Source organism: Pinus tabuliformis, chromosome X (assembly GCF_031772625.1).
Source record: "Pinus tabuliformis cultivar Carrire ecotype Pingquan chromosome X, CPIR1, whole genome shotgun sequence".
Lineage (NCBI taxonomy): Eukaryota > Viridiplantae > Streptophyta > Pinopsida > Pinales > Pinaceae > Pinus > Pinus tabuliformis.
In genome coordinates this window covers 1,293,542,035-1,293,830,392 of record NC_142308.1, presented here as the reverse complement: position 1 = coordinate 1,293,830,392, position 288,358 = coordinate 1,293,542,035, and the positions used below count along the sequence as shown (strand labels likewise).

The 288,358-nt window shown below is 38.0% G+C and overlaps 1 protein-coding gene and 1 non-coding gene across 2 annotated transcripts; one reads left to right on the top strand and one right to left on the bottom strand.

Annotated features, from left to right (window-relative positions):
• The first annotated feature begins 24,723 nt into the window (after positions 1-24,723).
• Positions 24,724-24,804, top strand: TRNAL-CAG (transfer RNA leucine (anticodon CAG)). The gene has a single exon. It is a non-coding gene; the product is annotated as a tRNA-Leu (tRNA).
• Positions 24,805-84,859: 60,055 nt separating this feature from the next.
• CIB22 (LYR family of Fe/S cluster biogenesis protein) lies at positions 84,860-248,861 on the bottom strand. Its single transcript, XM_089449464.1, has 5 exons — positions 248,587-248,861; positions 175,255-175,296; positions 132,984-133,065; positions 95,091-95,143; positions 84,860-85,196 (listed from the first exon to the last, which is right to left on the bottom strand). Exons 1-5 carry the CDS (start codon positions 248,719-248,721, stop codon positions 85,158-85,160), a joined length of 351 nt encoding a protein of 116 aa, XP_089305590.1. The 5' UTR covers positions 248,722-248,861; the 3' UTR covers positions 84,860-85,157.
• Between the last annotated feature and the right edge of the window lie 39,497 nt (positions 248,862-288,358).

Genomic DNA, 288,358 nt, shown 5'->3' with positions numbered 1-288,358 from the left:
GAAGGATTCAGTATTCTATGTTTCATCTCTTCCTCCTCGTTTTTGTTTTATTGGTTGGTAAATTTTTATTTTTTTTCATGCAGGTATTTTCCCAACTTGTTTGGATTGGATGGTTGTGAAACGCTCTCAGGGGAGTTAGGGTTTATGACAACTACCTTAATGTTTCACCTCTTCATTTCCAAGTTTCTTGGAAAGTCACCCAATTTCACTAAAAACAACATACTAAATAAGATTAATTGAAGTGTCCACTTCTAGTAGTTCACATGGGACCATTTTTTAGAGTATTCTGACGTGGTTTTAAGTTATCTTTACATGATCTAAAAATCCAGAAAGCTCTATAATTCCAATTGAAGTGACCTCATGTTTAAGTTTATAAATTGAGTTGGAATGCTTTGTTTTAATATTTTACAACCGATATGACGGTGAATGGGTGCCTTGTTAAGGCACTCCTTGCGATAGGTCACCGGTTCAAATCCCTATGGGTACTTAGATTAGTCTTAACTAGCAAAAAAAAAATTACAACCGATACAAGTTTCATATGCTTGAGATCTTGATTTTTGTTTGGTATTTCATTTCGAGCATTTCTATTGTTACTGAATATTAACATTTATTCCCAAAATATTTTCATTTATAAGTAATTCAAATGTGTTTTGATGCTCACACTTCTCAATGTTTTGTATTTTTTTAATTACAATATAACTTGAATTGTTATATATACACACATTAAATTAACGTGAATATAAATTTCCTATCAATTTTGAGTAAATTGAATAATTACTTATATAATAACAATATATTAAATAATATTATTTTACACATAATATAAAATTTAAATGTAATGTAATATTATTTTACTTATAAAATATATTAAATTAATGTGAATTTATTTTAGAGAAAAGTGTTTTTTTAGAAGTTAATGTTTTTTTGTTTGTTTGTTCAATGAAACAGTTAAGAGACTACATAGTAGAACTCATTTATATGGTTTTTTTTCACAATTTTCACCGAGTAGAGCATGTCTCGGAGATTTGAACCCACCACAACCAGAAATACAATGTCTGCCTCTACCGCTTGAGCTAAACCCCTTCAAATTTTTAGTTGTTAATGTTAACAAGAAGAAGATATCAAAAATCTTCTATATTTAATATGAAATTGATGTGTGTTATATAAAAAATGTATGTATAATTAAAATTTACTCTAACTTTTAATTTATTTGAGGTGAATTAATGCTAATTTTAAATAATAATAATAATAATAATATATTTTATAATGATTACTTAGGAGTTTGCTTTTGTGATAACTTATTGCTCCAAAAAATATCATAACCACCGCCCATTGCTTTAAAGGACGTTGAGTACCACCACCACCACCTACTTCTCCAAAGAGCTAATTTTAAATAATAATAATAATAATAATATATTTTATAATGATTACTTAGGAGTTTGCTTTTGTGATAACTTATTGCTCCAAAAAATATCACAACTACCGCCCACTGCTTTAAAGGACGTTGAGTACCACCACCACCACCTAGTTCTCCAAAGAACACTAAGTACCACCACCATCATCTTTATAATTTTCCACTAAATAAAAAATGTGTTATTTATTTGAGGTGAATTAATACTAATAATGAAAAGAAAAATTCCTTACATTAGGAGTTTGCTTTTGTGATAACTTATTGCTCCAAAGAATGTTGAGTACCACCACTACCGCCTACTTCTATATGCTTCTTACACTAAGGAATCACTTCCTTGATGCAATAACTTCCAAGAAAATTTCATTATTTTAAAATATCATCTTCCTAAACCATAAAACCTCTCGTCTTAATATTTGCATTACATATGAAAATAAAATAAACATTAAATGAACTAGATTAAAGAGCACGTACTCTCCCTTTGACTAAACTAAAATATTAGACAATCTCAATTTGTTATTGGTTTATTTTAGATTTTTATGTATCCAATTAAATAGATATGTTTATGTAAATTGACATCTTTACCTTTTCTGATAATTGGTGATTAGGATTAACCTTGTGAATTTGTGATAAGTAATTGGAATGTGTTTATTATTGGATAATTTAAAACTTTTTTGTTGATGAACTAATTAGATGTAATTTTACAGTTCTCTGTAAATCAATTTTATAAATCTTGGAATTTTATAGTTGTTGTTTAGTTTAACTATAACATGTCGATTATATTTTTGTAGGTTAAAACATGTTGTTTTGTTGTTTAATTATTAACATGTAGTGTATATGTTAATTTCTGGTGATGTGTAATGATTTATGGGTCATAGTAATAACAAGATGGGTGAAGTAGAAACTAGGGAGTGTGAAGAACAAAAAAATTAATATGCATTAACAACAAATAGAAAGTCGAGAGAGAAACACAGAAGAAATGATAACTAAGGAGTATCAACAATAAAGGGGAGCATATAGAGTAGAACAACAAATACAGTCACATCAAATGACAAGAGAATGACATCAAGAAGAGATGAAAGAAAAAATTGAATGATGACGAGCATATCCAAGAGAATATCGATAAAGAAAGGCACAACAAATGACAACAAAACAACAACAAGAAATGAAAGAACAAATTGAAAAACAAAAAGCACATAAGAGAGAATTTTAAAGAGCATATCGAGGAATAAAATCACAACAATTGAAAATAGAACAACAACAAAAAAAGATGAAGAAAAAATTGAACAACAAAGAGCACGTCAAAGAGAAATTAAAAGAGCATATCGAGAAATTAAAGCGCAACAAATTACAACAAAACAATAAGAAGAAGAGATTAAAAAACAAATTGAACAATGGAGAGCATGTCAAATAGTATAAAAGAGAATATTGATAGAGGATGGCACAACAAGTGACATATAAAGAGTGTGAGGAGCAAGAATACAAGAAAATGTAGTAAAAAATCCTACAAAAAAAATGTATTCAAAGGATATAGAAGAAAATACTATGAAAAAAAGGTGTTTAAAGGATGTAGAAGAAGATCCTACAAAAAAAAGGTGTTTAACCAAAACCTATGTCCAAGTTCAACTAGAAATTCTCACTAATATGGATATTGCACATCGAAAATTTTGCTATAGAATTAATCGATTAGCTCAAGTTCAGATGTGTTATGTCTACAAGGAGTCATATGTTGGAATTCATGTATTTATAATAAATACAAGTCTAATATGCATGACATGTAAAAGGGAAGGAACTCATAATATATTTCCATCTAATAATCCTATGAATCTGGGACAACAACTTAAAGTTTTCCAAGATTTCACACAAGTTTAGGGGATGTTGATAGCACATGCAAGTTCAGTTTTACAGGTCATGCATTTAATAGGTGGACAATACAAATGTAGGTACACACCATTAGCTTTCCACAAGAGGTTAACAATATTTTTGTGAAGTTACCTTGACATGTTCCAAACTTGGATTTGATGATTGTTGTGTGAAAAGAAAGTGGAAAAGGATAAAGTTATGATTTACTATTAAAAAAGATAAAGTTTTTTGTGCATACAATTGTAAGATTAAGAATGATCCATATTATCATGGATTCAAGTTGATGAGAATTCACTTAAAGAATTACCTGAAATTGCAACAAATGTATCACATTTGATTAAATTCGTTTCATTGCCATAGATAAACAATGACATTGAATTTGTAATATTGCATGGGGTTATAGAGATTGATGATATATTAGATGGCTTACAAACAAATTATTTTGCAGCAAAGCCTCCAAATGCACGACGAGAGATTGATAAATTCAAGATTGGGAAAATAACCCTATTGTATATGAACATAACTAGAATGTAGAGGAAGTGCTTAGTTGGTTTGGCATTGGCTCATCTCCAATCAATGAGTATAACATTGTGGGATTATTTGATATGACATTTCCAACATTGTTCCCAAATGGTGAAGCAGATTGGTTGCAAGTACGAAAGAGAAATGTCCATCTACATGAGTATGTAAAAGATCTTCTTCGATATCATGACAATAAGTTTGGAAAGCACCCATGCTTTAGATAATTTTTACTCAATATCATCATGAGACATCATGCTCAGTATTCATCTGTTGTTTTTGTAAAGAAGAATATGACAGATTTACCAACAACAGTGGACAAGCTAAGAGTACATTTGTAAAATCTTCCAGAATCATGACATGGAGAAATATTAATGTGATTTGGAAATGTACTAAGAGTTACACGTGCATATTGGAATAAGTGTCGTGTTGATTTATTTGACTTAATTCAACAGATTGGGATGCTACAATATTCCTTACATTAAGTGTGGTAGATATGCAATGGATAGATTTACATAAATTAATTTAAGGTAAAAGTCATGTAGATCCATTGGAAGCAAGGAAATTAGAGACATCAAAATTTAATTGATAATCCTTATATTGTATCACATTATATGCACTTAAGACACAGTGTTTCGAGATGAAATTTTCAAATGTTTTCATCAAGCTATAGATTATTAATGTCGTTATGAATGGAAACATCGTATATCTTTGCATGTGCATGTATTTCTATGGTTAAAAAATGCTCCTAACATGGAAATATTGAGCTGGGATGATCCTACACAAATTAGAATCACAAAATAATATTTTCATGGATGTGTGCATGTAATGAATCCACGATACTAAAATCAAAGAGATATTCAAGTTAGATGCATTATTGATATCATCCTTGCTTAGATGACACTCAACAAATATTTCAATCAGATCTTATGATTGATTATGAATAAATTTTTAATTGTGTTGAGCATCACATCACGTGCAATGACAGATCTTGCCTTCAAAATAAGGCATGAATATTGGTATGTTAATATAAGGCACCATGGGATCTATGTGATGAGTGAAAAATTTATGTTGATGACAATGGAGAAAAGAAGGATGAACCAAGACGAAATGATGATAGATTGAATACGCACAATTGTGAAACATTAATAATGTGGATGGTTAATATAGATTGGTAACATATTCTTTCCAAGCATGTTGTCATTAATTACATGGAAAAATATGAAAAAGGATCAAAAACATTTCATGATATGTTAATGTGTCTCTCTTCTATTCAAAATCCTAACTAACCAGTAACACATGCATATAGGATTTTTTTTGTGTGATACCATTGTTGACAAAGATATAGGTATACAAGAGAAAAGCCATTTAATTATAGAGCTCACTCTTTCTAAATGTAGTCGTCGATTTGAGATTTTAAATGTTGGTAGGAAAGTTTTCAAACACGTACAGATTGAGACATATAATGTCGACAATGACAATTCACTTATTTAGGCATCTACCAAGTGACCTGCCCATATTAACCACATTGCATTAATAGATGTCGCAAAATCATGGTCACATGACAAATGTCGATGTGAGGAAAAATGGTTACCACTGAAGAAGACAACTATTGTATGTGTTTTTCCTCATATTAGCTCAAATTTCAATTGAACAGATGAAACGTTTGTTGAATTTTGTTGGTTTGAGTTAGTATTATACAAAACTTTTTGTGATTTTCGAAGAGATGTTGATCAGACATCCATTAGAGAAATTTTGAGGTAAAAAATGGGTCTCAAAACAAAAATGTTCAAACAATTCAACTTTATAAGTACCAATAGGATTCAATATGATGATGTCAACCATGGGTAGTGATTCACCATTTTTGGAGTTAAAAAAAAAAAAAAAAAACAAAAAAACAAAAAAAAAACAAAAAAAACAAAAACAAAAACAAAACAAAAAAAAACCAACTTATCTCCCTACGATTTTACTCAAATTTCAAGTGGAAACGCTCGTTAGATACCCAAATTAATATTTCATCCAAAGAATACCCATTTTACATACTTTTGATGGACCCTACTACACGAAATCTATGAAATACATGAAAAAACAAAATTGGAAGGTATTTCAAATTTTTCGTGTAGTAGGGTCCATCAAATATATGCAACATGGGTACTCAGATGAAAAATCAAATTATTCATCCAATGAGTGCTCCCTCTCGAAATTTGAGTAAAATATTAGGGATATAAGTTGAAAATATGAATTGAAAAAATAGTTTTTTTCTTTTTTCCCTCCAAAACTTGATAAAGTAATCTAATTTTATTTTAATATCTCCAGTATTATTTTATAATATTCCTTAGGAGGCCCATTTAGACCTCAAAATTTCTCTAATGTGATGAGATAGTGTATAATTGGGAAAATGTATGATACCAACCATGGCATGTTGATCACAATCCAGTGCCTCCAATTGATCTAGTTGAATCTAACAAAGAAGAAGAAGTTCAAAATCTACTCATAGATTCTAGGGAGAATGAGTGAGAGATATATTTTGGATTATATAAGAATAAATATGTAAATTACAATGAATATGAGATGTTGGGACATAGATATCGTGTGTTATGATCTTGACCTATGAGAAATCCAGAATACCAAAATACGAAGAAATATAGCCTAGAACATAGAATTATCACATGAAATGAGAAAAACTGCAAACTATTTTATTATTCATAAACAAATTCAATGTTCACTTGTCTCTTTAAGGGTTAAAACTACAACAAATATTTGCTCTATTACAATAAGACCCGACGATCTTTCCCTTACAAACTACGACTATTTATAGCTAAGTGACATCTAAAACTGTAACTACTAGTAGTCCCTTGCATAACACAGGTTAACCACTTTATTTATTAACTTTGTCCTATTTACAACTAACTGTTATTCCTTTTCTCTAATGTGGGTCAACCACTTACAATTATTAATGCGGGCTTTATTGACTCTCTAACTAACTATGACTTTGACTCAGCCCATTGGGCTTATTACATAAATAAAGTGGTTAGGGTTGGACCATAACATCGTGATTGTAAGAATAATTAGAACAAAACTTATGTTAATGTAGATACTTCCAATTGCGTTATTAATTTCATATTTTAAAAGTGAAATTTGAATCCCATTCGCACTAACCATCATGGAAAGTCTTATTCCTTTGAAATTATTGGGGTGAACAACTAAAAAAATAATTTGACATTATCCTTGACCATTATAAGTCATGGGTTGATCCACTGTGCATGATAATCCAAGGAACTGTAGTTATAGGAAAGTATTATTTGAATGGAACTATTAAAAATGCACTTGAAACCAAGTCCTTTCCTAAGAAGAGTTCATTACTTCTTTTAGCTCCTACAAGGGTTGCAACTTTCAACATATCTGCAACAACAATTCAGTTTTCACTTCAACTTCCAGTCAAAAACATAACACCTCTACAAAGATCATGTTTACTTACATTTTAGGAAGAGATGACATGTGAAATCTATTTTTATAGATGAAATGAGTTTCATTTGAATAAATCTATTAAAAAACAATGATTCAAGACTTTGATAGGATTTCCCAGAAAATCGTGACATACCTTTTGGTGGGAGGTCAATTATATTGGTTGGTGATTTCGAAAAAATCCACCCATTATGGATAAACCTATAGATTCATGTCATGATGTCGCAAGATAATAATGGAACTCATTCACAAAGGTTTTGACACTTGATACTTTGTTTCGACAAGATGGACAAAGCAATCAACAAATACAATTTCGTCATTTGTAAAGGAATGTAAGAAATGCAATGTCAACTATGGAAGACTGGAAATTACTTATGGCTTGTATAAATACATTCTTGGATCATTCCACAATAAATTCCTTTGATAAGGAAAACATTTGTTTACAACAAATGATGACATACATAATCATAATAAGCTTTGTTTAAAAAATATTAATTATCTCATTGTAGCCTGTGTTGTTGCAAAAGGAAAAAATAACTACATGGAAATAGATGAGGAAGAAATGGAACTTGAGTTACTTATAGCAGCTGGAGCTTGAGTGATGCTTATGTCAAACATATGGACTAATGTAGGACTCATAAATGGTGCTCTTGGAATTGTAGAAAAAATTGTGTATAACCCTTAAGTTTCACCCCCAAAACCACCCACATATGTTTTAGTAAGATTTGATAATTATATGGGAGTACCATGGGATGAATTGTCACCTTAAATTGTTCCTATTATATGTATTGAAAGAGGTAACATAAAATAACTTCCTTTGAAACTTTCTTGGGGCTTATCAATCCATAAGTCACAAGGATTAACTTTGGAGAAAGCTACAATTAATATTGAGAAAAATGATAGATAGAGTATGACGTTTACTGCAATATATTAAGTTAAAGATTTGAATGGTCTATGATTTAAACCTCCCTTTTCATATCAACGATATGAAAAGATGGAAAAAGTAGCAAGTGTGGCTACGAGAAAAGAAGAAGAAGAGAGATTGAGATTTATCACAATGTAAACTACTTGTAATTGAATAGATTTGTATTATCTACATTTATCCATCTCTCAATATTGTACATTTGTATTCATATTGTATATAAGCTTATAAGCATATTTGTAATTTATTCATATGCTTATAAGAGAAGAAGATATTATAAGAAGAAATCGATGAGGCTCTTGGAGAAACAATTCGAATGAGTAGGTGATCCACAGTGATAGGGTGGGATACGCCAGCAATAGGGTTTTAGCAAGAGAAATTGAGGAGATATTTTCTGAAGGAAATTCTTCACAGTGATCCATTTTTTTAAGAGACAGAAGGAAGGTGAATTATTCTACAAAAAGGAGGTTGAAATTACCAGTGCAAGTTTCCACAAAGAGTGCCACTTCTCAGATGAAGTGTGAATTTCTCAGTAGCAGTTCAATTCGCTCAAATATAGTGAAGAGAAAAATTGTCTAAGTTTTGTCAATGAAAGGCAAGCAATTTATGTATATTCTCAATTTACTAAAGAATTAATACTACAAACCCTCATCTACAAAACTATTTTTCCCCACCTTGGGGTTTTTCCACGAGGGCTTCACTGGGGAAGCAATACCAAACCACGTGCATTCATATTGGGGGATATATATTGAGGAAAAAATGACATAATATATTGAGCATATAATAGGAGGTAAAAGGTTTTTATATTGGCGGGTATAAAAAATAGAGCTCAAAGTTAATGAAAAAATATTAAAATTTTCATGAAAAAATGGATACCTATAATATCTAGTAAAAGTAGGGTTTTTTAAATTGGGAAGGTGTATTGGGTTCATATTGGTAGGGGGTTAAATAATGTGTTTCCTAGAGGTATTTTCCAATATATTGTCACATTAAGGGTATTGTTTAATATGCCACAAACACATGTGATATGTCAAAGGTTCATTGAGTGAAGCCCCTGTGGGTTTTTCCAAGGACAATTTGTACAAAAATATTGGTTTCTATTTTATGTGCGATGCTTTCTAAGTTTCTGTGATATATATATATATATATATATATATATATAATGTAGATCTATCTTAACTCTGGATCTATCAAAGTGTTGAGAGGGATCAAATCTCTCAATGTGCAAACCTCTTTTTGGAGTAAAAAGCTTGAGGAAAGGTTTACACCTTAAGAGATTTTATCCCTCTCGGTGCTTGATAGATTCATAGTTAATATGGATCTACACTGGTGATTATGTTAGTCAAAAGTCACTCCTCCATTGTAACCATCCCATTAACATAAAATCCTTAATATGTTGAAACTTATATAATATTTGAAAAATAAATCCCAAAACTCTAAGGGGGAAAACTATCAAAATAAGAATTAAATAAATTAATGTTTGTACCATTAATTTGATTCATTGAAAATCCTTAAATTCCACATTAAATTAATAACACAACCCATCATAATCCATGTGACATTAATTTGAATGATTGAAAATTCTTAAATTCCACGTTAAATCAAGTACATAACTCCATCATAAATGAAGAAGATATAAGTGTAATTTAATTATTCTATGTTTTGGTTTTTTTTGGTGTTTTTTTAGTCAATTTTGTCAAAAATCTAATAGGGATTTCTTAAAATTGCATATTTAAATTATGTAATTTACATCATCTAAGTGTCCCAAAAGTTTTTCAAAAAGTTAAATCCATTTATACATTCAAAAATATAATTTAAATAATAAAATATTACAATTTTATGAAAATTTATATCATCAAATTAAAAAATTAAATTAAAAAATTAAAATTTAAAAAAAAAAAAAACAAAAACAAAATTGCATTGTAAATGCATATAATCATTACAAAAAATAGTTAAACTAAATAAGATACATGCAACCATTGTTCCATTACCACCCATGGCTATTATTAGTAATGTATAGCATTCTAAAGATATTTGTATGTTCCATTACCACCAATGGCTATTATAAACCAACCCAGATCCATCTTAACCTTGGATCTATCTAGTATTAGAGAGGGTTTAAATCTCTCGAGGTGAGAACCTCAGTTTTGAATGCAAAACTTGAGAAAATGTTTTCATCTTGAGAGTTTTGAACATTCTTAGTGCTTGATAGATATGGGGTTAAGATGGATCTAGGTCGTTTTCAATCATGCACAATCAGACAAAATTTGTTAAACATCTAATTATTCTAGTCATTTTGAATATGTGAAATATATCGAAGATTAATATGATCATTTTAATTTTAAATTTTCTCAATTGTCTCAATTTGTTGAGATGATAGAGATTGTTAATAACTTGAAAGACGAAAAACAATGAAATAACAATTTTGAAAGCAAAGTGACAATGTAACAATGTTGAATGATAGAAAATGTGAATAATAAGAATGTAATCAATTAAAAATAGTCTATATTGTGATTAATCTCAAACTATTTTCTTGTATTATTCTTATTACCACACCCATTTTTCCATATTTTCATGTTGATGGCAGTTGAAATAGTAGACCTTTGAAATCTTTAACTCAAGCTATTGTAGTACATGTCATACATCTTCTCTCTTGCTCTCCGATATTAATAGTATTTTTCTCCAAATTCAATCATTCTGGCTTATGGAGTGTTAAACTCTAAGTTTCAATAATAGTTGTTTTCTATTACCTCGTTTGAATGCAAAGTGACTAATAATGTTGAATAATGGAAAATTGGAATTATAAGAATGTAATCAATTACAAATAATGTATAGCTTCAAGAAGCAAACATTTCAGGAAAGTGAGCATTTTCTTTAAGATGATTTATTTATGGTTGAATCAATGTAACACGGAAATCAATGCACATCATCAAAAAAAGAATTGTGCTTACACTAAAATCAATACACACTATTAATCTAATTACTTCAAAATTAATGTACATCTAGTGGAGTTCAATGACTTTAAAGTTGGACGAAAATTTAACAATTAAAATTTTGAAGATAAACTTTGACATTAAATTTGACATGTATATATATATATATATATATATATATAAACTTTGACATTAAATTTGACATGTATGTATGTATGTATGTATGTATATATATATATATATATATATATATATATATATATATATATATATATATATATATATATATATATATATATATATATACATACATACATACATACATGTCAAATTTAATGTCAAAGTTTATCTATATATATATATATATATTCCCGGGGAAAAATTGTAATTTTCTATTATGGTGGAAAATTACATGTTGTAGATGCCATTGGCATACATAGTACGAGTAGCCGTAGTCATCAAAAAGTAGTAATTGTGTACATAAAACTTAGGAAGGGTGTACCATCATGTATCAATATGCATATACAAATATGTTTACAAAATTCCAAAAATATTAAGATTTGTGAGTCACTGTTCTGATGTCTCAAAAAAACTATGATAAATTAGGGCTTATCAGCCCTTTGTTGATCCTGCTCTATATATGGCCTGTGGTAGTACTGATAGGCATGTCCCTGTCTTTCCTCCTATACCATCCATTCTGCTCTGGGATGGTGTGTCACCTGTTTAGAAAATTAATCCACAAATTTGTTTCACTCCCTGTAAATATGAGTACATGAAATCTGATCAAAATGTGATTTTAAGAACAATGCATCATCCAAAATTTTCCTGAGTGTGTGAACATGGCATGAAGTAATGCAATTGAACCAATTTATGACAATCTTAGAGTCCCCAAAGACTTTTAATTTCCGACAGTTTTGGTTAAATGCAAAGAATAATAGATGGCGAAGCGAAATGAGCTCCGCGAAATTGTTTGTGCCAACACCCAATCCCATACAGATGCAGAAGAAATGTGGCTCGAATAGGTGTAGTAGAATCCCCCCCACACCCCTGTTCTTGTGCATATCCATCAAAGTAGGCCCAGGGATGAGCATGATCTATAACCTCCGGGATGATTTTTCGAAACGTGGCAGGTTGTTCCTCATCCAGGATTTCATTGTAACTATTGCAAATTTTTTAGACAATCAGAGGCCATCTAATGAATTTGCTCTTAAAAATGATATTGTTCCTGCAGAGCCATATGTTCCAACACAGAATTAATGGGAGGTTTCGGGATTTCATGGTGGGGGAAGCAATCCACCAACTGTTCCACACATCCTTTATACAATCCCCTTCCCATCGTTGATTGATATTTAGCACGGGCAGCACCTGTTCCCAAATTTGTTGAGTGATGGTGCAAGTTAGGAATAAGTGTTTGTTCAATTCCTCCTCTTGTCGACATAGAACACACCAGGATGGACCCTGGAAAGATCTTTTCATGAGATTAGTTTTGGTAGGAGCCTTGTCCATGATGATATTCCACATGAGGAGACAAGTGTGTGGCGGGGCTTTGAGTTTCCATAACATACTCCACCAACATTCCATAGATTTGGGCTTATGAGTTGCATGGATGATAGGGTATCCATTTTTAGGAGTTTATGTCCCCTACACAACTGAAGCCCAAATCAATTCATCCTCATCGTCCATGCGCCTCACATGTGATTTTTTTAATGCATTTGTGAAGTGCCTCCACTCCATACTCCACTGATCGGGTATACCAAGATCATCAATAGACATCCAAGCTTGTTGATAAATGGAAGTATTCAATCAATCCCCTATATGGGCGATGGTGGCCACACCTCTTGTTGGGTCCCTATAATACTAGTGATTACCCCATTACTATTGTAGTTGTATCCTTTATTAATATTTTTGTGCCCCTATTGTCCCCATATTGTTATTACTGTGCCCCATAGAATCCCTCTATTGTTATTTTTGTGGCTTTATATTATTATTGTTAGGTCGATTGGGTTATATTGTGACTCCTTAAACTCCTATATATAGAAATGAGGTTTTGCCATTTGAATCATCCAAGAAGTTCATTTATGTAATGTAAAGGAGGTTGCCCCCTCGAAGAGGTTGAATTCTAAGGCGTGGATCTATCTTTTGTATCATTTTCTTGTGCTGGTTTCATAACATTTGGTATCAGAGCTCTGAATTCTAGGGTTTTGCTGCTCCAAATAGGTCATCGTGGCATTTTCGCTATAACTTTTTTGTATGCGATGTTTCAGAAGCTAAAAAAAACCATTTGAGAAGAAATCACGCTGAACCTCGAGTCCGAATTTCAGAACTTTTTGCACTATATTTGTGGATATATGATCTGAGGAATTTGGCCTTTTTGTGGACTCCTGAATTACATTCCAAACAGGTGACCCGAGGAAAATCGGCATAAATTTCTCTATGAGCATTGGATTGAAATTTCATAAGAAGGTATAGAAAGAGGATGGATTTTAGTCTCTTGTATATATTTTTTAGAGCCAAAGGTCAAAACAGTGACTCGTGGCATGTCGTACAAGTTTGCTCTACTGAACTAGTCTATAATCAGGGCACTGTGGGAGATTTCGCATAGCTCTTCCTTGAAGAATCCAATTTGGATCAGACTGGTGGCATTGGAAAGAGGACATAGAGGGATATTTCAGGTCGTAATTTCAGAACTGGATAATCTGAAAGTATAGAGATACATCGGAGGCAATATTGAGCTCCTACAAAGTGAAAAAAGGTGTGTAGATTTTTTTAAATTTTTGCTTAAGCTTGGTTTGAAAATTTATTTTGAAGGAATTCAAAGGGCACAGTAGAGCATTATTATTGGTAACTAATGCCCCGAGGAAAGAAAATGCAAACACCCAGTAAGCAACCTAAAAGCTCTAGCATGACTCATGAAGAAGAGGAAGAAATGCTACATGATATATCAAAATTACAAGACCAAGTGCAACAATTGTCACTCTGACAAAAGCTAACAGAAGCTAATATAAATGGCATGGAATCTAAGATAAAGGGCGTTGAAGCTAAGATGGACAATTTTAAGATAGATTTGAAGACAGATTTGAAGAGAGACATGGCAGATTTGAAGACAGACATGGCAGATTTGAAGACAGATTTGACAAATTTTCTACAAGAAATACTTACTAATGGTGAAAAGGTAGTAAAGGAAACTCATGATGTGAACAAAAGAAATATTACTCATGATTTCGTAGACTCTAATGTGGGATCGAAGACCCACCATATTCCAAAAATCGATATGAGGAAGTTTGATGGCAAGGATCCCGCAACATGGATATTACAGATGGAGAAATTTTTCGATCTCAATAATGTGCAAAACACACAAAAGGTACGTATTGCAACTTTATATTTGGAACCAAATCAGTTTATATGGTATCAATGGCTTTGCTCTCGTAAACAAATTATCACTTGGGCAATTTTTACGGAACAATTGACAGCACATTATGAGGATACAAAAAGCAACACTTTTTTTAGCCAACTGATAAGTCTCAAACAAAAGGGTTCAATAATGGAGCACATTGAGGAGTTCCAAAAATTGAACATAAGGGTAAAAAATATTCTAGAGGAGCATAGGATTGATGTGTTCATAGTGACTTTAAAAGATAATATCCAACATGATGTTTGCCTTTGGGAACATGATTCATTAGAAAAGGCATTCAAGATACCAATAAAAATGGAAAACAAAATTATGGCAACCAGGAAGCACACCACTCACAACTATAAATATGGAAGTGTTGTTGCCCCTAGTCTTCCACAACCTATAAGGTTGACACCACAACAATTGGAAGAAAAAAGAGCAAAAGGGCTTTGTTACAGTTGCGATAGCAAATACACTAAAGGTCATAAGTGTGCTGAGAAGAAATTATTCTACATAGATTGTGAAGAGGAAGACGAAAAGGAGCAAGAAAGGTCAAAAGAAGAGGACATACTCCAGGAACAAAGCCTAGATAAAGAATAAATGAATCCGACCATATCTTGTAATGCATTGGCGGGAATTACCACTCCTCAAACCATTAAGATAGAAGGACAAATCAAGAAGAAAAAGGTAATAGTGTTGATTGATTCAGGAAGTACCCACAATTTTATTCATTGTAAGGTAGAAAAAGAATTGAATTGCTTCTTGTATCCAGCACCAGAGTGTCAAGTGATGGTTGCAAATGGAGGAACAACAAATTGCTCTGGAAAGTGCCATAATATCAAGCTATCCATGGGAGAATATGTATTGACTAGCCCAATGCTTTCCATTCCAATGGGAGGTGCTGATGTTGTACTAGGAGTCCAATGGCTACAATCCTTGAGTACAGTAGCTTTTAATTTTCAAGAACTTTTCATGAAATTTTCTGTGGAAGGAAAGGAAGTTGAATTAAGGGGTATTGCAGGGAAACCGGGAAAGATAATCAGCTCTAACGGTATGACAAAGCTTCTAAAAAAGGAACAAAGAGGTGTAATTGCACAATTATGTTCACTAAATGTTTCCACATTGGAATCATCTATTTCTCCAGATCTCCAAAAAGTCTTGGACAATCATTCCAAGGTATTTGAGACTCCCAAAGGTCTCCCACCTATTCGTGATCATGATCATGTTATTCATCTGATTCTAGCAAGTGTGCCTCCAAACATCAGGCCGTACAGATATCCCTATGCCCAAAAGAGTGAAATTGAACATATGGTTGCAGAAATGCTAGAGGTTGGTATAATTCAATCGAGTCAAAGTTCTTTCTCTGCTCCAGTAGTATTGGTGCACAAGAAGGATGGATCATGGCGCATGTGTCTAGATTATAGGGAGCTCAACAAGCTCACTATTAAAGATAAGTTTCCCATTCCTGTCATTGATGAATTACTGGATGAATTGCATGGATCAATTTACTTCACCAAGTTGGATCTTCGTTCAGGATATCATCAAATCAAAATGAAGACTAAAGACATTCCAAAAACAACATTTAGAACTCATGAGGGTCATTATGAATTTTTGGTCGTGCCTTTTGGCCTTACCAATGCACCTTCAACATTTCAAGGTTTGATGAATTCCATTTTCAAACCATTCCTTAGAAAATTTGTGTTAGTATTTTTTGATGATATACTAATCTACAACAAGTCTTGGAAGGATCATGTTGAACATGTTGACAGGGTGCTACAACTATTGGAGGAGAAACAATTATATGCAAAAAGATCCAAATGTTTCTTTGGAGTACAAGAGGTGGAATATTTGGGTCATATTGTATCTCATGAAGGAGTTAAAGTAGACCCTAGCAAAATTAAAGCCATTAAGGAATGGAAAATCCCCACATCCTTAAAGCATCTGTAAGGATTTCTCAGGTTGACAAGGTATTATCGCAAGTTTGTTAAGAATTATGGGAGAATAGCAGCACCTCTAACAACATTATTGAAGAAAGATGAATTTTCATGGACTCTAGAAGCAACAAAGGCCTTCGAACATCTTAAAGAGGCAATGTGCCAAGAACCAGTGTTAGCTACACCGGACTTCACAAAAACCTTTATTGTGGAATGTGATGCTTCAGGAAATGGAATTGGTGTTGTTTGAATGCAAGATGAAAGAACCATTGCTTTTGAAAGTCGTCCAATCAAGGGAAAGTTTTTACACAAAGCTATTTATGAGAAGGAAACATTGGCAATACTCCATGCACTTAAGAAACGGAGACCCTACCTAATGGGAAGACACTTCAAGGTAAAAACGGATCATGATAGCCTTGAATACTTTTTAGAACAAATATTATCCTCTAAAGAGCAACAAAAGTGGGTCACAAAGATGTTGGGTTATGACTTTGAAATCATCTACAAAAAAGGGAAGCAAAATGTGGTGGCAGATGCACTCTCAAGAAAGGATGAGGATGTGGAAGCATTGTTGTGTTCCATTTCTATTATCCAACCAGATTGGATAAACGAAGCAAGAGAGGAATGGAAGAATGAGGAAGAAGTGTGGGCACTTATTCGAAACTTACAACAAGATTCCAATACGTCTGATACATTTAGCTGGAAAAATAATTCATTATGGTACAAAGATCACTTATACCTCTGTAAGAATTCCCAGCTAAAACAAAAGATTCTTATGGAATTGCACACTTCTCCCTTAGGAGGGCACTCAGGATTTTTAAAAACTTACCACAAGGTTAAGAAGGAATTTTTTTGGGATGGCCTTAAATCAGATATTCAAAAGTTTGTGGCAGAATGTTTGGTTTTCCAACAAAATAAAGTTGAAACAATTAAGATACCGAGTCTATTACAACCTTTATCCATTCCAAGCCAACGTTGGGAGGAGGTTTCAATGGATTTTATCACAGGTTTACCCAAGTCTGAGGGAAAGAGTGTCAACATGGTGGTAGTTGACAGACTTACCAAGTATGCACACTTTTGTGCATTATCACATCCATTTAAAGCCAGTACAATTTCTTTTGCTTTTATGGAAACAATTCAAAAGTTGCATGCAAACCCAAAGATTATTGTAAGTGACAGAGATCCCATTTTCACTGGAAATTTTTGGACAGAATTATTTTCTTGTCTTGGTACTCAGTTAGCTCATAGCTCATCTTATCATCCTCAATATGATGGGCAAACTGAGATAGTAAAAAAATGTTTGGAAGGATATCTTTGTTGCTTTGTATCTGATAAACAGACACAATGGGTCAAATGGTTGCCTCTGGCTGAATGGTGGTATAACACTTCCTTCCATGCAGCAACAAAAATGACCCCATTTATGGCACTTTATGGATATCAGCCACCATCCATCACATCATATTTAAGAGAAAATTCTAAGGTTCAAGCAGTGGAACATCACATCGAACATTAACAACAAGTCCTCCAACTCTTAAAGGATAACCTCGTGTTGGCACAGAATAGAATCAAACAACAGGCAGATCAACATCGCAACAAAAGAAGTTTTGATGTAAGTGATTGGGTATTCCTACGGCTACAACCATATAAGCAAATGTCCCTCAAGCAATCTAAGAAGGATAGTAAATTATCACCAAAGTATTATGGTCCATACAAGGTGTTGCAAAAGATTGGTACTATGGCATACAAATTGGAGCTTCCTGCAGCTTCTCGATTGCACCTAGTTTTGCATGTTTCATGTTTAAATAAGGTTATAGGCGACAAGCTCCCAGTTCAAACAATATTGCCAAAACTTGACGAGGAAGGAAAAATTATATTGGAACCAGAAGCAGTCACAGAAACAAGAACTCGATAGCTATGAAATCGATCAATTTCGGAGTATCTTATCAAGTGGAAGAACTTATCCGCTGAAGATTCCACATGGGAGGATGAGAATTTTATACAGAAGCATCTAGAGCTACTCAAGTGTTGAGGACAACACTTTTTTGAAGGAGAGGGGCATGTTGGGTCCCTATAATACTAGTGATTACCCCATTACTATTGTAGTTGTATCCCTTATTAATATTGTTGTGCCCCTATTGTCCCCATATTGTTATTACTGTGCCCCATAGAATCCCTCTATTGTTATTTTTGTGGCTTTATATTATTATTGTTAGGTCGGCTGAGTTATATTGTGACTCCTTAGACTCCTATATATAGAAATGAGGTTTTGTCATTTGAATCATCCAAGAATTGTTCATTTATGTAATGTAAAGGAGGTTGCCCCCTCAAAGAGGCTAAATTCTAAGGTGTGGATCTATATTTTCTATCTTTTTCTTGTGTTGGTTTCATAACACCTCCACTGTTTAGGAATGCTATCAATTCTAGTGGTAGATTTTTCATGTTGCTGCATCCAATCCATGGATCTGCCCCGATGCGGACAACCGAACCATTACCAATTCGCCAAGTGTGCCCGCTCCTAATAATGGGGAGAGTTTCTATGACAACTTTCCATATCACCGATATTCCTTATTTGGTCCAAGTTGGTAGTCAGACCCATCCCATAATATTATGAGGCCAAATGTATTTATAGGTAACAAATTTAGTCCATAAGCTTTTGTGCTTTAGGAGAATCCAACCCAATTTGGTCTCTAGTTCCTGAGCGAATGTTGGGAGATCCTTGAGGCCCCAACCCACCCCCCCCATTTTTTTGGGACTGCAATTCTGCTCCATTTAACCCATGCAAAGGGTTTTCCTTCCATGTGCCCCTTCCATAAGAAATTGTAGCATATCCTTTGAATCCGAGATAAGATACCTAGAGGAATCCAGGAAAGAGACATCCAATAGACTGGGGTGGCTTCAAGAACAAATTTTATAAGAACTAGACGTCCTGCTTTAGACAGTAGTCCATGACTCCAGTTGTTTAATATTCTTTCGACCTTGGCAACTAACCAGGTCCAATCAACTATTTTGTATCCATGAGATTTTATACGGAACACTGGGTATTTCAATCCATCCTCCAGTTGTAATCTCTGGAAGGGAAACTTTTGATGCTAGACGGAGTTCCTGTGGGGGGCAAGTCAAAAAGGTGATGGTGGATTTGGGTCTGTTTATTTCCATCCTCGTTGTTGAGCTAAATATTTGTAGCACCTCAGAGAGAGTGTTGTAGTCTTGTATGTTGCCATTGAGGAAGATAATAATATCATCCACGAATAACAAATGTGTGAGAATGCATTGATCTGTGATCTTGAGTTCCATTAGCCTATCTGCCCTTTTTTCCGAAGAGATTAGCCTGCTTAAACCTTCCATAACAATCAAGAAGAGCAGCAGGAAGAGTGGGCATCCCTGTCTAAATCCCCTCTCTACATGAAATCAATAGGAAGCCGATCCATTTATGAGAGTACTGAATGAGACAAATGTAATGCATCACATGATCCATCTAATAAAAGGGATAGGGAAGCCTAGGTGAGTTAAAATCATTTTGATGTAAAGCTAGTTGACTTGATCAAAGGCCTTGGAGAGATCTATTTTGAGAATGGAACCTTTTAGTTTCTTCAGCTTGATGGAATAGATGGCTTCATGGGCCATACCAATTGCTTCATGGATCTGATGGTTATGGAGAAAGGCAAATTATTTAGAGGATATGTTGTCGGATAGGATTAGCTTGATTCAGTTTGCAATGATCTTGGCAATAATCATGTAAAAGTAGTTGAAGAGAGAGATGGGTCGTAAGTCGTTGAAGGATTGAGGGGAGTTCATCTTGGGAATCAGGGCAATGAAGGTAGTATTAATGGATTCATACATTCTCCCAAATTTTCTGCATTCCTCAATCACCTTGAGAACGTTCGAACCAATAATGTCTAAAAAGGATAGAATGAATTCCACTGACCATTCATCCGGGACCAGACTTTTATCCTTCTTGAACCATTTCAATGTACTCTCCAGTTCCCCCACTGTTACAGGTTTGATAAGATCCTCCACAAATTCTGGCTCCACAAATCTATGGAAATGCCCCGGAATGCGAATAATTTCTGCAAGTGTTGCACTTGGTGGGGCTTTGAAGAGCTTCTTGAAGTGTGTATTTCCCATCTGTGCTAGTTGATTATAGGTATAGGCCGTCTGCCCATGTTCTGTGGGCATCTACCAGATGGTATTGCTGGTCCTCCTTCCATTGGAAAGTTTATGAAAAAACTTAGTATTTCCATCCCCAGCTTGAAGCCATATCACTCTGCTTCTGAGTCTCCATGTCTCTTCCCAATCCAGCAGAATCTTGGATCTCTGGGCCTCCAAGCCCGTCAAATGAATTTTTGCTTCAAATGAGGTGTACCCTCTGCCATGGTCATCCGTTAGCGCATCCAACTATCGTTCAATGTCACAAAGATTCTATTCCTCCCTGTCCTTTTTCCCCTTTTCCCAAATTATAGAGAGTCTTTTAAGATCCATTGGATTATGACAAAAACCCTCAACTACACAAGGATCATTTGATAGTGGATGGTCTCTCCAATACTCTAATACTAACCTGAGGTAATCAGGGTCCTTTAACCAGGTCGAGTTGAATTTAAAGGGCAACCTGGGCTTTCTTGATGGACCTGCCAGCTCCAAATAGATGGGGGAATGATCCGAAATCCCGCCAAACCCACCCATTGCCTATAATTTGTGAAGGATGCTAACAGGTCTTCATGAATGAGAAAACGATACAATCTTCTACCTAGTGTTGCATCTCCAGTCCTTCTGTTGTACCAAGTCAACAACTTTCTTTTCATGGAGATATCAATAAGGCGGTGCTGCTCTAGTAGCAATTCCAGCTGGTCCAAGAGGGGGTCCAACTGAGAATGATGTCCCCAAGATTCTTCATGACCAATGGTAAAATTTATATCTCTGCATAATATAGTAGAGTTGTCTATCAGGGAGTGCCTTAATACATTATGCCAAAAATATAGTCTGCTATGATTAGGAGCATATGTCTTAATAATGTGGAGATTCCTACCTAGCTCTATAGAGAAAATGTCCATACCCGAGAACCCATGTCCACCCCAAGCAGAGATAGTTTTGATGGTACAGGGGTTTACCCTCTAAATGCCCTAAGACATCCAAGGCATGAAAACTCCATCCAGACAACAGAGATTGTAGGATCTGGGTTATCTACTCAGCCATACTGAGGGTCTCTTGAAGAAAATTGATATCACAGGGTTCACAATCCAGAAGCCTCTTCAAAGCTAATTTTTTGGGAGGGCTAGCAAAACCCCGACGGTTAAAAGATACCCACTTCATGGGGGAACCCTCACAGGGGTACCCTATGCTCTAAGTACCCTTTCAATAGTGTTTTGTTTGCCCAAGGCCTCATCAGCCCCCACAAGCTTGATGGCTTTAGAAATTTTAGAGGGCCTTCCCCAAGAGGGTTTGGACTCCGCATGTGAGGAAGAGAACCCTAATCCAAATGATTCTTGGAGAACCGAGATACGAGATCAGAGGTTGTATGAATGCATTCCAGATGCAAAGGAGGATACAAGGGGGTCAAAATTACCTAGAGAGGGTACAGTCGGGGGCATGGTGGAGAAGATAGCCAGAGGGGGGTCGAGTGAACAATTGATAGGAGTGGTATTCATGCAAGGAATAGATGTAGAAGCAACAAGAGATAAAATGAAATTACTATAATGCAAAGCAAAGGAATAGAGAGGAAGAGTAGTACTCATAGATGGAGTAGACATCGTAGTAGTTCGGGATCTAATCATGGGCGGGGAGATAGGCGAAACCTGGGTAGAACACGATGGCCGAACAATGTCCCCAACTACTTCCAATGGACTATCGAGACCTGAGGGTTGCTCATCCATTAATGGGTCTTCAGTATGCATGTGCTTCTTACCCTTTGAAGCAGAAGGAGATGAAGGTGAGATGAGCGGACATTCTTTGAACAGGTGCCCAACCTTCTGGCATCTCCTTCACCGGAAGGGAAGTCCTTCATAGTCTACACGAATAATGCATCCAATGGAGGGTTATTTTCTCCTCCAATCCTTCCCTTGTATCTAGATGAACTAGTATATGAGCCATGGTCATGTTGTCGGAGGATTCAAACGTCTTGTCATGTTCTAGATAAGTTCCTAGTGCATTACCTATGTGTTTAAAGACATCCTCCAACCAAAATTGCATTGGGAGCCCTGGTAGCCATACCCAAATCCGCCTGGCACCAAGTTGTTCCCTTTCAGGGTCAAAAAGGGCGTTCCATCTTTTAAGAAGAACAGGAGCAAGGTTTATGTGCCAAAATCTCGAGAGGATCCAATCAGTATACTCCTCCCTATGGAATCTGAGAGCAAACCACCCTTGTGTGAGGACTCTGATCGAGGGTAATTATTTGAGAAGTGAACCCCATATTTCCATGGTCCAGAGTCGCAGTCGCTCCACAGAGTAGTTCCGCCCTCTAACACGTCCCACCAGGACCCTGTTGGTCGTGTCCACCACTTCACCCATCGTAAGGTCTTCCCCCAAAGAGAGATTAATGTCCTTGTCTGTCACCTTTAAGCACCTCCCTTTCTTGACCTTGTTGGATCTAGGTGTCGTTGGGTAGTCCCGGAAGGGTCCCCTGATGCCCTAGTAAACCGCCTGCGGGGATGGAGGAGTGCTCTTAGGGTTTGGGACAGGCATGTTGAAGCAACCTGAGGGAATGGGGAAACCATGCAGAGGACAGTTAGGGTTTGGGATAACGTAGCCAGCAGGAGAGGAAAAGTTGGGGGTCGATGTCCTAGGCTGTGAGATGCCTGAGGAGAAGGGAGTGTCAGAAGGAGCAAAAGTATGAGGAAGGTCGGGAAGTGAGGAGTCGAATGAGGGTGATGGTGGAAGGCATGCTCCGATGAGGTTGAGGGTTGTTGAGAAGAGCGAAGGATAGTCCAAACTGGAAGAGGCATCCAATGCAACAAAGGGAGGCAGGTGGGACACAGATGGCCCAAAACGGTCCAGGACAGGATTTTGAGTAGACAGCGGGCAAAACGACGAGCCAAAGGAGTTAGAACCTAACACAGTGCGAGGGCGTGACCAAATCTCCTTGTAGGGATTTGGTTTTGTTGAATAGTCGACGACGTCTTATTCCATACCGGTAGACGAGTAGGAGTTCAAGGAACGGTAACGGCCGTGCTAAAAAGTCGGGATCAAGTCGCGAACTGTAATGCAGGGAAGTTCGCAGGTAGAATACGGGAAGGTGCAGTGACAGTGGGCACTAGTGAACTTACCCTAGACCTCGAGGCACATCATCGCGGATTCACAGAGCTCTCCCTTCAACCATAACTTCCTACAACATTTATTTAGTTACCTATTTTCGTTTATTTTCTCATATTTCACATTTTATATATATATATATATATAGATAATTACAATTAAAATTAATTTTTAATATACCTATGTTTCTTTGTATATTTAACTTCTATATTTTTATTAAAATATTAAACTTTAATTATAAACATTTATAAATACTTAAATTTATATAATTTAAGTTTGTAGCTTCTAGATCCTGGCACTAGACTTAGCCAAAAGCAGAAGCAGCGTTTGACAATAGTGACAACGCGATGGCAAGTGTAGTAGGAGCAACGAACAATAGTGAGCACTAGTAGCAGAGACTGCTAGAAGCAGTGGTTGACAGCAATGAGACTGCTAGAAGTAGTGGTTGACAGCAGTGACAACGCGCTGGCACGTGTAGTAGGAACAATGAACAATGGTGAGCCTTGTGTAAACATCAAGAGGTTTAGAAAATATGTTAATATAGTTTTATCATAAAATGTTTATTAATAATCAATTGGACATAAACTTTCGAAATGAATTGAAACTTATCCTATGTTTGCCCTAATATGAGGCTAATAAGATCCTCCAAATTAGATATAAGGCTAAATAAGGTCTCTAAAATCTTGAGTGGTTGGAGTAATCATAGTAAATTCTTGAAGGGTTGGAATAGTCATAGTAGATTTCTTATTGGTTGTAAAATAATACTTTATAAAATATAATTTTAGAACTTTAGACTAATTAACTTGGTTTTGTGAAAAAAACTGGGTGAAAAGAGTACACTAACCAGCACGGTATTCATCATTGTACAAGGTTTTAAAGCAAAGTGATTGTAAATGCGGATCCCCAGCGTAAAAAATAAAATACAATGTTTGATTATCATATTCCTCAATCGGAGTGTGGGTAAAAAAAAAAATTGTCATATTTGTATTCTATGTTATAACACGGCTGAGAAATGTTTATTGGTTACAGAGGGGCATACTACATTAGTCAAGATGGCCGAGTTGGTCTAAGGCGCCAGTTTCAGGTACTGGTCCGAAAGGGCATGGGTTCAAATCCCATTCTTGACAATGATAATTTTTGCTTCACACATAAGAGAAAATAGTGAATATTATTTCCTGCGCAGCAAAATAACCACTATTTTATATCAGAATCTAAATGAACATGGGTTTGAGTAAATGCTTCCACTATTTTATATCAGAATCTAAATGAACATGGGTTTGAGTAAATGCTTGTCAAATAAGATCATTTGGAGCCGTAATTTAATAAGGAGTGGTCTGGAAAGTTATGGAAATTCTAGTTATATTTAGAGAAAATTCAGCAAAGATTTTTGTAAATCCAAGTTATAATTGTTAAACTTCAAAATCTTAAGTGTTTTAGATGTTTTTGATGATGTTGAATTCATTTCCACCATCAAAAATATGATTTAAACATTGCCTCTATAAAAAATTTTGAATTTTTTTGCCTCCGGCCACTTTTAACTATCTAAGCAATTCCTCCGCCTCATTAAACGACTTCAATTGGATCGTAAAATAAAAGTAACTTTCATATCCAGAATTATCCAAAAATCGTCGAAAAGAAATTTCAAAATACTAATATTTTTCATTTTTTTATGAACGAGAAAGATGAATAAATATCAAATCCAATAGCTGGAATGATTAGATAAGAGCTGCCCAAAAGAGGATATGGCCATCCAAGTGACATGTTTCCACTATAAATATCCCATCCCAATAAAGAGAGTGATGCTGATATGTATACAATCATGAGAAAGGTTCCATCCACTATATATTAACTCACCTATTTATGCTTTAAAGATAATGAAGAAAAGGCATTTGTCTTTTAATATATTTATTTTTATTAAATGAAATGAAGCAATATTTGATATATTGAATTTTAAAAGCATAAGTTTATATAATAATAATAAAAATTAAGCATAACTATGAGTTAATGATATTTAATTTTTTTAATGTAACTATACGTTTAGCCATTATTTTTAATAGTGGGAAGAATATAGCAAAAAGTTGTGATATGGTAAATTATAATATGTATTATGTTGATTAAATTTTGTAACACTATGTTAATTTAAAGAGTTATTGTTTTAGGTAATTCATTGTAGATACACAAATAAGATTTCTGGTTGGAAGAGTATCTCAATTTAATAGTGTTTTTTTAGGTATAAATTGGTATTCTGGATTAGGTCTTCACTTGTTTTTATAATTTTTGACTCCTCTTTTTTGACTTTGTTTATTTATTTATTTATTTTAAAAATTAGTTGTTTAACATAGTGGTTACTTATTAATATTTGTTTTTAATAAATTAATAAATTTATATAACAATTTAAATATTATTTTTCAAAAACTAGTAATATTTGGTTTTAATAAATTAATTTAAATATTATTTTTCAAAAACTAGCTGTTTAATATAGTCGTCACATATTAATATTTTAATAAATTAATAAACTAATATCTTTATTTAAATATTATTTTTCAAAAACTAGCTGTTTAATATAACCGTTACCTATTAATATTTTTAATAAATTAATAAAATAATATCATTATTTAAATATTTTTAAAAAACTAGCCATTTAATATAGCCGTTACATATTAATATTTTAATAAATTAATATCATTATTTAAATATTATTTTTCAAAAACTAGCTATTTATTATAGCCGTTACATATTAATATTTTTAATAGATTAATGAAATAATATCATTATTTAAATATTTTTTTCAAAAACTAACTGTTTAATATAGTCGTTACTTAATAATATTTGTTTTTAATATATTAATATATTAATTTAAACATTATTGTTCAAATATAGCCGTTACTTGAAATTATGTCTCTACATTGCTCTCTATTTAAGCCTTTGCCATGGTCTGCCTCTTCATCTGATCCTAATGATGAACCACACTTGTTGGTTCGAAACACGTAGCCCAAAAATTATCTCATGTGATTTCTACCGAAAGACTTTATTTAATTCATTATGGATCACAGAAGCTTGAATACAAAAAATATTGTTTATTTCTAGGATGATATGAAATCTGTCTTCCTTAAGAAATACCAAGACTACTGTAAAATTAGAGATGTTAACGATATCTTTAGGATGCAATAGTCGAAAGATGAGAGTTTGGTTGAATATCTAGAAAGGTTCCTATATAATTATCACAAGTCACAAATGGGCAGTTTGGATGAGAAAACTATTAGGACTGTCTTTTTGAAGGGGTTAAGGGAAGAGTGCATTGAAACAATTAATCTTCTAGGTTTCGGGGATATTTATAAAAATCCTTTTGTTGAAGTGGCTGAACTGTGTCGAACCTATTCTAGAATCCAAGCTAAGGTAGGAAAAAGAACCCAGGACAATTCAAGAGATTATGTGCCTAATAATTCAAAATCTGTACAAAATGATGTCACTAGGGTTGAGTTAGGAAACCTTTTAGAAAAATTTAAAACATACATGTTAAACACCATTAGTGACCAACTCGATACTTTAAAAATCAAAAGAAAACAAGAAGAGGAAAAAGATGCTTTCGCAATTTTCTATACTAAATGTAGGCATAAGCATTGTGAAAGGGAATGTCCTATTAATATGGTTGAGGTCTATGGAATTTTCACATGGGAACATACCACCGATCAGTGCCCATCCCTTCATGGTCTACCAGCCATTTTCAAGGGAGGTGTTGAAACTAATGATTTACCATAAGTAAATAGGAAGCCAACATGGAGAAGGTCAAACCAAAATATTTTTCAAGAACCTAATTTACATGGATTTCCCCAAAATCAATCTTGGAACTCTCAACCATCATACCCTCCATGGCATCCTCAACCACTTCAAAACTCACCTTGGAACCAAGGAAGGAGAGGAAACTTTTATGGGAACGTATTCCAACCACAAAATCAACCATACTCCTAGTATCAATGTACACCTAATATGCCTTATGAATCCAACATTATGCCACTTCAGTAGGAATATAATCCAACCTATGTTCAACAACCCTCATTTGCACCACCTCCATTACAACAACTCCTACCTCTACCTTCAAGCTCTAATTCGCCTCCATAGCAGGCACCCCAAACATTTAATTCACCTCGACCAACCCATCTTCCTGCACAACCTATCGCTAACCCCAATAATAGACCTCCACAACCCGTGAAAAATATTGAATTACAACCTTTCCCTACATAGGTTATTACTATTGTCCCTATCAATGAAATTTAATTAAGATCAGGGAAAATCGTCAACAAAGATAAATTAGCCGTAATAATTCAAGAGGATGATCCTCAAGTGCAACCTGAGGATAAAATTCACCAACAAATAGAAAACCAAAAAAATAGTGAACCAGAAGAACCAAGGGAGCCTCCTTACCTGGAAAGATTGCTTGTTAAGAAAACTAAAACTCCCTTGGAATATGATCTGGAATCTGAACTAAGGAATGTCTGTATCAAAATACCACTACCGCAAACTATTAAAGACATTCCTATTTACACCAATATCATCAAGGATCTCTACATCTATAAACCAGGAAGGAAAGAACATAAAATCAAAATGTTAAAATAATGAGTCAAATGACAGAGATGATATTTGATTTTCCACTCAAGTATAATGATCTAGGGAACCCTGTAGTTACAATAGAAATCAATGGAACTCTTTTACCAAACACACTTGTATATTTAGGAGTAGCCATTAATGCTATGACAGTCGATACAATGACATTATTGCAATTACAAGGAGTTAAGCCTACACCTATAGTACTGGAATTGGTAGATTAATCCATTGTCAAACCCATGGGGATCCTAGAAGACATAGTGGTGACAATAGCCTCCTGGCAATATCCAATTGATTTTGTTGTGATTTCTCCAAAAAAATTTAAACCCGGACATCCAGTAGTTTTAGGACAACCTTGGTTGGCCACTGCTAATGCTATCATTGGGTGCAGAAATGATTATTTCGAATGGATCACACAATCATAAATTGACTATTTTTCCACCTACCCAAATGGCTGCTGAAGCACCTCTCTAGTTGGAAAGTCCTTATGGGGACGAAGATTATATGTTTCCCTTATTAACTTTATAACAATCACGGGGACTCCAGGAACAATGGGAAGATCATGTTTTACAACAATTCTTGTCTGATATTACTTGCATTAATTATCTTGTTTATTTTAATGGTAATCGACATGTTTTCAACAATGAATTTCAAGAAACCTGTCATCCAACTGTATTTGCAACATTTACTGTGGAAGCATTGGAATATAGCAATGAAATAAGTACATAACCTATTGAAATAGATGATGGAAACACATTGTATATTGGCACTGAGTTAGGTGCAAAACAAAAGCAACAAGTATTGAGCATGATTCAAACACAGTCTGGAGCATTCGCCTGGGATTACTTAGACATGAAAGGTATTCATCCAGACACATGTGTACACCATATTTATACAAATGAAGAAATTAGACATGTTAGGCAGCCTCAAAGGTGTATGGATCCATATCTAAAAGAGATCATTAAAGATGAGTTGCAGAAACTCATTAGTGCAGATTTCATCTACCCTATTTCCTATAGAAAATGGGTTTCACCCTTGGTGGTGGCCCCAAAAAAAATGGGAAATGGCGAATCAGCATAGATTATCGAGAGATGAATAAGACTACTTTGCGAGACTATTTTCCTTTACCTTTCATTGATTAAGTACTTGATACATTGTCAGGGAAGAAGTATTTTTATTTTTTGGATGGATATAGTGGTTATAACCAAATTGAAATATCCCTGGAAGATCAAGATAAGACCACCTTTAACTGCCTATGGGGCACCTATGCCTACTGAGTTCTTCCCTTTGTTTTGTGCAATGCTCCAGCTACTTTTCAACGAGTTGTTCTAGTTATATTATCTGATTTGATACATGACTGTGTAGAAGTCTATATGGACAACTCCATGGTATATGGGGATGATTTTCATCAAGCCTTGGAAAACTTAGAAAAGGTACTAATTAGTAGTTTTAAATTTAAAATGATGCAAACTTGAGAGATTGTCTTGGGACATCACATATCACATGAAGGGATAAAATTTGACCCAGAGAAAATAGAGGTAATATCACATATTCCATTTCCTGTGTCACAAACGGACGTAAGAAGTTTTATGGGACATGCAGGGTACTATAGGAGATATATCGAAAATTTTACTAAAATTGTAGTGCCTATATTAAAATTTCTTAGCAAAGATGCTGATTTTTTATGGGATACTAACTGTCAGAACGCTTTTTAGGAACTAAAGGATATATTGACTACTACTCCATTGTTGCGAGGGACTAACTGGTCTCCCCCATTCCACATTTATACAAATGCATCAGACACTACTCTTGGAGCAGTGTTGGGTCAAAGGGAGGATAACTTTCCTTACACTATTTACTTTGTTAGCAAGAATACCTCGCCTACAAAATTAAATTATATAGTTCCTGAAAAGGAATTATTAGCAGTCATTCATTCCATTAACAAATATAGACATTATATTATTGGCTAAGAGACTTTTGTCCATACCGATCATTCTGCCATTAGATTTCTTATGAATAAGCCTATTACTAATGAAAAAATTACAAGATGGCTACTTTTGTTACAAGAATTTAACATTACTATGATTGACAGACCTGAAAAAAGATAATTTGGCTACAGATTTCCTATCCCGAATGAATATTACCCAAAATCCAGCTCTAGTACTAGTTCCTGATGATTTTCTAGATGAAGATTTATTTTCTGTTTCAACATTTACTCCCTAGTTCGCTGACGTGGCTAACTACTTAGTGGCAAGGAGGCTACCTAAAAATCTTTCCAAAAGAGAAAAACATAATATTGTGTAGTGTAGTGCCAATTATTATCGGATATATGGGGACTTGTTCCGCATTGGACTTGATTTAATCATGAGAAGGTGTGTGCAAGAGGATGAAATGTTTGATGTGTTGAAAGCTTGCCATAGTGAGCCCTATGGTGGGAAATTTGTGGATAAAAGGACAATCTACAGTCATACATGAGGTCTACTATTGGCCCACACTTTTCAAGGATGCTAAAAAGTTTGTTTGAAGTTGTGATGCGAGTCAGAGAATGGGAAGACCAGTTCTAGAAGATGAAATGCCTCTTCAAACGCAGATATCGGTCGAAACTTTTAAGAAGTGGGCATTGGATTTTGTGGGGCCCATCTCTCCCACATCAAAGAAAAAGAGATACATACTAGTTTTCATTGATTGCATAACGAAGTGGGTAGAATCCAAGGCCTTTTATTCTCCTTTAGAGAAAGCAATGGTAGATTTCCTTTTTGAGGATATATTCACTCGATTTGAGGTGCCTAGGGAGATAGTTAGATCAAGGCACACAATTCACGTCCAAAATAGTCAAGGATCTTACTGGACAATATAAGGTCAAGCATCAGAATTCTACCCCTTACCACCCCCAAGCAAACAGACAGGTGGAATCTACAAACAAAGTCCTAGAGTCTATCCTCACTAAGACAATTTAGCTTCACCATGGCAATCGGGCTAACAAGCTACCTGATGCATTGTGGGTTTTCCAGATAACTTGGAGGAATGTGATTGGAAACACTCCTTACTAGTTAGTACATGGGAAACAAGTGTTGCTTCCCTTTGAATTTCAAGTAAAAAAATTCTGAACTGCCTCTCAATTGGAAATGAATCTGAATGAAGCCTAGGAGCAAAAGTTACTACAGCTGGATGAGATTGACAAAATTAGACAGGATGCATTTCAGCGAACCATGTTAGTATAGGATCATAGAGCTAGGTGGCATGACAAGTACATCAAGAAGAAGGTTTTTCGACTAGGATATTGGGAACTATTATATGACTATAAATTTAAACATTTTAAAGGTAAATTTTCAACTAGATGGTTGGGACCTTATGAGGTGGAAGAGGTCTTCGATAATGGCTCTGTTAAAATAAAAACAATTGATGTTGATCAGACCCCATTCGTGGTGAATGGTCATCATTTGAAGATATACCACCAACCGCTCTCTCACCAAGAATTTTTGCAGAAAGTAGAAGGAGATCCAAAAATGGAGTTGGTTCAAGGAAATGATCCATCTCCTGCTGGTTCCTCAAACTGATTTTCTTTATAGTTATATTTATATTTATGTACATAGTATAAAATAATAGTGAGTTGGCTCTTTTTTTTCCCTTTCAGCTCACATATAATAAATGGGAAATATACCAAGGGTAAGTTTATTCCTTTAACCAGACTTGGCAGATTATTTATGGAAAATGACTCTTTTTTTTCCCTTTCAGCTCACATATAATAAATGGGAAATATACCAAGGGTAATTTTATTCCTTTAACCAGACTTGGCAGATTATTTATGGAAAATGACCTTTTGCAGTCTTCTTTGAATGTTTTAGACTCCCAAAAATTGAATGTTCCGAGCAAAGACTGATCCAAGCTTGTAAATATTAATGGAACAATGGTAGCTAGGGATCTGATGAGTACATAATTATTCTTTTCCGGGCTCATCAGAATATTCAATGACAATAAATCCCTTGGAGTCTACTTTGAGTTTTTCAGACTCTTTAAACAAGAATACCCCGAGCAATGGCTAACTCAAGCTTGATAAACCTATGAGGTGGCAATAGTTAGGAATATACTGACCATAGAATTATCCATTTCCAGGCTCAGAAAAATAAGGATGGAAAATAACACATTGGAGTCTTCTTTTGTGCCTTTTAGACTCTCTAAAAATGAAATGCCCCAGGCAATAATCATTCCAAGCCTAGTTAAAAATCCATGGGATGATGTTTCCAGGTTCTGAATAAGTATCAACAAGAAAAGTCTCCAGTCAAACTCCATGGGATATTCCAAGAAGAAATTTTGTTCATTTTCAATCCAGTTCAAATGGATTCTATACTTAATCTAGCACTATTATGAATCAAATAGAGCTCCTAAACCGGTGAGAATTTTCAAAGGTATTAGTATCAACAACCAATATGGATGAGAGGACAATTTTTTTTTGAAATTGTTCTTATATTTTTGAGGAATACTCTATGCTTACTTAAAAATTAAAGACATCCTATATATTTTTCAAATCATCTCAGAAGATTATGTTCCTAATTTAGCATTGGCATTATTTACTTAACTTTACATCATAATACATCAAACAGAGCCACTTTAAAGTTTTTTTTTTTTTATTTTCAAAAAGGTTTAAAAGCATTACAAAGAATAATTTCTGCCTAGCAGCACTCCAAGTGATAATGTAATGATATTTTGGGGCTAATTTGGTACCCTAAGCTAATTCATTATTACAAATTCAGTTATGAGGCTCATGCATCTTCAACAATGGAAATTGGTATTGCTATCCTTGTTTTCGAGATCCAACATTATTATGAGTTAGAACCAAGGTATGTGAATATTTATTTACTTGGGCTAAATTAGAAGCATATGATTATAGGCTATGTAGTGATTTATCTCCATTATCTATTATTATTCCGTTGTCCTTCCCTATTTCGATGAATGATTAATCCCCATTCATCCTCCCTCTCGTTCTAATTATAACACCACATGTTATCATCGATTTATCCTTGTCACAACTTCTTTCCTATCATTTCAAATATATGACACATTGTTGGTTATCATAACAACCAATCCCCATTTCCTTCATCACCGCCATTCCGTCCATTCCCTCACCTATACAACTCCTTGTTGAGTACTGATTCATCATCCCCACCGCAAATGCAGGTTGTCACTCCAATCATCTAAATGGTTTCCTTTTAAAAATTCTCCAAGGCCAAAGGATCAGTATGGTAATTTTCTGCTCGGGATGCTAAGGAAGATGATTGTGAATATTAGTTGCTGTAACAAAAATTCTCAAGACTTGTCTTCACTTAGGCATGGGGGATGATCGACATGAGCCCACCTTTGTTCAATTTTTCCAAGAGTCCGGAATATGAGAGTTGTAGGGAATTGTTAGAGGAGAAAGGTTGGATGGGGTTTCTTAGGAAGTTTCAGGGGTATAACGATAAAGTGGTTGTGGCTTTCTCACAGAATTTTAATGGAGAGATTGTGGAGATAGGGAACCTTAAATTCAAAATTACAGAGGAATACATTAGAAATGTAACGTAATTGTCTTCTACAGGTGAAAATTTCTTCAAGAGAGAACCCCTAGACATAGAATATTGTACAAAATTCCTCAAACCTGCATATCAGACGCTGAGTTGGTCAAGAGGGGTTTTGCACAACTATATGGATGAGAAGTGGTACTCGTTAGTCACCGTGTTGCAAAGGTTCATCACATGCAAAGGTAGGTATGTCGCTATTTTTCTCTATCATATCAGATTACTGTTACATTTTTTAGAGAACCAGAGGTTAACTTTCCCTACTTTTTGCATAAAAGTCTACATAAGATGGCAAGAGGGGTTTAGTCGGTAGGCAAAAACCCTGAGACTAGTACATACCACCACAGTTTAATTAAGATGATAGTAGTAGCAGATTTGAGCAAAATACAAAAGTCTTGGAGAGAATTTCTAATCGATAAATTCCCAGGGGAAGAAATCCAGATGAAGGGACGACATTGACTCATCAGTCCTGTGTCAAAACTCTCAAGTCTTAAGGCCAAGACTCCTCAAAGTTATAGACCAGACCCATTAGGGGAATTTTGAGGTCTAAAATGGGCCTCCTAAGAAAAATGTACAACCAAAATAAACTTTATAAGAACTAATAGGATTCAAGATGATGATGTCAACCATGGGGGATGATTCAACAATTTTGGAGTAAAAGTGTAAAAAGATTAAAAATAACAAATAATAAAATTACTTTTTCAACTCGTATTTTCAACTTATCTCCCTAAGTTTTTACTCAAATTTTGAGCGGGAGTACTCGTTGGATGTAAAAATTAATTTCTAATCCAAGGAGTACCCATGTTGAATACTTTCGATGGACCCTTCTACACGAAAAATGAGAAATACATGAGAAAACGTGATTGAAATCAAGTTTTTCATGTATTTATCATTTTTCATGTATTAGGGTCCATTGAAAGTATGCAACATGGGTACTTGGATGAGAAATTAATTTTTGCATCCAACAAGTACTCCCACTCTAAATTTGAGTAAAACCTTAGGGAGATAAGTTGAAAATACAAGTTGAAAAAATAGTTTTTTCTTTTTTCCCTCTAAAATTTGATGACGTAATCTAATATTATTTTATTATTTCCACTATTATTTTATAATTTCCTTAGGAGGCCCATTTTAGGCCTCAAAATTCCCGTAATTCTATTCCAACAACAAAACCTACCACTAATGAAGAAGGAAACTCTGTGAAAAACTTCCAGGGGCCCCAATAGATCCGAGCATTCCAGTTGAGAAAGCAACCCCACCTTCGGGGAAGAAGAAGAAATACAATGGGCACATCAAACAATGAGTCGAAAAGGTTAGAACTACTCTTAAATGAAAGAGTAAATTGTCCATGGTGACTTAGGGTCAACTACTATCTCTTCTACTCCTTTTTAGCACCTAGCAGAAAACCCGACTGTCTCCCAAAATCAGCGTTGAACCAAGGGCATGTATAGATAGGAGTTATCTATTTCAGGTAGTCAAAACCAAGAACCCATTGATGTTTTGTCTCCCGCTGATCAGGAAACCGAGAAGCACGATGCGAGGAATGAAGAAGTAGAAGCTCCCCTGTTTGAAGAAAGAATTCCATAAGAGATTGTTCAATATTTTTTGAGTAGTTCCCCACCTCAACACTTTCCCAACAAAAGTGAAAGCAACAAGGATCAAGGATCTAACCCCAACATTAGTAACACCAACTTTGCTCATGGTGGAAGTAATTCCTAAAAACCCACGATACCAGTCAAAACATCCTCTGTTCATGATGAAGAGGATCTGCAACTACTGGTGGCTAAACTACAAAAAAAAGAATATGAAACTGAGGGAGTGAGCAGATAAGTATAAGATCCTATTTCACTATGTGCGAGATGTCAAAAACCAGTACCGAGACACCAACCTTTCCCCAGTGTCTAAGAATGATGCATTGATGCTAAGGAACAAGAAACTAGTTCATTGGAAGTTGGCTCGACTGAGGCCTGTCAAAAGGCCTAATGCTCAGAGAGTAGCCTTGTATTTTCAGAAATCTTCAGTAACAGATAGCCATGGCTTGGAGTTTTTGGTCAAAGTGGCGGGAGTTTGAAATACTAGCCTACCCTAATTTATTTTTGATGACTAAGTGGTAAGTGCATGAGGGAAGGCATTCATTTAGGTATGATGGGATGTTGGTCCCCACTTTTGTACCCATTTTCACCTCTTTCTTTACTATTAATAGGATCATATCCATTGGGTTATTGATAACTAATTATTATTTGGATTTGTAGACTTGGAAGTATGTATACAGGTAGCAGAAGCCTCAGTACTTGGATGGACAACACATGAAGATGGATAACTCATCACACAACTGATTGTTCACCATTTTGTACCTAACTCTGTAGTATGATTCTGTGCCTTATTTAGCAGCCGATATTCAAGTGAGTCTCAGACATTTTGAGATGAATCTCTTCTTGCTTGAAAAAGAGATCAGTTTTGCCAAAACAAGACCCAGCCTAGTTAATCTGAGATCCATCTAGAGAATCAATCACAAAGATTTCATACAGTCCATATTAGTTTTGATGTTTATCTATTTAATTTTTATGCCTAATTAGTTAGATCTAGTTTCCATTGGTCAACCTTTTTAAGGCTCGATGAGCTTCGTATCTAAGCTAGAGAAAGGAGTAATCGAACAGACTGTTGATTAGTTTTACCAGTACACTTTTCTGAGAAGACGATATAATGATGTATATCACATTTGAATATGCATTTTGAACTTCAATATAATTTTGATTCGACATTAAGTTTCCTGTAAGTGTCATGGTTTCATTCAGTTTTTAACCAGTATTGAATTAATCTAAGCTTGCTCCAGGAGTGGAAAGGGCCCACCACCACCTGGAAACAAGTTCTGTACTCAGTATAGATCTTAGGAATTATATGTGATTATCCTTTAGCAATGTGAATCTTGTTTGGATTGTAGAATCACTATTTCATTTCGTGCTTAAAATATTTACCCTGTTTCATAAAGTCTGAATCGAATGTAATAGATCTCATTTCTCAAATCTGTAAAGACCAGTAAGGATTTTGTTGAATGATGATTTTTGACATATGAATGGTCCTTTAATATGATTGCATGTTGCAGAATGTTTAAGGAATGTGTTTGATTTGGAAAGGTACAGGGATTGACCATCATAGTTTAAGTCTCGAAATCGGTTTTGTGTTTTGTTCGTTTTGATCTTGTAGCATTATGCTTATATGAAAAATGCTCATGATTTGTTGATTCTGAACTTAACATAGATCGAAAAGGATTGAATTGAGATTGAATTTTAATACTTATTATGCAAGGTTTTCTGAGTGGTTTGTAATGGCTTTAATCTAGAATGAGTGGTTGAATTTCTGAGTTACATATAGTTAGTATTGAATTAAATAGAGTCAGTGTGCATTTAGTTTTTAAGATGGAAAGTTATGATTTCATATGTCCCGGGATCTAGGCCCAACAACTAGAATTCTGCTTAGTTAAAACTTTCTTGTTTTCTTAGCATAAGAATATGTTTGTTGAGTGTCACTTGTACTTAGATTAAATCTGGTGTGGCTTTGGTTATGTAGTAAATGCATGAATACAATATGAGGCTGGATTATGTGTAATTTCCATCATTTCGAAGAAGTTAAGCTTTCTGAGTGATATGTCCTTTTTGAATCGAAGATTTCCTTATTGAAGATTTCTAAGTGGTGATTAGAACCTTTTAATTTTCTGAGTGGTGATTAAAATATTTCTGAGTGGTGAACTATAGTTATTAGTGATAAGTTTCTCTCATGTGGTGATTAGGATCTTTTAATTTAAGCAGTAGCTTCTCCTTTGTTTACATCATGATTAGTAAAGCCAGCCTTGGTATTATGGTTCAATTTATGCAGTGATTGGGTTATTTAAATAATTATTGGCATTCTTTTACAAACAATGATCCATATTACTTGAACTATGAATTCTGAAGCAATTTGTATAAAGGATTGGCATCAATTTGTTTTCATGTTTCATTTATGAGTGTATTCTTAAGATAGGTCAATTATTATTGAAATTTTAAACAAGATAAAGATTGGATTTAATAGGCTTCTTCACTTCAGCTTGTGGTGCTTATGGAAAGGAGGAATTAAGCATTTTGTACTTAATTTTGGAACTTGAACTGGAACGCAGTGTGACTCAAAGATTACGATCCTTGGTTGATGATTTAATTTAGGGGACTTAAAACAACAAATAAAACTCCTAACAAAAACCACATGCCCCAAGTAATGTATATTTTTCTGGAAGAAGCTGCATTTACTAAGCTTGTCATACCACTGATGCTCTCTCAATAGTCTTAACACTGATGGAAAATTTTATGCATACTCTTCCTCATTCTTAGAATATATCAATATGTCATCAATGAATACAATCACAAACTTGTCCAGATAAGGATGCAACACACTATTCATCAAACACATGAAAGTAGCTAAAGCATTAGTCAAACCAAAAGGAACCACAACAAACTCACAATGCCCATACCAGGTCTGGAAAGAAGTCTTGAAAATGCCTTCTTCTTTGATTCGTACCTGATGATATCCTGATCTCAAATTGATCTTCAAGAACACCGCTTGTCCCTTTAAATGCTCAAATAAGTCATCAATCCGCAACAAGGGGTACCTGTTCTTAATCGTCACCTTATTCAAATGTTTGTAATCAATATACAACCTGAGAGTACCATCCTTCTTCTTCACAAACAATACTGGTGCACCCTAAGGTGACACACTTGGCCTAATGTATCCCTTGTCAAGCATTCCCTTCAAATGAAACCTCAATTCCACCAATTCTGAAGTTCTCATCTTGTACAGTGCCCTTGATGCTGGTGCTGCTCCTAGTACCAACTAAATAGAAAATCCACTTCCCTTTTAGGAGGAAACTATGAAATATCTACTGGAAACATATCTTGAAATTGCTGCAAGAATGGGTACCTATTCAATACCTCAATATGCTCAACATCCTTGCATTTATCACTAGAAATATGAACAATAAACAATACGCATCCTTTGGAAAAGTATGCTCTGGATTATCCACAGTAATATGTTCATTATGTCAAAGTTTCGAACCCCAAAGGGGATCCATCATTAGGATAGAAAATAGATTGAGAAAAGAATCCATAGACCAGAATAGATAAATACCTAATTCAGGATAAATTCAAGTAGAAGTTGACTAATTCAAAAAACTAAACTACATAAATTTTTCCTTCCAATTTTTTAATTTAGTTTAGTTTTTTGAATTAGTCAGCTTCTACTTGAATTTATCCTCCATTAGGTATTTATTTGTTCTGGTCGGTGGATTCTTCTCTCAATCTATCTTCTGTCTTGATGATGGATGCCCTTTGGGGTTCGAAACGTCGACATAATGAACATATTACTGTGGATAATCTAGAGTGTACTTTTCAAAAAATGACCGCAAAAGCTTAAAGTCTAAAATACACATCCTTTCCTGCGACTACGCTTGACTTGCATAGCTGTAACCATCCTCATTGATGTCGCTTTCTTCTTACCCTTCAAGATTCTTTGTCCTCCATTGTCATCCAAGCATTCAATATCCTTTTCATAACAATCCACCTTAGTCCTATGAATATAAAACAAACCCATACCCAATAGAATATTTTATTATCCCAACGAAAGCACATTTAGATGCACTGAAGTAGACATACCATTCAACTGAAATGCATAAGCTCTTACCCAATGATGAACTCTTTTCTTAGTACTTGTAGCCAACTAAACTAACCAAGATTTTGTATGCACTTATTTATTCAACCCACACTTATCCAACAAGTCAACACTAATATAACTATAGTTAGATCCAAGGTTAATCAAAATATAAACTACTTGATCAAAACGCTTACCTTCCATATCGATAATAGATGTGTGATGATCAACCTGCCTATTATCCAACACTGCATAAATATGAGGAATACTCTGTCCAACATCCCCCAATGTATGTGCCTCCTGAGCACTATAAATTTGTGGTTTGCCACCCTGATGGTATGGAAAATCCCTCCTACTATGATCCTTGCCACATGTCCAACACTGTAAAGGATTCCTGCCATCACCCTTGTTCTTCTACTCAAAAGGAAATCCATGTCCTTTGTTAGATGCATTAAACTTCGTATGTGATGCTACATTCTCTTTTTCATCTGTATCCTGTGGTTTTCATCCCTTCTTAACCCACTTTTCATTATTCTTCTCATTACCTTTCCAATCCTGCTTAGACTCAGTATTGCACTTTTATTTCTTGTAACAGTGCTTCAAATTTTTTATGGATTCCTCCAATGATCTAGGCTCATGAAACTCAATCCTATCTTTGAATAATATGGACAAACCATTGATGAATCTCTGAATATTCTCTTTCTCCTCCTTAAGATTATTCACATACCCCAAAAACTCCAAGAATCTGCTAGTATACTCCTCATCGGTTATAGATCCCATCTTCAACTCATATAATTCGTTTGCCTTGTCATCATAATATCTCTCAAATAAATACTTCTTCCTGAAAAGTATCTTGAACTCATTCCAAGTCAACTTCCTTCTCGAATGATTCTGACATTCTTTACATGTTCCCACCAAATTTTTGCCTTGCCTTTAAGAATGAAAGTAGTTTTCCTGGCTCTCATGTTCTTTGAGTAATCATGCAACTAGAAGAACTTATTTGTCCCAAGAAAAAGACTTCTGCATCATGTGACTTATTCATTTCTTCATCAAATATAGGAGGCTTTTTTTTCTTGAACTCCTCTGGAAAGTACTACTTATCACTTATCATATATGGATGGTGACGGTGATAATGATGTTGTGTCTCTGAACTGGAACTGGAAGAAATCCACAGTCATTAACCCTCCTATCAAGTGTATCCAATAAGCTAACATCTATGAATAAATCACAAAAATCATAACCATAACAATACATGCATAACAAACATATAGACACTAACATGCATGCATGGTAAACACATTCCACCCATCTTGTCCAAGTGTTGAACTTGAGAGCTATGATACCAATATGTAACCACCCCTCCCATATCTGCCCAGTTTCACTAGCATGAATCAACCTCCTAGGTTCCATTGAGGAAGTAGAGTTAACCGCAGAAGAAAAACTGACAACTCAACACATCCTATAGGGGCTAGTGATCACTTAGAGGCTGAGTAGCCACCCTAGGTGGCCAAAATGTGAGCTAGACACCATTTTGTTTTCTGATCTAGACTGACATCTGCATGAACAAGCCTGAAATCCAACAACTGTAATCCTTCAGTTTCATGCATAACAATGCCTCCAAGTGACTCTAGTCCAAATTTCTCAGTTCTAAGCCTGCAACCCCAGAATCAGAGCCATCTTTACAGTGTTAGTCTCCAAACCACTACCCAGAACTTTATGAGACTTTCCAAAACTATAAATGACACAAGGAAAAATCCTCTAATTCAAAACTTGATCAAAGAATTGACTTAACTATGCATAACCATAACAGTCATTTTTTCAAACACATGGAAAATGTGTAATCTACAAGTCATGAATGCATATTTAAACATAGGGATCTAATAATTATCTGATAATCGTCAAGAAGGTCTAGTTTCCTACCATGATAGCTGAAATAACATCTATTAGTTCATGCATTCATTAACCATTCATCAACAAATCAAAACACTTCAAGAGTCGTATCCAATACACATCTCATAATCAACATATAACTAAAAAATGAAAAACACATACAACAGAGGTGTATCCATGGATTTGCAATCCTACATATGGAATCTCTGAAGGATTTCATAGGTGTACTTCTCCTGTCCAACAAATATATCTTCATCTCCCTTCCATGTCTCCAAGCCAAGCAAGTAGTTCATCAAACCCATATCCTTCATCTCGAATTCTCTTGCAAAGTCTTCCTTGCAAAATGGATCAACTTGTCATCTCCTATGAATATCAAATCATCCACATAGAGAGCTAAGATGAGAAGGCTTCCATATACCATAATGTAATAGATATTATCATCTGCTTCACTCTGAGTGAAGCCCAATCCACTGAGATAAGAATCTATACAAGTGTACCAAGCACGAGGTTCCTTCTTGAGACCATAGAGGTCTCCCTTGAGCCTACACACATGTGCCCTCAGGCTGCTCAATGTAGATATCTTCCTCAACCAATCCCTTGAGGAAGGTCATCTTAACATCCATTTGGTGGATCCTCCACCCAAAATGTGGAGCCAATGTAAGTATGGTCCTGATCTATGAGTATCTTTCCACAAGGTAAAATGTATCCCCGTAACCAATTCCCTCCACCTATGAGAAGCCTTTGGCCATAAATATAGCCTTGTAATTCTCAACGCTACCATCAACTACATTTTTCACCTTATACAAACACCCAGAACCAACAATTGACTTGTTCTCAGGTCTGGGCACCACCTCCCAAACATTGTTCTTCATGGTGGGCTTATATTCCTCCACCGTGTCATATACCCAAACTTGTTGGGAAGATTTCTCTTCAAAAGAAGATGGCTCAATATCAATCAACTTTGACATGAGTGAAATATATCATGTATATCTATCTGGTGATCTCCTCTGTCTGCACAAGGTGATAGGAGCTCCAACCTGCTCCTCAACTTCCTGCACCAATTTTCAACCACCTTGTTCCTCTTCCTCCCTTCTCTTGAAGGATTTGTATGAGTGGGTGTCTTCACTCGGTCTATTCTTTGCACCTCCACATCTGGTTTCTCCACATCATCCTCTTGGATTGTCCTATTTCCTTTGAGAAATATATGTGCGTGGATCTGACTGATGCTTCTCCTTTGGAGCTAGAATCTCCTGCTCTGTTGGTATGCTCAACTCTCACTCTAGAGAGCTCCTCGTGGATTTATGTTCATCAAATCTCACAAACATCCTCATAATAGTCATTCTATGTGAGGGCATGTACACCCAATAAATATGTGGTGTCTCAGTATAACCCACAAAGATCCCCCTCTTTGCAGTGGGCTCCAACTTTTTCATGCTATCTTTGGAGACATGACAATAGACTATGGATCCAAAAATACGAAAGCGGGAGACATCTGAATTTCTCCCAAAGATATCCTCTTTAAGTGTAAGCACTCCAAGAATTTTGTAAGGACTCTATTCTACAAGTAAAAAATTGTATTGCAAGCTTCATCCGATAGGGATAATGGAAATCCATGGTCATGCAACATTGCTCTAGTAGCTCCTACAATACTTCTATTTTTCCTCTCTACAACCCCATTTTGCTTTGGGTTGTGGGGTGCAATCAACTACCTTCAAATACCATCCTTAGCACACAATTATTTTAATACATTAGACACATACTCTCCTCCATTATAACTTCTTAAGGATTTAATTTTATTTCCAGACTCATTTTCAACTAAGGATTTAAATTCAACAAACTTTGAATAAACCTCATCTTTCTTCTTTATTAAATAGATCTAAAATTTGCGAGAAAAATCATTTATGAATATCACATAATACCTGTGATTTACAATTAATACCATGGAAAATGATCCACACACATCTGAGTGAACTCACTCCAAGATGGATCCAACTCTGCTATCTCAGAACTGGAAGTAGGATTTAACATATTTTACAAGAGTGCATCCCTTGTAGACATCATGTTGATCAAGGGTTCATTTTGGAAGTCCCATGGTGATCCACTACATTATTTTGAAAGCTCCATGGCATAGGTGTACCATGCACCTATGCCAGGGATCTCTAACATCTAAGACCTGAACATGTTCTGCCTTGCTACTCAATGAAACACATGCATCCACCTCTAACTTCTAGACATTTTTAATTCTAATACCAATTTTTATTACTTGTCTAGTAGCAACATGCTTCAAAAATTCCTTCCCTTTATTCAACACCACATCATATCCTCTATCTTCAATTACAACTACAAAAACTGGTTTTTTCTTTAGACTAGGCACATACATTACATTATTTAAGTGAACATGGGAGCCTGACTCCCTCTTAAAGGTGACAGTGTCAATCCCTTTAATACTATACCTTCCATCATCTCCAATCTCTATGTGTAATTGAAGGTCCTTATCCTCTAAGCTGCTGAAAGTTGCTGAAGAAATCCTTATCTCCTATCATATGAAATAAAGCACTAGAGTGTAAGCACCATACACTACCTCATATAGTACTTTCCATGCAAGAAATTATGGTGAAATACAACTCTAATTGTGATGCGAGAGAATCTCTTCCTTCTCCTTATCTAGGCTTCTTACTGGGTTTCTTGTGTGGACACTTGGTTGCATAGTGTCCATACTCATTGCAGTGAAAGCATTTGATTTTATTGATATATTTCTTCTTGCCATGGTTCTGGATGGATTCTTCCTTGCCTTGGGCCTTCTTTCCTTTTCCATCTAAGGAAAAGTTATCTTTCTCATCAATTCTGAATGGGACTCCATATATAGTGTTTCTTCTAATCTCCTCCTGCACCAAGTCAGACCAAAGTCTCTCCCCATATTGGAGCTTGTCTCTTCTATTAACTAAATCCTAATAGTTGTGCCAATACTTTGAACACCAATGAGTGCTAAGATCACAAGTTCATATGGTGGCACAATATCTCCAACTCTTCCAAGTTCATCTCTCACCTGAGTGAATTTGGGTAGGTTTTGAACAATACTTTCATTTTTATTCATTCGAATGTTCTTGAGCTTATCTTTCAATGCCAAATTCCTGGCATCACTGTTATTTTCCAATAGCCCTATGATGGTTTTTCACATTGGATAAGAAGTATCCCTTGCATGCAAATTTGAAACCACATGGTCTCTGACTCCCTCCAGGATAATCCTCCGGCCTTTTGTTGTATCTTTCTTCCATTGAGCCAGTTGTTGTGCATATGATATTGTTGGTTTTGGAATATCAGTTTCTGTGTACTCTAACACTCCATTGTCATCCAACACAACTTCCATTCTCTCTTTCCTAGAAAAAAATTCAAATTTCTCTCTAATGCATACTCAAGCCTCAATCCATTGAAAGATATTGTTCCCGCACTAAAGAAATACCCACACCAGAAATATGTTATTCAAAATTTATTTGAGAGATGATCAGGAACCTGGTTTCTATGTAGTTTTCAATAACTTTGATACCATGTAGAAATAACTCAAAATTTGTAGCTACTAATGAAATCAGACTAAAATCAATAGGCTCAAATTTCTTCTACTAAATTATGTGGAAGGAAAACTAAAAATAGAAACACATGCAATCATTCAATCATAATGAACACAATTTTTACTAGGGAACCCAACTGGAGAAAACCCCTCCTCTATTTTTATTGTATCATATGGGAACAATGATCTATTACAACGAATTCTTCATTGCTTGAATTTCAATCTGCATTGTAATGTTGATCTCCTCTTGAGTCTTCTCTGGCCAATACTTAGCCAAAATAGGCCTCCTACTTCCTCCCATATCCTTGAGCAATTTATGCTCCTAAAGAATAGGAAATCTCCCATTTCCTTGCATAGTTCCCAAGGGAATTAGCTCATCTGCTACATGTAAACAATGTACACACACTATTATATAATAATGATTACAATATGCCTTTTCTCTCCAACTTCACTAGGCAGTTTGAATTGCATGCATAACTAGTTAACTGAGAGTTAGTTGAATTTACAAAAATTACACCTACTCAACTAAACTCATATTGACTCTATTCTATACTAGAGCTCAACTACCGAAGTTCACTAAAGATAACACCTCTAGAAGGATAGATCTTAGCCACCAACTTGCACAACACTCTACTTCTAGCCCACAAAATCAAACTGACTAACTTAACTGAGTTATTTGGCCATGTCACTCCTGCTAACTGCCTGCCAACTCATCCTACTGAAGTGGAAATTAAAATTTCTTCATTTGATTAAGGCATAAGTCAAATGAAGCCTTTTCTTACTACAGTTTGACAAGTTGAGAAGAAATTTTCAACCATATCCCAAACTTCATTTCAATATGACCTTAGCCTTGGATACTTGTTCTGACATTCACCCTTTATTTGTTTTATAACCAATTCAGAGTCACCAAATACTAAAAAACAATCAATTTTCAATTTTTTTGTAGATTTTAATCACAAAATCAGAGCTTCATACTCTGTGATACTTTTTGTTGTTTTAAATCCCAATTTATAAGAAGGTAGAATCATCTCACATTTTCAAGACATTAACAAAAATCCCTCACCATTCCGTTCTTTAGAGTATGCTCCATAAAAATACAACGTCCAAATGGAATTTTGCACTACTTCTTGCTTTTGTATAACTACTGGAATTTCAATCTCAGTATCTTCAACTATTTTATCATCTACTTCTAACAAAAAACAAGAAAAATATTTCCCCTGGACATACACTGGGGAGTTATTTTGATTACCTTCTTTGGTAATTGTTTTAACAAAACACGATTCTCTATACAACCTTCATTCTTCTCCACCAAAAATTAGAATTGTTTCATATGTAAGATCCAATCTAATGTATCCACTAAGTTTCATTCCCCATGATATTGAAAGAAGCATTCCAAACCTTGTTGGGATGTCAAAAACTACCAAATCCATCACTATATTCCTTACACAGATTTGTGTCAAAGGGACCACCATGTCTTTGATTAAGCCAATACATTTTACTCTTTTTGAATCAAAAGATTACAAGTCCTTGTATGGTTTAGTGATTTGTAGATCAAACTGCTCCATTCCAGTCAGAGGCATAAGATTATGTGATGCTCTTGAGTTTAGCATACAATTGAGTAACATCAAATCATGGATCAATAATGTGATATAAAAATGAGGAGAGATTGAGTCTTGATCCTCTACATGAGGCCCAAACATCACAACCAACCTCTCATCCTGTAAATTTACAATATCTTGAGTTGCAGTCACTTGTGTTAAATTTATAAAATTAGCAATTTTCTTTTTATAAGCAATTTGAAAAATCAGAGCTTCATACTCTGTGATACTATTTGTTGTTTTAAATCCCAATTTATAAGAAGGTAGAATCATCTCTCATTTTCAAGACATTAAAAAAAATCACGCACCATTTCGTTCTCTAGAGTATGCTCCATAAAAATACAACTTCCAAATGGAATTCTGCACTACTTCTTGCTTTTGTATAACTACTAGAATTTCAATCTCAGTATCTTCAACTATTTTATCATCTACTTCTAACCAAAAACGAGAAAAATATTTCTCCTGGACATACACTGGGGAGTTATTTTGATTACCTTCTTTGGTAATTGTTTTAACAAACCATGATTCTCTATATAATCTTCATTCTTCTCCACCAAAAATTAGAATTGTTTCATATGTAAAATCCAATCTAATGTATCCACCAAGTTTCATTCCCCATTATATTGAAAGAAGCATTCCAAACCTTGTTGGGATGTCAAAAACTACCAAATCCATCACTATATTCCTTACACGGATCAGTGCCAAAGAGACCACCATGTCTTTGATTAAGCCAATACATTTTACTCTTTTTGAATCAAAAGATTACAAGTCCTTGTATGGTTTAGTGATTTGTAGATCAAGCTGCTCCATGCCAGTCAGAGGCATAAGATTATGTGATGCTCTTGAGTCTAGCATACAATTGTGTAACATCAAATCATGGATCAATAATGTGATATTAAAATGAGGAGATATCGAGTCTTGATCCTCTACATGAGGCCCAAACATCACAACCAACCTCTCGTCCTGTAAATCTACAATATCTTGAGTTGTAGTCACTTGTGTTAAATTTATAAAATTAACAATTTGCTTTTTATAAGCAGGTTATTTTTCTAATTGATCACGTGCTAAAAATTATGCTAAAAAATAAAAGTGCCAGAAGTTTGTCAAACTTAGCTTCAGATCAAAGATATCGTCATTATGATTCCAACAATGTGAATGCCACTCAAATTAGAGCTCGTATGTAGAAGTTAGAGCAAGTCAAAGTTCAGATTTGACTTGCTTACATGGCAGGATTGGATGATGTGGCAAGGTTCTTCAATGAATGAGGAGGCACCAGTGGTAAGCTGCCATTGGCCCCCGCATGTCGCAAATCAAAATCGCAGGCAGGTCGATGTTAGAAATCAGCGTTGTGCAAGGATGGGTGAGATGCGATAAGGTAGGCATGACAGTTAATAGGAAAACGACCAGAGGTGCGATGCAATGGATCGCAATCACAGATTAGTGAAGGGTCAGTGTTACAGAATCAGCCCCTGGTAGGTTTTGGGTTGTGATGTGATATCACAATCGCAAATCGCAATGATGCATGTCCTACATTATGATTACTCATTGAGGCACCACCGAACTGTGATGTGCGATAAGGTTCTCGGATGCAAGATGTTCATCAGTTGCAGTTTATAGTGTCGTTAGGTTCGCCGCTATCACAATCGCATGATCACCGGCTTTGTTCACAGACCATAAGCCTGCATAGGTTCGCCGATTGCGATTTGCAATAAGGTAGCCGGTACCAATAGATTAAGGCCCACCAAGCGGCAAAATTCTCGCTCGGTTAGCAGATTTTTGGAGAAAAAATGTGGGTTCCTGTCGAATGTGGATCAATTTGTGGAACAAATAGTGGGAAAATTAGAAGTCATAAATTCTTCAGTTTTCCACCAAATTGGTTGCAAAAAAATACTAGATAGCCATTTTTGAGTATTATAGACTGATTGGAACAAGTTTTGGAAGCATTTGAGCATTGTAAACACATATTTTTACACTTTTGAGCATAATAGAAAGGTCCAAGCCATTGTATGCTGGAAAAAGGAGACGTAGCCCACGAGGGATGAACTCCTTTATCATGTGCTTGTTGTAAAGTGTTTTTGTTGATGTTCTATACATGTTTATGTTGTTGTTGAGATTCCGATTTATGTTAAATTTCTTATAGAATTAACATAAAAACTCTTCATTTCACTTGAAAAAAATGATGAATCCTTAAGCACAATGAAAGAATTTTGTTTATAATTTGAGGAGGATCTTAGAACTACAAACTCATATTATAAATTAGATAAATTTGGTATCAGAGCACTAAGTTTTCTTTGTGAAAGAAGGATTTAATTATTTGCAATTTATGTCATTCTTACAAGGGTAAAACTCAAAAGAGGTGAAGAAAAGATGGTTGGAAGCCCTGGAGTTGGGTCAAGGGGAAGAAGAGCAAGGTTGCCACAATCTCCAACACCATTTCAGCCTCAAGTTGCAGTTGAGACTTCAAAGGTCACGTCTCATGAAGGAGAACCTAAAAACATGAAAGAAGATGAGAAGACCTCCAGAAAGGCCGTCTTTGATATGATAGAGATGGTGAAGGTCCTCTATGAAGAGAGGAATAGTAGGTTGCAAGGAGAAAGTTCCAAACCTCCCAAAGGAGAAGGATCTTTATGAGGAGGTAATGGAAAAGAAGGTAATGGGAATGGAGACAAACCTCCACCCCCTCCACCATCGTCTTCATCTTCTTCTTCACAAGAATCTTCACACTCTTCCACTAATACAACCCTTACTCATACTCATCATCATTCTTCAAAAGGGATTGGTAAATCACCTTTTTTAAAACTTGATGTTAAATTCGAGTTTCCCATGTATAATGGTGAATTGAATGCAGAGAAGCTTGATAATTGGATTCGTCAGTTGGAGGTCTATTGTAGGATTCAAGACCTTCAAGAGGATAACATGAAGATTCAGTTAGCTTCCTTGAGAATGGAGGGTGCAACACTAGTATGGTGGGAATTAAAGACCCAAGAGGAGATTAAAAAACGTGGTAAGATCTCTATTTCTTGGAATGATTTCATTGCTGCAATCAAAAGATAATTCTACCCTCTAGTTTATATACAGAAAGCCATTATGAATTGGGAGAACTTTAGATAGCTTAAAGGTCAAAATGTGCAAGATTACACCCAAGAATTCAGAAAAAGGTCTTTGATGTTAGGCGTAGATTTGCAGGCACAAGACACTTTACTGAAGTACATAGGGGGTTTACACAATTACCTTAGGCATACTATCTTAATGTTTAATCCCAATAATCTAGATGATGTGTGTGCAAGCCACTCATCTTGAGGCAAGAGGGAAAACAACCCAGAAGAAGGTAGTAAAAATCCATTTAAGAGTAAAGGAAAAGAAAAGGCTTTCAAAGGGAAGGAAAAGAAAAATGTGTCTCTCAAAAAAGAAGGAGAGAAAATTACATGCAAACATTGTTCCATAGAGGGTCACGATGAAGCTCATTGTTGGAAGCTTCATCCTGAAATGAAACCAAAAAGAAACAACAACAAGGGAAAACAGAAGACAACTACAACCACTCAACATGATTTGGCATCCGATTCAGGTGATGAAACTAAAATCAACACCATGGGGTTAAAAGGAAAATAATCCATTTCCATCACTAATTCTTCAAACTCGCAAAATTAAACTCCAAATGAAAAGAGGAGAATAGAACTGTTTCACATAAGGGTGATCTCAAAACATAACAAGATTGATACGTTGTTCGATAGTGGCTCTCAAACCAATCTTATCTCTAAAAAAATTGTCAAGAGTTTAAATCTGGAAACTATTCCACATCATAAATCGTATCCACTTGGATGGGTATGTGACAATGCGCAATTGCAGGTTACTAGAAAGTGTAAACTGAGATTCACTATTACTGCAAATTTCATAGATGAAGTGGAGCTTGACGTTGTGCCGTTAGATATCTGTGGCATGGTTTTGCGTATCCCGTACCTTTATGACAAAAAATCTATCTTCCATCGACATGAAATAAATATCATTTATTCAAAAATGGAGTAGAATATATTGTGAGAGCTCACAACAAGAAAACAAATATTTCGCTTGTTAATGCAGGGCAGATGAAAACACTGGTGAATCTGAGAAAGAATTTTTTCTTCTTCTCATGATCAAACCCAAAAATGATGTTGATAATGAAGCTCTTAAAAGTTGTGATTCGAATTTGAAATATTAATTGGTTGATGTAGTTAACCAATATGATGAAATGTTTCGGGAACCAAAGGGATTACCTCCCAAGAGAGGAATTCAACACAAGATACAGTTGTAGCAAGATTGTCCTCTTCCTAACATTGGCATGTACAGGATGTTAGTGATGGAAAGCACAGAAATTAAGATGCAAATCCAAGAGTTTTTGAATATAGGGATCATCAGACCATCTTCCTCACCTTGTGTTTCACCTATTGTCTTGGTGCCAAAGATGGATTGAACATGACACATGTGCATGGACTTACATGCATTGAACAAAAATATGGTAAAGAACTGTTACCCACTGCCTCGAATAGATGTTTTAATGGATCAACTGAAAGATGCAAAATATTTTACTAAGTTGGACTTAAGAAGTGGCTACTATCAAATTATAATAGTTGAAGGAGACATTTGGAAGACAATGTTCAAAACAAAACAGGGTTTGTTTGAATGGTTAGTTATGACATTTGGTTTATGTAATGCTCCTACTACATTCATGTGTTTGATGAATGATGTGTTGAGGCCATTTCTTGAGGAATTTTTCATAGTCTACTTAGATGACATCCTAATTTTCAGTAAATCCGAGTTGAACATGTCATGCATGTAAGAAAATTACTTGATGTCTTAAAAAAAGAACAGTTGTATATGAAGATGTCAAAGTGCGAGTTTGGAAAGACTTCTTTAGTTTACTTGGGTCATATTGTTGGAGGAGGTGAGTTAAAAATAAACCCCTCCAAAGTTGTTGTCATTGTAAATCAGTGAAGGCCCAAGATAGTTATAGAGGTAAGAATTTTTTTGGGAGCAACCCAATATTGGAGAAAATTCATTGCTAATTTTTCTCTTATAGCAGCTCCTTTCCATGTGTTGACCAGCGTGAAAAAGGTTTTTCAGTCGAGAGGCAAATAGTAAAAGTCCTTTGATGCGTTGAAGAAAAAGATCAATACTACTCCTGTACTCGTACTTCCAGACTTGAGATAGTTATTTGAGATTTAGACAGATGCTAGTGACTACACTATGGGTGCAGACCTCATGCATCATGGTAAGCCTATATGTTATCATTTGGAAACTTTTAATGGTGCAATGATTAACTATCATACATATGACAAGGATTTGTATGCATTGGTGCAAAGTGTGAAAAAATGGAAACACTACATGATGGGTAAAGAAACAGTCATTCACACTGATCATCAACCATTGCAATACTTGCAATCTCAATCAAAATTGCAGTAATCAAGGCACTTCCGATGGATGGGTTTCCTTCAACAATTCCACTTGGTAATCAGGTATAAGAAAGGTATCTACAATAAAGTTTTCAATATGCTTTCTAGGCCGATTTTTAGTGCAACTACTTTACTCAAGCATAATTATGTTTTACATGAAAATTATATTGAGTAATATGCATTAGATAATGAATTTCAAGATGTTTATGCCAGCTTGAGTCAAGGTAACCAAGTAGAGGAATTGGATTATCATTTGCATGATAACTTGTTGTACCTTATTGGAAAGCTTTGTATTCCAAAAGGAGAAAGAGATAGCATCATAAGAGAGGAACATACTTCTCTTATTGTTGGTCATTTCAGTGTAAGTAAGACGGTGACACATCTACAAAGGTATTGTTATTGGTCTCATATGCTTGAAAGTGTATCTCGTTTTATTAAAGGATGTTCATTATGTGCAATCAATATGCCTAGAAATAGGAAGTTAGGATTGTAGACACCACTTCCGGTTCCTTCACGACCATGGGAGAGTGTTTCTATGGATTTTGTAGGAGGTCTTCCATTGTCAAAAAGAGGTCATTATTATTTGTATGTAGTTGTGGATAGGTTCAAAAAAATGTGTTTTTTGATGCCATGTAAAAAGCAAGTTACAATTGAACAAACTTCTCAGTTATTCTTTCAGAATGTTTGGGCGCATTTTGGATTGCCTACATCCATTTTTAGTGATCAAGATTCTCGCTTTGTGGGGAATTTTTTGTCAAACTTGTGGGGATTCATGGACACCAAACTGAAAAAGAGTACAACCTTTCATCCACAAACAGATGGTCAAACAAAGGTAGTGAACAAAATAGTGATACATCTTCTGTGTGGGTATTGCAACAAGCATCCTAAGTTGTGGGATGAACAGTTGCACTATATTCAACATGCTTACAACTGCGCCAAGCACTCTTCCACACAAACTTCACCATTTGAGGCATGTTTGGGATACTTGCCTAAATCTCCTTTGGATTTTATTTTTGGCAAAGATGTTTCTATTGAAGGTCATAGCGACATAGAAAAAGCAAGAAATTTCATTGAACAAATACAATTAGTACACCAAAAGGTTCAATAATAGCTGAAGAAAAACCAAGGCAAGTACAAAGCAAGGCATGACATGAATTGTCAAGATCACAAGTTCCAAGTTGGTGATGAATTTTGGCTTCACATTAACAAAGAAAGGTTCCAAGGAGAAGGTAAACAGCTAAACCTAATTAGATATGGTCCATTCAAAATTTTGGAAAAGATTGATAATAATGCCTTAAGGTTGCATTTGCCTTCACATATGCAAATTTATGTTGTTGTTAATGTTGAGAATTTAAAGTTGTATGAGCCTCCTTTGATTAAAGATCAAGGAGAGAATATTAAAATTCCATCTATTGAAGACTTTTCTCCAGAATTCCTTGATGTTCTTCAACAAGACACAACACTTGACAGAACAACAAGGACAACAAAATGGGGAAATATTGATTATCTTCGAGTGGGGATCAAAGGTACAATTCCTTCAAAATCCAAATGGATGTAGGTTGGAAAGGTGAGGGAACTATACCCTCACCTATTGAACAATTGAAAGTGATCCTTTTGGGGTCCAAAAGGCTTTTAGTGGGGAGAAGTGATCAGGTGCTCAAAATTATGCTAAAAAAGTCAAACTGTCAAAATTTTGTCAAACTTAGCTTCAAACCAAAGAGATTGTCATTCTAATTCCTAAACGACACTCAAATCCGAGCTCGTATGCAGAAGTTAGAGCAAGTCAAATTTCATATTTGACTTTCTTACATGGCAGGATTGTGTGAGGCAAGGTACTTTAGCAAATGAGGAGGAGCCAAGTGGCAAGCTCCCATTGGCCCTCGCATATCAAAAATCACAATCGTAGGTAGGTCGACGTTAGAAATCATCCCTGTTCAGGGAAGGGTGCGATGCGATAAGGCAAGCAGGATGGTTAGCAAGAAAAGGACTGGAGCTAAGATGCGATGGATCATAATCGCAGATCAACGAAGGGCCATTGTTATAGAAGCGTCCCCCCGACAGGTTTTGGGTTGTGATGTGATATCGCAATCACAAATCGCAAAAATGCATGTCCCACATTATGATTACTCGTCGAGGCACCACCGAACTGCGATCTGCAATAAAGTTCCCGGATGTGAGATGCTCATCAGCTGCATTTTATAGTGCCATCGGGTCCGCTGATATCGCAATCGCACAATCACCCGCTTTGTTCACAGACCATAAGCACGCATAACTCCGTTGATTTGCGATTTGCGATAAGGTAGTCGGTGCTGACAGATTAAGGCCCATCACGTGGAAAACTTCTTGCTCGATTAACAGATTTTTGGAGCGAAAATGTGGGTTCCTGTCGAATGTGGAGCAATTTGTGGAACAAATATTAGTGGGAAAACTGGGAGAAGTCATAAATTCTTTAGTTTTCCACCAAATTGGTTGCAAAAAGAAGCCATATAGCCATTTTTTAGTATTCTAGATTGATTGGAACAGGTTTCAGAAGCATTTGAGCATTGTAAAAATAGATTTTTACACTTTTGAGCATAATAGAGAGGCCCAATCCATTGGAAGCTGGACCAAGGAGACGTAGCCTAGGAGGGGTGAACTCCTTTATCATGTTTTTATTATAATGTGTTTTTTTATGTTCCGTACATGTTTATGCTGATGTTCATATTTTGATTTATGTTAAATTCCTCATAAAATTAACATAAAACTTTTCATTTCACTTACAAAAATTGATGAATCCTTAAGCACAATGAAAGCATTTTGTTTATAATATGAGGAAGATCTTAGCATTGCAAACTAATATTCTAAATCAGATCACTAATTCATCCAATGGAGTAGGGATTTTTACTTTTTCCAACTCCTTTTTAATGCTAAAAGAATGAATGCCTTTAGCCACTCTCATTTGTTCTTCTGCCTCCTTATTTTCCTGATTTTTCTATGATTGCGTAGTTTGATTTACTTGGTTTACTTCACTTGGCTCGACTTTCTGAATTATGATGGCTCTCCTCCAGTGATTGGAATTGTTTGACTCAACTACTTCCTTTTATCACTACTTTTTTGTGTATTTTTCAGACTTTCTACCTCATTTTGATCTTGGGTTTTGTATCTTTTCCATGATCTCAAATCATAACTTTTATGGAGCTTGACTTGCATCAGGTCTGAAAATCTCCTACAATAAGCATCGATTTCCCTTCATCTAAAGTAGCTTGATGATATAGGTTGATATTCGTAAATTTTCTTTCTTTTACATTAATAAATTGCCTGAAGTGGTCGCGTTGGCTAAGGTCCTGGAGGGTTTCCCTCTTTGAGGGTTTTAACCACGTCAAGAATACTGGTGTATTGATCCGTGATATGTTTGTGAGCGGTTTCCTTTGGTTTTCTATCTAAGGAACTTACCCTGTAAATTCTTACATGGTATTAGAGCTATTCGAGGGCCGCATATGTTGGTGATCCAAATCCTAAGCCAGTACAACTGCATCTGACTGTTGTTTCCTAGATCTATTGTTTCTGACTACTTTCAGGCTGAGATGACTACTCTATTTTTTTAGGAGCATATGTTCCAGTGAGGAACCCCTTTCATTTCACACGAAAAGGTTTCTGGTAGCCCTAGCTATGTCATTTTAAGATCTGGAGGTATACAGTCTTTATTTGAAGTTATAAATATTTGTCTCTTTGTTTATTTCGGTTTATAGTCCTCTATGAAAAAAACAAATATTACCGGATCTATACCTTTCATTTATGCGTATGCTCTTTGCTCCGTGACTCTGGGTGATCTGGGAAAACCATAAACAAAAAGAAATAATTTTTCTCATGTGTATTCTCTTTTCTGCCATGCCTTAGTGTGATCTCGGAAAATCAGAAACATTGAGGAAAATATCTAGTTTCTGGCCTAATCTAACTTTACCGTAAGGCTTGCATACTTTTGTTTGTTCGTTTGGTTTGTGTGGTTGGATTTTTGTTTTGTAGGCAAAAAGGGGTTTTCAAGAAAATACGCACCCCAAAGCTTCAGTGAGCCAAAAAAAAAAACCCTTCCTCCTTTCCAACAATTACTAACCTTTTAAACTAGATCACTTGGTCTAAAGTTATTTTATGAGAATAGAGGTCTTTGATTCAAGTCTTTCTTTTTGTTGAGTTACTTTTTCAAAAAACACATGTAACTTATGTTTCAAAGTTACTTTATGTAAAAGCGTTCTCACCCATTATAAAAAGTGAGTCAATTATCATTTTAAAGTCACTTTATCTTTTATTTAAGTTACAATTTAGTGGATAGTTCATAAAGTGCCATTGTAAAAGTGACTTTCACTTATTTATATTAGTGGGTCACATAAAGTAATCTTCTTTTTTTAATGATCTAATTAGATTAATTTTGGAAATGGGGGGATTTTTTTAAATATAGCATTATCATCAAATTCTCAACATGCACGTGGTTCGTTGGCATCTTCAACAACTTTTCTTCAAAAAGCCATAACTTCTTCATCTAGAAGTTGTTTTCAGAGTCATTTTTTTTAATCGTTCTAATTTTTCAAGACTTTTTCCATTGCAACACTTAGTTTCAACATATACATCTTCAGTTTCTTTTAAAATGGAAAGTCCATGCCAGTTATTCTTGACAGCACCAACTACTTCCAATGGTTATCCTACATGGTGGATTTACTTAGAAGTAAAGTCTTTATAGAATAGTCTCAGCCCAAGAGTCTAAACCTCAAGATGAAGATAAGCAAGCTAAACGGGAAAATAAGCAAGATCAAGCAGGTGAGTTTATAGGTATGTCTATTTCTCTAGACCTTAGATTCCATATCGCAGAAATTGATACCCCCAATGAAGCAATAAAAAAACTCAGTAACGTTTTGCAATTAAAAATGAAATTATAGCCCATCAGCTCGAAAATGAGTTACTTACGTTGGACCCCAATAATTTTTCTTCCATTGAAGATTTTTTGTTCAAATTCAAGACCCTAGGACTTATCTTGGAAGGTGTTAAGGTTAAGAAAGAAGATGGTAGCCTTATCTATTCCATTCTTACTAAGTTAGGATCAGCCTACTTTGTGTTTGTTTCCACCTTCCATTCTACTAGAGAAGCCTTATTTCTCAAGGACAAGCCTACAAGTCCCCCTCTTTTGATGCCTTTTGTGATTCTTCAATAAGAGAGTAAGAAAAACTCTTACATCTTGATCTTCTTAATACTGGAATCTCTTTTAAGAAAGCCTTAGAAGACTAGTAGCAACCAAGTTCAAAGATCCTAAGAAGCGACATCCTAAAAAGAATGGTCCTAAACCAAACAAGGGTCCTAAGAAATTTCAGTCTGACATTGAAAAATCAACTCAACAAAATGATAAGACAACTAAAAACAAAGGGAAGAAGACTAATAGACATTTCAACTTTTGTAACACGATGGCGACTTAGAATCCAAATGCTTTAAGAATATGGAAGCCTTGGAAGCAACAATAAAGAAGCGTAACATCCATTTGGAGCACTCTTCAACTTCAACTTTATCTTTAGGAATAACACTTTTTTCATGTGGTTGTCAAGTATTTCGGTATGGTTATGCACTAAATGTATCTTCTTCTTCTCATTCTCATGAGTGGCTCATTGATTCTGAAGCTTCTTATCACATGGCCAAAAACAAAGCCATGTTTTCTTCTCTAAATGATTGTAACACCAAATTTATATATGTTGGTGATGATATATCTCTTAGTGTTGTAGGGACTGGAACTATTCATCTAGACAATGGTCAATTTAATGATGTATTATGTGTTCCTACCTTACCCTGTAACCTTCTATCTGTATATTATATAACTCCTTCAGGTGAAGGTAAAACCATTGAATTTTCACCTCATCCAAAAATGTTATCATTATGAGAGATGTAAAGTTTACAAAAAATATATCTGCCTACGAGCCTAGTTCGGCAAATGTGCCACCTCTCTCTATCCCTTCTACTTCTGAAAATATTCCTTCTTTAGATGATGACAGCAAGGATAACAATCCTCCCCACCTTCTCGAGATCCTCCTTCAGCTCCTTAGCTTCCATAATGGATCTGCACTACTTAGGATGCAGCAGATGCTCTTGCAGGTGATCCTACATACACGTTCTCAGTTTGATAGAGCCTCTTCTTTACTAGCTCAAGCTTCAGAAAATTATGATCCTTACACCTTACCAGAAGCTTCATGCCATCCAGATTGGAACGCAACTATGAATGAAGAATATCGTTCATTATTGGCAAATGATACATGGGACCTTGTTCCTCTTCCAAAGGGATGAAAACTTGTTAGATGCAAATGGGTTTATAGAACCAAGTTTGGACGAGATGGAAAAGTTGATAAACATAAAGATGATCTAGTTGTTAAGGGTTTTTCACAAGTTGAAGGCATTGACTATATTGAAACCTTCTCCCCTGTTGCCAAAATGAACTATATTCACCTTGTTCTTTCCCTTATTGCCTCTTTCAAATGGGAAGTCCATCAAATGGATGTTAAATTTGCCTTCTTGCATGGGTGCTTGCATGAAGAAATCTATATGGAACAACCTCCTAGATTTTTACAAAAAGACTATAGCCTTGTATGTCGGCTTAAGAAATCCCTTTATGGTCTCAAAGCAAGCCCCTCGAGCTTGATATGCCAAAATGGATAGCTTTCTTTTAGATAATGGCTTTTCTAGGTGTCATTTTGACAATACTATCTACACCAAGAAAGTGGGTAAGAATCTTATGATTCTTGTTCTTTATGTTGATGATCTTATCCTTACTAGTAGTGATCACAACCTTATAAACCATGTGAAGTCCAACCTTAAAAATAATTTTGAAATGACAGACTTAGGAAACTTGCATATTTTTCTTGGTCTTCAAGTCTTGCAATCCAAAGAAGGTATTTCCATTTCCCAGTCCATGTATGCATGTGATTTCTACGCCACTTTCACATTTAAAACTGTAAGCCAACCCCTTCTCCCTTTCAATCTGGAGCCAATCTTTCAATCACTTGTACTTCCCATGAAGTTGATGCTACCTTATACTGTCAACTTGTTGGAAAAAATTTGTCTCTGACTCATACACGTCCTGACCTTTCCTTTTTTGTTGGCCTTGTTGCTCGATTTATGAAAATCCCACATGAAAGTCATTGGAAAGCAGCTAAAAGAATACCTCGTTATGTTTGAGGTATAGTTCAGTTTTGGATTCATTACAATGCAGAAGCATCTCCTCTATTGGTTGGTTTCACTGATTCTGATTAGGTCGGTGACCCTGATGATCGGAAGTCTACTGCAGGTTATGTCTTCACTCTTGGTTTTGGACCTATTACATGGGTTTGCAAGAAACAAAGTGCCATTTCTTTTTCTTCAGCAGAAGCAAAGTATCGTGGTGTCATTGAAGCTAGTAAGGAAGCCTTGTGGCTTCGTCAGATCTTGTCAGAGTTTCAATTTCAGCAGCAACATCCGACTACACTTTGGTGTGATAATCAAAGTGCCATTCAAATATGCAAAGTTCCAATCCAACATCAACGCAGAAAATACATTGAACTACACATGCACTTCATTAGAAAGCTCATTCATGACCATTTTCTTGAAGTGCAATATTGTTCAACCATTGATCAAGTTGTAGACATCTTTACAAAGGCTCTCACAGAAGCGAAGTTTACTAAACTTCGATTTATGGTTGGAGTTCAGGAAGTTGTCACTAACGGGGGATAGGCTCTAATGCTTCCTTCCTTCTCCTATTGTGTCATATTTGTACATCCTTCAATCCTATCCCAAGTTGTTCTTAATTACGGGGGATGTTAGGATATTCCGACACATAGGAAATAATTAAGTATAACTTGGTCTAGTGTATAGTTAGGTAAAATGTGTTTCTTTAGTATGTACTTTTTGCAACTTACAATCTGACAGTCACGATATGTTCTAAACATGAAGTGATCCAATGGTTCATTCTCTCCTCGGTATTACTGACACTTGATTCGTGGCTTAACACCTGATTGGTCCATGATCTCTATTTAAAGAGCATGGAGGGTCATTTGTTAGGTGATCGTTCATGAGAGAAGCTTATGTAAATTTTCTTTCTTTTACAGTAATAAATTGCTTGAAGTGTCCGCGTTGGCTCAGGCTATGAAATTTTTCCCTCTTTGAGGTTTTGACCACGTCAAGAATACTGGTGTACTGATATGTGATCTATTTGTGAGTTGTGTCCTTTGGTGTTCTATCTAACGAACTTACCTTGTAAATTCCTACACTATGAATATCTCCCTAGTTAAGAGGGAGGGTTGAAGAATGTGTAACTAGGTTTGGTATTAATTAGTATGAAATGTATTCTTGTATATATAAAATGAAAAAGAAATTATTATTATTATTGGAGGATGGTTTTCACGCTCAAGTTCTTTTATTTTATAGTTCAAGCACCCATTGAGTGCTTCTAGAGTTTTCCCTAGGTATAAGAGTCATTGTCATATATGGAAGACCATATGGACACATTATAATTGTAAAAGAAAAATTATTTTGTCTTGAAAATGTAAAAATACCTCCAAGATCAATTTGGCCTACATGAGTTGTCAAGTCGGCCTAAGTGAAGAGACATATCCACCCTTGAAGGAAGCCTATGTATAAGAGGAAATCATCCTCCATTTGGATCAATAACTCACTCATCTTTCATACGAATAAGGAAGCAGCAGAAGGACGAAGAATGAAGTACGAAGAAGAATTCAAAGTGTTTGGGTCTCTCTACTTTCTTCTGGGAATGTGAATTTAGGGTTTCTGCATTGGGCAAGTCTAGAACTTCGATTTTGGAAGCAGGGAGAGAAAGAAGGAAAGAGAATGTCTATTATGGTTTCCTACCAGCCCTAGGACTCAAATCAAGGCAAGTGAGGTCAAGGGAAGAGCAGCAAGAGGGAGATCGAAGTCTCCTACTGAAGCAGCAATCGTTGTAGCAGTTGTTGGGGTAGAATTTAGGATTTACTAGGGAGGTCAAAGATATTGTAGCAAGAGGTCAAGGAAGACCTGATCTTGGAGGGTACTTGTCTGAGACTAGGTCATGGTATTCGTTAATTAAAATATCTAAAAGATAAGAAGATATTTTACAGGTTTTCCCCTCAAGAGGAGGGGTTTTGGTCCTAGCTTGGAGCCTACACATTGTGTCATTGTTCTTACTGTTTTGGTAGTTGTTTGGTGTATTGAATATTGAACTAACACATATCAAATCTAATAAGTAAAAATCTAACACAATAAGTTATCAAAGAGAATTAACATATACATTTCCCTTCTAAATTCTCAGCAAAAACGAAATTTTAACAAAGGATTTGCTTGCTAGAAATCGGTAGCTTGCAATCCTTAAGAAAAAAATATAGAACTATAGAGAAGGACAGATAAACATGTATGTATTGTGGTAGTGTCAGCTGACTTAGAAGATCCTATAGAAAAATTGACCAGAGTCATGATTGAATTTAAAATCTTAGAAGATGAACTAAAGAAGCTACAAAATGACTTGGATGATGTTAAAGAACAGTTGAAGCATAAAGAGAGGCAGCTTAATATATAAAAGGAGAATAAAAACAAATGAATGCCTAGTTCCAATCAGCATATGAAGAAATAAAACAGATGAAGAACAAACTCAAAGGGAATATGTCTTTAATTCAGGCAAGCAAAATTATTTGGGATGATATAATTCAGCAGATTCGAGATATTTGCGACCACATAAACGTTATTGCAGAAGAAAAGGCTATAATAAAATCCTCAGAGATGATTATTATTGTAAACAAAACGAAAGTGCAAGATAACACACAAATGGAAAAGAAGATTATTAATTATTTAAATGTTAAATCTTCCCAAGAGCTAAGAGTTGTAGATATTACAGATAGAACAATTGTAGTAATGGAAATCAGTAAAATGGTACAGAGAATTATGTCTAAGAAACAAGTAGAGAAAATATTAGGAGAGGTCAAAGAATCATTTGCACTTTTCAATTCCAATTTTGATCAAAGAGTTAGGGTAGGTCTGCCAACCTATTGGGACCAACAGGGCAACCTACTTTCATGGGATCAATATCAATCACTTTTAGTAGAGGCTAAAATTAAAGTAAACTCATCACATGATAAAACAACAACTTTGAAGGGCTCGACCATAGTGAATTATTTGCAAAGAGATTTTCAATTCCTTTGGAAAATCAAAACTTTATTTACAGAAAATCTAAATTATGCTAAGTTGACAAATCTGAAGATGGATTATAACATAATTTTCTATTCTCTTGTTCCTTGTCTATCACTTTGGAAAAAGTGCCAAAATATTATGGTTTCATTAAACATTCAAGTTGTAGAACATGGGGTTGCATCAAGAGAAGGAGCTACATCAAAGGAGGAGGAGTCTCGAAATTCCAAATGACTTTAACTTTAATAAAATGAAATGATCTCGTTTTTGTAATTTTGTAATAGTTTTTAGTGTTTTTAAAGAACTCAAATTGTTAATAAGTAGTTAAGACAGTTGACAATTACTCATAATTGTCTTTAGATGTAACTTTTCTTTAAAAAGAGACAGGGAGGCCACTGTAGGGGTTCCAAAAATTTTCCTAAAGATATTGTATTTCATGTGTAATGTGTTGAAGTTTCTTGGAAGATTAATAAATATTTTCAAGTGATTCCAAATATTTGTTGGCGATAGTATGTGTTTTCTCTCTCTGTAACTCATTCATTGTGTTCTTTCTAACATTGGAATATGTGTTAAGAAGTAGTTGGTGTTTATTTATATAAATGGAATTATCAACAAAGGATGCATGTTTGTTTTTATGTAAAGATACCTTAATTAAGCACTCCACAAATTCAACACTTCACCTCCCCTCATTTCATATGTTCTGCTAAGATTTTGTGTATTGGATTCTTTATTTCCTTGTACATTGAATCTTTATTCTAAATATTTCTCCTACTGTGTTGTAGCTTTCAAAAAATTGTAGTCACAAATACACATGCCATTTTGAAGAGTTTGTTTATTTTTCCAACAACTAAATTCATGTTACACCATAAGGGTTATCTCTAGGCACCAATATTTAAGAAATTTTTGAAGGAAATTTTTGTATTTACATTAAACAGATGTCCTATGCACTAATATCCTTCCAACCAGAGGTTGTCCCTAGGGTTACAATAGGTGAAAAGGCCATTGTGTATGGAAGAGCACACTAACCATGTATGAGTTGTACAAAACATTATAGAATATAGACATTGTGCATGGATGTATGAAAAAATGTTACTATATATGGTGGGGGGGAAGGTAATGGTGTGTGGAAGGAGCAGAATGGTTGTGTACAGGATGTACCATGGTTGTGTACATGTTGTACAAAAAACTATGAACATGCGTGTTGTGCATGGATGCATAGAAGAATGTGGTTGTGCACAAGGTGTACAACTAGAGGTGATAGAAAATTATACTGCATATCATGGCGACTATGTATAACAAATTAACCATCCACCAAATCGATGTTCTAATACCAAATGAAGCAATTAATATGGATTTTGTGTTTTCCTTTTCCAAGTTGGAATATGAATCAACAATATATATAATTGAATGATAGTTACAATGAATGAGAACTGGATTATAAATATAATCTAAGAGAATGACTTTTGCATTCTTATAAAAGGTTGTGTCATTTTACTTATTATTTTTGTTTCATTTTATTAATTTGTATTGATATTATTATTATATTTTATTATTTTGATCCTTACTTTATGTATGTAATAAACTTCTCTCTTATCTAAATAAAGAAAAACACAATTAACCACACCGTGAGAGGAAAGTAATTTAGAAACATCCAAGTCCACATGCCCACAAATTGAACTTTCATGGGCCTCTAAGGAAATCTCAAGGAGGTCAAGTAGTTTAGGGATTATTAGAAACTCTAGGAATGTTCCCATTTATGCCTTTGTTGACAACATGTGACTTACTGCCAACAATATGATGGAGCTAAAGAGATTATAGAATATGTAATAGAATTGGGAATTAAAATTGGGTAATTAAACGCATAATGATGTTTCAAGTTATCATTGGTCCCATCAACAACGTTTTGAGGTGAATTATTGCCTCATCACATTGTTAAAAATGAAAAGATATCTAAAATATGACTTTCAAAACCTTAGGTAAACAAATTTGTTAATCATTTGGTCAACACAAACATGAAAGATGATTAATGGGATCTTTGAATCACTAGTAGATGGATAGATCTATGGGAGACAACCCTTGAGAGTGAATTAAGGAACTTGTTGATGGCATAAGTATTTCGTCATGAGCCTAGGTATAAAAACCTATGGAGGGAATACAAAAATTAATGTGGATGTTGTATGCCAAGAACTATAGAGAAATGGTCCTTCCTGTGCTAATAAGGGGGCGGGTTGGTGATAGTAGTGGAGTTGAGTTGACTAATGTGTTTCTTTCATTGGGAACAGTAATCGTAACCCATGTAATTGATAGGAAAAGCTAACAATGACAAGAGTACCCTTAAATTATTAATTGTGATTGGCCATCATAGAAAATGACTAATCATGCACAAGTACCATTAGTAGAATGTGCAATGTCATTTAATGATATAATGAAAATTAATTAGTGGTGTTAATCAGTGTGTTGCAATAACCTAGGGTTGAAACCCTATCCTTATGGCCCAAAAGCTTTTGTTTTGATCTAGGACAATTATATGGTATGGGAAAACATACTTCTCCCTTATCATAGGGCCATTTTCCTTCAATTGTTCAAGGCCATTATAGATTTGTTAAATGTTTTTGTTTTCATAATCCCCTCTTGCCTCTCACCCTCCTATATCCATGTCTTCCCATTCCTCACATGACCCCATCATTGCCTTACACCCCAAGACATGTTGACCTATATTTTATTATCATAATATATATCATTCTACCACCCTCACCCTTGGTCTTCCTTTACTGCAATACCTAAAACCACAATGGATTTCAAAGGGCTAACATTTGAGAAGTTAGAGATCTAGAAGTTGCCAATGTAATTAGCCTAATGTGCACACATGTTCATGTTGTTAAAGGGAACCTCAATAAAAAACTAAGGAAACCGAAATACAATTGGGGTCGTCCTATTCAAATCTCTCTTCATGTAAAAATGATGCTTAACATGTGTAGACTCACGTAGTATTGACTTGTTGCACTTGACTACTATTATATTATTTTAATAATAAAATATGATTGTTTTATTTTTAGGAAAAGGACTCACTACTAAGGATCTATTGTGTGTTTCCTCTCATGTTTTGTTGCATCCATACATGTATTTATATACTATGTCATTCATTCTATGATAAATTGAATTGAATAATCGTCCTTAATAAAGGCTTAGATACCTACAAGTACTTCTCAAGCATCTAGTTTTCTTCTCTATTTCCATGCAAATTTGTTTTGAACCTTGTCATTATTGTCCCTTGAGGGATATAACTTAAAATTTGTCATAACTATTGTAAGAGGGAAGAAGCCTATTGAGCCTCAAAAAATAAATAATTATTACTCTACTAAGATTGAAGCCTACTACAAACTATGAATCATAGTATGCAAATAAAACTAGAACCGTTGTTGCCATCATTGCTAATGTAGAGGGTGCTTTCAAAGTAAAAAGGAAGCCTCTGATGAGTGATGGACCTTCCATATTCCCCTTGAATCAACTACACAGTCAAGGAAGAAGTAATTTCATTGACATAGTTGTTAGCACTAGTGTACCAAGTGTGGAAACATCACAAGTCCTTGTTATGAAACTTGCACCATAGAAATGATAAGAAACAAATAATTACAATCCACTTTAAGGGGGAAACCGCCTTTTATAATGAATACAATATCATTATTGGTTTATTATCATTTCTAAGGTGTGAGCTTCATAAAAATTCTGATCAATTTGAGATGGGCCCTACATAATAACATCAAAGATAGACTCTCCACATATCTGGGGACAGAGGGCATGAAACATCCAGCTACAAGTTTTGGGGATAGCTCCATCCAACCAATCACCATGTGGTGTCATGAGCACACTCTACCACATGAAAATCTAGACACCACCACTCATACTTTGAATCGGAATTGAAGAAGCAATGGATTTTCACTAGCACCAAATTCTCTGCATGATGAAGTAGGAAGCAATAGAAATCATTTTGAAAATATAAAACACAAATACATTGAGCACACAAGTTGTCTAAATCCCTTGGTTCCCACCCAAAATGATGGTAACATCTAAATCCCTTTCATTGGTTATCATGTTCAACTCTATAAATTTTGGCTTTAGCATAGGACTTTTTCCTTCTCTCTTGTTTTCAGTCTATTATTTTATCTCACACTTATGGATCCTTGTTTTTCTTGGCAAGGAAAAGCCTCAGGTTATTGAACCAAGGAAAAATATATTGCATTGGTTGTCGTAATTACCTTTCAGTACACATTATCATCTGCAATAAAGAAGAAACTCGAGGAAATGGATGAAGATGTCAAGGTGGAATAAGCATATCATGAAAATGTGGAGGTTTACCTAAAGGTTAAATATTGTATCCCAAATCTAGGCACTACCCACACTAGAAACATCAAATTCTTCAAAGCCCCTGAGCTTTATTGGCACACTTAAACATGTGTGACCCATGATATTCTGACCAAAGAAATGGTTCATCTTGAGGTCAAAGTACAAATGGAGAAATTAGAGAAACAAAGTCCTCTTCTTGTCACCCTTTGTTCGCGGTTGGCAAAGAAGCATGGTGTGGTTCTTATCTCTAATGTGACAATAAGATCCAAACACAACCCCATTGACATCCTTGGTCCTAAATGCAAAGGAGACTCATCTTTGCTCTTAATTTCAAGTTTTATGTTGTGTTTTCATCTAGTCCACTCAATTTAAATTCCCTTTTTCTATCCCATCAAAATCTTTGAATCCTAATCTAAGGTATATTTGGTTATCTCCCAATTGTATAATTCAACTTATGTTGGTTAACTCTGATATTAAAATCTATTCTAGGGCCATTATCCCTGGGCAAACCCCTTTAGCTTTGTGTTTTTATATTAACTATATAATCAAAAAGGCTAATTGAGCCTCTCTTGCAATCAATGTGGTTTCATTCAAGGAAACAAGTACTACAACCTCCATATTCTTTTGTATCTATGTATTTTCATTATCTGAAAGCAATAGAATAGACATCTTACTTAAAAAATAAAAATAAAAATAAAAAAAATCAAAGATAAATTCTTGATGATTGAGAACTCACTAAATGTAAGAATTACTAAGCAAAAATTTAAATTCTTGATGATTGAGAACTCACTAAATGTAAGAACTACGAAGAAAAAATCTGGCATATTTAGGGTTTGGATTTGTTAGGAGAGAATCTTCTGAAAATAAGGGACTCAACTGCCAAAATCTACACCACCACCAACACTTTTATGGGTTATCGGAAATATCATCCCACAATTGACATATCCATGGACATCGGGTCAGGTATTATTTATAATGCATGGGAATAAAATATGTAGTTATTCCTCATGGTATGTGACACCCTTTACATTAAAATAGAGGTCATCAAGGAACGAAAATGATGTAACGTGGAGCTAAAGAGGGCTTCATTTATCCCTAACGAACTAACATTTCATGGTCAATATTGCATTCTTGTAATTTAGAGTTCATGAATGTTAATGACAGAGCTACATAATGGTGAATCATATGCTAAAAGACACTCACATTTTCATGGAAATTTATTGAAAATATTATGATTTATAGGAGATAATGATGATGTTACAAAAATTGAGTAAAATCTTTTAAATTTTATACTTAATTTATCATACAATGAGAGATCAAACTATGAAATATCTGGTTTTAGTATATGTGATTCCATGTAAAATTGAACAGTCCATGTGTATTTCTGTTGAAAATAATAAATAGCCTTTTTTCACTTTTCACAAAAATATAACTTATGTATCAAAGCTACCTTCGATTCCTCTTAAATGTAAAGAGTTCTGTTGTTTCTAATTCGATCCCCTCTCTTTTTAGGCATTTAATATGTCAAAAGACATTGACATGATTTTTACATCATTTTAAAATTACTAACCTAGATCCATCTTAACCCGAGATCTATCAAGTGGTAAGAGGGATCAAAACTCTCGAGGTGCAAACCTATTTTTTGAGTACAAAACTTGAGGTAAGGTTTGCACCTTGAGATATTTGATCCCTCTCAGTGCTTGATAGATACAGGGTTAAGATGGATCTAGGTTGGTTTTAGTCATGTGTGGCCATGAAAAAAAAATAACATCTAATTATTATGATCATTTTAAATATGCTAAATGTGTTTAAGATTAATATTATCTTTTTAATTTTAAATTTGCTCAATTAACTTAGTTTGTTGAGATGATAGAGACTATTAATAAGGGAACAATGTAATAGTGTTAAATGATAGAAAACATGAATAATAAGAATGTGACATTATTGTTCTTATTGTGACGCATGTTAGTTTTGTCATCTTTTCATATGGATCATACGAAAAGGGCAGTTGAAATCGTAGACCATTCAAATCTTTAACTTGAGCTATTGTAGTAAATGTGTCATACTTTGTCTCTCCTGCTCTCCAATATTAACAATAGCATTTTCCAAAGCTTATCATTGTAACTTATGGAGTGTTAAACCCCAAGTTTGTTTCAATAGTAGTTTTTTATTACCTTGTTTGAATGAAAAGTGACCAACAATGTTGAATGATAGAATAAGGTAATAATAAGAATGTAGTCACTTACAAATAGTATACAATTTCAAGAAGCATACATTTCAAGTGACCATTTTATTTAATATGAAAAATCAAGTATTTTATTAATTATTGTAACACAAAAATAAATGCACTTTGTTATTGATTTGTGTGTGTGTGTGCTTACACTGAAATCAGTGCACATGATTAATCTAATTGCTTTGATACTAATGTACATAATACATCTAGTTACATCAAATCAAAAATCTACATCTACATTGAAATCAATGCATCTAGTGCAAGCATTCAAATAGAATTAGAAATTAACATCTACAATAAAATAAATGCATATAGGGTAAGCAATCAAATAGAATTAAAAATCAAGAACTAAACTTAAATAAATTCATCTAGTGCAAACAATCAAATAAGATTAGATATCAGCCTTTACACTCAAATCAATGCATCTAGTAAGCAACCAAATAAGACTGGAAATCAAAAACTACACTAAAATCAATGCATTTAGTGCAATCAATCAAATGGAATTGGTAATCAACATTTACACTTAAACCAATGCATCTATTTTAGTGAATAACATTGTATCTCCCCTCCTCTCCCTCGCCTCTCTCTCCCCTCTCTCTCCCCCATCTCTTTCTCTCTCTCTCTCTCTCTCTCTCTCTCTCTCTCTCTCTGCCATCTATATCTATATATCCCCTCCATCTCTCCTTGGTCTCTCTATCTCAGCCCACCAAACACACATGCTTTCTTAAATGTAAAGGGTTTGGTTGTTTCTAATTCAATCCCCCTTTCTTTTTAGGCATTTAATATTTCAAAAGGCATTGACATGATTTTTACATCATTTCAACCCGTGATCTATCAAGTGGTAAGAGGGATCAAATCCCCAGAGGTGCAAACTTATTTTTTGAGTGCAAAACTTGAGGAAAAGTTTGCACCTTGAGAATTTGATCCCTCTCAATGCTTGATAGATACAGGGTTAAGATGGATCTAGGCTGGTTTTAGTCATGTGTGGCCATGAAAAAAAAATAACATCTAATTATTATGATCATTTTAAATATGCTAAATGTGTTTAAGATTAATATGATCTTTTTAATTTTAAATTTGCTCAATTAACTTAGTTTGTTGAGATCATAGAGACTATTAATAAGGGGACAATGTAATAGTGTTAAATGATAGAAAACGTGAATAATAAGAATGTGACATTATTGTTCTTATTGTGACGCATGTTAGTTTTGTCATCTTTTCATATGGATCATACGAAAAGGGCAATTGAAATCGTAGACCATTCAAATATTTAACTTGAGCTATTGTAGTAAATGTGTCATACTTTGTCTCTCTTGCTCTCCAATATTAACAACAACATTTTCCAAAGCTTATCATTGTGACTTATGGAGTGTTAAACCCCAAGTTTGTTTCAATGGTAGTTTTCTCTTACCTTGTTTGAATGAAAAGTGACTAACAATGTTGAATAATAGAATAAGGTAATAATAAAAATGTAGTCAATTACAAATAGCATACAATTTGAAGACGCATACATTTCAAGTGTGTTGTAGGAATTTACAGGGTAAGTTCCTCAGACAAAACACCAAAAGGACACCGCTCACAACTAGATCGCAGATCAATACACCAGTATTTTGACGTGGTTAAAACCCTCAAAGAGGGAAACAGTCCACGGCCTGAGCCAACGCGGCCACTTCAGGGAATTTATTAATAAAAGAATGAAAATTTACATATGTTTCTCTCATGCATGGATAACCCTACAAATGACCCTCCATCCGCTTTAAATAGAATTCATGGACCAATCGGGTGTCAAGCCACGGATCAAGTGTCGGTAATACCGAGGAGAGAATGAACCGTCGGATCACTACATATCGTGACCGTCGGATTGTAAGTTACAAAATGTACAACAGTAAAGAAACACACTTTACCTAACTCTATACCTAACTCTACACTAGACCAAGTTGTACTTAACTATTTCCTATGTGTCGGAATATCCTAACATCCCCCCTTAAGAACAACTTGGGATAGGATTGAAGGATTTACAAATATGACACAATAGGAGAAGGAAGGAGGCACTAGAGCCTATCCCCCCTTAGTGACAACTTCCTAAACTCCAACCATAAATCGAAGTTTAGTGAACTTCGCCTCTGTGAGAGCCTTTGTGAAGATGTCTGCAACTTGATCATCTGTTGAACAATATTGCACTTCAAGAACATGGTCGTGAATGAGCTTTCTGATGAAGTGCATGTGCAGTCCAATGTGTTTTTTGCGCTGATGTTGGACTGGATCTTTGCATCGTTGAATGGAACTTTGATTATCACACCAAAGTGTAGTCGGATGCTGCTGCTGAAAGCCAAACTCTGACAGGATCTGACGAAGCCACAAGGCTTCCTTACTAGCTTCTACGGCACCACGATACTCTGCTTCTGCTGATGAAAGAGAAATGGCAGCTTGTTTCTTACAAGCCCATGTAATAGGTCCTGAACCAAGAGTGAACACATAACCGGCAGTAGACTTCCGATCATCAGGGTCACCAGCCCAATCAGAATCAATGAAACCAACCAATAGAGGAGATGCTTCGGCACTGTAATGAATCCCAAACTGAACTGTACCTCGAACATAACGAAGTATTCTTTTAGCTGCTTTCCAATGACTTTCACGGGGGTTTTGCATGAACCGAGCAACAAGGCCAACAGCAAAGGAAAGGTCAGGACGAGTATGAGTTAGATACAAGAGTTTTCCTACAAGTTGACGGTATAATGTAGCATCAACTTCAGGAGAAGTACAAGTGACTGAAAGTTTGACTCCAGACTGAAAGGGAGAAGGGGCTGGCTTACAGTCTTCCATGTGAAAATGACGTAGAATATCACAAGCATACTTGGACTGGGAAAGGGAAATACCCTCCTTGGATTGCAAGACTTGAAGACCGAGAAAATAGTGTAAGTGTCCTAAGTCTGTCATTTCAAATTTCCTTTTAAGGCTAGACTTCACATGGTTTATAAGGTTGGGATCACTACCAGTAAGGATAAGATCATCAACATAAAGAACAAGGATGATAAGAGAGTTGCCCACTTTCTTGGTGTAGACAGTATTGTTAGAATGACACCTAGAAAAGCCAGATTCTAAAAGAAAGCTATCCATTTTGGCATACCAAGCCCGAGGAGCTTGCTTGAGACCATAAAGGGATTTCTTAAGTCGACATACAAGGCTGGAGTCTGTTTGTATGAAGCCAATGGGTTGTTCCATATAGATTTCTTCATGCAAGTCCCCATGCAAGAAGGCAGATTTAACATCCATCTGATGGACTTCCCATTTGAAAGAGGCAGCAAGGGAAAGAACAAGGCGGATAGAGTTCATTTTGGCAACAGGGGAGAAGGTTTCGGTGTAGTCAATGCCTTCAACCTGTGAAAAACCTTTAGCAACAAGACGAGCTTTATGTTTATCAACTTTCCCATCTGGTCCATACTTGGTTCTGTAAACCCATTTGCATCTGACAAGTTTTCGTCCCTTTGGTAGAGGAACAAGATCCCATGTATCATTTGACAATAATGAATGATATTCTTCATTCATAGCTGCTTCCCAATCTGGATGGCCTGAAGCCTCTGCAAAGGTGTCAGGATCATAATTTACTGGAGCTTGAGCCAGTAAAGAAGAGGCTCTCTCGAACTGAGAATGTGTACGTCGTTGATCTGTAGGATCACCGGCAAGATCACCTGCTGCATCTCGAGTAGCACGAACCCATTTTGGAAGCTCAGGAGCTGAAGGAGGATCCTGAGATGGTGGGGGAGGATTTTCATCCTCACTCTCATCATCTGAAGAAGAAATTTTTTCAAAAGTAGAAGAGATAGGGAGAGGTGGCACAACCGCCGGACTAGGCTCGCAGGCCGATATATTTTCATCAAATTTTACATCTCTTCTAATGATAACATTTTTGGACTTAAATGGAATAAGTCTATAGCCTTTGACATCTTCAGAATATCCAACAAAAGTACATTTTTCACTCTTAGGTTCTAAAGCTTTATGCTTTTCATCTGGAATATGGGCCCACGCTTCACTTCCAAAAACACGAAAGTGACTTACATCTGGTTTGATTGAGCTCCATGCTTCTTCTGGAGTGATATTCTTTAAAGCCTTAGTAGGAGTGCGATTTATTATGTAATTTGCACATTTAATTGCTTCTGCCCAAAAACTAAGACCAAGCCCTTTAGATTGTAGCATACAATTAGCCATTTCCTTTAAGGTGCGATTCTTCCTTTTAGCTACACCATTTTGTTGTGGAGTATATGGAACAGTATGTTGCATTTGAATTCCATTCTCAGTGCAATAGTTGATGAATGTGTTTTTAACATATTCTCTGACATTATCAGATCTTAACTTAAGAATTTGATGTCCAGATTGTTTTTCAACAAAGGCCTTGAAGGCCAAAAAAGTGTTAAATACTTCACTCTTGAGTTTTAAGAAGTATACCCAAGTGCGTCTGGAGAAATCATCAATGAAAGTTAAGAAATACTTGCAGCCAGAGAATGACACAACTGGAAGTGGACCACACAAATCACTATGCACAAGCTGTAAAGGGGTTGAGGCGTGCCAAGAGGCACGTTTTTCAAAACTGTCCCGATGATGTTTTCCGAGTACACATCCGGAACAAACACCATCTCTGCAAGATACCATAGGAAGACCTGTCACCATATTTTCTTTACATAGATGCTGAAGGGAGCGATAGTTTAAGTGACCAAATCGTTCATGCCAAAGTTTGCTCACTTCATCGTTATGAGCAACAAATACTGAGGGAAGATTTGATGACCCAAAGTTGTGAAATTTATACAACCTTGTGGAATCATCAGCAATACCAGTAGCCAAAATCTGTTTAGGATCTCTTAAGTCCTTGATTACAACATCATGAGGTGAAAATTCAACGATTTTACCTTCACCTAAATGAGTTATCTGATATACAGATAGAAGGTTGCAGGATAAGGTTGGAACACATAATACATCATTAAACTGACCATTGTCTAGATGAACAGTTCCAGTCCCTACAACATTAAGAGATCTATCATCACCAACATATATATTTTTGGTGTTACAATCATTTAAAGAAGAAAACATGGCTTTGTTTTTGGCCATGTGATAAGAAGCTCCAGAATCAATGAGCTACTCATGAGAATGAGAAGAAGAAGATACATTTAATGCATAGCCAGACCGAGATGCTTGACAACCACATGCAGAAAGTGTCATTCCTGAAGATGAAGTTGAAGTTGAAGATTGCCCCAAATGGATGTTATGCTTCTTCATTGCTGCTTCTAAGGCTTCCATCTTCTTAAAGCATTTTGATTCTAAGTGGCCATCTCGATTACAAAAATTGCAATGTCTATTAGTCTTCTTCCCTTTGTTTTTATTTGTCTTATCATTTTGTTGAAATGATTTTTCATTTTGGGGCTGAAATTGCTTAGGACCCTTGTTTGGTTTAGGACCATTCTTTTTAGGATATGACTTCTTGGGATTCTTTGAATTTGGTTGTTGCTGGGCGGCTAACGCTTTCTTGGAAGAGTTTCCAAGATTAAGAAGAGCAAGGTGTAAGATTTTTTCTTGTTCTCTTATTAAAGAATCACAAAAAGAGTCAAAGGAAGGGGACTTGTAGTCTGTTCCTTGAGAAATGAAGGCTTCTCTTGTAGAATGGAAGGTGGAAACAAACACAGAGTAGGCTGGTCCCAACTCTGTGAGAATGGAATAGATAAGATTACTATCTTCTTTCTTAACTTTAACACCTTCCAAAAGATATCTAAGGATCTTGAACTTGGACAAGAAATCTTCAATGCAAGAAAAATTATTAGGGTCCAATGTAAGCAACTCATTTTCAAGTTGATGGGTTCTAATTTCATTTTTAATGCCAAAAACTTTATTGATTTGTTTCATTGCTTCATTAGGAGAATCAATTTCTGCAATATGGAATCTAAGATCTGGAGAAATAGACATCCCTATCAATCCACGTGCTTGATCTTGCCTATTTTCCCATTTAGCAGCCTTATCTTCATCCTTCGGTTTCTTTTCTTGGCCTGAGGCTATTCTGAAGAGACCTTTACTTCTAAGTAAATCCTCAATGTAAGCCAACCATTAGAAGTAGTTGGTGCTGTCAAGGGTAACTTGGTATTGACTTTCCATTTCAATGGAAACTAAAGCTAAAGATGCTGAAAATAAGTGTTCCAATGGATAGATCTCGAAAAATTAGGCTGGTTTAAAAAAAACAGCTCTGAAAACGGCTTCCGGATGAAGAAGTTATGGCTTTTTGAAAAAAAGTTGTTGAAGTTGCCGACGAAGTGCGGGAATGTGCGGAAATGAAAAAGTCTGCCCCCACAAAATGGAGACTTGAACCCAAGACCTCTACTCTCTTAAAATAGATTTGAACCAATTGATCTATACAAAAAATTTGAGAGAGAGAGAGAGGGGGGGGTGCTTTGGGTTGCGTGCTTGCCTTGAGAAAGCTCTTTTTCCCTACAAAACACAAAACACAAAACTCAACACGGACATGCAAAGAAAACGAACCTTATGGCTCGAAGTTAGCTTTAGCCGAAAAACTAAATATTTTCAAAAATGAACCTTGCGGCTCAAAGTTAGCTTTGGCCGGAAACTAAATATTTTTCTCAATGCTTCTGATTTTCCGAGATCACCCTAAGGCACAGGGAAAAGAGCATACGCATGAGAAAAATCCTTCCTTTCTGTTTCTGATTTGCCCAGATCGCAAAGAGCATACGCAGAAATGAAAGGTATAGATCAGGTAATAAAAAGGCTAAATAAACCGAAACCGAAATAAACAGAGAGAAAATAACAGTAAACTGCAAATAAACATTGTATACCTCCAGATCTTAAAAATGACGCAGCTAGGGCTACCGGAAACCTTTTCGCGTGAAACGAAAGGGGTTCCTCACTGGAACAGATGCTCCGAACACAACAGAGCAGTCCTCTCGGCCCGAAAGCAGTCAGAAACAGCAGATCTAGGAAACGGCAGTCGGATGCAGTTCTACCGGCTTCAGATTTGGATCACCAACGGACGCGGCCCTCAAATAGCTCTGATACCATGTAGGAATTTACAAGGTAAGTTCCTCAGACAGAACACCAAAAGGACACCGCTCACAACCAGATCGCAGATCAATACACCAGTATTTTGACGTGGTTAAAACCCTCAAAGAGGGAAACAGTCCACGGCCTGAGCCAACGCGGCCACTTCAGGCAATTTATTAATAAAAGAATGACAATTTACATATGTTTTTCTCATGCACGGATTACCCTACAAATGACCCTCCATGCGCTTTAAATAGAATTCATGGACCAATCGGGTGTCAAGCCACGGATCAAGTGTCGGTAATACCGAAGAGAGAATGAACCGTCGGATCACTACATATCGTGACCGTCGGATTGTAAGTTACAAAATGTACAACGGTAAAGAAACACACTTTACCTAACTCTACAATAGACCAAGTTGTACTTAACTATTTCCTATGTGTCGGAATATCCTAACATGTGTGACCATTTTATTTAATATGAAAATTCAAGTATTTTATTTATTGTTGAATTATTGTAACACAAAAATAAATGCACTTTGTTATTGATTTTTTTGTGCATTTGTGCTTGCACTGAAATCAATGCACATTATTAATCTAATTGCTTTGATACTAATGTACATAATACATCTAGTTACATCAAATCAAAAATCTACATCAACATTGAAATCAATGCATCTAGTGCAAGCATTCAAATAGAATTAGAAATTAACATCTACAGTAAAACAAATGCATCTACCTCAGATGCGGGTGCTAGATAGGATGGGACAGGCGTGGACGGATGGCCACATGCCAGCCACTGGCCATCACGTGGCAGATGTCGAAGACGTAGGTAAGGTACGCAGCTGGTATAAGGTGAAGCTGCAGAGAGTAGTTAATGCTCGGCACGGCAATTCGGCTCAAGCGAAGGTTGCAGTTATGGTGGGTGAGCTCCAAGGCAAAGCAGGTGAGATTATAAGCGATGTTACAGCGTATGGTCAGAGAATGTTGGTGGCTCCTCCTTCAAGCAGGTCTCTGCAACTCCGGTTGCCCTGCCTCTCCGTCTCCGCCGGGATATCCTCTCTGTCTGTCTGGCTCATTCCACAGTCGGTTCCGGTAGCTGGGTGTTTGGATTACCCCGTGGTCTGTTGGATTTTCCTCCCCTTGACCCCTGTGAGAATGGTGAGACCTCGATAGCGTCTGCTTAGCCGTCGAGGCACTTCCAGAGGGGGAACCTCTCGCAGTCACGAGGCGGATAATGTTGTCCATTGCTGCCATTGCAATATCGCACGCTCCACTAGAGCTAATCCCCTCCACTCTAGTCAATTCATGGACGCAGGGGCTTCGAGCTCGGCTGCCTTGCCTGCCTTCGGCTCTACTATCTTCAATTTTAGCAGTTCCATGAACAACCCGCAGATTAGTGCGCATGTCTCGGTCCTGTTCATTGAAAATCCCCAAGAAGATAATGATTCCCAGGATGAGCATGGGCAGAGGAAGACTGATAACAAGATGCATGAAGCAAAGGTTCCTGAAGCTGATCCGGAGCAGAAGGTTAAAGGTCCTGCCTCAGACCTGGAAAATGCATCGCAAAGCAAGCTCGAACAGAGGGAGGGGACCGGCGAAGAGGAAGACACTTTTCCCACTGCTGCTGAAAGGGAAGCATATGGTTGGTGCCGGGTAGAGGAAGTGCAAATGGACGATTGATGACGCTCGAGCACAAGGTTCTTTTGGCTCTTCTGTCTGGTCTTCTTGTCTCTTTTGCTATCTGTTTTGGCTTAGTTCTAGCATTAATTCTCTATGTTTATGTTTCTGAAACTTTGTTAATGGGATGGGTACGGTTAGTCTCCCCTGCGTGGGATAATCCGGATTTCTGGTTGGTGCCCCTGCGTGGGCTTGCTCTTTTGGACGGTCTCGCTTATATGTTTGGCGCCCCTGCGTGGGCTAGTTTTCTGGTTGGCCTCAACTGCTCTCGGGTGACATACCCAGAGCCTGGTTCTTTCTGTTTTTTCATGTTGTAATTTTTGCCTCCTGTACATAATATAATAGTATAGTTTTTTACCAAAAAAAATGCATCTAGGGTAAGCAATCAAATAGGATTAAAAATCAAGATCTAAACTTAAATAAATGCATCTAGTGCAAACAATCAAATAAGGGAGTTGTCTAACGAGGCGGAGGAATTGCCTGGACAGTGAAAAATGGTCGGAATCCATGCAAAAAAAATTCAAAAAATCTTGTAGAGATAGTGCTTGAATCGTGTTTTTGATGGTGGAAACGGATTCAGCACCATCAAAAACATCTAGGACACCTAAAATTTTGAAGCTTAACAACTATAACTTGAATTTACAAAAATCGTTGCCAGATTTTCTCTAAATATGCCCGGAATTTCCATAACTTTCCAGGCAATTCCTCAGCTAGTTAGACTACGGCTCAAATAAGATTAGAAATCAGCATTTACACTAAAATCAATGCATCTAGTAAGCAACCAAATAAGACTAGAAATCAAAAACTACACTAAAATCAATGCATTTAGTGCAATCAATCAAATGGGATTGGTAATCAACATTTACACTTAAACCAATGCATCTACTTTAGTGAACAACATTGTATCTCCCCCTCCTCTCCCTCGCCTCTCTCTCTTCCCCATCTCTCTCTCTATATATATATATATACATATATCTAGATATCCCCTCCATCTCTCCTTAGTCTCTCTATCTGAACCCACCAAACACACATGCTCTCTCTCTCCATATCTATCTATCTTTCCCTCCTAACGCCCCACCCTCCCCACGCACCCACCACACCCCTCTCTTTGCCTCTCTTCTTCCCTCACCCCCCACCATCTATATCTCTATCTCCCCCTATATCTCTCCTTTGTCTCTCTATTTCACCCACCTAAGCACACATGTTCACTCTCTCCATATCTATCTGTCTCTCTCTCCCTCCCTCCCTCTAGCTCTCCTCTCCCCTCTGTCCCCCCTCCATCTATATTTGTATCTCCCTCCATCTCTCTTTCTCTCTCTATCTCAAACCCCAAAGATACATTCTCTCCACATATATATGTATATATAATGCTTAATATAATATTAATGCCTCAACTGTTATATTATATTAATTAATAATTATTTTATAACATAATATTAATATCCAAAGTTTTGAAACCTAAAATTCATGCATTATATCATATCATATCATATCATGTTATATTTAATATTACATTAAAGTTCTTTATCCTAATTTGTATCTCCCTCCATCTCTCTTTCTCTCTCTATCTCAAACCCCAAAGATACATTCTCTCCACATATATATATATATATGTATATATAATGCTTAATATAATATTAATGCCTTAACTGTTATATTATATTAATTAATAATTATTTTATAATATAATATTAATATCCAAAGTTTTGAAACCTAAAATTCATGCATCATATCATATCATATCATATTATATTTAATATTACATTAAAATTCTTTATCCTAATATACTAACATATATCAATATTAATTTTATGATATCATATTATGTTATATATAATATTACATTAAAGTTTTTTATCTTAATATATTAAGATATATCTATATTAATTTTATGATATTAATATATATTAGAATATATCAAAAATTAATATATTATAATATATCAAATTTAATATTATATTAAAATTAATGTTAGATTCATCCAAAAATATCAAATTTAATATAACCATTACAGTCAATATTATATTCATCCAAAATTAAATTTAATATAACAATTAAAGCTAATATTATATTGATCCAAAATTATTAAATTTAATAATATTAATATTATAACATATTAATATTATATTTTTAATATTAATATTAAATTTAATAATAATATTAAATCTCATATTATATTGATCCAAAATTATTAAATTTAATAATATTAATATTATAACATATTAGTATTAAATCTTTAATAATATTATTAAATTTAATAATAATATTAAATATCATATTATACTTACTTACAATTGCATATGATTGTTACAAACCTTACATTGAAACATGCAAAATTTACGATAATAGAGAATGTACTATAGTGGCGATGCACATAACCCTAACACTATCATGTTTTCTTCCATGTTAAATGGATGAGCTGGACTTCAATCACCATCATAATCTTTCAAGGTTGATTAGCATGCTCGTACAGAGCACGAATCTTTATTATTCAACTTGTTGAAGGATTTAACATTTCCTGTAAACTCTAATTGCTAAATATTAGGATTTAAAGACACTGATCAGGATTTAACATTTCCTGTAAACTCTAATTGCTAAATATTAGGAGTTAATTGGAAATATGATTTAGAATTAATTACATAACTCCTTTGCTAATGATCGTAATTTTACAAATAATTATGTAAACATATTAAAACATCGAAATGTCATGTGAATGGTTTATGTTCACTTCGTAATATTATGTAATTTCATACAAATAATTATGTAATTTAAGTTACATAATATTACAAAAGCGACGGCCAAACTCGTTTCAACTTTTCCTGGAAACGAATACGAAGGACTCTCTAGATGACATTTGGGAAGAAATGCTCTCACCCATCGTGTGAAATCGAAGGACTCTCTCGAAGAAGGTGGCCCCTTTGGAGGTCTCTCTGTCCGCGGTGGGAGGCAGCTCGAGTGATCAGCACACTGTGGGTATTCTGAGCCTAGGAGTCAAAAGAGTTCGTCGTCCTCGTGGCCCTGTTGCAGGCGGTACTAGTGTTGGCTGACTATGGAAATTTCCACTTATTCCTTTGTGGCAAGCTCGGTTTTTATCCTTAGTTTAATATGAATTTTTGTAATGCATTAGGTTGATGGGGAATTTTTGTAAGATTTATAGTTGCAAAATCTACCGTGTAAATTCGAGTATTCCTACTCTTCTTAGAAGTAAACTCTCAATTTACTTGGACAATTAATTCTAGAGAAGATGGATTTGAGCTTAAATGTAAGGGTGTTGGCCCTCTCCAGATTTTGTTTTTTAAATATAGATACTGTTCTTTTAAATATATATATATATATATATATATACTAATAATTATCATAATTTAACTCCTTATAGTGAAATTTAATTTATGATGAGATTTTGTGCACTTGATTGGAACAAAATGAAGAAACTATATCATGTGTCGCATCTAGATGGGAATTTCGATATTTGCTAATGCTTTGTTAAGTCATGTGAAAATCCAATCTCTTTAAACACTTGTTAAGTCATGTGAAAATCCAATCTCTTTAAACACTTCATTTGGAGATTGGTTAATAATGTTTCGAGATTATATATATATATATATATATATATAATCAAATCAAAATGAATTCCGCATATTCTCATTCAAACCCCATCCACTGATGGAGGGGTTAAAGTGATAGGTCGTTGGTATACAGCCACGGGTCTTCATTCAAACCCCATCCACTGATGGAGGGGTTAAAGTGATAGGTCGTTGGTATACAGCCACGGGTCTTACAGTAAAAACTGGTTATGTGATGGAAAAATGATCATAACCTGCTCATGGGGTACTTAAATTATGCTTATTGCATTGATTCATGATATTCCTCGATGCCTACTATCACTAAGTGCTTGCTTGTCTTCAAGATGGATAGTTTGGACTTACATGCCTGCTATACATAAGTGCCATATGAAAACTAATTTATGTAAGTACGAAAGCAAAGTACTTCTCATTTCCACATGCCATATCAGCCATATTGGTGTTGTGTGATTATTGATTAGGCAAGATCCTTACGATTTCATTCACATGTTGTTCCCTCGGATAAATATTATATTTAGTGTGAATGAAGCCATTATAAACATAGAAAATACCGTTAGACTCAATTCCAATGGTAACAAATATATAATGATTGCAAGGATCTGCATGCACTTGAAAAAAGATTCAAGTACAAGTGTGGCATTCTACACTTACCACAGCCATTTCCACATTCATCTCTATATTGTATTCAACAAACCATTTCCACATTCATCTCTATATTGTATTGAACAAACCATGGTTATATAGATAGATGAGGAATTCCATATAAGTAAGTTATATCATAAAGTCACGGAGATGTCGTCGAGTTAGGAGAAGTGAAAGTCACGGAGATGTCGTCGAGGTAGGAGAAGTGAAAAGGGCTAAATAAGAATCATGTTTATAGCTCTATCCTTTTGTTAACCTTTTCAAATGAGATCTTTTCAAGAGTGCCAAAAATGTTGACATGGTTACATTACCCCTACACATATCCCTTATACTAGGTTGTAAAGCACCTCTCGTTGCAATAAATGGTTGTTCTTAATTTCACTTTCAATTGTTCACAAATATAAAAAATATAAAAAATTTGGTGGTTTCTAATTTGATCCCCTTCCTTTTAGGCCTTTAATATGTCAAAAGACCTAGGCATGACTTTTACTTCATATTAAAATTTAAAAAGTTCGGTTGTTTCTAATTTGATCCACCTTCCTTTTTTCAGTTTTTTAGATGTCAAATAAGACAATGGAGAACATGAAAAAATATCACAATTAAAATTAAAAAATCAACAATATTTAAGCCAACTCCCTTTTATTCCCATCCATAAACCTTAGAAAGTGCACAACCTTCAACATTTTTCATTAAAGCATATTATTTATTTGTATTTTTTTTGGCACATATAGGGATTGGTACTTTCCATTTCTTATGTTAAGAAAAGTTAGTTTGGACATTGTCTGACAGTAAAATTTCAGTATTTCAATCATTAGTATAATGCTCTATTTATATTTCTTCACTGATTCTTAACCTTTTCAAATGAGATCTTTTCAAGAGTGCCAAAAATGTTGACATAGTTATATTACCCCTACACATATCCCCTTACCGCTACACATATCCCCTATACTAGGTTGTAAAGCACTTCTCGTTGCAATAAATGGTTGTTCCTAATTTCACCTCCAATTGCTCACAAATATAAAACATTTGGTGGTTTCTAATTTGATCCCCTCCCTTTTAGGCCTTTAATATGTCAAAATACATGACTTTTACTTCATATTAAAATTTAAAAAATTTGGTTGTTTCTAATTTGATCCACCTTCCTTTTTTCAGTTTTTTTAGATGTCAAACAAGACAATGGACAACATGAAAAAAATATCACAATTAAAATTAAAAAATCAAAAATATTTAAACCAACTCCCTTTTATCCCCATCCATCAAGCCTCAGAAAATGCACAACCTTCAACATTTTTCATTAAAGCATATTATTTATTTGTATTTTTTTTGCACAAATAGGGATTGTTACTTTCCATTTCTTATGTTAGAAAAGTTAGTTTGGACATTGTCTGACAGTAAAATTTCATTATTTCAATCATTAGTATAATGCTCTATTTATAGTTCTTCACTGATTGTTCTTCAAAATTTGAGCAATTATTTTCAGGCTTGTGACAGCAGAACCTTTAACAACTCTAACCATAGAGATATTGCTCAATATCCATATGCCCTCCAACAATTAAATCAAGACAACGTGACTTACCTCGTAAGGTATAGCCTGTTCAGACTCCAAATGATGCATCTTGTGCGCTATGATACATCGAGAAAGGGATAAAGTATGATTGATAAAAGACCTCCCACATGATACAATAACTTAGATCAATGCCATTAGGCAATCATTTCCATTTTTTACATGCTCAAAGTTGCTTATTGTCCCTCACAAACCTAATAGCGAATCAAACAAAAATTGAACAGATCATATGTCCCAATTACACAAGTTACATGCCACCATTCATATTAGTTAACTCGTACATCCAAATTATACTAATTCTTATCCAATGTCGTTTCATATTGATCGCTCATAAAGTGCCAGTTTATAATTTTGTATCTACACGTCAATATAAAAGAAGAGCCAATGCAAGTCACCAAATATGCTATCTACTATTCTTTAATCTAATCTCATTCTACTATCCTTTCGCCGAGGCTTCTTGTGAAATGTTTCTGGCATGGAAGCCGATAGGGGAATGTACGGGAGTGCCCAGCTTTCCTAGATGAGCTGCCAAGGCAAATGAAGCTATAATGGAGCTGATGCAGGACACATCAATAATCAAGAAAAACCATAAAGTAAAAAACAGCATGGCAATGTGTCTTTAATGGCACAAGTGATAGAGGCATGTGATCCATATTCTCATTTTTGGAATGTGGCTAATTTATTAGAGTTGCCTTCTAACAAGAACATGCATGACCTGTTGATCAGTGGTCAACCAATTCTAGTCCATTACTGCTTTGCAACTCGACCTGATCTTGTTAAAAATAAAACTATACAGCTCAACTTCAATTTAAATAATTCAAGTTCCATTTGCTATGATAACCTATATCTAAGTTGCCAACCTCGAAGGGAAATACCCACCCCCTGAGACAAAATATATTTATTATAAAGAAACCGAAAGTCGCCCAATCTATTTGTGTGAGCATGGTCTCGATTTCTTAACTTTTCAAACACAGAATACTTACTCTAGTTTCATTTTGGTTGTCAATAACTCCATAAAGGTAAATCATTCTGAGTACAGAAATAGGGTGATTGTGTGTGAAAACATACTACTGTTATCAGGACCTAGATTTAGATGCTCTGTCAAGAGTGCCACATTTCAAGAATTACGCCTTTTATTGCAGCTGAACATCCTGCAACTAATCTACTCAGGAGCAGCAGCTAAATTTGTTTACTACTTCTATTTTTATTGACTAGTTAGTCTGAACTTTGAAGCAATAGAACGCTGTGTATTCACATTGGCTGTACTTTTATTTTTATTGACTAGTTAGTCTGAAGCAAGAAGACACTGTATTCACATTGGCTGTACTTTTGAGTCCTATTGACCAACTTCTCACTTGTTGCATGTTAATAAAATTATCTTATCACCCTTTAGTTAATAAATTCCACATTCATGATCTTCTCACTTGTATATTAATAAAATTATTTTATCACCCTTTCGGTAATAATTTCCACATTCATCTTCTACACCATATTTTTGGATATGATAAACTCAAGGATATGATCAGCTCAAGATATGTCGTGATCACATTTATGAAAAATATTTCAAATCATGAAGCAGGCTTCTAGGATTCATATGAAAAATCATTCACCAGCCATGGAATCCTACGAGGTAACAACTCAAGCAAGAATGCCTGTAGGAAAGAGTCGAAGACACAGTGAAGGATGATTATTAAATAATGCTCGACACCAAGTAACAGTCACCATTCACGAAGATATTAAACTCCATTCATGTTCTAAAATGCACCACGAGTCACAATTATTCCGATTACTGATGGTATTCACGTTTGTGAGAATATTAAAGGCCCAACCGAAAATTCTTATTACTGATGGTATTCATATTTGTGAGAATATTACAGGCCAACCGAAAATTTTCACCACAGATTTACAAATCTTCAACGAAAAGACAATTCAAAAGCCCCTGATTAATTAGATTTAGTACTTCTCCTGGCCATAATCGAACACAATCTCAACCTGCAACATAACATCAGGAACAACAGATGAAAATTAGAAATATATTTTCACCAGGAATGCATAAATAGGATCAAGAGAACTGAACGAAGATCATAAAAGTGAGGCCAGCTTCTCCATTACTATGTGCACAAATCTTACTGTAAACCAGTCACATCCTTCTATCACAACCTCCAACACAGCATGGGTCATTGTGAGATTGAAAAAAAAATGTAGAAATATTAAACAATGACATAACCTGTACAAGATCCACCCGTTTGCTTAATTTTTTCATGCTGACTGTTATTAATGTAATAACGCATGGAGATAGACATTATAAGGATATAACACAGCAGGTATATTAGCATATAACGCGACTATATTTGAACATGGAATGAAGCTTGCTTGAAGGATGCGGTGTTTTGAAAAGTTGGAAGCTGTAAAGCTGCAGAAGCCAAGAGACGATGTGGAATTGGTGGATTAATCGTAGGATCCACTCGAAGATTTGGGAACAAACCACATCTTCCAATTCTAGGTGGGTATACAACCAGAACTTGCTTTTGGTAAGTAATCAGCCCCATTCACTAAAATTGGTTTCTGCGGACTTAGGGGAGGGGGGTTTTCTCCAAAGCCAAAACCAAATATCACACCAATGGTAGGCCTATCCTTTTGAGATCTTTAACTAGGGGTCTTCAAATGATCTGGATTGGATCATTATATAATTTGTCATCCTTTTGAAGTAATCAGCTTCCGAGAGCAATTTTGTCAGTTATGACACTATCCTACACTTGAAGACCTTTCCAACAGCATTATAATCGTGTCAATTGGAGTTTTGATGCAAAAGTTATGTCTCTCGAAAGTTGACTTATTGTGATTGACCACCATAATTCAAGAAGTTGCCATGTCAGCCCCCATTACTCATGGAAAAGGGGCTAGCCACATGGGGACTATGAAAAAACTATATAAGGGTCAAGCTGTAACTCATGTTGATGGCTGAATGGGTCAAATTTAATCCCTAATTGACTATCAGGGCTGTATTATAATTGGGCCACTAGAAGGAAACAGTGTTCCATTCTATTTGCTTGCAATTTGCTCCATAGTAAAGCAAACTAGTTGAGTGTGGATAGAGAGAGAGCATAACAAATGGGGTTTGTGTTCTATGGCAGCCCGCGGGCCACAAGTCTAACTCCATAGAGAGCGCTCTCTCCTTTGTACTTGCATGATTTCCATTCCAGAACAATGAAAGTGAATCAGCCTCAATTTCGAACAAGGCTTTCTCCCAAAAGGATCCCTCAGAACATATCTTCTTGTTCATTGTGGTTTGTGAGTGATTGCATTGACTTCTTGTCTATCTTCTGCATATTATGATATTATCTAATGCACGCATAAACAGCAAAACAATAATAACAAATCTGGAATCTAAAAGGATTACCCCTCATAGTATAGATTTCGGTTTATTTTCACAAGCATGTTGTGACGAACAGTCAAGTGGAATATCCACAACAATTTACAAATCTTCCATTGCAGGTTCCTTTGGGTTGGGGAAGTCGTAAAGAAACAAATTAGTTTAAGCAGAAAGTCATACAACCCCAACCATAGCCAATAAATCAATTTACGATAACCCTCGAGATCTAGCAGAGGAGAAGTTTGCACGGCTGGAAGCACAAGTCGGAGATATAAACCTTAATGTGAGCCTCCTTATGGTGGCCCTAACCAATAAGCTTGTGTTATTCAGAGAAGATGGAGGTTCCAACTCAGAGATCAAATCAAAGGGGAAATCAAAGGCTCAAGAAGAAAGAGGAGCCCGAGAAACCAAAAAAAGAGCAGTTGAGTACAAGCATCATGAACCATTCGCAGTCTCTCTTCAATATGGAAGTGAAGGTGGAAATCATGCTGTATCGAAGTGAGATAGATCCTTTGAAATTAAATCATTGGTTGCAGCAGTTAGAGGTTTATTTTAGCATTCACCACACAAAGGATGAACAGAAAAAATTCATTTGCTCATTTGAAATTAGAGGGCCATGCCCTGACCTGGAGGGAAAGCCACATGGAAACCCTTTGGTTGGAGGGAAATTCTCCAGTAACTAGGTGGAAAAGCCACATAGAAACCATTAGGTTGTAGGAAGGTCCTCTAGTGACTAAGTTAGGGGATTAAGAAATTCACATAAAGTCCAAATTTTACCTTATCGAGTATGTAGAGGAACAGTGGACCCGATTGCATTACTTCAAGCAGCGACAGGGGAAGAGTGTATAAGAGTACACCACAAAATTCAAGAAAATGGCAATAATGTTCGGTATCTCTCCCAACAACCCAGACTTACTACTCATGTATCTAGAGGGTCTACATAGCCATCTGCAAAAAAGTGATATTATTCAAACACAAAATAGTGGATGAGGCTTTTTGCACACAGATACAATCCCTAGAAAACATAGGCTAGAAGAAAGGGTGATTGAGTGGTTTAAAGCAGAAGGAACACCAAGAACCTTCCAAGGAGGGGAATAAAAAGTGAAAAGGGGGTGAGGACAAAAAGGCAGCAGCCATAGCACACCAGTGAAAGATCTTAACAACCACTATAATATTGAATCTTGATGCTCACAGAAAGGAAAAGTGTTGGAAATTACATCTAGAGTTCAAACCAAATAATTGAAAGGATGCAAAGAAGAAAAATCTCATAACCACATATTCAAGTAATCAAGTCAAAAGTAACTTAGAAGAGGATGAGAAGATTGCATGCACATTAGTGCAAAATAAAGTGAATTTTTGTAGCCTTCATCAACATGAAGAGGAGTGACCAAAATCTTTCATATAAAGATACAAGTCAACAAGACAAAAACTTATGCTCTATAATAGGCGAATCTCATAGCAGCAGATCTAGTCAACAAACCTGGATTGGAGGTTCGTGGCCATCCTAGCCCTTATCCATTGGGATGGGGGTCAAAAAGGAGGCATACATAAACATAACCAAACAATGCAAACTTAAATTTGCTATCCAAGATGATTTTATTGATGAAGTAGAATTGGATGTAGTTTCACTTAATGTATGTATATTTGTGTTTGGGAATCCCTATATATACACGTGAGATACAATCTTCATGAGGAGAGCCAAACAGTATCGCCTCATCAAGGACAAATAATCCTTCATCATTAAAGCCCACGAGCAAATCTAAAATTTCTCTAGTAAATGCCAACCAAGCCAAGAAATTAATTAAATTTATCAAGAAGTATGCTTTACAGTTTTTAAGAGAACCAATATGTAGAAAGAGTCAATGAGAGCAAAAGCATCAATGGAGGGGTGCACTAAGGAACAGAGATAGCAACAGGAAGAGTTTCTACATGCATACAAGGGAGTGTTCCAGGATCCTAAAGGGAGAGGACGAACAGGAGTATAGTCAAAGCAACTAAGGCCATGAACCATGATCAAGATCTGCCTAAGTTTTTATGGGCGGAGGCATGTAATAATGTTGTATACTTGCAAAACAGGAGTCCTCATAGGGTGGTAGAGGACATGGAGCATGAGGAAGCTTTTCCAAGAGTGAGACCAGATGTGAGCCACCTTTGTATATTTTGTAGTCCAGTGTATGTCCACATTCCCTCAGAGAAGATGACTAAACTAGAGCCTCATCAGAGGGGCATTTTTATTGGACACAGTGAAACTTCAAAGGCCCGCAGGATCTACATCCCAAGACAAAGGAAGATAGTGGTCGAGAGGGATGTCAGATTTGAGGAGGGTAGGACCTTTAGGAGGTCATATGGGACAGATCCAGCAGTGGCAGAGGATAGGGAGAGAGGCTCTGATGGTTGAGCAGAGAACAGTAGCACCAACAACAGGGACATTACCTTCAGATCAGAGGGACAAGCAAGATGTTCCTTCAAGCTCTGTCAAAAGGAGACCAAGGTGGGATAAGCAAACATTGAGAGATATTGAGGAGCATGTGGAGAATCCTAGCAACACTTTCAGGGAGATTAGTCCACCAGCTATATTTTCCAGTTATTTGGCTTTGACAAGCAACATCAGTGAGTCCGAGCCTTCTACTTTTGAGGAGGCAACAGATAAGCAGATTTGGAGGGATGCCATGATGGAAGAGTATAGTTCCATCATGAGGAATGATATGTGGGACATAGTATTGAGGCCTGGAGGGAAGTCAGTTGTCACTTCTCGATGGATCTATTAGACCAGGCATGCAGTAGATGGCAGTGTTGAGAAGTACAAAGTGAGGTTGGTGGCGAGAGGGTTCTCCCAAAAGGAGGGAGTAGAATATGAAGATACATTTGCTCTTGTCCCCAGATATGCATCTATCAGGGTAGTCATTTCTATTGCTTCAAAGATTGGGTGCAAGATATATCAAATGGATGTGAAGATTGTCTTCCTCAAAGAGGAGATTGAGGAAGAGGTGTATATTGAGCAGCCTTAGGGCTTTGAGGTGCGTGAGCGGGAGTCCCATGTATGCTGAATGAAGAATGACTTATGCGAACTTAAGCAAGCACCTTGAGCATGGTACTCCAGGATTGATGGGTACCTACTTAGATTGGGGTTCACCAAGAGTGGGCTAGACTCAAACTTGTACTATGTACTTGTTGGTGGTGAGTCGCTTATCTTGATCCTCTATGTTGACGATCTCTTCTTGACAAGATCAAAAAGGCTCAATGGGATGTGCAAGGAGAACTTTACTTCAAAGTTCAAGATGAAGGATATTGTTTTGATGAATTACTTCTTGAGATTGGAGGTGTGGCAACAACCAGATCTTCCTTGGGCAGGGGAAATATGCAGTGGAAATTCAAAAGAGATTTAGGATGGATGATTGCAGGCCATGGTCTACGCCTATGATCACCAACTTGAGGGAGATAAGTTCTTCTAAGGGTGAATTGGTGGATCTCAGCTTGTATAGACAATTGATCAGGTCTTTAATGTGCCTAGTGTTAACTAGGCTAGATATTTGTTTTGCTGTGAACACACTTAGCCAGTTCATGGTGGAGAGAAAAAGGGTTCATTGAGTCGCAGCGAAGCATGTGCTCAAGTATCTTCGTGGTACAGTAGAGTGTGGATTGAGGTATGTCCGATTTCGTAGAGTGGAGTTGCAAGGCCACACAGATTCAAACTAGGCAAGGAGTGTAATGAACAAGAAGAGTACTTCGAGTTGTTTCAACTTTGGATTAGCAATGATCTTGAGGTATAACAAAAAGCAGCACTTAGCTGCACTTAGCTCAGCACAGGCCAAGTACATGACAACGAATTTGATGAGTTGTGAGGCCATATGGCTTTACAAAATGCCCACAGGATTATTTGGACTTGAAATGCGGCCCACTGTGATTCAATGCTACAATTGAAGTAGCATTAAGCTCTCTAAGAATCCAATGTTTCGTGATAGGTCCAAGCATATAGAGATCAGATACCACTTCATCAGAGACAAGGTCCAGAGAGGTTCTATGAAATTTCATTACATCTCCACAAAGGAGTGGGTAGGAAATATTCTCATCAAGCCTCCAATGAAAGGGAAGTTTGTGTTTTACAAAGACAAATTTAGGGTGGTGGAGAACCCCTTCCTTGCTAGGAGGGAGTGTTGGTTTTGTAGCCTCGGAAGGTCTTCTAATTCCCTGTGTCTTAGCATGTAGAAGATATTTGATCGTCTCTCTGGGTGCTTGCTTGGTGGAGTAAGTGATATTATCATCTCTTTCCTAAGGTTTAACTTGGGAAAAGTACAATAATTAATCTAATTGATTATTGTGGATTATTAATCCAAAGTTCCAAGGATAAATAATAAAATTATTTAACTTAGATATAATCTCAATCGTTGATCTCAAGTGAGGCTTAGGATTTAATCCTAGCCATTGATCACTTAGGAGAGATTAGGGTTAGAGATTTTGGCTAAATGAAATTATAAATAAGCTCAAGGGAGAAGTGAAGACACACAGTTGTGAATGAAGAAATTTTCCCTAAAGCAAGAGGCTTGACTGGACTGACGAGAAGTGCAGCAGGGAATTTCGAGAGAAATTCAAAGAAGTCAAGTTCAAGAAAGAGGGAGGTCAAGTTGTTAAAGAGGGTTGAATTGTGGCAGACACTAAAATATCCATAGAGGTCGATTTCTCAAGTGCATAGGAGTCGTACGAGGTGAGAAGAAAGGGCGTCGATTTGCTAGTGAGACAAGTCTAATTCTCCAAGGTTGAGTTTCGTCAAGAGTCGATTTCCAAGGGTCGATTTTCCCAATGGGGTCGAGTTTTCAAGTCCCCATCAATTGTATTTTTCTATGTGTTCCCTGTGGGTCTCACCCAGAATTTTCCAGAATTTAATAATATGAAGGAAAATTGTGTTGGTATAAATTTTTTGTTGTTGTGTGATTGATCTCTCCATTTTATTTTTGCTAAATTTTATTTTCTGAGTTAATATACTAGTGCGTTTATTTTATCAATGATTTCAAAAATGTTTGACATAAATATTTTCTAGTTTTTTAATAAATTGTTGAAGTAAAATAAATTGAATCTAGTCTAAGTCAACAGATTCACACCCCACCCATATGTCACGAAACCATAAAGTCGGACACAATTCTCAAGGGATACGTGTTTGATTCGAACCTACAGCGTGTCACAAAATTGGGATTCATTCCCTATAGGAATCTGATTCGCACCCACAAAGAGTCGTGATTTTCGAACACATGTCTGCCAAAAATCAACCTGCATGCTTGATAAAAGTTGGAATTGGGCCACTTTTTCTCATTTGCAATTGTTCTTTAGGAGTTGTGGTACTATGGGAATGACCAACAAAGGAGATACGCCTATTTCGAGGTGATTCAAGCTATAGGTATATGGATTTCCCTTCCATTTTTTTCTGATTTTGCTACAGCAATCTACCCATCCATTTTGTTTACATTTTTTATTTATTTTCACAGCAATCATGGCTCAATCAAGGGCAGTAGGGAAAGGGAAAAGAAAGGGAAAGCTTATCCACATTGGTAATGTCATTGTGTTCCATTTGTTGGAAGTGGGGCTACAATAGCAGCTTCAAATGTTGAGAGAAACATCAATTTAGCAAAACAATAGGCTCAAGAAAGTAAATATCCCTTGTTGAAGTATTTTACAAGAGATCAAGAGCCAACCAGCAAGCAAGTTAAAGGGAGGAGGCAATGCGCTTTGGAAATGCGACTTTTGCAACACTCAATTCAAGAGTGCCTATTTTCGTATGAAAGAAAATTTGTTTGGCATACCATCTTGTGGAGTTAGAGCATGTTTAGGAGTGACTGCATCTAAGAGAAAAAATTAGAAAGAGAGGTCAATGTTAGTGTGGGAATGGTGGTTGCATCGTCTAAGAAAAACAAGGATGAGGATCCCCTTCTGTTCTTGAGGAAAGGCAGTGTTAGTTATCCATTTGGGAGTACGAGTGGGGGTGCAGGTCAAGCAGCAAAAAAGAGGGCACTTGGTCTAATGGACAACATATTTCAACAAGAGAGACAAGAAGAGATTGATATCACCATTGCCTTCTCTTTCTATCTCAACTTCATATCATTTAATGTTGCATGATCACCTTTATTCATTGAGATGTGTCGAGCTCCAACACAAGGGCCTCCATCAGGGTATGTTCCTCCTAGGTCAATAAGACTTAGAACTATATTGTTCAGTAAGGCAAAGAAGGAGGTGGATAAAATGCTTGAGCCTATTAAATGAACATGGCCAACATCTAGGGTTAGGATTGTTTCTGATAGATGGACAGATGCACGCCATCCACTCATCAACTTCATGGTGTCTTCCTTGAATCAACTAGTTTTCTTAAACGCAGTGGATGCTTTTGGAAAATAAAAGATGCACAATATATGGGTGAGTTGTTCATTAAAGTTATTGAAAATGTAGGTGTTGATTCTTGTGTGCAAATCATTATAGACAATGCACATGTTCGCAAGGTTGCTAACATGATTGTGGAAGCTAAATATCCACAAGTATTTTGGACACCTTGCATTGTTCATTCCTTGAATTTAGCACTTGAATCTATTGCTTTTGATGTGCCTTGGATTGGAACTCTTACTGAGGATGCATGGCATATCCGCAACTTTGTACAAAATCATACCAATGCCCTCACAATCTACAAATATTGCACACATCTATCATTGTTGCAGATACATGGTTTGTGTCTACATTCATCATGCTTAAGAGGTTGAGCAGCCATGGTTATTTCAGAGTTTTGGTCTTTTTGGAGAAAGACAGATCAAACGGCCTCAGAAAGAGTCAAGGACACATTATTAGATGATGCTTAGTGGGAGAGTAGATTTTACTATTAAGATCGTGGACCCTATCATTGCTTTTTTACGATTTGTGGATATAGACCAACCCATCCTAGGAGAGGTTTATGAGGGATGGGATTCCATAATTGAGTCTGTGAGGACCATTATTTTTTAGAGTGAGTTAGTTGAGTATGTGACATCAATGAAGGCATTCTTCACCACCATACAAAGTATTCTTGTCAGTGGGTGGGACAAGAATTGCACACGTTTGCATTGCTTGGCTCAGTCATTGAATCCCAAATACTACAGCCATGAGTGGTTGAATGGTGGACCTTCACGCAGATTCCCTCCTCACATGGATGGTAAGATTTCACAGGGGAGGAAGGATGCATTGAGACAGATATTTCAAGATAGAGCATCCTTTGATGAGGTGGAGGATGCCCTTGTAGAGTTTTACATTGGCGTTGGGTAATTTGCAAGTTATGATGTTCTTAGAGACAGGAGGGCTAAGAAGCCCTATTCTTGGTGGGCAACTCATGGGACAACATGCCCTCCACTACAATAGTTAGCCATGAGTCTCTTCTCTTAGGTTACTTCATCCTCTTGTTACGAGAAGAATTGGAGCACATATGGGAATCTGTACAGTTTGAAGAAGACTAGGCTTGAGCATTGCAGGGTAGAGAGAATGGTGAATGTGCACATCAACCTTCGTCTTATTTACATGCAGAGAGAGGAGTGGTTGAAGGGAAAGACAAAGATGTGGGACGTGTTTCCTGATGATATGGGTTTGGATAGCAGTGTTGAGTTCGCATTGGCCAACTTGGATCTTAATGACCCAGTGCTAGATCCTGTCACTTTTGATGATGGTGATACTCTTGAGGGGTCATCCTCCACACCAGCAAATGCAGAGATACAAAGGAGGAGGATGCAAAAGAGAGCAGTGGTGGTATTGATGTTGATGAGCTATAGGCATAGCCTATAGCCTGTTGGCAACAGCCTATGAGATTCTTCCTTCTTATTCTACAATTTTGGGTTCTATTGTCTACCTTGTTTTGTATTTTATATTTTCCATTGGCATTCCTAGACAGAAGTCCTCAGAACTCAGTACCTATGTAATACATTTGATTTTGATGACTTAATGAGAAAATCACAGTTTATGGTTAATTTCTAGTGGTAAACGCGTATCATTAATGAATCATGATTGTATGCATAATGTTACAAACTTACAATGTACATGTATGAATCTATGATTGAATCTGTTACTTGTATTATCATGAGAATTTCTATAATATCATAATATAATGTATCTATTATATATATATATATATATATATATATATATATATATATATATATATATATATATATATATATATAACATTGCCTATTCTGGGGGAATCCCCATGTCCTGTGTCTAACTCTTGTGTTTTCATGTCTCGCATGTCCCATGTCCCCATGTCTACCGACTTAGGATCTAGTATAAGAGAATTTACCATAGTATATAACTTATGTCATTTTTTTACTTAACCATAAATGCTTAAAACCAAGTGACTAAAACACAGTATTGACACTTTGAAGAGAATGCTTTTATATATGATTAATTTACAAAACTCGCGACACTTGAATATAATATTTATCTATCCATTATACCGAAATAAATGAAACACGAGAATAAGAGAAATAATAAAGTGATTACAAGTAAGGATATATCACCTCAGGAACTGGTGGATTGCGAGCAAATTTTGAACCATCTGGCGCATAAGGAACTGTGGAAAAGACAAAATGTTAAGATCTCAACTCTCACCACAACATACATCCATACCAAAATTCATACATATAAAGTAAACTATGGAATAAATATATTCAAAATGCCAAGTTTGCTTAAAAGGTTGCAAAGACAAAAGGATATAAAATGTCATAAAATTGTCACATATATGTGGTTTGGGCATTAAACTTGATGATATTTCACAGGACTTGAAACTATGTTGGGCCTACACCAAATTTTCTACATAGTACCCCTTTCTAACTCAAACTTAGGAAATAACATGTCAATGAGGGTACTAACATCATCAAACACACATCACCCTATCTAGCAAATGTTACATCATCATCAATGAGGGTACTAACATCAACAAACACATATCATCCTAGAAGATGTCTAGCAAATGTTACATCATCAATTTGTATCACCTAGGAAAATCCCCTAAAAGCAACATGCATCATCCCCATAATAGCAACATCATAAGAGAAGGTGACATAATAAAGGGCTAACCCATCTAATCATTAGATATGACCCCCATCACACATCCAAAACATGAGGACCATGTAGAACACCAACATCATACATCAAAGCACCATGTCACTACAAAACATCAACAACATCATGAAACATCTACCTCCTAATGCCATCATCCAACTCCTTGGAGGTCTAGAACCATCATATCCATAAATAAGGTGTAGCACATCCAAGATAAGCAAGTATACCAAAAACCACACCAAAAGGACATAGCATGCCCAAGATACTAGCAAATATGTACTAAACTATGATCAACAAGGCAAGCACATGTGAAAATACCATCAAATCAGCAAGCAAATCATCCAACCAAGGAGAAGAATAACTCCCCTAATCAATAACCTCCATCAAATGATCCAATGCGATGAAGAGAAAGGGATCCATGAAAATGTATCCCCCACGTCAATCCAATGCTCCAAGAAACTAGCAGCAAATCTCCATCAATGTGATGAAAATCACGTGGAACCTCATACAATATAAATTGTAGCATACAAAAATGGTGTTGATCCATATTACCTTTGAAGTATAATAGGTGAGGATGCTCCAGCTAAGTTTGATGATAGAAATCCAAACGATGTGATGTTGATCAAGCCCTCTATGACTAATGATATGTTGCCTAAAGTACATAATGATTTTACAATTTGTGAGTTGTTAACTACTCAAGTTGCACTTGAAGATTTGTCAAAGACTCCACAATTGAAGTGCAATTGCAGCATTCCATCATCATTTGATCATGTCAAAATGCCAGAATTCTAGAGTTCATCAGTTTTGTATTCCAAATTCTACAGCCCTGCAGGGATATTGTAAAAATTATTCGAGTATGATGAAAAAGAGTCATATAAAAAGCCTAGGTAGCTAGGGACTATACTAGCAAGTGAGTTCACTCTAGGGAGTTTCTTTCCTCAACCCATTATATGTGTTTTTCAACACTTGTAATCAGTTGAGTTTTTCTCCCAAATATACCCCAAAGCTAGATTGTGGCTTGATGGTAGAGTTCTAGGTGAGTCCTACTGTCTAGATTCTAGAATTAATGTATGTACTAGATCATCTCTAAAGTTTCACGAAATTTGGTTGAGTCTAAGGGAAAATTTTTAATTGTCAAAATTTCTTGCTGGAACGGGAATTTTCTATGTAAATTTGATGTATTATATAATAAATGTTGTCAATAGAAGTTGTAGGGGTATGAGTAATCAAAATTAGACCTCTACACCTCAACTTTCTATTTAGACACACTTTGAGAGTGGAAAAATATGTATTTACCCCTCAAAATTTTATTTTTCCAAGTTTTGGCAAATAATTAGCCAGAAATCAGCTAGAAAATAAAATGGGAGAAAATAAAAATTCTCTACAAGTGGAAAATGATTTAAAAAATGAAGTGGACTTTCCCAAGAAATAAAGTCAAGTCAAAAAGTGATGGAATCTCCACAAATCAAGCAAGAATGACCCAAGAAAAAATTCGTTGGTCCAAGAAAATCGAATTTTTAAAGATGGTCCAAGTTGGAAATTGAATGAGAATTTTTCGAGGAAAAAAGGGGAAAAATATTTTTAAGTGGTCCAAACCACTCCGAGATAAAATTCTGCTCCATCGGGCCATTCCTTCAAGGCAAACAAATTCTCCTCCACAAGATCTGCGCTGGCTCATCAAGGGTTACAATTTATTTGGCTTGGATCTAGCTGTTTTCTCCTTGAATCTAGACGTTTCCACTTGGAGAGGGATCTCTCTCTCTCATTTTCTATAAATTGAGCTCTAAGCTCATCATCGTGATCATTGCAAAATCAAGCTCTTGGCTAAGCGAAGCTCTGCTACACTTTTGTACTAGAATTTTTCTGAATAATAAAATAAGTCTTTGGGGGCAAATGCTTTGTGTCGTTATTCTTCTACATCTATGGTAAAAAAATTCTGATTTACTTGTTCCTAATGCTCTATTGGTGCTAATTTTCCATTTGCCATGATTTGGATCTATTGATGTACAGTTATCTTGCATTGATATTCAAATTAGAGAAACACTCTAGATCTAGAAACGCTAGTGGGTTTTTGGTTGAACCCCTAGTCTTCTTTTTCATTATGCTATCTAATTCCTTGTGGATCTAACAAAATCTTTTGGAAGCGTGTAGAGATCTATTTTCTAAATCAGATCTTGAGCATTAGGAAAAATTCGGTTGAACCAACCAGCTCTCAAGGAATAGAAGTGGAACAAATCACATTGATCTCTCTCAAAGGCTTATCCTCTGATGTATTTTAAAGAGAGTTTCCTTGCCATATCTTGCACATATAATTAAATCTTCAGATCTATTTATTTATGTGCTCTACTTGTCAAATCTAGCTATTTTAGAGCATGTTTCTTGCTACCCAAAAGCGGAGGTGTCCTCACACTCTTTGGGCTAGTAAATTTACTATATATTCTAACCCTTTCATACATGAATCACATTCCTCTTGTATATATTTGGATTTCCCTTGCTATTCTTGCGCAAATCTAAAGAAGGAAGAGGTTTTGGCATGAAGATTTGTCTCGAAATTTTTGCAGGTAGATGCTTGAGGATCGAAGGAGATGATCAATCTTTTGGGAGCTTAAATCTACATTTGGTTGTGGATAAAACCCTTTTCCCTCATCCCTTGCATAAGATCTACTAGACGACTAGGGTTTGAAGGCAAATTTGAAGAGATCTTTGCTTGAAGGCTTTTGAAAATCCATAGACCGAATTTTTTGGGGAAGTTGTCCATATTTTTTGAGGCCTTTTTCTCTTGGCCACCAGCAAAAGAAGAGGATCGCTCTCCCTCTTGTGCGAAAATCTCTTTTCTCTTGGATGTCAAAGCTTAAGCAAAAATCTCGAGGAGAAAGTGAAATCTTCCTCGGAGAATTACCAAATTCCTTGGGAGAATTTCCATTGAAATTTTTTGCCATAAATTTTGTAAATAATTTTCCTAATTTTCTTAATTCTTTGAGAAAGGATATTCACTTTTGAAGTTCTATTTTTTGTAAACCCTCCTCTTGATCTAAATCATCGTTTCTCTCTAAGAGGGTTTCAATTGTAATAATAATAAAAGATATCGTTTTCTTGAGGGAGCTTGGGGATTTTTCCCTTGGTATCCACCTCCTCATTTGGAAGGAGGATCTCTTTGATGGTGACTAACTTGTTCATCTTGCATTTGTTAGATTAGTTCATTTTCTTGCTTATTGTGTCCTCTAATTTCTAGATCTAGTCTCTAGTTCTCATTTTACAAGTAGTTTCAATCACTTTTCATCTACTTGATCTAACTTGCTTTTACTTTCATTAAATAATTTCATTAGCTATTTCATCTAATTGCCATTTCCATTGAAGTAGTTTTAGCTTCTTGATCTAATTCTTGATTTAATTGTCATTTGCTTTATTGAGTAAATTGAATTTGCTTCATTAGTCATTTAACACTCTAAACGCACTTTATTAATCAATTAATTTGATCATAAAAGTGGAATGGTACTTTGCTATTGATATATCTTTAATATTTCACATTTGAAGCATCTATTTAATTGTCAATCTCATTTGAAGCAATTGTATTAACTTAGTGTCTAATTTGCATTTTAGATCTCTCTAAAATTTATCTCCACGCATAAGCTTGGTTGATAGACATTTAGGACAATCTTCCTCAACTATCATTCAATCTCCCTAAATTCGAGTTTGGAACAAAGGTACGTGTGACCTTGCAGTTCTCTTGTGGCCGAGTCCCTTGTAGGAACGAAAGCATGCAGGTTGTACTAAATTCCTAAAGGTGTATCGTTAATGAGACCTTAGCCTTCTCTCTTAGCTTTCTTGCAACCACCTCACTGCTTACCAAGCTGAAGGAATTGAGAAGGCAAATCTTAGATTAGGCATTTAATTAAAATTTACCAAGAACATGTTCCATCATACACCCATTGGTAACATTGCTTCATCTTGCATACAGTTAGTTATGGTACAATTTGGATTGTGAGCTCATTATTTACTTGCAAGCATTAAAAACATGAGAATTTCAAGAGCAAAATACCTATTGAATCTCATTTTTCTGAAACATTGTAGGGATGAAAGCCTCACTCCAAACTTCACTAAATGCAGCCAAACAACCAAAAGTAAATTAATCATCATGATAAGCCGACATAAACCAAAATTTCCCTCAAAGAACTATTAATTGCTCAAATTATTCACGGTCTTACTTCTCAATTGTAAACTACAATTTCCCTAAAGATGGACTCGCTTGGAAAGTCTGAAACGTTGGTTGAAAAACAATAACATGTTTTACCACAAATTTAAAAATTCTTGTACTTGTTCATTTCACCTTTCATGCTCATTGCTAATTGTCCTTTAAATGTCATATCCATAGTTGAGCATCTTTCCTTTAAGTGCAAGTCTTATCTTACTACAAGGCCTATCTTCATTTCATTGCTCATATCTCAAATTGGTATATAATCTTTTGTGGTTTTGTTTCACTAACGCTTGTTTTGTAGCTTGCGATTCTTGTAACTTGAAAACCATAACTCATTTGCAAGTATTGTTACTTTATCTTTCAGCATATATTTCTTGCAAGTATACTATTGGCCCTGGTCTTTTGCATTTTTGCTTGCAGGATATCTTGTGAATATAATCAATTTATCTAATCGATTCTTACATGCTCATAAACTTTTATACTCGCTAATCAAATCTCTAAGCTCATTTCAAGTTATATTGAATGGCAATTGCCTTACTAACCATCTCCTAGAACTTGTTAGCATTAAAAAGTTATCCTTTAGAACCTTCCTTAGGGACCACCACCCTTGACTTAAGTGAGGAGAGAGTCTAAATGGAGAGAGTTCAGATCAGGTGACAGCCCCTTCTCTGAGCATTTCGCTGTTAAGGCAACACCTAGTGGGATTGAGGACTTTTCCCACATCATTCCTAGGTGTGCATCTTAGGCAACAGGGGAATTTATAAAACATGCATGAGAAGTTAAATAAAAGAACAACATTCTTGGAGTTGGTTCTTTGATTTTGCAAAACAATGCTGTGAGAGAATGAAAAACCTTCAAAGAGAAACCTTGGTGCGATAATGGTGAACCCTAGACCACGTGATAGTTAATGGGAGGTATGAGATAACAGCGACAGAGAACAATATGAACAATGGCGACGATGAGCAATGGGAGGTATGAGATAACAACGACGGTGAACAATATGAACAGCTTATTTTGCACACATGACTGTGGAGGTTGGGGTTAACTTATTAGCGCAGGTAAGTCAGGTCAACAAGTGTTGGAGGAACGGAAACGGAGGGACATACTTAGAATCTTCACTGGGCCAGAGGTTGTTGGGGGTTACATTGATCAACAGGACACAGGGTCATCGAAACAGCGATAGCTGGGAATGTCATTTGTATGAAAGAGGAGCAGGTCAATTATTCCTCAGACTCAATGGATGGAACCCAAATCTGGGCGGAGGATCCACATCAACAACCTACTCGATGTACATTGGAAAACCCCCAGGTACCAAAGGCCTAGGTCGAAGCATATATAACGGAGATGGAAGATGTAGTTGCAACCATCAACGACCTAGGGTTTATACCAGTGTTGCGGGGGAGCGCCCCCCCCCCCCCTCGCTCCCGCTCCCGATCCGCGCTCCGGGCGGGAGCGACTCGGGAGCGGGTCGGGAGCGCGCTCCCTAAAAAAAATTTCGCTCCCTGCCTTTTCGGGAGCGTTTTCGGGAGCGTTTTGCATTTTTTGCATTTTTTTTTTTGTAGTAATGTTCGAAATGCAATTTTTTTTTAAAGAAACAAATAGTTTTTGAGTGGGGCAACTTAATGATCAAGTCTAGGCCCTAGTATTGATATGCTATTCATGGTAATGTTAAATTCTTAAAGTAAAAGTGACATTTTCTTTAATTTTCATTTTCATCCTTTTACTTAAATTTTTAACATTACCATGAAATGACTCAGGATGTTTGAGAGTGGTTTCGTACTCATTGGATTTCATATGGAGAAAGTAGAATTTTAGATTTCATTCAAAATCCAGCAGACTTATCAGTTTTTCAGGATTTCAGGATTGGGGGATTGCAATGTTTCCATTGAATTTTGTCATGTATTAGGGTATGGAACTCATATTTAATCAAGAGTACCAATCCCTCTATGTACCTTGATGTTAGTGACATTGGTTGTCGAACTCCTCTATCATGACCCTTCTAAAAATGTACGCATCACTCAAACAAAATCTTGACTTGACATGCTATGCTTTTTCTATCTTATGTTAATGCTTAGAGGGTGATATTAATGACAAAGATCCCTATACAGATACAAAGGTAATGACAAAGATACCTTTGGATAATAATGCTTGGAGGGTGATATTAATGACAAAGATCCTGATTTTGCAACAAGACTAAAAAATTAGACATTTCTCGTGGTGGCAAGAGGCCCAAGCATAAGAAATAGATAATAGATTTACTTCTCTTTTCTAGTTTCTAGTAGCTTTTATAACTATTGACTCTTTCATATTTATTATGATATTTTTTTAAACAATATATGACAATTTAAGTTTGAAGTTGGCAATTATAACTCATTAGTAATGAATTATGAATATGATGCTTCATGAAAGTTGAAAGTTGTTTCATTTCATTTCATTTTATAACATTTCATTTCATGTTAGATATTATTTGTTGTAATGGTTACACTTAGCTTACAAGTACAACTTTGGTGATCAATGATGATAAATGTTATATATTGAATTTTGAAAGCTTGAAACTTTAAGATTGATGAATCATGAGACTCAATATGTTGTATGTTACTATGTTACTAACTTGCGGACGTGGTTGATGAAGATTATAACTTCTAGATGATTGTTGTTATATGGTTCAATCTATGCTTTTTTATGTTTTTTATATCTAATTCATCATTCTACATGTTTTTGTTGACATATATGTATCAAAAATTAAAAAATATAAAAAATATATATATTTTTAAAAAATCGCTCCGGGATTCGCTCCCAAACCGGGAGCTTCTGAAAATGGTCGCTCCCGCTCCCGCTTCCGCTCCCGCTCCCCGCTTCCGCTCCCGCTCCCAAGTAACATTGGTTTATACCACCAAACCCTACAGCGACTTCAGAATACCTCAACAGCGTTTAGGAGGACCAGCCACAACCGGTTTTGAAAATTTCGTCACCATCTGAGCTCCAGTGCTGGGAATACGAACAGCAGGTGCAGCAGACAATTGTTCATGGTGAGACCTTCGTGGCTGCAAGGGGCACATTTGGTCATGGGAGTGCCACACTTGGCATAGACAATACAAGGCATAACATACAAGATTCCAAAGGTGCCGACCCACAGGGCTCACGACCTCAGCACCCGGTTCACACATTGGGATGCTTCGAAGGCATAATGCAACAGGTACCAGCCCAAGAGGAAAACAGAGTCTCAGATTCGGATGATAACCTGCCTGAAGAGACTGAACATATCCCGATAAACCACCCTCAGAGGTTGGGTGGGAAAAAATCCAAATGCACTAAGGTGCGTGAACGAGGGCATTTACTTGTTTTTGGTGAGGGCATTAGTATGGCATGGGTTGCGGATACAAAAAGCACAGTGATAGTCGATCGCATCAGAGGCTGAAATTACACCCCGGCTAGATTAAAGCGTTGGACTGTGGAGATATGGGGCCATATACTAGATCAGTTGTCGGTTGTTCTTACAATGATGAGAGGTTGGTTCGCCCTCATTTTCCCCAGACCAAATCAGGCTAATTGGGTGTTGTCCAAATACTGGCATATCGAAATGACTCTGGTTCTTCTCAAGCATTGGACGCCTCTATTCAACCCTAAAAAGGAGAAATTGGGGGCGAGACCAATTTGGGTATGACTACCAGGTCTACCCCTGCAATTTTGGTCAGATGATGTATTCAGATGCATTGGGGATGATCTGGGGATTTATCTAGACCATGATAGATCATACATTGAAACAGGCAGCATCGCCATTGCCAGAATTCTGGTACATCTGGACACCAGAGAAGGGTTAGTTGAAAGCCTTCATTTACAATTTCGGGAGATCATTAGATGGCAGATCCTCGACTATGAAGGGGTACCATTTCAGTGCAGATGGTGCCATGAGGTTGGGCATCTGTACAAGGATTGTCCGTTGATTACTAATGTCCTCATCGAGTCTCCCAAAAGACAAGTTACAATGGAGACACAGACTCATTTCGATGTTGGTCGACACCTGAACAAAACGTAACATCGGAACCCCCAAGGAGGCGGAGAGAGACTGGGAAGGATCATATTCAAGCAGACTCTCGGACACCTGATGCTCAAGTCACTCGATCACACTCATCGGGCTCTAGTCTGATTTTGGGTACTCACACATCCTCTCCTCCCTCATCTTGTAATTTATTGTTTTCTGAAAATGCCATGTTATCATTAGATGCATCGGGTTTGGGTTTATCTGCTTGCAATCTGAGTCCCATCACTTGTCCTGTTGCATCGACCCCCCCTACCGCACTGGCTACTAAGCCCTCCACCATTGAGGGTTCACCCTCATTACATCCTAAATGGGAGGAATCATCCAGAAATAGCACTCATAGATACAACCTTCGATCCCTTGCCCACCCCAAGCCCCACACTTTTGGCCTGGGTGATGATCCTCCCCCTAAAACTCAGAAATTGCCCAGGGGCAGACAATCCAATATATCTAAGGCCATCCAGAGGGCTGGTATCGAGGTGGCAACAGGCATACAGATTTCCATTGACCGGGTTCTTAGAGCACAAGGCAACCCTGATAGGGTTACCCCATGAAGTGTCTATCCTTCAACTGTAGGGGTTTGGCCAACCCCAACAAAAAATTGGCACTCAGAAGACTTCTTGGATCTGAAAGGATCGATGTTTTGTTTCTACAAGAGACACTGGGAGAGGGTGTTGCCATCAACACCATTCTGATGACCATACTCCCTCGCTGGACTTTCCATACACTTGATGTGAGGGGTCATTCCGGGGGATGTGCTATGGGTTTCAATAACAGAACCATCAAATTAGACAATATATGGGGGAGTGAAGGTGTATTGGGAGCTGATATTACAGCTATTGAATTAGATGCACCACTCCGATTGATTAATATATATGGACCCTGTCATAATAGGGTGGGATTCTGGGATGGGATAAACTAATGAACACATCTTTTATGGATAATGACAATATCATTATCAGAGGAGATCTGAACTTTTCCTTGGGACATGCAGAATCTTGGGGTACTCGGGCCCAAACGAATGCCCTGATTGAGTATTTTGAGCACCTGTTGGATAATCATAACCTCATGAATATAGACTCGGCCAAGATCTAGCCTACCTAGTGGAATAGGAGAATAGGTGTGGATGCACTGGCCAGAAGATTGGATCGATTTATCATTAAAGCACCTTTGGTGGAGAATATGGACAGAATTAGACAATGGGTGGGATCGGGTGGTATATCTTATCATTTCCCAATATTTTTGGAAATCATGAACTCCAATTACAAGCCAAATTCTCCTTTCAAATTTAATTCGGTTTGGTTGGAGGAAGCAAAATTGCATAATATTGTAAAGGAATCCTGGATTCACTGTGGACAAGACAACAACTCCTCACCGGTTGAGGTCATAGCAAGTAATTTATCCCGGATCAAGCACAGGACAATATTATGGGCAAAAAGGAAAAAGATAAAGGACAATGCTACAATACTGAAAATTGAAACAAAAATTAAGGAGATGGAGGGCACTAGTAATGCAGGTTATACAACAAATGAAAGAAAGGAACAACTGATCAGGATGGAAGCAGAGAAGATTAGACTCTTGAGACAGCAAGAGGAGACTTGGAGATTAAAGAGCAGAGCTATTTGGCTAAAGGCAGGGGATGAAAACACAAAATTCTTTCAACAATGTGCCAGGGGGAGGAAATTGAACAACACAATATGGAGTTTAAGAGATCATTATGGCAGGGAAGCCAACACTTTTAGTCAGCTTGCCAACATGGGCACCAGACATTTCTCCCAAATATTCAGAGCACCTAGAGAAGTTACCATTGCTAAAGTACTTAGCATTGTCGGGACAATGCCTCAATTTGTGGAGGGAGAGGATGAGGAGACACTAAACAAGCCGGTCACACTGGGGGAGATCGAAGCTGCACTGAAATGGTTCAAAAAAGATAAAAGTCTGGGACCTGATGGATGGCCAATTGAATTCTACCTTACCTTTTTTTACCATATTGGAACTGACCTCCTCATGGCCATTGAGGACTGTAGGCTTTCAAGGAAAATGCACGAGGGGTTCAATTCTACATTCATTGCACTCATTCCCAAAGCTGATAACCCTCAAACATTTGATGATTATCGACCTATCTCCTTATGCAATTGCATATACAAAATCATATCTAAGATCATTGTTATTCGCATCAAGCCCATCTTATCCAAGATGATATCCAAGGAGCAATTTGCATTCCTCAATCATCGACAAATTCATGAAGCCATTGGTACTGCACAAGAAGGGATTCACTCCATAAAGCATAAGAACATTAAGAGTATCATTCTTAAGATTGACCTTTCAAAAGCATTTGACAGAGCTAGCTAGACATACTTACCCATATTGGCTTTCCACACTCATTCATAAAATGGATTATGTGTTGTTTTACATCTGCATCATATAGCATACTCATCAATGGGGTTGCATCCAATTTTTTCCATGCTGAGCGCAGCCTTAGACAAGGATGTTCATTATCACCCCTATTATTCCTCCTGATCATGGAAGGGTTAAGTCGACTCATATCCAATGCCCGAGCAAACGGGTCTTTAAGTGGTGTCAAGATGTCAGATGTATCCTATCTAATGCATCTTTTATTTGTTGATGATGTACTAATTTTTTTAGATGGATCTATACATGACACCACTTGCTTCAAGAATATATTGTCCCTGTTTTGTAAAGCTACAGGAATGATGCCCAATTACAACAAATCAACCATAATGCATGTGTGTTGTTTACTAAACAAGCAAAGACATGCACTACAACAATTTCAATTCATGAGGCAAGACATGGAGGCCGGTCTCAAGTATCTTGGATTCAAACTCAAGCCTAATGATTACAGCATTGTGGACTGGGCTTGGCTCATTGCAAAAATTGAAGGGCGCATCAACATCTAGCAGCAGCGATGGTTATCTAGAGTAGGCAGATTGATCCTAATTAAATCTGTATTGGAGGCCATACCAGTATACTGGATGGCTCTAGCCTGGATACCAAAAGGCATCACAACAAAATACAACAAATATTTTTTAGATTCTTATGGAGGGGGAAACATGTTGGTAAGACTTTTGCTTGGGTTAAATGGGAGAGAATTGGAAAGCCCAAAAAATGGGGAGGATGGGGCATCAAGGATTTGAATATATTTGCATTGGCTCTTGCAGTAAAAACGGGTTGGCAGATAATCACATTTGACAATTTATGGAAAGAGGTGGTTTATCACAAATATATATACCCTCTTACAGTTATGGAATGGATTCAAAGGCCGAACAAGGGAATAACCGGCTCCTCCATCATATGGAAAGCTATCACTCACTCCATATCAGTCATTAAGAGAGGTTTGGCATGGCAGATTGGAACAGGTGAGTTTGTTCGCCTTGGTATAGATGCTTGGTTGGGATGTGGAAATGCACATATATTACCAATGGAGCTCAGACAATATCTTGAATTGGCTAGTATCATTGGCTTGTATCACTCAGCGCTCTCAAATTGTTGATGGGAGAAACACTACATGGCTCTCACAGGCTTGCTTAAATGCACAAGACCTAATGTTACTAGATATTTGGAGTATGGATTGGAATAGATTCATAGGGGCACTAGAAGAGTCACATGTTAGAATAACTGATTAGGAGGATGAAATCCTCTGGTCTGCAGCCCCTTACAGTCGTTATACACCACAGGATGGATACACCTTCCTTATTTCGGAACAACAACCAGTGGAGGTGGTTTGGTGGTGACGACATCTACGGAAGCTTAAGGCACCACACAAAGCCTAATTATTCATGTGGTGCATACTATCAAACAAAGCGCCTACAGATGATAACCTAAATCGTTGGGCCATACATGGACCATCACGATGTTGTCTTTGCAAGGAATAGGCTGAAGACGTAGACCATCTCTTTCTTTAATGCCCAGTGCCGAATCAGGTGTGGCATCAGATATACCTCTCCCTCGATATCAACATCAGATGGAATGGGACTCAACTCACAAATGCTTGGCATAATTGGTGGATCGTAGCAACATCACAAAAAAATCGAAATCTTCCTCTACTAGTCTGCTGGGGTATATGGTTGGTCAGGAATCAGACCATATTCCAAGACTCTCCCATACATTGGATATCGACTTGCAATAACATTGTAGCACTATATCATTTAGTGCCTGAGGAACTGGCATCAAAATCGACCCGAGACATTACTCTTGAAGTAATTGATCGCACCTTCCCATGGGCATACTTTGATGGATCAGCCCAAGACACTGGTTGTGGGGGTGGAGTAGTACTATACAAATCAAAAAGAAATTTATACAAGCTCAAAGTGGCATTACGGAGGGGCACCAACAATTATTCTGAACTTAACAGTCTCGGACACCTTCTCATATTTGCACTTGAACAAAACTGCAACGTGATACCAATCTTTGGGGACTCAAAAATTATTATCAATTGGTTGAACTCTGCATCTCATTCACGTGCACACATTCAAGGGATTGTTGGATGAGGTCATCACACAAATCACAGTTTTATTTTATTGTCTGCTCGCATATTTACAGGGAAAGAAATGAGATTTCTAACGGTCTAGCCAAGAAGGTTGTGCGGCAACTCAGGGGGCAGTGGATAATTCATGAACACAGAGATCAGGAGATCCATATGATGAAGACTATTGACTAATTATGATGTTATTTACATGTTTTTATCATATGTCTTTTATGTAAATATTTATGGTCCTAACTGAATATGACACTAGATAAATGGCTTGGTCCATCTCTGAAAATTTAGAATATCCTTTATGCAGTTGATACAACATGTAATTTTCTTATTGATAATGGAAATTACAAATTTTTTCTTGGAAAAAAAAAGTACAACATTCTTATTAAAAATTGTTAATTTCAATGGAGATGAAAGAATACAAATCACTTCAAGACCACTTATTGAAACTCATAAACATTACAGACCAATGAAATACAATTGATAGAGAGAATGAAGAAGAAGATATGATATTAATTATGTTAAAAATCCAATCCCCTTAATATGAAACTGTTAATTTTTCATAGGGCTATATTGTTCTTTGCCTTGATAATTGCATTTCTCCATTAACACATTAAGTTCACCCCATAGTATCATAACATTATTCACCCCATAGTATCATAAGAAAAGAATGCACATATAGAGACATTAGGATTGGTCGAAGACCAGGGCAAAACCCACTATTGGGAAAACCCTTGCAAATCTTCTTCTAATAGATTGTCATCAAATGATTCAGCAAAAGAGAGTACAATGATCCACATCTTCACAACAACTAGAATATCCATGAAATGCATCTAAACATCAAAAATCTGATTCAGATAATTGTAATGTATTGTCACTGCCTGTAGCATGTTGTTGAACACTTTTGTCATTGAGCAAAATCTTCGGAACACTGAAATCTCATCTAGGAGTCTTGGTCACAGGGTGGAGGAGCTGTGCGAGTGACTATGACAGACTGGGTCGCTCTCTGTGCATGATAGCAACTATCGCAGCTCGGTCGCTCCCATACCATTGTATGCAAGCAACCGAGGACCAAACTTACCCAGACTCTCAATCACTCCCATACCATTCTGTGCAAGCGACCGAGGACCAAAGTCGCTCTCATGACCACTGTGTGCCAACGTCTAGGGACCCAAATGCTCAGTGTTGTGCCAGCCAACAACTTTGAATCATAAAACCCTAGTTCAATGTGAGCTTCGTCCTTGAGCGAGCTTCCTCTGTTAGAGTTGTGCAAGCCAAGACAAAATAAAAGAGGAGAAGAGAGCTTGATGTGTGTCCAAATGAGCTTGAGGTCTCTTCTATTTATAGGCTTCCATGAGGGTCCACTTGACCTATCCATTGGTACATGTGCATAGGGCTAACTTGATCCAAAATATATGTATGAATAAAATAATTCATAACTCAACTTCCACTTGTCCAAATGAGGTGATCTTTAGGTCGATTTTGGTCCTCTCGGAAAGAGGAATATGATGCCATCATCATCTCCATCAAATGAGTAGTCCAAAGTGGAATTTGACCGCAGTTGCATAATTTTAACACTCCCTCTCAACCAGGGAGAATTCCACCTACCAATATTCGAACCATCGATCAACATGACATGTGTCCCATCTCAAGTATCTCATCATCTCAGATCATCAATGTACATCTCTTGCTAATTCTTACTTGTCTCTTTATTGTTCTTACTCATATGTTGAATATTCTCGAATCTAGAAGAAGAAGAATTTGCTACTGGAGGGGAGCTTAAGCTACCACCCTCTATTCATCGAGCTACAACCCAGAATCTCTATCAACGAGCTCCTACCCAGAATATCTGTCAGCGGGCTACTACCCGAAATAGTTGTCAGCGAGCTACTGCCCGGAATATCTGTCAACGGGCTACTACCCGGAATATCTGTCAACGAGCTACTACCCTGAATATCTGTCAACGAGCTACTACCCTAAATATCTGTCAGCGAGCTACTACCCAGAATATCAGTTGGATGGGGAGTCAGATCTATGAACCGCATCATCATCGGAGAGCATATCATCAGGGAGCACACCTCAACCTGGAACAACATCAAGGAGCTACTACCCAATCCAAAACCTCATGGGGGAGCTACCACTATGACCCCATATCGAGCAATAGGTGATATAGGGGAGTTACTACTCAACCCATCCTATTGCCTACTGATCTTCCCATCAATGACCCTGAATAGTCAAGTAGTAGAACACTTGCATCATAATACTATCTTGGGCGAGATACACGACTTACCAAAGGTAAGGATCTTCCATCCCCAAGCCTCCTCAACCGTTGGCCAGACGGAGAGGGATAATCCGACAAGTTGGTGCCAACTGGGGTATACTCTGCAATGACCAAGATAGGGTGAGCTACTACTCCAACCCTATGGGTAACGAATAGGAGTGATACCCTATTGTCCAAAGTTCCCTCAACCCCAAGAGCCCTCTGTCTCAATTCCATAACCTCGGAGCTCAAACAGGGGGGAAGGGAACGGCTCAGTGTCCTCGATCAGCACTACTCTCATCATACTCATATCATCGTACTTATAACAAGTAATCACCATCTATCAGTAGCAATTGTCACCTGTTTATACAGGACATCAAATCAAGTATCATCTTAGAGCATAAATAATCATATAAATCACAAAAGGATAACATAATCATCCTCCCTCTTAAGAAGGTGCCAACCACAAGCCTAAGCTTGTCTCGCACAACTACACTATCTCAGTATATGAGAGTATCGCGATCCCAACTATGTCTATATGGGATTCTCTGCCAATCGGATCCCACTATTTATTATCACAATGTATCCATGTCATATCCAGATCATGCTCATACAGCTCTCTAAGGAGCTTCTTCAACCTGCTCATAGCTAGTCATGCTAGCAACATCATACTCAACCTTGGTTGTGTCACAGACCTCTCATCATGTCATATTTCATACTAAGACAGCACTCATATGTGCTCATCTCATCAACATCAGCATATCCATGCAGTCATATATCATAGGAAGAATATCTCAGACCAAGAATAGATCATATCATGCAAACATCTCGAAGGATTCTTGGCAACAACTCAATGTGTATGAAGCGGCTCAATCATGAACTTATTCAGGTTCTATGCACATTATATATATACAGATGGATGTTCAAAACGGAACATCAATGCTTCAATCAATTGTCAAATGCCATGTCAAGTTCAACAACATCTTTAACTTCAAATCGGAGTGTCCAAGGATTTTCATTTCCACTTCTCAATGCTTCTTTAATAGCTTCACAATATAGATTATCTTTTCCCAACTTCAGAAATCGATTCATCATGCCATGATACATTATTACGAGCTTCAAAAGCCATCTCCCTCTTACTTATATCATCAAAGGCTCTTTACCTGACAATAGCAGATCATCAGTATATAAAAACCAAAAATCAAAATCAAAGTCATACCTTGGAACACTTCTGAGGTAAAGGCTTGAATCAACACATCATCTGGCTTCATCAGATAACTGTCAATGCGGACATATCTAGATCGGGGGAGCTTGCTTCATGCAATGCTCACTGCAACCATAACACTTTACCAAACCATTAGCCTTTCATAAATCCTTATTATGCAATCAAATCAACTAAATCAGTTCATCAAAGTTTAGAAACCAGATCAATACTAATATCAAAAGTCATCAATATCTCAGTGTCAATTCTTTGAACCAAATGACAGGTAGGGCTTTCATCAAGTAATGACATCATCTATTATCATGCCAACAAGTTTTCATCAACCACACAATATCAATCAAGTCATTCCCATAATACAAGTCATAGGAAGTCACTATGCTCATATATCATTGTCATCAAGGCAAATCATTAGTCGTCAAGTCAAAACATTAGACATCATGTCAATATCCAAATTTGCTATCATAAAACATATCTCAATCATTGAGTCAGAGATCTAGGTCATCATCATACATCATACAGCTCATATATATCAATTAGCCAAATCATGTCAAACTCTTATAGCACAAACTTCAAACATAATGACATATCTATATGTATGTCATGGTCACTTGCAAACATTCAAACTTCCTGTTTTCAAATCTTTCGAATATCTGCTACTTATCTGTGGAACTGACATCCTCCAAGCGAACATCTTGATTCAGAGTTCAGACAACTTCAAAAATCTTCATATGATGGTCATTTGTAGTCAAACCTCTGGACATTCCCTTTAGGTTAGCATGGGAGCAACTTTAGCTGCCTGAACGCTACCATGGGCCCTAGCATGCGTGCGTCCAAGGATGAGTATTCCCAGTTCTATGTCTACGTCCAGAGAAAAAACCATAATTTCTGTACAGGCTTCAGATCTGAGACCTTGTTGCAGATCAATAATGTTAGATGCACATAAATCATATTTCAACAGTACAAAATGCAAATAGTAATAAGAGTAAGAATCTTGAGAAGAGATTCTCCCTCTGACTAGGAATCTACTTCATTCGACTTCTTTCATGTCATCAACATGTCTTTACTAGAGTCATGCAACAGCAGATCTGTTAGATCATAAAATCAAACATATACCCATCATGGTCATAACATGCTCACGTCAACTAATACATCATGACATCACTCTTTCATCAAAGGTTAGATTCACATTATAGGAACAGTGAACAAGTGTGACAACATACTTCAAAGATCATGAACACAATATCACTTCTATCAATTCAATCCATCAGGTTTAGGGCATTCAGTTTTACCATATGCCATAATTACTATCAAAGACATGACCATGGTTAATAAGACATCTAGAGTATCAATATCATAGTTCTATTCATCAAGGTTATCACAGGACCAAGTCAGGTCATTCAATAAAACTTTACCAAAACAACAAGAGTGTCAACATACTTTCATCATACTTATCACAAGCATTATTAGTATCAATGAGGTAACCTTCTATAAGAGATCCATCATGTCTTATGCATGTCAAGTGTCAAGAGTATCATTTACTAGAGTCAAGGTACTAGCCTTCTTCACAGAATTAGGATCTCCAAGAATAATAGATGTTAGCCAAACATCAAGTTATGCCACTATATCCAAGATCAGCAATAAGTAACCTCATAAAATCAAGAAGATCATCATGATCGAAATATTCAATACCAGGCGCACTATTTCATAATAGGAAACATAAATCCAAATCTCTTTCATTTGTAAGCATGAGTCGTTTGTGAAGGAGACATTCTCAACATACCATGAGGCTTACCTAGACATCCATAGCATTAGAACAATATACCTTTCATATGTTGTAGTGTTCTAATACCTGTGCACCTTCTCATAGGCAACTTGTAGTGTTTGTCATCTTTTCATCAAGTGCCTCTTTACCTCTTTCTAGATCTAGCTTTTCTTTCCTACATCTCAAATGATCCTCAAGAGGGATCTACTTATCACATCTCATCAAGGAGGTTAGATACATCCATATACTCAAATATACATGTTGGAAGTATAAGTAATGATCAAAACAATAATCATAATAATCAGATCCATAAGTCTAAACAACAATAAAGACATAAAGAAATATCATAAGTGAAGGAGTACTTATCTTCAATGGGAGGTGATCCTCTCCCTCTTGAACCAACCTTCAAGAGTCATCACTATCCATAGTCCACATAAGAAGTTTGCCTTCAATTAACTTTATCAATAATCGGCTATCTAGGGCTTCATCAAATCTGTCCCAAGTGCTTGAGCATCTTCACATAGACCATGCTATAGTTTCATACATCAAATCTCAAGTCTTTGCCATAAACCAGGGTTTCTCTCAAACCCTAACCATCAAATCCTTATGCACTAACTATCTAGGGTTTCCTTCATACCCTAGGATTCTTTTAGGTCTCCACCATCCTCTTCTTGCTTCCATCAAAAGTGTCTCCATGGGGGTGATCTCCATGGCTTTTCTTTAGCCCAGCTCTAATACCATGTTAATTTTTCATAGGGCTATATTGTTCTTTGCTTTGATAATTACATTTCTCCATTAACACATTAAGTTCACCCCATAGTATCATAACATTATTCAAATTTACATCATTATTCATCAACATATGCAACTATGTAGAAAGAACAATAACATCATCATCAATGCAACAGAACATAAAGGAACAATAGAAGAAAAGCATGCACACATAGAGACACCAGGATTGGTCGGAGACTAAGGAAAAACCCACTACGGGGAAAACCCTTGCAAATCTTCTTCTAATAGATTGTCAACAAATGACTCAGCAAAAGAGAGTAAAATGATCCATATCTTCACAACAACTAGAATATCCATGAAATGCATCTAAACATCAAAAATCTAATTTAGATAATTCATAATTGTAATGTATTGTCACTGCCTATAACTTGCTGCCGAACACTTTTGTCACTGAGCAGAATCTCTGGAACAATGAAATCTCATCTAGGAGTCTTGGTCACAAGGAGGAGGAGTTATGCAAGCGACTATGACAAACTAGGTCTCTCTCTGTGAACTGCATGATAGCGACTATGGCAACTCGGTCGCTCCCATACCATTATGTGCGAGCGACCAGGGACCAAACTGACCCAGACTCTCGGTCGCTCTCATGAAGACTTTGTGCCAGCGACCAAGGACCCAAAGTCGCTCTCATGACCACTGTGTGCCAGCGTCCAGGGACCCAAATGCTCAGTTTTGTGCTAGCGACTTTGAATCAGAAAACCCTAGTTCAGTGCGAGCTTCATCCTGAAGTTTCGGACCCTTGAGCGAGCTTCCTCTGTTAGACCTGTGCGAGCCAAGACAAAATAGAAGAGGAGAAGAGAGCTTGATGTGTGTCCAAATGAGCTTGAGGTCTCTTCTATTTATAGGCTTCCATGAGGGTCCACTTGACCTATCCATTGGTACATGTACATAGGACCAACCTGATCTAAAATATATGTATGAATAAAATAATTCATAACTCAACATCCACTTGTCCAAATGAGATGATCTTTAGGTCGATTTTGGTCCTCTCGAAAAGAGGAATATGATGCCATCATCATATCCATCAAATGGGTAGTCCAAAGTGGAATTTGACCACAATTGCATAATTTTAACAGAAACTTTTATGAAACCTTATGTATAAATTCTAGAGATGTTGAACTAACATTCAAAAAACTATGGGAGTATAGGTGGAAGTAGTAGTTTGGTAGCAGCAATGTGAATGGAGAATTAAAGGTTAATTTAAAAGCAAAGTTCAAGAGGAGACACAAGTACAAAAATGGCAATATGAGTACCAATTCATATAGTCAAAAACCTGAGAAATATATAAAGTGTCTTCGTTATGACAAGCTAAGGCATAAGGCCATGTTTTGCAAGAAACAATTTTGGGACCAAAAACACAATCAACGCAATTGTTTTGAAGATCGATGAGAAACAAACCACAATGTAGCTAAATGTAAATAGGAAGAAGAATTTCATGTGTTTCTTACTAGCAAGGAGTCATTGGGGACTCTTGGAAATATTGAGCGGGGGGGTGAATCAGTATTTCACTTCAATTAGTTACTTTTAATCTTCAGAGCATTAATTAACATTAGCATGAAATCAAACATACCACCACCATTCAACAAAGCACAACATCATAAACAGTAGACCAAAGATTTTTAGGTGGAAACTCTTTAGGGAGAAAAACCACCAAACGCTTCTTAATATAGGTCTTCAAAATTTGCATCAATAAGAAGCGCCTACATCCAAGATTCTCCAACTACAACATGAAGGAGGCTCCAACCCCCTAAATTATCAGCACCAACAGAAAGGACACTCCGTTGCCCTGATTTATAGGCTCCAACTCCCATATTTACCAGCTCTGACTAGAAGGATGCTCCAACGCCCTAGTTATATGAGCTCCAACACCCTACACAAGCTCCAACGTGCCCTAGCACCACCTTGTCAACCTGAAGTTTTCTCAGTATCCAACCTGAAGGAGACTTCACTCTCCTTCATTACATCACCCTTCCACCCTATTCAGCAAGCAGACCACGTTTCACAATTTTCAGACTAGATCCACCTGTGTTCAATATCAACATCAAACTGCAAAGCAACTTCTAGTCAAACAATAAAATCTATTTCATTGTATCAATGACATCCAGTAACCAAGATAATTTAGCAACAGTAAACCTTTGCTCATCATATTCTCACTAGCCAGCATCATAAACAACATATACTGGAGGCAACATATCTCTGATTAACAAAGTGATGGAAACTTAACATATCAGTAACAATTTTGACAAACCCAGAAAGCATATCAGCAGCAATACAAGATATATGGCATCAAGATGTTCTTTGCCATACTCTCAAAAACAACAATACATTACTTTATCAACACTCAAACCATAAGCAACTCTCTCTGCTCAGCATATGCATCAATCTTACCATCATTCTGACAATCAATTCACTGACAAACTCAAGCATCAACCTCAACACAAACCATCAAGCTACCAAACCCTAGCATCACCTCAAATCCTGGCAACAACCACCCTGACATACAAATTTGTTCAACACATCAACAATATTCCTACGTTACCGGATTTGCTGAGGAGAAGAGGTGGAACCACGAATCCCCGAATCCGAAATTGGTACGGATAAGAATACGCTAGGATCCACGTACGATCAGTTAGCGACTTAGTTAACACAAAGTCGTGAGCGTTTTTCTGGTTGACTACAATTCTGGTGGGTTTTGGAGGCGGATAACACGCGCGCAGATCTTCAATTAACAATCAGTCATGCCCTAAGTTGCACGAAACGGGGAAACGGGTACGAGTTTCCGAAACGGGAAGCGATACGAAACGCGACCTCCCCAAATTTTGGAAACGGGGAAACGCAAATATATATATATATATTGAAAAAAAAAATATATATATATATATATAATGAAAATATATATATATATATATATATATATTGAATATATATATATATATATTGAATATATATTCAATATATATATATATATATATTGAATATATATTCAATATATATATATATATATATTGAATATATATATATATATATTTTCAATATATATATATTATATATATGTGCAATCATAAAGCATAAATGATACATTATAATTTATTACACTTAAACATTAAGATTTAATTTACATCACATTTACTCATGAATGATCACATAATGAAAATAAAAATATCGGAATATGCAAAAGCAACATTTATTATATATCCAAATCTCAAAATCAGCCTTTATTTATATTAATATATGAGGCTGCAAGTACAATAAAGACTATAAGGCTGCAAGAGAGAGATCCAAATCAGGATTTTCTGCATCCACATCCCATTCTTTAGAAGGACCACTGTTGTATTGGGAGTCTCCTCCTACATAGTCGAACGGCCTTAGTGCTCTTGATTAAATACACGTTTCATACCCTAGTACCCTACATGATCTTGATTATTGGGAGTTTCCCCTGCATAAAGGGCTTGATTCTCTTGATTAAATACAAGTTCCATACCTTAGTACATGATAAAATCTAATGGAAACATTGCAATCCCCCCAATCCTGAAATCCTGAAAAACAAATAAGTTTGCTGGATTTCGAGTGAGATCTAAAATTCTACTTTCTCCATATGAAATCCAACGAGGGCGAAACCACTCTCAAACATCCTGAGTCATTTCATGGTTATGTTAAAAATTTAAGTAAAAGGATGAAAATGAAAAATAAAGGAGAATATCACTTTTACTTTAAGAATTTAGCATTACCATGAATTGCATATGCCTCAAACTTCCTAATGAACTGCATATCAACACTAGGGAAAAAATTCACTTTTATAACTTTAGACACACATCTAGAAGTCACTAACATACCCTAAAAGTAAATTAAAAAACAAATTTAAAAAAAAAAAATTTAAAAACAAATTTAAAAAAAAAATTAAAAAAAACACAAGTTAATGAGGAAACGTGGGTCGTACGGCCCTGAAACGCGTTTCCAGCCGTACTGGCCACGTTTCCATTTCGGGAAACGTGGAAGTACGGTCGGAAACGCGTTTCATGGCCGTACCAAACGCGTTTCCGCGTTTCGTACCCGTTTCCATACGGAAACGGACCTCTATGCCACGTTTCCTGCAACATAGGTCATGCCAACTCAGAACTTTTAAGTACCCGTTCTACTGCAAGTTAACTGGTTAGCATTAATCGAACTGTTGGTTAGCTGGTTAGCTTCAGTTTAGCAATCGTTATATTCTATAAAAGGTCGAAGATTCAAGAAATAGATGCGTTGCTCAGTCAGGGTAGTCAAGCCGAGTGGAGGGAGCGGAGCCTAGTTGGCAGAGAGACGTGGGAGCAGTCGTGGTCGGTCAGAATCGTGGGAGCGCTATGCAGATAATCGTTGGAGCAGTCAGCCTCGGGCAGGACTCGAGTCTACTACTGAGTCCTGAAGCAGAGTTGTCGAGCAATGGGTGTAGGGCAAAGTTGTGGGTGTCAAGCAGAGTTGTGGGCGTCGGGCAGAGTCGTCGACGCAAGTGCAGGTAATATTTCAATTTACGGCGTCAAGTTTTTTTAATAAGTTTTCAATATAAAGATTTAATTAAAATTACAGCATCAAGTTTTTTAATAAGCTTTCAATATAAAAATTTAATTAAAAAGATTATTTTGACATTAATACATATATATAATAAAGTTATTTATTTATTTTAAATCAATATGTTTATGTTTAATAAACATATGTTTTGTATTTCATTTTGAATTTTTTATTTTTATAAGTTACAAGTATAGCTTTATATTTGGTTGTTTAAATTATTTTTTAATTTTTATAAATAAATAAAATATTTTATGTTATAACTTTATTTTAATAATTATATCAATATGTTTGTATTAATATTTATATGTTTATTTGTTTGTTAGTTTTTAAATTAGGTATATATATAATTATTTATTTATTTAAATTTTAAATTATTTATTATAAAATAATAATTTAGAATTTTATATTTTTTTGTAATTTTATTTTGCCCCACACACACAAACACACACACACATATTAGGAATAACAATTTAGAATTTTGTTTTGAGAATGATAATTTTATTAATTTATATTTTATTATAAATGCAAGTGTGATAAACATGGAACCATCACACCATGAACCCAGTGAAGGAATAAATGTCAATAAAGATCCAAGATCTCCTTTATGGCAGTATGTGGAAATTCTTGGCAAAAACTCTGGTGGTGGTTCGTACAAATGGAGATGTAGTGAATGCAATAGCATTTGAAATGGCTCATACACTAGGGTGAAGGCCCATCTCACTGGGCAAACTAAAACAGGTGTGTTAGTATGCAATGGTCCAAATGGCCAACCTAGGGCAGGTTTGAGTCCTGCAAAAGTTAAGTTTTATGCATCTTTTCAAGATGCTGCAGATAAGAAATTCGGCAAGGGAAAACCCTCTGTGCAAGCCTCTACAACCAAGTCTTCATTGCCATCTACACCAACTCTGACAATTAATAAAATAACTACTCTAGGACCTCTTGAAGCAGCATTCAATAACTAGGGTAGAGAAGTTGCAGATGAGCATGTTGCTTGTTGCATCTATGCAAATGGACTAGCATTCAATTTGGTGCGCTCTCCTTATTGGCAACAAATGATTAAAGCAGTTAATGAAGCACCAAAAGGATACAAGAGCCCCTGGTATGAAAAGGTACGCACCACTTTGTTAACATCAGAAAGACAATTTGTGGGTAGACAATTACAATCAATCCGTGAGACATGGGCAAAAACAGGGGTGTCCATCATTTCTGATGGATGGAGAGACCAAAGAAATCGCCCTTTAATTAATGTTATCACAATTTGTCCCCAAGGAGCAATGTTTTTGAAGGCCATTGACTGCAATGGAGTGGAAAAAGATGCAACATTCATCTCCACAATTCCTATTAATGCAATAGAAAGTGTAGGGTCACAAAATGTTGTCCAAGTTATCACAAACAATGCAAAGGTTTGTAGAGCAGCAAGCCTGATTGTGGAGATTCAATACAATCACATCTTCTGGACTCCATGTGCAGTGCATTCATTGAACCTTATGCTAGCCAAGATTGGTGAGATTGAGTGGATCAATGAAATATATGTAGCATCAAAGGAGATCCAAATGTTTATTACCAATCACTCAATGTCCCAAGCATATATATGAGTTTTGCAAAGTTGGAGCTACTAAAGGTACTCCATTTTTAATCAATGTTATGCATTATGAATTCTCAATTTTAATGTTTTATTTATTTTATGTGTGATTTAAGGTTTGACTTTTCAATATGTTTATGTAGGTTGTCGAAACTCGTTTTGCTTCCCACACTTTAGTCATAAAGAGACTTTTGGAGGTCAGACAAGCATTATAAGCAATGGTCCTTGACCCTCTTTGGGAATCATGGAGGACTTCAACTTTTGATAGAGGACAAAGAATAAAGTCTATCATTCTTGATAATGCATGGTGGGACAAGGTCCAATACCTTTGGAAATTCACAGAACCAATTCTAACTATGATCAAGGCATTTGACACAGATATGCCTTGCTTGGGGGAAGTCTATGAAAACATAGATAGCATGTTGGAGAAAATACAGGAAATTATCAAGGCAAGTGAACATGACTCCTTTGAAGTATTTTACAATGAAGTGAAAGACATAGTTACAAAAAGGTGGAACAAAATGACCACGCCATTACACCTTTTGGCGTATGGACTACACCCCAAATATTACCATTCCAAAATATTGTCTTTACTTGGTAGAGCAGCGCCAAACAGAGATTCTGAAGTGGTACAAGGATATAAGACAGCTTTCAGGAAAATCTATAGGGAAGTTGGAATTGCAAAGGAAGTACGTGAGGAATTTGGAGCATTTGTACAATCCACTGGGATCTTTTCAAATCCACTAGCCATGGATGATCGGGGGCATATGGATCCTATTACTTGGGGCTTCCATGGTAGAGATAGCACTTATCTCTCGACTCTAGCCACGAGGTTGTTATCGCAGGTTGTCAGTGCCTCATCAGCTGAGAGGAACTGGAGTACATATGGCTTCATCCATTTGGTAAAGAGAAACAAACTGGGAGCAGCGAAGGCTGAGGATCTTGTATATGTCCATTCCAACCTTTGCCTTCTATCACATTCTACTTCATCGTATAAAAAAGGTCCAAGTAGAATGTGGGATGTGGAACCTGAGATATCTGACTTGAACATGACATTGAATGCCATGACTCACCTTAATCTACTTGAGGATGCTACACAAACACTTCCTACTTCTGCAACAACTTTTAACATTCTTGGCGCATGATCATCTATTCATGATGTAGAGTTGCAATATGCAGATGATGATGATGTAGACCCATTTCATGATTTGTAGACAGGCCTACTCTATATTATCATATTAATAAAGTGATCATTGATGAAACACTTATTTTGTATTTACTACTATCATCTTTGTATGAGGCAAGATGCATCATTTCAGGGTTCAAATTCATAAATTATCTGATAATTTTAGCTCTAATGTTTTGATTCATGAATGGTTTTGATTTTAAACATCAAATGTATTTTCTAAAATTTAAAAAAATATTATTATATATTTTTGTACTTGCCGTCGCCGTATCTGGATCATGTCTTTTTAAAAATCCAACAGATCCGTATCCGTATCCTGGTAACTTAGCAGTATTCCTACTATCATCATTGGTGGCAACATTCATCAAACTAAACACAAGCCTCTACTTATCGATAGTGTCAAGTCCTACAAACCCTTTTTCTGCTCAAATTCAGCCTTTGAGTAGGATCAGTCATAGTAGTCCCTCGGCCTAAAGATGGTCAAGAATACGCTCAGCCTAGAACACAAATTTAGCCTTAGATAATTGTCTTCAATAGGAATGCTTCTCGAATTTGTCAGCCGTAATTGATGAAAGTAATCAAGCCAAATCTCCAAATCAGTGAGATCAACAAAAGAAAACACTTCTGAAAGTTATATGAAGAAAGACGAAGGTTTTGCCACCACATATGCCTTAAATTGATGTGAAAATTAACCTTCAAAACTGGAATGAAAACTAACCTCAAGAATGTCCTTAAACTACTTCAGATATTTTGGAGTTTACGCCTCAAACAATCAACAAAAATTGCCTTTTGTCCATCAACACCTTTACTCAACTCCAAATTTGTTTGGTATTAGTTCCCTTGCATTTTTAACTTCTGATCAATCCTTGTAATCAAAATGAGGCAATGTTATGCTCTTGACCTGCGAGAAAATGCTAGACTACCGAATATACGAAGAAAGACAACCCAAAACACATAACAAGATGGGAAATAACAGCATGTATTTTATTATTCAGAGATAAAAGCAATGTTCACTTGCCTCTTCGAAGGGGCAACCTCCAATAGAGCAGCGCTCGATTACAAAATAAAACACGACCTCAATGGGGAGTCCCTATCCTTTATATTGGATTCATACATGCAATACCATAGGTTAGTACCATGGTTTTCTTAATACCATGGCCGTTTGCAACTAAATGTGGTCCCTTTCTTTAAATGCGGGTCAACCAATTACAATTATTAATATGGGCTTTATTGACTCTTTAACTAACTATAACTATGACTCGACCCTATTACATAAATAAAGGGGTTAGGGTTGGACCCTAACATGCCCTCCCCCATAAAAACAGCCTTGTCCTCAAGGCTGAAGCTGTGGAAACTGCTGAAGAATAGTGGCTGGTTCCCAGGTTGCATCTTCCGGAGAGGTGTCTTTCCACTTGACGAGGACTTCCTTGATCGTGCGACCGCGCAGATGTCGTTCTCGCTTGTCCAGGACCTGTTCAGGTTGGAGCCAAATTGAACCTTCTTCATCCAATTCAGGTAGACGGGTTTGAATTCTGCAATTGTTCCCCACCACTTTCTTGAGGCATGATACATGGAAGACAGGATGGATTTTTGCAGTGGGTGGCAAGGCTAGCTTGTAGGCTACTTCGCCAATGCGCTGAAGTATTTGATAAGGTCCATAGAATTTTGGAGATAATTTCTAACTACCCTTGTCTTTGAGTGATGTTTGCTTGTATGGTTGCAACCTCAAGAATACCTGATCCCCTTCTTGAAATGTGCACTCCGAACGATATTGGTCTACCTGTTGCTTCATGCGATTCTGAGCTTGATGGAGATTATCTTTGAGACGAGCTAGCATGGTTGCACGGTTCTGTAGGAGTTGATCCACTACTTGCACCTTAGAGCATCCCGAGATATAAGAAGTAGGTGAAGGGGGGAGTTGACCATAAACTGCTTCATAGGGAGTCATCTTGGTGGTGACATGATAGTTAGTATTATACCACCATTCAGCTAAAGGTAACCACTGTACCCATTGATGTTGCTTTTCTGAAGTGAAACACCTGAGGTAGGTTTCCAGACATTTGTTGACGCCTTCAGTTTGACCATCAGTTTGGGGAAGATAGGAAGTACTTAGTTGTAATTGGGTGCCTTGTAGCTTGAAAAGTTCCTGCCAAAAGTTACTGGTGAAGGTGGGTCACAATCAGACACAATGGAAGTGGGCACGCCATGCAATTTGAAGATCTGATCCATGAAAGATTGAGCCACCAAAGTGGGTGTAAAAGGGTGGGGTAGGGCGCAAAAATGAGCATACTTAGAAAGTATGTCCACAACCACCATGATCACTGACTTGTTGCCTGACTTCGAAAGACCAGTAATGAAATCCATAGAAACATCCGCCCAGATTGAGGCAGGGATGGGCAATGGTTGTAAAGTGCCTAAGACCTTGACTATTTCTCCTATGTGGCACTAACACACATCAAATTCAGCTAGGAAAGTAAGAATGTTCGTTTTCATGCCTGTCCAAAAGAAGGAACGACGAGTGTGAGCACAAGTCTTCTGAAAGCTTGCATGGCCCGCAGTGGGAGATGAGTGCAACTCTGCCAAAATGCGTGTTTTGAGGGTGGATGTCAGTGATATCACTACTCTGTCCTTGTAGCGAAGAATCTCATCCTTCCAAGAGTAGCCCACTGTGGAATTAGGATCTGCTCGCAAGTTATTAATGATTTGGGAGAGCGGAGGATGTGAAAACCATTCCTTGCGAGCTTCTTCAATCCAATCTGGAATGGGAAGAGAGATTGCTAGCAGGGTGTTGTCCTCCTCAAATTGGCGTGATAAAGCATCCGCTACGACATTTTTGCGCCCTTTCTTGTAAATTATCTCATAATCATATCCCAGCATTTTGGCTAACCATTTGTTTTGTTGTGGCGAGGATAGTCGTTGCTCCAAAAAATATTTAAGGCTTTGAATATCTGTGCGGATTTGGAAACGCCGCCCCAATAAGTATGGTTGCCAGGTATCCACTGCATGCAGGATGGCCATCATCTCCTTCTCATAGGTAGATTTTCCCAGATGTTTCCACTTAGTTGTTGGCTGGTGAAGACCAAGGGTCGGCCTTCCTGCATTAAGACAGCCCCAATACCCATACCTAAAGCATCACATTCAATCACAAAAGACTTGGTGAAGTCGGGTAGTGCCAATACGGGAGTGGAACACATGGCCTATTTGAGAGCTATAAATACTTGTTGTGATTCATCAGTCCAGAGGAATGAATTTTTCTTGAGAAAGTGAGTGAGGGGTGAGTGAGTGAGAAAGTGGTGAGTGAGTGAGTGGACAAATTTGCGATAGTAGCTGGTGAGACCCAAGAATCTTCTCAAACTCTTCAAAGTCTTTGGTTGGGGCCAATCCTGCATTGCCTGGATCTTTTTGGGATCCACCTTGACACCTTCACGCCCCATAATGTGGCCCAAATACTCGACTTCTTTCATGCCAAAAGAGCACTTGGACAATTTGACAAATAATTTATGCATCCGGAGCAGTTGCAACAGCAAGTCTACATGCTGAAGATGTTTTTCCCAGGTGAGGTTGTAGATGAGAATGTCATCAAAGAAAACAAGGACAAATTTTCTGAGATATGGTTTGAGCAGGTGATTCATGAGGCTCTGAAAAGTGGATGGGGCATTACAGAGACCAAATGGCATGACCAGGAATTCATAATGGCCTTCATGAGTTCGGAAAGCAGTCTTCGGAATGTCTACTTCTTTCATGCGTATTTGGTGATAGCTCAAGCGAAGATCTAGCTTAGTAAAGAATTGAGCCCCATTTAGTTCATCCAACAAATCATCAACAACCGAGATGGGGAATTTATCTTTGACTGTAAGCTTGTTGAGGGCCCTGAAGTCTGGACACATGCGCCATTCCCCATCTTTCTTGAGCACCATGACCACAGGTGATGAATAAGGACTGATGCTAGGACAAATGACACCGGCTTCCAGGAGTTCCTTGATGATTTTTTCAATTTCATTATTTTGGGCGAAAGGGTATCTATATGGGCACACATTCGGTGGTTGTGCCCCTGGGACCAAAGTGATGCTATGATCATGTTCCCCTCTAGAGGGTGGAAGCTCATGAGGTTTGTCAAAGACCTGCGGGTGGCTATTTAAGACCTATTGCATCTCAGGATGAATATGAAGAGTAATGGGCTCGAAGGCCTGGATGGCATTAAATTGGGCGATAACTCCATGGTGGCCCTTTTTTAACAACTTTTCCATCCGATGCGAGCTGATGATAGAAGGAGTACCTGCCTGGAGTCCACGGAGGGTATGTGTGTGGTCCTTCTGCTTAAATCTCATATATAACTCCTGGAAATCCATTGTGATTGGGCCAAGTGTGCGGAGCCATTCAGCACCCAAGACAATGTCACACCCACCCATGTTGATGGCAAACATGTGGGTCTTTAGGTGGTAATCTCCCATCTGAAGTTTGATATTTTCACAACGGCCTTCACATTTCATTGTCCCCCCATCAGCAATCTGGACCTGGAAATTAGAGACTGCTCTGACAAAACAATGCATAGCTTCTGCGACTCTTTGATGGATAAAGTTATGCGTGCTGCCACTATCAATCAATACTACTACAAGGCGATGTTTAATAAAACCTCTGATTTTGAGAGTTTGGGGAGAAGAAATGCCTGCCAAAGCATGAAGCGAGATAACTGGTTCTTCAAGAGTACTGGGAACTCATTGTCCTACCGGTTGTCCTCATCTTCCTCCTCTGGTCCCTCAACAGGTGGGGCTTCCTCAGATGAACTGTGATCAGTAGCTTCAATTTGAAAGAATTTTGGTTACTTGCATTTATGCCCCGGGGAGTATTTGTCATCACAATAGTAACACAATCCTTGCTTTTTTCTTTCAGCGATTTCTGCGGGGGACACCTTTGGAACCTTAATTTTTTGGTAGCACCCTAAACCTGGGTGGGGCGTCCCATGGCTATGAAATTTGGACGAGGCAACTAGGCCGCTAAAGCACGTTCCACTTCGACAGCCTTTGTGCAAGCTTCCATCCATGTGGTTGGGTGGTGCATCCGAACGTGGGTTTGGATGGCGATTTTGAGACCACTTATAAAACATTCAAAGTAGAAGTCATCTCCCAGACCTGTTGTACGGAAGGCCAATTTCTCAAAGGTTGTAATATAGTTGTTTACTGTGCCTGTCTGTCTGAGCTTAGTAAGACGACCCAAAAAATTAAATCACGATCAAAGCGGTCACAAATGGCTTTTGTGAACACCTACCAAGTAACTGCCCTTGGACATCATTTATAATGCCACTGCAACCATTGCCATCTTTCTTGGTCCAAGTAAAGGCCTCCCACACATAGTTTAGTTTCATCATCTACAATGTGATTCAGAGTGAAATATTGTTCCATTTGTGCTACCCATATTGACGGATTAGAGCCATCAAATTTGTACATGTCCAACTTGGGAGGTCGAGGGTGGGAATGTTGGTGATTTCCATGGAAGTGAAGATGATGGCTAGATTCTCCTTCATGGTCTTCATTAAAAGCATATGCCTCTGATTGTAACGCCGACTTGTCCTTTGTGATGGTGTCTTGTAATGTCTGGATCTGCATCATTAACTCCGACAACTTTTTTTCAATGGTATCCATCTTCTCATTGGCCATAGCTTGAGCTCTGGTTTCTACCATGCACAGATCCTGGTCACTTGTCGTCACTATGAAAAAATTTGGGACCACCCGAAAATTGAAGTTGACAAGTGAATGGTACCACCGCGCTCAACTCCTAGTCTTGATTCTTATGGGCTAAGTCTCTTATAAGCGTCCCGAGCAGCCTCAGACTTTCTTTTTTTTTTTTACTCCGAACGGAGTTTTACTCCCCGCTTAACAATATTGCAGTTTCCAGAAAAGTTAATCCTGCCTAATGTCCTACGAGAATTGCCCCTGGGTATAGGAGCCACAAGCCTCCCTGCCCAAATGGTCAGATCTGTCTGTGAAACCCTCAACTGTTGAATGTGAGTTGGACTGCGACAGCGACCGAACCCCAGCTGCTAGATCTAAATGGTATTGTGGCATTAAACCCTGAACTGGTGGCGCTAATTGTTGCGGCGACGACAAGACCCCAACTGCTAGATCTTATCTAGCAAAGAAGATGATGGGCAATCTTCAGAGAGAGGAGGGAACTATGGTCTCAATGAGTGTTAGGTGCTACAGATCGCAATATACATAAGGGTCCAATAGTAGTACTTGGCCCAATCTTTCAGGGCACTAACTAAGGAGGATCAACCGTACCCTTAGCCATACTAACCAACGACCCTATCGTACACGCGAGTAATCTCCCCGACTGCTGTTCTCGTTGCACTGTAGCAACAAGACGGCTGGCGGTTTATCTACGGCGAGGTTTCAGGTGAGCCTAAGGGCCTTCTGATATACCCAGAGGGTACGTGGAAGAGAGTCTGTGTGCGGTTCTGTCTAATGCGCTACTACTCGAAGGGGTACCCACAGGGTTACAAGGGATTCCAACAAGCATGACCACCTCTTGTATTTCCTACATGCATGCCTCCCCAAATCCACAAGTTTATGCGCTCAATGACAAATCCCATGGTTTAAAGACGCCGGAACACGTCTCTAGCTAAAAAAAAATCCGCTAAAAATGGAGATCCCACCAGCCCTAGAAAGCGCTCTGATACCACTTGTTATGCTCTTGACCTGCGAGAAAATGCCAGACTACCGAATATACAAAGAAAGACAACCCAGAACACAGAACAAGATGGGAAATAACAGCATGTATTTTATTATTCAGAGATAAAAACAATGTTCACTTGCCTCTTCGAGGGGGCAACCTCCAATAGAGCAAGGCTCGATTACAAAATAAGACACGATGCTCCTCAATGGGGAGTCTCTATCCTTTATATAGGATTCATACATGCAATACCATGGGTCAGTACCATGGTTCTCTTAATACCATCTATCTAATACCATGGCCCGTTTGCAACTAACTGTGGTCCCTTTCTTTAAATGCAGGTCAACCACTTACAATTATTAATATGGGATTTATTGACTCTTTAACTAACTATAACTATGACTCGACCCTATTACATAAATAAGGGGGTTAGGGTTGGACCCTAACAGACAACAATAAAAACCATTACAAACAACGTCTACAACAACTAGATATTAGATAATAGTGCATCAGTTTCTGTCTTCATATTATTTCGTGTTGAGATATGGAATTGGAGATGGCTCAGAGATGATACGACGATAAACACTTATTTTCTATAGTTGATCAATGTCGATTCTCACAAATAATGAAGACAACCTTGGACATCAGTATGCAGAACAGTGGGAAATCAATTTATATGTTGAAGTTGGGCCAAACAAGCTAACCGTTTAAGCATCCATGAGTTGATTTTGTCTTATCATAGCACATAGATTATCTCACCGTTGCTTTGTCTCCTTAGTACATTTTGATTATGCAGACCAGGATCGAAGAACACTGAGTGATGTGAACATCTTACACGTGAGTGTATACAAGCAGAGATCTTAAATGCTACTTATCATAGACATGAAATAGAGCATTGGAAATTGCAGGTGAAGCACTGTTATAGACATGATCAGATGATAATTGTGATTTTGATCACAATGTATTGCTGAAGTTAAAATACACTGAGTGGATTGAGATTTTTGGCCTCAGGCATGTGAAAGGTTATCCCAGAAAATTCTGCCTCAGAGTGAACAGACACTAGTGAAGAGGCTTTGAAAATTTCTCTAAAAATATAGTGAGCCAGCAAAAAACAACTCTTCACCATAGAGATCAACGAAGAACCCAGATTCAACCTTCAAACTGTATTCAGAAATAGTCTAAAATTTTCCTCAGAACTTGATGCTCATCACAGCCAACCACCACAGAAAGATATAAGAATAAAACCCACGAAATCTCAAATCAATTGAGCAGCCTCAGATAAACCACGAAAATTTGCATCAAGCAAGCTCAGATCAGCCACCTAAAGTTTGCCCTACATATCTCCAGAATTACATTTGTCAAGAAAAAAGTATAGTTTGCAGAAACGTAGAAGTTTCGGCCTATTCTCCAGATGTGCATGACTTTCCAAAGGCATCAGAGATGAAATAGTCAGATATATGCATGATCAATTCTTGCCCTTCTTGGATGAAATCAAGATCCTTTATATAATGATGGATGGGTCATCTTAGGGGCTGACATGGCCTATCAAATTATAGAGCCGACCAACAGAAGCTCAAAATTTGAATATTTAAATTCAAAACATTTTGGAGCCAATTTTAATTTCCCTTTGAAACAGCTCTAAAGCCCATAGAAATTATCCAAAGTATTTTAATATTGTTGCCATAACAAACCAAAAAATTAACCAATCATTCAGATTGGAGACCTTGACCACACTTTCAGGGTACTAACTTTGATCAGGCAGATCTCCTCAACCGTGAGGAATTATGAGGCGTGCCACATATCATTGGAATCGGCACGACGAGGAGAATCAAATGATGATGGTCTCATGATTAGAATCATTGTCCTATAGATCAATTTCCTCAATGAGTGTGGGGCATCTAGGGCTTCCCAGGGCTTCTTGTCACTTGGAGCTTTCCATATTAAGAGCGTTCAAGAACTGACATTGGCATCAATGACAACAACATTCAACAGGAACAAAAAATATTGTTACATCGATTCAAGTACGTCACAACGTTTTACGAATCAAAAAGATTGGTATATTGATTGTGTTGAGGAAAGTTTCAACTTTGATTTTGTTGTGTTGAGTGAAGGAAAAGAATACAAAATTTAAACAAATGTAGCATGCAGCTTTAAATGAGAGGTAACCATTAGTTATTAAGAGATGTTTACTATGTCCCCCCTCTGCAAAATAATTTACTTTCCATTAGTTGGATTATAAAGCATAGCCCACACTTAGATGCCTTCAGTGATAATAGATGTTTTATTGGAGACAAAAAAAGAGAAAAGGGACCATTGTTATGGGCATAGACGAACAGGGTTTGTCTTGAATAGTGAATGATGAAGAGATGTTGGTTGTCAGAGAAGAGAACCCAGAGAAACAAGAAGATAAGCAGCAAATTAATTATGGCTTATCTACTAAGTTTCATGAAAAGAGGATAACCAATTGGGAAGGTGAAGATGAAGCAGTAAAATGAGAATGTGCTTTGTTAGAGAAGAAAAAGAAAAAAAATTAACATGTTGAACTGCCAATATGTGGAGGATGAGAGCTCAGTGAACAAGCCAAGTTCTATGTCAATGGTGGAAATATTGACAATTCAGCAAATATTGGCATTCATCTAGCTGTGAATCAATGATCAGACAGAAGCATGGTAATGTGATTTATACTTCATAAACCTTGCTAGATATAGTTCACCTCCAACCGTTAATTGAAGAACTTATTTTGGAGTGAGCTGCAAACATTTTGCTCGGCCAAAGTTTTGTTTTTGTTTTGAAACAAGCAATTTTTATGTAATATGACCATTATGAGAGTGTGTTAGATACAATGGTCATAATTAGTACTTGGGTGTACATCAGATGTATAATAAATTATTTAATTAGTTAAGTTACTCAGTACAGTACTGGCTTTTTCCAGTTTGGAACATACAATCAGAGCCTCTTTGTTGATGTATTTTGGTTCAAACATGAATTGCACCCAGTACTTTTTTGGTTATATGCACCGTTGCTATATAAATGAGAAACTCTGCACATTTTTGTGCAATGATTTGGATTCACATGAATGTGTGTGTGTGTGTTCTATATTTTTTGATCAACTAATTTTTTGGTCCATTTTTGTTTCCAATTTTGTCCAGTTACGGTTTCAAGGGTTGACCAGACTGATTCTGATAACATTGGTTGTAACTTGTAAGTAATGTGATTTGCCATGGTTACTACGTCCTCAGTACAAATACTATTTAAAAAATGATTGTTAGGAAGACCTAACTGGTTGGATGTATGATTGTGCCCCTAGCCATGATGTAAGAGCACCCTATGGTGTATAATACACCCCAATTTTCAAACTGCATTACTATCTTGAGTGAAGGCATCATCATGCCAGTGTCTCACAGCTCCATCTATGTTGATGCTTGTGTTTGCAAAAATGGAGATGAAGAATCCTCACACTTGTGGTAGGACGATTTTCATGAGAGATGAGAATAGTAAGGTTGATGGCCTATCAGAAGTTAACATGAATTCCAATAAAGTCATGACAGTGAAATTCTATCCTTTTAAAGAAGCTTGAAAATCAAATGGCAGTTCTTGAGAGTCAAGACAAAATGTTCAATAAAAGATCAAATTAATGAGTTCCATCAATCATATAGCTAAAAGCTAACTAAACATGAAAAGAATACTGTAACCAAGTCAATCGGAGCACTACGTATCCCAGTACAAGGAGAACAAGATTTCTTTATAGAGAAAATGCTAGAAGAGACCTACAACAAGGCAATACAATTGAAGACAAAGAATAGTTGGGAAAAGCAGGTTTGCACACCTTATGTAACAAGGTGGAAAAAATGTAGAATGAAAGGAAAAGTCAGTGATTGTGTCTACCAACATCAACAACTGGAACAAACAAACCAAAGTATGGTCACTACAAGAAAATTGGGTATGTCGAAGAAGATTGCTGGTTTCTACCCTTGAAGAATTAAGAACAAAATGCATTTCAAGAGTACATGGCAATGAAGAGTAGATAGAGCTGTGGATCAAACTTGATAAAGAGTTGAGGACTTGTAATGAAGATGAACAAAATGTCTAGCAACCAAATCCAAGGAAACAACTACTTGAGATGTTGATACATATGAACAAAACCAATGCTCTAACAATTGTCAACCCAGGTCATCAAAAGGATTTGATTGCAGCAAAACGGGTCAGGTAATTCATCCCCAAGTCGGTGACATTTACACATAAATACAAGGTTGGTTATCACTACATATGTGAGTGTGAAACATTTGGGGCTTGGAAGTATATTTCTCATCCTATTCACTCAATTAGATTCTTAAGTATCAATTACTAGGCATCCAGTACATCAACATCCGCATGATGCTGATGAAACAATCATGAAAATTTAGTCACTGTTTGAACAGAGAAAGACCAAGTGATCTATAGTTTCTAGCAAATACCAAATGCAAAAAAAAACATAAAAGACTATTCATTATGCATGATTGATATGAGATAAACACAGAGAAAATTCTATCTGAACAAAGATTCAAAGCATGACATATCATCGATGAAACAACTCCGCAACATTATAGACTGTAGAGACATTACCAATATATGGGTCAGGATGGCCATATCTGGTAAGTCTTTCTTCTGCTGCTTCAATCAACTTGTCTATCCTGTCAACATCATCCTGCAATATTCCAAATGGTGAAGAGTTGGTATAATAATTTGTTATGTAATACTTCTGATCTAAGAGATATCCCCTACAGTATGAATCACCACTAAATCTTTCCAATAAAGTACAAATATTCTAGGCGCAAATTTTTAGTACTTCTGGCCCCTGTTTCTAAGAAAGCTTTTTGTAGCCAAATCTATAAGTGGCTTGAAATCACTGATAGCTCAGCTTCCCCTTCACTGGCATTTATGCAGTTACAATAGGTTGATGAAATCATTATTACCAAGGAATAAGCGAGGAGTAGAACAAATTTAAAGTTGCTTATTGAACTGGTGTTGAGTCATTTTGCCTAGTTAATTACATATGCAAGTAGCCATGAAATTATGCATTTCTGAAGTGAATGGAACTTAAATGTTAAGACAGGTACCACAATTTGTATTGCTCTCAAAATAAAAGTAACAATCCAACACAGGGCAAGTTACCTGTCCAGTCAAGTGAGAATCTGTTAACCTTCAGCCAATGTGTGAGTTATCATGTTTAAAGAAGTCTTATTAAAAAGATCTACAAGACATCAAAAAATAACAAAAGAAGACTTCTTCCCATTTTTTCATATTCATTACATAGTATTTAACTGCACACGAGTCATTTCACCTAAATAATTAGGATGTGCAAGAAGCAACGAAATTATGCAATCCTGAAGTGAATGAATTATGAAACTTGAATGTTAAGATGGGTACTGCAATTTGAGTTGTTTTCAAACCACAAGTGTGTTGGAATAAAAAACCAACACAGGGCAAGTTACCTGACCAGTCAAGTGAGTATCTGTCAACCTTCAGCCATGGTTTGAAATTTTGAATTATCCTTTTGGAAGCATTCTTATTCAAATGGTCTACACAAAACATAAAAAGAACATATGAACACGGGTTCATGTATTCATTATGTAGGGATAACAACCCCTCAAACAAGTAGTTGTAGGCTTAGCCCTTGTTTACACAATCCATAAAAAAAGTTATGGCCATTTCAAGGGTGGCTTGCTCTCGCACATTTCAAGTTTTTCAAGTTCCATGCTCTTTCCGTAAAAAGCCCAATAAACAAAAGAAAGAGTTCAGCTAATTGAATAACCCTGACAGGAAAAGCGTTAGAATTAAAGAGTATATAGAGGTGCTACTTAAATCATTAGATGCAAGAAATGATGCTTGTTATAGAGAATCTCTTTCTATTGGCTAGAAAATGTATCTTTGTGGATAGAATGGGGTTTTGTGAAAAGTACCATTATCTTTAGGGAGCAACCTATCATGTATATTTTAATGTAATGCTATTTCTTTCAAGAAGGAAACTTGGCATGATGTTTTTGCAGTGCTTCCTACGTCAATATCACATCTTTGGTTTATGGTCATTCTTTAATGCAAATGCATATTCACGCTACGGCTTTATATATCAATACTATATAACAGATATTTACTTTATTAAGGTTTTGACCTCAATGTTTATGGCATACACGTGATATGTTACATTTTGATTTAATCAGACATTACTTAAGCCATGGAATATGTCCAAAGTTGTCTTTCAGATTGTCATATTAACCTTGATTTGGAATGCTAGGTTCTTTTATTCATCGGAATGGTTTATGTAACAAAAAACAGTAAAATAAATAAAAGAACTGCACACGTACACACAATGATTACTCAGATCATTCATATCAATGATTGCATTCAAGCCAATTACCTGAAAAGAAACCAGGCAAAAATTGTACAACAGAACTCAACACTAACAAAAGCCTAGTTTCAATGTCTCCAAGGGATGAAACACAGACCCTACTGAACAAGATGTACCAAAGGCTCCACAAACCTTACTGCCTCCAAGACAATAAAGAAAAAGTACAAATGAAGATGTCAAGTAAGGTAGACCAAGTGGTTGGGGTGGGCTGTTAACTCCCTCACCAACCGTGTTCAATTCCCCGAAATGACATGCTTAGCATGTATTGATTAGGCTCAAGGAGTAGGCGGCCCTAGGGAGTTTTAACTCCATCCGTGGTCAATACGGGACGTCTTGGCTCTTGCTTAGTCATTGGGTCATTACTGTTTTTAAAAAAAAGTACAAATGAAGATGAACAAGATAGAGGAAGACTAATGCACTCCTCTACTCACGAGTCACATCTCTAACACAAGTGTGAACAAGTGCAGTCTAGTCACATCTCTAACACAAGTGTGAACAAGTGCACTCCTCTAGTCACACATATAACACAAACGTTAATAGAATGAAAATGAAGAAAGGAGTCTCTCCTTCCTCTACATATATGAGAGGTAAGGGAGGCCATCAAAACATATGTTGGCCTAAACCCTTACAAGCAACCTAAAAGCCACAGGTCTGCTCACACATATGATGTGATATACTCCTAATGTACACATGTCAAACTCCAAAGTGATGTCATACACAAGCAGGGCTCAAATTCATGTGTGTTCCACAAGATACGTCCAACAATCCTCCTCCAAGACTTCAAGGACTCCAAAAATCCTTCTCAGCAATGTGGTCTCCATTGGGACCACTCCCTCTACATGAACATTGTTGCAACATAGGCATCCCCAAGTCAACTCCATGCCTCCATATAAGCATCCAAGCTACCCCCTGCTATCTAGGGCTCAACAACCTCCTCTATAATGTCAAACACTCCTACGATGCAAGGAATTCTCCAACTAAGCAATCTCCTCAAAGCAGCTATCATATAAAATGTCACCAAGCTATGTAAAGATCTCCAATGCCATAAGGAAGAATGCCACGCAAGCATCCAAACAGGGTCAAGCAAATACTGAGTAAGCCATCTCCAATGTGCAAAGCAGACGTAGAACCTGCAGACTGCGCAGTCACTGGAGGGCCTGCGTGGGTGACACAGAGAGGCAAGGGCTGACGCAGAGGGTCTGGAAGCTACGCAGAGGTCAGCCAGGCTGACACTGAGACTGGGGGAAGTGCTAAAGACTTTTCTCTCTGTTGGGTAAGCCAGGTTGGCACCCAGTTGTACTAAAGAATTGCTAAATAATAAAATCCTCCCTTGTTGCACCGGTTTTCCCACATTGGGTTTTTCCAAGGATTGATTGTCCAAAATATTTGTGGCGATATGTTAAATCTTGTGCATATGTTTGTTTCTGTATTATGATGTGATATCTGCAGCAGAATTTATTTTAATGTTTACTGATGGATTTTCATAAATAACTTATCGGGAAATAAGTAGGTAAAATAAATCAGTTGTTGCAGTGATAGAATTTTCACAGGGTATCAGAGCAAGTAATTAGAGATAGGAAAGGAAAATCAATTATGGGTCAAGACCATGATGCAGAGGCATCTACGTCAGGAATCTGGCACAAATTTTCAGAAAATTGCACAAGAGAAAGTGATTTCGATTTCTCTATGTTGGCTTCCAGGATAGAAGAAGAAGTGGCTTGTGTGACTAGCTCTGCATCATCAGAGGTATGGTATATAGACAGTGGGGCCTCTTGGCATATGACGGCATCTAGGAATGTTTCTCAGATTATCAGGAGGAGAAGATGAACTTTCTGATCACCATTAGGAACAAGGCAAAATGTACTCCAATAGGGAGGGGTACCATAGTTTTTCAAACAGAAACAGGAGAGTGGTTCCATGCTACCGCTGCATGTACCAGGATTGGGGATGAACTTACTTTTCGTGTCGCAACTTCAAGACAAAGGCTATGACATTTTCTTGATCAAGGAGAAAGTATACGTCAAACACCCGAGCTGGAAAAAGAAAGTGCACATCAGGATCAAAAGTAACAGGTTGTACAAACTACAACTAGAATCACCACTGGCACTAATAGGCAATCATGGAGACAAGGATTTGAACGAAATATGGCACAAAAGAATGGGAAATTTGCACCATGGGGCTCTGAGAATTCTCAGGAGCATTGTAACAGGAGTTCCAGATCTTAGTACGGAACGAGATGATGTATGCAGAGGATGTGTTCTAGGAAAGTATGCCAAGGCAGCATTTCCTAGAAATAAAAACAGGGCCAAGAGTGTACTAGGATTGATACACTCAGATATCTACAGACCCATGTCCACTAAAGCTCTTAGTGGTGCCAAGTACTTCCTTACCTTCATTAATGACCACTTAAGGAAAACTTGGATTTATTTTCTGAAAACTAAGGACGAGGTTTTCCGTCGATTCAAAGAGTTCAAGGCTCTGTTGGAGAATCTGACTGGGAAGAAAATAAAAGTTTTGCACTCAGATAATGGTGGAGAGTATGTCGATAAGGACTTCACTTATTTTTGCGCTGAGGAGGGCATCAAAAGAGAGTGGACAGCTCCTTACAATCCGGAGCAGAATGGAGTAGCAAAAAGAAAGAACAGGACTATTGTAGAAGCAGCTAGGGACATGATGTATGATCAGGATATGCCAAAATTCCTATGGGCAGAAGCATGCAACGCAGCAGTCTATGTTCAAAATAGAACTCCTCATCGGGCATTGGGCAAGATTATTCCAGAGAAAGTCTTCACAAGGAAGATGCCTGAAGTCAGTCATTTCAAGATATTTGGGAGCTTAGCATATTGCCGCATACCCGAGGAAAAAAGCAAGAAGCTGGATCAAACTGTAGAGAAAGGATATCTAGTGGGATATAGTGAGAACGCTAAGGCATACAGAATCTATCTTCCAGGGAGAAGGAAGGTAGTAGTTCGACGAGATGTGAAGTTCATGGAAGACAGGGCTTTCAGAAAATCTCGAGAAATGCCTTTCTAGGAGCAGTGAAAAGAGGAATTGTTGGTCAAACCTCTTCAACCAAAAGAAGAAAATAATTTTTCCTTGAGTCAGGAAGAATCACAGGATGAGGAGGTAATAGAAGCACCTGCTGGCAGAGGAAGAACGAGCAAGGAACTTCATCAAATTTTGCGAGATGCAAAGGACTTCATCAGTGTGCCAAGGAACAATAAGAGGGAGTGAAAACAACCAGATAGATATCAGCCATTAGTAGCTCAGGATGGGGAGCCTGCCAGTTTTCAGGAGGCATCTCAACATCAAGTTTGGTTGGATGCAATGGTAGAGGAGTACAACTCCATAATGGTGAACGATGTTTGGGAGATAGTGCTAAGGCCTCAAGACAGATCAGTGGTAGGTTCAAGATGGATCTACAAGATTAAATACGCTGCAGACGGCAATGTTGAGAAATACAAAGCCAGGTTTGTGGCTAAGGGGTATGCTCAGAAGGAAAGAATTGACTACGAAGAGACCTTCGCCCTGGTAGCCAGGTATACATCTTTTAGAACTGTGATATCTTTTGCAGCACAAATGGGGTGGGAGATTCATCAGATGGATGTCAAAACGGCATTTTTGAATAGTGTGATAGAAGAAGAGGTATACATTGAACAACCAAAGGGCTTTGAGACACATGAGAAGAAGTCTCATGTATGAAGATTGAAGAAAGCCTTGTATGGGCTGAAACAAGCACCTAGAGTGTGGTATGGGTGAATCGATGGCTACTAGCAGAAAATGGGATTTGTCAAGAGTGACACAGATCCAAATCTCTACTATCTAGTTGTAGAGAAGCATTTAATCTTAGTATTATATGTGGATGATCTCTTCCTGACAGGATCATCCAGGTTCATAGGGGACTGCAAGAAGAATCTAGCCACGGAGTTTGACATGAAGGATTTGGGACGAATGCATTATTTCCTAGGGTTGGAAGTTTGGCAGCAAAAGGGGGATCTTCCTTGGGCAAGGGAGATATGCTACAGAAATCCTGAAGAGATTCAAGATGGAGGACTATAGACCCATGGCTACTCCAATGATAACCAACTAGAAGAAGATTGATGCATCAGAAGATAAAGATGTTGATCCCACCTTATACAGGCAGCTCATAGGGTCCCTGATGTATCTGGTCAATACCAAGCCAGACATTTGCTACGCTGTCAACACCCTCAGTCAATTCATGGTGGAGTCTAAGAGGGCGCACTGGGCAGCAACCAAACATGTTCTCATGTATTTACAAGGAACAATGTATTATGGACTCTTGTACACCAGGGGTAAGGATATCAGATTGAGTGGGTTAACTAATGCAGTTTCGGCAGGAAGTTCAGTGGATCGGAAAAGTACCTCTGGGTACTGTTTCAACATTGGATCAGGAATGACCTCCTGGTGTAATAGGAAACAAAAATCCGTGGCTCTGAGCTCAGCTGAGGAAGAATATATGGCCGCAAGCACAACTTCGTGCGAGGCCATATGGCTTAGAAAATTGTTGGTGAACCTATTCAGAAGAAAGATGGAGGCGACCAGGATCATGTTTGACAATCAAAGTTGCATCAAGCTCTTTAAGAATCCAGTGTTCAACGATCGGTCAAAGCATATCGATATCTGGTGTCACTTTGTCAGAGACTGTGCCCAACGAGGAGTTGTACAGTTGAGCTACACTCCTACAGGAGAACAGGTGGCAAGCATCCTTACCAAGGCCCTTGGAAGAACCAAGTTTGATTATTTCAAGGAGAAGATGGGGATGACAAAGAATCCATTTCGGTACAGAAATGGGTATGATGTTGTAGTGCAGTAGCAGTAGTAGTCAGCAGTAGCACGATACAACATGATCAGGAGGAGTTTGCAGTGCAGATGCAGTGTTGGGAAGACGGACCAGCAACAGCACAGAGGCAAAAGGAGCTGCAGTATAGATGTAGCAATGGCAATGATAGAGCTATGGGCAGCGGTACAGGATGCAGCAGTGCAGAGGATGTTGGGCGGGCAGGCCTAGCATCAACACAGGAACCGGTGCCGAATAATCATGGTGATGCTCAGTGTGAGAGTATTATTAGAGCACAGTCCTCGCTAAGAGGGAGTGTTGATTTAGGGTAGCATCAGATGTGCTCTAGCCATGAAAATTGGTTGAGAAGCTAAAGCACATGAGATCTCCAAGACCCAAAAATGTTTTGGGGAGATTCTAACCAGTTTGGGAGATATTAAAATAATTAATATTTTTAATGGAGTTCCAAGTCTAAACTTAGGAAAAATAAAATATTAATGGGTATTGATATAAAACTGGGTTAGAAGGTTCCAAAAGTCATGGATCAAGCCAAATCTAATCTTAGTTGTTTATTACAGATTTAATCTCTGTCATTGAAGGACCAACAGGAAAAGTATAAGAAGAGGCTTGACGATCAGTTGGAGAAAATACTAAGGGAGACCAGTCAGTTCGATTTCTGGAGCGAGGTTAGCTGAGAAATTAGAACTAGTGGTCTACAGAGCACCAGGAGGCAGCAAGTACAGATCAGAGAGTCGGGAAGAGCACCAAGGGAACAGTGCAGAGGTTGGAGAGGCAAACGCAAAGCCTCCCAGGCAGATGCAGAGGCTGCAAACTGCGCAGTCACTAGAGGGCTTGCGTGGGTGATGCAGAGAGGCCCAGTGTTGATGGAAAGAGGCAAGTGTTGACGCAGAGGTCAGCCAGGTTAGCGCTGAGACTGGGGGAAGTGCTGAAGAATTTTCTCTCTATTGGGTAAGCCAGGTTGGCACCCAGTTGTAGTGAAGAATTGCTGAATAATAAAATCCTCCTTTGCTGCACTGGTTTTCCCACATTAGGTTTTTCCAGGGACTGATTGTCCAAAATATTTGTGTTGATGTGTTAAATCTTGTGCATATGTTTGTTTCTGTATTATGATGTGATATCTGCAGCAGAATTTATTTTAATGTTTACTAATGGATTTTCATAAATAACTTAATGGGAAATAAGTAGGTAAAATAAATCAGTTGTTGCAGTGATAGAATTTTCACAGTACAGGTTGGAGCCTGGAGCCTGGAGGATTGGAGATTGGTGTCTTCATCTAGGGTTGGAGCCATAAACATTATTGTGTACTCGATTTATTGTAAAAAAAGGATTGGAGTCCTCGATATATTTGCTTAATAAAATTATTTATTTTGTATTGTTCATTTTGTGTTCAGTTTATAAGTGATCTAAAACTGGTAAAATAGCAATTGTAAAAGAAATATTGATTCACCCCCCCCCCTTTAGTATTTCCAACAATTGGTATCAGAGCCAGTACCTTCAGTCTCAGCCTTACAGCTAGAAGGTAGATCCTTACAACACAAATGGCAAAGTCAAGGAAGAAGACTTGCAAACCCCTTGACGGTGTCACCTCCTCAGTGGATAATCAAAATGGGAAAGCTCCATTGTTCAATGGAAACTTTGAAATATGGAAGGCAAGAATGAAGAATTTCTTAATGACTCAAGGCTTTGAAGTCTGGGATTTAGTGATTTCTAGAAGTACAATAGAAGATGAAGAATCCAATAAACATAGTACATAGCAGTAAATGCAATCTTGAGTGTGCTACCAATTCCTATAAAGACCAAAATAGAAAAATGTTCATTAGCGAAAGATATGTGGGAAAAACTTCAAGATCTTCACTCAAAAGGAGCATTGACCATGACCTCTAATCTAGAAGATGATGAAAAGCAAGAAGGAAATCCAGAACCCATAAAGGAAGCTGAAAAAACAAGACTGAAGACATCAAGACCAAGGAAGACCTAGAAGATGAAGAAAATGAAGATTTCAAGGAAAAACTTGAAGTTGCGCTAGAAGATATAAGCAAATTGAATAAAGAAAATAAGGAACTCAAAAGGAAAGCACAAGATGGTGACCATGGCCTTGCCAAGACATGGAAGGCAATTGACCTCGTCAAGCTTCAAGTACAAGAAAGAGACGAGGAGCTCACCAAGCTTAAGGAGGAATTGCATCAAAACAAGAAAAGTGTTAAAATTGGCAACTAGGGCCAAACTCCACATGGGTTATCTTATTTATGACAGCGGATATTTTTCTTAGATTCCTCTCTCCGAGAGGTGTAGGATTGATCTAGAGATCATCTGATTCCGACATGTACAAATGAAGTTATGAATTTATTTTGATTATGGACAAATTGTCAAGGTCGGCCAACATACTCATGTAGGCTCAGAAGCCCAACAATCACGTCTATTCATCCTCAACTTTGCATATAAATAAAAGATGACTTAGCCTCATTTGGACACACTCATGTTCACACATCTCTCTCTCTCCTCATTGATTGGGTACGCATTTCTGGGCAACATTTCTCTCCACATGTGTGAAGGAAAGAAGGAGAATTTTCTGTTTTGGGCATTGACTATGTTGACCAAATTTCAGGGACGGTTTGACCAAGCATTGACCAGCAACGTTTACCTCTTTGACTGCAATTTTTGGTGGAGAAATTTTGTCCCAGCAGGCCACATTTCTTGGCACAAAAATTGAGGCAATCCGTTGACTTTGACCAATGTTGACTGCAGCTAGAGCTGACCGCAGGTTGACTCTTTGACCAGATTTTCACTGGGTTGATTTCAAACTGTTTTGAGGACTGTTTCATCTTACTGTTTTGGAGGCCGAAGTTGACTGAAGTTGACCGAATTGTTGAGGGTCAAATCTGCCCTGTTGACCAACGTTGACTTTTCTGGTTAGGGCTCTTCTGACACTGTTATAAATTATCAGATCTGTAAATTGTACTATCTCTCTGTGCTGAACTATTGAAGACTATAAGAAGAATTGATCAAGAGTTTCCCCACATTGGGGTTTGTCCCTGGCTAGTGCCATATCTTGTGTCCTCTTGTCTTGTCCTGTCTTCTACTGTTTATATTTATGTTCTATCTGCATTTTACTATCATTTTGATGTGATTGCTAAACTGGATATTGATATTGGGCTAATAAAGAAATTGAAGTAAGCATAGAACATACCATTGTTGCCTAAAACTAATAAAAAGGCATAATGAAGAAGTCATATCCATGACAGATCAGTTGGATAAAGTAAAGAAAAGGGAAGACATTTTGTTAAGCCATCTTGAACAAAGACATGAGGACTAGAACAAATTTGAAGCAAAAATTGGTCAATACAAGGAAGAGGTCTCCTCCCTTAAATCTCAATTAGAAGCAAAGAAACAAGCACAAGTCGCTGAGAAGGTAATGGAAGCTTTGGCCCTCTTGGAAGGACAAGTAGGTGGAGCAAAACAAAACAAAACAAAAAATTCCATGGCATAGCAACTTGAAGAAAAGTATGAAGAGATCTTCAAATTAAAATCATATATCACCTCTCTCAAAGAAAAAACATGTGAAGCAACAAGGATGAAGGAAGAAATGGAGATCAATGTAGTAAAGAAGGATGAAGAAGGCAAGATGATGAAAGAAAAAATTGATCTCCTAAGGAAAGAAGTTGATCATCTGAACAAGAATCTAAAGAGCTCTCCAACCCTAGATGACATCCTAAGTCATCAAAGATCTCCCCTTGATAAATCAAGTTTTGGTTATGCAAGTGAACCCTCAAACAAAAATGATGCAAACCCTAATACATCAAACAACAAGGATGTGGAGAAGCTTGGCAGAAATATTGATGCCCCTAGTTCCAGTAAAAGCATGGAGAATAGTCAAGATGACATTGGAAGAACCCTACTCCAAGAAGATATGCAGATAATGTCAAGAATGCAAAAAGCAATGGATATCATCAAAGAATCACAAGGCAAAAAGACTTTAGAAGTACATCAAGACAAGCTCCATCATCCAAGTACCAAAGTATATTTTTTGGTTATTGTTACTCTTGTTCAAATTTTGGGCACATGTCATTCACCCTGTTATTAGGTCACTGTCATATATTATTGACATGCCACTCATCATTGTCATGAAGAACACTCGTCGTATATATATATATATATATATGAAATAAGAATAAGAATCATTGATCAAACATCATTGTCACCCTTGTCACAGAGCATCATAATGTGTTTAGAGGGTATAATTTGGGAAAGTGCACCAAGGCACCTCTCCAGAGCAGTGACGGCAGGGCTGCAAGTATCCTTGATTTGATTCATTTTGACGCATGTGGTCCTATGTCCCACGTTTTATTGAGTGGATATGAGTACTATATGACATTCATTGATGACCACTCCAAGAGGACCTAAATTTACTTCTTGAAGACCAAGGATGAGGTCTTCTGGCGATTCCAAGAATTTAAGGTTGTTGTGGAGAACCAGACAAGGAGGCAGATTAGGCTATTGAGATCAGAGTATCAGACAATGGGGGTGAGTACAATTCTGTGGAGATGAGGGATTTTTGTGGGAGCGTTGGCATCAAGAGGGAGCTCATTGTGCCTTACAACCCTCAGCAAGATGGGGTGGCAGAGAGGAAGAATAGGGCCATTGTGGGTGTAGCTAGAACTATGTTACATGATCAGAGTTTACCTTTCTTCTTGTAAGAAGAGGTGTGTAACACTTGTTTATTTGCTAGATAGGAGCCCACATATAGTCTTGAAGCGCAAGACTCCTGAGGTGTGTACTAGCAAGAAGCCAGAAGTTGGACACATCATAATATTTAGGTGCCTTACATATTCACACATCCCTAAGGAGAAGAGGACGAAGTTGGAACCCATTGCAAAGAGGGGTATCCTAGTGGGTTACAATGAGACGAGCAGAGCCTACCACATATATCTTCCTGCATAGAGGAATATTGTCCTGAGGAGGGATGTGACATTTGAGAAGGAGAGGGTTTTGAGGAGGTCTCGGGAGGTTGATCTAGTAGAGCAGTAGGTCTCTTAGCAAGGGGCCACACCACAGGTTTCAGGTGCATCAGGTGGTACATCAGGATCAAGAGGTTAACCTTCTTCAGAAGTGACAGGTTCACAGAGCACAATTTCGCTTGGTACCAGCTCACCTGGTGCAGGTTCATAAGGTACAGTATCTCAGAGTTCAAGATCACCCTTGGTCATTTCAGAGCCTTCCTCGCCAAGAGGAAAGGCACCAGTTGAGGATTTTCCCATACCACCACAGGAGACTAATGCAGGGAAGAGGAAGCCAAGATGGTGAAGCAAACAAAGTTCCTTCTAAAAATTAATTACTCTAGAAAACATGGAATATATATATATCCATTGAGGATATAAATATTATATTAAAATGAATAAGAATAGAATGAATTACAATGAGAACAAGAGGCTTGCTTATATACCACGCAAGTGTCTCTTCATGAAGAGTCATGTCTTATTAGGCATGCCTCTTCAACCCAATTACTATTTAACTAATAATTAATTATGATTATTATCATTTACATTATATTTATATTATTTATATATTTTATTCGTTACATTGCCTCCTTCCTCAAAGAGCTTTGTCCTCAAAGCTTGTCGATGAAAAAAGGCTTGATCTCTTTTTCGGCTTTGAAAGTCTTTCTCTCTTGGAACAGTCATCTTTGTCGATACAAGCTGATATGATCTTCTTAGTGACAAACAAAATTGTCGCACTGAGAAGGGATCAGACCATCCCAAATTAATTTTCTGTATAGTATTCTGATCACTGGAATTTTGTAACGACTTGTCAGCGTAAGACTGGATGGATGTTACGTCATTATTCTCTGAAACATTAATTTGTTGTCTTTGGTTTGAATGGTCCTGATACGTAGCTTGGTTGATTTGTCTACTCTCGTGATTCGGATGCCGATATAAAGTTTTTAGATTTTCTTTTGGTGAAGATGTTGTTGAATTGGTTATGGAACATTCACTTGGGATGTCCATTGTCTGAACTGCAACATCTAAGCGTGTCGTTTCTTCAACTGACTTGTCTTCTTGAGTTGTCATATTCACTGGATCGGTATTCGTTCCCTTATTTTCAACTTGAATTGTTGTGACTGGAGATTTTGATACTTCTTCTTAAGTGACTTGTTCCAACTTATCTTTTGATGCTTTCTTATCCTCCTTAAGTTTCTTAATTTGATTGAGCGGACTTTGATTATGGTTTATCAGACGTAAAATTTCTTCAAATTTTGATTCAACCACCTTATTTTCAGTGTTTTGAATTTTAAGTTTTTCATCTTTTAGATCTCTGATTTGTTCTAATAAATTTTTATTAAGGTTCTTTAAACGCAAATTTTCCTCTTCTTGTTCTGATAAATGTTGCTTGAGTTCTTTCTTTGAGACTTTAGTCTTCTTTACTTATGCTAGTAATTTTTCGACGTGGTCCTTGAGACGAGAAATTTCTTTATCCTTTTCCATTATTTCTTTGTAATGTATATCCACAAGATTTTTATGTTCGCATTCTAACACTTCCTTGCTTTGTTGAATATTGGCTATTTTGTCATTCTCTTGATCTTCTAGCTGCACTTTCTCGGTACACTGGATAACATCATTCTGTGGAAGTGATGATGGATATAGAGAATCGATGAAAGAATTCATTCTCTTTCTCTCCTCAAGTCGCTCAAATATTGTAATTAATTGTTCTATATCTCTTGTGAATGATTGTCATTGTTCCTTACTCATGGATTCCATATTTTTTCTCTCTCTCTCCTCAAGTCGCTCAAATATTGTAATTAATTGTTCTATATCTCTTGTGAATGATTGTCTTTGCTCCTTTTTTTTCTTTTTTTTATATGATATATTCTCTCTCTCTCTTTTTTTTTACTCTTTTTTTATATAAATTCTCTTTTTATTTTATATATATATATCGCTTTTTCTTTTTTTTTTCAATTCACTTGAAACTTTAAAAAAGTCTCTTGACTAATATATATATATATCAAACAACTTATAATTTCTCAAACTTTTATGAAATTTCTTTTATTTCTATTGCTTCCACTTGTAATTATGATATATGAACTCTTAATTTCTAAATAGTAACGCTTTGAATCTTATTTGGAACTTCCTTTTATAACCTTATATATATATATATATATATTAAATAGCCTTTAAAGCTGTTCTTAAGCTCTTAAACCTTTATTTATTTAGTGTAAAAGTAACTTCGTGTATATAACCTTTTAATTTTATCTTTGTTTTATTTAAGTGTAGTCACCACTTAATGAATCTGAAAAGATCCAATTTGAAAGGTCACAACTTATTGATTTTCGAGGGGTGGGTTTTATGTTTTCGTGTTCCCTTTTCTATTATCAATAAAAACGAAGACAATGGTTATGTAAAACTTAAAGCGGACCACCAATTTTTCATATATTACAGTTTTATGAACCTTTACGAATAGGTTTGCAAAACTGACACTACACTACGGTTTGAATTGAATTGTAATTATAGCAATTCTGATTTGAAATTGTCTACAACGATGGTCGATCGAGAATACAATAGCAGTGGAGAAGCTCAACTGTTTTGGACGGCTACAAACCAACAGTGGGCGCCAATGAATGCAGCAGAATAGGAGAGCAAGGGATCTGAACGGATGGCGTGGGTCGAGTTCCCTTGGCAGTGGTGTGGACGGGATGTGGATTGTGGACAGTGTAATGGTGTGAAGGATTGGCCGTGCGGTGGGATTCTAGTGGCCATGTAGTCAAGGTTCAGCGATGGCGATACTGTGGAATGAGCTCGACGGCTGCAGATGGGTGATTTAACCGAATCGTATGGCAACGCTGATTTGAATTTTGTTTGCACGGATTGTTTTTTTTTTAATTGTGTTTTATAACCCACAGACTCGGCGCTTTAATTATCTGTGATTTCACCTCCAAATAATAGCACACTTCTACAGACCTCAACTCTATGTTTGGTGAATATGCGATCTGGTATAACTTTGTGCGTGTGGCTAGGAAGATACTGTGCGGCTGCAGTCCAATTAGTTTTTTCTTTTTTTTGTGATTTTTTTAATTGACACTAATGGGAACGCTATTGACACTAGATGGAACACAGGGTCGAGCGGAGCGGTTTTGGGACAAGGGTTCTGTCGAGCGATAGCTGCAACGGGTTGTCCGTCGGTTTTAGCGAGGAATAATGTAGTGGATTGACAGTGGTTTGATGTTGTAACGAGCAAGACAAACGAAAAGGATAAGTTGATGGGTGGTTGTGCAATCTTATGTGGTCGTAGGAGGGTTGGAAGGGCCGCAGGTTAAAATTTTCTTTTGTCAATTTTTTTTTTTAAATGGCCAAAGGCCTGGTGAATGAGTGAATGGAGAATCTCCAAGACTGGCGAAACGCCTAGATCAAGACAGCAACAAGGTTGACGACCAAAGGCCCGGTGATAAGCCAAACGTGGCTCTGATACCAAATGAAGCGAACAAAGTTCCTTCTAAAAATTAATTACTCCAGAAGACATGGAATATATAGATATCCATTGAGGATATAAATATTATATTAAAATGAATAAGAATAGAATGAATTACAATGAGAACAAGAGGCTTTCTTATATACCACGCAAGTGTCTCTTCATGAAGAGTCATGTCTTATTAGACATGCCTCTTCAACCCAATTACTATTTAACTAATAATTAATTATGATTATTATCATTTACATTATATTTATATTATTTATATATTTTATTCGTTACAGATGGCTTTGGGAGACCCTGAAGGAGGCTTAGGAGGCAGTGGGGAGACCCAAGTGTCAGTGAGGGAGAGTAGACCACCAGAGAGGTTAGGTGGCTTTGTGGCAGCTGTTGTGGAGACAGGGCCAGCTAGTTTTGAGGAGGCTGCTAGACAATAGATCTGGAGGGATGCCATGGTGGAGGAGTATGCCTTTATCATGAAGAATGATGTCTGGGAGGTAATGCCACGTCCTAATGGGAAGTCAATTGTGACTTCTAGGTGGTTCTACAAGGTTAAACATGCTGCAGATTGCAGCGTTGAGAAGTTCAAAGCTCGATTTGTGGCGCGGGGTCTCTCATAGGTAGAGGGAGTTGACTATGAGGAGACCTTTTTCACCGATTGCTCGTTATACTTCCACTAGAGCAATGATATCTATAGCAGTTGAGATGGGCTGGAGGATTTTCCAGATGGATGTGAAGACCGCATTTCTCAATGGTGTTATACAGGAGGAGGTGTACATTGAGCAGCCTAAGGGCTTTGAGTTGCATGGGAGGGAGTCTCATGTATGTAGGCTGAAGAAAGCCTTGTATGGACTGAAGCAGGCACCGAGGGCATGGTATGAGAGGATAGATGCCTACTTGCAGCAGATGGGTTTCCAGAAGAGTGATGCAGATCTGAACCTATACTTTATCCTAGTAGGTGACGATCCACTCATTCTGATACTGTATGTGGATGACTTGTTTATTACAGGGGAGGACAATCTCATCTAGCACTGCAAAAGAGATCTTGCTTCAGAGTTTAATATGACTTATATAGGGCTGATGCATTACTTTCTGAGGTTGGAGGTCTGGCAAGAGGAGGGGCACAACTTTGTGGGCCATGGCAGGGATGCAGGTGATATCTTGAAGAGATTATGGATGGATGTTTGCAGACCTATGGCTACTCCTATGATCACCAACTAGAAGAAGCTACATGGTGTTGATTCTGAGTTGGTGGATCCCACCTTGTATCGCCAATTGATCGGTTCATTGATGTATGTGGTCAACACTAGATCGGATACTTGTTTGTTGTCAACACATTAAGTCAGTTTATGATGGAGCCGAGGAGAGTACAATGGGTGGCTGCAAAACATGTGTTGAGGTACTTACAAGACATAGTGGATCATGGGTTGGACTATGTCAGATGTGATGGAGTCAAATTGATTGGTTGAACAGACTCAAATTGGGCTGGCACTGTCAATGACCGGAAGAGTACTTCCGAATGTTGTTTCTCATTGGGCTCGGCAGTTGTGTCATGGTTCAGCAGGAAACAGTAGTTAGTGGCATTGAGCAGCGCAGAGGAAGTGTATATGGCAACTAGTCAGGCAGGGTGCGAGGCATTATGGTTTATTTGGTCAGATGTTGAGACCAACTACAATTTACTGTGATAATCATAGTTGTATTAAACTCTTGAGAATCCAGTATTTCACGACCGGTCAAAGCATATAGAAATTAGATACCACGTCATCAAAGAAAGGGTTCAGCGAGGAGCAGTGAAGCTTGAGTATATATCCACTGACGAGCAGGTAGTAGACATTATCACCAAGTCTTTGTCAAGAGACAAGCATGTTTTCTTCAGAGACAAAATGGGAGTGGTGAGCAACACCTTCTTCGATAAGAGGGAGTGTTGGAAATAGTACCAAGGAGAGGTGTTACTAGGCAATTATCCCTTTTAGCCTAGTGAACACATTAATTACTTTTGTCTTGGTGACATTTATGACTTAAATTAATGTCATGGGTGGAAAAAGTACTTAGAAGTGTTGTATCATGTACTTTTTCTAATATTAAAGTCACTTGTACTTTATAAAGTGACTTTAAGTGTAAAGTACTTAGTGTACTTTACAAATATTAAAGTGAGTTGAAAAATCACATTATGAGAAAAATAGAAAAAAGTGCTAGGAGACTTTTAAGTAATGGGGCCAATGTGTGAGGTGGGTCAATTGAGAGAGTTAATCTCAACCACACATCTTAATATTTGGAGATTAAATCTCATCCATTGGATCTTAGGTTTAGGGATTCAATCTTTTCCAAGGAGCGAAAGAGGAAAAGGGAGGTTCATTCTTCACTTCACGCTTGAGAGAAAGAAATGAGGAGAAGAGGAGAGGAAAACTTCATGGAAGAGGAGAGAGTTTGCAGCTAGAGGAGGGCTCGAATTCCAAGGAGGCAACTACAAATCACAAAAATCGAGAAAGGCAGCAATAGCATGCACGAAATTCAAGGCATAGAGGAACGAATCTCAAGGAGCAAGTTGTGTGATTTTCGAGACAACAATGCAAATTTCAAGGGGTTTTGGGCACGAAATTCGAGAAGAATTAGCAACTGTCATGCCCAAAATTCGAGGCACGAATTTTGGGGAAACTATTAGGGGTAATGCATAAATTGAGGCACTATTTAGAGGTTGTCTAGCATGATTTTCAAGGCACGATAGTCACCTTCAAGCACAGATTTCGAGGCATCTTTTACACAGAAAACAAGGCAAATCTAGCACTGATTTCGAGGCAAAAATTTCTAGGCATGTAAAATTGTGGAAATCTAAAAAAAACAGTGGGCACATATCTCTAGATTTGCATTTAATGCTTCAGCTACTAAGGGAGATAAGTACTTGTTTATTTTATGTACTTAGACTAAATTTCTCAAGCAATAAAATCCTCCTTTGAAAACTGGTTTTCCCCAAGACCTGTGGGGCATTTTTGGTCAGTGTCACCTTGACCAAAAATAAGTTTCTCACATGTGTGAATGCTTGCCAAAATTATGTGTTAATTTTTAGCTGATAGGAAAGTGAAAAATAATAAAAGTACTCTTTGAATGCCTACAATTAATACATACTGAAATTTATATCAGCGTGACAAAACACGTGGGTTGGACCTAAACAAACACATGCAAACTTGTAAACTGGGTTAAGGGTGCACATCATAATTTTTCTACACTTCTTTCACTTGATTATTATTATGTTCTTATCATCAAACAACTACCAAACTATGAAGATGAAAGAGACAAGAGGACACAAAATGCAGGCTGCTATCCAAGGCCAAAACCTCTCCTCTTGAGAGGAAAACCCACAAGAATTCTTCTCTTCTTATAGAATCTTCAAATGACGAATTCCAAGACCTATGGCCCAAGACCAAGACCCTTCCAAGACAAGTCAAACTTCTTCTTTGATGAGCTTCTCTTCCACAAAGTCAACACTAGTCAAACTTGCTCCAATACTTCAGATTTCGGCCCTTCTTCAGAATTTCACCTTGCTGCGTCAAAACTGTGATCTCGGCTTCTACTGCAGAAACCCTAGTTGGCATGTGTGAGATAAATATAATGAATTTCTTCTCTTTTCTCCTTCACTTGGACAACAGCTTCTTCTCTAACAATTCGACTTGTAAGATAGTCCTTCTCTCATCTGATTTGGGCCTCCTAATATCACTACAATATTTCAGTCCCTGCTGCAATGTTTGATGACCTAACCTTTTCACACGTGTGAGAAAATGGAACCCAAAACTCATATTTTCGGTTTGACTTTTTGTCTCCTTGTTTCTCCTCCTCCTTCGCTTGTTTAAGGTCTTCTTTACTTGTTTTATTGAACTGCTTGGCTACACATCAAATGAGTTCAATGTGTCCTTATATATAGTCTTCCTTAGAGGTCAAGTAGTTGTCCATGAGGTTGACTTGTCCTGCTTGTAGGCAGACTTCTCTTAATGTAGGTCGAATTGTCTTGGAGGGGGCCTTTTTGACTCACAAAAAATCTTTTTGACATGATACAATATGCCCAATAGGGTCTTATACATACCGACTTCTCTTAATGTAGGTCGACTTGTCTTGGAGGGGGCCTTTTGACTCACAAAAATTCTCTTTGACATGATACAATATGCCCAATAGGGTCTTATACATATTACAATGACTCAATTGACTTCTCTGACTCGATGACAAAACCTAGAAGCACTGAATGGGTGCTTGACCTACAAATAAAATAATCTCGAGCATGAAACCCATGCTACAAAATAATAATATTAAAATTTATTTTTCTCTTTACATCAAAGACATAAAATCATGATTACATTACACATTATGAAGATTGAACCTAGTTACCCTTTTCAACGCTCCCTCTTAACTGGGGAGGTATTCATAATCCATACAAGGTACTTAGACATTCTTATACTCAAGAATTCTCATAAGAAGAGTCAGATTGGTAAGCCATCTCATAAGCTATTTATTCAACTTCTATCAATGCATCTCATCATATCAACCAACATTGTCATATAGCAAGCCCTTGACTACCATCTCTATCTCTCCACAAGAATAGACCACAATGTTGGGGAGACAATGACTAATGGACACCTTCATCATTGTCTTTCAAGGCACATACCCCATCCAGATGTTCACAAGGTATGTCCTTCTAGGACCATTCCCATCTTGGATTTACACATCCTCGTGGAATTTCCTCTTCTACTACTCTTACCTATTGGATGCCATGCCTCATCCTCAAAGAGTATCGAAATCAATCTCAAATGCTTACCCAATCCTCCATTCTTTCTTCATGTATGAACACAAGAATGATGTGTCTATCTCTCCCTCTCAACTAGGGAGGATCAACGCATTCCTTTAAAAGAAATATACCCAAGCTCCCTCTTAACAAGGGACATGTTATCAACAACAACTCTGTTTGGTGGCGATACTAACAACTGCTTGTAGGCCTCCTCCTTTCGACATCATGTCATGAACTTCAACTTCATCGTCATGGAGCCTTCTTCTGCAGGACATTGGCCATCTTCTTCATCACTTCCCTTTATGAAACATCGTGAAAAACCAATAGTCATGTCATCCTTCTATTCATCTGAAAGTGTTCTTCTAGTCCAACTCATTCATTCTTTTAGGATCTTCCAACTCATTCATTCTTTTAGGATCTTCCATCCAATCTCACGAGTGCTAGTTGTAGGTGACTTCTACAACTCGCTTCCAATAGCCTTGTTTCAACCCAACTAAATGTTTTCAAAAAATCAAAATGAACATTAAATCAAAGTTACCTTTCATGATGGTCTTTTGTCACGGCATTAGCTTCTTGCAATATCAACATCCTGCACATGCATGAGTCCATCTCCAAGGTATACATTACCAAGGTTCTCCTTTTCCAGCATACTTATCAGGGTCTTCATATCTTCTCCGTGGAGATGTTTTAATCCTTCTACTTATCAGACATTGATTATCTATCTTATCTTGTGTGACAATGGATGCATGTTCTCATGAACTAGTCTTTCAACTTCTTTGCATATTGCTTCCTCAAGATCGTCTATACACAATTTATTCATTATGGGAACCATAGATGCCAACCACCTGATATTCTCCATGAGGTCATACTATGTTGATTCCATCTTGTCGATATGTAGAAGAGTTTCAAGCTTAGGACAAGCAGGGAGAACAATATTGTTTTCTATTGAAACAGGATTGTATTGTAAGAAATTTATGACTCAAATTTCTATCAATAAAATTTTCAAACAAGCAGAGGGTTTTCCTAGTTGGGTTCCCTAGAAAAATAGTGTTTTTACTATCGTGTCACTGTGTTTATTTATGTTCCTATTCCACTGTAAATAAGTAGAGAAATTATGTGTCTTAATGAAAAGAAATAGTTTTCAAATTGTTCATTGAAGCAATTGCAGAATTTAAAGGAAATTCTACATCTCCTACCCGAGTAGAAAACATGACAAGTGGAGCTAACACTTTGCGTGATTTTGGAACCCTGTTCTTATGGAATGTGAGTCTAGGGCGAGATCCTGGGAAGACTAGCTAGATTAGTCTTGAGCTAGGTGCGATGCCTTGCTTGGAAAAAGACTTGCCTATTGTACCCTTGATGTTCCATGGAGATCTTGATGCTTGCTTTGATGCAAGAGTGGAAAACCTAGGGTTTAGTATTATTATAACTAGACCGAATTGGTCTCACCGGCTGGTCCGACCAGTTGGAGGGAAAAATTAGTTCAAACTGGCTTCCTGAACCATTTTTGGCCAATTTGGTACCGAATTGGCCGATCTTTAACAGAACTAGCAGTACCACACCAGCAATTTTCACCAAACCAGTTGGTTTGGTAAAGACACATACAACGTAGCGCGTGGGACCTGTTTTGCTTTCTTATTTATTTTATTTTTATTTTTTTCTTAGCTAGTTATTGGCCCATAGTAGGTGCCTCATATTCAAGCCTATGGCCCTACTATTGCCATGCAATTCATGTTAATGTTTAAGAATAAAAGTGGCATTCTCTTTTATCTTTCATTTTCATCCTGATAATTAAATTTTTAACATTAACATGAAATGACTCAAGATGTTTGAGAGTGGTTCTAAATTCATTGGATTTCATATGGAGAATGTAGAATTTTAGATTCCACTCAATTCCAACAAACTTAACAGTTTTTCAGGATTTCAAAATTGGGGGGATTACAACAGTTCCATTGGATTTTGTCATGTACAAGCATATGGAACTAGTATTTAATCAAGAGCAACAAGCCCTCTATGTACCTTGATGTTAGTAGCATTGGTTGGAAAACTCCTCGATCCTAATCTTGTTGATTTTTAATGTACCTTGGACAAGTGGTTTCCCATATGTTAGTCTCTACCTAGGGAAAAGTGTCCAAAATAATTCTTTTACTAAGTGAGACTTTATAAAGTGAAAGTGACTTTACAAGTGGTAAAGTCAATGTTAAATTATTAAGTGAAAAGTGATGTTAGACATAAAGTACAATGTGGGTCCTTTATTTAAGGGTGAGTTAAAAAATAGAAATGAATTAAATGCACATTTATTCTCATCCCTTGATCTAAATGAATCTGAGCCATTAGATCTTAGGGTTGCCCAAAAATCATTTAGGGAAACAAAAGGGGGAAAAGAAAAGACAGACTGCATTCATTCTTCATGAGCAGATTGGAGAAAGGAGGCTGAGAGCTAGAGAAAAGTTCTAAAAGAGAAATTTGTTGCAACAAGTTGAAGGAGTGATTTCTGGGCAAAGTTGGGCATGGAAATCAAGGCATAGAAGGCGGCAAAAGGTACAGTACGAACAGCATTGAATGTTGTGAGTTGCACGTCATTCAAGAGAAGTTTTTGAAAAAAATCATGCAACGGTACAGAAATCCGTACAGTTTGTACAATCGTATCCGTACAGTACATATTTTCATCTTCAAGTGGGCATGGAAATCGAGGCAAAGTGGGCACGATTTTCAAGGAGTTTTGGGCTGAAGAGATAAGTTGTATTTTGTTGTTTTGTTTTGTCTGCAAATGTATGTTTCCTAAACTTGAAAGATAAATAAATTTGAAGAGCTCTCTAGCAGGGTTTCCCCAGAGAAGATTGAAGGGGTTTTACCTGGATCTAAGTTGACCAAAAATCTATGTGTATTTTTATGTGTGTTGCTGGTCTGGTTATGTCCATATTTATTTTCAGCATGTGTTGACAGTCCCATGTGTTTTAATCTGAAAAATTCATTTCCAGAATTCTGTATGTTGAACGTATGTTTATGGGAAAGGGCATTTCACTGAATGGGAGTGATAAGATGAAATTAAAATCAAGTTGGGATTGCAGGAAACTTTTTTTAGTCATCAAATTTCAACATGGTATCAGAGCTACAAGGTGAAAATTCCAGTTTGAATAGCAGACAGTAGTTTGGAACAACAAACAGTGGTTTGGACAACAAATTGCATTTTTGGACAGCGAACTGATATTTTGGGACAGCAAGGTGAAATTTCACACAGACTAAATTTTTGGGACAGCAAGGTCTGTTGAAAAGTTCATTTCTCCATTTTCTTGGTTTTGTAAATTTTGGACAGCAGTCATGGCCATGTTCTTAAGGATAGAGGACAAACTGGATGGGATATCCAACTATGCCGTTTGGAAGGACAGAATTCAGACAGTGTTTGAGGAGGCAGCAGTTTGGGACATAGTGCGGCAAGTGGTTGTACCTCCTACTGTTGCAGATGAACTTGTTGAATTCACAAAAAATAATGCAAAGGCAAAAAGGATTTTGATGGACAGTCTGAAGGATCATGTGATTCCTCAGGTGAGATGAAACACATGCATATCAGATGTGGACAACTCTAACCACTCTATATTAGAGTGCCAATGAGAACAAGAAGATGGTACTCAAAGAACATTAGGATGACAAAAGTTGAAAGTGTAGTTCATTATCTTGGCAGGGTCAAACAGGTAAGTGATGATTTGACTGCTATTGGTGAGGCAGTTGCACCCACAGAGTTAGTCAGAATAGTTGTAGCGAGACATCCTAAGTCTTGGGAGGTATTTGGAGATGTTGTTACCTCTAGGGAGAATCTTCCCAATTGGGACAGATTCTGGGATGATTGTGTGAAGCATGAGATATAGAAGATTGGTGGTGGTGGGGTGAAGATAGAAGATGGGGAGGATGTAGCCTTGACAGTCAGGGGGAAGAACAAAGGGAAGGCCAAGAAAGGGGCCTCATCAAATGGGGCTAAGCAAAAGGAGGAGAAAAAGAAGAAAGATATGGATATGTCCAAAGTCAAATGTTGGGCATGTCAGAAGATGGGACACTATGCTTCTACGTGTCCTGAGAGGAAGAACAAGGGGAGGAAGGGTACTGCAGCTTCAGCAGAGGTGGAGCAGTTTGCTTCACAGTTTGACCAGGACTTTGCATTTATTACTTCCACATTTAGTAGGAGTACATCATCAAATGTGTGGTACATAGACAGTGGGCCTTTCCGCCATATGACAAGTGCGCGAGAGTTCTTTTCAAAGCTTACAGAGACGGCACTTGATATTGAGATTGTACTAGAAGATGACCGCACTATGAGAGTTGTTGGTGTGGTGGTTGTGACCTTTGAGAGGGAGTCTTTGCCTCCTGTGAAGGTCATGGATGTTTTGTATGTTCCGGGGATGAAGAAGAACTTGATTTCAATATCTTCTATGTAGGAGAAGGGGTTTGACGTCACTTTCTCAAGACAACACGTATTGATGCATCCGAGGGGAGCTTCCATCACTTTGGCCAAAGTGATTGGAGTTTTCTCTAGGAAACTATACAGGTTCAGTTTTCAGTCGACAAGAGCATTGGTGAGTAGCACATCTGGTAGCACTCACACTAGTACCACCAGCAGTAGAGACTTGTGCGAGTTATGGCACCAGAGGATGGCACATATGCATCATGGAGCTTTGAGAGTACTGAGGGAGATCACTACTGGAGTTCCTGATTTCAGTGTCGAGCATTATGAGGTCTGCAGAGGGTGTGCTTTGGGCAAGTACACCAAGTTACCATTCCCAGCGAGTGACAGCAGATCTACAGGTATACTAGACTTGATTCATACTGATGTTAGTGGTTGTATGTCTCATGTGTTTTTTGATGGTTATGAATATTATGTTATATTCATTGATGACTACTCTAGGAGGACTTGGATATATTTCCTGAAGACCAAGGGTGAGGTCTTCAGTCGCTTTAAAGATTTCAAAGCTCTTGTGGAAAAGCAGACAGGTAGGAAGATTCGGGTCTTGAGGTCAGACAATGGTGGTGAGTACACCGATAGTGGGTTTCCTGACTTCTGTGCACAGAAGGGCATTAGGAGAGAGTTCACGGTTCCTTACAACCCCCAGCAAAATGGGGTGTCTGAAAGGAAGAACAGAGCTATTGTTGGGGCTGCTAGAGAAAACATTCATGATCAGGGGTTGCCTTTGTTTTTATGGGTTGAGGCCTGCAATACTGTTGTTTATCTTCAGAACAGGAGTCCTCACAGAGTATTGGGGAATATGAATCTCGAGGAGGCTTTCACTGGAGAGAAGCCTCATGTCACACATATTCGTATCTTTGGATGTCTCACATATTCTTATATCCCCAAGGAGCAGAAGACGAAGCTAGAACCCATGGCAAAGAAGGGTATCTTTATGGGTTATAGCGAGACTTCGAAGGCCTACCGAATCTTCATTCCTACTAAATGAAGAGTGGTGACTAGGAGGGATATGAAGTTCGAGGAGAGGGCCTATTGGAGATAACGAGAGTATGATGAGAGAGTCTCACAGACTTCTCCTCAGCAGGGAGGTCAGGTACAGGGAGCAGGACCTCGGGGTTCTGGATCAAATGGTACAGGAGGTACTTCAATGTCAGTAACATCTAGGGCACCGATGGAGAGTTCACCAAGCTCTTCTTTAGGGAGTCCATTGGTACAGAATTCACATGGAACTTCAACTGACATAGGCACAGGTGCCAGTACAGGTTCTTCGTGGACAAGTGTTGGTACAGGCATACCAAGGTCATTTGGTAGACCTTCAGGTTCATGAGACTGGGGGGGCAAAGGATGAGGTTCCCTATGGGGAAGCTTCTTCAAGGAAGAGGAGGCCAAGTGGCTTCAAGACACCTTGAAGGAAGCGGAGTTTGTTGGTCCTTCGAAGAGGGTGAACATGGAAAGTGTGCCACCTGAGCGATTTTGCAGTTATGTAGCCAAGGCTACCAGCATTGTTCACTCTGAGCCTACTAGCTATGAGGAGGCTGTCAACCAGGAGGTATGGGGAGAGGCTATGGTGGAGGAGTATGCCTCCATCATTAAGAACAATGTTTGGGAAGTGGTGCCTAGGCTTGAGGGCAAGTCAGTTGTGAGTCGTGACTTCCAGGTGGCTCTACAAGATCAATCATGTTGTGGATGGCAGCATTGAGAAGTTCAAGGCGAGGTTTGTGGCTAGAGGGTTCTCACAGATAGAGGGAGTTCACTATGATGAGCCCTTCGCTCCCATAGCTCGGTACACTTCTATCCGGTCCCTTATTTCTATTGTTGTAGAAATGGGTTGGCAGATCCATCAGATGGATGTGAAGACTGCATTTCTTAATAGAGTTATAGAGGAGGTGTATGTTGAGCAGCCACAGGGCTTTGAGGTACTTGGGCGGGAGACCCATGTATGCTGGTTGAGGCGAACACTCTACGGACTTAAGTAAGCTCCAAGAGATTGGTATTCGAGGATTGATACTTACTTGCAGCAGATGGTTTCACGAAGACTGATGCAGGTCCGAACCTATACTACATTGTTGTAGGAGATGATCCACTCATTCTTGTGTTGTATGTTGATGACTTGTTCATTACTGGGGCAAAGAGACTGATTAGTGGATGCAAGGAGGATCTTGCTATGGAGTTTGAGATGAAGGGCATTGGGCTGATGTATTACTTTTGGGGGCTTGAGGTGTGGCAGGAGGAGGGGCATATCTTTCTAGGGCAGAGACAGTATGTTGTGGATGTGTTGAGCAGATTTCACATGGCAGACTGTAGACCCATGTCTATACCTATGATCACCAACTAGAAGAAGCTTCATGCTTCAAATTCTAGTTTGGTGGATCCCACATTGTATAAGCAGCTTATTGGGTCCTTGATGTATCTGACCAACACTAGGCCAGATATATGCTTTGCAGTGAACACACTTAGCCAGTTCATGGTTGAGCCCGGGAAGGTGCACTGGGTAGCTGCAAAGCACATTCTTCGCTATGTGCAAGGGAATGTTGATTATGGTCTGGACTATAGGCAGGGAGATGAAGTGAGGTTGGCAAGTTACACAGATTTAGATTGGGCAAGCTATGCTTCTGACAGGAAAGGCACTTCAGGGTGTTGCTTCAGATTGGGTTCAGTGGTTGTGTCATGGTTCAATCAAAAGCAAAAGTCAGTTGCTTTGAGCTCTTCTGAGGCTATTGCAAGTTGTTGTATGGCCTATTTGATCAGGAGTTGAGACCGACAATTATTCACTGTGACAATCAAAGTTGCATTAAACTCATGGAGAATCCAGTGCTTCATGACAGGTCAAAACACATTGACATCAGATATCATTTCATCAGAGACTATGTTCAGAAGGGGGCAGTGAAGCTAGAGTATATATCAACAGATGAGCAAGTGGTTGATGTTCTCACGAGTCCTTGCCAAGAGGCAAGCATGTTCATTTCAGGGACAAAATGGGTGTGGTGAGAAACTCTTTACTCTGTAAGAGGGAGTGTTGATTTTTAAGGTACCTTGGACAAGTGGTTTCCCATGGGTTAGTCTCTACCTCTAGGGAAAAGTGTCCAAAATAATTATTTTCCTAAGTGTGACTTTATAAAGTGAAAACGACTTTATAAGTGGTAAAGTCAATGTTAAATTATAAAGTGAAAAGTGACTTTAGACATAAAGTACAATGTGGGTACTTTATTTAATGGGTGAGTTAAAAAAATAGAAAGTGAGAATTAAATGCACATTTATTCTCATCCCTCGATCTAAATGAATCTGAGCCATTAGATCTTAGGGTTGCACAAAATTAATTTAGGGAAACAAAAAGGGGAAAAGAAAAGAGACAATGAATTCATTCTTCATGCGCAGATTGGAGAAAGGAGGCTAAGAGTTGGGGAAAAGTTCTGAAGGAGAAATTTGTGGCAGCACGCTAAAAGAGTGATTTCTGGGCAAAGTTGGACATAGAAATCAAGGCATAAAAGATGGCATAATGTACAGTACGAACAACATTGAATTTTGTGAGTTGCACTCCATTCGAGAGAAGTTTTTGAAAAAAATTATTGAAAAAAAAACCATACAGCAATACGGAAATGCGTACAATATGTACGAAGTCCATACAATCATATACGTATAGTACATATTTTCAGCTTCAAGTGGCCACGGAAATCGGGGCAGAGTGGGCATGGTTTTTAAGGAGTTTTGGGCTGAAGAGATAAGTTGTATTTTGTTGTTTTGTTTTCTTTGCAAATGTATTTTTCCTAAACATGAAAGATAAATAAATTTGAAGAGCTCTCTAACAGGTTTTCCCCAGAGAAGATTGAAGGGGTTTTGCCTGGATCTAAGTTGACCAAAAATCTGTGTATTTTCATATGTGTTCCTGGTCTGGTTATGTCCATATTTATTTTCAGCATGTGTCGACAATCCCATGTGTTTTAATCTGAAAAATTCATTTCCAAAATTTTATATGTTGAATGTATGTTTATGGGAAAGGGCATTTAACTGAATGGGAGTGATAAGGTAAAATTAAAACCGGGTTGGGATTGCAAGAAACAATTTTTTAGTCATCAAATTTCAACAGATCCTACTAAAAATGTACCCATCACTCAAACAAAATCTTGAACTGACATGGTAAGCATTTTCTATCTTATTTTAATGTTTAGAGGATGATATTAATGAGGAAGATCTCCATATAGGCAAAGATTTTGATGATATGTAAGTATTTGTTGTAGCATGATTCCTTTTGGATGCTATAGGCCATCTACGGCCCCTATTTTTTGATGTATTTTTGGTTCATAGATGGATTGTACTCGGTGTTATTTTGGTTATGTGCATCCTTACATGCTATATAAATGAGAACTTCTGGTTATTTGTGTATAATGCTTTGAATTCATATGGATGCATATGAATAGATATGTTTTTTTTAGAATTTGAATATTTTATGTGTTTTTGGTTGACTAGCTTTTGGCCTGGCTTTTTTTACCAGTTCTAGTTCGGTTCTGACCAGTTCCCAATCCGTGGGAGGTCTACCGGTTTTATGACCGGTCCAGTTCTGATAACATTGCTAGGGTTTGAGGTATGTACTTGTACTTCACCTTTTGAGTGTGCATGCACGCACGCTGCCGGCAAAATTTCTAGCTGTCTAAACTTTGTGCAGTTGCAGATTTTATCTTCAGCTTATGTTATCTTAATGATTGAGTAGATTTTAGCCCTGGTTATTCCTACTGATTTGACATTAGCATAGATCTGAACTGATTAAGCGATTTAACACATATCTAGAAGATAAGAGAGAAGCTTTATTGCTGTTATATGACATTCCATATCTGTTATATGCATGGAAAAGTGTGCTCTGAGTTCAGTAACTTGTTGGCATTTGAGTACACTTGTTTGATGTTTATTTCCTTTGCAATCCCTGGTGAATTGGGTTGGATAGAAATGAAATATTAGCCGCTGTAAATTAATATACCAGATTCAGAGCTAAGGCTGAAAGCTCATAGAAAATAGATCTGGAAAACATAAGTAAATGAGTTGAAATTTCAGAATTTATATTAATTACTCAATTTCTGAAATTTCTACTTGTCAGTCAAATACAAAGCATAGTGAAATTCACCACTACTACATCCAGATGAAAGCTCAAAAAAAGGGGATTGAACTATTGAACTGTCCTTCCCAGGACCAGTGAGCTAGATTTATTTATCAAAATTTTCTCAAGGGATAAATATGTATAATTTCAGACAAGTTTGGTGTAAAAGTAAACAAATGGAGTTCGATAACAGGCCAACAATTTGCCTCTTTTAAGATTTTCCATCACCAAAATTCAGTGCTGCAATCTTTGCTAAAATTCACCATCAAACCCTCTGAAAATGCAGATTTCAATTGTGCAGATGGATTCAACACCCTTGAAAACCCCTACAGCACCTGGATTATGCAATCTATTCATCTATAAGACATGCAATTTCATCAAACAAAATCAAATTTCACCAGATCCCAACACTCTTTGCTAGTTTGGCCTGTTAGATGCACATGGAATGTGAAGAGACATAAATTATAAAACAGTGAATTGCTTTTACTATTAACATTTGTAATATATTCTTGTGACTGTTGGATTCATCTTCCAACGTCTCTTGGACTCCCTTTGACTGTCCAACTTCCACACCTTAACCTTTAGCGGATTAGGTGTCCAACATTCCCCCTTAATCCAAAGGGGTATGTATGGGTCCAAGAAGAGAGTTGTAATACAAAATTTGCAAAAATGCATGGCAGCACTAGGTTGAATGTGCTTTCTGAGATGTTGGTATAAGGTGGTTGTTTAAGGATGACCACCAACACTGGAACACTTAGTGCAGTTCTTGGAACTCTTCCAAATCTTGCAAGAAGTTGAGGTCTTCTGCTAAGGTAAGTGCTCCTTAATGCTTCCAAGAGGGAGACCTTCAACCTGGAAGAAGGGAGGTCTACAAACTGCATAAAAAGCAGTGTTGCACTAATTGGGAAAAAATCACGATAATATCGTTTTATCACGAATTTTTCAAAACAACGATTAAATCAGGCGATAAAATCAGATTTTTTTTATAGCCGATTTTTCGGTAAAAATCGCGAGCCCGTTGGGCAGCACGTGTTTTAAAGGGAAAACCCCGATTTTTTTTAGTCATTTGGACAGCAGAAGGCGCGCTGGGGTTTGGAGACTTGGAGACTTGGAGATTTTGGAGCTAAATCAACTAACTGGAGGAGAAAATCGAAGAGTGGGCTAAGGAGGAGACACATTATCTCCATAAAACTAGTATGGGGACCAACGTTTTGTGTTTTCATTGTTTTGTAACTTTGTTTTTGTTTTTTTTTTCTATGTTTTTGGTTGGGTTTGGAATGGGGTTTTTGACATTTGTCCAATGTAATTTTTTATTAGTTTTTTTGGTTGGGTTTGAAATGGGGTTTTTTGACATTTGTCCAATGTATTTTTTTTTTTTTAGTTTTTTTGGTTGGGTTTGGAATGGGGTTTCTTAAATTGTATGTAATTTTTTTTTAGTTTTTGTACAAAGTAAATAGTAAAATACTAAATTGTAAGTTTGTAACTTCTAAATACTAAATTGTAATCCTTATTTTCCCATAGGTTCACTGAAACACCATTCAAGTTTTCAACTTCAAAGTTCAAAATCAAACATGCCAAGGAAATTGGACCCTGTCTGGGAATTTGGTGAACCTGATGCTCCGAATGATAGAATAAACTTGTCTTGCAAGTTGTGTGGGCACCATATGCCCGGGGGGGTGTACAGATTGAAATATCACCTTGCACAAATCCCTGGATTTGATGTAAGACCTTGCACAGAGACAAATCCTGAACTCATCCGAAGAGCCATGAAAGCATTGGAAACTTTAGACCACACTAGAGAGGCTAAAGCAGAAATGAAGAGGCAACTAAAAAAGTCCATTGAACAAGGAAGTGGCAGTGGTTCTACTGCAGCATCAACCAACTCGGTAGTTGCCTCATCATTTTTTGTTCCTCGAACCACACCTGGTTCACAGCCATCTATCAGTTCAATGATAAAAAGAACTGAGAAAGAACAAGCTGACAAGTTGCTGGCAAAATTTCTCTTTGGAGTGATATTCCTTTCAGCATTGTAAGGAATAATCCATTTTTCCAGCCTGTTGTTGTTGCTATTGCAACTGTTGACCCAAGGTACAAAATCTCTTCTTATCATGACATGAGAGGTCGGATTCTTCAAAATGAAAAGCTTGACTGCACCAAAAGGTTGGAGGATTATAGGGGATCATGGGCACAAACAGGATGCATTGTGATGTCAGATGGTTGGACTGACCAAAAAGGGAGAACCCTTATAAACTTCTTGGTTAGTTGTCCCAAGGGAGCTATGTTTATCAAATCTGTTGATGCATCTGCACAAATCAAAGATGCAAGAACTTTATGTGATTTGCTGGATGTGTCTATTTTGGACGTGGGTGCAGAAAATGTTGTCCAAGTCATAACGGACAATGCTGCAAATTATGTTGTTGCTGGCAAGATGCTTATGGACAGGCATCCTACTTTATTTTGGACACCTTGTGCTGCACACTGTATTGATTTGATGTTGGAGGATATAGAAAAAATTTCCTTTTCAAAGACATTGTTGAGCCATCCAAAAGCATTACAAAATTTATATATAATCATACATCAGTGCTTAGCTTGATGAGAAGATTCACCAACAACAAAGAGTTGGTGCGCCCCGCCATACACGGTTTGCCACCAGTTTCATATCTCTTCAATCCCTCTTGAATTCTATGTGGGATGTGAAGAGAATGTTTCTTTCAAAGGAGTGGCGTGCTTTGCCAATGAGCCGCAAACCAGAGGGAAAGACCATATGCAAACTAGTTTCATACCAAGAAGACATCTGGGCAGGAGTGCAAGAGGTGTGTGTCGTTACTGAACCTTTGGTAAAGGTTCTTCGGTTAGTTGATGGTGTGAAGCCCGCAATGGGCTATTTGTATGAGGCCATGGACAGGGCCAAAGAATCCATTCGGGCCTACTATGATGATAAGGGAGATGAGGGGTTTCAGAGACAACTACTCCTATGGGGAGTGATTGATGAATGATGAAACAACACACTCCATCGTCCCATTCATGCTGCTAGGATTTTCCTGAACCCCGCATCTTCTCACGCATGTGGCTTCGTATTTGATGCTGAGATCATGAATGGATTCTTAACCTATGTCTAGAGGATGGTGCGATCTCCAGTAGAATGTACAAAAAGCTCTAAAGAAATTGAGACATATAGGATGGCAGGTGCAACATTTGGCTTTGACATGGCTGTGACTGATAGGACGATTAAAATGCCAGTTATTTTTTAGTTTGTTTCAAATTTCGTTGTCTCTTCAAATTCCATTTTTTTCTTAAGTTTATTTAAAATTTTATTTGTAATTTTGTTGTAGATGCATGGTGGAGAATGTATGGTGCCAGGGTACCCCTTCTGCAAAAGCTTGCCGTTTGAATCCTCAGCCAAACATGTAGCTCCTCAAGATGTGAGTGTATTTGAAAAAATACACAACAAGAAGCACAACAGGTTAACACTTAAAAATTTAAAATATTGCAAATTTCCAAATACAGGTTGGAGTCCCAGCGACTTAATGACATGGTCTACGTCTACTACAATCTTCGATTGTGGGTGAGGCAACTTGAGAGGACACTTGATATGTAGGCCATCTCATTGGATGGGATTGACACCACAACTACATGGAGGGTTGAGGCCAAGAGGCCTCTCATGGAGTCTGCTAATGATTGGTTAGTGCAGGATGTAGTGGAGGGGGGGAGGAGGAGGAGGAGGTAACACCACCTGCCCAGGCTACCCCTACCACCAGTAGAGGACGTGGTCTACCTCCTATAGCTCCTACTCCTAGTTCTTCAGCTTCTAGAGCACAGCAAACTCCACTGCCAACTCCACCAGCACCAGCATCTACATCTAGAGGGAAAGGGAAAGCTATGGCATTTTCTCGCAAGAGGGGCGGAGGAAATCAATAGTATTAGACTTTAGTTATTTTGTTCATTTCATTGTATATGACATTATGACTCATGAGATACACTATTATATTTTTTGTTGATATTTTGAGGCTGAGTTGGGACTCAAGAGTCAGTACTTACTATTCAGGACATGATTCACTGTTATGTGTGATTTTAGCACTAGAAATGATATTAAACATCTTATATATTAGTTCTTTTATCATATTTATGTGTCAATGTATTTTTTTTATGTTGTAGATGGTTTAGATATTAAAAAAAATGAAAAAAAATGAATGTTTTTGTACCCAAATGATTTTTTCCCGATTATTACCGATTTTTTCCCGATTATTACGATTTTTTCTTATTTTTTCCCCGCGCCGAAATTATCTCGATAATGATTAGTGCAACATTGATAAAAAGGGAGAACCTCAACTTGAAAAGGGAGGTATCAACCTGCAGTGGTTTAAGAATGACCACCAACTCTAGAATGCTTAATGCAATTCCTGAAACTCTTCCAAAACTGGCAAGACACTGAAGTCTTCTGCTAGAGGAAGTGTCCCCAATTCTTTGAAGAGGAGAAAGCTCACCCTGAAAAGGGAGGTCTCAACCCCACATAGATGGTTTAAGGTTGACCACAAACCAAAGGCATGCTTAGGGGCATCTTTGTCTCTGGCTACAACTCTGAATTTGGTATGGCAGGTTGTGGCTCAGGCTCGCTTGATGTGACTTTGAAGCTTGTAAATGACCATCACTTCCCCCGTTGTTGGATACAAGGTGAGATGATGGAGAAAACTCAACTGCAAGATTTTTCAATACTCTTGAAGAAATTCCGACATATGATTGAAATATCTTTTTGGTTGTTGAAGCCCATTGCCAAGAAGAAATCCATCCAAGATCAATCTTTTTTCTTGCAGGAGGCTTGTTTCTGAAGCATTTGTTTGAAGAATGAGTGGTTTTATGACAGTGCTCACATGGATGAAGATCAAAACAGTGATCTTTCATATGGCCAACTCAGTCACAATGTTTCCATTTAACAACTTTTGGCCACGAATGTGGAGGAGCAGAATCTAGAACAAGTGAAGGTGAACCGCCATGAAAAAACTCAACACTTTGAAATTGAATGAACTTGGAATAGTCTGGAGAATGAGAGGACACCTTGTCATATCCAAGACTTGTTATGTGCTTGTTGCCGACAAGACCTGCCATGTGCTTGTTGCCCACAAGCTCTTCCCAAGGTCTGATGATGGGCTTGGGAAGTGGAACCAGAGCATGCAAATCTGCTCCTTCATTGGGCACTAGATCTTAATCAACTTCATATTGTTGTTGCTGATGGGAGTCTGTCTCGATCTCAAATAAAGGGTTCTTCTAAACAAAAACCAATTCAAAATGACAACACTTATGTTTTAAATCATCTCGTTGGAACTAAGATTCTAACTGCAAATATTCAGTATTTGTCTTGTGCATTTTGTAGACATAATTTAATATTAGCCAAAGTGCCCTTGTTGATTTTAATTGTGTCTTCAACAACAGATAGCATTAGAGTGCTTAGTAACTCTAATAATCATTGAATTTTCGCCATTATTCAAACAACTGGAGTCAGCAAAAAATGCACAAGTAAAAGCACATAGTTAGCAATGCAATATTCTTCAAAATTAAATGTGATCAATAATAAGAGGGAAATCCACTAAAGAGAAGGATAATCCCATTACTGGTTGAAGGCTCCTTCGAATTCAAAATAATGTTACCAACAACACAAAGTCTTACGCAAATATACCACATGCACAGGCCAATAATTTATGTCACTGCTTCCTTATTAGTAGTACAGCAGCATATGTTTATTGTAATTTCCATACTACCATTCTTCAGGACATTTCATGTCTTCCTCCAAGGTCTGAAAATAAGATGAAACAACTTTTTCCAGTGGCTATATCCAAGTTACATGTTATCCAACATATTCAAATTACACGTTATCCAACATATTTAAGTACGCACAAAGATTATAAACTCGTAATCCACCAGATGGCATACCCACATTTTCAACCACACTAACATTCACAACTTCATGCTCACCGTTAAAATTGTGTTGTCTATCATCTAGTCTTGGAAGACAGGTCTCTAGCGAGAATAACTGGTGAGAATGACAATTACCTCAGACATGCAGGTTTGTGGTCACAAGGCTCCATCAGCTTTTAGTAGGTTCCACTACGATGTATACCTTTAATGGGATTATGTTCAACGCATGCAATACATTCATTCGACCAAATAATTGATTCAACATAGGTGCAAAAGTCGGGATTGAACGCAGGTTGCAGTTTTTCTGGTCAATCAACACAATTTTCGAACCATTTCAAATCTCTAAATAGAGCTCGTGTCATTCAATTTAGGTATAAGGCCTGGTTCATAGTATCGTTAGCCACAGAAGAGAAATTATGTGTTGATTTGGGGTAGCGTCGAATGTGCTCCAGCCACGAAATTTGGTGGAGAGGTTGGGGCACATGAGATCTCCAATACCCAGAAAGGGTTTGGGTAGATTCTAAACAAATTAGGAGATATTAAAATAATTAATATTTTTTATGGAGTCCTTAAGTCTAAACTTAGGGAAAATAAATTATTAATGTATTAATATGAATCCATATTAGAATGGTCCAAAAGACATGGATCAAGCCAGATCTAATATTAGCCATTGATTAGGGACTTAATCTCGATCGTTGAGATGTCAACAGGAAAAGTATAAGAGGAGGCTTGAGGGTCACTTGGAGAACACACCAGAGTGATCAGTCATTCTATTCTCTAGAGCGAGGTTTGCTAAGAGAGATAGAATCAGTGATCGGGAGAGCAACTGAAGGGCATTGAGTACAGAGAAACAGAGAAGGCAGAGATTATGCCGGGAGAGCAGGTCAACAGACAAGGAGAGTGATGCAAAGCCAGCAAGGGCTCACGCAAGGCCACGCAGAGGCAACCTAGTGTTGCGCAGAGCACCAGAGAGGCTAGCATGTCTAACGCAAAGGCCTAGAAAGTTGACGCATGGCCTCTTGGGGCTGACGCAAGCCAAGAAAGGCTGACGCAGGACCAACGTGAGACAGAGAGGGGCTGACGCGGTCCAGGTTGGGCAAACGCTGGGGTTGCAGAGCAGTTTTGTTCTGAGGAGCTGCCGAAAGAATTTTTCGGGGTTTCAGCCAGGAGATTTCACTCAAACTACGAGGTATAGCTGCTAAGGAAATTCTCTGTTGGGTAGGCCAGTTTCGGCACCCAGATTGTACTCTGATATTGCTTAATAAGAAAACCCTTAGATAGTTGCACCGGTTTTCCCGCATTGGTTTTTTCCGGGGACATTGGTCCAAAAATAATGGTGTCATGTGGTGTGTTTGTTCTTGTTTCTTTTAGTTGTTGATCTACAATATGTTGAGCATGCACTGGTGTTTATTTTCAGTATTTACTTTGTAAATAACTTGTTAAAGAAAAATAACAAGTAAGTAGGAATAAATCAGAAAAAGTGCATGAAGGGTTTCTAAACCAATGTTTTAAAACTCCAACTCCGACACCAACTCGGCTGAGGGTCGACTTCGACTCCGACTCCGACACCAACTTGACTCGGCCAGCTCGATTTCAATCACTCGCTCGTTGTAAAAAATACATTACATAATTTTTTTTTAATAAAAAAACATAGTTTTAAAGATTTTCATTCATGTTTCCAAACACACAGCATTAGAATATAGATAGAAGACAACATATGATCAAAGCAGGCTCATGTATATATCCATTATATCAAAATGGCACCCAATGCACTGTCTAATACATACATGATGATGATATAGAGATCAAAACAAAAACACATAACCAAGGAGGCTAGAAATGGCCTCTACAACAAAAGTAAACTGTGACCAGTACTACTGGCTAGTGGCGTCACTAGCTACTACTAGAGGAGCCAAGATCATCTGGATCGACCTCTGGATCAGAGTCACACAGGGGGCCCCATGGCTCCTCATCATCATCATCTCCAACTGCAACTGTAGAAGTGGTAGCACTAGCAGGCTGTGCAGCAGCTGCAAGCTGAGATAGACGAGATATGCGTTTCTGTCGTGGCTCCACAAAAGAAGTGCCTATAACTGGAGGACTTGGGGTTGGCCCGAGGTTGGTACAAGTGGATCAGGATCTGCATTCAACTGAACATTATGTTCGAGTGTTGCCTCCACCTGTAAATCCAAATCAAGATACTCATCAAAATCAAACTCTGGTGGATGACTCTCCACCACCCAATCTGATGTTGGATCAATGTCTTCCAACACAATGTGGTTTGAATCAGGTCTTTTGCTCAGCAATTGGTTGCGTCTGAGTCGGAGGTTGTATTGGACGTAGACTAGATCATTTAACCGTTTTTTATCCAAACGGTTTCTCTTCTTTGTGTGAATCCTCTCAAATACAGACCAATTGCGCTCACACCCAGTAGCACTGCAAGTTTGACTCAAAATACAAATTGCAAACCTCTGCAATTCAGGACAATGGCTACCAAAAACCTCCCACCATTGTGCTGCAAAAAACATAGGAGTCTAATGAGTTAGCTCAACAAAATTACAAATTATATCCAACTTTCAAATTATAAAGTATAAAGTTTAAACGATTTAACGAAATAAGTATTAAAAATTTTAAAATTGAAATCTTTGTTTACCTAGCTCATCTACTTCCCTTGCAATCTTTGCTAGGTTCTTCCCAAAGGTACTTGAGGCATTGCTGAAGGTTGTGGTCTGTCGATGTATCTCCAATTGATCACACTCCAAAGGGATCATGCGATCAATGCAGTCAATCAATCCATCTCTAACCTCCCCCTTCAAAGCTTTTGTCGCCTTGGCTTTATAATAATACCGTGGGTTCAAAAAATACCCAACTGCATGTATAGGGCGATGGAATTGATTGTTTCATCTTTCATCAATGATTGCCCAAATGGGCCCATACTTAGCCACTTTATCCTTGTATGCCCTCTTTATTTGCTCCTTTGCTTGATCCATAGCCTCATAAATGAAGCCCATAGCCAATCTTTCCCCATCCACCAACTGCAACACCTTAACTAGTGGCTCAGCGAGCTTCACAATCTTTGTTGCCTTTCTCCAAAACATTTCTTCATTAACTTTCTTTTTCAATTCTTTGCCTTCCAGTTTGTGAGACGACTAGCTTTGATTCCATTTTTCACTGGAAAAAATCTTTTACAAGTTTCTATGCTGTGAAAGCATAGATTGCAATGTCAAAAAATGAGTAGAAAATCTAGTGTGTTTCCTCATCAAGCTCAAAATCCATGAATGATTGCAAATAAATTTTGTTATGCTTTTGGCATGATCTACAATGTTTTTGACCAATCTAATTTGCCAATATCCTCAAGCATGAGGTTTATGCAATGTGCAGCACATGGGGTCCAAAAGATGGTTTTGTGCTTTTCCTCTAATAGTTTACCAGCAAGAACATAGTTAGAGGCATTATATGTGATGACTTGAACAACATAAGCCACCCCCACCTCCATAACAACCTCATCCAATAGCTGAAACAACAATTGTCCATCTTTTACCTTATCAGATGCATCAGCTGATTTTAGAAACATGGTTCCCTGAAGGAAGAAGATAGGAAAGTTTATGAGGGTACGGTTTCTTTGATCAATCCATCCATCTGACATGATGGTATCCTGTTCTTGCCCATGAGTCCTTGAAATCTTTCAAATACTCATTAATGGAGGAAATTCCTTTCTGTAAACGATACCCCCATAACTCATGCATAGTAGGGCCTTTGAAGCCTTTTCCAACAGCATGTATGGCATCAAACATAGGCTCATAATATGGTCAACGGGAAGCATTGAAGGGGATATCAGCATCATACCACCATCTAGCTATGTAGTCACAAGCAGTCTCCCTCAATTCTTTCTTCCAATGGTCATCTAAAGTGGGTTGCAAATGACTTCTACTAGGTCGAGGACCATGTGCATCTGATGGAGAGGAGAGAGTGAAATAACTTTTGATATTCATATCACCCTTTTTTCATTTTACCCTTTCCCTTTTCTTGAATAGACTCAAAAGAGGGAGGAACATATCAGAAGGGGTTGGATGCATCAATACAAGGGATAGAGGAAGAACCCTCAAATCAAAATGGGGGTTGGTAGCCAGCTTTTTTTGAATATTCCTCTTCCTCCCAATTTCAGCCTCTAACTCTTTTTGCCTAGCCTTATTCTTCTTTAAACTTCTCAAAGCTAGCTAAGAAATCCTTCCTAATCTCCCCAATTTCTGGTGAGGTAAATGGAGTAATTTGGCCTCTAATCCCCACCAAGTGTTGTTTCAGCCTATTAGTGCCCCCAAGACCTTTCTTAATTTTCCTATGGCAAAATTTGCAATGCATTTGACTATCAACCATTTCAACATATGCCCAAGCATCATCTTTCACTCTAGGTGCCATTTTTTTACTTGGAAATGAAAGCAAACAATCTGAAAATGAAAACAAAAAAAAAACATTGAGTCAATGTTCATTTCTTTCACAAAAAACACTCTTTAGGATTTCTAGATTTGCACATAAAATTTAATAAGCAAAAACAGATTTTTACAAGTGAAAAAAAAAATACCTCCAAACACAAACTACCTCGTCAAGCTTGCTCCAAGAAACCAACTCCTCAATGCTGCTCCAAATGGCTGCCAAAAAATCTCCTCACTCCAGCTACAATGCTTGCCCAAGAAGTTCCTCACTCCAGCTACAATGCTTGCCCAAGACTCCTCACTGCTGCTCCAAAAACAAACTCAACAACTCCTCACAAACTCTCACTGAAATTCTCACTCAAATGCATGAGATGGTTGTGAGAGTATGAGAGGGGTTGAGTGGGTTAAATAGGGTTTAGGAAAGGGGAATGGACCCCAACGACCAAATAGGCAAACTATAAACCAGTTTGGAGTCCCAAAAAAAAAAAATTAAATCACAGTTTTCCAGTTTCTGTGGGCCGCTGTCACTAACTCGACCGGCTCGGTATTAACCCGGCCGACCGAACCGAATCCAAGGCCGAGTCACAAATTCAAGCCCTGGCTCGGACCAGCTCGGCCGAGTCGGTTCCGAGCCGGCCAGTTTTTAAAACAGAGTTCTAAACTAAGTAAACTTAGAACCTTCAACGTTATGTATCTTAAAAGGTGAAGATGTGATTTTTCTTCTTCAGAATAAAATGAGACCTCTTGGAAATATAGTTTATGCAACTTTTATTGGACCAGTTTTTTTGGAGGAGCACTATTCATACCAAATCGAGATAAAAAAAGGGAAGGCAGCGTTTGACAATGGAAATTGTTCCAATGCTCTGCGAAAATCTCCGTAAAAGAATCAATTCTTTTGCTGCAGCCTTGATAGTGATTTCAAGAAATCGACCTTGCACAGTCAATTCCTTAGGTTGACAAACAACCAAATTTGTTTTTACTCAAGGAGGTGACATTGCAATTGGAGCAATATTCTCAGTTGACACATATGTTGAACAACCATCCTGAGCTTGCATATTTTTAGTGGATTTTGCAACAACAAGCAAATTAGAGGAGATTCTTGCACAACAATCACGCAGAATGAGCAGTTTCTTAGACTAATGTGTAACAGTCGAAATCGGGGAAATAAAGAAACCTGACAAATAAAAAATGCAGACTACAGAGCTCACAGGCTATGGAAAAATGCCCAGACCTGGCAGCCTCTGATACTTTGTCCAGCAATTATGTGGTGTTACAGTGACCACACCAAAGGAAGCCGCCTTCTTTCTTAAGATTTGTAACGCAGGGTTCACCACTGAGCGTTTTAGTGCAAATCTGAGTGGAAGTTGAGACAGAGATGGAGTAGATTCGTTTCTACAAAAGTGGTGTCTCGATGCTACAGGTTTGGAGGGAATCTAATTTTAGGATTGAATAACGCCTCAATACAATGTTCAACATCATACTTCTCCTTGCGACTCTTGTCACATCGTCCCCTTGCATCTGAAGGAGGGTCTATGCAGGTCTCAAGCAAAAGATTCCAACCAACGTGCACAATGCATACCAATGGACAGTTTCTCGGACGAAGAGAATGATGGGCAGATGGAGCAAAGGTTGCAAACAGCAAAACGAAGAGGCAAAGATGAAGGAGACTTGATAGAGTAGCAATAGAGTGACAAATTAAATGATGAGCGGATGGTAGAGTCATAACAGTGGCAAAACTGATGCAAAGGAGTTACAAAGCAAGACAGAAATGGAGAACCTTTGCTCTGATACCATGTTAGACGCACATGGAATGTGAAGAGAGATGAATGATAAAACAGTGAATTGCTTTTACTATTAACATAGATGTACATTTATAATACATTCTTGTGACAGTTGGATTCATCTTCCAACATCTCTTGGACTCCCTTTGACTGCCCAACTTCCACGCCTTAATCCTTAGAGGATTAGGTCTCCAACATGGCCTACCATTGTGTTTGTCAGGGCAAAAAGAGGAAAACCATTGGCCCATGATCCTCTGCCATATACAAATTGATCATTTGGGGGAGATGATGACTATAATGAGCAATGTTACTGGTAAATGGATAAAGTTAGTGTAATAAGAAAACTTAGTAAGTAAAGCACATATGGTTAATTAAGTCAATTAGAGGATAAGGCATACTATGGTACTTTTTAGGAGTTATTTCTTTATATCCAAATATATGTAATGTACATAAAAATTATCTTCTATAAGGAAATAATCATATCACGTTATGCACAATCATCCTTAATCTTTTGCTCAACAAGGACGAACCACACTTCTCATATTTTCTGTGATATTCTTCGGATAGGTTAATTCTTAGCAAGCATTCACTTTCATCTAAAAGTTCCTCTTCTCAAGTCAAAATCAGTGAGCTACATTTCAAGAAAGAAAACATAATAATCAAACCTAATCAATATAGCTGTCAAGACATATATTAGACCTTAATAAGATAGTAACTGATAGTAACGCATCCTGTAAATATAGAGGTACAGACATATTCAATTTAATGCAAATCTTACCACATGCCTGTTAGCTTCAAATGCGTCTCTCATCTTTGATGCCTGTATGCATTAACAAGTGCAAGATAAGTACACATGTGCTTCTGCAAATCATGAAGACAGTGAACTACACATTATAGCAAAGATTCTTATGGTTCTTGGTTTGGAAGAATCCATATTTATATAGCTAGTATTCATTGATAACATTCATAATCTGTAAAAATTCTTCCATTAACAATAAACAAATATTGATGTTTAAAATTTAATCCACAATAAGTCAAAACCTCAAAGTTGTTGAAACTGTAGCTTGGAAGGTGATTCTGCATTGATCAAGTGCCATGACATGCAGTAAACCACCAAATTTCTCTCACATCTGAATTAGGTCAGACAAATATAAAAAGGGAAAACGGAATGTTGGAGAGATCAGTTTGATTTGGCAGGAGAGCTGGGGATTCAGCAATGACAGGAGAACGAATTCACAGCAGAGTTTGGATTAGCGGAGAGGCTATTTCAGGGGCAGCAAAAAGACTTGCGGAGGCCAAGATACCAGGCTGTACGGGTCAATTTGATCAAGCAGAAATCAGGCCAATTTGGGCAATTTGGGCTGAAGAAGGCCGAATTGTGCACTGATTGGCTGGGCCATACATGCCTATTTGCATCAGACCCTACAGCTATTATTTTGCTGGGTTGAAGTGCTGAAATTTCTGAGTGATTTGCTGCTGTAAAATTCCTGAAAAGGGGTTGCTGTAATCAATTTTTTGAAGCTGAATCAAGGGCCTAAGTTTTCTGGTTTTCCCGACTTTGGGGTTTCCAGGGTAAAAACTCTGTCAAATAATTTTTTATCTGTTTGGTTTTCTGTTTTATTTCTGCTGTGCATAACTAAATTAGAAACCCAGAGTATTTTTTGTTATAAATTTTCACATCTGAAGAAATTAATTTTATTTCTGATCTGTGTTCAAGAAATCTAACAAAAGTCTTGCAAGGTCGGCATTTTATAGTGTCAAAAAACACTAAGCATAGCAATTACATGACAGAGGTCAATCACTGACTCAGATTGTATTCTACCGTTTTCAAACCCATAACTTGCAGCCTAGACTTTATCTTGCTCTAGACTGAATGAAGTTGCATTACCTACCAATAGAAGTAATATAAGCTTGAACACTTGAAAAATGTTAACTTCTATACATGGTATAAGCTTGAAATCCATGGAAGTGTAAAAGCAGTCTGCATGAAATAGAAATAGGGTCCTGACTCCTAACTTGTAAGATACACCCTTAACAGAACAAATATTGTACATATTCCAAAACTTAGTCAACAACATAATTCTAATAGTATAGTTTGTTTTGTAATTCGGTTTTTTGAGTTATACATAAAAAATTGTTTTATTACGACATACAATTAGTGAGGAAATCAAAGTTTAAACAAATATATGGCTACAAGATCAATAAGCATTTCTCCTATTTTGCTCCATGAGGAAACTATGAAACATACCATCTTCTGCTGATGATATATATCTATATATATGTGTGTGTGTGTGTGTATGTGTGTGTGTGAGATGAGAAACATCATTGTATTTTTAATTAATGAAGACGCGTAGATAACGTGCACATATATGGAGGAACTTCATTCTAGATTACCTAAGAAACTGCATATATAATTATGAACTATTACAACATTAATTACTTATTATGACTTTATCCTAAGACTACTTTAGTACATCATTAACTTTCTCCTGACATCTAACACATACTAATGATTCCTGGGGCAACAAAATTAATAAAGATTGCATACATATTTGTCTGACACATCCTCCAGGTTATACATTAAAGCGGTCAATTGGGATTATCTCAGATGTTTGGGAGGAACAGTTGTTATCCTCCCTACCCAGGGTCAAGTCCCGCAAGCAACATGTTGATCTCATGACTTTGAGCCTTGTTGTTGTATGGTCTTGAGACCTATGGAATATCTTACCCTTGCCTACAGGTTGGAGGGTGGGGTGCTTTGTTACATGGAGAAAGATAAAAGTAAAAAATAAAAAATATTATACATTGAAGCAATCAAAGAACCTATTAGAATTTTGGCTTACACAACACAACTTATATCTAAGTCTAATGATCTAGAACACTACACAGATTAACACGTGCCTTCGATGTTGTAGGACAGGGGAACCATCTCATATTATGTTAAATTGTAATGTACAAGTGTTGATTTGGGGTAGCATCGGATGTGCTCTAGCCACGAAATTTGGTGGAGAGGTTGGGGCACATGAGATCTCCAATACCTAGAAAGGGTTTGGGCAGATTCTAAACAGTTCAGGAGATATTAAAATAATTAATATGTTTAATGGAGTCCCTAAGTCTAAACTTAGGGAAAATAAAATATTAATGGGAATTAATATGAAACTGTGTTAGAATGGTCCAAAAGACATGGATCAAGCCAGATCTAATCTTAGGCGTTGATCAGGGACTTAATCTCGACCGTTGATATGTCAATAGGAAAAGTATAAGAGGAGGCTTGAGGGTCACTTGGAGAACACACCACAGTGATCAGTCATTCTATTCTCTAAAGCGGGGTTTGCTAAGAGAGATAGAATTGGTGATCGGGAGATGCAGCTGAGGGACATTTGAGTACAGAGAGACAGAGTGGCAAAGATAGTGTCGAGAGAACAGTGCAATAGCTGGGAAGAGTAACACAGAGCCAACCAGGGCTCATGTAGCGCCACGCAGAGGCAGCCGGGAGCTGCGCAGAGCCTTAGAGAGGCCAACGTTGCTGATGCAGGGCCTCCTAAGGCTAACGCAAACCCATCCGGGGTGACCCAGGGGTAGCGCTGGGCAGAGGGGCTGACGCAATCCAGAGAGAAGTTGACATTGGGGTTTCTGGGGCAGATTGGTGTTGAGTAGCTGCCGAAAGGACTATTCGGGGTTTCAGCCAGGAGATTTGTCAGAAACTGAGTGGTATTACTGCTAAGGAAATTCCCTGTTGGGTAGGCCAATTTTGACACCCAAATTGTACTCTGATATTGCTTAATAATAAAACCCTCAGATAGTTGCACCGGTTTTCCCACATTGGGTTTTTCCGGGGACATTAGTCCAAAAATAATGGTGTCATATGGTGTGATTGTTTCTGTTTCCTTTAGTTGTCGATCTGTAATATGTTGAGCATGCACCAGTGTTTATTTTTAGTATTTACATTGTAAATAACTTGTTAAGTAAAATAACAAGTAGGTAGGAATAAATCAGATCAAGTGCATGGAGGGTTTCTAACTAAGTACAAATAGAAACTTCAACATGGTATCAGAGGGTGATTGCAGATCACAGGAGGACTAAGGACATCAGCAGAGTGGAGCAATAGCAGCAGAAAACAGTTGTCCCGAGGTAACAGAAGTTGTTTCTAGCAAAGCAGCAACAAGGGAAGGGTGACACAGTGCCTACATCATCAAGGGTGAGTCGAGAAGAGACAGTGCAGATGCTAAGGAAGGCAAAGGGAGCCTCAAGCAGAGCCACGGAGTAGCTGGGAGGGCTGACGCAGTTGGCTGAGGAGGCCGGGTTGCTGGTGTCGAGATTGCGCAGAGCCTAAGAGTTCTCACCTTCAGGTTGTTGGGGTTTAGAAGGCTATGGGAATATTGCAGAGTGGAGTTGGTGAGGTACTGTGGTCAGAACAGTATCTGACAGAGCAAGGCCAAGAAGAGCTGCTACCGAGGGTTTCTAGTCGAGGAACCCGGAGCAGTGGTGCAGTCGCACAAGACGATCAGAGTAGGGGGCATCTCGACAGCGACAAAAGGATTTCCAGGAGGGAAATCAGCTCTCAAAAGGAGTCCAGAAGAGAACTTCCAGACGGAAGTAGAGACTCAGAGGAGTCAAACAAAGAACTTCCAAGAGGGAAGTAGAGGAGCATCATGGCACTACACGGAGTAAGAAACCAGGATAGACTAGACGGAGCGTCAAACTTCGCAGTCTGGAAAGCCAAAATCTTATCCGTACTTGACAAAAATCGTCTCAAAAACTTCGCCTTGAAAGTAATCGTTGTCACAGTCGACCCCAATAATAATGACAAGTACGAGGAGGCAATGGCGAGGGCCAAGAGCATCATCCTTGACGGGGTCAAGGATCATGTAGTACCACACATAGCCGAGAAGGAAACGACATTTGAGATGTGGGAGGCTCTCAAGAAATTGTACCAGCATACTTATGTGCAGAGAAGAATGCTACTTGAGAATCAGTTAAGGTCGTATCAGATGAAGAAGGAAGAACCGATTGACACCTTCCTCAGAGGACTGAATGAGATCCAAGATCAGTTGACTGCTATAGAAGCGACACCGGATCTGGAGTTGATGCTGAGCACAGCCCTGAATGTTGTCTCAGAAGACTGGAAGGTATTTGTCTAGAGTATACTGGGCAGAGGGACTCTCCCACCTTGGGACGAGATGTGGGCGGCTCTTCGCCAGGAAGAGATCAGATGGCAGTCGAAGACGGGTAGCGGCAACAAGGGGATCAAAGTCAAGCAGGAGGGAGGAATATGTTGCCCTTGCATCTGAGGGAAAGTAGGAAAAGCGGAACAAGAAAGATCTCTCCAAGATCAAGTGCTTCTGTAGCATAAAAACCATGGTTGAAGCGAGAAAACTGATAGCTTGAAGATTTGATATGTTAAAATACACACAGGTATTTAATAATAATTTATTAATATATATAAAATTGTAAAAGATGATATAAGAAGTTACAATGAGGCCCTACTTTTATACCTCAGCAGGTGACCTTTCGTGAAGGGGCATGTCTTTTAGACATGCCTTTTCACCTAACTTAATGACTATTTAACCTAATTAATACTTAATTATTTAATATTTATATTTATTTTATTTATTTAATTGTTATGAATTATATTCATAACATAGCCCTTCCCTTCAGAAGCTTTGTCCTCAAAGCTTTAACGCTATGGATTTTCTTTGATGTATATAATCTGGCCATTTGTTTCATCATGTAGCTCATCAGTACTATTGACTTCGATTTCTTTTCTTTTCTTTTCTTTTTTCCTTTTTTTCTTTTTTTTATAATATAATAATAATTTTTTTTAGTTATAAATTATATATATACTATATAATTATAAGTTATATATATAATATAATTATAATTATATAATGTTTTTTTTTGTTTTTTTTTTCATTCTTATTATACCGACACAACCGTCGTTTCTTATCGATACGGTAACATCTGTTGACAACAACTCCGTTCGCGATGATATCCAGCTACGAACACTGTTTGACGGCTTTGACTGTTGTTCGATCGTTTTTGACCTCAGACACCACTTGAGCTTGTTCCACTGGAAACAATGTCGGCTTTTTGCGGAAGGCACAGTGGTTTGGTCGTCCACGCTGCGGAGTAGACGTGTCGCCACTGTCGGTCTTGAAGAAGGAATAGGGTACTACAGGGACACCCCCATCTTGATTTCTTTGACCGGGAAACCACTGTAGCATAAAAAGTAATTCTGAAACCAGGTTGGGCGGATAGTTTTCAGGTTTCAAAATTATTTTGTTGGGTCGCGGACTTCCAGTTGCTGTTGGAATAGTGGCACGATCGGTGGCCTTCTGTCGAAATAGTGGGCACAATGACTTGACACTGCCCACATGACATTTCATGTCGACAAAACATTCCCTGTTCGTTGTTGTTGTTTGTCGAGTTTCTTCTGAAGCTTGCTGCATCACTTCGGTTTTTGGAAGAGAAGGTGCAACAAGCTTGGCAAGGTAATTCCCATACTGCCGACCCTCAACATCTTTGACGTTTTTCAGATCCCGTCCAAGAATAGACAGGTCCTTCACTGCATCGGGGACTCCTTCAACATCGCTGCAGTGGCGTCTGTCAAGGCGGTGGGTGCGGGGAATTATATTTGTGTTTGTGATGGCGTGTTGCGAGGGAGGCAATAAATCCAAGATCTTGTCGACCACAGCATTTGCATAGCATTCCAATCCTGCTGTGAAGATGACAATCTCATACAACCCTGTGCTGCCTAATTCCTGCAACAATTTGTCCACGCCAGGCCTTTTCGACACATACAGGGGTTCGTCGTAGCCCTCAAGAGATAGGGTAAAATCATAGCCGCCTGGCGCTGGTGTAAAATCGGCATGAACCAGAGTTCCGTCCAAGTCTAACACCAGTGTTTTCTTATTTGGATTTTCTCCTGACATGGGAGGTAAAACGCCCCCAGCCTGGCGATTCAACCCACTGTCATTCAAAGGCACAGACACGTGTGGCTCACTAACATGCACGTTTGGTGATTCACCTTCACCTGGGCGGGGTTCTCCATTGCCATTAGGGTTGGCGCTGGAAGACTGCATTTTGAAGAAAACGTGTTTGGATACTGATACATAGCTTCCGTAATTTTTTGTACTCCCGACTACGGGGACGTTGCCCTTTTTAGAGTCGAATATTATTTTGAAATCTTCGGGTTCCTCATCGTTGTTATAATCATCTCTGATGTCAGGATCTTGGCTGTTCATTTCAATTTCCATTGAATCTTGATTTGATGGAGGATCGTTTTGCCTATTAATGAAATTGTGATGCTCCTCGTGAAAAGCTGATATGTCATTCCCAAAGGGGAACATATTAGGAAACATTTCGAGCATTGTCTACGCCATTACTGTGTTTTGACCTAGGACAATCGTTCCAGGTATCATGGCAGCACATGCAATGTCTGTCACAGCTGGATCCTGGTAAACACAAAAGCCATAACCTTTTGAATTACCCGTATCTCTATCTTTAACGAGATCAAAACCACGAAGAGGCCCAAAGGATTCAAGCGGTTCTCTTATATGTGCTTCTGGGGAGTAATACGATAAGCCACCAACAATTATTCGATCAGGTCCCTCAGCTCCTCCAACAGCACTGCCATAGCCTGGTGTGAGACCAACAGCAGCTAAATTTAGGTGGGGACTGGGTTGGCTTGGGCCAAGTGCTGCTGCCAATGAGGGATTGTAATCACTTGGTCTCCTCACTCTCCCAGAAACGCCCTCAAACATTATACCATCAAGAGCTATTGCATTGCTGGCCTCTTCAACTGTGCGCATCTCCACAAAAGCAAACTTCTTTTCATGATTGATGTAGACATTAACAACAGCATCACCTGGCCCAACAGTATTTCCTCCTTCAAATGAGAAGATTTCATTTCTGGACTGTACACTTCTTTGACTGTTCTGAGAACTAACCATTTTAGGTACCTTTTGTTTGTGATTCCCTAAAGTCTGACCTTGCTTGGGATCTGGAAACCTTTCTCCATCTGGGCTCAAGTAATTTGCAAAGATTGTCAGATTTGAGGTTATTGTTTCTGGCGCCTCACTCTCTACGTTAGCCACGCTTAGCGACTTTACAATCCTGTCTTCCAGCAGACACATGGGGCATTCTTCTGAATTTTTGGCTCGAGAATCTTCTGCAACACTATCATTCAAATCAAGATTAGTTTCATCGTAATCATTATCTTGTTCTAGATCATCCTCATTCACATCAAGATCATCCTTATCTGAATCCTCATCTTGATCTGTATAAGCTTCATTGGATTCATCATCTAGATCATTTCCCTTGTTATCACTTTCCTTTCGACATGCTTCAACTTCTGCAATTGATCTTTCTAAATGCTGAAATGCTTCTTGAATACTAAATTGTTCAACGTAATCAAGATGTGAACGTAATGGCACATTGTGCGGCGAACTATGTTCAAAGGCTCGCATGATTATATCGTGTGTCATGGCTCTGATACCATTGTAGCATAAAAACTATGGCTGAAGCGAGAAAACTGATAGCTTGAAGATTTGATATGTTAAAATACACACAAGTATTTAATAATAATTTATTAATATATATAAAATTGTATAAGATGATATAAGATGTTACAATGAGGCCCCGCTTTTATACCTCAGCAGGTCACCTTTCGTGAAGGGGCATGTCTTTTAAACATGCCTTTTCACCTAACTTAATGACTATTTAACCTAATTAATATTTAATTATTTAATATTTATATTTATTTTATTTATTTAATTGTTATGAATTATATTCATAACAGCTTCCACTATGGGGCGTTGGGTCATTATGCGACCCAGTGTCCGAGGAAGAAGAGTAAGGGAGAGTCTTCCGAGACTAAGGCAGCGCCAGCACGGGCAGAGAAGGAAGTTTTGACAGACGATGACTGCGCCATAAGTGCACATGCACCACTTGAGTGGAAGTGGGGAGACATTGAGTTGTAGTCAGGCGGACTACAAGGGATGAGGGGCAGGATCCTCGAGGTACCCAGCCTCTTGGATTAGACCTTGCTACGAGAGCCCCGAAAAGGAGTAGCAGGACTGGCTGAGTCGGATAGAGATGGATGCGGATGAAGCGGCAGAGAGAGCTACAGTGCAGGAGTCCCAAGACAGCGCAAGGCTAGCAGGCTGCAGCAGTGCAAGAGGCACAGGAGTGTTGCACCAATGTAAGATGGCACAGACTGGTGTGCAACGGTGCGAGATGTAGGGAGTTGTTGCAGCAGCGCAGAGGTCAGAGAGGGAGCACTTGTCAGCGGCAGAGGGAGCTTCAGCATCAGTGGATGTCTCTAACCCAACAAGGAGGTCAAATTGGGAGATCAGTAACTGAGTTGCAGTGCAGCAGTGGGCAGCACGACGCAGCATGATGAGAGGAGGTGCAATGCGGATGCAATGCTGGGAGAAAGGACTAGCAACAATATGGATGCAGAGGGAGTTGTCATACAGATGCAACAATGACAGTAGCAGAGTCATGGGCAGCAGTACAAGATGCAACAGTGCAGAGGATGTTGAGCAGGAAGGCCTAGCCTCAGCACAGGTACTGATGCCAGATGATCAGAGTAATACCCAGTGAGGAGTATTGCTAGAGCACAGTGCTCGCTAAGAGGAAGTGTCTATTTGGGGTAGCATCGGATGTGCTCTAGCCACGAAATTTGGTGGAGAGGTTAGGGCACATGAGATCTCCAATACCCAAAATGGGTTTGGGCAGATTCTAAATAGATCAGGAGATATTAAAATAATTAATATTTTTAATGGAGTCCCTATGTCTAAACTTAGGGAAAATAAAATATTAATGGGAATTAATATGAAACTGTGTTAAAATGGTCCAAAAAACATGGATCAAGCCAGATCTAATCTTAGCCATTGATTAGGGACTTAATCTCGGTCGTTGATATGTCAACAGGAAAAGTATAAGAGGAGGCTTGAGGGTCACTTTGAGAATACACCAGAGTGATCAGTCATTCTATTCTCTAGAGCGGGGTTTGCTAAGAGAGATAGAATTAGTGATCGGGAGTTGCAGCTGAGGGGCATTGAGTACAGAGAGACAAAGAGGCAGAGATAGTGCCGGGAGAGCAACGCAATAGCCGGGGAGAGTGACGCAGAGCCAGCCGGAGCTCACGCAGAGGTAGCCGGGCGCTGCGCAGAGCCTCAAAGAGGCCAGGGTTGCTAACGCAGAGGGCCAAAGGGTTGATGCCTCCTAAGGCTGATGCAAACCCATTCGGGGTGACGCAAGGTCAGCTCTGGGCAAAGAGGGGCTGACACAGTCCAAAGAGGTTGACGCTGGGGTTTCTAGTGCAGATTTGTGCTGAGTAGCTGCCGGAAGGTTTATTTAGGGTTTCATCCAGGAGATTTGTTAGAAACTGAGAGGTATCACCGCTAAGGAAATTCTTTGTTGGGTAGGCCAATTTCGACACCCAGATTGTACTTTGATATTGCTTAATAAGAAAACCCTCAGATAGCTGTATCGGTTTTCCCACATTGAGTTTTTCCGAGGACATTAGTCCAAAAATAATGGTGAGTTTTTCCGAGGACATTAGTCCAAAAATAATGGTGAGTTTTTCCGAGGACATTAGTCCAAAAATAATGGTGTCATATGGTGTGATTGTTTCTGTTTCCTTTAGTTGTTGATCTATAACATGTTGAGCATGCACTAGTGTTTATTTTCAGTATTTACATTGTAAATAACTTGTTAAGTAAAATAATAATTAGGTAGGAATAAATCAGATAAAGTGCATGGAGGGTTTCTAGCTAAGTAAACTTAGAAACTTCAACAACAAGTACATACTCGTATTCAGTGAAGCATTCCAATTTTATTCCCTGACTACAAGCTCTACCTTCAGTTCTTGATACCTCAAGAGTCAAAATGACTCCAACCCTCAAAACCAAGGACTTGAGCAAAAAAATCCAAGTAATTATATAAAGAAAAAATTAACATCAAAAATGTAGCGGAACAGTAAGGAACAATATCAGAAAAGCATGCACAATAGAGACACTAGGATTTAGGTCTGAGACCAGGGGAAAACCCCACAAGGGGTTAAACCCAAAAATCAATTCTTCTTCTTCTTTAGATATTCAACAAATGTTCAGCTGAGATACAATGTACAATTATAATGAGATAGAAGTCTTTCAATATCAATCACATTAGGCCTCTTAGGGCCAACCCTTGGATCATACGGGATCCTCATAAGATGGCAATAAACAAGTATATCATGGAGGTATTAACAATCCCTCCACAAAACCTGTAATTAAATGAACCCATAAGGGCTATATCACTGTCATATGTGCTTAGATCTCTGACTCAAGTAGGAGCACAATATCACTGTCATAAGTACAAGAATCTTTGCCCACACATCATTGTCATAAGTACAATAAACTCCGCCCACACATCATTTCGTAAGTACAAATAGCACTGCCATACATTTACGTTAAGAGATCACATATCACTACCCTACATAATAGGTAACACTACCATATGTCACTGTCATATATCACTATTCTAGGGCTCATCATACCAGCAACTAAAAATCCATACCCACTGTTCTTAGGCTGCCCCGAGCACTATCCAAAACCAGTCATACCCTACTACATTACCTTATTAAACCTTATGTAGAAAAGATAGACAATCAAACATACCTCTCCAACACATCTTCTAGCAGCCTTGACAGTCCGGTTCTGTGCACTTTCTTTCCTCAGCTTTTTGGCCCTCTTTTTAGGGCATCTGTACAGCCACAAATTAGCAACAATCCTTTCCATAAAACCCTAATCTGTTGCACTATTATCCAAGAAACCTTGCCCTGTTGTAACAGCTCTTCCTTAGGCCACATGACCACCATCTAACACTGTTGTAACAGCTCTTCCTTAGGCCACATGACCACCATCTAACATCTTAAAAGGGGCTCGGCCCTCCTTCAAAACCACAAGTTACATTGTGGCCTTATACAAAGGATATTGTCACAAAATAAGCCCAAGACTCCTCATTGCAAACTCAACTAGTACTTCTCCTAGTCACGTCCAAACAGAGGTCTAATTAGACCTTCTTTAGGTCGCAGTCTCCTTTGTGCATACCTTGAGACCTTGCAACCATACACAGCAATCCAACTGAGGCTTGTTAGTGTCTCCCAGTGTTGTGGGGGAGCGCCTCCCCCCTTCGAACCCTCTCCCGAAGCGCGCTCCGGGCGGGAGCGCGCTCCCAAAGTCCGGGAGCGATTTTCGAGAGCGCGCTCCCATAAAAAAATTTACGCTCCCTGGTCTGTTAGGGAGCGACTCAGGGAGCGATCGCTCCCGCGCTCCCGGAGCGTTTTTTAATGCCCGAGAGCGATCGGGGAGTGATCGCTCCCGGGCATTAAAAAACGCTCTGGGAGCGAATCAGGCCAGGCCGGGAGCGGTTCGGCGGAATAAATAAATAAATAAATTAAAAAATAAATAAATAAATAAATAAAATCCGCCGGACCCGAAAAAAATAAAAAATTTAGAAAAAAAAATTTGTTTTATAAGGCCAATGGGCCAAAAAAACTTTCATTATCACTTCATTGAGCAAGTTGGAGCTGGAGCAAGAGCATTGGAGCGAAGAGCAAGTGCTGAGGAGCGAGGAGCAACTGCCAAGAAGCGAGGAGCAAGCCTACAGAGGTAAGTAACTTAGTAATCTAGTTAGTTTAGCTGGTTAGGTAGTTAATTTAGTTGATTTAATTTAGTTGTTTGAGTTTAACTATTTAAAAATCATGTATTTAAATTATATTAATAAATTAAATGAATTAATCCCAATAAACTAAATTAATTTGCAGATTCAAGACTCAAAACCCTACAAACATCAAACACCATGGACCTGGGGATATTTATTGGCATTTTCCTCTTCCTGGTCCCTTTTATGGTTATTATGGTGGTGGAGAGTAGGAAACGGAGGGGGCCTCAAACTGAAGAGGTGGATGAAGAAGCCGAAGGAAGTCAAATGGGTGAAAACCCCAGTGAGGAGGAGGTGGAGGAGGGTGAACATGACCCTCAAAAAACTAAACAAGACCAAACTCCATTGTGGAAATATGTTCACAGGGTTGAAACAGGGAGAGGGGGTGGAGCCACTAAATTTCATTGCCCCCATTGCAACACTGATTACACAGGCTCATACACCCGTGCTAGAAGACACCTCTGCGGGAAAATGCCATGGGATGGAGAGAAACAAATAGGAATCAAAACTTCTGCAGCGGTGTCAACAGCAGATAGAGCCAAATACATAAAGGAAGAGGAGGATGCCCAATACAGAACAAAAAGATCAAGGGGTTTCTTTGAACCAAGCTCACAATCACAAAGAACTCCTTCAGCATCCTCCCAAGGCAGTGGATATGGACATGGAGGCACAGGGTCATCATCTTTAAGGCGTAGAACCATATCAGATTTCCTTGATGAGGGGTGTAGGAATGATGTGGATTCAAAAGTTTACAGGTTCCTCTATGCATGTGGGATACCATTCAATGTTCTACGCTCACCTTATTGGCACGAAATGGTTTCTGCCATAAATGATGCCCCTAAAGGATACAAGAGCCCTGGGTATGACAAGGCAAGAACTGTTGGCCTTGATCATGAAAAAGCAAAAATATCACATTCTTTGAATAAAATGACAAGTTCTTGGACTGACAATGGGGTGTCCATTGTATCTGATGGATGGACAAATGTAAAAGGCAAGCCATTGATAAGTGTTCTTGCTGTGTCTGTTAGTGGTCCCATCTTTCTAGCTGCACATGATTACTCAGACAAGTTCAAGACCGCTATCAACATTGCAGAAGCATTACTTGAAACAATTGAGCGTATTGGCCCATACAATGTCATCCAAGTCATCACTGATAATGCTCCTAATTGTAAGGCAGCGGGAGCGATTATTGAGGATAAATACCCGAACATATTTTGGTCTGGATGTTTGGTTCACACATTGAACCTTCTGTTGCATGATATTGTCAAAAACAAAAATGAAGAATACCAATGGATTGGTGATTTGTACAAGAAAGGAAAACAAATGATAAAATTTATTACAAATCATAGCAATACCCATGGCCTTTTCCGCAGTCACTCGAGATTGGAGTTGCTGAAGATTGCGAGGACTAGATTTGGTAGCTATTACCTCACCTTCAGGCGCCTTTTGAAGGTAAGAGAGGCATTAGCTAGCATGGTATCAAGTCCACATTGGCAGGTGTTAAAGGAAAGGGCTACAAATGTAGCTGACATGGCAGGTTTTGAAACGGTGGAGGAGGTACTCTTGATGGGCAGTTTTGGACAACTGTGAGGCAGGTATTGGATTTCACCAAGCCAATTTATCACATGATTCGGTTTGCAGATACAGACAAACCAGCGATTGGCGAGGTGTATGAGCAAATGGATACCATGTTGGGGGAAATAAAAGACATTGTTCATAATAAAGATCCCAACTTGTACAAACTGATTCATGATTGTGTGTGTGAACGGTGGAATAGGCTTAACCTTCCACTACATTGCTTGGCGTATATCCTTACGCCAAAATACTACTCTACATCTTGGTTGGGCCAACCTACAGCAGGGGGTGGGGTTAGGACCAAACCCCATTTAGATGAAGAGGTAACTAAAGGATATCTGGAAGCATTAGAAAAGTTGGTGCCTGACAGGGAGGAATGTGCAGTTGTGCGCCTTGAAATAGGCAGATACTTCAGTGGCACTAGTTTGTATGGTAACTTCCATGCAATGGACGACAAAGATAAATTTGATTCTCTCACATGGTGGGAAACATATGGCGGCCACGGACTTTTGCCAAAATAGGCAAAAAAAGTTCTTTCACACGTTGTAAATTCTTCTTCTGTAGAGAGGTGTTGGAGCACCTACAGTTATATACATAATGTGAAAAGAAACAGACTCAACGAAAACCGAGCAGAAAGCTTGGTTTATGTGCACTACAACTTGAGGTTGTTGAGCCATTACTGTGATCGGGCTAATGAAGATCCCACATATAAAATTTGGGACAATCACCCTGAGGACGACAATTTGGAGGATGGCATTGTACATATTGAAGAACTAGAAGAGGAGCTTGTAAGGGATGAAAATGAAGCAGCTGCAGCAGCCATGCCACCTCCACCTCCACCATCCAGTAGCAGTGCTCGAGGCCCGAGTCTTGTTCCATTGTTGTCGCCACCTCCATCGACACCCTCGCGTGGAGGTTCTAGTTCTAGTCGTCGGTCTGTGCGGGAGACTCCTAGAAGACCACCACGACCTGCTTATACTCCTGGAGACTCTCGTGGCAAGGGCCACTTGTAGATTTACAGTTTACTTGTCTTTTTTAGTTTCTATTAGACTTTAGTTTTCATAACTGTTGAGTTTTGAGTCCTTGACTCTTGACTCTTTCATATCATTATGACATTATGATATTTTTTTGTAAACATTATATCACTGTGACAATGAAAATTTGAAGTTTGAAGTTGGGCCTTGGCAATTATAACTCATTGGTAATGATTGTGAATTATGAATATGATGCTTTGTGAAAGACTAAAGTTGTTTCATTTCATCTCATTATTCATGTTTCATTTTATAAATTTTTAACATTTAATATCATGTTAACAGTTAGAAGTTAGGACTTAGAAATATCTTCGATATTACTTCTTGTAATGGTTAAACTTGGCTTACAAGTACAACTTTGGTGATCAATGATGATAAATGTTATTGAATTTTCAATTCTGAAAGCTTGAAGTTGAAACTTTAATATTGAATTTGATGAATCATGATTTATAAGACTCAATATGTTGCACTTGTAATATGTATTTTACTAACTTGTGGACATGGTTGATGACGATTATAATTTCTAAATGATTGATGTGATATGGTTCAATGATCAATTTATGTTTTTTTATGTTTTTTATGTCTACTTCATTATTCTACATGTTTTTGTTGACATATATGTATCAAAAATTAAAAAATATAAAAATATATATATTTTTAAAAAATCGCTCCCGGATTCGCTCCCAAATCGGGAGCTTCTGAAAATGGTCGCTCCCGCTCCCGCTCCCGCTCCCGCTCCCGCTCCCAAGTAACATTGGTGCCTCCTAAGGCTTGGCACTTTTCTAAGAAACCATACACATGCAGCGAAGATGAAATAGAGATATGCACCAAAACAAACCCCAGAAATCACCTCATAAACTCGGCAATGAATTCCTTGAACCTGGCCAGACCAAAACACAAGAAAAGACCAATGCTTGACTCCTCCAACTCAGCTAGGGCATCTACAACTACCTTAGATATCTTTCTTCATTTATGAGTTTCTCTCTATGTGTTTGAATGAGCTCCAAGGCCTCTAATTTATACTAATCAATGGAGGAGTCAAGGGGTGTCTTTTGAGCCATTGTGACCCTTCATTTAATGAGGCCAACTTAGGGAAAAGGCCCTCTTCATTTGATCTTGATATTATTTAAAATATTTACCAAGTGCCTTGATGATTGCTTTCCCAAATAAATTTGTCACAACAAATAATAAGGAGAGGAGTGCCAAACACATCAACAATAATATTTATTTTATCCAACTTGAATTCTTCCTTGGGGCATGATGGTTTCTACTTGGGGTAGTTGGGCTTCTTTTGGGGTAATTGGATTTCTCTTGGGGAAACTCATCCCAAAGCTGCCCCAAATTTCAACAGAATTGTCCAGGGGTTTCCCTGATATATTTTTCTTGGAAAAAAATGATACATTCATTTTTGACAAGCATATAGAATGATGGCATTACGAGCGCAGCACAACTAGAAGAGATCATGAAAGAGGTCCAACAGCAATATAGAACGCCATGGAAATCTTGAAATGACTGTTGAAATTTGTTATTAAATATCCTTCATACATGAAGATAACACAGGAAGAATTACAAGCTTGGAGATATGTTATCGAGACCGGTCGATCCGACCGATATGGACCCAAAATTGGTTCGGTTCGGGCTTCAAAACTGGAATAGATTGGTTCAGTACCAAACCAGCTAGCTCTGTAACAGAACCAATCGGTTCAGTACCAAACTGGCCAACTCCGTAATGGAACCGGCTGGTTCGGTACTGAATTTCCTATTTCATGGAACCGGCCAATTCATGGAACCGGTCGGTTCAATACTGGTTCCATGCAGTCTGTACACACACAGACCAACTTGAAAGAATCCATTTTTATTGTCTTTCTCATTTGGTTAGCCTACTTCTATTTCTTCCCTAGGTCAGCCTTATTGAATATGCCTATGGCCCTAGTATTGTTTTGTAATTCATGGTAATGTTAAATTCTTAAAGTAAAATGACATACTTTAAATTAAATTTTAAACATTACCATGAAATGACTCAGAATGTTTGAGAGTGGTTCCAACCTCATTGGTTTTCATATGCAAAAAGTATAATTTTAGATCTCACTCAAATCCAGCAATCTTATTCTACTAAAAATATACCCGTCACCAATACAAAATCTTGACTTCGCGAAGATCCCAATATGGGCAATGATTTTGATGATATGTAGGTATTTGTTGTAGCACCCTTACATGCTATATAAATGAAAATGAAGCATCAACACTGATAGCTTGTTGACTTAAATGTAAAAATACACAAGAGGTATTTGTAATAATAATTTATTATATAAAAATGTATAAGTGATGAATGTTACAACGACGACCCGCATATATATACCTAAGCAGGTGTCATTTCGTGACTAGGCATGTCTTTTAGACATGGCTTTTCACTTAACTTAATGACTATTTAACATAATCAATATTTTATTATTTAATATTTACATTTATTTTATTTATTTACTTATTATGAATTATATTCATAACATAGCCCCTTCCTTCAGAAACTTTGTCCTCAAAGCTTTAATGTTGTCAATTTTCTTCACTTAGTGTCTGTCAACTTGATGTATATAATCTGGCAAACGTCTCGTCATGTATAATCTGTAATATTCGCTTGGATTTATATATATATATATATATATAACAATTTTTTCTTTTCTTTTTGTCAATTATTTTGTTAAGTGATATATATATATATATATATATAATCATAATTTTTTTGATATTGACCCCTATATATTATTTTTTTTAATTTAAATAATTAAATTAATTTTAATTACTTAACTATATGTATTATATAGTTTTGTTATATATTTTTTATTGCAACTATTTATGGTGTTATATAGTTGCGTTATATATATATATATATATATATATATATATCAAATTAATTAAATTTATTTGATTAGTTTATTTAATTTATATGTTACACAGGCTTTGCTAATGTTATTGAGCCCGCAACATCAATTTAGCCGAAATGTTATTTAGCCATGACTATATATTAAGCCCGTAAGGTAAGGTTAATTTTGCCCGGACTGTATATCAAGCCCGTAAGGTTAATTTAGCCCTCACTTGTATATTAAATAAGGTGTATCAAATCATGTATAGTTTATCCAGCCAACGTTACTAATGCCCCGCCCTTTGACCTGGGACACGACAATTTGATACACCAACCTACGCGAATTTATGTTGCAATGTTGATTGGTGTCAGTTCGGCAACGTGGACGAGAGGAATGGAGTTTGTTGGGCTGTCAGAAAGGTGAGAAGTTAGAGTGGCGGGGCAAAGGTGTGGAGCAACGGGATTAGCGTACAAGTATGTCGAGCACTAGGATCAGCACGGGGAAGTTAACTGTGCTTGTGAACACAGCGGGCTGTAGCGTTGGGTTAGCAGATAAGACTTCATCCAAAAGTTTCAGCGTTGCAATGGTAGCCGATGTATGGAGATCTCTGTCCAGAGGTGCCGGTGTTGCAGTTTGAATCCTGAAAGGTTTTCCAAAGCCTGTCTGGAACATAATAGCAGTTTGTGGCATGGTTGAAGATATATATTATCGACTTGAATCTCAGCATGGGCACGCACAAAGTTCTCATTTTTGGGTTGTATGAGGTCATATCAAAATTTAAGTGCACAATAGCAGTGGTCGAGAATGTGCAAAACTTTGTAGCAGACACTAAAATATCCATTTCCCAGTGGCTTCTTGAGTGTTAAAAAACCTGAACTCAACCGGGAACTGCAATACTTCACGTGTGGTTGGGGAAGGCCTGGAAACATCTTACACGTTCTGTCGATCCCATCATTTAGATCTAAAAACGAATTGTTAAAAACATATTTTTTGGGTTTTCCAACTCTGCTGGGTACTTCATCAGGAGCACTCACTGGAGTTTCTACTTTCTTGGAAGAGAGGGCTGACATTGACATGGGATTGCTTGCAGCATATTCAAAGGGTAATACAATCTTCACTGCTATTTGTGACTTAAGCCTATAAAGTGCCTCATCCAATTGCTTTTTTGAGATCTCTTCATAATGCTCAAATGCTTCTTCATCCTTGGGAAGTAAATGTGCATATATGTTACCGAGGTCAATAAAATCTGCCTTCACTAGTTTTGTTGTAAGTCTGTATAGTCCATCAAGTACAGGCTCATTTACATCTTGACGTTGGTAGTACCGGAATTTAAATCCCAGAATATGTGCAGCATGAGACTTTGGGAAGATAGGTATTAGTTCACCACCTACTATTGTCCTTGTGGGAGAGATTCTTTTAGGTTCAGCATTCAAAACTATGGATAATGTTGCAACTATTGCTGCTCTCTGAGAAGATTGATTGGAGGGAGAGATAGATGCCTTCGTAGCTCATGGTGCAGCTTTACTCCCACTGTTTGAACCGAAAACAAATGACAGGGCAGCTAATGTTGAAGCTCTCTGAGTTGGGCCACTTTGTTTTGAATCATTGGAGCTGTCAGAACTACGTGTTGGACTCTCAGACGAGCCAGCATCAGTTGTTGAGACTTGCTTTTTTAAGTTCTCTATAGCCTGTATAGGTATCCCTTGGAGAGTAACAAGCTTTTTTTGAAATGAGTTTCCCTGAATAGCGGCTTTGGCTGAATCCCATGCAAAAATATTTGTAAAGAAAGAAGGCTCATTCCCCTCAACTTTGTAAAGCGGTATATCTAGCAATAAACCTTCTAACAGTGTTGCATGTTTCATGTACTTCTGGCCAATCTCAAAATCTTGCTGCTTTTGTTTGATATCTACATGTTGGCCAACCCAAACAAAGACCTCGGAATGTGTATCAAGGATCATGATATCCTCTATTAACAAGTCATCTTGACTGAAATTGAAGACTTCAGTGACCTCCAATGTTCCTTTTTCATAAGTGCAAGCATATAAATGAGGGTCTGTGTTGATTTCCTGGGCTTCTCTTTTGCTTGAATAGCTTTGCTTCCCACCCAATGCGTACCAGAAAGTTGTTGTTTCCATCCCTTCCTTTGCATGCTTTAAATTAACACCAAGTCTCAGAAAGTCTGCATATATGGTCGCTAGTTGTTGTTGCTCCAATGAACTGGAGTTCCCGTGCCAGATGAAAAATGATGACCCGGATTGCAACAAGAAGCAATCAGCAGAATTTAGAGATGTTGGCACCTCCTTAGATTTTAACTCACCAGCCTTTATTTTTTATCATCTCAGATTCCCACAGAAATTTGGCCTCACATCTTTCTTGTTTCTCAAGATAGTCCTCATCCACATCATCTTCATCTGGATCATCATCTTGATCTACATAATCTTCATCAACATCATTTTCATCTGGATCATCATCCTGATCTATATCATTCTCATCCACATCAAGATCAACTTCATCTGGATTTTCAACATTATAATCTTCTTGATCTATATCAGCTACATCAGAATCATTATCTTGATCTAGATCATCCTCATTCACATCAAGATCAGCTTTATCTAAATCCTCATCTTGATCTGTATAAGCTTCATCGGAATCATCATCTAGATCATTTTCCTTGTTATCGCTTTCCTTTCGACATGCTTTAACTTCTGCATATGATTTTTCTAAACGCTGAAATGCTTCTTGAATTTTACTAAAATTCTCCATGGATTCAGGATGTGAACGTAATGGCATATTGTGCGGCGAACAACATTCAAAGACCCGCATGATTATATTATGCGCCATGGCTATGATACCATTGACGCATAGACGGTGATAGCTTGTTGACTTAAACGTAAAAATATACAAGAGGTATTTGTAGTAATAATTTATTATATAAAAATATATAAGTGATTAATGTTACAATGAGGACCCGCATATATATACCTAAGCAGGTGTCCTTTTGTGACTAGGCATGTCTTTTATACATGCCTTTTCACTTAACTTAGACTATATAACATAATCAATATTTGATTATTTAATATTTACATTTATTTTATTTATTTACTTGTTATGAATTATATTCATAACAGAAAACTTTTGCTTATGTGTATAAATGGTTTGGATTCATATGGATGCACATGAATACATATGTTTTTCTTTAAAATTTGAATATTTTATGTGTTTTTGGTCAACTGGTTTTTTGGTCCCATTTTTTCACAAGTTTCGATCCAATTCCTGGTCCACAAGGTATTCCGGTTCGGTTCTGATAACATTGGTTTAGAGAATGCACAAACAATGTTGCATATTTATAGATGAGAAGTAGCCACCTTGCAATTTCTTCTAACTATTTTAAAATGTTTTTTCCAGACTAATGCACAGCTGATTTTTTCTTTTGTTCTTGTGCGACAAAAATGACAACCATAATGCATTCAAATGAAAATATCTGAAACTCCTATATAGATAACGATACAACAATGATGCATGAAAAACTTGATAGAACTGTTTAAAGTAATGGTGGCTCAGAAAAGGGGAACACCTGCAATTCCATTTCAACCACAGTCAATCCAATTTGACACAAATGTCAACATTATACATACCTTTTGCCCACACAATGACCTAATATCCACATCTTCGTGAATAATTTGCACAAGCAGACGACACATTTGTTACTACATATCATCATTTCGAAGATTCTCATATATCAATTGAGAAAGAGGATGGATATACTGAATGAAGCTCCACAACTTTCTGCAGCATCTGAAAGTGATATTTCTAGTATTCTTTCTTCAAAAATACTCAATGATAGCAAGGAAGATCTCTTTGGGACACTCTTCCATGAAATTTCATTTTACACTCACAATCATGAGAATATATAGCACCTTATCTTAAATATAGACATCCAACCATGGTTACTTCATCAACACAATATATCTAGATCTACTGAAGTTTTACCACCTTCATCAACATACAACACTCAGCCAGAGATCAATCAGTCTATAATTAGTTCTATAGCTCCATGACTACAAACACCTTAGCATTCAATAAAGGTGTTTATCCCACTTCCACAGCATCACTTGTGCTCTTATTTAAATCAAGACATGTCTATGTTTAATAGAGACCTCCATGATGTAGTTTAACACTACCTTCATAGAGATTCCCATAAGGAAGGCCACCTTCATGCATAGCAATTTCCCATTTGCTAATGCCAGGTTCATAGAGAATTTCCCACCTAAGCGAAATAGAAATTGTCAATGAGTCTTATTAGTTAAGTGAAATTTATTCCCCTAATGTATTAAATTTCTGAACCCAGCAACTAGCAATTTATTAACCTAGTAGACTATCTCAGATACACTGAATAAAAGCACAATTGGGTTTTTAACCTACATAAAGATATTCATCGAAAGCAAAACCAATCTCAATCACACATTACACAAACTAATTCTTCCCAATCAACAATTCTTGATTATTAATGATCAGAACCTACTTGGGTTCCCTTAATGCGAAAATGCCTGAAAGTGAGTAAAATACATAATATGGATCTGATCCGGCGGATCAAGCCCTAGTATTCATTGATCCAGATCTCCTTGTTGCACCCTAGCACCTGCTTTGGACAAGGCAAACTTGAGTGCAAGTCTTCCACCCAACCACCGAGATGCCTCTCTCCCTTGGCCAAGCCCTTCTTTTATAAGTTTGAGTAATGACCAAATCCCTAACCCTAATCTCCAAAGTGATTGACAGATGATATTAGATCTCAACATCACTTGAGATCGACAATTGACATTACATCTAATTCATTAATGCAAAAACCGTTGCATTTCATTATATTAACTCGCTTTATCTTATATAAAAAATAACTTTAATTACTAAAGTAATTGCTAAGATCCAAGGGTGTATTGGGCGTTCTGCATGCCCAGACACTTAGGCTTGTGCAGAAGTAGCTGCCCGAGCTACGATCATCGACATAATGAAACATTTTACATCACCGATAAGCATTTAAGTAGCAAGCAAGATACAAGCAAGACCTACTCAGTCAAGTTTACTATGCCCACTATAAAGAAAAGGTACACTTTTGACATGGTCCCTCAGTGTTAGACACCATTGTTAACTATTAGAGGTTTGAAAGAATTAATAATCCCCTCATGAGTCAACTAATTAAAATTTTTGGCTAAAATAAATTAAAATGCTAAAACCAGAAATTTAATTAATTTAGGTCCTAGGAAAAATTAAATTCTCCAACATCTAAAATTCGTGGGTTTTAAAGTTCCTAATTTTTGGAGGTCTCCGGCCAAGAGAATATTGAAAATTTCAAGATATTTTGAACCCTTGGGCCATAGTAGATAAGTCAAAGCCAACTTTTTCCAGGAATCAACTCAAAATAGTCATTTTTGAGTTAATTAAAAGTGAAATTCGAATTTCCTCAAAAAATAATTTTATTTTAACTGTGATGATTAAAAGATCATTTGATCTTCATAAACGGTTGAGATTGTTTTGACGGGGATCAAGCCAACTAGCCGTTGGACAATTTTTCTATAAATGAGAGGCTTCTCTCCATTATTTCATCCGATTTCAAAATCGTGTACTTGCTCTAAGAAAGCTCTTGTAACTTTTTCTGGTTAATAAAACGCAAAGACTTTGGGGTTTCAGATCGTGTTGTTCCTATTTCAGATTTATGTGGTAATATTGTTCTTAATACTTGTTGCTTTTATTTGCATTTGCTGGTTAATAGCCTTTGAGGATTGATCTCTGTATAGGTATCTTGCACAAATTTTTGGATTTTTTAGAATATCATTTTAATTTGATAGAAGTAACAGGTATCTCTATTTTTTGACAATTTTATGATCATTTTTTAAATCTCTATTAATCTAACAAACGGATTTAAGTGTGCAGAATTTATCATTCAGAATGTTGGGCATTTGTGGAAGTCCTCAGTTGGACGACTCTCAGCTTACAGAATCTAAAAAAGCCCACTATCTTTTTAATTTTTGAAGTCATTTTATAGAATATTTTACTTGCACGGATTTTCTTAGGCTTGTGCCTCTTTAAAATTTCAAATTTATTTCTAAAAATGGTGCAAAATTTTGTTTAAATATGGCTAATAGAGGGCTTGGATCTATAGATCTGTTATAAATCTGTAGAATATTATTGTAGATTTGTAAATAGCAAATTTCTAATTCATTGGGGTTCTGAGTATTTCATATTTTTATATATACATGCTTTGAGGTTTTCTGTCTTTTATTTGTGCAGGAAAAAATCTTAAAATTGTAGGTGATTTTTGTGGATTCCATAGAGAGATCTGAGCTCTAGAGGGCATCTCCATTTTGTTTGCAGGTTGAAGAGAAATTTCAGAAGGATCGTGGGAAAATATTTTTAGAGCCTTGAGGCCCAGCGATGGCCATCTCCAACGTCATTCTCAGTCTCTATCATTCCACCCTCAGGCCTCTCATCTTTGCAGCTTTCTTCACCATAATTTTTTCACTAAATCTTTTTTTAAATTTTTCCTAAAATTTCCCCAAAAAAAAATTAACAAAATTTTCTCAAAATTTTCTGAGTTTGGCATTTGCATTGGAGAATTTTCAGTGACTTGGGCAGCCCATCTTCAAGTGTCTTCAAGCCCCTAGGGGCTGACTGGTGCACATCTTCTAAACCCTTACCTTTTTCATTGATCTAATTGAAAGCAAGATTAATACTGGCATAAAATTTTAGTTATCTGAAATTTAGCAGCAAATTAGTTTGCATCTTTCACTGCATTACATTTCAGAAATATAATTACTTTCAAAAACTTTTGCATGCTATTTTCTGAATATTATTTCACTGTTTTTTTAATAATTTTCTGAGTTTTTAAATCAAATACATCAATAGATCAGAAAGAATTAAACTCAAAAATTTTCTGAATTTAGCCACAAATTTAATTTACATTTTTATTGTTGTATAATTGTTGAAATAGAAGTTAGTTTCAATAACTTTTGCAAACAAATTTCTGAAAGTTGTTTTATTGTTGTTTGGTAGTTTATTTCTGAGTTTTTTAGATCAAATACATTAATAGATCAAAAAAATTTAAACTCAGAGATTTTCTGAATTTAACAGCAAATTTAATTTACATTTTTCATTGTTGTATAATTGCTAAAATAGAAGTTAGTTTCAGCAACTTTTGCAAACAAATTTCTGAAAATTGTTTTACTGTTGTTCAATAGTTTATTTCTAAGTTTTTTAGATCAAATACATTAATAGATCAGAAATAATTAAACTCGGAAATTTTCTGAATTGTAGTTATCAGTTTGCCATTTAATTTTTTTTGCTATTATACATAGAAATTTCTGAATATTGCATGGTTACAAGACTGCTGATTTAAAATATATTGTTGGTATTAACACTTGTTTTAAGCGCAAACTTCTACACTGGTATTTCATTGATGTAACATGAGTTTAAGCACTTAGTTTAATTTCAGAAATACATTTGTTATTTTTTACATGTTCATGCGAGTTTTACTTATGCATATAATGATCTCTGATTGAGTATTTCATACAAATGAATTTTTGAATTTAAAGGTGTTTTCTTCCAGCATTTTACATTTTAATCCATTGTGCATTTCAGTAATTATTTGTGCAGATTTTACTTTTTGCAGTGCTGGTATTAGTACTTGCTTTCACATTTAGATCACCACTTTTCTGAGGCTTAAGTTAAGCAACATTTAAGACATATTTCAGAAATAATTTTCTGCCCTCATTTAACTAAAATTAACCAAGTCCCTGCTTTTCACATAGTTCTAAATTTTGCATTAGCATATGAGACAGTCGAGTATTTTCAGCAGCAATTTCCCATCCTTTGCTTGAACCTTATTTTCTTCATAAGATAGTTGACTCCACAAAGCATTGGTATCACTTTCTTCAAATCATTTTGAATCTTTAAAATCTTGCGTAATCTAAAACAAGTATTGGTTGCTTAGCTATGTCTCCCAGGTTGGTTGGTTCCCAACTAATTTTTCCTTTTTCCATTTCCATAAGGTCTACCCCCCTTAGTCTGTTATTGGGAGACAACTCAAATGGAGTGATTGGAGATCAGTGTGACAACCCCCGATCTGAGTCGTTGTCGTAGTGCCTAGAAATTCTATGCGACCACAGGTTGAAAGTTGAAACATCCCAAGATTAATTTTGGGTTGTCTCCATAACACTTTTGGACCAGGAATGCAATCTTGGTAGCTTAGGTTTGGGTAATCCCAAGTAAAACCCTGCTTATGAAAGCTGCAGGAAAACCTCATTATTAGAATGTTGGTTAAGGGTTAACCTAAATAAAAACTTGTTATCATTATTACAATTGTATCTACTTAAAGTCCATAACAGAACCTTGCATCAAAATTTGTCCAAGTAAATTGGCAGTAATGGAGGCTCATTACCTCCATATATGAGTGTGATGGCAAAAGTTCTACAAGAACCTAAAGGTGAAGACAGTTTTCTAACAATCTTTGGTTGTACCTTGGAGCATGAAGCTCAAAGATAATGTAACATTAGTGGCCTTGTAAACTTGTATTAGCAGCAGTTTTGTATCCACATTGGATACACAAAATAAAGGGTATCATCAAATATTTTTGCATTCTTAAGAGGCAGTGTTGAAAATATTGATATGTGTAGCATGGGACAGGTACTTTTGCACAAGTTTAAGTGTCTGGATGTGTGGAAGTCATCCAAAGACTTCAACCAAGCAAAATTACTTTAATAAAAGATTTATTAATTTTTATAAGAAAAAAGTTTAAACTAATAAAATGGAAAGGATTTCGTATTAGTGAATTAGATGAATCGCAACCATTGATCTCAAGTGAGTTGAGATTACTATTGATCACATTAAAAATTAGATTATGGATTAGATCAACAACTCAAGATTATAAAAACAAGGCAAGGTGAAAGGCAAAGACACATAGTGAAGTTGAACACAGAAGACATTGTGAAGTTGAGTCACGAAGGATAGTGATCCAAGGAGATCATAGCAAGGGTGATAAAGGAGTTTCCTCCAAAGATAAAGTCCAAAGGAGAGTATAAGCCGGAGAAATCCGCAGCAAAAAGATTCAGCCACCCAACAGGTGAGAGTACAGTGGCACAGGTGTTGCGCAATGTTCATGCAAAAGGAAAGAATAGAGTTGCACAAGTGTTGCACAGAATTTGTGCAACGGGTGTGAAACAGGCCGAGAGTGTAGCCAAACAGCGATATAGGTGTTGCAAAAAGTTCATGCAACAGGCCAAAGAGTGCAATCGTACAACACAGTCATACAGTAGTAGTCCATTGTTTTAAAAAACGGCCAAGTCAACTCCGACTCTGCCGAGTCAAACCAAGCCAATCCCTAGTCGGGTCGACTTAGTGGCTGAAACAGAATGACTGGTCGGGTTTTTACCGTGTCAGTCATTGACTCGATCAACTCGGTAACAACTCGGCCGACTCGGTAATGACTCGGTCGGCTTGGTAACAACTCGGCCTGCTCGGCTCTTTGACAAAAATCCTGAAGCACATTTGTGAAAAGTTGTTTTGCCTCCTACATATCAATGGTTGGGTTGTTGTTTACTGCATATTTGTAGCCCTAAAGTAATCTATCAATGTGGGAAAGTTTTGAAAATTACAAGGCCAAAGTATCGTAATCCCAGTGGCATGAATTAGAAAACTGAAACAATGCATTGAACCATACAATGTTTTTAAAAAGGAAAACATTCTAGCAATGGACTAATAAATACATATTTAACTCTGATTGTTCTGGAGCTTGACCAGAATTAAATCAAGGGTTTTGAGACTTCATTAGGGGCAGAGAATTGGTATTATTGTTGTTGTAGTATAGTGATTGTCCTTAGGCTAAGGCCGAAAAAAACCCTGACATTGGTGGCTAAGTATGAACTTTGTATTGGACAGTGCACTGAGTGCCATTTTGATATAATGGATATATTCATGAGCCTACTTTGATCATATGTTTTCTCTCTATGTTCTAAAGCTTTGTGTTTGGAAACATGAATGAAAATCTTTAAAATTGTGTTTTTTATAAAAAAAATATATATTTAATGTATTTTTTACAATGACCGAGTCATTGAAATCAAACCGGCCGAGTCGATAACGAGTCGGAGTCAGAGCCGACCCTCAGCTGTTTCCGAACCGAAGTCGAAGTTTTAAAACATTGAGTAGTACAGGTGTTGCACAGCAAGCCAAGAGGGCAACACGTCCAGAGGGTTGATCCAGGAAATTATACTGGGTCATACAGGCCGTACAGATGCCCAGTAAAAATCAGATTTTTTGTTTTTGCTTGCATTTATTTTTCTCAATGGACAGTTTGTGTTCCTAGTTGGGAAAGGCTAAAGCCCTTATATGCTGAATTATATTTTAATGAAATAACAGATTTGAAAGGCAAAAATATTTTATGTGCATGTGTTGAAATTGGTTTCATTTGCTTCCACTAGTTATTTTATTTATTAGTTAACAATTTCAGCGTGTGCATTTTCTGCGGCTGTATTAAATTTCTGTCAGCGGTATTAAATTTCAGCAGCAAGGAAATCACAAGAAAATAGTTTATCAAATTTTGGTGTTAGGAAAATTTAACATGGTGTCAAAGCTCACGCTCCGAAAGGAAGGTCAATTTCAAAGTTTTGCATGGATCAGCCAGTAGATTAGGTGGAGGTCATCTTCAGAGGGAAAGACAGAGACATTGCATAAAAGAGTTTGGGAAAAAAAAAGTGTTGATGTTTTACAGGACCAATACACAGATCCACAAAAAGATCTCTTAGCAGATCTATAAACCAGTAGCACTATTCTTCTTGTGGGTGCTAGAAGCACTTAGCATAGAGCCAAAAATTATCAGCTCTAGTAATGGCGGCAACCCATTTTAGGTTTGAAGGCAGGTTGGATGGGGCTTCAAACTTCTTACCTTAAAAGGCAAGGGTTACCTTAAGGAAATCACAAGAAAATAGTTTATCAAATTTTGGTGATAGGAAAATTTAACATGGTGTCAAAGTTCACACTCCGAGAGGAAGGGCGATTTCAAAGTTTTGCATGGATCAGCAAGTAGATTAGTTGGAGGTCATTCTTTAGAGGGAAAGACACAGACCATACCAGGAAATAATTTGGAAAAAAAATGTGGGTGTTTTACGGGACCAAAACACAGATCCACAAAAAGATCTCTTAGCAGATCTATAAACCAGTAACATTATTCTTCTTGTGGGTGCTAGAAGCATTTAGCATAGAGCCAAAACTTATCAGATCTAGTAATGGTAGTAACCAATTTTAGGTTTGAAGACAGGTTGGATGGGGCTTCAAACTTCTTACCTTAAAAGGCAAGGGGGGTTAAAGGAAATCACAAGAAAATAGTTTATCAAATTTTGGTGTTAGGAAAATTTAACATGCTGTCAAAGCTCACACTGCGAGAGGAAGGTTGATTTCAAAGTTTTGCATGGATCAGTCAGTAGATTAGGTGGAGGTCATTCTTCAGAGGGAAAGACAGAGACCATACCAGGGAAGAGTTTGGAAAAAAAAATGTTGGTGTTTTATAGGGGACCAAAACACAGATCCACAAAAAGATCTCTTAGCAGTTCTATAAACCGGTAGCATTATTATTCTTGTGGGTGCTAAAAGCGCTTAACATAGAGCCAAAAATTATCAGATCTAGTAATGGTAGCAACCAATTTTAGGTTTGAAGACAGGTTGAATGGGGCTTCAAACTTCTTACCTTAAAAGGCAAGGGTTACCTTAAGCCTCACTGCTGAAAGAAAATGACCTTTGGGAGATTGTTGAAAAGGAAATTCAACCACCAACAGATGCAACGCAATTGGCAGCGCATGAAAAGAAAAACATTAAAGCTCAGCGGATCATCGTGGATGTCATGAAAGATAACTTGATCTCTCACTTAGCAGAGAAGAAAACAGCCAGGGAGACATTCAAAGCTCTAGTGGACTTGTTCCAGACTGATAACATGAACAGGAAGATGATCTTGAGAAACAAGTGCAGATCCATTCAAATGTCAAAGACTAATAACATTACCAACTATATCACTAGAATCACCCAAACATGTGTTCAGCTTGCAACAACTAGGGAGAAGGTGGACGATGTAGAGCTCATAAATAGGGCACTAAACGGTTTTCCCAAGTCATGGGAACCATTTATTAGAGGAGTTGTTAAATTTGGCAACTAGGGCCAAACTTCACATTGGACAGCTCATATGAAGCAGCTCATATTTTTCTTGGATTCCTCTCTCTAAGAGGTGTAGAATTGATCTAAAGATCATCCCATTCTGACATGTACAAATGAAGTTATGAATTTATTTTGATTATGAACAAATTGTCAAGGTCGGCTAGCAAACTCATATAGGCTCAAAAGCCCAACAGTTACGTCTATTCATCCTCAACATTTGCCTATAAATACATAATGCCTCCTCATTTGGACACATTTCACTCACTCATATTCTCTCTCCTACTTAGATTGGGTACTAAAATCAAAAGTTGCTCTCCACACGTGTGAAGGGAAGCAAGGGTTTTTTTGTTTCAGCATTGACCAGATTTGACCAAAAATTGCAGAAGTTGTTTTAACTAGCGTTGACCAGGCATCGACCTGTTTTGGTGTGGTTGCAGTTCTAGGCACTAGAACTGAGGCAATCTGACCTCCTGTTTGACCAGCGTTTACTGTACTAGGGCTGGCCGCAGAGTTGAACTTTGTTGACCAGTTTTGACTGGACTTTTTCGGACTGTTTTGGGCTGATTAGACTTGCTGTTGGAGGCCAGAGATGACTGGGCTTGACCGAGCTGAATTGAGGAAGAAATCTGCCCTGTTGACCAGCGTTGACTTTTTGGATAGGGCTCTCTGTTTCTGCTGTTTGACTGATCAGAGTTTCACTATAATTGGACTAGTGAATATTATACATTGTACTCTCTCTTTGCTGAACTTTTGAAGAATTATAAGATGAATTGATCAAGGGTTTCCCACATTGAGGTTTGTCCCTCGTTGGTGCCATATCTTGTGTCCTCTTTGTTGGCATTATGATACATGTATTGTCATTGATGGCAACTCACACAGATGACAGATCAGAGTGCAGCGGGTCAGTAGCAAAGAGTTGATGATCAGACTACAAAGAATGAAGAAAATAAGGTATACACAGGTTCCTCTTAGCAAAGTCGCATATACACGCGGGATCATCGATCAAAAGGCGCGTATGCGTATACACGCACTTTCATGCAAGGGAAAGCGCGTACATGTGGGAGAACTTATTTTTGGTCATTGGTATTTGAACCTATGGTTTTGGACCATGGTATCTCGTCAGATGTGTTGATCCCAAGTATTGGGTCCATGGTATTGGTTCTAAATGGTTTTGGACCATGGTATTGAGTAAGGCCTAAGACTATAAAAGGAGAAGAAGATCATTAGGCAAAGGATTGAGAAAGTCTTGAATATCTGATGAAGTATGAGATCCAGTATGCAGGTTATGGGTTTATGATGCATTGCTTGATGTGAGCTAAGGAGGAATCTCACCGGTTGATGGAGAACAAGATCTAAGAATAGATCGGGATCAAATGGTTTGAAATGAACTATCTCTATATGGTTGATTATGCTTATTCTAGACCTATATACTGACGCATGTAATGTTCCCAACTGGGTATAACTTAAGTTTGAAATAGTTGCAAGTCATGATTGAATATTTATAGATCTGTACGCGGGTTGGCTTTGGTGAAAGCGCGTATGTACGTGGGTTTGGTTCATCGTAGTAGCGTATACATTATGAAGTATGATATTTGAAGTTGCAGTTGGGTCTGTTTGTTATTGCAGAGTTATGTTGTCTGCTCTGTGACTGTGTTGTTGACAGGGTTTCAATGTTTCAGTGATTCAGAGATTGATGATGCTAGTATTGATTGATTTTGTGCTTCAATGATATTGATGGGTCCAGTATGAAAATTGGATGAAACATGGCCTTCAGATTATTGTGTTATGCTTCAGGAGTATCCAGTCTGAAAATGTATGAAATGTGGCACCTGGAGGAAGAAAGAGAAGGTTGTAGCCTTCTGTAGGTCGGCACCTACGTACTAGTATATCAGCTAGTACAAGAACTAAGGGGTTGGTAGCTCCCTTCCAGTAGCAGCTGGAAAATGAGTAAAGATTGGAGCATTTCAGTAGGTCGGCACCTACATACTAGTAAATGGATCGGCTAGTACAAGAGCTAAGGGGGTTGTAGCTCCCTTCCACGAAAGTCTGGAAAACGAGAGAGGGTTGTAGCCCTCTGCAGGTTGTAGCCTGCGTACTGGTAAAGGACTGCACCAGTACAGAATCATTGTAAAAAGAAGTTTCTAATTGAAATAAGATAGAGACATATTGCAGCAGGTGGTTTTCACCCACATTGTGTTTCCACCTTATATCATGGTGTTCATGTGTGCTTCTTGCGTGTGATGATCTGTTCTGTTTTACTGCACCTGCTTACTGTTCATATGGTTAATTAAGTTCTGATGCACTAACTAAAGATCAACATTTAATGGAGTAACTGAATCATAAGTATTCTGGATATACGCTAGTTGCATTAGACACAGTCGCGTATACACGCGGGTTCTATTAACTGAAGTAGCATATATGTATCTAAGTATGGAAATGAAAAAGTTTTATTGATTTGATAATACTGATTCACCCCCCCCCCTTTCAGTATTATTTCCAACACTCTTGTCTTGGCTAGTCTTCTACTATTATTGTTTATGTTCAATCTACATTTTACTATCATGTTGATGTGATTGCTAAACTAGATATTGATATTCGGCTAATAAATAAATTGAAGTAAAATTGCTCTAAGCATAGAACATACCATTGTTATCCTAAAATTAACATGGTATCAAAGCTGAGGTGAAGACAAAGCCCAAGCAAGAGTGAGAAGAGCAATCACTGATCAAAGACAAGATTCAATGGCCTCCACATCCTATTTCAAGTCTGATGATAAGCTTCATGATAAGTCTGATTATCATGCATGGAAGATGTCTCTTGATTTGACATTCGAAGAGCAAGATGTGATGGATTATGTGTAGGGAAATATTTCAGAACCTCCTTCTAATGCATCAGCTGCTGCTAAGGCCAAATACAAAAAGGGTGAAGTCAAAGCCAAGAAGATCATCAGGGATTCTATTCATAAGCATTTAGTTACTTACATTTCCGATTTGAACACGTCAAAAGAGATATATGATAGGTTGGTTGGCATGTTCAATTCTAGCAATGCAAATCAAATTCTTTTCCTTAAGAACAAGTTGAAGGATATAAAGAAAGGAAGAAATGAAGATATTCAATCCTACTTCATGAGGATTACAGAGAACAAAAATGATCTTCTTTCGATTGGAGAAGCTATTGATAGAGAGCTTACCCTCATTGCCCTTGGAGGTCTCCCTCATGAATGGCACATGTTCAACACTACTATTCTTAACAACGACTGGATTCCAGGTTTTGAAGAATTGCTGACTAGATGCTCTCAAGAAGAAACAAGGATGATGGAACATGATATGCCTTCGAATAGGAATGATCCTACTGCATTCTCCACTCATGCTAAAAAGAAGAACAATGCAGGTTCAAAGAAGCAATGTCAAGGAAGGTCGGGTTTCAAAAATGGAAGGAAGGGAAGATGCTTCATTTGCAACAAGTTTGGTCACTATGCAAGGGAGTGTCCTAATAGAAGTGATACACCTCATGATGATGATAACCACAACAACAACAATTTCAGGGGCAACAACAATCAAAGGAATGGCAGATTCAACGACCAAGGAGAAAGGAGTGCTCTTGCTTCTCATCAAGAAAATGGTCGCCCTCCCAAGAGATCAAGAAACACCAAGTATGATGAATCTAATGTTGTTGATAACAAGCAAAAATAATTCTATCTTATATCTGCCCTTTCTACTGCATCTCCTTCGGACATTTTGGGAAATTGGTTGATCGATAGTGGTGCCTCAAGGCACTTCAACGGGTATAAGGAAGCTCTTTCAAATCTGATTGAAAGGGATACAAATTTAGAAATTATCCTTGGAAACAATGCCACCTATCCCGTGAAGGGAATTGGGAATGTTACTCTTCAATTGAATCAGGGTAACACCATTCATCTACAAGAAGCACTATATGTACCCGATCTAAAGAAGAACCTGGTATCAATCTCGGTGATGGAGGACAAAGGATTCAAGGTGGCATTCATCAATGGAAAGGTACGTGTGTCGAATAAAAATTTCAAAGATGCATTTACACTTGGCTTCAGGGTTGATAGCCTATATCAAGTTGGAGGAAGCCCATTGGGAACTATGTCTTGCGACACATCACTTCAATTTGAATTATGACACCGAAGGTTTGCTCATCTACATTATAAGGGCTCTACCCGATGCAAGGAAAATGGTGATAGGTATACCCGAATTTGAAGTGGAACAAGAAAGTGTTTGTCAAGAGTGTGTCGAAGGAAAGCATACAAGGGGACCACTCCCCTCAAGTGATAGCAAGACCACTAACATATTGCAATCGATTCATTCTGATATATCTAGTGCAATACCCATGAACTCATTGGGAGGATATTTATATTATGCCATCTTTATGGATGATTTCTCTCGCAAGACTTGGATATATTTCTTGAAGAAGAAGGACGAAGTATTCTCATGGTTCCGTTCTTTCAAATCTTTGGTCGAAAATCAAATCAGAAAAAAGATCAAAATATTGAGGACCGATAATGAAACCAAATACGAATCAAATGAGTTCAAATATTATTGTAGAGAAGTTGGCATTAAGAGGGAAACTACTACTGCATATACTCCTGAGCAAAATGGTGTTGCTGAAAGGAAGAATCGATCTATCGTAGAAGCCACTCGTGCCATGCTTCATGATCAAAGCCTTCTGAAATTCTTATGGGTTGAAGCTGCAAACACCGTCGTGTATGTTCAAAATAGAAGCCCTCATCTAGTGTTGGACTCCAAAACTCCCGAAGAAGTTTTCATCCGTAAGAAACTTGATGTTTCTCCCTTTAGAATTTTTAGTAGCCTCGAATATTTTCATGTGCTAAAAGAAAAGAGAAGCAAATTGGATGCTTCTATGAAGAAATGAACATTTGTGGGCTACAGTGAAACTTCTAAGGCATATAAACTCTATGTGCCTGGTCAAAGAGAAGTGAGATAAGTCATGATGTCACTTTCGATGAGGATGTTTCCCTTGGGAAGATTAGTAACGTTCCTCTTCCAAGGAAGGACAAAGAAGCACATTCCGGAAAGCAAGGAGAATCGCAAGATGAGCAGATGCCCGATGTTGAAGGACCAATGGATCCCATTGATCCACCCCCTCATGAGCCCTCCTCATTAAAAAGGAGACCCTCATGACTTAGGAAGACTCTTGAAGATGCCGAGAGACATGTTGCACCTAGGGGGACATTTCGTGAAAGCAAGGAGTCAAATAGGTACCAAGGGTACTTAACTGCTATCAGCACCATTGTTCAATCTGAGCCTTGCACATTCGAAGAAGTTGCCAAACACCAAGTTTCGAAAGATGCAATGAACTTAGAGTATGATTCGATTATGAAGAATGATGTCTGGGATGTGGTCCCTAGACCTAAAGACAAATCCGTTGTCGCTTCGAAATGGCTCTTCAAGATGAAGCATGGAGCTGATGGAAGTGCTAAAAAGTTCAAGGCCAGATTCGTTGCTCGAGGCTTCTCTCAAAAGGAAGGTGTAGATTATGATGAGATATTTGCACTGGTTTCCCGCTACACCACCATTCGTTCAATTATAGCCCTTGTTGCCTCGCAAGGATGAAATCTTCACCAGATAGATGTCAAGATTACCTTCTTGCATGGTTCACTTAAGGAGGAAGTCTATGTAGAATAACTTGAGGGATTCGAAGTTCAAGATCATCAAACACATGTATGCAGGTTGAAGAAAGCCCTCTATGGGTTGAAATAAGCACCGCAGGCTTGGTATGAGAGAATCGATAGCTATCTAATGAAGTTGCGATTTACGAGAAGTGAAGTTGATCCGAACTTTTATTTGAAGGTTGAGAATGATAGACCTCTCATCTTGGTACTCTATGTGGACGATCTCTTTTTTGACAGGTGCAGACCCTCTTATTCATCAATGTAAGAGGGAGTTGGCTTCCGAATTCGAGATGAAGAACCTAGGATTGATGCATTACTTCCTAGGGTTGGAGGTCTAGCAAACGCCAGGCGAGATTTTCCTTTCTCAAGGAAAATATTTTGTGAAGATACTTGAAAGATTTGGGATGGTGGACTGCAAGTCTGTGACTACTCCAATGGAACTTAACTTCAACAAGTTATGCAAAAGTGTTGTTGGGCCCGATTTGGGAAATCCGTCTGAGTATCATCAACTCATGGGGGCCCTGATGTTCTTGGTGAACTCCCGTCCGGACATATGTTTTGCAGTGAATACATTGAGCCAGTTTATGGTTGAGCCTCATCACATACATTGGATCACTACCGAGAATCTCTTGAGATATCTTCGGGGCACAATCACTTATGGATTGAGATACACTGTCGGGAATGTGAGGCTCCATGGCATGGTTACTCTGATGCAAACCGGGCTGGCAATGTGGTGGACCGTAAAAGCACATCTAGATGTTGCTTCTCTCTAGGTTCTGCTTCGATATCATGGATAAGCAGGAAGCATAAGTTGGTTGCCCTAAACACCGCTGAGGCTGAATACATTGCTACTAGTTTGGCCTCCTGTGAAGCTGTTTGGTTGAGGAAGCTCTTTAGTGATTTGTTTGGACATGTGTTGGATACCACCTTGATCTTCTGCGACAACCAGAGTGGGATTTGTCTTTCGGAGAATCTCGTGTTTCATGACCACTACAAGCATATTGATATCAAGGACCACTTTATCTGGGATATGTACAACGGGGAGCAATAAGGCTCCAACACATTGGGACTATTGATCAGGTCGTTGATATTCTTACGAATCTCCTAGGAAAAGTCAAATTCTTAACCTTCTGTGAACGACTTGGAGTCATGGAGGGACCCTCTTATGAGGGTCCTGTATGAGATGGATGTTGAGCTCTGGGAGCTCCGGGGGCTTGGGGTACTTCTTGGAGCGATGAGCGACCATAGGGTGAGTGGTTCACCTTCCCCTAATGGTGTGTGATGTATAGGGTGAGTGGTTCACCTCCCCTGTGATACCCTATGGTGACATATGCATAGGTTGAGTTGTTCACCTTCTCCTATGGCATATGAGCAGGATGAGTGGTTCACCTTCTCCTACCGGCACATCCTACCCATGCAGTCCGGGACTCATGGAAAGTACCTCTCATTTGGCCAATGAGTAGGGAAATGAGGATAGGGACCATAGTACTATCGATGGACGCATCGTGTACTACCGTACTCCCTGTGCTGATATTGATCTAGGACCAATGGAAACTGACTTCGGGTTAGTTAAGAGTGGTATGACACACTCTCTATTATTGGACACTGACTTCGGGTCAATGCAGATTGGTATGATACATTCTCGATCATTTCTTCTTTCTTCATAGTTCAGCAAAGCAGAGCAAGTGAAGTTCTCCCTAGTTGAGAGGGAATGTTAAATTTGGCAACTAGGGCCAAACTTCACATTGGACAGCTCATATGAAGCAGCTCATATTTTTCTTCCTCTCCGAGAGGCATAGGATTGATCTAAAGAGCATCCCATTCTGACATGTACAAACCAAGTTATGAATTTATTTTGATTATGAACAAATTGTCAAGGTCAGCCAGCGAACTCACGTAGGCTCAAAAGCCCAATAGTCACGTCTATTCATCCTCAATGTTTGCCTATAAATACTTGATGCCTCCTCCTCATTTGAACACACTTCACTCACTCATCTTCTCTCTCCTACTTTGATTGGGTACAAAAATCAAAAGCTGCTCTCCGCGTGTGCGAAGGGAAGGAAGGGTTTTTTTTGTTTCAGCGTTGACCAAATTTGACCGATAATTGCAGAAGTTGTTTTGACCTGCGTTGACCTGTTTTGGTGCGGTTTTGGGTGGAGGAATTCTATTCTAGCAGGCCACAGTTATGGGCACAAGAACTGAGGCAATCTGACCTCCTGTTTGACTAGCGTTGATTGTACTACGGCTAGCCGCAGAGTTGAATTTTGTTGACCAATTTTGACTAGACTTTTTTGAACTATTTTGGGCTGATTAGACTTCTTGTTCGAGGTCAAAGTTGACTAGGTTTGACCAAGCTGAATTGAGGAAGAAATCTACCATGTTGACCAGCGTTGACTTTTTGGTTAGGGCTTTCTGTTTCTGTTGTTTGACTGATCAGATTTTCACTGTAATTGGACAAGTGAATATTATACATTGTACTCTCTCTCTGCTGAACTTTTGAAGAATTATAAGAAGAATTGATCAAGGGTTTCCCCACATTGGGGTTTGTCCCTGGTTGGTGCCATATCTTGTGTCCTCTTGTCTTGGCTAGTCTTCTATTGTTATTGTTTATGTTCTATCTGCATTTTACTATCATGTTGATGTGATTGCTAAACTGGATATTGATATTGGGCTAATAAAGAAATTGAAGTAAAATTGCTCTAAGCATAGAACATACCATTGTTATCCTAAAATTAACAGTAGTCCACACTCAAGAACACCTTCCCAAGAGGGAAAGGCTTTGGGATGACAACATCCAGAAGAGACTTGGGAGAAATCTAAGGCCAACGTGCAAGGAGGTGGAGAGAAGAACCTAGCCCTAGTCAGTTTGGACAAGAGGAGTAAAGGGAAGGGTTCCAAGGGTAATGGTGAAGAATCACATCCAGGAAAGAAGAAGGATTTGAGCAAGCTCAAGTGCTTCATATCCCAGAAGAATGCGCACTGTGCATCACAGTGTTTGACAAAGAAGGGGAAGGGGAAGGGTAACCCACAATAGGCAACAGCGTCAACAGATGTACAACTTGATGAGTTTGCAACAAAGTTCGAGGACTTCTCATTGGTCTACTGTCTATCTACCAACACCATCACCAAGAGTGCTTGGTACTTGGACAATGGTGCATCACACCATACGATAGAAGCACAAGAGTTGCATCGCAATATAATAAAGACTCATGGGTTCATATGGAGCTCAATGATGATGCCAAGTATGCAGTGAAGGCAGAAGGAACATTAAGTTCCATCTCAAGTTAGGAGGAACGTTGGAAGCCAAGGGCATGTTGTTTGTACTAGGACTTAATAAGAACTTGTTGTTGGTCTCAAAGATAGAGAATAGAGAATATGAGGTCATGTTCAAGAATGGGCAAGTGCTCTTCATCTAGAGGATACTAGCCCAGACACAGTGGTGGCCATTGGGGTTAGAGAGGGCAACTTTTATGGGTTCAAGGGTAAACATGTTCACTAAGTTACATGAAACGCCTAGAGGTTAGTAGTTTCCGAAATGAGTATGGCTAGAAACACGACCCTTTGTATATGAAATTTTGGTATGTATATGTATGTATGTATGTACCTAACTTTTTTAACAAATAAGTTAATAACGCATTATCTTGCAAGAAAAAAAATGACACAAAAATGACATTTTAAAAGGAAAACCCAGTTTATATTAACTCTCATAAATGATTACATGACTCAAAATCCAAAATTATCCTTTATAGATGAGGTTGTGCATCCAAGATTCGGAAATCAAACTTTATACATGAGGCTTTACATCCAAAATCAGCCTTTATATGTGGTTATATGTGCTGAAAATGAAATAAAATATGAGCTAATGACAAGTACAATTACATATCTTATAATCATCATCCTCATCTTCATTGACAAAAATAGAACAAGGTGTTTTTTTAGCAGAACTAGAGTGTGGATTGATTAGAGATAAATTAGTTTGTTGAGTGATTAGAGATCAAATTTAGTGGTAGATTAAATCATTTTTGCCATGGAAGGACTCCACACCCTTCTTGTGTGCTTGAGTGAGCCTACAAAAGAAAAAAAAGTAACGGAAACAAGGCAAATTTGGGTGAAAACAGGACAAATTTAGACTAAAATGTCGTCAAAACGTTTTCGTGGCGTTTCCAAATCAATAAATGCCACCTAAGCATTTTAGTCGTGTTTCAACGCATTTTGACATTTCGAGTACGAGTACGCATGCTTGAAGGTTATTTCCTGCAACATAGCATGTTTAAGCTTTGGCACATGACAATGACATCCTGTGCATGTTGTGGCACATGAGGCTAGGACACTTGCACTACAAGACATTACAGATCCCGAGGGAGATTGTCATTGGCCTCCCAAATTTCGACATTGAGTACAGGGCATGTGTAAAGGGTGTGCACTTGGCAAGAACGCCAAGGTTGCTTTTTCAAGCAACGAGAGGAGATCCAAGGGGATCTTGGATCTCAATCATTTAGATATGTGTGGATTGATGTTAGTGGCATCAATGCAAGAAGCACTATACTATGTCACATTCACTAATGACCACTCCAAGAAAACTTGAATCTTCTTCATGAAGACCAAGGATGAGACCATTAGTCGATTACAAGAGTTAAGGCCCAGAGAACCAAACAAGCAAGAATATTGATCTCCCTCTTGAGTCTTGATCAGATGGGACAATGAGGGAGAGTACACCTCCAATGACGTCAAGGATTTATGGAAGGATAGACTGATCAAGGCTCAAGAGGGAGATGATAGTCTTGTACAACCCTTAGCAGAATAGGTTGCGTAGATAAAGAATTGATCAATCATTGATTCTACCACGGAAATTATATATGACTAGAATCTGTCTATGTTCCTTTGGGCAAAAGCATGTAACACTACAGTTTATAACAAGAGTACTCGCAGGATATTGAGGGTCAAAACTCTTGAGGAAGCATTCATAGGAGTAAAGCCAAAGATAGGACACTTGAGAATCTTTGGTTGTCCAGTATGCATCCATGTGCCTGGGAAGAAGAGGGTGAAGTTGGATCCTTTAGGAGAGAAGGGAAATTTGTTGGGTGCAGCAAGACCTTGAAAGCTTATAGGAGCTTCATACTAGCATAGAGGAAAAGAATTGTGAGCAGAGATGTTAAGTTGAAGGAGAACTTGGCATCCCGTAAGTCTCATGAGTTGTCGCTAGCAATGTCAGAGGACAAGGAGCAAGAGCTCAATAGCTCCTTCCAATTCAGTCAGGAGACCCAAGTGGTTTGAGTAGACCAGTGAAACAGGAATCGCCGATTTTGGCGATTAATCGCGAGTCATACTCGGGTCGGCGGTGAAAAGGTCCTATTTGAAACTCTACGAGTCAACTCGCATTGACCGAGTTTGACTCGTGGTCAACGCGAGTTTGACTCGCGAGTCTGGCGATTTACTGGATTCTGCGTTTTTTTGGCGAGTCCCGCCAATTTTGCGTTTAGGTTTATCGGGTTTTGGGTTTCGGATTGTGGCGGTAACACGTTTATAACTTTATCAGTTACGCGATAGAGCTATTTCAATGTTTCATAGTCCCGAGTCCGCAGAATCCTCAGTCGACACCGTCGCAGAGCCGCAGAGCTACATTCGACACCGCAGAGCCAGATTGCTGAAGCCTGAGATATTCATATACCTGCGTGAGCCTTCAGCCTTGAGGTAACCTGCGTGAACGGTGACGTATTCGATATTCCTTTTAACTTTATATAAAATGATCATATGATGTCTGAGATATAGATGTGAATCGTGATACTGTGATGTGAGCAGCGATACAGCAAAGAAAAACATAGATGCTAATGTGGCAATGCCGTATATATAATTGTGTTTTCATAGTCGAGTGCATACAACACTAATGCCTGCACTGTCACAGACTCACATGTATAAATATAGCACTGTCACATGTATATAACAGCCTTAACGCAGTGACATTGTGATTTTAGCAGCACATACAGTAGCTTATCTTACCCTTACTTGAGCAACAATCACACTTACCTTAAAGCATCAGTATATATTCCAGGCATCATTAGATCATCAAACATCTAGACTCTAGTAGAGCATCAGTTTTTAACTTTTTAAGATAGTTCTATGAATCAAATTCTACAATATTTATGATTAGTCTCAGGCTCTCAGCCTTAATCAAAGCTTTCCTTGGTAACTCTGATCATTGACTAAACTAAAAGTTTTGTGGCCTTTGTTTAACCCTTCTCAAGAAACAAAGAAACTATCATCTGTTGTAGAAAGCTTCGATGGCACAACATGATATATCTTCAGAGGCATTCATAAAATAGTGACATATTCAATCTTCAAGTTGACTGTGATACATTGTGAGCCCTTTGATAAGATAGAGCTGATGCTTGTGGATGGTGATTGACCTGACCTATAGATTCCATTGACAGTGACTTGACATATTAACATATGAACTTAACATATAGAGTCTAGATTCTAGAAGACTGAAGTATGACCGAGTGGTAGATTTGTTAAAACACGAAAGGAGTCTTAGCATAGTTTTGAAGTTGTTGATTAAAATTTAATATGGCTAAAAGCCTAAAACATCAATGTTCCCCATTTAATTTTTAATGTGCTTTAGGATGTAAAATTATAAGTGACCATGAACTGTGACGGGCGTGAGAATGCATTGAGAAAAGCTCTTTCAAACGTCATATATACAGAAACAATTATTTACCCCGAGAGTGATATCCAAGTATTTTGAACTTCATAGTTCATACACAGTTTTGATTTGCCTCAATGTTTCACTTAGGAGTCGAGAAAATCTTTCTGGAAATAAGCAAAGTTACAAACATAACTGTCATAACATGATGATGCAAAGAAGTCATAAAGGATAAAAGTTTTCGAAAAAAGTGAAGAAAGTAGGAAAGCATGCAAGGATGACCTAAAATACTCATAAGTGTTGAGAACTTGAGATTCACAAGTGTTTTCAAGAGAATCAATTAGAACCGAAACCAACCCAAATTCTGCAAAAAAGAAAGAGTTAAACAACAGTAGGGCAGCCAAAATAGGTGCAGCCCTACAGAGAAAAATAAACCCCAGCACAAGTACACTAGAGAGAGAAATAATCCAAGCACAACATAGATCAGAGTTATAGACTTGACAGTGATTTGACACATATATTTGATACATGGCAGAGATCTAAGTGATCTTGCAGCAATCTTCATATGCATAGATGACAGATGATGGCACTTTCTTGGTGTGATTTTGTGCCAATTTTTAGAGCTATGTTGTGCTCCATTGAATAAAATCAGGGTTCTGCATGTTTTCTGGTTTTATTGAAAGGAAACATTTCTATATGTTTACTGACATCTGTCTTCATTTAATTTTTTAAATTTCTAGCATATTTTAAATTTTTGGATCATTTTTAAATTTGATTTTTTGTTGTCTTTCACAGGAGCCACAAATTAAATAGAAGCCACGACTCCAAATCTTAACAGAAGCCACAAATTAAACACAAGTTCAAAGCAGCAACAATGCCGAGAGAGATGGACTTTGCTTGGGCTTATTGTGACAAGATTCCTGGAAAATCCAAGCTCCTTTGTAAATTTTGCAAAAAGGAATGTAGTGGAGGCATTTATAGATTCAAGTTCCACCTTGCACAAATACCTGGCCACGATATAGGTATTTGTGGCAAGGTTGACGATAATGTCAAATACCAAGCAGCCTTGGCCCTTGAGATGTTAGATCAGCATAATGCCAAGAAAGCAAAGCAAAACACTGAAATAGGAACTCTTGGAGTTGATACTTTTTCTACCACTAGCCCCATGTCACCTCACTCTATTGAATCCTCAATGTCGTTCCCAATTTTTCCACACATGCCTCCAAGGCCAAGTCAAACTCAAAGCCATACGAGTCCTTCGACTCCTTCCTTCAACACTGGAGGTGGAAACATAAACACCTTTTTTTCTCCCCGCACAAAACCCGGTTCCCAACCTACCTTGGATGCCACTGGTTGGAAAAAAAATAACTATAGTCAGGCAAGGAAGGCCATTGCTAACTTTTGGTACTATTCTGACATAACTTTCCACTGTGCCAGAAGTCCTTATTGGCAAGCTATGGTTGATGCAATTGTTGTTGTAGGTCCAGGGTTCAAAGCCCCTACATCAGAGAGCCTTAGGACAGATATGTTGTTAGAGAGTGTTGAAGATGTCATGCTTGTGCTAGCTGAGTTTCGTTCATCATGGGTAGAAACAGGGTGCACCATCATGAGTGATGGATGGACAAATCAAAGGAATAGAACTTTAATAAATTTCCTTGTATCTTGTCCCGCAGACACAATGTTTCTCAAATCAGTGGATGCTTCAGACAAGGTTAAGACTGCCCAACTTATCTGTGAAATGATGGAGGAAGTCGTTCAAGAAGTGGGAGAAGAACATGTTGTACAAATTGTCACCGATAATGCAGCTAATTATATGGTTGCTGGTAGACTTTTTGAGATTAGGCACCCAACTATTTTTTGGACCTCTTGTGCTGCCCATTGCATAGATTTAATGCTTGAGGACAATGGTAAGCTTCATTGGATACATGAGGTTGTGGAGAAAGCAAAATCCATAACCAAATACCTATACAACCACACTATTGTCCTAAGCACTATGAGAATATACACTGAAGGTAAAGAAATTGTTCGACCTGCAGTGACTAGATTTGCAACAAATTTCATATCTTTGCAATCTATGGTTGAGCAAAAGATAAATCTGAAGAGGATGTTCTTGGGACCTGAGTGGATGGGATCTAAACATTCCAAGACCCTTGAAGGCATCGAAATTGCTGCAATTGTGTTTAATGATGGTTTCTGGAAAGATGTCGAAGAGATTATTGCTGTGACGGAGTCCCTTGTTAGAGTTCTCAGATACTTCAAGTCTTTTTAACTTTTTCATTTTTTAAATTTCATTTCAAGCTTCTTTTTATTTACAATGTTCCATATTTCTTTAAATTTGAATGCTTGAACTTTCAGGATGGTTGATGGTGACAAACCCGCTATGTGTTACATTTATGAGGCGATGGATCTCGCAAAGGAGGCCATCAAAAGAAGATATGGGGATGATGAGACAAAGTATATGCCTCTTTGGGACATTATAGATGCACGTTGGGATAGGCAATTGCATTCCCCCTTACATGCTGCTGGGTACTTCTTAAACCCACAATATTTTTATGATAAGAGCAAATTTAATGAGCATGGGGAGGTTGGCAGAGGACTTATGACATGCGTGGAAAGGTGCTTCCCTGATCCAGAACAACAAAGTCGTGTCTTTTCCCAACTACAAGATTATAGGGCACCATCTAAATTGTTTGCCTATACCAGTGCTATAAGACAAAGGTCTAAGATGTTGCCAGGTACCCAGCTTGAAGGCTTCATCAATACATTAAATTTGTTTAAACTTTATTTTGTATGTTAAATGTTTTATAATTTATTAAATTTTCTTTTCTTTTTAAGTTTTTACTATTTACTATTTAGTACTTCTACTCACAAACCCTTACCACTTGCTAGGTCTTTGGTGGCAAAACTTTGGTAGTGATACGCCAGATTTGAAGAGATTTGCCATTTGAATCTTAAACCAAGCATGCAGTGCTTCAGGTTGTGAACGCAACTGGAGCATGTTTGAGAAAATACATTCTAAGAAGCGCAACCGATTGACAAAAAAACGCTTGAATGACCTTGTATTTGTCCATTACAATCTACGACTTCGCAACAAACAAATACAAGGTGAGATTCGAGAGCTTGAATTTAAAGGTTTCATAATCTAGTTCATACTTTAAAGTTCAAACTTCAAAGTGAAACTTTGATTCACATTTCAATGTCTCATGATAATGACAGGTATGCATCATTCACCAATCGACCTTGAAGAGATAGATTTGCAAACTACAAATGCGGCAGACTGGGTTTAATTAGATGAGCCTCCTCTTTTAAGCCTTCATGACTTGGAGAACTTTGAGAGTCAAGCAAGCGAAGGAGTGGAACGAATCGCTTCTAGTTCTCACTCTTAAGAGTCTTAGACTCTTAGTTGCTGATTTTTTTTTTATTAGTATGCAGTTTTTTGTAAACTTTTAGAAGCATATGCTTCTAAGGACTCAAGACTCAATGCTTTGGAATCTGGATCATGTTTGGACTCATAACATATATGAGATACTTATTTATTCATGATATTTTGGACATCTATTGATATTATGCATTGTTTGGACATGCCTTTACCCAATATTAATAAAAATGGTTTTTTTAATTCAATATATGTGTATAATTTTATTTAATGAATTCAACGATTATTGAATTGAGGCTTCTGTGATCCATAATAGTTGTAAGAAGAACTTCGGCATAAATCACATGAAGAAAGACCTTTGTCGACACGTTTCGAACCAACCAGTGTGGTTCATCGTCAGGACAAGTTGAAGAAACAGATCCAGCTTTGCATGTTAAATAGTCTGAGCAGAGCCCCCCAACGGCTATCTTGACCAACGGCTAATTTTGACTTTGGGACCAGAGTCAAAAAGTCATAATATAGTTATATTCGGTGACCATTCCCTTAAATATATAAAAACATTTATATAAATAAAATAATTTAATAGGTGCTTTTGTTAATAGTTAGTTAAAAGGTTTAATAATTAATATTATAATAACAATATACATAGGGTATTTTTAGGATAATAGTTAGTTAGAATTAGAACGAGACAATAAGTCCAAAAAAAAAAATTAATTAATTAATTAAAATATAAATAAAAATATAAAATAAAACTAAATAAATATAATTAAGAACGTAGCTAGTAAAGGTAAAAGTTAGTTGAAAAAATCAAAATTAATAAATAAATAAATAAAAATAAAAGTGGGAATAAAATAAAATAAATAAAAATACATAAATATATAAAAATATAATAAAGAACATAGCTAGTAAGGTAAAAGTTAGTTGAAAAAATAAAATAAATAAATAAATAAAAATAAAAGTAAAAATAAAATAAATGAATAATTAGATAAAAATAATAAATAAATAAATATCCCTAGAAAAATAATAATAATAATAATAATAATAATAATAAAATAAATAAATAGAAAGAACGACACAAAAAATAAAAAGGAGAGGGACAGGAAAAATACCATTAAAAACCACAGAGCAAGACGGATAAATAAACCCTAAGAGGAAGGAAGGCTCCAAGGGGAACAAAGAAAGCTAAAAAAGGATAACAAGGGGGAGGGGGGGGGAAGAACGAGAAAGACTAAGACGACAAGGCAGGGATCCAACAGCTACTGATCTTCCAACCGTCATCTCTATTGAGATTGTTAGGCCTTCTTTCAATCTCAATAGCTTCCCTGAATATACGATGATGGAATTGAGCAACTTTGGCAACAACCTTGGCCTCCTCTATACAAACCTGATGCTTGGTCTTTTCTACATGCTCTGCTAACGTTAAAGACTTGGTTCTCCCATGTCTTAGGTCAGTTGCATGTTCGTTGATCCTCTGATGGATGGAGCGCCCTGTTTCCCCGATATAGGGGGTTCCACAAGAACAAGGGATCAAGTAGAAACCCTTCATGTCTTTAGGGTCAACTGGATCTTTCACCGATCGGAGGGATTTACGAATGGTGTTGAGGGGCCTAAAGGTTGAGGGAATATCATACCTCTTAAGGATCCGAGCAATTTTGTCTGTGGTTCCTTGAACATAGGGAAGATGGACACCAAGTCGGCGCTCCTTCGGTTCTTTATTAATTAATGCATTTTTAGAGGCTTTAAGGAAAGCCTTCTGACCTAGGCGCCTACTGTAGCCATTCTCCACAAAGACATTAAGGAGATGGGATCTCTCCTTATCAAAGCTCTTATTATCAGAAATCCTCAGGGCACGAGTAGCAAGGGTGTTAAGAACACCCATCTTTTGAGCAGTGAAATGATGGGAATTGGCATGAAGATATTGCTCAGTATGCGTTTTCTTTTGGAATACTGAGTGGGAGAGTGAGCCATCCATATTCTTAGATATAAGAATATCCAGGAAAGGGAGGCAACCATTGACCTTTTTTTCCATGGTGAACTTAACGGCAGAGGACTGACAGTTGAGGTGATTGAAGAAGCGATCTAGCTCCTCTTGGCCATGGGACCAGATGACATTAGTGTCATCTACATACCTTTTCCACAGCTTGGGAAGGAGACGAGCCGAGGCTAAAGCTTTGGCTTCGAAATCTTCCATAAAAAGATTCGCAACAATAGGGGAAAGGGGGGAACCCATGGCAACACCACAAGTCTGTTCAAAGAACTCACCCTCGAAACAGAAAAAAGTGGAAGTGAGACAGATCTCAACCAGATGCGCGGTATCGGGATCTGTTAGGCGATAGATCACTTCCAAGGCCTCCTTTATAGGGATGCAAGTATAAAGGGAGACCACATCAAAGCTGACGAGAATGTCATCAGGGTCAAGTTTAATATCCTTAAGCTCCTTAATGAAGGATGCAGAGTCTTTCACGAAGGACTCATTGCGGCCAACCAAGGGCTTAAGTTTCAGGGCAAGGAACTTAGCTAGAAGGTAGGTCGGACCACCAATGGTGTTGACGATAGGCGGACCCCTTCTTTGTGAATCTTAGGTAACCCATAGATCCTAGGAGTAAGGGGACTGCTCTCAATGAGTTTGTGGCACAGAGAACTCACAGAACTACTAGACTTGATGGCGAGAGCCACAGTGCTAGAAATCTTCATAAGAGGGTTCTTGGGCAGTTTTTTATAACTGCCACTATTGTGAAGATGATGCCTAGAAGGTAGGTCGGACCACCAATGGTGTTGACGATAGGCCTCAGAGGGACCCCTTCTTTGTGAATCTTAGGTAACCCATAGATCCTAGGAGTAAGGGGACTGCTCTCAATGAGTTTGTGGCACAGAGAACTCACAGAACTACTAGACTTGATGGCGAGAGCCACAGTCCTAGAAATCTTCATAAGAGGGTTCTTGGGCAGTTTTTTATAACTGCCACTATTGTGAAGATGAAGATGATGTCATCTTCACAATAGTGGCAGTTATAAAAAACTGCCCAAGAACCCTCTTAAGAAGATTTCTAGGACTGTGGCTCTCGCCATCAAGTCTAGTAGTTCTGTGAGTTCTCTGTGCCACAAACTCATTGAGAGCAGTCCCCTTACTCCTAGGATCTATGGGTTACCTAAGATTCACAAAGAAGGGGTCCCTCTGAGGCCTATCGTCAACACCATTGGTGGTCCGACCTACCTTCTAGCTAAGTTCCTTGCCCTGAAACTTAAGCCCCTGGTTGGCCGCACTGAGTCCTTCGTGAAAGACTCTGCATCCTTCATTAAGGAGCTTAAGGATATTAAACTTGACCCTGATGACATTCTCGTCAGCTTTGATGTGGTCTCCCTTTATACTTGCATCCCTATAAAGGAGGCCTTGGAAGTGATCTATCGCCTAACAGATCCCGATATCGCGCATCTGGTTGAGATCTGTCTCACTTCCACTTTCTTCTGTTTCGAGGGTGAGTTCTTTGAACAGACTTGTGGTGTTGCCATGGGTTCCCCCCTTTCCCCTATTGTTGCGAATCTTTTTATGGAAGATTTCGAAGCCAAAGCTTTAGCCTCGGCTCGTCTCCTTCCCAAGCTGTGGAAAAGGTATGTAGATGACACTAATGTCATCTGGTCCCATGGCCAAGAGGAGCTAGATCGCTTCTTCAATCACCTCAACTGCCAGTCCTCTACCATTAAGTTCACCATGGAAAAAGAGGTCAATGGTTTCCTCCCTTGGATATTCTTATATCTAAGAATATGGACGGCTCGCTCTCCCACTCAATATTCCAGAAGAAAACGCATACTGAGCAATATCTTCATGTTGATTCCCTTCATTTCCCTGCTCAAAAGATGGGTGTTCTTAACACCCTTGCTACTCGTGCCCTAAGGATTTCTGATAATAAGAGCTTTGATAAGGAGAGATCCCATCTCCTTAATGTCTTTGTGGAGAATGGCTACAGTAGGCGCCTAGGTCAGAAGGCTTTCCTTAAAGCCTCTAAAAATGCGTTAATTAATAAAGAATCGAAGGAGCACCGACTTGGTGTCCATCTTCCTTATGTTCAAGGAACCACAGACAAAATTGCTAGGATCCTTAAGAGGTACGATATTCCCTCAACCTTTAGGCCCCTCAACACCATTCGTAAATCCCTCCGATCAGTGAAAGATCCAGTTGACCCTAAAGACATGAAGGGTGTCTACTTGATCCCTTGTTCTTGTGGAACCCCCTATATCGGGGAAACACAGCGCTCCATCCATCAGAGGATCAGCGAACATGTAGCTAACCTAAGACATGGGAGAACCAAGTCTTCAGCATTAGCAGAGCATGTAGAAAATACCAAGCATCAGGTTTGTATAGAGGAGGCCAAGGTTGTTGCCAAAGTTGCTCAATTCCATCATCGTAAATTCAGGGAAGCTATTGAGATTGAAAGAAGACCTAACAATCTCAATAGAGATGACGACTGGAAGATTAGTAGCTTTTGGATCCCTTCCCTGTCGTCTTAGTCTTTCTCGTTCTCCCCCCCCCCCTCCTTGTTATCCTTTTTTAGCTTTCTTTGTTCCCCCTGGAGCCTTCCTTCCTCCTAGGGTTTATCCGTCTTGCCCTGTGGTTTTTAATAGTCTTTTTCCTGTCCCTCTGCTTTTTATTTTTTGTGTCGTTCTTTCTATTTTTTTTTCCAGGGATATTTATTTATTTATAATTTTTATCTAAATATTCATTTATTTTATTTTTATTTATTTTTTTATTTTTTTCAACTATGTTCTTTATTATATTTTTATATATTTATGTATTTTTATTTATTTTATTTTATTCCCACTTTTATTTTTATTTATTTATTTATTAATTTTGATTTTTTCAACTAACTTTTACCTTTACTAGCTACATTCTTAATTATATTTATTTAGTTTTATTTTATATTTTTATTATTTATTTATTTTTTTAATTTTTTTTGGACTTATTGTCTTGTTCTACTATTATCCTAAAAATACCCTATGTATATTGTTATTATAATATTAATTATTAAACCTTTTAACTAACTATTAACAAAAGCACCTATTAAATTATTTTATTTATATAAATGTTTTTATATTTTTATTATTTTTTTTTTTTATTTTTTTTTTGGACTTATTGTCTTGTTCTACTATTATCCTAAAAATACCCTATGTATATTGTTATTATAATATTAATTATTAAACCTTTTAACTAACTATTAACAAAAGCACCTATTAAATTATTTTATTTATATAAAATGTTTTTATATATTTTAAGGGAATGGTCACCGAATATAACTATATTATGACTTTTTGACTGTGGTCCCAAAGTCAAAATTAGTCGTCGGTCAAGATAGCCATTGGGGGGCTCTGCTCAGACTATTTAACATGCAAAGTTGGATCTGTTTCTTCAACTTGTCCTGACGATGAACCACACTGGTTGGTTCGAAACGCGTCGACAAAGAATTCAACGATTTTTTGTCGATTTTTTCCCGATCCGATTAAAACTCTTCGCTCTTTTGCCTCGCCGATTTATTGCCGATTCCGAGTCTGGTAACATTGGAGCAGACATTGAAGGATGTTGAAGAGCATGCTGAGGCTCCTAGGAGCACATTCAGGGAGAGCAAGCCTTCGAAGAAATTTCCGAACTACATGGCACTAATGAGTAACATCATTAATGGAAAGCCAGTTCTAGGTGGCATTTCGAGAAGTGTCTTCTTTGCTAAGAGGAAGTGTTGATGTTTATAGCATCAAACAAGTACACTTCCGCACAGGTCTAGACAACTGGAAGTCATCCAAAGCCTTCAACCATAGCAAAATTACTTTACTTAAAGGTTTATTGAAGTAATTGTTTTTTATAAGAAAAGTGACTTTAATCTAATGAAATGCAAAGGTTTTGCATTACTGAAATAGATGAATCTCAACAATTAATCCCAAGTGAGTTGAGATCTAATCTCAACCATAGATCACTCTGGAGCTAAGTTGCACGAAACGGGGAAACGGGGAAGCGACACGAAACGCGGAAGCGAAACGAAACGCGACCTCCCTGAATTTTGGAAACGGGGAAACGCGAATATATATAATAATATATATAGATATATATATATATATATATATATTAAAAACATTTAAAAATTATTAATATATATATGTGCAAGACTGCAATCATAAAGCATTAATGATACATTTACTTAAACATTTTAACATTAAGATTAAATTTACATCACAATGATCACATTTACTCATGAGTCATCACATAATGAAAATAAAAATATAGGAACTGGAAAATCCAAAATCAGCCTTTATTTATATTAGTATATGAGGCTGCAAGAACTATAGAGACAAGTCACAAAAGACTAATCCTCATCATAACAATCCTCATCAAAAATAGAAGCAGCAGAATGCTCAACAGTGGATGGTGGTGCTGAAGAAGATGATGCACCAATTCCACTTCCAGAATCCTCCTCAATATTCAGGGCAGCAAGAGAGAGATCCAAATCAGGATTTTCTGCATCCACATCCCATTCTTTAGAAGGACCACTGTTGTATTCTGGACCCCTACGAGATGCAAGGCGAAGGTTGGAGTGCACATAAACAAGATCCTCTGCTTTCTGTGAGCCCAACCTATTGCGCTTCACAGAATGAATAAAACCATAAGTGCTCCAATTCCTTTCTGCTGATGAAGAGCTTGCCACTTGTGAAAGAATACGAATGGCAAGGCTTTGCAAATGTACACCATTTGCTCCATGACAAATCCACCACCTAACTGGATTCATGGTGCTTCTCTCCTCCAAAGCTGATATATCTGCATAATCATCTATTCCTGCAGCAAAACTGGCAAATTCCTCCTTTACCTCCCTATGTAGGTGAGAAGGAAACATTCTCATTAGTGCTTTTTTCACCCCAGTAGCCACCTCTCTATCCTTATGGGGTGCCTTCCTCTTCCCATTGCTTTTAGCAATAAGCTCCTCATCATAAAATTTGGGGTTCAAAGCATGTGCTAAAGTGTGCAATGGTGTATTGAAATTGTTCCACCGGTCAACAATGATTTTCTTGATCAAACCAGCAAAATGATCATCAACAAACAGAAGTTGTGGAGACTCCTGCGAAATGATTTCCATAGTTTTCTCAACCATGGAATCCATGCCATCATATACCTCTCCCAAGAAAGGTTGGTCAGTGTCAGCACTCCGGAGAAGCTCAAATGCAAGGGTTGTGAACTTTAGCAAGAAATCTACCTTGCTCCACCAATCCTCATCAAGGCACAATCTACGCACCATAGATCCCCGCTCTGAATCTGCTTGTCTCCACTCAATCCACAGTTGACTCACCACCATAGAAACTAATGCATGCTTAACCTCAACAAGGCGGCGCAACATCACGAAGTTTGAGGCATATCTTGTCTCAGCAACTTTTAACAACTCCAATTTGGAGTACTCTCGAAATATGGCCTGAGACTGGTGGTGGTTGGTGATGAATTTGATAATCTCCCTTGCATCCCCTGTGACTTCCTTTATCCAGGAAACTTTGTTGTCGATCTCCTCTAAGATCAGATTCAGATTATGGACAATGCATGGTGTCCAAAATATGTTGTCATACCTCCCCTCAATAATCAAACCTGCAGCTTTGCAAACTGGTGCATTATCCGTGATAACTTGCACCACCCTGTTAGCCCCTATTTGTTCAATAGCTTTTATAATAATATCAGCAATGAACTGTGCATCTTTCACCTCTCCTGAGCAGTCTTCTGCCTTGATAAACATTGCTCCTTTGGGGGAAGTGGCAATGATATTTATCAATGGTCTGCGCCTCATATCTGTCCAACCATCTGAGACTATGGTAACCCCAGAGCTACTCCAGGAAGAACGAATTGGAGCTAAAACGTCCTCCACAAGTTCCTTCTCATTTTTGAGAAGCCGGGTTTTGACTTTCTCATAGTTGGGCCCCTTGTACCCTTGAGGAGCTTTGTTAACTGCCCTCAACATATCTTGCCAGTAAGGAGAGCGAACAACATTGAATGGGATACCACATGCATAAATGCACCTGGCAACTCTGGAATCAGCTTCTTCTCTTGCTTGCACATTCACCAATCTAGCAATTCTGCTATCCTGAACTGATTGGGATGCCCCTAAGCCTCTGGTATGTTTGGGTGCTGCTTGTTCATGTTCTTGACTGTGACCCAGACCACCTCTCCTCTTTCTTGCTTCAACTACAATCCTTGGCTCAACGTTAGATGTAGCCTGAGTATGCTCATCATGCCTCCTCTTAGTACCATCCGCCTCATCTTGCTCTCTTTGATATGCCCTCCTTACCAACGGATCTGCTGTTTTTGTGCAACCCACAATCCCCTGTCCTCCTCCATGCAACAGATGCGCCTTCACTCTTGGGTAGGAGCCCTTGTACGTAATATTGCAAAGAGTGCATCGCCATTCCCATGAGCCACCACCTCCACATTTTTGAAGCTTCACCACATGCCTCCAAAGAGGATAATATTCAGCCCTTGGGTTGGCCCTAGGGTTTGAAGTTGCAGCTGCACTTTGGCTGGAAGCCATTGCTGCAAAAATAAATTAAAAAAACAAATCTGTAAATAATAAATTTATAAAAACGTTTTTCATATTTTTGGCTGTATAAACCCTAGAAAAATTAAAGAAATAGTAAGGAAAAAACTAAGAAATAAATGTGGCTTACCCAAATGAATTATCTGTGGCTGAATCTACCCTAAAATGCCAGAAAAGAGGAGAAATATGGCTGTAGCTGAGCCAAATCTGCTGCAAAAATAAATTTAAAAAACAAATCTATAAATAAAAAACGTTTTTCAGCAATTTAGCTGCATAAACCCTAGAAAATTTGAAGAAATAGTAAGAAAAAACTAACAAAATGAATGTGGCTTACCCAAATTAATTTTCTGTGGTTGAAACTACCCGGAAATGCCAGAAAAGAGAAGATAAATATGGCTGTAGCTGAGCCAAATCTGCTGCTACAGAAATCTCTTGCTGAAATCTCCTTCTCTTGCTGCTGAAATCTCTTTCTCCCGCTGCTGAAATCTACTTTGCTCAATGCTCAAAACACCAGCTACTGAAACAACTGCCAATCTCCAAGAGAAACTCCTTGCTGAATAGTGTGATGAGAGAATGAGAGGCACAGCTCTTTTATAACTTTAGAAACGCTTTCTAGAAGTGATTAGAAACCCTAAGCTAAACCCTAAACTAATTAGGAAATTTTTTTTTTTTAAAAACAAGTGCTTTTTTACAGGAAACGGGGCCCGTACGGCGTGGAAACGAGTTTCCGTCCGTACGGGCGCGTTTCCATCTCGGGAAACGCGCCCGTACGGACGGAAACTCGTTTCCACGCCGTACGGTACGGGGAAACCCGTTTCCGTTTCGTTTCCGTACGGAAACGGACCCCTGCCCAGCGTTTCCTGCTACTTAGCTCTGGAGATTAGAGTTATGGATACAGTCAACAACTCAAGCTTATAAAAGCTAGGCTAAGTGAAGGAGAAAGAAACACAATGAACAAGAGATTGAGTCATGAAGGATAGTGATTCAAGATCTCATTAAGGGTGACAAAATGAATTTCATCCAAAGATCAAGTCCAAGGGATGAGAGTGTAAGCAGGAGAAATATGAAAGTGATTCAGCCACCAAACAGATCAAGAGTACAATGGCAAAGTTGTTGATTCAGTCAAAAAGGAGAGTGATTCAAGGAGATTTCAACAAGAGTGATAAAGAAGTTTCATCCAAAGATCAAGTCCAAAGGAGGAGAGTGTAAACAGGAGAAATATGCAGCAAAAGTATTCAACCACTCAGCAAGACAAGAGTAAAATTGCACAGGTGCTGCATGGAGTTCGTGCAATAAGCCAAGATTACAGCCGCATAGGTACTGCACAGAATTCGTGCAGTAGATTAAGAGTACAGCAGCACAGGTACTGCGCAGAGTTTGTGCAGTAGGCCGAGAGTACAGCCGAACAGGTACTGCACAGAGTTCATGCAGGCTGTGAGTGCAGTCGTACAGTGCGGTCATACAGTTGTATTGATGCCGTGCAGGGTTCATGCAACAAGTCGAGAGTGCAGCTGTACAGCTGCACAGGTGCTGTGCAAGGTTTGTACAGCAGGCCATAAGGGCAGCAAGTTCGGAGGGTTGATCTAGGAAATCTTGGTGGATCGTACAAGCCATAGAGAGGTGCCCAGTAAAAATCACAATTTTTGTTGTAGCTTACATTTATTTTTCTCCGTGGGCAGTTTATTTTCCTAGTTAGGAAAGCCCTTGTATGCTGAAGATTATTTTAATGAAACAGCAGATAATAGATTTAAAGGGCAAAAATTTATAGGTGCATCTGTTCTAGATTGATGTTATTAGTTTGGTTCAGTTGTTATTTTTTATTTACATGTCAAAATTCCAGCAGTGCTTTTCTTCAGTAGATCAGCAGCAATAATTAATTTATAACAAAGTATTTCTCAGAGAATGATTAGCCAGTAGCTGGAGTTAAAAATTAACAGAAAAATATCAACACATAAAACTAATATTGTTATGAAGTTAAGGAATTCAAGTCTCAATATGCTTTACTAAGGTCTGTAGTTATTGTATGTCGAGTGAGCATTTCACACGAGTTTAACATATCAGTGTGCTATGAAATGCAATTGATATGAATCATGATGAGTAAGATTAACAGACAAAATTCATTGACTACATATACAAGTTGGTGGAGCTGTAAGAGTACAGTCTATCATTGTAGGGTGTACCACGATTTACCAATTGAATTCTTATCCTCCAATATCTACTTTGATTACCTTTATATGTGTATTTTTTATGTAGATTGATTCCTCTTTCTCACATGATGATCCCACACCATTTGTTTGTAAATGCAACATACATGCACTGACATTTTATCCAGCAAGTTGAAGACAATTTTACCATAGTTGAGCAGAATATATCTGAGCTTAGGGAGTTTGTTTGAAGTTGTACACATTTGTTCATGTTCATCCAATTTTAGTTGAGATAGCCAAGTTTAAGTGAACATTTTGACCATATCAAACTAAGTCTTAAACATGCCACTCATTTCGATGGTTAGCCAAGCTAACTCAACCACTTCATAGGTACTCAATAGTCCTGTTACTGTGGCTGATATGTTCTCACATTTGAGAAGAAAATCATCAAATGGGGATAGGAAGTTCAAGATGGATATAAGAGAGCATGAGATGCAATAAGACCCCAGAGTTACACTAGAGCTTAGCTTACTAAGAGCTTAGCAACAAAACATGGAATCGAATGGAAGGTGAAACTACTATCTTCAGGACATCAATCACCTTCAAATTTTAGTTATTACACTTGTACTATAGGTTGCCAATTCCTCATCACTTGCCAGGAAGTGGAGTACTTGATCAGCAGAAAAGAAGGATAAAGAGATTAAATAGTGCATTCCAGCATGCACTTTCCATCAAATAAGATATAATGTTGCAAGGGTGAGCACATTGGCAGGATATGGAACACGGAAAACTTGGAGGTGTCCTTAAATGCAATATCTGGCAAAAGAGGATATAGTGAGGCTTCTACCAATGGAACACTACCATCAAGATCAAATTTGGTTCATCTTTCAATACTCTTCAACCCCAACGGAATATTAATGATATAAAAATTCAATTTCAATATTATGGAAAGGAAGAAGATGCAAACTTATTTATTAGCATGTGGAGTGATTGTGTTACAAATCACTCTTTGACACCCTGCAACCACAACTTCATATACATGTGCTTCATAGACAGCAATATTGGTTAGCTTGCAATACAACCAAAGTGAGAGGATGAAGCATCACCATCAACAACCAGCCATGCAGAAAAAGTTACACATGGTTAGTGCCACTTGCTAACTAAATCAAATGCTTGACAGATAAGAGGCAGTAAAGCTGAGCAATGTAAAGGAGGACCTAATAAGTGAACAATTGATCACCTTATCCATGAAACAAAAGTCACACATGGTCTTATGATGTGTTTCACTAAAATATGACTCACTCTCGCAAGATCATCGCCACTCATAACAAAATAAAGAAAAATGAACAAATGTGGAGGTTGTGCCCCCTAAAGATTGTAACCACTAAATGATATGACATCATAGTGTACCTACTTAATAATGATTTGGCCCCCAAAATGTCAGGTCTGCGAAAAGGCACGGTACCCTAAAGTAACTATTGAATAATGTTGTGTTACCCACCAAAAGTGGGTACCCTTAGGAGAGCATTTCTCCTACTCATCTTCTTCCAGCCGGCAGCCCCTGACAGCAACCTTGTAACCGATGTGATGTGCCACATCATCTTCGCCACTTGTATCAGTGGTATGTTTCCTCACCCATTTGTCAGGAGCACGTGTTAGAAGGTGGGGAACCTAACCCAAAAAGTATGTTTTTCATTGCGCAATCGGGTGCTTATGCTTCATTTTCATTTGGGCATTTTGGCATGGATTATTGGGTGACTTGGAAGAAGGAAGGGCCTTGACCGTGGTTTTGTCACATCATCTTAAATGGGGGATTAATCTTCAACGCTAGTCCCGTGGGATCTCCCCTATTGTCCAATGGCTTTAGGAAGGGCACTACTTGGGAAACCCCGTTTTTGGTACCATGGTCTTGTTTCCCCATTCCATATTTTCCACTCCCCTCCCCACACATCACAAACCCTATTCCACCATTTCCCTTCTCTGGGTCCACATGACCATTGGGGGTCCACAGGTTCTAGCATACCCCCTCCCCTTGTCCACATATCTAGGTCGGGCTTAGAAATGTTGTCCCAGAGGTTGATGCAGCTAAAAGAAAGTTAAAAACATATCATGGCCACAAGCAAGAAACAAAAGAAAGAGAAAATCACAAAATGCGAAAGATGGTCGGGGCATTAATAATAGCACGTGGGCAAAAGCCAAGTATGAGCTCTACCCCTTATCATTATGGCCAACACCCTTGCTCCTAAGGCCATTGATTGCTCCATCACATCATTAAAGGAACCTATGCATGTCCCACCCCGTGGTGGTTGATGAACTGCCCCACCTGAAAAGTAGGTAATAACTACCATACATCATTCACAGCATACTCTCACTTCCTAGAGCTTCAAGCAGTAATACAAAGAAAATTTAAGAAAAAGCAAAAGGCAAATAAAGAGGGGTGGAAAAACAAAAGTTGGAGTAACTCATGCAACCATGATTCCTCCCTCCTCACATTGGGTATATGTGGACTTCCTCATCATTGTTACCCCCTGGCCCATGGCATTTGGCTCTGAGACCCCCCTTATCCCCATACATTCCATCATTATTCATATGCCACCTATTGATTGAAGGATGTACCAGGGACATGTATTTCCACTTAGGGGTTGGGAACACTTAATAGGATCGTCTATTAGCCACTCCTACATAAGGAGTTAACAATATAGCAAAATACCCCAGCACATAAGAAAGAAAAGTTGGGACGATTTCTAGAATAGTGGCAAGAAAAACAAACCAAGCAACATTGATCATGAGCCCAGGCCTAAAGAACAAAGTATAAGGAAATTTGAAACAAAGGCCAAAGCACGGACATGGTTGTATCCCCCAAAAAAGAAGGTATGCAATCAACCAAATTTAATTAAAAGGGATGGAGATAGTAATGGATTGCCAACTTTAGTTGTCACTACTAGTGCAACCCTTGATGGCGAAAATGGAAAGTATCTTGACAGTGAAAATGGTAAAATTGGATCAGACAATGGGCCACTGAAAAGTGGAAGTATTTATAAGCCACCAACATGTCAAGCTGAAGCACCTCTTCAGAATGAGTTTAGACCAATGCAAGCTTGACATCAGGCCCAAAAGTTGCAATCTTCCCAGAGCAGGCAACCCAAGTACAAGAAAGAACTACATAATGATGAAGAAATATATGAGCAACATAGTGACCAACAGGCTATTAATGACAAATCTGGGGTTGTTGATGGTGTTGATGACCAGAATCAAATTTTGAGGAAACTCATTCGCATTGAGGTCCTAAAAAAATCAAGCTCAAAACCCTTGCTACAGAGACTGCTACTACATTTGTGGTTTCTGTTCAGGGAGAGCCTGTTTTGTCGGTTGAAGACGTTGGCATTTCTTTAGCTGCAGGCACTTCAATTTATGGTGATCCTCAAAACTACACTCTTGGAGCTCCATTTAAAAAAGGGACCACAACTTATTTGTGGGGACCACCCTATCTGGAGGCAACAACGACTATATTGTAGAAAGAATTAACAGGGAAATTTCTCTAGACAAAAGGTTCAATGATGCAAATGGTGAACTGGGTACTGATGTAGAAAGCACGTCCGTAGGACAGAATCCTTCCCATACCGAGCCACTGGAACTAATACAAAGAAAAATATTAGTGGGGGAAAGCCTGTGAATGAAAGCTTACCTTTGCAGACGGGATGTACACCTATTGAAATGGATGAAATGCCAAATTCTAAGTTGGAATTGCATTTTAATGATAGACTGTATTCCGATACCAGATCCACTTCAGCTTACAATCTGCCTTTGGGTGTTGTAACTACTACTAGAAGTGACAAGAGTGTGTTTGTCGATATTCCTAATGACAAGAGTGTTGGAGATGTTGATGAATGACAAGAATTTGCTAGTTGGTCCTTTTATGGGTGTTGAACCATATATTAGAAATGAAGAGTTAGCATCTGAAAAGTTGCTATTGACATGAATGTGTGGGTCAACGTTCAGCTGATGGAAGTTTGGGGTAATGGTTACATACAGACTACTGGGAAGACCATGCAGCAGGATGCCCATTTCCAGGGAATTTCACTGTTATCAACGTTGGTTAAATTGATCCCACATTGGCTGAACATTAATCGTCCTGTACAAAACCACATATGTCATGAACAAAGACTCAGCTTGGAACAGGTGAAAGAAAGCCAGAGGCTTGTTAAAGACATGATAAACAAGGATGCAATCATCAAATGAAGAAGGCACTTCTGGTGCACTTTTCGAATTTATTTTGGTCCAAGGAACTGACACATGATGAAGTAGTCATTGCTATGCAAATTTTGATTCTTCTTATGTTGATCCATGCCTTTCAAAACAGTCATGTTATTGATCCTTCTATTATAAAATCTATTGTTGAGAAGATGATTGATCCACTTGAAAGGATAAGTGCAAAATACAGTGAACCCTTAAAGACAGTTTTTGCAGCTAGCAACACTCTTGCTGAAGTATCTCCTTAATGATCTTGTGGACCATAAAAAGGAACTTGAAAATTTAGTGGCAAACTGTCTCACTCAAAAGGAAAGTGCCAGCAAGCCGTGTGCCTTTGTTAAGGTTTGCCAATATCTTCAGGCTCATGAAGTTCCTGTGAAAACCATACTTCAGGCATTTCTTGAGCTTTTAAAAATGTCCCAGCCAGAGAACAAGGATATAGTTAACCAAGCTCTGCATATATTCATACCAGAACTATCACAAAGATTGCTCTTGGTAGAAAGCAAGATACCTCTAAGGATCCATTATATGAAGGAAATACTGGTTGAAGAGTGGCATTCAATTTCTAATTTGGTTCACATTTTCCAGCTTACTTACGACATCCAAACCCGTTTTGTAACTATCAAGCCCAAATTGTGTCACAGATGCTAAATTCTCTCTGTTTCCTTGGACTGTATCAAAACACTCCCCCAGAAAATAGAAATCTAGCTATAGAGCTCGTTGGGCTTGTTGTTAACAACATCAAGCAGAAGCACAGGCAGCATCAGACACAGAAGGGCATGTTCAGTCTATGGATATACCACTTTTGACTCCAGCTGCAGGAGGTTACATGATCAGAGTAACAGTACACGCAAAACGTCCATCTGATGCTTCAGGCTTTCCAGATTCTTTGACCAAGAAAGTTAAAAAGAAAGTGGCCTCCTAATTTTGAATCCAAGGATAAAGAAAACTCTGCAATATACAGAGAGATGTTAAAACTGCAATCGGAGGCTTTGGAGGTTTGACCAACAGTTAATGTAAAGCTCAATAATTTGGAAGGGAATTCACAGCCTTCAGGGAAAAACAAAGATCCTTCAACGGTCCTCTTACAAGCCCTTGATGTCATGAATAAAGTCTTAGAAAAGCAGCCACATCTGTTTATTTGAAACAATGTTCAGCAGGTAACTCGACTACTAGAATCTTGTTTCAACAGCAAGCTATTGAGGGAAGTCATTATGTACTTAGTTAAAAATGGTCTTTGATGCATATCCCTTAGATGCTATGAATACACTACCAGACATAATAGTACTGCAGCCCAAGGTTGGGGCACTGATTCAGAGACATCTTACAACAGTTACAGCTCATCAGATTTCAATTGAGACTAGTTAAGCTAATTCAATGACAAGCTTTGCAGTTTCTGTTATAAAAACACTAGCAGAGGGACAAAAGAGTTTTATTGATTCTTTTCTGCCACCCTTGATTCGTGTTCTTCCCATGAATAAAGATGAAACTGAAGTTGCAAAAATAAAAGCAGCAGGGACAAGAAGGAAATCCCCTTCTTTATCCATTAGAGAAGGAATTAATAATCAGCAAAAGTCAAAATACCGGTATATGGAGGATATCAGAAAATGCTTCCAGTACATCAAAGAAGGGAAACAAAGTGGGCAGCAACAGGATTTGTCATTGCTTGAGGACAAGCAATGTCAGGAAGGTGGGGCTGTGATATTCCGAAGAAATTAGTCATCCAAAGGACGAAGTAGCCTGTCAATCCCCGTAGGCTATAGTACTCCATAAAGGGGAAAAGAACCCAAAATTCCCACAGTTGGACAAGTTTTTGGGCAGCTGGGCGAAGAAAACCCAAAATTGGGGCTTGGAGTAAAGTTTACTCAATCATTTTAGAAGAAGAGACCCCCTCTGCGAAATCTATAAATATGAGAGGGACGAATGCATTTGGAATCATCATTTTGTGGATCGATTTATCTCTGTTTTTCTTGAGCCTGAGGCTCTAAGGGTTTTAAGACCCCTTCCTTCCACTAATTTTGGTGGTAAAATATTCCACCCTAGTTAGTTCTACTTCTTGATTTTTGTTTCGTTTTGGCGCAGGTTATTGAGCAGGCTTTTCTGATCTAAAAGGATTAGTACTCTTCTGAGGTGGCATCCATTTAATTGAGCTAGATTGAATCTGTTTTCTTAAGTACTGCAAAGCAAAACCTGAGGACAAAAACCCTAACCAAGTTTTGGACAGAGAGAAATTGGACCATACGATTCTACTCTATGACAAGTCGGGATTTCTTTCTATAGCAAAGCCACATACGAGTTTTCTGGCATGAAATTGAGCAAATGATTTGTGAAGGGTATTATAGTGAAGGGTTGCCTCTCCGCCCGCAATCATTCCGTGTTAAGGGCAAGCTTCCTACAACAATCTTGTGATAGGTCGAACACAGATTCGAACGCTGAAGCAAACGTGGTTCATTGGACGTAATTCATTGGAAAGTTTCCGTGGGGGGTCCGGCAGCCATACAATCAATAGAATCTAAGCGTGTTTTACAGCGACCCAGCAAAGATCCACACATTTCACAGCATACGCGATTCGTTGGAAGGTGCCGTTTTGGTGATACGAAAGGGCAGGGCATATTTCAAGGGCCCATACGTTGGTAACATAATGAAATATTTAAATAAGAATCATCGTTGTCAAGCTTAGATCCCCGCTAAGTATTAAGGGGACCCCACGTCTAGGCTTGGAATAACCGATTTACTGACCGGTGGCTATATGGAAACGCGTGGGATCTAAACAAGAACTAAATCCTAACCCTGCCGTGGGATGACAGAATGAAAGATTAACAGCAAGCCAGGACGCTGAGTCATACCACCAGACTTTTTTTTTATTTGTTGTTATAGTCGCTAAAATTCTTGTTGAACTCCAAATTTGGGAACTTAATTAGAAATTGTGTGTCAGACTGGAATTAAATTATTTGACAGTGAATACAATTAGTCTATATTTGCTTGGAAAAACTGGGGTAAACCATTTAATTGTCATGGGTACATATATATTGAGTTATTTGGTTGTAACTGATTGGTTGGAATGTATTGTTCGTTAAATTTATAAATTGTGAACTGTGGTATTAAAACTTGTTAAAATTGGCAACTAGGGCCAAACTCCACATGGGTCATCTTATTTATGACAGCTGATATTTTTCTTGGATTCCTCTCTCCGAGAGGTGTAGGATTGATCTCAAGATCATTCCATTCTAACATTTACAAATGAAGTTATGAATTTATTTTGATTATGGACAAATTGTCAAGTTCGGCCAGCAAACTCATGTAGGCTCAGAAGCCCAACAATCACGTCTATTCATCCTCAACATTTGCCTATAAATACATGATGCCTCCTCCTCATTTGGACACACTTCATCTTCACACATCTCTCTCTCCTCATCTGATTGGGTACGGATTTCTAGGCAGCTTCTCTCTCCACACATGCAAAGGGAAGGAAGGGTTTTTCCTGTTTCAGCATTGACCAAGTTTGACCAAAAATTTCAGAGGCTGTTTTTGGGCTGCGTTGACCAAGCGTTGACCTGTTTTGGTGCGATTTTGGGTGGAGGGATTTTGTCCTAGCGGGCCGCATATCTAGGCACAACAACCGAGGCAAGCTGACCTCCTGTTTGACCAGCGTTGACTGTACCAGGGCTGGCCGCAAGGTTGACTTTTGTTGACCAGATTTAACTGGACTTTTTCGATTGTTTTGGGCTGATTAGACTTGTTGTTGGAGGCCGAAATTGACTGGGTTTGACCAAGCTGAATTGAGGAAGAAATCTGCCTTGTTGACCAATGTTGACTTTTCTTGTTAGAGCTCTTCTGCTACTGTTATAAATGATCAGAATTTGTAAATTGTACTATCTCTCTCTGTTGAACTATTGAAGACTAAAAGAAGACTTGATCAAGGGTTTCCCCACATTGGGGTTTGTCCATGGCTGGTACCACATCTTATGTTCTCTTGTCTTGGCTTGTCTTCTATTGTTTATGTTTATATTCTATTAGCATTTTACTGACATGTTTATGAGATTGCTAAACTGAAAATGATATTGGACTCATAAAGAAATTGAAGTGAAAATTGATCTAAAGCATAGAAGTTTAGAACGTACCATTGTTGCCTAAACTTAACAAAACTGTTACCAATGAGAAGCGTTAAATTGTTGAATAATACCTAACAGTGTGAGAAAACCTAGGGCAAATTGCCCTAGCACACCACATTGTGCGAAGTTGGGACACTCTTTTGTACAGTGTCACACCAAGAAGAATAAGAAGGGCACATCAGCTTCAGCGTAGGTGGATGAGTTCACCTCCAAATTTGAAATGGATTTTGCCTTAGTGGTGAGCCTTGCCATGAGTGTCACGTCTTCCGCCGTGTGGTTTGTAAACAGTGGAGCTTCCTGCAATATGACTGGAATGAGAGAGCACTTCATGAGTCTGACAAAGGATGAAATTGACTTGGAGGTTGTGCTTGAAGATAATGCCAAGATCAGAGCAATGGGAGTGGAGACAATATCAATTCAAAGGGAGTCTTCACCTCCTTTGAAAGTGATGAATGTTCTTTATGTTTTGGGGCTAAAGAAGAACTTGATTTCAGTCTCCAATATTAAGGACAGGGGGTATGACGTGTTGTTCCAAGGAAGACAAGTGCTTATATATCCGAGGGGATCTAGTGTCGAGTCTGCTAGAGTGATTGGAGTTCGTAGTGGGAGGCTATACAGGTTTATGTGAAGAGGAAGCACAAGAGACATGGGAGGATGGCCCACTTTCACCATGGAGCATTCAGGTTGCTGAGAGAGATGGTTACAGGTTTACCTGAGTTCGGCACTGAGCATCATGATGTGCTACTACAAGGGATGTGCTTTCAGAAAGTACACTAAGACACCTTTCCCAAGCAATGACAGCAGAGTAGTAGGTATCCTAAACTTGCTACACTCTGATGTGTGTGGCCCTATGTCTCATGTATCATTAAGCGGACACGAGTACTATGCGACCTTTGTTGATGACTACTCCAAGAAGACCTGGATTTTCTTTATGAAAACCAAGGATGAGGTTTTCGAGACGTTCCAAGAGTTTAAGGCTCTTGTGGAGAATCAGACGAGGAACAAGATTAAGATGTTAAGAACAGACAATGGGGGTGAGTATACCTCCAAGGAGATGAAGGATTTTTGTGGGAGTGCGAGCATCAAGATAGAGTACATAGTGCCTTATAACCCCCAGCAAAACGGGGTGGCGGAGAGGAAGAACAGAGCCATGGTGGGTGCAGCTAGAGCTATGTTGCATGATCAAAGGCTACCCATTTTTTATGGGTCGACGCATGTAAAACTGCAATGTATCTACAAAACAAGAGCCCTTGTAGTGTCTTGAGGAGTAAGATTTTTGGGTGCCTTACATATTCACATGTCCCTGAGGGGAAGAGAACGAAGCTAGAACCCACTGCAAAGAAGGGTATCTTTGTGTGTTATAGTGAGACCAAAAAGGTTTATCATATATACATTCCTGCAAAGAGGAAAGTTGTCCTGAGGCGAGATGTGAGATTTGAAGAGGAGAGGACCTTAAGGAGGTCTCTGGAGGTTGATCGAGTAGAGCAGAAAGCTCCTCAGCAAGGGGCCACACCACAAGTATTAGGATCTTCAGGTGGTACACCACGGTCAGGAGGATCATCTACTTATGGGGTGACAGGTTCCAGGTTCACAGAGTCCAGTATCACCGAGCACAGGATCTTAGAGTACATGGTTACCATAGACCACGGGAGGGCCTTCCTCGTCAAGGGAGGCTCTAGTTGAGGATTTTTCCATTCCAGTAGAGGAGGCTACTACAGGGAAGAGGAAGCACAAGAGACAGTTGGAAACCCAAGTGATTAGTGTAGGAGAGCATATCACCAGAGAGGTTGGGTGGCTACGTGGCAAATGTTGTGGAGACTGAACTAGGTAGCTACGAGGAGGTTGCTAGTCAACAGATCTGGAGAGATGACATGGTGGTGGAGTATACCTCCATCATGAAGAATGATGTATGAGAGATAGTGTCGAGACTTAGGGGAAGTTGGTGGTGACTTCCAAATGACTATAAGATCAAAAAAGTTGCGGATGGCAACATCGAAAAGTTTAAAGCTCGTTTTGTGGCACAAGGGTTCTCACAGGTAGAGGGAGTTGACTATGAGGAGGCCTTCGACAAGTTGCTCGTTATACCTCTATTAGATCAGTGATATCGATAGAAGTTGAGATAGGTTGGAGGATTCACCAAATGAATGTGAAGACCACCTTTCTCAATGGGGTCATACAGGAGGAGGTGTACATTGGACAGCCATAAGGCTTTGAGGTGCATGTGAGAGAGTCCCATGTGTGTAGGCTTAAAAAATAATTATACAGACAAAAGAAGGTGTCGAGAGCATGGTCCGCGAGAATAGAACTTGCAGTGAATGGGTTTCCAGAAGAGTGATGCGGATCCGAACCTATACTTTATCATGGTTGGTGATGATCCATTAATTCTAGTTCTATATGTGGATGACTTGTTTATTATAGGAGAGGACATATTCATCCAGCATTGCGAGAGGGACCTTGCTTCAGAGTTTGATATGATTGATCTAGGACTAATGCAATACTTTTCGGGGTTGGAGGTTTGGTAGGAGGATGGGCATATGTTTGTGGGTCAGGGCAGAGATGCAAGGGACATACTAAGTTCGTATGGAGGATTGCAAGCCTATGGCTACTCCTATGATCACCAACTAGAAGAAGTTGCATGCTTCAAATTCTGAGTTGGGGAACCCCACCTTGTATCGCCAATTGATCGGTTCTTTGATGTATCTAGTCAACACTACATTGAATATCTGTTTCGCAATCAACACATTGAGTCAGCTTATGATGAAGCCCAGGAGATGGATTCAGGGTGACAGGTTGAGGTACCTACAAAGCACAATGGACTATGGTCTGGACTATATCCCAGGAGATGGAGTCAGGTTGACGGGTTATACAAACTCAGACTGGGCAAGCAATGCTAGTGACCGAAAGAGTACTTTCGAATGTTGTTTCAAGTTGGATTCAGCAATGGTGTTGTGGTTAAGCAGGAAGCAGAGACCAATAGCATTGAGCTCAGCGGAAGCTGAGTATATTGCAGCTAGTCAGGCTAGTTGTGAGGCTATTTGGCTTCGCAAGATGATATGTGGCTTATTTGATCAAAGGCTGAGACCAACTATGATAAACTGTGATAATCAGAGTTTCATCAAACTCACAAAGAATCTAGTATTTCATGACCAATCAAAGCACGGAAAGATCAAGTACCACTTCACAAGGATTGGGTTCAACGAGGGGCAATAAGGCTTCAGTATATGTCACTGCTTCAGTATATGTCCACTGATGAACATGTTACGAATATTCTCATCAAATCATTGCCAAAGGGGCAAGCATGTCTATTTCAGAGAAAGGATGGGAGTGGTGAGAAACACCTTCCTGGATAAGAGGGAGAGTTGAAGTTAATAAGGGTATCAAGGAGGTGTTTCCTAGTGCATTAGCCTTTTTGCCTATGAAGACACTTTAGTTACCTTTTTGGTATGTGACTTTATGGATTATATTAAAGTCATGGTGTAAAAGTCACTTTATGTGGTACATGTACTAGGTACTTTATATTAATGTCACTTTATGTCTTAAAGTGACTTTATGAGAAAAAACACTAAAGTACATTCTAATATTAAAGTCACTTTATATTTTTAAAGTGACTTATGTGGAGAAAAAGTACAAGGTACAAAACTATAGTTATAAAGTGACTAGGAGTCATTAATGAGGGGGACCACATTAAAAGGGGGTCAAGTGAGGGAATGATCTCCACCATTGATCTCATGGGCTGAGATCTAATCTCAACCCTTGATCAATAGGGTTAGGGATCTCCTATCTAATGAAAGACAAAAAGGGAGAAAAGGCAAGAGATATCATTCATTCTACACATGAACATAAGGAGAAGAGGAGGAGAAAACTGAGGAAGAAGGTTTTACAGTTGAGAACACTTGCTACAACAGGCCCGAGTTTCTTGGAGGCCAGGTTCAAGCTCAAGGGAAGGGCGTGAAAATTGAGGCAACCAGAGAATTTCGGCACACTGTTTGAGGTATAATAAACAGAGGTCTGGTTCAGTGATTTTCGTGGTAGAGAGAAGCTTCAAACTGCATAAATTTCTAGGCAACAATCTGCACAATTTTCTGAGGTCACTCCTCCAGCAGTCAGTGAAAAATTCGGGACAGTTGTAGAGAGACAGGTAGCACAAAAATTGAGGAAGTGAATGTTGGTCAGTCAGCATGGGTTTCCAAGAAATATGAACATTAAAAGAGGGTTGACTGACATGCATTTCTAAGCAGTTTAGGTCAATGTTAAAGCACGAATTTCAAGGGAAAAAATATCTGCCAGAGGTCCGAGATGGCTAGTCTTTGAACGCTGAACAGAAGTTTATTAGGGAGTCAAAGTTTGTGGTTCAGAAAGCAGAGAGAAAGTGGAATGACTGAGGAAATCTTCCCAAGGGAAAGATAAGTACACCTTATCGTTAATTATCTCTGTAATATTTTTCCTGAGAAGCTAATAAATCCTCTTTGAAGACTTGTTTTCCCTTTGTGGGTTTTTCCAAGGTCTAGTTGACCAAAAACACTTGTTCCCTGTGTGTTAAATGCTTGCATAAATTTTTTATATCAGCTGGAAGGAAAATGAAAAATGTAGAGTAGTCCTGAATGTTTCAAATTAATTTGCATTAAATTTTATATCAGCTAAGAGTTTGGGGCTGGGGGTATTAAACAATATGCAAAACACTTGAAACTGGGAGGGCTACACATTTCATAATATTTTTCTATAGAATTGAAAGCATCAAAGCGGTAGAAGGAGCAGTTCTTTCCCATCTCATGTTTATGGACAACTGGCTACATTTTGGCAATGGAGCAATGGCAAAGGCCAAATGCTTGTGGACCATCCTAAAGCAATTATGTGATGCAATAGACATTGAGGTAAATATCCAAAAAATCATCCATTCATTTCACCTATGTTAACCAAGCTCAAAAAAAGGATGATAGAAGGCTTCCTCCCTTTCATAATGCAACATTTCAAGGAAAGCATGGTATACCAAGGGTTCAAACTGGAATCGAATAACTACAGATATCAAGATTGGATTTGGATCCTTGACAAGCTAAACTCTAGAATAAATCACTGTTCAATAGAAGGATTTCAATCATTGGAAGGCTTGTCCTCTTAAAAAATATAATCAACATGCTGGATTTTTGGTTGTCACTTACATATATACCAAAGCAGATCCTCAAAAGTATGAGACAAATCATGTTTAGATTCATTTGTAATGAAAACTTGGAAAAGAAGGGCATGTCGCTAATAAGCTGGGAATCAACATCAATGCCAAAGGAGTGGGGAGTTCTTGGCATAAAAAACATTCAAATTTTCTCGACAACATTAGCAATGAAAGGAGGCTATAAATTGTTCACAAGAAAAAGATTATGGCAGGAAATCCTACATCTAAAATACATTTCCCTGAGAACTATCACAAATTGAATGAGATCCCCATACAAGAACCAAAAAAGGGGGTAAAATTTTTGGAAAGATATATCATCTTCTTACCATTTAATTGGATCTTACCTAAGTTGGAAAGTAGGAAACAAGGCTAGCATCCAAGTGGCTACAAATTTTTGGATAGGCAAAGAGGTACACTACAAAATGCCATGTGAGCTCATGGAGGCTTTTAAGCTTTAAAGGCATTTAGCACCTAGTAGATCTATATTTCCCACACACTCACCAATCCCTAGATTAGGTCTAGAGTAGCAATATCAACTTGGGGCTAATAGGGCCAGCAACAATCCAATGGGAGGAGATGAGACTTCAACTAAATAAGGCTAGAATCAAGATAAGGTGAGAAGAGGATTCAAATGCTTGGAGTGCAAATCCAACCTAGGGTACCTACTTAATTAAATTGGCATATGAATTGATTTTTAACCACCAACAAATCCAAGACCCACCTTTGTAGTGGAGAATTATCTGGAAGGTCAAGGCTCCCCCCAAATCCATCCGCTTCACATAGTTGGCACTAAGAAATACTATTTTCACATGCAATAATATTCGATGCAAAAGTTTGGAAGGCCCAAGCAAATGTCCCCTACATGAAAGAGAGATGGTAAATCACTTGTTCATAAATTGCCACTTCTCTCTAGAGGTCTGAAGCACCATTAGGGCACCTTCCCTTTTAAAGGAAACTAGGTAAGGAATTCACTAAAGCAAGCCCTCATTGGATGGTCATAAGGGAAAAAGGAAAACTCCCTGGTCTTACTTCTCCAGGTGCTATGGTCTCTACAATTGGCATGCAACACAAAAGTTTTTGAAGAGAAGTACTCCCCCTTGGAGGTCTTCCATAGGGTGAGAGCAAACATGGGATCTATTAAAGCCTCACCCATTCAAAAGGCCCCCATGGATCCCACCAACCCGGAGAGAAGATAGGAATCAGCCCAAAGCATATTCAACAAAGCCTCTAGCAACAATCTAGGTGGAAGTGGTGGTAGGATATGGTTACAACTACAAGATGGAAAAAGGACAACGTTCAAGCTCAAAGTAGGCCTAAGTCACGTAGTTCAAATTTGAATTCAAGTTTGATAACGTTGAAGTTTGACAAAAATTCACAAATGAAAATTTCCCTAATAAAATTTGGCATTAAATTTGACATCTTATAAAGTTTAAAAATACATATAATAGATCAAAACTTGCATGGAAGAAAGTTAACACTTGTCAAGTGTACGAGTCTGTAGAAAACATGAATAAATTCGTAGGGGTTGGGACCATGTTTGCAACGTCCACTTGGAGGTCTTGTGGAGGAGGGTGTCGATGCACACAGCAGTGTCCATGACTTGACAGTTAGGCAAAGTCAAGACATGCGGAGTGTAGATTTTCCATAAATTTGATCTGCTGCTATGAACATTCATAAGACACAAAAATTCGTTACTAGAGTGCAACAAAATAGGAACGGAGAATAAAACACAGTCATACAATTCAAGGCAATTTTTTTTATTAGGGAACCCAACTGGGAAAACCCTTTGCTTGATGAGAATTTTATTGATAGTTTGCTTGATGAGAATTTTATTGATAGCAAAAATTGAGCAATTGATCTCTTACAAAATATAATTGTTTCAATCTGAAAGATGCACCTGTCTTTCCTGCTTGATCTAAGCTTGAAACCCTTGCAAGACTGTTGATCTTTGCTGCCCTCTACTAACTTGTGCACAAGCTTCTCTCACACACTCTTCCTCTCACAAGCTCCACGCACAAACTTGTGCTTCCTATTGCTTGGTCTCACCAACTCGTGCTCACCAAAACAATAATTAATCTTGTGCCTTCGCTCCTTTTAAAGCAATTCGAATGGCTAAAATTAGTGAGTTTCTAAGTAAGGAAAGTGTTTTTTTGTGATTGATGAATTAGCATGAGTTAACTACTCATGCAACATGTCCTATTTCAAGTCAATCACTTGAAACTCAATCACTCATGCTTTTCCTTAATCAACTCACACTAGAAGATCAAAACTCGGCCTTCAACTTCAACACATCAGTTAACTGCCTCATGCAAAGTAGCTCAAGAAAATTGCTATTACAGCTGCCACGTGACCTTGGAGAGATGAAAACCAAGGATGTGGGAAAAACTACACAAAGAGAACCAAAAAATGCGTGGAAAGAGCCTAGGGCTTTTAATTTTTTACTTTTCCGTTGAATTTTGAGCACAAAATTTGAAAATTTGGTCGAATTCATTCGCTCGAGGTTTGGCTTGAATTTGAAATCCAATTCAGTTTGGAATTCACCAAATGTGAGTCGAATTAATTCAATTCACCTTAAGATTCGACGAATTTCGAATTTTAAACTTCAAATTCACCGAAAACAGTGACACTGTTTGTCACAACATTTATTGTCTCTGTGCATTTTGCAGCAAGTCGGTCACAACTTTTCCATAGAGACACTGTGGTCTGGCTCAGGGACTTGGAATTTGCCACGATTGTTTTATGTTTTCAATGCTTCTAGCTGCAAGTTGGCCTTAAAAATCTTCCCTAGACAGACCCTCTCCCTCTGATTTCAGGGCTTTCTGCTGACTCTTATGGGACTCTGCATTTTAGTACATGAATCATTGTTGCTCTTGCTGTCTACCATTTAGGCTTGCCGTGGAGCTCGTGGCTTGTACTGCAGTTGGTGGGTGTTGCTGACACAGAGCAGTGGACCTACGCCTGCTGCTTCCATTATTTACTGGTAACCCAAGTGAACTGGGTGTCAGCCAATCTGTGGTTGGGAAATTGTTGGTAGTGCTTGTGGAGGCCACACTCACAGCCCACCCCTTTTTCTTTTGAAAGCCCTATATATTACCTTCTATTGACAGTTGAAGGAAGCTTTTAAGCATTAACATCAAGATTCAAAACAGAAGAAATGGAGAATTGTGGCAGCAATGAACAATAGACATGATTAGCATCAATCAATGATGACACTGTCAATAACTCCGCCCAGAAAACAGTGCTTCTAACTTGAATAATCGACAAAAAATATCTTACAGGAGAAGTAAAACCACTGAAAATGGCAGAAGTCACAGGTAAAATCGAAGCCGTAAAAATGTTTTCAAACGCATCTGATAGAGTTTTTATATGGAGGATCTGGATATTCCTATATGCAACTTTCAAGATCGACCTGGAATAAAGTTAACCAAAAAAGGTTCCCCATGCAAATAGCTAACTGAAATTCTCGGACCAACAACATGCGGCCTCGGCAGGTCATCTGCCCCTATCGGGCATTACCAACGAGATTTACAGAAAGATCCCCTTCCTTATGCATCCAAATGTGCAATGTACGCCAGATAATTGGCAAAAAAGAAGTGTAAAAACTTACACTACGATCTGGTCACTCAAGATCAATTAACTGTGCCCTAATTATTGATAAACCAATAAATCTCTCCAAGAAAATGTGAAATAGAGCCTGTTCTGGATGACAAACATTTCAAGAAAAATTGCAGAGTTGTTGCTGCGATTGGTAATAAACAAAACTGGCAAAAACAGCGTTGTCGCTGTGATTGGCAATAAACAAAACTGGCAAAAACAGGGTATGTAAAATCTTTAATGAGAAGGGTTTTATTTACTTACATCCTCCCAGAATAAACGCCTGTGAACGGCCCAGCTAAGGGCATCTTTCAAGCATCGACGATACAGCAACCGTACCCTCTCCTTCTGAGCCGCTCTACGAGCTAGATACGTTGATGTTGTCGCTGCCAAGCTCATGGCTTCTCCTCTGGCTCTTCCCTACCCTGTATTTCGAGACAAATCCTTTATTCCAATTGATTATGGCGTTCCACTTCAGTTCAGGTTTATAGCACTCAAATTTGGTCTGAGCGTGAAGATGGTCGTTTATATTTCTTAGATTTTTTGGGGTGTTTACATGGTTTTTAACTTATAAAAGCAAAATTTATACACTTTCATAAACTAAAAATATTTCAACCATAGGGAGCTCAAGTTTTAAACGGTATTCATGGTGGAACAATATAGTTGAAAGTTTTTCACATTTTTCAATTAAATTAGATTCTTTTCATTCCTGGAAACTCTTAATTTTTTTTACTTTTTGTGTTTCATGAATATAATAAAATTCAAATAAAAAAAATTAAATGTTTTTTATATTTTACAAAAAGTGTGGGAGGAAAGAGTATGTATTTTTTGTTCTTCTCCAAAAATGGAAAGAAAAAAGCATTTCATTTTAAAATGTGAGACCTTCAAAGACAACATGGAAAGTTATGCAGATATGTTGGCAACTAGCTCTTGGGATAATCTATTTAGTGAGAAGTTTATTGTGAGGCTTCACATAAAAAGAGTCGAATACATCAAGCAAATGAAGAAGCAATTTGTCCCATAGGCTACCTTTAGCCTCGTAGACGTTAAATAATTTTCTTTCTGAAATAGTTTATTTATATAAATATATTGATTAATAATCCTAATAATTATTATACAATTTGTAATGTTGCTTTAAAATTAATAACCATGATGTTTGTTCATATTTTATAGTTTTTCTTGAGATTTAGCAAATAATCAATCATTGAAGTTGTTGGGTATCTTGCTTAAATTGTAATTCTCAGATTCTATGTTAATTTAGAGATATATAAAAACCTAAACTTGTAATTGTCAATGATTGATATTGCAGTTTTAGAATACTTGGATTGCAAGTCTTTAATTCCCAACATATTTTTGTCAAAATAGCACTAAAGAGACTTAGCATTTTGAATTCTAATCATCCCGAGCTTCAAGCAATTGCCTTGGGAAGTTAAATCTTTGTACTAATGCATCTCACTTTGTTCACATTACATCATTCAAATTGTATTATTTTTTTTATCATCATAAGTGCTTTTAAATATACATGTAAGGATTGAAAGTTTTTTTAATTTGTCTTTCAAATGACAATATTTGTGACATTAAATTTTACATAGGACTTCTACTCAACTTCGTCTTGTTTTAACATATCACTTGAGTGAAGGAAATCATAGTAATACCAAACCCACAATGTACATCATAACAAACTATAAACCTTGTGTATGAATAAAAGCCAACCCATAGTGCACGTCCTAACATTCTACAAACCCCATGTATGAACAAAAGCCACTCATAGTGCACATCCTAATATTCTACAAACCTCGTGTGTGACCAAAAGCAAGCCATATTGATGCATATGGTTAAATTTAACTATATTCACTTTATAGTATTTTGTATTTTTTTCAAACATAGGTTAAAATTGGATTATTCTCTAATGGTTAATTGTTCTTTAGTGTGGTTGATAAAATGTTTGAATTTATTAACATTGTCTTTTTTTTCCTTTCATAGAGGTTGAATTTGTGTCATCTAACCAACATGTCATAGGTTCATTGGTGAGCTTAATGTCATATGAAGTCCCTGCTTAAGTCATAATTCGACCAAACCTACTTAAATCACCTATTGAAAATAACCAAATTATTAGCTCATTAGTGAATTAATTGGTTATTTCGACAACATGAGTCGAGGGGTGGAAGGACTAGCAGTGATGCTTCTTAACCTAGTGATTCCTCATTGCCAAGTGACCTTGAATTCTAACTAACCCTTCCTTGTCACAACAAAGAAAGAGTCCATATCCAGAGCCAAAGTTCAACATAACCTACTCCATAACACCTATTGACGATGATTAAAGCATTTGTTCAATAACATGTCCAATTAATTAGTTTAGCCACATAACCTAAGTGGTGGATGGCCTAGCAACAACACTTCTTAGCCTTACATATCCTTACTATCTAGTGACTCTAAATTGTAACTAACTCCCTTTTATCACAGTGAAGCAAGAGTCCATGCCCAAAGCTAAAGTTCAATAAATTCTACCGTAGAGCACTTATTGAAGATAAACAAAGAATTAGCTCAATGATGAGTTTGAAAGATTAGTTTAGCCACATAAACTAAGTGGCAAAAGACCTAGTAGCGAAACTTCTTATCCCAACGAGGCCATAGTGCCCCATTACCCAAAGTTGTAACCAACCATCCTTTATCGCAGTGAAGAAAGAGTACATATACACGACCAAAGTTCAATAAAACCTACCCCATGGCACTTGAGGATAATCAAAGCATTAGCCCAACAACAAGTCTAATCTATTAGTTTAGTCATGTAATGTAGATGGTGGAAGGCCTAGTGGTGATAGTTTTCAACCCAATGCATCCTCAATACCTTATGACCCTAAATTGTAACCAATCATGTTCATCACAATGAAATAAGAGTCCATGACTAGAGCCAAAGTTCAATAGAACCTACCCTAAAGCACTTGTCGAGGAGAACCAAAGCATTGCCTCAAGAGCAAGTCCAGTAGGTTAGTTTACCCACATAACCTAAGTGGGGGAAGGCCTAGTAACAATGCTTCTCAACCAGGAAAGCTCAATAGTGAGTCAAGGCCTTGAGTTTTCGGATGACATGGTTTTATCTATATTGTCCAAATATCAAGAACATGTTGGGCTCATGGTGTTAACATTTGCCTAATTCTTGAGTCATATGTAGGTGGACTTTCATAATTTTGTTGTGTAATAGTTTGTGTTTGTGCATTTGTTTCCTTGGCATTTTTCCTTTGCATCAATAAATTAGGACCAAAATCCAAACACATTTCGTGTTATAAGTTTTAAAGATAAATTAGTGTTGTTGGACATCTTCTTGTTACTTTGTGTGAGTGAAATTTGTGTGCTTCGTTGGACTTCTTATCATTATCTACATGAGTGGGCATTCATGGAAGGCAATGACACAAGTGAAAGGTTCATGAAGGTTGTTAAATCCTTGTGTCTCCCACTTTAGCAATTTCATTTATTATTAATACTTATGTTTAAATAAGCCACATAAATGTTATGAACTTGATTTTACTATACATGAAACTAATGGTAATTATCCATGGCATCTCCCTTTTTTTTGTAAAATAAATCTTATGTTACTAACTTGGAAATTTATAGCAATTAGAGTAATTGTCTCTAGTCTATCGCATGGGAAACCAAAGAAAACATATAATAACTATTGATCAATCATTGTCCAAAAAATAGTCAAGGAAAACAACACCTAGTAGATTAAGAGATTAGAGAGATTTGTTACCCCATAGAGGGCAAGACCAATGAATAAAAACACAAAATTATGGATATTCATGTGTTTCCACGTGTCCAACACTAACCACATCTAACTAAAAGGAAAAAAGAATGGCTTGTAGGTGAGAAAACCAACCCTTAGAGTGAACATCATGGAGACCAAATTCTTTGCGAAGTAAACATAACAATAGTAAGGAAAAACCTATAAATCAAGAAGACAAGAAGGTGTCCAAATTGATGGATTGGTTGGTGTCCTTGCAGAAGGGTATCACCCTAGAACCTAAAGGTGAACCCATCTCTAGATGTGCTAGATGACGCTTTGCATCCATCATAAATAGCTTCGACTCCTCCAACTCATGCATGAGGTTGTCATTTGCTACTCTCCTATCAACAAGAACCTTCCTAAGAAGTAACTTGACATGCTAATAGGGATAAATAATATATAGGTCATAATTGTGACAACCCCTACTATTCCTGGTGTCTGACATCTGGGTTGCAACACCTTCCAGAATCTTAGAGCCCATAATTTCTTTACGTTCTTGGCACACTTCCTCCTTAACTGTGTTTTATTGAATTTCGAGAGGGGTGCGAGCTTGATAATGATAGGTTAAGGATTCAGTGTGGAATTGAGCACATGATCCTCCCACACTATTTTGACCACCACCTCCTTTGCGGCAATGAGCGGGTTGTCTGGTCATATCGACCAAAGGGAGAAAGAATCATATAGAGATGAAGAGACCTAGAACAAGGGGTGCAGGAAGTGCGATTCGAATAAGAGAGTGAAGCTATCCTGGAGAAAGAAGGAAGAGTTAGAAATAATAGAGTCGAAAACATCCCCCGTGTAAGGTCCAATGAAGGTGAGAGAAACGAAAGGGGGAGGAGACCATGTTAGGGATCCAAAGAAGGAGAATCATGGTGAGAGGAGGAATCAACATGGAGGAGAGGACAAGAGGAAAACTGGAAACCATGTCAATGAACCTAGAGATAGTTCCCTCAGCGAAGGCTCTAGAGGTTCCTATATGAGCGAGATTAATGTGGGGTGTAATGTGAGTAGGGTGATGTCTCGATCAATATAGGTAATAAACATTAGTTAGAGCTAGTGGCATGTACCGAACAGAGGTGGCTATAAGCCAAGTCACATCTAATACCTATCACTTGAGTATCTGTTAAAGACAGCCTCATTAGGGAATTAATCTCCATCTCCTTTGGAAAACATGTTTTCATCAAAAGATGCTCTACAACACAGTACGAAGGAGATGTTGTCACATAACATTACATTTACAAACAATAAAACAATACTTACATTAACAAATTAAAAAATAATAATAACCAAAAAAACAATGTTAGCCATAAATAAAATAATTTAATTTCCACTTTAATTTTACATCAACTTTATTATGGAGATAAAATAATTTAAAGTTAAAAAAAAAAAATTAAATTAAATTAAATTATTTTTTAGTGTGAGGGAGAAATGTAATTTGTTCACTGCTTAATATGGAATTGAGAGATGACATGTAAAAATAATATCCCGATTACTGTGGGTTCATGCAGAAGGCACCATCTTGCAGCCGAAACACTAGATATGGACAGAGCTGGGGTATCCAGTTCAAATCCAATATTTGGTGAGTGGTAGGTGGTCCCTCCAGGATTGTAGAACGATGAAAAGCTATGAGATCAAACCAGGAACAACCATTGTATTAAACCTGAGACTGAGAGGAGGGGCTCCTTCTCAGGGACAGTCAAGCAATACAGGGGGAGTCAAGGGGAAAGCAGCACCCCAGCACCAACCAAAAGGAGGCATATCCTACAAAAATATTTTACAAGGCAACAGAGATTCGGGGCCCTCACCATATCAAGGAGGAAATAAGCCCAGCCATATACCCAGGCCTTATATAGTAGATCAGGCAGAGCAAACCCCAGCATTAAATTTAGATACTTCTGGGCTGGATGATTTCGTAAAGTCCTATGAAACGCAAGCCCTCATTTGTCGTTTCAACAGTTTCTGGCCTAAACCTCTGGATCTATTTCACTAGATCTTCACCAGCTGGACCATGGAATGTGATATCCATCTCTGCTCAAAGGGGTTTTTTATAGTTAGATTTTCATCCAAGGAAGTCAGAGACACAGTTATTAGTGCAGGACCCTGGTTTTGGGGAACATCGGGGCTGTTTATGACCCCATGGTTCCCAGACTTTGATCCAAACAAAATGACTGTAACCAAAATGCCGGTCTGGGTTAGGCTGTATAATCTACCGCTGCATTTTTGGAATGAACGAGTTTTGGAAGGCATTGGGAACAGCATTGGAAAATATATCAAAACAGATTTGGACATGATTGATGAAAGGATATACACTTACGCACGTATCTGTGTGGAAGTAGATTTAAGCAAAGGGCTGCCGGACAATATAAAGCTGATCTACAAACAACAAAACTGGATGCAAGTGCTAGACTATGAGAACACTGCTTTCAGATGTAGACTTTGTAGGCAGACAGGTCACCTACAAAGCACATGCCCAGAAGCCAAGAGTAAAAAGAAGCAGAAAGGGAAGCAGAGGAAAGGATGGCAATTCTCACCACCAGTTTCAGAGGATGAAGAATCAGAAGCAGTGGAGGAAGAGATCCCAGCAGAAAAGACCGAGGAAGCTCAAGAAATGGAGAAACAGAGTGAAAACCCAACAGAAAACAAGGCAGAGATGACAAGCGTGGATCACAGCATAGGAGGTACCAAGCGACATCACCACTCAGAAACTTCAGATTCAGACAAAGAAATTGGATTACAGAATGTAGAAACACAGTTGATTATTGCACCGACCGAGCCCACCCAAGGGGAGTGGCGTAAGGTCGAAAAGAAAAAGGGGCGGAAAACTTGAACTATTTTCAGTTTTGTCTGCCTTTTTTCTTTCTCTCCTCCCTCTTTTCTTTCTCTCCTCCCTCTTTTCTTTGTGCACGTTAGTTTACTAACGTTGCGTAGAGCCTTTGTGGTAGTTCTCAGTATGCTTCAGTGCATATGCAGATGTAACTTTTCATTATCTTTTTAATAAAAAGTTACGGTTTTTTCTTCGGAAAAAATGTAAAAATAATATTATTGATATTACATGATGTGTAATTTTAAAAATATTAATGATATACATATGATGTAACTCATTATATGTTCATCTGACATGTACTATTAAAAAAACATCTATATTAATAATAAAAAAATATTTTAATACAACCATAAACAACATAATTTTATATCAACTTTATATAGAGAAAAATAAAGTAATTTAAACTAAAACAATTCTTATGTTTTCACCTTCCATTATGAGGGAGATGTGTAATTTACTATCCTTGTCGCTAGCAAGATATATCACAATCAATTTGTGTTGACCCTTCAATTAATAGTTAGTTGACCAAAAATTAAAGAGGCAATTTCTAAAGTGAACAATAGAAAACAATTTCATTTTTTTTTGAATTATATTTATTTGCATTCTGATTGGTTAATGGGCCTTGAGCCTTATTTCGCAATGATGTTTTCACCCCCTTTTACAGTAATGCAGTGTACCATGGTATAATGTTTTGATCGCAGGTCTCTGTTTGGCCTCAAACCTCACGTATAAGCGAGTTAATGCCCTTGGCATAATTCCAAAGCATACACAGTTCCCAATGTAGGTCGGGTTGGTTTACTCCTTGCTATTTGCAACGGACTTGTAATGTACGATGAGAGTTAATACAATGCACAATGAGAGTTTCGTATAAAGCTTTAACCTGGCTTACTCCCATACATCAAACCACAATTAATATTTCAAAAAAAAAAAAAAAAACCACTAATGTCCCTTCCGTCATCACGCGATGGCAAGTGGGTCCAAATGGAGCGATTGGGAGGTTGGGCCCCTCGTTAAAACTTTTCCCATGTCACAATGGTTCAATTGCCTAGGTGTGAGTGTCAATATTTAGGTCAAGTACAAGTCGGAGATGAGGCTATCCATTAGGGCAGGTACATTTGTTGTTTCTTGGCCCGACCCTGACCTCCGAACTAGTCAAGGTCAGTGCTCTTTGTAATAAATAATAAAATTTGAAAATCATTGATAATCCTCCATGTGGAAACAACACATTGGCTCAGGTGGCAGTATCCATCTAAAAGGCCACATGGTAGTAACTGAGTACTCCATGTGGCAGTATAGCATTGTGACAAGACTATCCATCATCCAGGTGATGCCCAATGCTTTGCTCGTTTGCTCGTCTCGAGAAATCTACCTGCTTCCAGCTCAGTGCTTCTTTTGCTGCATAGTGACAGGGTTATCTGTGGTTTTCGAATCTAGAGTTACCAAAACTAGGTCATGGTAAAGCTGGATGGATAAGTGTTATCTGAATAATACTATAAGGTTTGGCTCATGCCTGGCTTCTTCATCGCAATGCGACTCTATGCAGGATCTGAATGAGTAGTTCGCTGGATTTTGGATCTGGCGGCTTTTACAACGACTTGTTGTTTAGTTACAAATTGTTCCCATTTAACATATATTTTTCTATGGCTCTGCAATTGTCTCGACCTTCGTCGACGTGTTGCCAAATGCACAACTGCTCACCATGGTATGCACTAGTGTTATCCCTCTAGAGCTCAGGACAAGGCGATTGTTTCTTATTCCACGAGGTTCTCAGAGAACGGATAAGGCCACAGGAAGCTTGGCATTCATCAAGGGCCTGGGGGATATGTTTTCAAGGTTCAATTACAACCATGAATGTTATGGACAAGGGTGCATTGGATACATTGTCCGTGTGCAAACATTACTATGTTGGGGACGGGGAATTCCAGGCATGTCTGCACAGACAATCTTTTAGCACCTCCTTGTTAACAACTTGGTGACTCCTAAAGAGTGTTCAGTTCAAGTGATACAGTAGCAGGTCAAGTCAATGTTGACACAGTGTGTAGAGAAAAGTTGTCGGCCACAGGCGTTCCAACAACAATACAATGCAAATCAATTCCTCTGCTAGATACAAAATCCTTCATGTAAAGTTAGAGCTTAAAAGCTAAAAGATAACAATTTTGACAGTTTTTCTAATGTGTCATTGCATTTTGTAACATAGTGTTGTGACCTTTATGAGTTGACAGATGGGTTTAAAATTTGTCACCAATGTAACATGTTGACTACAATAAATGAAATATGTTAGTTTGTTATATTTAGGCTCTTTTTTCCCACTTAAGGGTCTATATATGGGCAAGAATAATTTTAGGGATATTAATTCAGTATGATCTTGATAACAATTGAAATTAATATGGCATTGAGCGAGGTAGAAAGTAAATCAAAGTAGTATAAATTCCATTGCAAGATTCGCAATTGTCATTTGGCTTTCTTTGTTTTAATTGCACTTTCCACCTTCTCCTTTAAGGCATTATTTATTGTTTGTACAAATTCGAAGTGAAATTTAATATAACAACACGTCTCTTACACTTGCGCTTTAATATTTCCATTTATTTTGTTTATGTTTTCCATATAATGAAAACATATATATTTGAGCCAAATCAATCGCAACATACACATCAATGTGCAAGCTGAAGGGAAAAATATTTGACGATACTCTCACACTGGGCAATTTCTAATTTCGTAATAAATAATAAAAATTTCGAACATCAAACTGCTTGATAGGGGCGTGGTCCCGATCGCGATTAAATTTAAAACATTACTATAATTTTATTAGCGATATATTGTATTTATATTATTTTTTAAGAATATAACATTCATCTCCATGTGGTAGCATAAAATCGTGACAAGGTTTTCCATCCTTAGGTGGCAGCGTCTCAGTGGCCTGGGTGGCAGTAGTCAGCTCAATCATGAGTTGGAGTCAGGCCTATCCATTAGCTCACCTAGTTTTGTTTTTTTCTAGCCCAACTGCCAACAAAACAAGGAAAGTTTAAAGACAATGAATGGTGCTAGAATCAAGAAAAATTATTATTTAATTTGCAGAAGGGCGATTCGCAAGTTGAGTAGTCGGGCATTCAAAGTAGTTCGAAAAACTTAAATCGCTTTACTCATTGCGACCCTAACTTAAAAATTTGCTTGCATGCTATTTTAAAATTTTGTTTCTCAGCATTTGAAGCTTCTTGATGTTTCTCTATCTGCTTTGATGATGGAAAATGCGACATTTGATGCAAGGGTAGTAGTGTAAACCTCAGTTAACACATGGCCTCCTTGTCTTGAATCTGTAGGTGTCCTATTTTGATTACAATGAAATCATTGATTTCAAATTTTCAATTGATCCACCAGATTTCATCCTAATATTCTAGATTTCCATAATTATGGATGCGATTGTTTTATCTTTACCAAATTTATTGATAAATTGCTTTTCAAATATATCCCAACAAGTAATCTATTCATCATACCATTTGATAGCGCTCCTCAGTCTATAAAAAATTTGTTAGAGAGGTAGTATGTGCAGTATTGAATTGTTTTCATTGCCTAACATATACTCATGCTCTTTAGGGATAGAGAGAAGGCGTGAAAAATAGTCAAGGTTTTGTTGGATCCATCTTTCCTATGTATTCACGTACTTCTAGTGTGCAGGCAATCAATTGACATATTTCATTTCCATAAACAATTGTTAAAGTTTAATGTGTAAGGATAGAATTGATTAAGATGCCTAAATGCAAAGACTTCTCTTTACCATGAAATTGCAAGTGTCATAAGAGGTTGATTTAAATTGCTAGAATGTCTTGCTTTTGCAAAACCTAGAATAAAATTTCATTTCCTTTCATATAAATGACCCATAGCTTCATTTCCATACCTATGAATTGTATCAAATCAACTATAAAGTTCTTCATAATCATACTATACAAATTTTCTATTGATTTGCATGCAATAATTAAATCAAACACTTCAAAATTGCTGGCTATGTTGAAAATGAGAGCAACTCAATGTTATTTTTTTTAGTATCAAATTCCACCATCAAATACAAACACAAACAACTTGGACTTAATAGGCTTTCTATGACAGTAAAAAAATACATTACAACATTCTTAAAAAATGTTGACACAATATTCTTAAGAAATGTTGACACAATATTCCAAGATTTAATCAGAGTTGAAGATTGTTTTTCAAAAATATACCAACAAGTAATATGTCCATCATCACATTTGATAAAACCCCCGAGTCTATAACAAAATTGTCAACGAAGAAAGTTGTTCGTAACCATAGTTCACCTGGACAGCTATAAACAATTGCCTGAATTATTTCAAGCGATGTGTTGATTTGGCTAGTAGTCTCACGTGATTCTAGTGTGTAGGTAATCAATTGACATATTTCATTTTCATAAAGAACTTTTAGAGTCTAATGCATAAGAATGGAAATGATTAGGATTTGTGAATGCAAAGGATTTTTTTTACCATCAAACTGAAATTATCACAAGAGATTTATTTAAACTGCTAAAGCTCATGTGTCTATAACAAAATTGTCATAATTGTAGTCTTTGCAGTATTGAATTGTTCTGATTGCCTAAGGGATGTTGATGTTATTAGGGACGGAGAGAAGGTATGAAAACTAGTGAAGGGTTTATTAGGGCCATTTGTGCTATGTATTCTATCAAATTCAGTGGAAAGTTGTTCATAATCATACTCCACTAGGGCAATGGTAAACAATTGCATGGATTATTTTTAGTTATGTGTTGATTTGGTTAGTAATGTGTCATGTTTCTAGCATGGACTTAATCAACTCACATATTTGATTTTCATGAACAACTTCTAAAGTCTAATGTGCAAGGATAGAACTAATTAAGATGCTCAAATGCAAAGACTTCTCTTTACAATAAAATTGTAAGTGTCACAAGAAGTTAATTTAAATTGCTAGAATGTCATGCTTTTGGGAAACCTGGAATAATTTTTCATTACCTTTCAAATAAATCGCCCATAGCTTCATTTCCATTCCTTTGTATTATATCAAAATCAACCATAAAAGTTATTCATAATCATACTATACAGTTCTCTTGATTTGCATGCAATAATTAAATCAAACACTTCAAAATTGTTGCCTATGTTGAAAACGGGAATTGTTACACAACATTTTGTCACTGTCCCTGTACTCCCCGTTCCTTGATCTTGGAGGACCTCTATGGTGGCCCTCATATGTTTCCCTGCCATGAAGAACATGTCCCTACGTCCCTCTTTATTTTCAGAACATTTCCCTCTTTCATCATTTCCCAAGAATCTTCCTTCAAGCTCAATTTTCAAGACCGGCGCTAGTGCTCAGTTCTTCCCCTCCGTTGATTTGCAGAGTTTAAAACTAGGACTAGCGTTGAACGATGCAAGTGAGCCTTTCATCACTTGCGGCGACCCTGTTTTGGCAAGTATTTAAAAAATGGAGTTGAAGCTTCCAGGTCTGGAAGCTTCATGAACAAAAGTCTGGTAAATGGTTGAGCAAGATAGAGTCGAGAGAGTCTGTTTGGGCTCCCTTCCCCTATTAATATGGAGCAAACCATAAGGGATAAGGCCTCTCCCACCATAAGAGGATATGTTTCCCCTCCATCAAATTTATATAAACTCCCCATTTCACACCTCAACTAGCTAATGAAAGGGCTAAAATAATCTTCAAACCTTGAGAGCCATATTGAGAACCTTAGCCTTCTAGTTTGTGTGTGAATGGAGAATAAGTTTGTTGTGTTTGGTTTGGAGCATAAGGAAAGAGGCCTTGAACTTCCATTGTGTTGAGGGTGAATCATGAGATGCTTCTAGTGGCGCTGGAACCCGGACATGCCAAAGGGAACCTGCAACGTCAAGGCTCTATTGTATTTCTCTCTGAAGTTTTATTAATACAACTAATGGTTTATTTCCTATATCATGTGTAACGTTACATGTGATAGCTTAAAACTCCTTGAATTTTTAAGTAGATTGAATTCAATTTTATGCTATCATGTTTGTTGTTGTCTCTTGCATGCTTGTTTCAGGTATTTGAACAAAAGGAGAAAAAGAGAGCTGGAGCAAGGAGGCAAGGTCAACATCAAGTGGATTAGCGCTATAAGAGGTAGGCCCTCTTATCTGATTCTAATCTAAGGAAGTTTACATTAGATTGTTCTGTTTATGGCTAGGCCCACTCTTGGGCCAGAGGGATCACCTCTGTCCGCAGAGGAGATTTACCTACTCCACAAATTGGTGACTCCACTGGGGAGCCATCCCTCTCTTTGGATTGTTTGCATTTCATGATTTGTGTTTGTTGAAATGTGTCAACAAGAATATTAAAATTTTAATTTGTCCTTGAATTAAAATTGAGAATTAAAATTCGAATTTAGTCTCACCAACTGTTTTAAAAATAATTAATTAATTCGTCTTGAGTTAATTAGTTGTAGAAATTCAAACATGAAGTCTTTGTGAAGTCATGCAACGGTTATCCCTTTGATTGAGGAAGTTATCCCTTAATTAAGGAGATAAGGATGAGTTGTATTTGAGTTGCAATTACTTAGCTCAGTTAACTGAGTTAAGTCTAGTTAAATTAGTTCCAAACAGTTTCAGGAACTAATTGTGAGTTCAGTCAGTTAATGCATGCATGCATGAAACTAGTGTACTCCAGATAACTGAATATTATCTCATAAATAACTCATGCATGTCAGTTCAGACAAAGACCCAGTTGAGATTAAAGGCAGGGACAGTGTATTATCAATTGCTAGAATTTTCCTATAAGAAAATCTCTTGCATGCAGAAGGAATTCATCCCTTGAGATTTGCACAATTTTACAGTGTGTGAGAGCAGTGTGTGAGATCAGTGTCACAAAAGGTTACAGCTGGAGCATCCAGGGAAAACTGTGCAAGGAAATAGGAGGCTTGGAGGACAGAGGATAAGGCATATGTGTTGTCTATTCTGTCTATGAGCAGCAGTGAGGGATATTACTGAGAGCCGGATAGCTGTGAGAGCTAAAGCTTTGTGTAATCCTGAGATATTTTCACTTGTATGATAATACAGATAGCAAGGTTTTTAGCTGAGGCTTTCCCCAGAGTATTCTTCTCTGTTTCATGTGTATTGATGCTTCTTCTATGTTATATGTGTTCTGTTTGATCTTACTCAAATCGATTAAGCTTCCACAAGTTTGATTGTAGAAGTAGATTAAGTATTTTGCTTTAGTACATTGCATAATCAGGTTAATCTACAGTGAGAATTTCTACATGGTATCGGAGCAAAAGTGATCAGAGTTGTGAACAACATACTGAGAAGGGAAAAGTTCGAAGTTTGAAGTTCTTGATTGCAGGTACAAAATCGATTTCTTATCACATCTCAAAGTTCATCAATGGTGTTCAATGGCTTGAGACTTGAGTATGCCCTGGATGGCAGCTCGAATTACATAGCATGGAAGGATCACATGGAAGCGGTATTAGAAGACAATGGTTTGAAGGATTTCATTGATCAAGAAATCCCCAAGCCAGTTGTAGCTAATGCACAAGAATTGGCTGAATGGAAGAAGTGTGTGGCGAAAGCGAGGAGGATTCTTCTGGAGGGAGTTCGAGACCATATTGTCTCGAGTCTCCATGGGAAGGAGACTCCGTTTTCAATGTGGAAGATATTGAAGGACCTATATCAGAACAGTAACGACTAGAGGAAGCTGGCGCTCAAGGACAAGCTTCAAAAAATCAAGTGTGAAAAGGGCGACACTATTTCTACATATCTGAACAAGCTCACCACCTGTAGAGATGAGCTTGGTAGTGTAGGAATAACGACAACCGATGATGATATGGTGAGCCTTGCTCTCCTCGGCCTTCCAAAAAGCTAGAATAGCTACTAGGACTCAGTGAATGGAAAAGAGAAACTGTTGAATTGGGAACGACTGTGGTCGAATCTGATGCAGGAGGAGATCAGGAGAAGCACCAGAGATGGTTCTTCATCTAAGCATGATGATGAAGAAAATCTAGCCTTAGCAAGTAAGGCAAGGAAAGGGAAAGGCAAGGCTTTCCATTCCAAATCAAGTTCTTCCCATGGAGGGAAGAAGATTAACAAATCTAAAGTGATATGCTTTAGTTGTCATGAGGTGGGCCATTATGCGACTAATTTTCCATTGAAGAAATCCAAGAAGGGATCCTCGAAAGGATCAGAAGGTGAGGCACTGGCCTCTCATCTCAAATTGGATTTTACCCTCATCGAATGCATGGTTTCAAGGATGGTGGGTTGTGTTTGGTATCTGGACAATGGAGCCTCATTCCACATGACTGGTGATAAGAGTTTATTCAGTACCTGCAGGAGAAAGACCTCAAGATGCGCATAGAGATGGGCGATGATGGAAAGTACCGTGTTTCAGGTGAAGGTACAGTTGTTTTTCAGAGGGAGCATGGAGCTCCTCTCACCCCGAGTGATGTAAAGTATGTGCCTAGACTGAAGAAGAACTTGGTATCGGTCGTGAAGTTGGAAGACAAAGGCTATGATGTAGTCTTCAGTAAAGGAAAGGCATTCTTGAGACACATAGCCATGGGTCAAACCAAGAGGATTGGGATTTGAGTGAAGAATCTCTACAAGATGGAGGTAGATGACTGTGTTGCATTGAGTTTGAAAGCAGAATTGGTGAAAAGCCAAGGCATTGGCGAGTTATGGCATAGGCGGTTGGGCCACTTGCATCATGGGGCCTTGAAGATAATGCAACAGAATTTCTACTGGACTTCCCAAAGGTAAACTTGAGCAAGTAGACACATGCAAAGGTTGTACCTTGGGAAAGTACACCAAGTCTTCCTTTCATGATCGAGACAGTCGAGCTGAAGCAATCATGGAGCGAGTTCATACTGATGTGTGTGGACCATTCTCGACAGCATCCACCGTGAAACAAAGGTATTATGTGATTTTCATTGATGATTTTTCTCATAAATGCTGGATCTATTTCATGCAGAAGAAGGATCAAAACTTCTCAAAATTTTGTGAGTTAAAAGCTTTGGTTGAGAAAGAATTAGGGAAGAAGATCAAGGCCTTGAGAAGCGACAATGGTGGAGAGTATGTCTCTCAAGAGTTTAAGGACTTCTGTGTAGCGGAAGGAATTAAACGGGAGTTGACGACACCTCATAACCCACAACAGAATGGGGTGGCCAAGAGGAAGAACAGAACGATTGTGGGGGTAACTCCATCGATGTTGCATGACCAAGGCCTACCACTTCATTTGTGGGCTAAGGCATGCAACACAGTGGTTTATTTGCAGAATAGAAGCCCGCATCGTATTCTTGGGATGAAGACACCAGAGGAAGCTTTCTTCGGGAAGAGACCAAATGTGGGTCACTTCAGGATCTTTGGCTCATCGATATATTGCCATGTGACCAAAGATGCCCGGAAGAAACTTGAGCTGACAGCTAAGTTGGGAATACTTGTGGGGTACACTAATACACCTCACAACTATCGGGTGTACTTGCCTACCAATAGGAGGACAGTGGTTTGCAAAGATCTCAAGTTTGATAAGCAGAAGGCCATGCAAGTTTCCCTCGAGAGGGAGCTCCAACTATAGGCTGTGGAGGAACTTTTGGTTCTGTTGATGCCTCGAAAATCGCTGCAACAACATTGGGGGATAATCACCCGGTCCGGACCTTAAAAGCAGCTCCTTTTCCGTTTGGTGTGGTGACTCCGACTGTTCATCTAGGTCCAGTTACCTTCTCCCTATTGCTATTGGTTTATAATGTATCCTTAACTACCAATAGACAGGGACATCAGATCATTTCTTCTTGCTGATCAGGCAAGAGAATGACCCTTAAGCTGATTTGGGTTCAGCCAAGCCACAACTAAAGTTTTGCCTCTTTGAGGAGAGGACTTAAAAGAATGCAAAATTACTCTAAATGCAAACTTATTCTATGATGCAAACAAAAGAAACTAATCTTAATCCTATCTTAATTAGGTAGATATAGATCTAACCCAACTAAGAGCAAGATAATTAAAATATTGGGATTTAAACATGCTTTGCTTATAATGAATATCATGTTAATGAAGTAATTCAATTAACTGATATTGTGGATATCAAAACAAGTCCTATTGAGACCTTTTAACTGAAATAATAAATCAATAACATTCAGGAAATAGTTCACAAAAATGATATTAATTATTAAATCAATAAATCTAATAATTAAACAGTAATATGTGGAAATAGTTCACAACACATTACTATTCAATAAATCAGTTTTATAAGACAGATTTATGAGTAAGTAGTTACTCAAAAATGAGAAATTAATCCATAAAAACAGAGATACATAATAACAAGATTGAGACAAATTACTTATTTTAACAATAGTGCAAAAATATGAACAAAATGACACATTCTTGTTACCATAAAAATAAAATTGATATTTGAAATAGTAGTATTAGAAATACCAATTTATTGCATCCATTTCTCTGTCCTTGGTCTCCAACAGCCCTTTACATTGCTTGAACTTCTACTTTCAAAGCTAAAGCCACAATAGTGCAAACTTTGCCCTTCATGTATAATTCAAACTACAAAAGGAAAATCCTCAATAATCCCCAGATCTGAGATTTTTCACTCCTCTCTCCTACAACTCTAAATTCCAATTACAATAGTGCTTTCATGGAGTCTAAAATTGCAGAGGAGAGCAGCCCCTTTTACATTCTGCAATCTGTTATTTATAATATTTGTGAAGGAATTTTGGAGAGGAGAGTTTGTTGAAGAGAAATCTGCCAAATATAATTTTACTTGCTCCTAATTCTGATCTTCAATTGCTGGAGCATTCTCATTGCTTGAAATCCCTTTCTCCATATCTTTTCCACTGTTTTCTTGCAAAAGAAATCAAAATAAATTAAAATGCAATCAAAATATCATTTCTGGCAATTAAATCAAACCCAATCAAATTCTATTTAAATAAATAATTGAAAATAAAATATAAGCTCTGTATTGATGCTTGGAATGATTTGATTGGCAAAGGATATCATTGGCCAATGGATCTGCAATTAGAAGAGGCTTTGGATAAATGAAATTGAAGAAAATAACTCAGAAAATTGATTTTGTTTTTCAAAATTCGGAGCTTGATCTTCTGCTTGATTTTTGACCCAATAAATGAGTAAATCTGTTGGTGAAACCTCCTCCAAAATGTTCTCCTTGATTTTCTCTTTCCAATGAGCCGTCCTGGGCCTCATTTGGCCAAGTATAACTCATCTTATGAGCTTCCAAAGTTGATGAGTCAAATCTGGCATGAATCTGGAAATTCTGTTGCTGGGCTAAAAAATTGTAATTAAAAACTAATCCTAAATTAGTCTCTAATTAATTCTAATTTAATTGCTAATTATAAACTAAACTATTTATTAATTTAACTAACTAATATTTAATTAACTATTTATAAACAAATCTATTTCGATTAAAAACTAATCAATATTAATCTAAATGATAATTAAATTTAAATTAATCAAATTAATTAAATACTACATATTAATTTAAATAATATAATATATATTACATATTATTTTAAATAATATAATACATTACATATTAATATAAACTAATTAATATTACACATATAAACCAACCATATTACCATATCTAATATATATATAAAATACTATAACTTACCATATTACCATACGTATGAGTCCATGGAACAAGTCGTTTGAACCAACATATAAAACTTGTTTTTATTCGTTTTCACTTTTCGGCAATCGGGGGAATGGATAATGAGGTAAGCGAAATTCCCCGATGTAATATCGGCGTCGAGAAGGCTTATCGGGTATCGGAGCATGGAGGTGTATCGGGGGTTTTCAAATTTTGTCATATGAAAACTCCCGATGCGATATGTGAACTTTTTAATAATCGGCGATCGGGGATATGAAGTGTCGGGGCCTTTTAAAATGTGTCAAGTTAAAACTCCCGATGCGATACAAACTCCCGATTGCGAAATATGTTTTTATATATATATTTTTTTTATATATTAAATTTTAATTTAATTAAATTAATTATATATTAATTTAATTTAATTAAATTAAGATTTAATATCAATTTTTATTTTAGTTTTATTTTATGAGAGTTATTCTATAAACTACAGCCACTCTTAATAAAAGTAAAAATAAAAATAAACTACAGCCACTTCGAAAATTTTGGGTTTTCGAGATTAATAATTGATTTAGAAATTGGAGTAAACTTCTTTAATCTCGATACTTAATGATTTGGCCGAAAAATGAAAAATGAAAAAATGTTAGTAAAATTCTCTACGGGTTAATATTTAAAATGAATGCATTATTAAACTAATTTTATCTACAAAACGCAATATTGTACATTTTACGCATTTTTAACCCAGGCTAAATAAATGATGAGACTTCAAAGGAGTGCCATTTTCAAACCAGTTGACCAAATGAGGCGAAACAAGCGTCAATGGGAAGCTTGTAAAAAATCGATTCTAAGAAAACAATCAAAACAAGAATCCAAAGAAAACTAAAAATTAACAAAAGCGTAGGGCAATCAACTAAAATAAAAATCCAAAAAGGTGTTTAGCCAAATTTTTATAGAAAGGGTCCCCATTATTCGAAGTGGACGCATCAATAATGGGGGGTGTTGTGTTTTTACCATAACAGGTTCCTAAGGAGGAGGAGCCTCAGACTGATGCGGAGCAGCCGCATGCAGAGGTTCCGGGAGTAGATACATCCACTCAAGCAAAGTCTTCCAGAGAGGGATGGAAGCGCACAAGAGATGCTGACAGATTGTTGTCGAATGCGAGAGACAATGTGGGAGAACCATCTTCTCAGCGCAGATAGAGGAGGTCACCTGATAGGTACACTGGATACATGGCCCTTGTTGGGGAATGTGTTGAGACTGAGCCATCTTCCTTTGAGGAAGCAGTACAACAACTGATTTTGGTTGATGCTATGGTGGAGGAGTATGACTCCATAGTTCGGAACAATGTTTGGGATGTGGTTCCAAGACCGAAGAACAAGTCAGTTGTGAGTAACCATTGGCTTTACAAGGTAAAGCAAGCTGCTGATGGTAGTGTGGAGAAACATAAGGCAAGGATTGTTGCCCGTGGTTTCTCACAGGTCGAGGGGATCAACTATGATGAAACTTTTGCTCCTATAGCAAAGTACTCATCTATCAGATCAATGTTGGCACTATCAGCACAAATGGGTTGGAAGATCCATAAGATGGATGTGAAGACTACATTCCTCAATGGCAAGATTGAGGAAGAGGTGTGCATAGAGTAGCTGAAAGGTTTTGAGACCTTCGATCGTGAGTCACATGTGTGCTGACTCAAGAGAGCTTTGTACGAGCTGAAGTACGCACCTCGTGCTTGGTACACCAGGATCGACAACTACTTCACTGGGTTGGGCTTCACAAAGAGTGAAGCAGATGCGAACCTGTACCACATCATGGTGGAAGTTAAGCAGTTGATCATTGTTCTTTATGTTGATGATATGATATTGACAGGTGATGATCAATTGATCATGTCTTGCAAGGAGGACCTTGCAAGATAATTCGATATGAAAGACATGGGTCTCATGCACTACTTCCTTGGCATGGAAGTGTGGCAGAAGGATGGGGAGTTGTTTTTGTCTCAAGGCAAGTATGCCAATGAGATACTCAGGAGATTCCACATGGAGAAGTGCAAGCCCATGCAGACTCCTCTAGCAGGTAATTGGAGGAAGGAGGATGCTACCTCACGAGAATTAGTAGAAGCTACTGTGTATCAACAGCTTGTGGGTTCACTGATGTACTTAGTGAACACATGACCAGATTTGTGCTATGCAATGAACCAGCTGAGTCAAGCTATGGTTCAGCCTACTAAGCTGTTTTGGAAGGCAGCTAAGCATGTTTTGAGATACCTTAGAGGCACATCTCAGTGTGGATTATGGTATAGATGAACAGAGGGAGTGAAGCTACAGGGCTTCACAGATGCAGATTGGACAGGGAGTCCATCAGATCAGAAGAGCACATTAGGAGGAATTTTCAACCTTGGGTCAATTGCAGTTTCTTGGTACAGCAGGAAACAGAGGTCAGTTGCACTTAGCTTAGTAGAGGCTGAATACATGGCTGCAAGTCAGGCAGCGTGTGAGGCCATTTGGATGTGGAAAATTCTAGTTGGTTTGTTTGATCAGAGGATGGATCCAACTGTGATCTATTGTGATAATCAAAGTTGTATCAAACTCTCTAAGAATCCAGTATTTCATGACAGGTCCAAGTACATCGACATTCGGTATCATCACCTTAGAGACTGTGTGGCGAGGAGGATCATGTTTTGCAATATATTTCAACCGAGGAGCAAGATGTTGACATTTTGACTAAGGCATTGTCAAAGTGTAAATTCGAGTTCCATAGAGACAGGATCGGGGTGGCAAATAATCCCTTTCTTGTTGAGAGGGAGTGTTGAAATGTGTCAACAAGAATATTCCAATTTTAATTTGTCCTTGGATTAAAATTGAGAATTAAAATTCGAATTTAGTCTCACAAGTTGATTGAAAAATAATTAATTAATTCATCTTGAGTTAATTAGTTGTAGAAATTCAAACATGAAGTCTTTGTGAAGTCATGCAACAATTATCCCTTTGATTGAGGAAGTTATCCCTAAATTAAGGAGATAAGGATGAGTTGTATTTGAGTTGTAATTAGTTAGCTCAGTTAACTGAGTTAAGTCCAGTTAAATTAGTTCCAAATAGTTTCAGGAACTAATTGTGAGTTTAGTCAATTAATGCATGCATGCATGAAACTAGTGTACTTCAGATAACTGAATATTCTCTCACAAATAACTCATGCATGTCAATTCAGACAAAGGCCCAGTTGAGATTAAAGGCAAGGACAGTGTACTATCAATCGCTAGAATTTTCCTATAAGAAAATCTTTTGCATGCAAAAGGAATTCATTCCTTGAGATTTGCATAGTTTTACAGTGTGTGAGAGCAGTGTGTGAGATCAATGTCACACAAGGTTACAGCTGGAGCACCCAGGGAAAACTGAGCAAGGAAATAGGAGGCTTGGAGGACAGAGGAGAAGGCATATGTGTTGTCTATTCTGTTTATGAGCAGTAGTGAGGGATTGTACTGAGAGCTGGATAGCTGTGAGAGCTAAAGCTTTGTGTAATCTTGAGATATTTCCACTTGTATGATAATACAGATAGCAGGGTTTTTAGCTGAGGCTTTCCCCAGAGTATTCTTCTGTGTTTCATGTGTATTGATTCTTCTTCTCTGTTATATGTGTTCTGTTTGATCTTGCTCAAATCGATTAAGCTTCCACAAGTTTGATTGTAGAAGTAGATTAAGTATTTTGCTTTAGTACATTGCATAATCAGGTTAATCTACAGTGAGAATTTATACAATGTTGACTTTTGTCGTATCACTCTTTCCTTTTGGTTTTCTTTGCTTTACATTGTCTGCTGCCTAGAGTCTTGAATTTAGAGTGACATGTCTGATTTTGCTCTCTGAAATTTTTTATTTGTTCCTTGAAATCCTCGATCAACGTTGTTTAATTTTTGACAGTCGCGTCGATCAGTGCGATTTACTCTTAAACAGTCGTGTCGTACACCCTTGTGGCGCTTGTTGTCAGTTAAGCATTTGTGTCGATTCTTGTAGGTTAAGATCAAGGTTTCTCTTGAATCATTGCCAGTGTGTCCTGCCCTCATAAGCTCTGTCTCTTGGCTTGTTTGCCTGTATTCTCCCTGGCTAGAAAGCTTCGTTAGCTTGATTTGTTTGCTTGATTGGTTTGAGTTTTCCTTACTTGATTTTTTGAGATTTTGGATGGTTTGTGTCCCTAGGGCATCTAGGTCATCATCCATTCAGCTGTTTGTCTGCTCATCAAGTCAAGTTGTTGGTTAGTTGCCCTATGCATTTCGTGTTTTAGTCCTTGTATTGCTTTGTTTCAATTGAACAAGTAAAAGTTTTGTTTGCTCTTCTCTTGATTGAACGTCTCTTTTCGAGCATAGATCACATTGCTTGTTTTGTTTCGATTGAGTCTTTGCATGCTTGGTTTGAGAGGAGTTCTTCTTATCTTGCTTGGTATATGATTGATGCTAGTTGCTTGAAATTTTTTCATTGAAGTGTTTATTTGAAAGATTCATTTTATCATTCCATTGAAAAATACATCATTCTAGTTTGTTGAATCGATATGTTGCATTAAGTAGCATCATTGAAAACTAGAATTGCATCATCATAAGCATTTGAAAGGAAAGGAACTTCTTTTATTGTTGAAAGGACTAGTCGAAGTGCATTTGATATGAAGAATAGGAAGAGGAAAGAATTTTCATTATTTTGTTTTAAAAAGCGAAGTAGTGAAGAGTCATCTTGCTTTCAGTTGCTTGTTTGTTGCATTGATTGTTTTTCTCTACTCTCAATTAGTGTAAACATTCATTGAATTGAAAGGGTTTTGTCTCATATAACTGCATATAGGAGTTTTTCGAGTCACATCGATAAGGCCTAAAAACTGAGACATAATTTCAAGATAAACTTTAAAATGTATTCAATTAACCTAAGGCACATTTGAAACTTAACTCTCACATTTAGAGGTCTAGGCTACAGACGTGTTTCGACGTCTTTAAACCTAGCAGTTGTCATTTTCTTTGGCACTAGATAGTGCTACTACGGACTTGTGCTCCCCTACCATTGTGTATATAAAGGGAGACCCCACTAGGTTTGCAATCCTTTATCCGTAGGAAGCCGAGTCTTCCACTTTGTAAATGTGATACACCGAACACAACATTCGGGGAGTTTGCCTGGCCGTACTTCTCGGTTCGTTGGGAGGTATTCTGCAGTTCACGGTTACTTAGTAATCCTTTTTCCTAGATTATCCTGAGCAGTCATTTTGGTCTTTTTGACTCTTTAAATTTAAAAGATCATCGAGCACTTGTCCTTTTGAGCTCGTTCAAACTGAAAGTGACTAGAGTCATCTTTGCCTTTTTCTCGACTCTTAAAACATGAAAAGGCATCAGTCTGTTTTAGCGTCTTAATTTTTTTTTTCCCACGATCACCTCTCATTCCTGGTAGTTTTATTCTGGACCATATCATGAGTATACCTTTAATATATTTTAAATAAGCCCTGAAATTAATCTCTTTTCTCTTGTTGATTAAGACAAAGTCATCATGGCAAAACCATCAAGTTCGCCTAGTTCCTCTTCCGCCCCTCCATCTGAAAGATCATCTAAGGAGCCTTTCCCTGAACTCCCGCAATCACTTGAGGATTAAGGTGTTGAACTTGGAATTGTTCTAAGTATTCAACCTTTGTCATCTCGTCCTCCTTCAGATAATGGGTCACCTTATGCATCTAGCCCAGAATCTCCGGATAACCCTATCTAGACTCCTGAGAGTTTGCCGACTCCTGAAGGTTAACAGGGACTGGTTGTTTACCCTTCAAATACTTTGTTCAATCCTGTTGTGATATCACTGCAACATCTGTACAATCTGTATGATCAACAGGGTATTCCTTTGGAATTATCTCCTCGAACATATTTGGTTGTTCGTCATCGTTTGTTTCCAGCCATGGAATCAAAAGGCGCGATCACAGTCTCCTCTCCGGGTCAGTCGGAGGTTTCTGCTACACACACTCCTCACATAGTTGATGAACAACGATATCCATTCCTTCTGAAGGTTTCCCTTACACGAGAAGCATTTCGACCAGCATTTACCCTGAGTATAGTTGGCCTTCACTACCGCATGGTTATACCTCTCTAGCTCAGTTGGTTTCGGGCACTCTTGGTGCCTTGTCGCTATATCACAACCCTATTTGGTCGTCTAGCACTATGCCTACCTCAGGTTCATTCATTCAGAACCCGACCTCTCAATTGATCGTGAATACTACAGTCACTTCAGTTCCGTTGCAACCCACCATTCCAACTCCACTTGTTTCGTCGTTTCAACCGACTCTTTCGGTTCAACCGATAGTCTTGAGTCAAGTCTTTGTAAGTTCTTCAACCCCTCTAGTAAGTGGACAGGTTGTATCACCGCATGGGGGGAAGGATCCGAATATCTCCATGATGTCTGGCGCAACCAATGTGAGTGGTTCACAAACTCACATGGTTGGAATGATTCATCCCTGTTACGGTGTTATTCTGAACCCTGCTGGTGCTTCTGGATAGAGTAATGTCCAATACCAACAATCGAACCCTGCTAGTCTTTTTGGGTCAAGTAACATCCAGTACCAGTAGCCATATGTGGCTCAGATTCCATTCCAACATCCTTATGTTCCATATGGTTCACAAGTGATGGTAAATCCACCTTACATCCCTCAAGCTGGGCCTTATGTTTAGCCTGGTCCATCCACTATGCCTGGTGGATATGGCTAGATCCAATTCGGGAACTTTCAGTACCCTCAAGGTGTCACCCCAGGAACTGTCCAAGTACCCTTGCAGCAGCAAGGGCAACCCTTGCCTCAACAAGGGCAACCTTCGCAGCAACAAGGGCAACCCCTGCCCCAACAAGGGCAACCTTCGCAGCAGCAAGGGCCATCCTTGCAGCAGCAAGGGTGGGTAGTGATTCAATAAGGACAACTACAACAATCGCAGGGGAAACCCTTGCAATAGTCGCAACAAACTTTGCAGCCGCAGACGCAGTTTGTTCACCAGTCCTCCCAACCTATGTCCTCGCAAGGTCAACCTTTGTAGCCGCAGGGACAACCTTTCTAGCAGCAAGGCCAGCCTTTGCAACAACAAGGTCACCTCGGGTAGCAACAACCCTTGTACTCATATCAAAAGGGTCAACCTTTGCAAGGTCAAGTCCTACAGCAGAAGGCTTAAAATCCTTATGTCCAAGGGCAACAGGCTCAAAACCCTTATGTCCAAGGGTAGCAGGTGCAAAATCCGTATATCTAAGGTCAAAAGACTCAACAACCTTTTAACCCATATGTTTCTTATTAGCATCTTATGGCTGGATAGTGTCAAGGCTACCCAGGCCAGAATCCTCCCTACGGATAAGGTAACCTACAGTGGGGGAAAAATAAAATGCCATATGGACAAAATCCTCCACTGTGGGGGAAAAATCCTTATCAACAAGGATGGGTTCTGCAGTCCGGGCCTGCTTAGAGGCCCCAAATGCCTTTTAATACGCAATTTCCATTCTTGGCCACATTGGAGCTACCAGATGTTTCTAGACTTACGAATGATCCCATTCTTCATTCGCCATACTGGCCTCCAGTTCTGTCCAAGATTCCGAGTGATTGTCCGAAGTTTGAGGGAAAAGCGAAGGAGGATCCACAAGCCCATGTGATGACATATCACCTCTGGTGCTCCTCCAATTCATACGTTGATGATTCCATTCGTCTCTGACTTTTTCAACGAACTCTCACAGGTGTTGCAACCAAGTGGTACATCGAATTACCTCGAGGTACCTACAATGACTTCAACACTCTTGCTATGGCTTTCCTCACACATTTCCAGTTGTCAATTCGCTATGAAACTGGCACCCATCTACTTATGTCACTTAAGCAAGACACTGCGACCCATATCTTCGATCACATCCATGAATGGAGGTGTCGGCATCGCCTAATCAAGTTTGAAATTGCTGATCAGTTGTTGACAGAATGGTTCACCAAGTCATTCATCAGCAAAATTGCTGAGGACATAACTATGGGTGGGTGTGTCACTGAGGAGCAAGCCATCGCTCGCAATATTTAGACCTCGTCTACTCGTAGTCTGGCACGTTATATGATATGTTACCCGATGGTCCAAGACCGTCATCATATCTAACAACATCGAAGTCTATGACTACTGCACCTATTGATGGAGTGATTGGTTCCGTGTCTCAAACCCCCACGAAATCTTCTTCCAAGCAGAAGGCGGTCTCAAACACTGGTTCCAATGATCCCTCTCAAAATTTACTTGGTTCTGGTAAAACCTCTGAGGTTCACATTGTCCAGTCTACCGCAGCGAAAAAATCCTCTAAAGGTAAAAAGATGAGCAAAGGCAAGGCCAAAACCGATGCCCCAAAACAAGGCCCTCCTAAGTCGTCTGCTGGTGATGCTTCTCAAAGGAAGCCCAAGTATCCATGCCTCATCTGTTAGGAGGATCTCTATACTAAAGATTATCCCCGACAATCTGAAGTTAGTCGTTTGCTCAAAGGGACCTTGATTGTCTTAAAAGAGCCCTTCCCGTTCCAATAGACCCAAATGGTAGACCAGCCTCAGTCTTCCGCTTCCACAAGTTCCCAAATGTTTATGATGAATATGCCTTTAAACGTGGCTACCAACTCAACAGATTATCAAACACCTAATCCAATGGTTGGGAAAGAGAAAGAAGCCCCCCCTTCCTCCTCTGTCCAGTCTACCTCTAGTCCTCTCCATATAGAACGACCTAATCTTGATTCTGCTATTCGACCACCCTATCGGGGTGTGCTACGAAAGTCCTCGTATAATCCAAACGCTCGAGCCACTCAGCATTATAACATTGTTGAGGATTTGGCTCAAGCGCCATCAGCTATGTCTGCTCTCGAGGTCCTTCAAAGCTGTCCTTCTCAGCAGAAAGAATTGATGTCGGCTATTGGAGGTATTGATCCATACGATTCCAATCTCGTTTGTTTTGATCTAGAAAACCATGTTTTGCACTTACCTCATCAAATTTCCTTTCTCATTCAGGTGATCATTAATGAGAAGACAATTCACAGGACCGCCATTGACGAATGTGCTTCCACCTACATCATGTCTGTCTCTTGTTGGAAGGGAATTGGTTCTCCCACCTTGAACCAACCACCTAACACTTTGGAAGCCTTTGATGGTCGCGATTCTAGACCTCTCGGTGTCCTTCCTAATCTTTCCATTACCTTAGAAGGCAAGATAGAACATGTCGAAGTAGAAATTTTGGATGCAAATCTTAACTATAATATTCTACTCGGACAGAGTTGGACCCATGCTATGCATGATGTAGCCTCCTCTTTATTCTGTGTGCTCTGTTTTCCCCATCAAGGGAAGATCGTCACAGTCGACCAGTTGTCTTTCTTTGCCTCTTCTTCCTCGGATGGCAATGTTCCTTATGTGAAGCATACCGGTGCTCCTTATGAGAGTGTGGGGGATAGACTTTTTAAAGATCCCGCCTTGATGGGTATTTTTCCTCTCCCACCTTTGCATGTTGCCTCAGTCAACATGATCTCAGTTAAGTCTGATCCTTGGGTCATTCCCTCTCCTGATCTTGTTGATACGTGGGGTGATGTCATGTCGTTAAGCCTTGCCGAGATCAATTATGTGGAGATTGTTTCGGCTTCAGCTTCGGTACCTACTAATCATACTGTTTTGAGTACGTCTCTTGACGCGTATTCTCAATCCTCGTGGCTTGGTTCTTCAGATTCTCTCGATCCCTTAACTGAGACTTTTCCTTCTAACGAAAGTATCATGGAAATTATGTCTCTAGAGGAAGCACCATGGAATGATACTCATCATCGTTCCTCGTTCTTGCCTGGCCCGATGGTCATGTCTACCTGTCTTGAGAAGTTCTCTTCTCATTTCTCGACCCAACCACTTCAGATGCCTATCATGACCCATGAAGTTTGGTCAGAAGGGAACATGGGTAATATTACCCAAACGATGCCCATTGACATTTCTGTTAAACCGGGTATCGTTGAAAATGTTCATATTGGGGTGACTTGTTCTCCTGATGAGATCAAGCTCTATACTCGTCTTTTTCAAGAGTTTCGAGACATTTTTGCATGGTCGTATGAAGAAATGCCTGGCATTGACCCAAGTATAGTCATGCACGAGATTTTGACTTATCCTAACACGAAGCTTGTTCGACAATGACTTCGTCTAGTGCACCCTAGAAAAGCGGTCGCCATTAAAGGGGAAGTTGAAAAACTTCTTAAAGCTAGATTTATTTATCCTATCCCTCTGACAAATTGGGTGTCAAATATCGTACCAGTAACTAAGAAGCAGGGCACCATTCGGGTCTGTGTTGATTACCGTGACCTTAATCATGCCTATCCAAAGGATAATTACCCCACTCCTTTTATAGACCAGATCATCGATGAATGTGCTGGGAGTGAGATTTTCTCCTTTATGGACGTTTTTTTTCTGGTTATAACCAGATAAACATTGCACTGGCCGATCAAGATAAGACCACCTTTATCTGTCCATGGGGGACTTTTGCATATAAAAATCTCCCTTTTGGCCTTAAGAATGTTGGGGCTACTTTTCAAAGAGCGATGTCCTATGCTTTCCATGACATTAAAAACATCGTTCAACCTTATTTGGATGATCTTCTTGCTCATTCACATAAGTGCCATGACCATCCCAATCATCTTCGACAAATCTTTCTTCGTTGTAGACACTATAACATTCGGCTAAATCCGCATAAGTGTGTCTTTTGCGTCGAATCTGGACGACTCCTCGGTTTTATTGTTTCGAAAGATGGAATTCGTCTTGATCCTCTCAAAGTCGAGGCTATTGTTAATCTACCCCCTCCCTCTTCGTTGCATCAATTACAGAGTCTGCAAGGGAAAGCGAATTTCCTTCGTCGCTTTGTGCCTAATTATGTTGAGCTAGCTTCAGGGTTCACCCGATTGCTTAAGCAAGGAACTCCATTCATTTGGGATGAGGCTGCCCAAAAGTCCTTTGATGACTTGAAGGTTGTCCTCATTAATTCTCCTCTGTTGCATCCTCCGAACTATCATTGCGATTATTTCCTCTATCTAGTTGCAGCTTCTAGCACTATCACCATGGTGCTGGTGCAAGATGACGACGAAGGTCATGAACATGTCATTTATTACCTCAGTCGCAATCTCCTCGATACTAAGACCCGTTATGCTCATGTCAAGAAGTTGGCTTTGGCTGTTGTTCAGGTTGTTCAGCGCTTTCGGCATTATATTCTCCTCCGCACTACAACTGTGATTTCCGAGTGTAACCCCATGACTTACATTCTGACTCGTCAGTTACTTGGGGGAAAGTATTCTAAGTGGATTGTCATCCTCCAAGAATTCGATTTGGTGTTCACTACTACCAAATCCAAGAAATCACTTGTATTTATTGAGTTGATTTGCTCTCTTCCCTCTGCTTCTCTTCCTACTGGTGCTGATGAGCAGCTCCCTGACGAGACTCTTTTTTTGATTAGCACTCTTGACCCTTGGTACGGTGATATCATCGTGTATCTCCAAACTTCTACCTTTTGGTCTGCGTTGACCAAGGATGATCATCGATGCATTCAACATCAATCCCAACCTTACCGCATCATTGGGGATACTTTATACCACGTTGGTGTTGATTCAATTCTTCGCCGATGTTTAACTCTCAATGAGGCTGAAAGAGTCTTGAATGACTGCCATTCTAGCGCATGTGGTAGTCATCTGTCTGGCTATGCCACTGCTCAAAAGATCCTTCGTGTTGGTTACTTTTGGCCCTCCATCTTTAAGGATTGCATCCTTGTTGTTCGCAAATGCCACGAGTGCCAGATTTATCAACGGAAAATGCGCGCCCCACCTGCTCTCCTTCACCTCGTTATTACTGTTAGTCCCTTTGCCAAATGGGGCATTGACTTTATGACCTTTAACCCTCGTTCGGCTGGGAGGCATGGTTATATTATCGTTGTCATGGATTACTTCACCAAATGGGCCGAAGCAATGCCTACATATTCAGCTGACGGTAAAATGGCGGCACAATTTCTATTCAATCATGTTATTTCCAGGTTTGGAGTGCCTCAAGCCATTGTCACTGACCATGGCTCCCATTTTCATGATTACATGATGGTTGAGCTGACTTCTACGTTGGGCTTGCGTCATGATGGCTCAACCCCATATTACCCTCAGGCCAACGGCCAAGTTGAAGTTGTAAACAAAGTGTTAGTCACTATGCTTTAGCGCACCATTAGGATGCACAAATCCAATTGGCATCTCATGTTTTTTTTAGCTCTGTGGGCCTACCGAACCTCGACTAAAGACGCAACTAGATTCACACCTTTCTAGCTCATCTATGGTCTGGAAGCAACTTTACCGATTGAGTGTGAAATTCCCTCACTCAAATTGGCTGTTGAACTACTCCTCGAAACCTCACCTCAAGAAGAGTGTCTCTTGTATTTAGAACAACTGGATGAAACTTATCGTCTTGTTGCTTTAGTCATTGAAGCACAAAAAAAGCGGGTTAAATCCCATTTTGATCAATCGGTTTCTCCTCGTGCTTTTTCTGAGGGTGATCTAGTCTTGCTATATGACCAAGCTAATGATAACATGGGGACAGGTAAATTCAAACCCATGTGGCACGGGCCCTATATTGTCAAACGTGTGTTACAAAAAGGGGCATATGAGCTAATTGATTATAAGGGCAACCCCTTGGACAAGCCCCACAATGGGTTGTATCTCAAAAAGTACTATGCCTGAGTCATGTCGCATGGTTACTTTTGTACATAAGTGTGTTATTAATTTTTGTGCAAGTTTGGTTTGGTGTGTTTTTCAAGCCTGCTTATTATGTCTTCACCTACTTTGCAGATGTTTGTGACTCCTTACGTCGGTTTCGCTGATGGTGCTTGTCGTAGTACCTAGAATCTATCCTGCGTGGCATGGGCTATTTACGCCCCTAATGGTGAGTTGATTGATCTTCAAGGTATTTGTTTAGTTCGAACAACTAATAAAATTGTTGAATATAGCGCCGTTATCGAACTCTTGTCAGAAGCCATTGCTCTTGACATTCGGGAAATGGTTGTTAACCTTGATTCGCAACTTGTTGTTCTTCAACTCAATGGGAAATATTCCGTCAGAAACCCTCACATATTGAGAATGTATTTGTGTATTCGTCTATTAGAAAGAAATTTTGATTATATCACATATCATCACATTCCTAGACATATGAATACATTAACAGATGCATTAGCTAATTATGTGTTAGACAGACATTTACGCAACATGTGAAAAACAAAACATTGTATCATAGTAAACAGGAAATATATATATATATATATATATATATATATATATATATATATATATATATATATATATATATATATATGATAATGTTTGAGTGTCATACATCAAAACCAAAAAATAATATATGTGTTCAGTACATCTGTGGCTCGCAGGCCTCAAAACTGTAAATGCTAAAACTATGGACTACTTGGCATGGTGCTCATGATAGCACGTCACTGCTCGTACTACTCGAGTTAGTAAACAACGGATCCGATCTGACACTCCCAGTGTGTGCTGCTGATATTGGCATGGAATGTCCGCCATTCGGGCATACTTTGCGATGCCTCTGGCAAGGTTATCAAGATTTCGCGCAATTTCTTCCTCATTATCGACTCCTTCCTGATAAGGAGCGATCTCAAACTGTCGAGAAACGCATCTGCCAATCGAGGACATCCCGGTTGGATGCTTTGGTCCTACATCTACAATTATAAAACCGAAGTGTCGCGAATGCATATGTTTCAAAAACAATAAAAAATCAAAAATCAAAATTGTTTGCTTACCCCCATCATCAAAATCCTCCCCTTCTAAGAGCGACATGTCAAGATTGTTGTGGAAGTCAGTACCACTATATGGCCAATCCTCTACCATAATCAGTTGATGGCTCAACCAAGCAAAGAAGGCATGCTTGTATGACATATGTTGGACCCCGCCAGTTCTCGGCATCAATTCACTCCATCTGACCATCTATGGATCTCGTGGCAATGGTGGGTTTACCTCTGCTAGTTGATAATGAAATAGTGGGATCTGTTCCAAAAAGAAAGTCACCAGAACGGAACCATATCCAAATTGTTTCAGGTTCCCCACCTTGCATTTGGATAATTGGCGTTTCATATTCACTTTCATGGCTTCCACCCAGTTGAAGACAATGGGTGCCGTGTAGTCTATGGCATACTGGAATTTGGACTTGTTAGACTCATGCAATGCCTGAGCCCCAACAACTCTGTTTATGGTCAAGAGTAGCACTTTCAATACAAGGTCGTTGACACTCATGATATCAACCTTGCCTCTTTTTGATTTCAACGCTTCTGGACAATGTTTTGCAAGCAACATGTTCACACTTGCCCCAATGGGCCTGACCCCATACAAATTGAATGGTTCCCCTCTTCAGGACAGTCCAGTGATGAAGTAGATGTCTGAAGTCTCTAGCTCCAGCTCTTGGTCACAGATCACAAAGACTTCCCGTCTGACGTCCCAAAGACTGATCAAGTATTGTAATAGCTTAGGTTGAGCCCAAAGGCCTGGTGTAAGGAAGAATTTGAGGAGCCCACAGTTCCTCAGAGCATATAGACAGTTTGGATCTACCGATGCGAATGATTCAATTTCTTCATGCTCGCATTCCTTCCAATCAACCATTTTTTCACTGTATTTTGCCTGCAAACACCATGCATTCCAGTTAACATTAGTCTTTGACCAAGAAATTGCGGATTTAAAGCATTTAAATTGCGCAAAATTGAAAATTTTTCATCTCTCTGTGTCAGCGCGACTATTTTAAAAACACTAGCATTGATGGTGCAAGTGCTTGTTGTAATAACCCTTGATTGGCGCGATCCTGAGCCTGGATCTCACGCTAATCGAGGGTGATTTTTTTTGCCAAAAGTCCCTCAAAAAATCCGAAAAATGGTTAAAAACAGGAAAAACATGTATGAAAACAAAGCTTAGGGTCTCAACTCTTACCTGCAACTAACGGTTCGTCGATCGGCCTCCTGGATCTGCCGCAATCTGCTCCTGAAGATTTAGGGCACAAGTGGGTAAAAATTGCTCCAAATGAGGTAAAAGAGGTAAATGGTAAAAAATAATTTACTTTTTCCCTTTTTATAAACTTTTCATGATGTTTTAGGGTTTTAAAAGCATTTTTCGCCTATTTTTACCTTAGAAATCGGATAATGTGTTCGCTTCTTGTGTAGCGACAGGTTATGCAATTGTTGATGATGGTGTTGGAGTCATTTAAGCTCTTTTCTCGACTCGTAAAAAAATCAAATGAAAAGATCGCCGAGTATTGTTCCCTTTTTGACTCATTAAAAAGAATAAAAATGGGGAGTCTGCTTTCATCTATTTTTCGACTCTTAAAACACGAAAAGATTGTTGAGCTCTTATCGTTTTGAACTCGTTAAAGGCTGCGAAACGTCATTTACCCAGTATACATTTACCCCTTTCGGGCTGGGATAAAATATTACGTAAAAGGTACTCCTTGGCTACATGGTCAAGCGGTTCTCTCAAATTTTTCCTTTCTTTTTTGGGGAGTTTGCTTTCAGCTATTTTTCGACCCTTAAAACATGAAAAGATTGCTAATCTCTTATCATTTTGAACTCATTAAAGGCTGTGAAATGTTGTTTACCCCTTTTTCGGGCTGGGATAAACTATTTACGAAAAAGGTACTCCTTGGCTGACATGGTCAAGCGGTTCTGTTATTTTTTATTTTATTTATTTATTTATTTTTGTGTCTTTTTCAAACTCTCTAAATATGAAAAAGATATTGAGTTACACCTTTGTTAGACTCGTTAAAAGCTTAAACGACATCAGGTTCGTCACCATGACGAACATGAGCTTTTCCTTCCTAAGGCTCATTTAATCTTACTAGGTTGGATTCATCCGAAGGATGGACTTACAATGCAAGCACATGCTATCCCCTTCAAGCTTGCTATCAATTGAACATGACACTCTTCTGCTTCGTGTCAGGTTGGGATATCCCCACTTCATCATTGACCTTCAGGGGTTTGGGCCGCCATTTTTTGCCTTTCCATTTGATTTATGCCTCGTCATCATGACCTCCGATCCTATGGATCCAAAAGCTGCCAAACTTCAGAGTCATGTCGCCGATATGTTCAAGAGTTAATCCTTTTGCAGTTTACACTCATTCCTGTTTCTCGGTATCATTCATAATCATTGCATCCCTTGTCTCGTGTCAATGATGTGGGATACATCATGGCCCTCCTTTGACACAGTTCACTTCCTCTTGACTTCAGCTCATTATTTGGGAAGTTGGTTGAAAGACTCCCTTCCAGTACCTTAGAGCTTGCTTTCCCTAATGGCAAGTTCTTCGCACTCAACGATAGGTTCACATCATTGGCTTTCGATCGAGTGACTTCACGGGTGTTCGAATTCAGTTCGTTATTCACATTCCATGAATTGTGTTGTTGGTACCTTGAGAGCCATTATCATTATTGATGGTTTCTCTCACACTTGTTAACAATTCACATTATTGATTGGTAATCAAGTGGTTTTCTAGCATGTTCGACCTCAACACATCTATCCAGGTGCTAGAAATTGTACTTTGATCAGGTCGTGTTGGAGTGCAAGGCCCTGGGCTCAGATTACACAAGTCCAGGTTGAAGGGTGATGTGACATGATCATGATTACATACATGTCTCTTTCAGATGGATGGTTGTTACCATACCATGAGTCTATTATATGTGATCCTTCTCATTATTGAATGGTTGTGACCATACCTTGGGTTTGATATGATCCTTCTTACTAGATGGTTGAGCCCATACTTTGGATCCATTACATGATCTTCTTCTCGGTGTTTGCATCACAATTCATGTATCAGAGATTTCAGTGATGTATATGTATCTATGCTTGCTTGCAGGTTTTCCGGCGGCGGCCTCTAGTTCCATGCATCTACTCGTAAATCATTTCACCCCTCACTCTTGTTCGGCTTTCATGCTTTAGGGGGCATCTGTTACACAAAATTTTGGCACTGTCCTTGTACTCCTTGTTCCTTGATCCTAGAGGACCTCTACGGTGACCCTCATATGTTTCCCTGCCATGAAGAACATGTCCCTACATCCCTCTTCATTTGCAGAACATTTCCCTCTTTCATCATTTCCCAAGAATATTCCTTCAAGCTAAGTTTTCAAGACCGACGCTAGTGCTCAGTTCTTCCCCTGCGCCGATTTGCAGAGTTTAGAACTAGGACTAGCGCTGAACGACACAAGTGAGCCTTTCATCACTCGCGCCGACCCTATTATGACAAGTTTTTAAAAAATGGAGCCGAACCTTCTAGGTCTAGAAGCTTCGTGAAAAAAAATTTGGTAAATGGTTGAGCAAGATAGAGCTGAGAGAGTCTGTTTGGGCTCCTTTCTCCTATTAAGATGGACCAAACCATAAGGGATAAGGTCTATCTGTTATGAAACCAGCTCAAGAAAAAGATAGAAAAGATAGATCAACGCCTTAAAATTCAGCCTCTTCGAGGGGGAAACCTCCTTTACATTACATAAATGAACAATTCTTGGATGATACAAATGAAAAGACCTCCTTTCTATATATAGGAGTCTAAGGGGTCATAACAAAATCAACGCCGACATAACAATAATAATGTAAGGGCACAATAATAACAATAGTGGGCTTCTATGGGGCACAATAGTAACAATATGGGCACTACATGGGTACATCAATATAATAAGTGGGTTGTACTAATAACAATAAGGGGTTACACTAGTAGTATAGGGGCCTAACATGCCCCTCTCCTTCAAAAAGCGTTGTCCTCAACGCTTGAGTAGTTCTTGATGCTTCTGTATAAAATTCTTGTCCTCCCATGTGGAATCTTCAGTGGGTAAGTTCTTCCACTTGATGAGATACTCTGAAATTGATCGATTTCGTAGCTGTCAGGTTCTTGTTTCTGTGACTGCTCCAGGTTCCAATATGATTTTTCCTTCCTCTTCAATTTCTGGCAATATTGTTTGAATTGGGATCTTTTGCAACTTTTGAATAAGTGGTCGTCATTCTTCATCCTTCTTCCATTCATCCCTTGCTTCGTTTATCCAATCTGGTTGGATAATAGAAATAGTACAAAATAATGCTTCCACATCCTCATCCTTGAAGAAGTCTTCCCATTTGGTAAGGTCGCCATTTTGTAAGTGCATGTAGTATTGCCAACATTTCCTTCTCATAAATAACTTGCTTGAGATGTAGCAATAAAAATACCCAATCACCTACATCAAAACATTTTTCACTACGATGTTGATCTACCTGTTGTTTCATTTGATTTTGCACCGAAGTGGCGTTATCCTTTAAAAGTTGGAGAACTTGTTGTTGATGCTCGATGTGATCTTTCACTGCTTGAACCTTTTTCTTCTTGATATGTCCTTCTATCTCTAGAGTTTGAGGAGTGGAAATTTCTTCCAATCCTTTACAAGATATGGTCGGATTCATTTCTTGATGCTCGATGTGATCTTTCACTTCTTGAATATTTTTCTTCTTGATATGTCCTTCTATCTTGATAGTTTGAGGAGTGGTAATTTCAACCAATGAATTACAAAATATGGTTGGATTTATTTCTTCTTTCTCGATGTATCTTTCACTTCTTGCACCTTTTTCTTCTTGATATGTCCTTCTATCTTGAGAGTTTGAGGAGTGGTAATTCTTGCCAATGCTTTACAAGATATGTTCTAATTCATTTCTTCTTTCTCTGGGGTGGGGTCCTGGCGTATATCCTCTTCTTTTGATGTTTCTTGATCCTTTTCTTCCTCCTCTTCATATTCTATGTAAAATAATTTCTTCTTAGCACACTTATGACCTTTAGTGCATTTGCTATCACAATTGTAACAAAGCCCTTTTTCTCTTTTTTCTTCCAATTATTGTGGTGTAACCCTTGTAGGTTGTGGAAGGCTAGGAGAAACAACACTTCCATCTTTATAGTTGTGAGGGGTATGCTTCCTGGTTTCCATACTTTTTCTTTCCACTATGTCATAAAGCCCTTTTACCATTTCCAATTGTTGTGGTGTTGCTCTAAAGAAGGTGTTGCTCTTTGTATCCTCATAATGTGCTACCATTTCCTCCGTGAAAATTGACCACGTAACAAGTTGTTTACAAGAACATAGCCCTTCATACCATAAAAATTGATCCGGTTCTAAATATGAAGATGCAATACATACCTTTTGTAACAGTGGTACACCATGTAGATCAAAATATTGCTCCATCTGAAGTATCCAATTTACCGGATCCTTGCCATCAAACTTCCTCATCTTGCTTTCTTGATTTTAGGAGCTCGATCTTGAAACGACTGTAACTCTGTACTTTCAGATCTTTAAGTTCTGAAATTGCGACCTGTAGTAACCCTCTGTGTCCTCTTTCCAATGCCACCAGTCTGATCCAAATTGGATTCTCCAAGAAAGAGTTATGCATAATCTCCAAAGATGCCCTGATTATAGACCTTTCCAGAAGAGCAAACTTGTATGAAGTGCCACGTGTCACTGTTTCGACCTTTGGCGCTGAAAAATATATACAAGAAACTACAGTCCTTCCTCTTTCTGTACCTTCTTACAAAATTTCAATCCGATGCTCAGAGCAAAAGTTATGACAATTTTCCCCAGGTCACCTGTTTGGAATGCAATTCAGGAGTCTACAAAAAGACCAACTTCCTCAGATCATATCTCCGTAAATATAGCGCGAAAAGCTCTGAAATTCAGACTCAAGGTTCAGCGCGATTTCTTCTCAAATGGTTTTTTTTTAGCTTCTGAAACGTCGTAGAAAAAAAGTTGTAGCGAAAATGCCACGATCACCTATTTGGAGCAGCGAAACCCTAGAATCCAAAGCTCCGATACCAAATGTTATGAAACCAGCTCAAGAAAAAGATAGAAAAGATAGATCAACGCCTTAAAATTCAGCCTCTTCGAGGGGGAAACCTTCTTTACATTACATAAATGAACAATTCTTGGATGATACAAATGAAAAGACCTCCTTTCTATATATAGGAGTCTAAGGGGTTATAACATAATCAAAGCCGACATAACAATAATAATGTAAGGGCACAATAATAACAATAGTGGGCTTCTATGGGGCACAATAGTAACAATATGGGCACTACATGGGTACATCAATATAATAAGTGGGTTGTACTAATAACAATAAGGGGTTACACTAGTAGTATAGGGGCCTAAAACTCTCCCACCATAAGATGATCCATTTCCCCTCCATCAAGGCTATATAAACTCCCCATTTAACACCGTCAGCTAGCTAATGAAAGGACTGAAATAATCTGCAAATCTTGAGAGCCATATTGAGAACCTTAGCCTTCTAGTTTGTGTGTGAAGGGAGAATAAGTTTGTTGTGTTTGGTTTGGAGCATAAGGAAAGAGGCCCTGAAATTCCATTGTGTTGAGGGTGAATCATGAGATGCTTCTAGTGGTGCTGGAACCCAGACATGCCAAAAGGGAACCTGCAACATCTAAGCTCCGGTTGTATTTCTCTTTGGAGTTTTATTAATACAACTAATGGTTTATTTCCTATATCGTGTGTAATGTTACATGTGATAGCTTAAGACTCCTTGACTTTTTAAGTAGATTGAATTCAATTTTATGCTATCATGTTTGTTGTTGTCTCTTGCATGCTTGTTTTAGGTATTTGAACAAAAGAGAGCTAGAGAAAGGAGGCAAGGTCAACATCAAGTGGATTAGCGCTATAAGAGGTAGGCATTCTTATTCGATTCTAACCTAAGGAGATTGTTCTGTTTGCGGCTAGACCCACTCTTGGGCTAGAGGGATCACCTCTATCCGCAGAGGAGATTTACCTACTCCAGAGGAACAACCCAACATTATATCTTTTTGAATATTAGGTTCCACCATCAACTAAGAACATAAACAACTCAAATTTAATATCCCAAGTTTCAATGAGAGTGGAAGATAGCTTTTCAAAAGAATTCCAACAAGTAATATAACCATCAAAACATTTAATAAAGCTCCTTAGTCTATAACAAAATTGTCAGAGATGTGGTTTATGCTTCCACTGTCTAGGTAATCAATTGACATATTTCATTTTCATAAACAACTTTTAAAGTCTAATGTGTATGAATGGAATTGATTGAGATGCCAGAATGCAAAGTCTACTTTTTTATCATCAAACTACAAGTGTCACAAAAGATTAATTTAAATTGCTAGAGTGCCATGCTTTTGCAAAATCTAGAATAAATTTTCATAATCTTTGAAATAAGTCATCTATCGCTTCATTTCCGTTCCTATATATTCTACCAAATGTAGGGAGCTTGGATTTCTTGAACTCATCCAGCAAGTATCCCCTCTCACTCCTCATGCAAGGAAGATAGTTATGATGACCATGATACCTATTTGGACGAAAACTAGAATAGAACCATAACCATTGCCTCTCATGTCAGGTATATCCAAGAACCTACCATCTCTCGCTGTGTCATCCATGTTCGACCCATGTCCTCCATGAGACCTGCTGCCATATTCCCCATAAGTCCTATCCTCATGCCCATAATTGATTTGTGGTTGTCCCTATCACTGCAAATCTGATAAACTCTGAAGGATAACTGCATGAACCTCTACCTATTTTCCTGTGCCCTGGTAAGCCTTTCTAATGACTGAATGATTATGTGATTATCTGCTTCGCAACTTATGATATCTGCCTTTAGATTCCTCAAGGTGTCTGTTATGTCAAGAGATTACTCATCTATATGTTGCTCATATGATCTATAAGGAGAGTGTTGTGAACTGTAATCCACCATTCCGCTAGTCATCTTTGATCTTCTTCTTCTTCCTACAAACGTACTATATTAGATAACCAAATATAAACATAATCAACATACCTTAGTG

Excerpts from the sequence above, each read along its gene's own strand:
- CIB22 (XM_089449464.1), bottom strand. The coding sequence starts at position 248,721 with ATGAGCTTGGCAGCGACAACATCAACGTATCTAGCTCGTAGAGCGGCT. Across the intron at positions 175,297-248,586 it reads GGCGTTTATTCTGGGAGGAT|GCATCAAAGATGAGAGACGC; the intron begins GTAAGTAAATAA and ends TAATGCATACAG. Across the intron at positions 95,144-132,983 it reads CCATCCTGACCCATATATTG|TTCCTTATGCGCCAGATGGT; the intron begins GTAATGTCTCTA and ends TCTTTTCCACAG.